This window comes from Panthera pardus, unplaced genomic scaffold (assembly GCF_024362965.1).
Source record: "Panthera pardus isolate Hobbes unplaced genomic scaffold, ASM2436296v1 HiC_scaffold_10, whole genome shotgun sequence".
Classification (NCBI taxonomy): domain Eukaryota; kingdom Metazoa; phylum Chordata; class Mammalia; order Carnivora; family Felidae; genus Panthera; species Panthera pardus.
In genome coordinates, this window is record NW_026526655.1 from 58,844,853 (window position 1) to 59,104,652 (window position 259,800).

The following is a 259,800-nucleotide window of genomic DNA, read 5'->3' on the forward strand; positions in this document are numbered from 1 at the left end:
CCAACGAATGAGCGTGTGCGGCAACGCCGGGCGCGCTCCGGGAGGGAAGCAGAGACCCGGGTCCCAGGAGCTCCACGTGCTGAGAAGGCGGAAGACGCGCGCTCCCGGGGCCAGCGGAGCGGGAGGGGGGGATGAGTTGGGGAGACAGACGGGCTCCAGCTCCGGCTCCTCCTCCCGCCAGCTCGGGCGCCGCGCGACTCCTCCCACCCTGCTCCCGCCTCCCGGCTCGTCGGGCCAATGGACGGGGTGGGCAGGAGCGAGGGGCGGGGCGGGGCCCGCGATCTGCGCGCAGGTGCCGCCCGGCGCCCGGCCCGCCCGTTCCGCCGCCGCCGCCGCCGCCGCTACAGCCGCTACCGCCGTCGTGCGTGCTGCTCCGCGGAGGGGCCGGGCCTGCGCTTTCTCCTCCTTCCTCTCCTCCTCTCGCTGCCGGCAGTACCCGTCTACCCTGCCGCTGGGACCCCGTGTCATCGCCCGCCCCGAGCACGGTGAGTCCGTCAGCGAGCCCGCGGGTGCCCCCTCCGCCGAGTCTTCGGCGCCCCAGCTCGTGGCCCTGAGGCCGGTGTGAGGCCAGGGCCGGGGGGCCGGGTGGCCGGGATGGGCGAGGGCAGCGGGAAACGTGTGGTGTGTGGATGAATGAGGCGCTCTTGGACTAGGCCGCGCGTCCCGAGAGCGGCCCACGCCTCCGCCCGGCACACTGGGAAAGCCTTCTTGAGAGGCCGGGATGGCCAGTGGCCCAGTCCACGGGGGTAGATGTTGGGTGGAGGCCCGCTTTGGCTGGGCTGCTGGCCACCCCTCGGTAGGAGGCCAGAGGACTGGAGAGGCTCTGCTCTTGCAGAGGCCTGGGCTTTGAAGCTGGGAACAGGTGTGAGTTAAGACCCTGAGAAGGGAGGTCCCTGGCCCTAGGGGTCAGAGATCAAGAGCCTGGAATACCACTTGTGAGCAGGGCGTCAGTGTGGCCGCTGGAGGTTCAGCAGGCGCCAGAAGACAGGGACAGTTTTAGTTCCTAGTTTGTAGAACGTGAGGTTGGTAGTCCTCATGAGTTCAGCTTGCAGTAGTAAAGTGGGATTAATTCTGCACGGAGGAATTTGGAGCCAGATTAGCAGGGACCTAGAAAGTTTCAGTTTGTAAATAAAAAGAGTTAGTGGATTCATTTAGAACTAGAAATAACCAGAGCGTAGATTCTGGAGGTTGCTTATGAGGACCCTCGAGTCGTATCTACAGTGCCAAAGGTGGGAGAGACGTGGTCGCCAAGACTCTGATACTGGTGTGTGCTCATCCGTGTGAAAATGGTGCTTGTGGGGAAAATGGGAAAGAATGGGTTCCAGGTACGAGGAATGGTTTGGGGGGAGGTGACTTGGTTGCAGGTTGTACTAGAATGGATTTTCTTTGACTCTCTTTTCTCTATTCCTGCTTCTGAGTGCTTTCATTCTTGTGACCTTATATCTGGTTAAGAAAGAAAGAATTTTGTGAACAATATGGATGGAAGATTGGCAGCTAAATTTTATTTTTGATTTATGGTGTCACATATTTTTAGATTAATCTTTCTGGGACTTCTTAGGAGTGACTGCTTTGACAACTATCAGAATCAGACCTGTTTCTGGAACTTTTAAAATACTTTTTAAAAAATAAAGTGGATTTAGCTCTGTGTCGGTTTTGGATTGGTATATACAGTATGTTTTATTTTAAATCTGTTATTCAGTAATATCTTTTGTGTGATGAAATGTTTTTGGTTAATGGGGATAGTAAAAGATTTTGTTTATATATATGTTTTGACATTTCAGATGCCCCCCAAAAAGGGAGGTGATGGAATTAAACCACCCCCAATCATTGGAAGATTTGGAACCTCCTTGAAAATTGGTATTGTTGGATTGCCAAATGTTGGGTAGGTGAATGTTGTTGGGCTTTACTCTTGTTCATCTTGTAAATATTTTGGGTCTTGTTGTAGAAATGGGAACTTATGTGGTTATTAAAACTTAAATTGCAAAAAGGCTGGGAAGCTGGAATATTAATGTTGCAAAACAAGGTTTTCATTTGGATGTATTTTATTTTTGGCTTTCTATACAGATACTGTGTTCAAACTTGAATTACTTATGTTTGTTTCCCTACACTAGAAGAAGAAGCAATGAGAGTTGAAACATCAAGTTTTAGATCATCTCTGTTTGCTTGAAACACTGTTGGGAGACACTCAGTATTGAATTTAAGTGGAATTGAAGTAGTTTAAATTTGATTTTGATGCTTGCTGGTATGTAAGGTACCTACCTAGGCTGGCTGCCAGAGGCCATTATAGTAGGATGATTTAAGAAGTAGTTCTAAAAGCCCCACTATAAAGTTGATTAATTTTTACTGGAGAAAGAGGTAACAAGTTTGAGTTTAATATTGGAAGTTGCTAGATAAAAGGGTATCTATTGTAAAGTGGCTAAATCTGAAAGTTACAGGAGTAAAACTTTGAGTTTTATAGTGTTTAAAGTTAAAACAAATCATTTATTTGCAAATAAGGCAGCGGTAGGAAATATATGTGGAGTTTATCATATAACCTGTGCACATGCAATTTGAATTTTTTTTAAGGTTTATTTATTTTTTGAGAGACAGAGCATGTGTGGGGGAGGGGCAGAGAGAGAGGGAGTCACAGATTCCAAAGCAGACTCCAGGCTCTGAGCTGTCAGCACAGAACTCCACCACGGGGCTCAAACCCATGAACCAGGATCATGACCTGAGCCAAAGTCAGATGCCCAACCGACTGAGCTACTGAGGTACCCCTGGGTGTTCAGTTTACTTTTTTCATTATTTGTCCTATTTTGTTTAATGTTTATTTTGAGAGAGAGTGTGCGTGCGAGTGGGGGAGGGGGAGAGAGAGAGGGAGAGAGAGAATCCCAAGCAGGCTCTGTGCTGGCAGCCCAGAGCCTGATGGGGGGCTGGATCTCACAAACTGGGAGATCATGACTGGAGCCGATATCAAGAGTTGACTGCTCAGCTGACTGAGCCACCCAGACACCCCTGTCCTTCTATTTTAATACCTTTTACTAATCTTAAAATATAAAATGTCTCAAAACTGATGAGGGTGGACTAATGGTAACAGATCCAGTATGGATTTAAAAAAAAATTTTTTTTTTAATGCTTATTTGTGAGAGACACACACACACACACACACACACACACACACACACACACACAGAGTATGAGGGGGGAGGGGCAGAGAGAGAAGGGCAGACAATTGGAAGCAGGCTCCAGGCTCTAAGCTCTGAGCTGTCAGCACAGAGCCTGATGCAGGGCTTGAACTCATGGACCATGAGGTCATGACTGAAGCGAAGTTGGAAACTTAACTGACTGAACCATCCAGGCGCCCCTCAGATCCAGTATGGGTTTATTAAGGTGAATGAATATATTTTGGCATGTGCTTTAGGCTTTTCGATTGGTGGCAAGTAGGACAACCATAGTTCTTTCATGTGTTCCTTGGAGCCCCTGTGCTAGAGATTTTTTAGTGAATGAAGCATGGTATGGCCAAGTAAGGCAGTTCTTAAATTCTTATAATGTAAAACATGAGCAAGTGTGGCTGTCCTAATTTCAATCTTTCCTGGAGCTGGAGAGGTTTGCATTTTGAAGGGGTTTCCTGCTGTGATATAGGCTGCTTGCAAAGTAAGACTAAATAGAGAGTGGAAATGTAAGCAAAACAAATAATTAAGCAAAGTACTGTAGGGTGTTGTCAATAAACTTGAAAGCAAGATATGATCATTATGTTGTGAGCTTTATTTCACCAGTAATACAGTTTTTAGACATTAACATATCTTATTTTAAAATCATTGCAGTCAATGCAGCTTGGCTTTAAATGGGACTACTTTATTTAAAAAAAAATTTTTTTTTTATCGTTTATTTATTTTTGAGACAGAGACAGGGGGAGGGGCAGAGAGAGAGGGAGACACAGAATCGGAAGCAGGCTCCAGGCTCTGACCCATCAGCCCAGAGCCCGACGCGGGGCTCAAACTCACGGACCGTGAGATCGTGACCTGAGCTGAAGTCGGACACTTAACCGACTGAGCCACCCAGGCGCCCCTAAATGGGACTACTTTAAACTGAGACATGTTAAGAAGTGTTTTCTATGTAAACATTTTAGTATTGGAACATAATGTAATCAATGTATATGAAAATAACCTAAAAATATTTTATTATCCAGTATAAATGTGCTATTTATGCTTTTAAATTACATACCCACATCCCACTGTTATCCTACCTCCCCTGCCCCCCAGGTTTTATTGAGGTCTGCTTTACAAATAGTGAAGTTTTCTCATTTTAATAATGTTCAGTTTGATTTTTGGCATTTGGGTTTGGGAGCACTCCTTTTTGTAGAGTGATTTTACATTATCTAACAATATCAGGGTTTTGGGTTTTTTTTGTTTTTTTTTGTAAGATTACACAAGGTCTGGCTGTCTTAAGCAAGAAAAGAGACTTATTGGAAGGATAGAATTGAAGGACAAGCTGAGCAGACCTCAGGAAGAATGGGAACCAGGGTAACGCTGATAGAGATGGGTCCCTGTGGAGCTCAGCCGTATGAACTGAACTTCTGGTATTTCTTATCTCCTGCTGCCTCTGCAGTGATTCAGATTCCTGTATAAGGAAACTGACTGGACATGTCTACCTCTGGATAGGCCTATAAGAGATAGATTGGGGAGGGGGATAGTTCTTTAAAAGCTGACCTGCTGATCAAAAGTAAGGACATTTGGTACCAAAACATCTAAAGAATGTCTTGATTTTTAGAGATCTGGACAAATAAGATTTTCTTCTTAGTATACATTAGGCTGATTACTTAGAAATGTAAAGGTAATATTTACAGCTGATAATAGCTGATTTTTATTGAACACTTACTGTATGACATTTACTATTCCGAGTGTCTTATATGCATTGTTTAAATTAATCAGCTCTTTAATACCCCTTTGCCTCTGCCTATTAGAACTTCAATTTTGGGATGCCTGGGTGGCTTAGTTGGTTAAGCGTCTGACTTCGGCTCAGGGCATGAGCTCATGGATCCTGGGTTCAAGCCCCATGTTAGGCTCTGCTGACAGCTGGAGCCTGAGGCCAGTTTTGGATTCTGTGTCTCCCTCTCTCTCTGCCCCTCCCCTGCTCGTGCTCTGTCTCTCTCTCAAATAAATAAACATTTTTAAAAAAAAGGACTTAAATTTTTTGAAGGTAAGGGTTATATTGTTCTTGTTTATTGTTATATTTCTAGCACTTAGGCTGGGTATTAGGAATTTATTAGGCATTCAGGAATTATTTGTCAATTGGTAGTTTTTTTCCCCTTGATGTAGTGTGTAGGCCTAATGATAAGGACACATGTTTTAATGGCTGCTTTTAATGAAGTAGAAAGAATACCAAACCATGATATGAAGATTTGGTTTCTAGATTTGTTTTGCCTCTCCCCCCCCCCTTTTTTTTTTAACCTCACTAAGCCTTTGTAAATTAGCTCCTCTTGGGCCAGGGTATTATTGCGGGTGCGTGTGTGTGTGTGTGTGTGTGTGTGTGTATATGTATATATATACACATATATATTATATATTGTATGTATATATTATATATATGTATATACTTTATATATAGTCTATATATATAGTTTACATATATATATGTTCTTTCTCTATATATTATATATATATATATATATATATATATATATTCCTTAGAACAGTTTTAGCTTTACAGTAGAATTGAGGGGAAGGCAGAGAGATTTCACATATACTCCCTGAACTCATACGTGTATAGCCTCTCCTATTATCAACATTCCCCACCAAAGTGGTACATTTGTTGCAATTGATGAACCTGCATTGACACATGATTATCATCCAAAGTCCACATTATACACTCTTGGCATTGTATCTTCCATGGGTTTAGACAAATGCAAAATGATATGTACCCGCTATATATTTTCACTGCCCTAAAAATGCTCTGTGCTTTGCCTATTCACCCACCCTCCCCAAACACTAATCTTTTTACTGTCTCCATAATTTTGCCTTTTCCTGAATGTCATATAGTTGGAATCTTAAAGCCTTTTCAGATTGGCTCTTTTCACTTAGTAATATGCATTGAAGTTCCCCATGTCTTTTCAGGGCTTAAATAGTTCATTTCTTTTTAGTGCTGAATAATATTCCATTTCTGGATGTACCATAGTTTATCCATTCATCAACTGAAGGATATCTTGGCTGCTTCCAAGTTTTGGCAGAAATGAATAAAACTGCTGTAGACATCCATGTACAGGTTTTTGTGTGGACATAAGTTTTCAGCTTCTTTGGGTAAATGCCAAGGAGCACAATTGCTGAATTAAATGTTTACTTTTGTAAGAAACTTGTAAGTTTCTTACTTTGTAAGAAGTGGTTGTAGCATTTTGCATTTTCAGCAGCACTGTGTGAGAGTTTCTATTGCTTTGCATCCTTACCAGTATTTGGTGTTGTCAGTGTTCTGGAGTTTGGCCTTTCTAGTAGTTGTATAGTGGTATCCATTATTAATTTAATTTGAGTTTCCTTGATGACATCTAATGTGAAGCATCGATCTTTCATATGCTTATTTGACATCTCTATGTCTTCTTGGTGAGGTATTTATTAAGGCCTTTGGTCCATTTACAAAAAATCAGGTTGCTTGTTTTCTTTTTTTTTTTTTTAATTTTGTTTAACATTTATTTATTTTTGAGAGACAGAGAGAGACAGAGCATGAGCCGGGGAGGGGCAGAGAAAGAGGAGACACAGAATCTGAAGCAGGGTGCAGGCTCTGAGCAAGCTGTCAGCACGGAGCCTGATGCGGGGCTCGAACCCACAAACTGTAAGATCATGACCTGAGCTGAAGTTGGATACTCAACTGACTGAGCCACACAGGCGCCCCGTTTGTTTTCTTATTGTGGATTTTTAAGAGTCCTTTGTATATTTTGGATAACAGTTCTTTATCCGATGTGTCTTTTGCAAATACCTTCTTCCAGTCTGTGGCTTGTCTTCTCATTTTCTTGACATGCCTTTCACAGAACAGAAGTTTTTAATTTCAATGAGGTCGAGCTTTTCTATTATTACTATTTTATTTTATGGGTCTTATCTTTGATGTATCTGAAAAGTCATTACCATACCCAGAGTCATCTAGGTTTTCTTCTTTAGGAAGTTTTGTTGTTTTGTGTTTTATGTTTAGGTCTGTGATCTATTTTGAATTAATTTTTGTGAAGGGTGTAAGGTCTGTATCCAGATTTTTTGTTTTTGTTTTCGTTTTTTGCATGTGGATGTTCAGTTGTTCCAGCCCCAGGTTTGTTGAAAAGCTTATCTTTGCTCTATTGTATTGCCTTTGTTTGAGAAACTACATTTTGGTATTCCATACTTCTTTACCGTACCATGTGGTAGCTCTTCTGGTTGCTACCACTGCGTGAGATGGGTCTGCTGAATGTTTTCTTTTGATTAACTTGGGTTATGCAGTTTTGGGTACAGAAGTGACATGTACTTCTTAGTACATCATATCATGAAGCATATGATGTTGATTTTTCACTACTGATGTTTATAGTGGGAACAATTTATAGAAGGACTAATGGAAATCCTATTGGCTAGAATTCTGTTGTAAGGAAGAGCTCCCCATTTTTCATGTGTTTGATTATAATTTGTTTTTATCAGGATTGGATTCTTAGTTTATTCTGTTGCTTATAATCTGTTACTATTTTACTTATTTTGTTGTTCAGATTGCCCATATTTGGCCATCAGGAGCCTTCCTGTTCATTCACATTCCTTTTATTCTCTATTTTTTGAGTGTTTTCTACTTTCTTTTACCACAGTATTTTCCAGGCTGTTGGTACTTTCTCTGCGCCAGCATTGGGATACACAAATTTTGGTGTAGACAGATGATTTCATCTCTTTTGTATACTTAGAAGTGGAATTTCTGCATTGTACGGTGACCTGTGTTTAGCTATTTGAGGAACTGCATAACTGTTTTCCAAAGTGACTGTGCCGTTTTACATTCCTACTAGCAGTGCATGTGCAATTTCTCCACATTCACAGCAGTACTTACTGTTTTTTTATTATGGCCAAGGCGTAAAGTGGTTTTGAATTGCATTTCCTTCATGCCTAATAATGTTGAGCCTCTTTTCAGGTGGTTATTACACATTCATTTTTTAAAGATTTTCACTGGGGAGAATTCTAGGGACAGTTTTTCTTTTAGCACTTTGAAGTTATCTTCTCCTTTTTTCTAGCTTTCCAATGAGAAAACTGTTATTCTTAATCTTAGTTTCTCTGTACATAAGGTTTTGCTTCTTCCTTTAGTTGCCTTTAAAATTTTCTCTTTGATACTGGTTTTCAGCAGTTTGATTTTCATGTGCTTTGGTGTGGTTTTACTTATGCCTCCTTTGCCTGGAGTTTGTTGAGATTTTTAGGTTTGTGAGTTTATGATTTTCATTAAGTTTGTAAAATATTTGGCCAATATTTCTTCAAATGCTCCAGCCACTCTCTGCCCCTCCTCTTGGGACTCTTATAAGTGTGTTAATCCTCTAGATAATAATACTCCACTGAAGCTCTGATTATTTTTTTTCTCCAATCTTTTTTTCCCTCTGTGCTTCATTTGATAGTTTCTGTTGCCCTGTCTTCATGTTCATTGACCTTTTTTTAGTGTCTCATCTGTTGCTAATCACTTTCAGCGTGTTTTTCAGTTTTATTTTATTTCAGATGTTGTATTTTTCATACAATAGTTCTGTGTGCAGAGTTTTCATAGCTTTCATTTCACTCTTCATTGTCTTCATATTCCCCTTTGTATCCTTCAAAAAATTCTAAAAAGATTTATAATATTTAGTAGGGTCATTCTCTGCCAATTCTATCATCTCTATCATTACTTGATTTGTTTGTATTTATTGGCTTTTATCCTGATTTTGGTCTGTATTTACTGGCTTCTTTACATACCTTGTAATTTTTATTCCAGACACTGGATTTTATGTGGAGTACTGAATTTATAGTATTTGTTTAAAGCGTGTTGGACTTTGTTCTGGCATTTAGTTATTTGTGTGTCATTTTGATTGTTTTGAGGTTTCCTATTATGTTTTCTTATGAATTCATAATAGTTTTTGTTCTTGTCCTCCTTTGGCCCTCGTACTAGGATGTGACTCTTTTGAGGACTCTACCCAGGTTCCCTTATATTACATGATCTCTCTACTGGGGCTGGTAGGACTGTGAACTATTCCATGCTCTGTGTGAGCCTGAGAATTGTTCACTCTGTTGGTTTTGAGTGCCCCCCCTGCAACCCCCAGCCTTTTGGAGACTGATTTATTCATATATAAAGCATTACATAGCCACAGTCTTGAGGATACCTTCTGTTGATCTCCAGAGCCCCCTCTCTCTGCAGCTCCTTCCTTTCTATTACACTGCCCTATAAATCCTAGCTGGTTTGGCCTCCTCATACTCTCATCTCAGTCTCTTCAACTTGGCATGACTACCAGGTCCTGTTGGTTTTCCCTCCCTGTGCTGTGACTTTGAAATCACTTTTAGGCTGTGAGTGGGGCCAGTTGTAGAGCTTAGTTCATTTGTTGTGCTCTCAGGGAACACAGTCTGTGCTACATACTGTCCTCTCTCGGAAAACTGTTACTTTATATGTTTTGTCTAGTTTTATAGCTCTTTATGGCAGCAGGGTAGTTTCGTAGTAGAAGGGAAAGCAAACTACCCAATACCATTTGAAATGAACTTAAATCTTATTGTATGCTTGTCAGCATTCTAGTGCGCCTGCTCTTTTGTGGAAATACGTGATTTGGGAATTATTTGCTTTCTCTCTCTTTTTCTTTTTTAATTTTTTAAAAATGTTTATTTTTAAGAGAGAGACAGAATGCAAGCAGGGGAGGGGCAGAGAGAGAGACACACACACAAAATCCAAAACAGGCTCCAGGCTCTGAGCTGTCAGCACAGAACCTGGCACGGGGCTTGAACCCACGAACCATGACATCATGACCTGAGCTGAAGTTGGATGCTTAACCAACTGAGCCACCACAGTGCCCCTTGTTTTCTCTTTTTATTTATTAAAAACATTTTTTTTTTAATGTTTACTTATGTTTGAGAGAGAGAGCATGAGCGGGCGAGGGGCAGAGAGAGAGGGAGACACAGAATCTGAAGCAGGCTCCAGTCTCTGAGCTGACACCACAGAGCCCGACATGGGGCTTGAACCCACAGACTGTGAAATCATGACCTGAGCCGAAGTCCGACGCTTAACCAACTGAGCCACCCAGCCCCATTTGTTTTCTCTTTTTAATGTGTTTTGAATAATCTTTTGGATGACAAGTCTGCTCTCCTTTTCACTCTTGACTGTTATTTCGGCAGTAATTACATCCCTTAACAGTACTTGATAGATGGCTTTCTTTTAAATCTTAATTTTCAGTTTTTTTTTTCAGAATTTTGGTCTCTGTTGTTGTGTTGCCATGTAATTTCAGATAGATTTTTTTTTTTTGCTCATTTATTTATTTACTATTAACTGTAGATTTTATTTGGATTTCACCAGGTTTCCCACCAATGTCCTTTTTTTCTAGTACAGATCTTTTAAAGGTCATGGAAATTTTTATTTATTTTTGAAATGAATGGATGTAGGTATTTTGTATGTCTCTCATTTCAAGTTTGATGTTTTTTCATGGTGTGAACTTAAAAAAATACATGGTAAGAAACACAATATAAAAGTTACTCTTTAAACTTTCTTAAGTGTACAGTTCAGTGGGGCTGTTTTCACATTATTAGGTAACAGATCTCTAGATCTCTTTCACCTTGCAGATCTAGAACTCCCTACCTACTGAACAACAACTTCCCATTTCCCCCCCTCCCTAGCCCTTGTCAACCACCATTCTCCTTTCTGTTTACATGATTTTGACTCCTGTAGCTATCTCATAGGTGGAGTCATACAGTATTTGCCCTTTTGTGACTGGCTTATTTCACTCAGCACTGAGCATGAGCACAGTGTCCTCAAAGTTTATCTGTGTTTTAGCATGGGACAGAATTTATCTTTTGAAGGCCAAATAGTATTCTGTTGTATGTACATACCACATTTTCTTTATCCATGCATCTGTTGATAGACATTTGGGTTGCTTCTACCTCTTTTTTTTTTTTTTTTTTTTTTTTTATTTATTTTTGGGACAGAGAGAGACAGAGCATGAATGGGGGAGGGGCAGAGAGAGAGGGAGACACAGAATCAGAAACAGGCTCCAGGCTCCGAGCCATCAGCCCAGAGCCTGACGCGGGGCTCGAACTCACGGACCGCGAGATCGTGACCTGGCTGAAGTCGGACGCTTAACCGACTGCGCCACCCAGGCGCCCCGGGTTGCTTCTACCTCTTGGCTATTGTGAATAATACTGCAATGAATATGGAAGTAGAAATATCTCTTCAAGATCCTGCTTTGAATTTTGTATGAATACCCTGAAGTCGAGTTATTGGATCATGTGATAATTCTACTTTTAGTGTTTTGAGGAACATTCTTACTGTTTTTCATAGTGGCTGCAAAACTTTATATTCTATCAATAGTGTACTAGAGTTCCTATTTCTCTACATCTGGCCTAGCACTTGTTATTTTCTGTTTTTTGATGATAACCGTCCTAATGAGTGTGAGATAATATCTTATTGTGGTTTTGATTTACATTTTTCTGATGATTAGGGATGTTAAGCATCTTTTAATATGCTTATTGGCCATTTGTTTATCTTCTTTAGAGAAATGTTTATTCAAGTCCTTTGTCCATGTATGTAACTTTTTAAGGTTACTTTTGTTGTTGTTGACTTATAGGAGTTCTTTATTCTAATATTCTGGATATTAACCCCTTATCAGACATATGATTTGCCATTATTTGTTCCCATTATATAGGTTGTCCTCACTCCCTTGATTATTTCCTTTGATGTGCAGAAGTTGTAAAATTTGATGGAATCTCATTTTTCTATTTTAATTTTTGTTTCCTGTGCTTTTGGTATCATATCTAAGATGTCATTGCCAAGTCCAATGTGATGAGGTCTTTCCCTTATGTTTTCTTCTAGGAGTATTATAGCTTTAGGTCCTACATTTAGGTCCTTAATTCATTTTGAGTTAATTTTTGTATATGGTATAAGGTAAGGCTCCAACTTCATTCTTTTGCGTGTGGCTGTCCAGTTTTCTCAACATCATTTGTTGAAGAGACAGTTTCTACCCCATTTTGTGGTCTTGGCAGCCTTGTTGATGATCATTCGACCATATATGTAAGGGTTTATTTCTGGGCTCTCTACATACTACTCCACTGGTCTCTGTGTCTATCTTTACGTTAGTTCCACATTGTTTTTACTATTGTAGCTTTACTGTAACTTTGTAATATATTTTGATAACAGAAATCATGCTATGGACTTTTGGGAATAATACCATGGAGGTGAAGTATCTTTCTCATGGCATCATATTGAGGGGTATATGATATCGACACAACTTATTACTGGTGATATTAACCTTGATCACTGGGTAAGGTGGTATCTGCCAGATTTCTTCACTGTAGAAGTATCCTTTTTTCCTTTCTATACTCCATGAAGTAGAAGCAAGTCACTAAGTCCAACCCACACTCAAGAAGAAGGGAATGAAGCTCCACCTCCAGAAGGAAGGAGTATCAAAAAATTTATGGACATTTGTTAAAACCACCCACAGTATTATTAATATGATAGGGGAAGGATATTTTGAGGCTATTCAAATATCCTGTTTCTCTTTACAGTTTCCCTGACTAAATTTTATTATTCTTCAGTGGATTTTGCCTGCCCCAGTTATTTTAGTATGGTGTTCCAATGGTGATTTTCTACTTCCTCTATTCCTTTTATGTTATTATTTGAAATCCGTAAGGAAGATTTATCTTTTTCCCCATATTTAGTTATTTATTTGATTGTTTACGTAGTTCTGTTTGGACTCACTGAAATTCGTTTTATTCTTTGAGTTGTAATCCAGTGTCCTCAGTATTTATTTTGTTACTCAAATTTTTCTGGCTTTGACCATTGGGAATTTTTTCAGGTTGCCTCCTGTGTCCTTTTGACATACCCGCATCTTTTTTTGTTTTTGTTTTCTTTTTTAACCATTTCCTCTCTGACACTGTAAGATGTTTCAGGCTATTATTATATTTTTCCTGTCCCAGCCTTGTCTCCAGGAAGCCCTGGTTCTGTAATTGGAGAATGGTATTTAGAAACTAAGATCTGGCTCTGTGTATGATTTTCGCTGCTGAGGTGTTACTGCTTGTAGACCCTGTCACCTCATAGAGTTAGAAAATACATGTGGTTATACTAACTCATGTATACAGGTATTGGTATCCATTTCTGTCAGCTGTGTTTATTTCTGTTACCTATCAGATAGATACTTTTTGACAGTTTAGTGAAAGAACATTCTACTTTCTTCCATGTTTTGGACGTGTGTTTTATAAATGGTTAATTCAGAATGCTGTGGGAATTTGCATTGGCATCCTGACTTCCTAATACATATTGTAATTTTGCATAAGATTTTAGATAAAACAACTTTTCAGTCAGATTTACTTTATTACAGTAATATATGTAATTTCACAAATATTTAAGTCCTAAATGGAGGGGGCACTCATTAAGTCTAGACTCTTTTTTTTCTTTTTAATGCTGTCATTGCTGAAATAATATTTATGTAAGCCCGTTCTTTTATAAGAGAGAGTCTTAACAATTTTGAATCTTTCTTCTATTTTGAAGCTTTAATAATAACCTTAAGGGATCTAAATGTGTGTGTGTGTGTGTGTGTGTGTGTGTGTGTGTGTGTAAAATCCTCATTTCACAAAAGACTTATGGGCTTTAACATGCTAGATGAGGGCAAAGCTTTTAAATTCTTTGCTTTTACAAGGCTTTCTTTTAATAGATTTGAATGGATCAAAATGTCTTAACTTGTCACTGAAGCCTCTAGTAATAATCCTTAGAAAAATTTCCTTTTTCTAGTTCCTTATTTTTACTTTTTTGTATTTATAAAACTCTTAGAAGGTACAAATGACCTTTTATGAAATTTAAAATCGATGGCTGAGTTGAGACATTTTGTGTAAATGGGGATTTGTCTTCCAAGTTTAGTTTGACTGTATATAAGAATTTTTTCAGCCTAAGAGATAATGGGACTTTCTTTTGCTATGTTTTTCTGTATGTTTTAAGGGATAATTTTTTTGTCTAAGTATAAAACATTTTTGTTAAGGTGGGCAGTCAAAAATACTATCTTTTTGTTTTTTAAGTTTATTTATTTTGAGAGAGTGAGTATGCACGAGTAGGGGAAGGGGAGAGAGAGAGAGAATCACATGTGGGGATTGAACTCATTAACTGTGAGATCGGGACCTGAGTCAAAGCTGGACACTTAACTGATTGAGCCATCCAGGTGTCCTCAAAATACTATCTTAATGATAGCCATAAATTTGAAAATAACTCCATAAATCCTCTGGCCTTTTTATATTGTAATTACGATGACTGTGGTAATACTATAATTTTTAAACTATAATATAAAAAAATACAATTGTGCCCCCCACAAAAGGCACAAGTGTTCTGTAAGTGTTTGTATTAATTAATATATTTACATTTTACTTTAAGTGTTTCTACTGTAACATTATTTTATAATATTTTCATTGTAGGAATAAAATGTTCTAGTTAAATTTTAGATAAATAGGACTGATGGGTGATTCTGGCAACCAGTTTATTTTTTTGTGGGGAGAGGAATAAGCTAAAGGGAGTGGATCAGTTTATGTCACCATTTAGTTCAGCACATTTTATAGTTTTCCCTGTTGGGAGAAATATACTGAGATATTTCTGAAATATCTCAGAAAACTGGTCATGTTCTTCGGGTCCTCCAGGTCTCCTTTGAAGGAAAGTACCAGCTTGACAATAACGACATAATCTGTAACTATTTCCTCAATTCTTCCAGTTAAAAAAAAAATTATGTATAATGGTAATTTTCATTTTAAATCCTTATCTGAATGCTATAGTCCTGGAAATTTCTGGAGCAAGAAAATTTACTGTAGTGAATTCTCTGCTATCCATATTATTGATGGAATTGGAAAATAGTACAGACTAGATCAATTTTACTCTATGATTTTTGACTCTATGATTATCATATTTTAGAAATGTAGTTGATGTTAATAGGAGTTGACATTCTCTGAGCATGCATTACCTGATAAGAATCTGATAATTAGAGCATTAGCAACAGTTTATTTATTATGAATGGGTTTTTTCTTGATTTGTTGTACCTTGAAAAAATTCACATTTTGGTTTTTCATAATTCACAATTCATAACTCTAGACTTGACAGTAATCTTTATGACTAACAATTAGGAGCTCCAGCTTCCCATTTCCTATTAGACAATTAGCATCTGTTTCCCAATTCAGAATGCTTGGGAAGTGACCTAGCTAGATGCACACCTCTCTTTATGCTAGAGAAGATTATATTAGATACAGGCAAAGTGATACTGGTACTACCAAATACTTTAGGAATAAAATAGTTTTTATAATATGTGAAACTAGCTATCACTTATAACAAAGATTCTTTGGGAAAATGCTTTTCAAGTTTCAGATAGACTGAGATAGGAACATCATCTATAAATCATGAGTTTTACTGTTGTAGATTTCATTCTTTTCTGTTAGTAAAAAAATTCATTTATAAGCAAATTTCATTCATTTTTCTTATTCTCCACCTTCTTTTTCCTGATTGGTTTTATAATTATCATGGATCTTATTGAGCACTGAAATGAGAATGAGATAAATTTTTCTCAGTGTTAGCCCAAGAATTGATTGAAATTGTTTTTGTTTCTTTTAGGAAATCCACCTTCTTCAATGTATTAACCAATAGTCAGGCTTCAGCAGAAAACTTCCCATTCTGCACTATTGATCCTAATGAGAGCAGAGTACCTGTGCCAGATGAAAGGTTTGACTTTCTTTGCCAGTACCACAAACCAGCAAGGTAAGAAAATCTTTATGCTATTATTTATTTGGTGGCCCTATATAGATGCAGTAAATGTGTGTAAATGATGTATTTAAAATCATATACGGGGCGCCTGGCTGGCTTGGTTGCTGGAACATGCATCTCCTCATCTCCGGGTTGTGAGTTCGAGCCACAAGTGTGGTGTATAGTTTACTTTAAAATAAATAAGTAAGTAAGTAAATAAATAAAATCATTTAGAAGTTTTTTTTCTCCAGAATTTATGGTTGTATTATGGGTGATTATAAAAATAATGTAGGGCATAGAGAAAGGTGAGGAAGGATACATCTGGCAGTTAACATTGCAGTTACTTTTTTTCTGAGGAGTATGAAGTAGAGGGAGTAAGCAGCCTGTATAATATTCCATTCATGTGGGGCGCCTGGGTGGCTCAGTCGGTTAAGCGTCCGACTTCGGCTCAGGTCATGATCTCACGGTCCATGAGTTTGAGCCCCGCATCGGGCTCTGTGCTGACAGCTCAGAGCCTGGAGCCTGCTTCAGATTCTGTGTCTCCCTCTCTCTCTGACCCTCTCCCATTCATGCTCTGTCTCTCTCTGTCTCAAAAATAAACAAACACTAAAAAAAAAAATTAAAAAAAATTCCATTCATGTAAAATTATATGTGTGCATGTATATTCATAGGAAAATATATGAAGCTGTTTGATGGTTATCTTTGGGTAGTGGAATTTTTAGGCGCTTTTTACTTTTTCATATTCTGTATCATTTGAGGTTTTTGTAACAATTTAGTTTCTCACTATTTTAGATGTGGTGATAAATCCTAAGTTTCTGTCTCTATTCCTGAATTTGCCTTCTTGATACTGGCACCTGCATGACTAAATAAGCGCCTCAGACTTGACATGTCCAAAATGGACCTCTTGATTTTCATCCTGCCTGTGCCAAGTTTGTTCTTTAAGACTTTCATATTTCAGTAAATAGCACTATTATTTTCCCAGTTGCTTAAGTCAAAGTCCAAGATTTATCTTTGATACCTCTTTCATCATCTCTAGATCTAGTCTATAAGCAATTCTTATGAGTACTAATCACAAAATATATACCCCATTTATTTAGTTTTTCTACTTTCATCCATTTGTTTGAGTATCCATTTTTTTTTATGAATTAAGAATTATAATGATTGCCATATGATTTTATAATTCTATCCATTTGTTTATCATTTATTGGCATTCTTCTGTAAGGAAGAGCTTTCTTGTCTGCATTTACTCACTCATGTATTCATTCATGTGTTACTCAGTTGGTTACAATGTCACAGTCATTGGGCATAGTTCAAATTACATTCCTGAAATTGGCTCCTCAAAGTGACTTCTGTTTTCTTTTTAAATGTGTGTGTGTGTGTGTGTGTGTGTGTGTGTGTGTGTGTTTTAGGTTTGTTTATTTATTTTGAGAGAGAGAGAACTCTTGTGCCTGTGTGAGGGGGTGGGGGGGGTGGGAGAGCGAGAGAGAGCCCAATATGGGGCTTGAACTCATGAACTGTGAAGTATGACCTGAGCCGAAACCAAGAGTTGGATGTTTAACCAACTGAACCACCCAAGAGCCCCTGTTTTCTCTTTAAAACCTTTTTATTTTTAAAAGATTGCAAATTATACAAAAGAGGCAAAATTACTCATAGAATGCTTATGTGCCCTTCTCCCAAGTTTCTTTGAACCTTTGAGAGTGAGTTGCAGACATGATGCCACATTGCACTTCCATTCTTCCATTTGTATTTACTAAATACAGACCATTCTCTTACATTCCCACAGTAAATCACCAATCAGGGCATTAACATTGATACAGTATTACCATCTGATTCATAGATTCCGTTTAGATTTCTCCAGTTGTCCCATTGATGTGCCTATTTGTTCAATTCCTTTGTATCTAGCCAGTCTTTTGACCCCTCTGGCTTGTTGACTGATTTGGAGCTGCTGATTTGGTCCCTGGCTACTGCTAGATTGCTCTCCTGCCAAGATGCCTTGTACAGGCCCCGGTTGCTATTGTGCTGCCTTTTCTCCCCATTCTGACTCTTTAGATGTTGGCCCTTGTCACTGCTAGACTGTGTGGTCATGTGACATTGCTGAAATTCTTCAGAGACCTGAAGAGAAAAACAATAGCAATAAAGCTCTTAGACTTCAAATTTGTTGAAATTTTAGGCAGTGAGGGAATTAACTTCTCAAAATTTCCTTTTTCTTTTGTCAGTGAACATTGATTAAATGCCTTAATGGAAATAAAAAGATTGAATGGGGGTGTGTGCCTGGGTGGCTTAGTCGGTTAGGCTGCTGACTTGGGCTCAGGTTTTCTCATGGTTTGTGAGTTCGAGCCCCGTGTCGGGCTCTGTGCTGATGGTTCAGAGCCTGGAGCCTGCTTCAGATTCTGTGTCTCCCTCTCTGTCTGCCCCTCCCCCGATCGCACTCTGTCTTTCTCTATCAAAAACAAGTAAACATTAAAAAAATTAAAAAATAAAGTTATATGTGGATATTTGCACGGGGTTGGCACCCCTCGCCCCTGTTTTGCTCAAGGGTCAACTTAATCTCCATATTTACATGACTGACTGACTGGTTTTCATAACTTGGTTTCTAACTTGTTTTAATTGTACCTTATTTTGAGCAAAGCAAAAGTTATTTCGTATATACCTCTATTTGTGTTGCTGTTGTTAACAACCAGGTTATTACTGTGCTGATAACTGGTTCACATCATTACATACATTTTTTATTTATATAACCTATGTGATGATTTTTTTTAAGTTATTTATTTTGAGGAGGGGGGAGGGGCAGAGAGAGAGGGAGAAGAGAATCTTAAGCAGTCTCCCTGTTGCCAGCACAGAGCCTGACACAGGGCTTGATCCCATGAATGAAATCATGACCGTAGCCGAGATTAAGAGCTGGTTGCTTCACTGACTGGGGCGCCCCAGCCTACATGATGATTAAATGCAAATCCAGATATCCTGTGTTTGAATCCTATTTTTGTTACCACTAGCTGAGTGATCCCCTATATGTAAATAGGTTTCTTAACTCCTCTCAGGCCCAATTTCCTCATCTTTAAAGTAGGTTTAATAAGTAGCACTTACCTAGTGGAGTTGTTTTGAACTTTGAGTGATTCATGTAAAGCAGTTAGTCCAGTGCCAGTCACAAGTTATGTTGGCTCATTCTGTGGCGATTACCTTCCCTTGTTTCAGTGTACTCTTTAACTGTTCTCCACTGCTTTTGTGTCTTTACGCATGGGCCAACAGAACAGTATAGTAAAATTAATGGTATGAGGGTTTTTTTTAATGTTTACTTAATTTTGAGAGAGAAAGAGAGCATGTGCACATATGAATGTGCACGAGTGAGGGAAGGGCGGGCAGAGAGAGAGAGAGGGCGAGAGAACCTGAAGCAGGCTCTGTCCGCACTGATAGCAGAGCTCGAACTCACAAACTGTGAGATCATTACCTTAGCTGAAGTCGGATGCTTAACTGACTGAACCACCCAGGAACCCTGAGTTTTTTGTTTTTTGTTTTAAAAGTTTATTTATTTTGAGATAGAGAGCGAGTGAGCAGATGAGGGACAGAGAGAGACAGAGGGGAAGAGAGAGAGCCCCAAACAGGTTCGATTCCACACTGACAGAGTGGAGCTGGACGTGGGGCTTGATCTCACGAAAACAATTTCTTAGTATTGTTTTATAATAAAACCATCTTTTGTTTTTTAGCAAAATTCCTGCCTTTCTAAATGTGGTGGATATTGCTGGACTTGTGAAAGGAGCTCACAATGGGCAAGGCCTGGGAAATGCCTTTTTATCTCATATCAGTGCCTGTGATGGAATCTTTCATCTAACACGTAAGTACAGTTGTTTATTTAATTCATTCATTTCATTAATAATCAGTTGTATTTCCATTATTGCTCAAATGAAATTAGGAATGACTTACTAATAGAAGATTTGCCTAGCTTCACAAGATGAATCATGGATTGGTCTGCTAATTGTGACTTTAGTGTTATTTACTGTCATTTCCATATAAGAAGGCGTATTCCAAAGCAAGTATATGCTGTATTGATACTTCAGTTGAATTTCATCCCTTATTCTGGATTAGATCCACTGGGAAGTGTTTCTATGTGGAAGTAATTTTGTTGATTATAAAGCATTTTGACATTTTCTTAACTTGTGGAACTTTTCTGCATTCTTGGTTTTCTATGTGTTGAGAGGGCAGGATTGATACAGGAGAGGATTCCATTATTTCAGAGGTTATTTATTAGAGATCACAGGGTTAAGGAGAAACTATAGACCAGCTATTCCTTAATGGGGGGGGGGGGATATACAGCAAAGGGAACAACCTGTTAGAACTAGGTGTTAATGTTCTTTTGACTACAAAAGTGAGCCAAGAATATAGTAATTCTCTGATAGAAGGTTTAGGTTGGGCTTCGGTTAAGGTTCACGTCAAGACTGCACTGCAGGATATTATAATGGTGCACTGCACCATTATAATATGGTGTTGTAATGAACAAATCCGTGCAAATGAAGGAAACTCAGGTTAGAGGTACAGGCCAGTTGTGGTCTGATTTAGTGCTTTTGTTTGTTTCTGGTCCAAGACTAGATAACTATAGCAATTATAAATGAGCATTTAGAAAATTTGATAGCCATTTGACTGAGAAATTTGTCATTTGAATCTAATAAGTTGTATTAGCATTTATGCTAATTAGTATTATAAAGTACTAATACTAATTTATAAAATAATAAAATAGTAATACTAAATACTAAAATAAATTGTATTAGTATTTACACTAATTAGTATTAATTGTCTAGTATTTTTGTAGGTTTTTTAAAAAATTCATTTGCCTAGTAGTTCATTTTTATTGTATTTTACAAAAGTCCACCTCAGATAGTTTGAGAAGCACTGATTTAATTGGGTGGAGGTATATAGACACCTTCTGGAAGGGTTTGAGGTGCAGGTGAAGACTAGGGTTATGGTTGGGGTTGCTTGGGTGGGAGGGTGGAATTCAATAATGTAGAGTAGTGTTGCTTAAAGCCTTACATTGACAAGAGCCTTTGTTTTCCCGACACTTTGACTTTTTACTGGTTCTGGTGACTGATGTGAGAGTTTCTTTTTTTTTTTTTTTTTTTTTTTTTAATTTTTTTTCCAACGTTTTTTATTTATTTTTGGGACAGAGAGAGACAGAGCATGATCGGGGGAGGGGTAGAGAGAGAGGGAGACACAGAATCGGAAACAGGCTCCAGGCTCCGAGCCATCAGCCCAGAGCCTGACACGGGGCTTGAACTCACGGACCGCGAGATCGTGACCTGGCTGAAGTCGGACGCTCAACCGACTGCGCCACCCAGGCGCCCCGATGTGAGAGTTTCAAAGAGATTTGGAATCAAGTGTGACTCCTAGGTTTTTGGACTGGGCCAGTTGAATGAATCTTGATGCCATTCACTGAAATGTTAAATGTAGAAGGACCAAGAAGTCTTGGGAGAGAGTTGATGAGGTCAGTTTGGGACAGTTTCTTTGCATTTTTGAGCCTAGGACATACAGATAGAAGATATCTTTAAGAAAGTAGGATTGATAGGGCAGGTGTGACAGGAAGATGGGGGTAAGAGAACTGAAGTTTTGGGTGTGAGAGGGATTGGACTGATGGATGGAATAGAGCTTGACATGAGGTAGCAGGGAACATAGGAGAGGACTGAAAAATGGAAGGGTCATGGATCTGATTACCTGAGGAGGTTCAAGAACAGATATGTTGGGTATAATGGGGTGTGTGCTTAGAAAGGGATATTTGGGGACACATGGGTGGCTCAGTCGGTTAAGTATTTGACTTCAGCTCAGCTCATGATCTTGCGGTTTGTGAGTTCGAGCCTCGTGTTGGGTTCTGCTGACAGCCTGGAGCCTACTTTGGATTCTATGCCTCTCTTTCTCTCTCTGCCCTTCCCCCACCCATGCTCTGCATCTCTCTCTTAAAAATAAATAAACATTAAAAAAAAAGGAAAGGGATATTTGACTTAAAATTTTCTGAAGTGGAGCAGTTCAGGGTGATGGTAAGATCCTGATAATGGCCTAAAACCATCAGTAAATGTAATCAAGTCTTTGGTTTGTTATCTGTTGTATAACATTCATCTGTTTTTCTAACCCTTAGGGAAAATGAATTTGGTTAGGAGCATATATACTTTATTGCATTTCATTCAGGCTAAAACTATTATAAAGAAAAAAAAAGTCTGTTTAAACTAGATACCCTGGTTTCTTATAGTAATTTGATTTCAGAGGTATTAACTTGTAAAAATATGCATCTTAAAATTGATGATATACGGTATATATTATTGTATAGTGCATAGAACCTAGGATGATAGTTGTATAACCAGAATTTTCAAAACATCTTCATGGAATTACAATCAATAAAAAAGACTTGTAGAGATTAAATAGATACAATGATTACCTTGAAGCTGTGAAAATTGGGAATTCTTTAATTCTAAATTATAATATATTTTTGTCTTTAACAATCAGATTATGGAATGAGTGTGAAAAAAGATTTTATCTTTCATATTACTCATTATTTAAAGATTATTTTCTTCAAATATCTTAAAGTCACCAGAAATGCAGTTGACTTGTTTATTTATTAAATAGTAAATGCTTTGTGTTCTGGGTGCTGGAAATAGATAGTGGGTGGCAGAATCTAACATTCTCTGATTTTATGAAGCTTCTAGTCTGGTAGTGGAAATAAACACTGAATCATTATATTAATAAGTGTGTAATCACATTGTTGGATTTGTACTTTTTTTTTTTTTTTATACCTCACTGGGGAATTACTTACTTATTTGCTTATTACCATGTTTGAAACTTGTTTGAATTCTTAAGTTCATCATTTCTTATTTTGGTGAAAAAAATCAGTTTTCTGTGTTTATATTTTTTAGTTTTTCTGTTTTTGTTTTAGATAGTTGAATTAAAGCTACCAAGGAAGGGGATGGGACATCTGGCTGGCTCCGTTGGCACAGCATGCGACTTTTGATCTCAGGGTCATGAGTTTGAGTCCCACATTGGGTGTGGAGATGGTTTTAAAAAAAACTACTAAGGGGCGCCTGGGTGGCTCAGTCGGTTGAGCGTCCGACTTCGGCTCAGGTCATGATCTCACAGTCTGTGAGTTCGACCCCCACATCGGGCTCTGTGCTGACGGCTCAGAGCCTGGAGCCTGTTTCGGATTCTGTGTCTCCCTCTCTCTCTGCCCCTTCCCCGCTCATGCTCTGTCTCTCTCTGTCTCAAAAATAAATAAAAAACATTAAGAAAAAAAAAAAAAAAAAAAAACTACTAAGGAAAGGGACAGCATCGTGATGATATCTATTAGTGTCTAGGGCACTTTTAAGCTTTCCATTAGAACATGTGAAAGTTAGGAGAGAGAAAAAATTATGAGTGGGAAATTTTGGTTTATTTATTAATTTATTAATGCTATGCTTCTCTCCATTAATTTAATTTTAAAAAATTAAACTTCTCTCACCTTGTTTACTTCCCTTGGTTATTAGGCATTTGTAAATACCTACATTGCCTCAAAAATGTATTCTTGTTTTAAATATAAATACTTTGACAGGTTTTCTTTGGCTTTAAATCATTAGCTCACTCTATCTTATTAATTTGACATATTAAAATTTTTTTATGTTGTTTATTTTATTTTGAGAGAGAGAGAGAGAGAGAGAGAGAGAGAGCAAGCACAAGCTGGGGAGGGACAGAGAGAAGGAGAGAGAGAATTCCAAGCAGGTTCTGCACTATTAGTGCAGAGCCTGATGTGAGGCTGGAACTCACGAACGCTGAGATCATCATTTAGCTGAGATCAAGAGTCAGATGCTTAACCACCTGAGCCACCCACGTGCCCCTCATTTGACACATTATTTATGGAACACCTCTTTCAAGTGTGCTAGATGCTGAAGGATGTGATAGTGGGTAAGAACAGGTAAGACTCTTACCCTCAGAGAACTTACAATACATGGAGGAGACAGACATTGAACAAATGGTCATATAAACACTAGATGCTATTCTCTGTGCACAAAGAGGAGAGACAGTAGTGTGCATGTGAGTGTGTAGTGTTGCCTTGAGGAAGTGATGGTTATGCTGACAGGTAAAGACTGAGTGGGAACAAATATATTAGGGGAAGGAGGAGGAGAAGGAGAGACTGATTATTTAGAGTAAATGGCTCTAAAGAAAGAACTGTCAGTGTAGGTAAGATGAATGGTGAGGAATAGGAGGGATGGAAGAGAGCCAGGGAGGTAATTGGGGATCACCATGTCCACCATATTAAGGTTTAATGGCTTGAATATGAAGAGTTTTTTTTTTAATGTTTATTTTTGAGACAGAGAGAGAGACAGAATGTGAGTGGGTGAGGGGCACAGAGAGAGGGAGACACAGAATCTGAAGCAGGCTCCAGACCCTGAGCTGTCAGCACTGAGCCCAATGCAGGTTCCAACCCAGGATCTTTGAGATCATGACCTGAGTCGAAGTCAGACACTTAACGGACTGAGCCACCCAGGCTCCCCTGAATAGTTTTAAATAGAGAGTTGGGGTAGGAATGCAGATTAAATTGTTCCAGGGGCTTACTTTGCAGTTATTCAGTTGAGTTATATTTTTAATGTTTTTTTTTTTTTTTTTTTTTTTTTTAATTTTTTTTTCAACGTTTATTTTATTTTTGGGACAGAGAGAGACAGAGCATGAACGGGGGAGGGACAGAGAGAGAGGGAGACACAGAATCGGAAACAGGCTCCAGGCTCCGAGCCATCAGCCCAGAGCCCGACGTGGGGCTTGAACTCACGGACCGTGAGATCGTGACCTGGCTGAAGTCGGACGCTTAACCGACTGCGCCACCCAGGCGCCCCTATTTTTAATGTTTTAAGAAATCAAAATGGAGTTACACCAAGAATTTGAAATTTCATTCTGTCATAAAAAGATTATTTTCAAGATGCTCATAATGATTTCCATAGATGTCTGGGCATGAAAAACATAGAATACTTCTTTTGTAAAAGGATCTATACACATTACTAAATTTGCTTACCTCTTAAATAGTGTTTTCTCCTTGTGAGGTTTGTTGCCTAATGTGTAGGTATTTCAGATCCCTTCTCCATTAATCATTAGAGTTGTCTTTAAAATTTTATTTTCAGGGGGTTTCTTGTTTGTAAAGTATTCTAATAAGGTAATGAGAGATACTAGAAATAATGAAAGATTATCTTGTTCATATGTACGCAGATATGGAGATAGACTTACCTTTTAAAGTGTGTTTTTAAAGTGACTGAATACTAACTCATAGCTATGGATTCAGCTACATAAATAAGAATTTAATGTTTCAGCAACAAGGGTTGCTGAAGTGAAAGTCTTTTTTTTTTTTTTTTCTGTTTATTTATTTTTGAAAGCATGAGAAAGGGAGGGTCAGAGAGAGATGGAGACAGAGTTTCCATCTGAGCTGTCAGCACAGAGCCTGGTGCGGGGCTTGAACTCATGAGCCATGAGATCTTGACCTGAGCCAAAGTTGGACACTTAATCGACTGAGCCACCCAGGCACCCAGTGAGAGTGAGTCTTAATGGGACACATAAAAATAAAAAAATTGCCAGACTTTGTATAATGGGAACTATTAAAGCTAATCTTTTTATTCTGGTGAATGTTATAAACAAAGTTTTGTGGGAAGTATTTTTAATAGTACCAATGAGTCTTTTCTTATTAAAATTAATTTGAAAACAGAATCAGTTTTATTGCAGGGTGACTTTTTTTTCTTGCTCTATTTTAAATGCTTAGAAAACTTTTGCAAAAGAACATTAATTGAAGAATGATCTAATAATGTGTTCATTATGTGAAACTTCTTAGGTAGGTTATTGAAGATACTCCTTTAGTGTGTTAAGCCAGTTTGTAGCAAACGTAGACTAATTTTGTATGGGAGGTAGATATAATAATTTTTTTTTCTGCACATAGTAACATGGATTTATCTCAAAATAATTATGCTAAGTAGAAGCCAGTCCAAAAAGAGAGCATAAACTATATGATTCCATTTACATAAGATTTTAGAAAATACAAACTAATGTATCAGAAGGCAAATCAGTGGTTGCCTGGGGTCAAGGGGATGGGGTGGGGTAAGGGGGAGGGATTACTAAGGGGCATGAAGAAACTTTTGGGGTGATGGATATGTTCATAATCTTGTGATGGTATCACAGGTATATACATACTGTATACCAAATTTTACACTTTATGCACAGTTCACTAAATGTTAATTTTTTACTTCATAAAAGTAAGAAAAAGAAAAAAAAAAGGAAAAGGATGTGGAAATTAAAAAAACACACACACACAATCTTTTATGTCACTTTTCCTTCTAGGGGAGTTTTGATTAGACTCTTTTACCTGATTGTATCAGTAGTATAAGCATTGAAGATGTCATATTTCTAGATAATAATTAGCAGATTGGTACACTATTTGTATTGATTTACAAATCAGAAGTCAACCTGACATTTTATGAGTCTGGGGATTTGTGGAGAAGAAACTTGGATTTTGGTGCAATTAAAGTGAAATTATCTGTCTCTTTCATACATCAATCTGATAAGTACAGATTCTTTTCAACTAGACAATTCCTTAAAAATTCCAAAATATTACTTATTGGCAACTTTGTTAGTAAGTTTGTTGGGCAACACTTGTTTTTTTAAGTTTATTTATTTTGAGAGAGAGAGAGAACCAGCAGGGCAGGGTCAGAGAGACAGGGAGAGAGAGAATCCCAAGCATGCTCTGCACTGACAGTGCAGAGCCTGACGTGGGGCTCAAACTCACAAACCGGAAGATCATAACCTCAGCTGAAATCAAGAGTTGGACGCTTAACCGACTGAGCCACCCAGGTGCCCCTGGGCAAAACCTTTTAAAAAAATTTCATTTGTAAAGTTCAGGATTTGTGTGTATTTTAGTTTTTAAATTACCATATCGTAAAATTGACTTGTTTTGGCATACAGGTCTTTGAATTTCAGCATATGTATAGATTTGTGTAACCACTGGCACACAGGGTGCAGAACACTTCACCTCAAAAATCCTCTTAGGCTATCCCTTTATAGTCACACTCTTGTCACCATGAAACATGATAGCTGTTGATCTGTTCTTCATCACTTGAGTTTTGTCTTTTTGAGAATGTTATATCAGTGAAAGAATAGGAATGTGCAGTGTTTTCATTTTGGAAAGATGTTTAAGGATGAAAACTAATGGTGTTATTAGCATATCCTCTGGGCCCATCCATCAGACACGTTTCTGGAACCTAGGAGGGGCTGAAGTTATTCCAGAGGGCATTGGTTTTCAGTATTTTTTGTTCTTTACTTTTTCAGTTTTCTTTGATCTCATTCTTCTGTTCTTTTATGGATCTTTTAAGTGTTTTTAAACAACACAGTGTTTCTTTCACTCTTGGTGTTTTGGGAAATACTACTCTTTTTTCTTTCAAAGCTTGCTTTTTAAAACTTCATAATAAAATTGTTAAAATTTTAAAATTTAAGTCTTGAACTAACAGGTAGAACTGCCTATCTCTAAAACATAAAAGTGCCTGGAAATACAGAATGTTATGAAAATGGTAAGAATACTGTATTTGTCAGACTTTTCTACCAAAGAGCTCTCACAGCAAAGGATGAAGAACTTGAGGGCCTTTGGTACACAGTGCAGCCCCAGACACTTGACTTCAGGGAAAAGTTTTGGCATCTCATGGTTTACTTTCCTCTGTACTTCCAGCAGTATGCAGTCCCCAACTTGAGAAGCAGGATTGTAGGTTGATATAAACACCCTAGACCTATCAAAAGACCTATCTGACCAAACAACTAGGTCCAGCTTATAATAATAATGACTATCTTTATAGCATTTTGTTTCTTTAGTGCTTTTTAAATTGTGAAGTCTTGATCATCAAGCAACCCAGTGAGATGTGTATTCGTTATTGTCATCCTCATTTTCAAATGAGAAAACCAAAGCTTAGATAGGTAAAATGATTTGCCCAAGTCACATAACTGAAAGGTGTCAGTCCCTGTGATTAAACCAACTTTGTATGGCATCAGTCCTTCCTCTCCCACTCTGTCATGACCCATATCATTAACTGTAACTCTGTGTTGTCAAATGTCTGGAAGAAATAGATGTTTGAGTGAAAACTTTGACAGTGTATGGAAAAGGTACCTCATTTTCTGAGGACTAAAGGTAGCTGTGTGTGTGTGTGTGTGTGTGTGTGTGTGTGTGTGTGTGTGTGTGTGTAAATTCTTAATTCCGGTATGTTTTCATACAGTGTTATATTAGTTTCAGATGTACAATACAGTGATTCAGCAATTCCATACATCACCCAGTGCTCATCACAAGTGTCATCCTTAATCTCCTTTACTTATTTCACCCATCCCCCGCACCTTTCCTCTGGTAGCCATCAGTTCTTTATCGTTAAGAGTCTGTTTCTTGCTTTTTCTCTTTTGCTTTCCTTTGTTCATTTGTTTCTTAAATTCCACATCTGAGTGAAATCATATGGTATTTCTTTTTCTCTCACTGACTTATTTCACTTAGTATTATGCTCTTTAGCTCCGTGTTGTTGCAAAAGGCAAGATTTTGTTCTTTTTTATGGCTGAATAATAATCCATTGTAAAGGTAGCTTTTACTCTTGAAGCCTGTGCCAGAGCTCCATGGAGTAGCATTGGGGGACTCGGGTTACATTGTAATATGTGCATGCTTTTGTAAGTACCTATCCAGGTAGAATATTTTGTTTCCAGTCATTTGTATTGCTGAACAAAATACATAGGGTCTGACGATTCTATTAAGTAGAAAGTCAGTAAAGGGTTTTGATGGATTCACTGCCAGTAGATTTCTTGTCTCTCTCTAGCACCTAGAATGTACCTTTCTCAATTTGCTTTACCTGTATTCAGTAAACAAGATAGGGGGTCTTTAAAAACTTCTATTAAGAGTTAAAAATAGTGGAATATAAAATCTTCTGTCAGCTCTATTGATAGGGGAAAATACATGTACTTTTGTTTGTTAAATGGAATATAAATTCTGCTTGGGTTAAGTTTATGATATAGTACTTTCATAATGTAAAAGAAAGCTCTTAACTTGAAAAGTGTTATTAATACATGCTGACTAAAGCAAAACCTTTTTAGATAGAGTTTTAAATAAGATTAAAGTTAACTTGAAGAGTTAATTTTCCCTGAAAACATGAGATGGAGGGGGGAGGGTTAAATGTGAGATAAGAATAAGGTTTTTATAAATTTAATACATAAATTACCAGCTTGAGGAAACCAAAACATAATACATTTGGATGACACATTAAGTGATTTTTTTAATAAGTGACTTTTTAACAAGTGAGATGAATCATTTAGAGGATTGTGTTTATTTATTTTTATTTTTAGGGTTTTTTTTTTCAGTTTATTTATTTATTTTGAGAGAGAACAAGTGGAGTAGGGGCAGAGAAAGAGGGGGAGGGAGAGAATCCCAAGCAGGCTCTGCACTAGAGGTGCAGAGTCTGATGCAGGGCTCAAACTCCACAAACCATGAGATCATGACCTGAGCTGAAACCAAGAGTCAGACACTTAACTGACTGAGCCATCCGCCCCTAGAGGACTTTAAAGTAAACTTTAAGAGAGAATAGCTATTGCAAAAATTTGTTGACTAATTTAGGCAAATGTTAACGAGTCTACTTTATGAAAGCCCTATTGTCTTTTCAGTTACTTCTTCCCTGCCAAGGTAGTTGAATATACACATCTAAGACATAATATTCATTTTCAATGTTTTGTTGCAGGTAGGAAGAAACATGTACACCAGGTCTAGTTTTAGCAGCCCTGTGAATGAGAGTGTTGGGTTGTATGTGGGGGAAGGGGAGCACGGTTTGGTAGGCTGTTCCTGTGCTCCTGTCAGTCCTCTTTTGATACAGGTTTACATGGAAGTGGAGTTGGGAAGAGCTTGAAGTTCATAATTTCAGGTAGCAAAGTTGTGCTTCCAAAATACCCAACACTCATTTTATGCCTGAAAATAAGGTGCTGTTTATTGTGCTGGAATTTCTAGAATGTTAGACATATGTTGAGTTAAGCGTAACTCAAAAAAATGTTCATACATGTTTCTAAGGTTTCATGCCTCTTTTATGGCCTATCTCTTCAAGCTATTAAACAAAACAAATAGTTGACTTCGAAGGATCTCTTTCTTTTTTTTTATTCTCTATGCTTGTGTTGCTTGAATGAACATTCAATACTGACACAAAGAATGCCACAAAAATTGTATTTCAGTTGGAATTAATCTGTTTTGGCTTCCCTGCAAAAATACTTGCAGTCTTTTTAGTGTAATTCAGTTATTTTTATAAGTAGCTATTTATGACATCACAGAAGATAAACTTTAGATGAGAAATAAATTTCAGAGGCTAATTATCTTTCAACACAGAGACCTTACCTCATATGTTTTTATGTATTTTATATTTAATGTACTTCCATGAAAGGATAAAGGGTTATAATTGAAATTAGGGGGAAAAAAGAGCATTATCTCTGAGATTTTGTTGTGGATCACAATTTGAGAAATGCTAACTAAAACTACAGTCTAGCCATGTTTATTTTAACAAAGGTGCAGTATCATAAACCCTGTATAAACACTAACTCGTTTACTCTTGTTAACAGCTCTGTAAGAAAGGTCCTGTTATTATCCTCATTTTGTAAATGAGGAATCCAAAGAGTAGAGGAGTTACAATACTTGCCCAAGATTACATTGTTAGTAATGCTAGCAGTAGGTAGAATCAGATTTTAAACTTACTTCTGGTTACAAAGTCCTTGCTCTGTGTTGGTTTAGTCTGTTAATCTATGCTGATAATTATCAATGCAAATAAAGAAGTCTTTTTTTTAAATCACAAAAATTTTTATTAGTCTGTGAGCTCTTGAAACTTTTTGTCTATGCATCACTTCTCGGCCTTTTGGCTAAGATCAAGTGTAGACACTTTTTGTCTATGGACCCACTTTGAAAAACATTTGTCTAAATTCCAGAGAAGTTGCCTTGATGTTTATCAGTTCTAGGTCAAGCAGTTTTAAATAATACCCAAATTACGTAATAAAAAGACCATGGAAAATTATTTGCTTTGTAAATTCCTAAAGGGAAAGGATGACTTTATTTAGAGAAAAATATAATGTGGCTTAGGCTTTTAGTAACAAAGATGACAAAACATAGGTCAGAAAGAGAATGCATTCGAATTTACTCTCACACGTTCTTTTTTCTGGTATTTTCATTTTTTTATTTATGAAGTGAATCAGTAACCGAGGTCCTGGCAGTGTCTGTAGCAGCCTTCATTAGTCTTTTAGATGGTAACTTCTTTTTGGAGGTTGTATGGAACTAACATGTAACATTTGACGGTGTGACTTAATGTGACTTAATGTGCTCTGTTCATAGCAATCCTGTAGGGGAGGTAGTATGTCTGTTTTAAAGATGAGAAAACCGAGGAGGCTTTAAGAGACTAGGAAATTAGGCCATAATTAACAAAACTGATGAACCACCAGAGCTATGATTTGAATTCAGGTCTGCCTGAAATGATGCAGCTGGCAGTGCTTAAAAATCTATAAGCAGTTGGATGGTTATTTATCTGAAATATAAATTGTTTTCTTTGGTCTCAATGTCAAACTATTTGAATGTTGGTGATGTTCTAAATAATCATTCCCCTACTTAATTGTCCCCCACACCCCGAAAGTATCTTGAAGGTTTGAAATTATGCAGAAATTTTTTCTTGTGCTAGCTGTATCTATCTCCTTAGTTACCTGTCCACCTACCTACCTTCCTTCTTTCCTCTCTCCCTCTCTCCATTCCTTCTTTCATTCTTTGTTTCTTTCTTTGTTATTGAGGTATAGTTGACAAACTGTATTATTCTTTTAGCTAACTGCTTTTGGGATTTTTGAGCCACACAGAACATATTCTAATGGTTTGTATGATTTTTTATTTTTTAATTTTTTTTAATGTTTATTTATTTTTGAGAGAGAGAGAGTCGGAGTGTGAGCAGGGGAGGGGCAGAGAGAGAGAGGGAAACACAGAAGCCGAAGCAGGCTCCGGGCTCTGAGCTGTCAGCACAGAGCCCAATACGAGGTTCGAACCCACCAACTGGGAAATCATGACCTGAGCCGAAGTCAGATGCTTACCCTGTTGAGCCACCCAGGCACCCCCTGGTTTGTATGATGTTTTAAAAGTGAAAAAATTGGGGCGCCTGGGTGGCTCAGTCGGTTGAGCGTCCGACTTCAGCTCAGGTCACGATCTCGCGGTCTGTGAGTTCGAGCCCCGCGTTGGGCTCTGGGCTGATGGCTCAGAGCCTGGAGCCTGCTTCCGATTCTGTGTCTCCCTCTCTCTCTGCCCCTCCCCCGTTCATGCTCTGTCTCTCTCTGTCTCAAAAATAAATAAACGTTAAAAAAAAAAATTAAAAAAAAATAAAAGTGAAAAAATTTCTCCATATTTTTGGCATAATTGTCACACATTTTGGGTAAACAACTTTGAATAGCTATGGTTATGCCCATTGCTAATCATGTGATACTAACTGTAGATCAGGAATTCTTTATGAATTCTCTGTGAATATATTCTTTTTAACTTTTTTTTTTTTTTTTTTTTTTTTTTTTTTTACTGACCTTACCATTGAGAAAGAAATAACAGTTTCTGGTGTCTGAAAAAAACACTAGAAATTAACGTTCTAAAAGTTCTTTAATGGATTAACAACTTTTGAAAATAAAATAGATATCCTTTATACTTCGTATATACACTTTTATGGGAGATTTTGTTGTGAACATCTATTGTAAAAAGCTAAACACTGTTTATTTTTTTAATTTTTTTGAAACTCATTACCATATTTCCTTAATAGGCTGGTTATGTATATAAGCTGAAGGAGATTTTTAATTTTTTTATTTAAAAAAATTAATTAAAAGAAAGCTCTATGCTGAACATGGCGCTTGAACTCAGGATCCTAAGGTCAAGAGTTGCATGCTCTACCAACTGAGCTAGCCAGGTGCCCCTGAAGGAGCTCTTTAAAATTTGGAACAAAACCTAAGTCTTCATTTACTTTGGATCAGAAATGCAACTGTTTGTTGTTTAGGATGTGCTTTTCGAAACGGTACCTTAAAAATTAGTTACTGGTTAAATAATAGTAAAGATAAAAATGAAAGGGAAAAAAATCAGAATCATGTTAGCATAAGGCAAATATTGTATTATTTTGCATTTTAGTCCAGTGCTTAAAGTGGAAAGAGTGTGGGTTTTGGAATCACAAAACTGAATGTGATTTATGACTCTATATGATTGTGAAAAAGTAATACTAAGTCTTCAAACTTCATTTTTCTCATGTAAAATGTGGGTTGTAATACTAGAGTTAAATTATTTGAAGTTTAAGAGATCATTCTATGTCATTGCGTATAGTCTTATTTTTAAAAAATTTTTATGTTTAGTTTTGAGAGAAATAGAACGTGAGTGGAGGAGGGGCAGAGAGAGAGAGGGAGACACAGAATCTGAAGCAGGTTCTAGGCTCTGAGCTGTCAGCACAGAGCCCAGCACAGGGCTCGAACCCACCAACCACGAGATCATGACCTGAGCTGCAGTCAGACACCCAACCTACTGAGCCACCCAGGTGCCCTGCACATAGACTTATTTTTCATGTTGTTACATTGGTGTAACCTTTTTGATGAATATAGGTTTTTAATTTCAACATTTAAAAGAAAAAAATTTTTTAAGGTTTATTCATTCTTGAGAGACAGAGAGACAGAGAGAGCATGAGTGTGGGAGATGCAGAGTGAGAGAGGGAGACGCAGAATCTGAAGCAGGCTCCAGGCTCCAGGCTCCCTGCTGTCAGCACAGAGCCCAATGCGGGGCTTGAACTCACGAACTGTGAGATCATGACCTGAGCCAAAGTAGGACACTTAACTGCCTGAGCCACCCAGGCGCCCCTCAACATACGTTTTTAATTAAAAATTTTTTTATTAAGGTAACATATATAAAATAAAATTTACCATTATAACCGTCTTTAAATGTTCAGGTCAGTGGCATATAGAACATTGACATATTGTGCAACCATTATCACCATCGATTTCCACAACTTTTTCCATCATCCCAAACTGAAACTCCGTACCCATTAAACGATAACTTCTAGTTCCTTCCTCCCTCAGTCCCTGACAGCTGCCTTTCTACTTTTCTCTGAATTTGACTACTCTAGGTACCTCATATAAAGTAGAATCATATAATATTTGTCTTTTTGTGACTGGCTTATTTCATGCTTCATTGTTTTCTAACTGCTGTGTCATTATCCATAGTATGGAAGTACCAGAGTTTACTGAAGTAGTTCCTATTTGTGGGCATTTATTTATTTCCCCAGCTTCATTGAGATATAACTGACATACAACATTGTGTAAGTTTAAGGTGTAGAGTATGATTTGATACACTTCAATACTGTGAAATGATTACCATAGTAAGGTTAGTTAACACATCCATCACCTCACCTAATTAACTTTTTGGCGTGGTGAGAACATTTAAGATCTACTTTTAGCAACTTCCATAGTATAGTGTTGTTAACTGTAGTTACCGTGCTGTACATTAAATCTGTAGACCTTACTCATAATTGAAAGTTTGTACCCTTGACCAGCCCCTCCCCATTTCCCCCACCTCAGTCCCTTGCAGACACTAGTCTACTCTGTTTCTATGAGTTCAGCATTTTTAGATTCCACATGTAAGCAAGATTATACAGTATTTTTCTTTCTTTGCATGACTTATGTTTCACTTAGCATAACGTATGGGCATTTGTTAGTTCTGATTTTTTTTAATTGCAGAGAATGTTGCTAATGGACGTTACTGTGCAGGCTTCTTTTTGGTACATGTCTGGGTACTTCTCTAAGAGAGATTCCTGGAAGTGGAATTACTAGGCCAAAGGGCATATACGTTTAGAATTCTATCAGATATACCCCAATTCTCCCCCTCCATCCCATGGGATACTGATGTTTTAAAATTTTTATTTTTTGAATAATTTTAGATAGGTCTCAGATTGGAATAAACTATTTAAATGGTTCAAAAAAAAAATTGATACAACATTGGGTTTACATGGAGAAATCTTATTCCTACCCACATTTGGATTCCTCTGTTTTGCCTTCATGTATAATGGTATTTATTGGTTTCTTGTGTTATTTACTAGAGCAAGGATTGGGAAATTTTTTCTTTAGTGGCCCAAATAGATATTTTACTCTGTTGCATGTTTCTCTCTCTCTCTCTCTCTCTCTCTCTCTCTCTCTCTCTCTCTCTCTGTTTCTCTGTCTCTCTCTCTCTCTGTTTGGAGCACTTTAAAAATGTAAAAATTATTCTTAGCTCTGGGGTCAAACAAAAATAGGACATAAGCTTTAACTTGCTGACCTTTGTTCTAGAGTTGTTTATGCAGTATGGGTACGTGAAATATATTAATTATATATTTATGTCATTTGTGTTGAAAATGTTTTTGTCAATCTTTTCCTTTGATTTCTTTATACTTTTATGCTTAGAAAGTTCTTAATCTTTCTCATGACCAGGTAAATATTCACAACTGTTTTCTTCTAGTTTCTTTTTCTTTTTTTTGAGATATGCATGCATTTGTACACATGTATACACTTGTGTAAGAATCATGTAGATCAAGGTTTAGAACATTTCTCTCACCCTTCTCAGATAGTTCCCCACTCAGTGTAATCATTTTTTTGACTTCAATCATCATTGATTATGCTTGCATATTCTTGAACTTCATATAATCATATATTCTGTATTCTTTTGTGCTTTCCTTCTTTCAGCATGATGCCTGTGAGATTCAGCCCTATTGTATATTGGCATTGATCATTTGTAATTTGTTAAGTCAGAAATTTGGATTTTACTCACTTTAGGGCTGATGTGCAGGATTGTATCACTTAGTAAACAGAGTTGATGCTTTAACAACTGCATATCAACACACTGTGAATGGATTTGAGAGGGAAGAAGTTTGGGGCAAAAAGAACAACCAGAAGGTTTTTGTAGTATTTCATGGAGGAAATAATGGGCGCTAAATTTCAGAAAACAGTTGAATAGAAAAGCAAATTTGAGAGACTTTATGAAGAAGGATAGAACTAAATGATAGGCTTTTCTTATATCTCCTATAAACAGAATTCTCCTCAAATAAGACTGTTTGCCAAAGATTCAATACAGAATAGGGAAAACAGCAACCATCTTATGATAAACAAATTCTTTTTAAATTCACACATGCAGCAACTTCTGATTACAGGTGTTTTATTTAGAAAAATGATTAATTTTTTCACTATAGTTTAGTGAGTCAATGTGATTTGTTTTTACCAATTTTTAGAAGCAATATAACTTCCTATTGTTAGGTGTTTAAAGCTTTGAACATGACTTGCCTATTGATTTCACTCAATCCTTAGCTTTTTTAAGCTGGCATTAGAAGTTTTGAAGTGATATTTCAACCGGAAGCTGAGGTGTTTGTGCGTTATCTGAAGGACAGCACCTTTGCCAGTATCACTGCACCTACTCTTAAGCTATTTATAGATAAAACTTGTTAAAGTTTCTCAACAGGTACTTAGAGATAAGACCTTGTAGGCTAGAAACAAGAGTGCTGCTTTCTGAGCTAGGGACAGTTTTGTTCCCAGTTTAGAAACATAAAGGAGGTTCTGATTTGCAGGAATGTTAATTATAAAGTATGTAGTCATCTATAGTTATAGAAAACAAAACTTCAAATACATTTGATTATTTTCAGCTAAATTGGTGTGTGTATGCATGTATGTGTCTGTGTGATATTGGTGGTGACGGTGGAAGTGTGGGATACAGTGTCCTGTTCTTTCCTGAGTTCTAGTCTCCAGTTGCTTGTTCAAGTTTTCTGCCTGTGGATTTATTTTGCACTCTTTGTGAACTTCAGTTCTGTTTATTATTTTGTTTTGACTTCTAAAAGGAATTTTAGCTGTCTTACAATAAAAGACAAATACATTAAAACGACAGGAAAATGATGAAAGCCATTAATGAAGAGTGAGAATTAAAGGGAATGGGGTGGATGGATGGTGAGGAGCCTAGGTCCATGGTAACACATAACCCATGCCAAATAAGATATTGAAATTGAGAATAAATCTTACTGCTGAGCATTGTGACAGCTGAGGCAAAGAGAGAAAAAAATATAGCTTGTCTAATTTCATATGTATCTGGTGTATATCAGAAGAGATACCCTTTCCTAGCTCTAAATTGACATTTATTGCATCTTTGTAAAAGACCTGAGGCATAGCCGATGTGCAGTGTTTTTTCTTAGTTTGGATAAAAGGCAGTAATTTGGAAGCCATCTTCTACCCTCTTTATAACACTTGATAAAAACAAAGGCCATAGAGTTAAATTATTTTTTTCCTGGAAGTATTTACCTTTTCTGGAGTATTTACTTATACTGTTATACAGTAGTACAGATTTGTAACTGCAATTCATACAAGGGGTAAAATGTAGGACATCTAGATGACTGTGGTATTAGCGTGTTTTTAAGCTGTCTCTTCAGAGTTTGAACAGGCTTGGACAGTTGTGACATAGCAAGCAAGTGGAAATGTTAGTAGCATGTGTCTGAATTGTTGGCATTTTATTTTGATTTCCAGAAGAAGGGAAATGATTATTAAGCACCTGGTATATGTTAGGTACTATGGTAGGTTATTTCTAATTAATCTATTTAATCTTAACAGTTCTGCAGGATTGGTATTATCCCAGTTGTACAGATGAGCATATTGATAGTGAAAAGTTAAGTCATTTTTCTAAGGTACATAGCTAGTAAACTGGACATACAGCACGTCTTTATTCTTTAAAGTTCTTTTTCTTTCCAGTCTTTCACCATATCATACAGCTTTCATACATTTTTAGATCTGAATGTTTAGAATCTGTATATTAGACATGTTTAAGATCTATGTATTTGTGTGTGAGAGAAAATTCAAGTGGTTAGTGTACATTGTTTTTCAGAATACCTGTTTGGCACAATAAATATGTAGTGCCTGAAGAGACAGGTACCATATAGTGACTTTTAAAACAATTATGTTTTCGTTTTTGTTCTTTTGTTGCTATCAAATATTTATTGAACTCCTACTTTGTGCCAGGCTGTGTGCTAAGTGCTTTATGTGAGTAATTTCATTTAATTCTCAGAACAAGTCAGAAATGGATACAGAGATGTTAGGAAATTTGTCCAGTGTTACACAGCTGGTTGAATAGATAGTTGGGAGTTGTAATCAGTAAGGCAAGTCTGACTCTAAAATCTGGATTGTACCATTGCTGACCAGTAGAAATATAATGTTAGCCATAAATGTGGCTACATATGTAATTCAACATTGTCTAATAGCCACATTAAAAAATAAACCGAAAAGGTGAAGTTAATTTTAATAATATATTTAAATAATAAATAATATATTTAAATAATGAATTTAAATATATTTAAGTAATATATTTAAAGACCAGATTTCCAGTCTTTGAAATCTGGTGTGTAATTTATACTTAGAGCACATCTCAATTTGGACTAGTCACATTTCAAGTATTTAATAGCCACATGTGGCTAGTGTCTACAATAGTGGACAGCTCAAACTCTATACTCCTAGGAAATTAGAAGAAGATACATTAGATTATTGATAGATTTTTGAAGAATAGAATTGGGTTGGGGGAGAGATGGGTGACTTTCCTTTTTTACTTTAGACCCATGGCTTTTTTTTTAAGTGGACATTATTCTGATTTTTAAAACGTGAGGAATTTTCAATTTAAATACCTATGTAAGGCATTCACAAATGATTCAAATAAAATACTCTAGAGTTCTGTGTTAAAACAACAAGAAGATGGCTTTGGCCTAGAATGTTGTGATTCAGGAGTTGTCAGGGATCTATTTCTATCTCTGTAAAATGTTTGATTTTCAAGCTGTTCTAACTAGGATGGTTTTGCCAGGATGACTTAGTTAAGGAGTGTACTCTCAGATAACTATTAAAGAAATTATTTCCTTGATTATTCTCATAGTATTTTGTTTGCATGGTTGCTCCTGGATAAAGTGTTACTTGCATTTCTAAGAAACTTTAATGGAGCAGATATAGAATGTAGCATAGTAAACGTGTCTGTGTGTATGTGTGTGTGTGTGTGTCTTTCCCTATGTGGTGTTGAGGGGAGGAAGGAAGGCTGTGGGGAAAGGCAAGTACAACTTGCCTGTACAACTTTTTGTACCTAAATTACATATATGTATAAGACTGTCCTTATACAACTCTCTGTTCTAATAAACTAATTTCTTTGTATGCAATGATCTCTTCTCCAGTCTGTATATTTTTGGTGAGGGGGATATTGTCCAAGTTCCTCTTTCCACCTTGGGAATCTGAGGGAACCTTATCTTTACCCTTTGCCAGGTAGAGCCAGGAATTGACCACTTCACCTAAACTGGGTTTGAAAGAGGAAAAGATTGCAGGAACTCATTGAGAATTCAGTATTGCATTTCATCTGGCTTTCCTCCCCTCCCCCCCCCCCCCCCCCTCCAAGAACAAGAATGATGATAGGGAAAGAAATACAGCCTTCTAAATAAATTCTTAGCAATGCTATTATATTTATATTAGTTTTTAATATGCACAGAATACAGTCACCTAAACAGAATTCCAATTTCTTTTTGTTAATGTTTATTTATTTATTTTGAGAGAGACAGAAAGAGCAGGAGAGGGGCAGAGAGAAGGAAAGAGGATTCCCAGCAGGCCCTGTGCTGCTAGTGCAGAGCCCAGTGTGGGGCTTGAACCCAGGAACAGCAAGATCATGACCTAAGCCGAAATCAACAGTCAGCCGCTTGGCTTAACTGACCGAGCCACCCAGGTGCCCCTGGCATTCCTTTGTTAGTTTGTCAAAGCAAAGGGAAACCCTTACTAGTCATGCCAGCCTACTGTTGGGATAGCCACCTACTTGATATCAGAAAGTGTTCCCTTATGTTAGATTGAGTTATATGTAATTTAGGTACAGAAAGTTGTACTTGAGAAAAAATGAGCTTCATTCCACAGTGCCTATAAAATTGTAATTTAATAAGGTATTTATACCCCTGCTCCTCATACCTTATGAGTAGACAGTTTTGTTTTTCTTAGATTGCACTCTACCGTGTGATTGTAAGTGGCCAAACAGATGCTGTAAAAAAATATATTTGTTATATTTAAAAAATTCAAAACGATGTATTCTTATTATAAACAAAATAGAAAATAATTCAGTGTTCACAATAAAATTTCATGTTTTCCCCTTCCCCCCATTTTCCAGAAGTCATTGCCTTTTTTCTTAAAATCCAAAGAAAGGGATATATGCTTTTTTTTTGTCTTCCTGATTGTATGAAGGAGTATTTTATATTTAAATTTACTTTTCAAAGTTTATTTTCCTTAAAAAGAAAAAAATAGTCTTATTTATTTAGTAAGTAGAGTATGTCAATTTTTGTAATAACTGCTAATTGTATTGTTGGTTTTTGATGTCATTTCTTTTTATTTTGAAAGATCTCTGCAGTTCTTAGAAAATATTCTGTCCCTTCCCCTCAGTAGGATTTTAAGTCCTTGACTGGTTTCACTTCTGTCTTAGCTTTCACCCCTCTTAAACTGGACAGACAAGTTCTTACAGAGATGGAACTAAGACTAATCTATGTAGATGATTTCTGTGCAGATGGTTAGAATTTTTGGCCAGGGAAAATAGAAGCCCTTATCCTTTCTCCTTTGTTATTAATGACAGATGTGTCTTCATTCTGTTTTTTATTACTGTCCCTCTGTATCTGTTTGAATTTCTTATGTCTAAATTGCTTAGCTAGAGCTTTTACCAATAAGATTCCAAAGAGGTCCTTCAGTTTTGTTGCCTCATTTGCTAAAAAGAGATGAAGGTAGCACTGATGGAAGACATAGGTTTTAAGTTGCCTTTTCTAGTTTATATGGAATTATACCCTGAAGGCACTACAACTTTATTGAACTCCTAAATGAGAAGGTAAAAATGCCTTCATTTAATTGTCTCCCCCTTTAGGTTAAGTTAGGTGTTTATATGTTTTGTAAATCACCTTTAATTACCATGAACATAAATTACTGTTTTCAAGAGCCCACCTTCCCTCCCCCCCATAAGCATATCATTTAAAAGTTTAAAATGAGTCACACATTTTTGCCTGGACACAAATTGCCAATATAAAACTGTCTTTGATTGTATCCTAAAATAATAGAGTTTTTTTTCTTTGGGTCCTGTAATTTTCTTTTTCAGCAGTATTTATTAAATTAATCTAGGATTGGATTTCAGTAAACAAACTGACCAAAAAACATATGTTTTCTTTGTTTCTTTGGTACAAATTCAATGGGTTAAGTAATTATGCAGTGGTTCTCATCTACATATACAATGCATTCTAATAACCAACTTCTGTTTACTGTGGAAAATATTGTAGCAGTTGGAAACTTCCTGCTACTTTGCATTGTAATATTATATGAAGCTACTATTTAATCTACTAGCTATTTACAGTTTAATTGCTTGAACATATCGTCATATTCATGGTGGTCTTAATATCTGCTTTAGGTGCTTGAGGCATTCTCGTTGTTCTCTTCAGTGTATTTTCTGACCTGCTTTAGAGGTCTTGTTTCCCGTTCTTTCTGCTCAAAATAGCCAACTACGTGGATTCTTTTAAAAACTCTTCTCTCACTAACGAGTTGAAATTACTCAGGATGTGAGGGCAACTTCTAAGGTCCTGGAGAGTCTCTTGATCTTTAAGCATCAAATTTTGAACCACATTTTTCTTAGTTGTCAGAACACTTGTCATTATGTTAAGTTAAAAATGTAAGTATTGAGACTGATTTGGTTTTGAAAACCAGTGCATTCATTGTTATACTTAACTTGCATGAATGAAATCAGATGAGCACTTGTGTTTTATTCCAGTGAGTCTTCAATTTCCCTATAACTTGTCCTTTGCAGAGTTTACATTGACACCTTTAAACCACCATTGTATGCCAGATACAGTATTTCTACATCAGTGACTTATAATTTTGAGCTTATTGGTTGGTAGTGCTACTTACCAGCCTGGGCAGTTGAAGGAAAGGCAAGGCTTCCTCCAAGGGCTATAGGCTGTGTAGCAACACTGGTATTTTATAACCAGAGATTTCCTCTTCTCTCCTTTGGTAAGATTATGGTGTCCCTCAGAAACCCCAGAGTGGCCATGAGTCTGGAATTTATTTGTCCAGGTCTGTGATGTTTCCTTCCTGATCTATTTTTTCCTCTTCACGAAACTTTGCCTCTGATGTCTTTACTTCCTCTGTGGGAGGGAAGAGGGAGTATTGCTTGGCTGACCTGGACTTCACTGACTCGACTGTTGCCATAGGACCTAAAGAAGACCCCATTGTACCACCAGACCTTGAGATATTTTGCACTTCACTAAGTAAGGAGTTGGGTCGGGGAAGATGGTTTTATTCCTCTCCCCTTGTACCTGAGCTGATGGATAACTGTATCCATGTTCTGTACAGACCAGTTGTAAAGGTCTCCATGCCAGGTTGTCAGATGGATAGAACCAAAAGTATGGATTATATATCAGTTTATAGTTTTTTGGGAGTAGTGTTTCCTCTACCTCCCAACTAAATTTATTACTCACATTTTAATAAAGCATTAGTGTGAAAGTGCAGAGGATTGCATGTATTCCGTCCATTTTCCTAAATTTTTTTTTTTTTTTTCCATCTTGGTATATATGAGCTGAGTTCTGATTTGTGTATTATGGGTAACATGTTTGGGAAAGAAGTCTTAATTAAAATTATTTTCAATATGATTTTTAAAAACTTTGAAACAGAGTTATATTAGGGGTTATGGTCAGACCAAGGATTGATGTCTTACTTTTAAAGAACTGAGGAAAATATAAGCAACATTAAAGAAATGTACTATAGGTAATAATTTTAAATATAGAACCACAATCTTATCACCATTGGATCATTTTAGATATGATCTGCTGTTTATAAACTCATGATTGCAGTAGTAGGAAGGAATCAAAAAATAGGGAAGGGAATTTATTGAGTTAGGGGCCAGGTACTTTATAGCAATATACAGTACCAGTATAAATCAAATATCATTTGATTCTCTGGGTAGATCATATTACTCCATTTTGGAAATGACGAAACTGTGTCTCAGGGGCTTTAAATAACTTGTTAGAAATCACAGTTACTGAGTGACAGAATCAGGATTTTTACAAAACCCATACTTTAAATGCTACCTTATATTTATTTCCTAAAGGTATTTTATTAATATATCATAAAACATTCTTCTTGTTTTAGAATAGCCTTAATATTAATAATAATTTTTAATGAGAGGATAATGTGTTAGTGATCTACAATTTATCATTTCTTAAATATTGGAATATGTCTTCAGTTGTTTTGCTATGATAACTCTGAAGTGAGTGACTTTACTCATGTGCCTTTTTGCCTCTATTGTATTATTTTCTTAAGAAATATTTATTAGAAATTAATGAGTCAAAGGATACACTTCTTTTACACTTCACTTCTTGCTAGACATTTTTGAAAGGGTTTCTTGCATTTGCTTTTGTAGAAATTACCTTATCTAACCAATTGTAAATGTAAACACTACAATATATACTGGGAACAACTTAAAGTGTACAGATATCGATGAAATCAGGTTACATAGTAACTATTTACTCTGTGGAAAGCAAAGGCGAAGAGGTGGGTGATTTTCATAAGGTAACAGCTGGAGAAGCCCCAAAGAATGTGACTCTCCTAGGTAGACAGTTGCTGGAAAAAAAATGGAGTAGCCTGAATGCCGTGGGTGATGGTTTGTATCTGGTTTGCTATACTCTGTAGGGTTTTATAGTTAATCTCTTGAGTTACAGTTGATGTGAATTAAGACGACTATAATTTGAATTTGAATCCTTTGTTACGCTCCCTTTTTGTTCTTTTTGTCAGCCCTTCTTGGTTACCATTGTAATTCATAGATGAGAATTTAAAAGTTTGCTTTATTTGATTTAAGAGGCATTAGGATACTGGCCTATTTTACTTGCAAATGGAAAGTTTATATTGAGTATTTACATAGAAGGATTATTATGTTATAAACATCACTATGTCTTTTCACTAATTGAGTTGGATAATATTTTATTAGGAAATCTAAAAAAAGGAAGCAAGGTTAATGTTATTTTAGATAGTATACTTACACCTAGTATCTGTGTACACATTCATGTGTTATATTTCCATTTCATTTTTGATAACTGCCCCATACCAGCTAAAGGCAGAATGGTAGCTAACCTTTACTGGAGTGAGTGACAGTTGGTGAAAGGAACCATTTGGACCAACATTTTCCCATTTTCCCATTTTCCCATTATCTCCTTTCTTTATCTTTACATGACATGAATAATAGCAGAGTACTATTACCAGAAGCTTTATCTATTGAAGATTTATATGTTGTAGGCAGTATCTAAAGGCTTTATCATTACATCTGTGACCACATTTACTCTTTGACCATATTTACATGAAGTGTAGGCACTACTATTCTCATTTTACATACTAGAGAAACAATTTGAGTGGTTAAGTAGCTCAAGTTAGTAAATGGGAGCACTGGGAGTTGAATCTGGGCTCTTTTTTTATCGAAAGCCCTTCCTTTTAACTACTATCTCTCATATATTATGTGCGTTTTTAGTTAATTGACTATAACATTCATGGTCCATGTTTTAAGTCTTTAGTCCCTTTTACCTTAGAACCTCATTATGTCCAAGAAAATCTTCACATTCTTTTTTTTGAACCTAAAGTTGTCATGGTAATTACTTTGATGTTCACAAGCACTTCTAGGGATAGAGTTCTGAGGGAAAGAGAGATCATGTTCAGTCAGAGAAGTTGTAATTTTGTTTGGTTTTTAAAGATATTTTGTGTAGATTTCTTTGATGGCAGTTTATGTGTGGCAAGGGAAATACAGCTTCCTTTAGAAAATAGATGCTTACTGTTAATTAGCATCAACTTATCAGTATTTTATCTGGAATTAAAAAAAAAATTGTATTTAAACGTTACAGGGGCTTATTTTTACCAAATAAGGATTACGTTGATTTAGACTTTTTCCTCCCTCTTGGGTGTGTGGGTGGGATTATATTGACTTTTTCCTAGGATAAAGTTGGCACAGTAGTGAGTGGTTTATTAACATCCTTTAGAGGTCGATAATGATACTTTCTGGATCATTATAAATTCATAGATTTAAACGCTTACTATGTTTAAGTTCATTGCAGTTATTATCCTTACTGATGATCAAGTTGTACCATCTTTGGCCGAGGGAGCCTCTCTTCAAGTTGGCTCCTGAACTCTCTTGATACCACACTAGTGGTCTTTGAAAGCTTTATGCTGTCTGGCATGATATTGAAGGATATTTCTGGCTTATCCTTTCCATCCTGCTCCAAGCCAAGTATCTAAAGCACTCTGGTTCCTGTTTCTAACTGCCATAATCTTTTTCACTCAACTATCTCTCTTTACAGCCCCTAGAGAAATTCATTTTTATAAAAAAGAATGCAACTTCTCAGCCCCTTCACTCATATGGAAAAATAGAATAATATCTTAAGAGGAGTTAGGATTAATAACCTCTAAGGCAACAGTTCTCAACCTTTTTGATCTCCAGACTCTTTTATATTCTGAAAATTATTAAGGCCTCCCCAAATCTGGGGCTTATCAGGTTAATATCAATCAGTATTAACCATATTAGAAATTAAACCTAAGATTAAAAAAATTATTTTTCTTAATGCATTTTGAAATAACAATGGTAAACCCATTATATGTTAACATAATATATCTTTCAAAATTAATTTTATTTTCTAAAGCAAAAATATTTAATAAGAAAAGTGGGATTGTTTTATATTTTGCAAAATCTCTTTAATATCTATCTGGTAGAAGATAGATGAATCATCGTATTTGCTTATGCATTTAATCTTTTGCATTATGTTGTTTTTGTTGAGACATGTGAAGAAAATCTGGCCTCACAGATATGTGGTTGGAAAAAGGAAGGGTATTTTTAATAACCTTTTCAGATAACTGTGAATATTATTTTTCAGCACTACATTAAAAGTTGACAAATTTAAGTTTCTTAAAAGTTAATGAGAATGTAGAATCTGCAACTATAGCAATGGACTTGTTTGTACTTGGTTACTTTGAAATCTATTGGTGTATGTTGTGCTTTGAGTGGCTCTTCTGCCCATGCGTATGCACTTAGTAATTTGGGAAATACTGATTCTCAGTGGGTGATGCAGATCTTCCAAATCTTGACATGTTTTCATTATACAGTATCAAGAAATCACATTGATTAATATCACCACAGATTTCAAGAAAATATTGGGAAGCTGTCATGTACATGGGGGCAGATTCAAGTTTTCCAGAATTCTGATTTTCACTTAAAAGCCTGAGTTTTATAATTTACAATAAAATGGCTGGCAGATACCAAAGGTTAAATAGCCATGGTTTGCACGTTGGTTGTTCTTCAAGTAGAAATGGTATTCCACAAAAAAAGTGGCTAGCAATTCAAATGCTTTTTCTTGACAACTGTTGTACTTTGGTATGCAGCAGAAGTGTTTTATTTGTGCTTTTGTCTCGTTGCCCAGCATATTAAAAAGATGTGTGCACAAAAATTAAGATTATTTTTACTATCTCATTAAGGACACTCTTAAGTGAAACTTGGTTGGTGTGTGTCTGTATGTGTGTGTGTGAGCTCCTGCACACACACAGTACAGTGGCTACCAGTGCAGTTTGGCATCATCACGTTGATTCATGCTAAGATCCTGGCAGTTTTTGCTACTGATTTTGTACCATGTCTACAAACGTCAACACAGCAAGAAAGGCAAATAACATTGTAGCGTTATTATGAAATAATGTTTTGATCTTGCAAACCCCCCAAGGGTCCATGAACCACACTTTGAGAACCACTGTTCTAAGTTCTTTGAAAATGCCCAGAAGTCTTTGTTAGTTTTTATGAATCTGCCTACTTTCTCATCTTCTGTTAATACAACCTAGATTTCTTCAAGTTCTATTCCAGCGGATGAAAATAATTTATTACTCAATTTTGCCACTTTTGTTTTGCAAGCATTGCATAAAAAATCTTACTGCAAATGTGCAATGCTTTCAGCTGCAAGGTCATTTGAGATGACTTCAAATAATGGATATTGCATGTTTCAGGCACCTTACTTACAAATGAACATTTGGCTACAGCATATAAATAAATTGAGTGTTGCATATGTAATTCAAAATTGTTGTAATGTGAGTTTTAGAGGTAATTCAGTATTCCTTGGTTGTGTTAATGTGACTGTGAGGGAAGTTGTAGAAGATCACACTTACCTATTTATTTTTTCCTCATCTTAATTCTACTGGCTTAATTCTACTCTGTTCTATTTTCAGTTATTGTTCTTTGAACTAGAACAGTTAAAATAATTTAAGACAAATAAGGGTCCTTTGTGCTTAGGATTATTTGGGAGTGGGGGAGTAGGAAGAATCCTTTAATCATAACCCATTCCTTATCAAAACAATCTTTTTTCTGTGATTAGTTCTTGGAGTGGAGGTTGTGGTACTAAGTACCTGTGTCTCAAATTTTTAAGTTTTATTTCATTTGGACTTTGTATTATTCTCTTTTAAAAAACAACATAGCTTCTAGTGCTTTATTACAAGTTTAGATCCTTACATTAGGGCGGTGGCTGTGGTGGGGAGTGCTAGCCATTTTGGACACTGTCATCTGTTTCATTTTTTAACATCGATGAGAAAATACCTCTAACACCGTTGGCTAAATAAGGCCTAATGAGCTTAGGTGTGTGTTTGCTTTTATGGAGAGATTTTCTCCTGCACTAATAGTGCTCAGATATCAATAAATAAGGATAGGTTTTTAAAAATACTTAAAAATATTTTAACCTAAATTGCTAAACCATGGAATACATTGATAATATGTCAACGCATTGGCAATATATTAATACATTGCCTCATTTAGACAGTTTTAGCCCAGGGATCAATCCTAGTTTGTCTGGCTCATCTTTACCTTTTTAATGCTGAGAATATTATATTTCCCTGTACAAGAAATCTTTCAGCTGTTCAAAGATAAAAGCAGATATTCTGGCAAGATATTATGAAATTGTTGATTATGAAAAATTTAAGAGCTTCATTCAGTATTTTCTTTTTATAAACCACCTGTTGTTGCCTGATGTGCATAGTGTATACATTTGAACAAAGTGCTCATCACTTGTCAGCCATCAGTGGCAGCACAGAGATTATTTGTGGTACTCGCTTCGCAAGAAGTTCTTTTGTATTTGTGACATCAGCTTTGTTTTATACAATTAAAGTATTACACGCTAGAATAATCTAAATTGCAACCACTAAATGGTGATGTAGTTCTTGCCTTGAACTGAATTTGTTTACAGATTGTATGCAGCTATTGACTACTATTAAACATGACAGTTTCATAAAAACTCCCCCCTTTGGTAGCAAAGAAAGGTAGTTATGTTATTAAAGTTTTCTCAATTTAGAAATTTGCCTTCTTAAATGTTCCATTAAGAGATAAAATGTAGAAAACCACATGTGTGTGAAAAATCTTTCAATTATACAACTTGATTTTCAAATGAAGTTTAATATTCCTAATATGATACATTTGTGATCACTTTAATAATATTGTTCTAATTTTTAAATTTCTAGTTAAAAGCATTTTGCAGTCATTTTTATTCATTTCCTTCTGTTAAAAAGGAACAAAGTATAACTGTTTGATTAGGACTTAAGATTGATACTAGGATAAATATTTAGACTGTTAGATAACTTCTTTTATACTTAAGGTAATATTAACTCTAACACAGCAATCTGGGTGCTTAGAGAACTTTACCAGTGGATTCTAAGTAATTTTCTCCCTTTTGGTATCTTGTTAAATAATCCTGGTTATAATTTATTTAAATCAGTTAATGGCACTAATATATTGACATTATTTAGTTGACAGGTATTTTCTTTAGATAATTTTTGCGGTGAACAGAATTCAAAACTAACAGAATAAAATAACTTAATACAAATTTATCTTGTACTTTATAAAAAGCTTTAGGAATGTCACTCACTATTCACTTTTTATTTTCGTAATAAGTGAGAGGTAAAGTACATATAAGTGTATTTTCCAAAGTAGCCCGTGGTATATCTCTGCAATATAGTTGGCTTGCTACACTGACAATAGTTTGTATGCAGAAACTCTGTATGAGTTCAATGATTCAAAAGCAGAAAGCTACTTACAAATAAGGCTTTTTTGTTCTTTTCAGAAATAGTCTGAATTTAAATGGGAACTTTATATTTGCAGGAGCAAAATTTGGAGTTTCATTTGCACTGCTTAGTTGCTGTGATATGACTGATATAATATAGTGGACATTAGTGTATAAGTAAATGATTAGATGAGTCATAAGATGGAACATCTGCCTCAGAAGGCCTTTCAGACAGCATAAGTTATGTTGTTGAAGTCTCTAATCAGTGCATCTGTCCCTGAGACTTCAGTTGGTGCAAGGATAGTTTTCTATTTTGGACTAGTTACTATATGAAGACAGCATATTAAAAATTTTTTTTCATGCATGCAACTAGAAAATTTGGGCTTATGATATCTGAATAAAAAAAATTACAACATTTTTTTTTGAGCATAGTAATAAGGGATAGCAAAAATTTATAAACTTTTACATGCCTTAAAATGGTTATTTATGGTAGGATTTTACATTAGAAACCCATAGATGCTTACCAAAGGAAATTTTCTTGTAAATACTAATGTTACAACTAGAGAGAAATCCAGATGGAGGCTGAAACACAGCAGGATTCAGATAGGATATTTAACTAAAACAGAAGCCTATATTTTGGGTCCCTTCTGAACTGGAACATTCCTATAGTTTTAAAATTGCTACCGGAGAGAGTAGGGGATGGGGTGGGAAGGAGTAACAATAGCAGTAACCTCAAACCCAACCCAACTCCTAACTAAATACAGGTATGCCTTGGAAATAAAAGGAATATCACAATAAAGTGAGTCAGATGAATTTTTTTGGTTTCCCAGTGCATATAAAAGTTATATTTACCCTGTACTTGTAGTCTTTTAAGTACGTAAAAGCCATATATCTATAAAAACATTGTATATACTTTAATTAAAAATACTTTCTCACTAAAAAATGTAAACCATCACCTCAACTTTCAGCAAGTTGTAATCTTTTTGCTAGTGGAGGGTCTTGCCTCTGTGTTGATGGTTGCTGACTGATCAGGGTGGTGGTTAGTGAAGGTTGGGGTGGCTGTGGTCATTTCAGAATAAAATAACATTTAAGTTTGCCCCTCGATTGACTCTTCCTTTCACAAATGATTTCTCTGTCAGCTGTTTGATAGCATTTTATCCATAGTAGAACTTCTTTAAAGTCAGAATCAATCCTCTCAAATGCTGCCATTACTTTATTAACTAAGTTTATGCGGTATTCTGAATCTTTTGTTGGCATTTCTACAGTCTTCACAGCATCTTTACCAGGGATAGATTACATCTCAGTAAACCACCTTCTTTGCTCATCCATAAGAAGCAACTCCTCATCTGTTCAGGTTTTATTATGAGGTTGTAGCAAATCAGTCACATCTTCAGGTACCACTTCTAATTGTGGGGCTATTTCTACCACATCTGCTGTTCTTTCCTCCACCAAAGTCATCCTCAAGTCATCCATGAGGGTTGGAATCAGCTTCTTCCAAACTTCTGTTAATGTTGGTATTTTGACCTCTCCCCATGAATCGCGAATGTTCTTGATAGCATCTGGAATGGTGAATCCTTTCTATAAGGTTTTCAATTTACTTTGTCCAGATCCATTAGAGGAATCCTTGTCTATAACAGTGATTTCTTAATGTATTTCTTAAATAATAAGACTTGAAAGTCAGATTCCTTCCTTGATCCGTGGGTTGCAGCATGGATGTAATGTTAACAGGCGTGAAGACAATATCAGTCTTGCTGTACATCTCCGAAAGAGCTCTTGGGGACCAGGTACATTGTCAATGAAAGGAATCCTTTTTTCTGAGCAGTAGGTCTCAACAGTGGGCTTAAAATATTCAGTAAATCATGTTGTAAACAGATGTGCTGTCATCTAGGCTTTATGCTTCACATATAAAGCACAGGCAGAGTTGATTGAGCATAACTCTTAAGGGCCCAAGGGTTTTCAGAATGGTTGGTGAACATTGGATTCAGTTAAAAGTCACTAGCACTAATAAGAGAGTTAGATTGTCCTTTGAATTTTTAAGCCAGGCACTGACTTCTCCTCTAGTTATGAAAGTCCTAGATGATATCTTCTTCTAATATAAAGCTGTTTTATCTACATTGAAAACTTGTTGTTTAGTGTAGCCATCTTCATTCACGTTCTTAGCTAGGTTTTCTAGATGACTTGCCTTAGCACTTACTGCTTCATATTTAGGTTATGGGACAGCTTCTTTCCTTAAACTTTATGAACCAATCTTTGCTAGCTTCCAACTTTTTTTCTGCAGCTTCCTCACCTCTCTCAGCCTTTGTAAATTGAAGAGAGGCTTTGCTCAAGATTAGACTTTGACTTAAGAGAATGTTATAGCTGGTTTGACCTCCTATCGTGACAGTTGAAACTTTCCCTATATCAGCAATAAGGCTGTTTCGCTTTCTTATTTCTTCACATTCTTATCATTAGAAGTGCTACTCCAGTAGCACTTCTAATCTCCTTCAAGAACGTCTCCTTTGCATTCACAGCTTGGCTAACTGCTTGGCACAGGAGGCCCAACTTTCGGCCTTTCTTGGCTTTTGACACTTCTTCCCTAAGCTTAATCATTTCTAGCTTTGGATTTAATGTGACAGACATGCAACTCTTCTTTTCCCTTAAACACTTAGAGACCATTGTAGGGTCATTACTTGGCTTCGTTTCAATATTGCTGTGTCTCAGAGAATAGGGAGGCCCAGGGGGAAGGAGAGAGACCAGGGAATGGTCAGTCAGTGAAGTAGTCAGAACACAGAACATTTGTTGAGAATTTGCCATCCTATATAGGTACAGTTTGTGGTGCCCCAAATTAGTTGCAATAGTAACATGAAACGTCACTGGTCACAGTGTTAATTATAATAACAATTATAATAATAATGAAAAAGTTTTAAATATTGCAAGAATTACCAAATTGTGACACAAAGACACAAAATGAGCAAGTGCTATTGGAAAAATGGCAGCAGTAGACTTGTTCAACATGGGTTTGTTTTTCAGTTTGTAAAAAAACACAGTATCTGTGAAGTACAGTCAAACAGAGTACACTCAAAAGTCCCCTAGAGGCCTAGGAGAAGAAGAAGCTTGTCTCTTTTCTAGCATAAAAACTATTTACCATGGGGTGCTTGGGTGACTCAGTCAGTTAAGTGTCTGACTCTTGATTTCAGCTCAGGTCATGATCCCGTGGTTTGTGAGTTTGAGCCCTGAGTCAAGATCTGTGCCGACAGAGTGGAGCCTGCTTGGGATTCTGTCCCTCTCCCTTTCTCTCTGCCTCTCCCCTTCTCTGCCCCTACCCGACTTGTGTGTATGCGCACACATGCAGGCTGTCTCTCAAAATAAATAAACTTACATAAAAAAAATTATTTACCTTAATTTCTGCTATTTTACACTAGATGTTCACCTTTCAATAGAGAAATCACAAGGCATACCTAAAGGCAAGAAAAAACATACTCAAGATAAAAAGCAGTTATTGGAACTAAGCTCAGATATGACACAGATGTTACAACTATCTGAAGTGGAATTTAAAATTACTGTGATTAACATGTTAAGGACTAAAAAGTGAACAATATGCATGATCATGTGGGTCATTTCAGCAGAGATGGGAAAATAGTCAAGTGGAATACTGTTAATGAAAAACACAGTGGTAGGAGCACCTGGCTGGCTCAATGAGTGGGAGCACATGACTCTTGATCTCAGGATTGTGAGTTCAAGCCCCGTGTTGTGCATGGAGCCTATTTAAAAACAAACAAACAGAAAACAGTAACAGATAAAGAATGTCTTGAACAGTCTCATTAGTAGATTCCACACAACCAAGGAAAGAAGCAGTGAACTTTAAGATAGGTCAGTAGAAGTGACCAAAACTGAAACACAAAGAGAAGAAAACTTACGAAAGAAAAAAAGAATATTCAAGAACAGCAAGAAAACATCATAAGGCCTAATGTAGGCATGCCTGAAATACCAGGAAATAAACAGAGAGAATGAGGTAAAAGATATATTTTAGGAAATAATGACTGGGAATTTTCAAAAAATAGTGAGACACAAAACCACAGATTTGAGAAGCTCAGAGAATAACAGCCTTGGGTACATAACACACACACACACACACACACACACACACACACACACCGTATTCAGGCTGTTGAAAACAAAAGTCAAAAGAGAAAATTTGAAAGGCACCCAGAGAAAAAAGAAACCAAGAACAAAGATAGGAATTTTGGTCTATTGCTGACTTTTCTTAAGAAACTATGGAAGCCAAAAGACATTGGAGCAACATTTTTAAAGTGCTGAATTGAAGAAAACCTGTCAGCCTAGAAATACATACCCAATGAAAATATCTTTCAAAAATAAAGGAGAAATAGTTTTCCTTAGGCAAACAAAAACTAGGCATTCATTGCCAGCAGACCAACCCTATAAGAAATGTGAAAGCAGATTCTTCACGCAGAAAGAAGATGGTCTGCACAGCTTAGATCTACACAGAGACCATTGGAAATGGAAAAAATTTTTATTTTTTTCTGTAAGAACAGCAAGCTTTTTATGTAAATAGGGCTAGATACTAAATATTTTAGGCTTTGAGAACCATACTGCCTGTTTCTTCTACCCAATTCTGTGGTTGTAAGTGTGAAATATGTAAATGAATGAGCATGGCTGTGGTCCAATAAAACTTTATTTCTGAAAACAGGCGACGGGCTAGATTTGGCCCATGAGCCGCACCTTGCTCTAGAAGATAAGTGCCTAAAGCAAAAATAGTAGCAATGTATTATGTGTTTATGATGTATATAAGAGTAAAAGATAAGAACAATTGCATAAAACATGGAGGAGAGTAGTTAGAAATATATTACTGTAATGTCCTTACACTGCACATAAAATGGTATGGTACTATTGAAGGTGGCCTCAGATTAATTTAAAATGTATATTGTAAACCTTTGGACAGCCACTAAAAATTTTGCACAAGGGGCATAAATTATAAATCTGTAGAGGCAGTAAAATGGAATTATGAAAAAAATCCTCAGCACAAGGTAAGTTAGAGGAAGAAAGAAGCAAAGAATAGATGGAACAAATAGAAAACAGCCAGCAAATGGTCATATCAGTAATCACACTAAATGTAGATGATCTAAATCAGGGATTGGCAAAGTATTTCCACCTAGTTTCACTTGTTTGTATATGTATGCAGTGATCAAGAGAGCTCCTGGACATATAGGGCATCTAAAATTTAGATACTCCTATATATGTATGATGAGGGATTCCACTATTTCACAGTGGTACCCACCAGTTAAAGGTAATTGACTTTCAAGGAATAATTTTCATTTTAAGGGATCAAATTAACTTGGGTGTGAGTAGAGATAAAAGGCACATTGTATTTAAGACTTCAAAAATACCAACCTGAAATAAAGGAAAAAAGTATTATGTAAACATACATTGACACTTTTCTGGCTTATCCATTTCCTAAATGATATTGGATCAGGAGTTATTTTTAACGTAGGAAGTTTTCAAAATTCATTTGTGAAATAGAATCTGTTACCAGTACACTTTTTCCTTGGGAATTCTGCAGAGTGTTACTCTTTGGTAGATAAAAATCTGTGTTTAATATTGTGTCGGTAACTTTCATGTAAATGATTTCAATGAGTAGTACTTATTGCCTTTGAAGATAGAATTTCACATACTCAAAATAGAAGTGACCCAATATTTGGAAAGAGATGTGTGGTTTTCACTTCCAGTTTTGTTACTCACTAACTAGTTTTGGGTAAGCAGTAACACTTAAAGCTTCTTGAATGAAGTGGAGATTATCATCATTCCTGGTGTATAGACTCATAGTGAGATTTAAATTAAATATAATGTATGTCAAGCACTAAACATAAATACTGAGAAATATTATACAAATTTAAATGGAAAAGTCATTGCTTTGAATAATTATATATGTGGTTCAAAGGGAAAAATTATAAGGGTGTCTGGGCCACACAGTGGGTGGAATATGCGATTCTTGATCTCAGGGTTATGAGTTTGAGTCCCACGTTGGGAATAGAGATTACTTAAAAAATAAATATCTTTTGGGGTGCTTGGGTGGCTCAGTCGGTTAAGTGTCTGACTTTGGCTCAGGTCATGATCTCATGGTTCATGAGTTCTAGCCCCATGTCTGTCGGGCTTTGGGCTGACAGCTCAGAGCCTGGAGCCTGCTTCCGATTCTGTGTCTCCCTTTATCTCAGCTCCTCCCCCACTCATGCTCTGTCTCTCTTTCTCAAAAATAAATAAACATTAAAAATAAATACAAATAAATAGAAATCTTTATTTAAAAAAGGGAAAAATTATATATGAAGGGATTACAGAGAAGTCTTGCTCTGTGTCTTTATCTACCAAGTCCTCCTCACAACTCTAGTATTTATTTTTGCTAGTTTCTTTTATCCTTCTATAGTTTCTTACAAATACTAGCAAATACAGTTAAATATATTTTCTTCCCCTTTCCTAAACAGAAAGCCTACCATATACACTGTGATGAACCTTGGTTTTTGACATTTAAAATATCCTGGAGAGCTTGCCATATCCATGCACAGAGATTATTTTCATTTTTCTTCACAAATGCATTGTATTTCATTGTATGGTTGGATTGTTTATTCAGAAGGTTCAGTATTGCTGGATACTTGGATTGCTCCCTGGTTTTTGATCTGATTATATTACAGTGTCACAATTAATAATGTAGTGAATATGTCATTTCATACACATTTAAATTTATAAGAGATAGATTCCTAGAAATGGGCTTGTTGAGCTAAAGGGAAAACATATTTATTGGTATTTATGACGATAACTGTCAGATTTCCTTCTTAGGGGTTATAATTTTTGTACTGCCCCCAGCAATTTATGAGACTATTTACTTCTCCGTAACCTTGCCCACAAAATATGTGTTCATCTTACAGAATTTTTGCAGGCCATTAGAAGAATTGGTATGTTAGTATAGTTTTACTTTGCTTTTCTCATTATTAGTGACAGTGAGTATCTTTTCATATGTCTAGTAGCTATTTGTATTTTTCTATGGATTGCCTGTTTATTTTGCTGGCCCATTTTCCTACTGGGTTGTACTTTTCTTTTATTTCTCTCAACAACTAAGAATTCTTTATGTACTGGGAATATTAGCTCTATATTATATGAGTTGCTGATATTTTCCCCCAGTTTCTCATTTGTATTTGACTTTGTTGATGGTATGTTTTGCTATAAATTTTTTTTTTTTGGTAGTTGAACTAAATTATTACTAAAAAGGCCTTCCGTGGCTCAAGGTTATAAAACAATTTGCCTGTATTTTCTTTCAGTACATTTATGGCTTCATTTTTTATATATGTATATACATATATGCATATATATATGTATTTTTTTTAACTTTTGTTATTGAGAGACAGAGAGAGAGCATGAGCATGGGAGGGACAGAGAGAGGAGGAGGAGACACAGAATCCAAAGCAGGCTCCAGGCTCCAGGCTCCAGGCTCCAGGCTCTGAGCTGTTAGCACAGAGCCCGACATGGGGCTTGAACTCTTGAACTGCGAGATCATGACCTGAGCTGAAGTCGGACGCTCAACCAACTGAGCCACCCAGGTGCCCCTATGGTTTCATTCTTTTTATTTATTTCATTCTTTTTATTTTCTTTCCATTCTTTTTATTTTTATTTATTTTATTTTATTAAAAAAATTTTTTTAATCTTTATTTCTGACGGAGAGAGAGACAGAATACGAGTGGGGGAGAACAGAGAGAGAGGTAGACACAGAATCTGAAGCAGGTTCCAGGCTCTGAGCTGTCAGCCCGACGTGGGGCTTGAACCCACAAACCGGGAGATCATGACCTGAACCCAAGTTGGACGCCCAACAACTGAGCCACCCAGCTGCCCCACATTCTTTATTTTTAAATCTCTAATTCGTTTAGAGTTTATCTTTGTATACACTGTGCGGAAGGGTCCTGTTTTATTTTTACTTATTCGAGAATGGCTCTTTGGTTGTCATAGTATTTACTAGGAAGTCCATCTTTTATTTATTTTATATGCCACCTTCATCATATGCTTGATTCCTCTAAGTGTTTGGGTCTACTCTGAATCTTCTTAGTCTCTTTCATCAGTGTCCTTTTATTTATTTGCTAACGTGACACTTTTTAATAAAATCATCAAGACTTAGTATATATTGTAATATCTGGTAGGGCTGTTCCCTTTAAGAGTGTTCCTGGCCATTCTTGCTTGTTTATTCTTTCTCTATAAACTTATTAATCAGCTTTCCTCATACCAGAAAAGGAAATCTGGTTGGAATTATTATGATGGCATTAAATTTATAAGTCAGTTAACAAGAATTTACATTCTTTTCCATTTAAAAACATAGTATTCTTTTTCTTTTACATAGTATTCTTTTAAAAGTTTAAGTCTACTTTTGAAGTGTTTAGAAAGGTTTTAAGTGTCCCCTTTGGTTGGTTTTGCACATTTCTTATAAAACATTTATTTCAGGTGTTTTATCTTTTCTCTGTTATTGCTGGTATTATAAATTTTTAAAAAATGTTTATTTTTGAGAAAGAGAGAGGGAGGGAGGGAGGGAGCAGGGGAGGGACAGAGAGAGAGGGAGACACAGAATTGGAAGCAGTCTCCAGTCACCAAGCTGCAGCACAGAGCCTGATGCGGGGCTTGAACTCACGAACCATGAGATCATGACCTGAGCCGAAGTCAGATGCTTAGCCAACTGAGCCACCCAGGCACCCTGTCGCTGGTACTATAAATGTAGTCTTCCCTTCTGTTATATGATGTTTCTGAGTGATGTTTGTGTATTAAGAATATTTTAAAAATCAGTCTGTTTAATGATTCTTTAAGTACTGTAGAGATTACTCAAAAAATGTGAAAAATTTTCCATATTCTTGAATGACTAATGCGTAAGTTGAATATAAAAGGCTTATATATCTGAAATACCCAGAATACTTTACCTTCACATCTTTACTATGCATTTCAAACTATAACTGAGACCTAATGATCCACCCAGCATCAGCATAATGAATCTATAAACTCAATGTAAGGGAGGCCTTACTAGATAACATAGGTTTTGGAGAAGGCCTTAAAAGGATGGATAAAATATAGATTCGGTGAAATTAGATATAGTACCTTAATTCAATGGAATACAATGCAGTTTATATTAAAGTTGACAGTGTCCATGACATTTGAAGTGAAAAGCAAGGTTATATACAAAGCAGTATATATAGAAGTATTCTGGTTTTGTTGTCCCCCTCCCCCCCGCAAAAGTCTCAAATTTTGTATTCAGATGTTAATAATGGTTATTTGTAGATTTCTAGATAATTTCCTCTTTTTGCCTACCTCTTTAGGTGGCAACTACTTGTCATCCACCAAAATCCATGTTCTTCTTCCAGGCACATGGCTATTCATTTTTACTACAGTTTTTACTCCATTTCCAAACATTGGGAATGGAAACGTGTCTTCATTTTCAGCAGTGGATTCTGAAAGGAAGTGATAGGTGACACTTGTGGTCCTAGATTTTTTAACATTGGTTGTAGCTCCTCTAGTAGTTCTTTTATGCTGTTTTAATTAAAAGTGCTTAGACCATGCAGGTGATTATGATGCCTTAGAGGATAGTAGAGTCATGTCTCAGAAGGAACCTGGATTCGTGAATGACTAGAAGGAGCAGGATCGCTTCACTGGCTGGACCATTCATTTCAAGCTTGAAATTAAAAAGAAATAAACTTTTTGTTTGTTAATGCACTTTTTTTGGATTTGTTTATTTAGTTTTATTGTAGCTAATGCACCTGTGTGTTCTAAATATGTGAAAACACATTACTTTTATAATTAAAAAAATCTATTTTTCAAAGAATGTAGGATCATATTATATGTATTATATTGAAAATTGGTTTTTTTCCTCATTTAACATATCCTGAATTTCTAGCCATGCCATTAGTGCCCATTTGTATTTAAATAAATGTTTTACTTGAAATAATTTTAGATTTACAGAAAAGTTTCAAAGATAGCACTGAGAGTTCTCCTATATCCCTCTCACCCAGTTTCGGTTTCCCCTTATCGTCTTACCATGGTACATTTGTTAAAACTAAGAAACTGGCATTGGTGTATTTCTGTTAACTAAACTCCAGACTATTTGGATTTCACCAGTTTATCCACTGATGTCCTTTTTTTTGTTCTGGGATCCAATTCAGGATTCCACATTATATCTACTTGTCATGTTTCCTTAGTCTTCTCTGGTCTCTGATAACTTCTCAGACTTTCCTTCTTTTCCATGACCTTAATGATTTTGACTCTTGAAATCTTTTGTAGTATGTTCCTCAAACTGGGTTTGTCTTATGTTTTTCTCATGATTAGATTGGGGTTGTCAGTTTTGAAAAGGTACCACAGAGGTGAAGTGCCCTTCATAATCGTGTCCAGGAGTACATGGTATCTACATTTACATCAGTGATGATATAAACTTTTATCACATGGTGAAGGTGGTGCTTGTTATGTTTCTCCACTGTAAAGTTATGGTGTTTTCTTTTTCAGTTTTCCTTTTCTTTGGAAACAAGTCAAATATAGCCTATACTCATAGGGCAAGGGGAAAATACCCATTTTTGAAGGCTAAATTTAATTTGGTAGATACCAACTTGGTGGTTGTCCACCAAACTTTGGATGCTTGAATTTCTCTGCTTTGATGCTACAGATAGCTGACCAGTCAACATGGAACCAGGTAGAAATTTTCTTCTTTAGCTAGACGGAGTATAGCTTACTAGTTGGGAATAAGAGAGGGAAAAATGGGATCAAAGAATATACCTGTGTCCCTCTCCAAATGCCGCATTTTTTCTCTTGGTCATCTTGATCTGGAAATCGAAGTTCAGTACAGTCTCTGGAGATCTGAACATTTCTGGCAATATTGATGGGACCAAGATTTACTGAGTACAATTTGTTGAGTTTCATTTGAGGTTAGGACTGTTCTAGGCCTTTTACATGAATTATATTTAATCTTTTAATTTTTTTAAATGTTTTTATTTTTGAGAGAGAGAGAAAGAGAGTGTGAGTGGGGAAGGGGCAGAGAGAGGGAGACGGAGGCACAGAATCTGAAGCAAGCTCCAGGCTCTGAGCTATCAGCACCGAGCCCAACGTGGGGCTCAAACTCACAAGCTGTGAGATCATGACCTGAGCCAAGTTTGGACACTTAACCAACTGAGCCACCCAGGTGGCTGAATTATATTTAATCTTTTATCACAGTCCTAAGAGGAAGTACCACTGTTATGTATATTTTACACTATTGTCTTCATTTTATTCTTTTCATTTTTCCTTATTTTACAAATGAGGAATCTAAGACTTAGATTTTGACTTGCCTAATGTCATTCAACTTGTAAATGGTAGTATCCAGATGAAGGCCGTCCCTGCCTTCCCCATCCTGGTCTTTTTTGTTTTTTGGGTATTTTTGTTTGTTTTTTGTTTGCATTTTGGTCCTTTTATATATCACAAGTATCACCAGTTCTTTTGTCTTTACATCTGTGAGAACAAACTAATTATCATTAAGTAGAGGGATATGATAGCTGTTTGGTATACTCAATAGATATGAAGAGATAAAGATCATTAATGGTATATGATGTAATTAGATTTTCAGGTTAGGATCTCGCTTCCCAAACCTAGGCCATGTGCTGCCTCTTTTCCTCTCCCATTTTCTCTGCCCTAGTGTATACTTCTGGGATATATGAAAAAACTCTTTAGAGACTAGCTTCTGCTGGTCACACTTCTGGCTCACTGATGCATAGCAGGTGGTTGGATTATCAAGTCTGGCTACCATTGGCTAGTTTATTGTGATGCCAGTGACCTACTTTCTGCCAACCTGGAATCTTGTATGCCATTGCATTATAACTTGTTCCTCCCTTACAACTGAATGCAATGAAATAGACATTATTTTTATGGAAGTAAGTTACGTGCAGATATTAGCAAAAATTGACCTTTTAATCTTTTTGTTGAGATCGCATCCCATTTTATTAAAGAGATGTCCGAGTTTTCTTTAGTGGTCCTTTACCACTAGAGATTTATTATAGACAATAAACAAAATGTTTAAAAAGTAAAATATTTGTATATTTGATGGTATAAATACTAAGAAAAATAAAATAGGGAAAGCGGATAGTAGTGTTGGGGTGAGGTTTGCAATTTTATTTACTTATTTTTTAAGTTTATTTATTTATTTTGAGAGAGAGAGGTGAGAGAGAGTGAGTGTGCGGGAAGCGCAGGGAGTTAGGGAGAGAATCCCAAGCATGCTCTGTGCTCCTCAGCACAGAGCCCAACATGGGCTAGATCCCATGATGAACCAAGGGGTTTGCAGTTTTAAACACTACAAGGGGAGGCTTCCCTGAAAAGTTGACATTTGAGTAACAAACTGAAGGAAGTAAGGGATCATGTGAATAATTGGGTACAGATGCAACCGCAAATTAAAGGACTTTGAGAGTGGGGCCTGGTGTTTTTGAGTGGTCATCCCATCTCCACCTGTATCATAGTCAAGTGTTTTCTCTTATTATAACAGGTGAGTTGTTTAACCCCTGCACTTGCACATAAAGTCTGCTTCCTCCTCTCTCCTATCGGACTATGATCCTGCTGCCATGCCCTCTCTTTTCTGTATCATGTTTCCTCTCTATGGATTTGTTCTCACTCATGACAGTACAAACATGGTATAATGACTCCCTCCAGCTACTGCTTAATTTCTCTCTTCTCCTTCACAACAAAACTGAAAGATCTTGTTTATATTGTCTCCATTTTTCCACATTCAGTTTTCTTTTTACCTACTCCAGTGAGCTTTTGCTCCCAAAAGAGCATTTAAAGAATGCCTTTGTTGGGGTGCCTGGGTGGCTCAGACATTTAAGTGCCCGGTTCTTGATTTTGGCTCAGGTCACAATCTCACGGTTGTGAGATCCAGCCCTGCATGGGGCTCGCATTGAGTGTGGATCCTGCTTAGGATTTTCTCTCCCTCTTTCTCTGCTCCTCCCCCACTCTCTCTCTCAAAATAAATCAATATTTAAAAAATATTAAAAAAAAACGTTCTTGTGCAGGTCACCAATGACCTTCATATTGCCAAATGCTTTTTTTTCCCACCATTTTTCTCTCTGATTGAACGTTAGCCAGTAACCAATTTTCTTGTTTAATATTCCTTTGTCCCTCTAGCATGTAAGTTCCATGACAGCAGACACATGGGTGCTCCTCAATATTTGTTGAATGAGTGGGTGAATGATGCTACAGACCTCCTTGTACATACCTTCTATCCACCAGATTTTTTTTCCTTCAGGTAAATTCCTAAAAGTAGAAATTACTGAGTCAAAGGGTGTATACATCTTAAAGGGTGTTACTTGTTTGTAAGCTGTCTGCTTAACCAAAACATACTGTTAGCATTTATGTTTAAGGCTTTGGCATTTATTATGAACACCTCTTAGATACTTTTATTGTTTTAGGTTTGTATCTTTTCCCAGATTGACAGGATCAAATTATGTATGCCAAAATCCAGTGTAACTTGCAATTGCATACTTTAATATTTTGTCAGGTCTGGATAGTCTAATAGAAAAGGGTCTTCCTGAAGTTTTCTGTGTGCAGAGTAGTAGGGACTTAGAATATTATTGAAGTAGTATGACTGTCTTTATGAAAGAGATTTCAGCCATTATACTGCATCCTGCTGTCTTACCTGAGGAATAACACACTTGCTAAAGGAGTTTTCCTTTAGATTGCTGCCCCAGTCAGAGGTCAAGTACTGTGGTAACTATACTTTTGCTATATTGATCGAAGAAGCACACACATGCACACACACACACATAAACACGCATACACAAATTTATACTTTGATTTATGTGGCCAAATTTCTAATGCTGGACTTAAAGCTAAGTAGTGTGGTTTTACTTATATGCTCCCAGTATTTTGTAGTGAAAATGTAGGCATAGCTATTGATAAAAATAAAAATGGATGCATGTTTTATAGTTATTCTTAGTATTATATTTGAATGTAAAATTGCTTTCCATTTTTCCACATAACTTAAATATTATATTTAACCTAACAACCTAACATATTTTATTATGAAGTCTTCAACTTTTTTCCTTCTTTGAGAGAAATGCTTCTATTGTTAATTAGCTAGTTTTTAAGAGTTTTTCAGTTATGATATGTTGCTTGAATATACGTTATAAAATAAACTTAGTGTTACCCTAGGCTACAAAACTCAGTAGTTGCATGGTAGCTTATTGTTAGGAGCAGTTTCTTGTAAATGGGTGAGAAGGGAAGATAAAAGTAAAAAATAAAGATATATCAAGATATTTTCTCTTTCATTAAGGTTTCTCAGTAAATTAATCTTTTTAAATTTCTGGTTCTCATTATATGACTGGCAGGTGAAAAGTAAGTTTATTACCAGTCTAGAATGTTTTAAGAACATGGAGTTTTTATGTTATAGCTATCATTACTATCTAATAATTGATAGCAGGCATTTATTGTGTGTCTACAATATCAGATGTAAAACCCTAAAGGATTAGATTAGTAAAATGCATAATATATCTGTTCTTAAAAAGTTCACAGCCAAATGGAGAATTAAGACAAATGATGAAATTCATGGTAACTCAGAATTAGTTGGTGAATCTGCTTTGTATTCTAAGGGGCATATAGTTTTAGGAAGTTTATTATAATGTTGTTACCCCCAATAGAAATGTCTATGTAATCTTTATATATTCTCAGGCCATCCTGTGTGAGCTTCTGTTTTACAGATAATTGAGCAAAAATATTTAAAGACTCCATAATTATTGATAGTGAAGAGTTTTTAAGTATTTCTAAGTTGAGATAGAGTGCCCATAACAGAGCCTTGTAGGCCAACAAAGATATATATTTGAATATCCAGCATACATACATGAAATTTGGAATATTTAGTAAACTGAACTCAGATATTATATGATACAATGCTCACGCATAACTATTTTGAGAAGTTTTTGTTTATTTAAACTTTGATGTATGGTACTAATAGCCAGCAATTTTCCACATTGTTGTCAAACTGTAGCCATTAAATTGTGCTTTGAGAATTTTAGGTATTAGAATTGCATTAGTGTTTTTGTGATTCCCTTGGTTGTTCACCCCGTGCCTCCTCCCCCAATATAAGTAAAATAAACTACTTATAATTAAAAGTAGAAAATGCACGAATGCCTGTGTATATAATTTTCTGCTCATTATCTTTTTAATGTAAGCTTTGTCCTTGGATTAAATTTAAGTTCTATAGCTTAGATCATAAACTAAACCCATCCAACATAAGGCAAGTAAGGCATATCGTTACAGCATCTTCTTATTCACTTCCTAGTGGAAGTGGAGATTTTGAAAATAAGAGGGGATTCTCCTTAGAAGGAAAGTTAATGATTTTATCATTGAAATAATTGTTAAATTGTTTATTTTTCCTTTAGAAACTTGCATTAGTTTTCCGAAGTCCGGAGTTTATCTAGTTTGCACAAGTTTTGGAGAGCTAATTATACAACATGAAATAATTTTGCTATCTTCTTTTTTGTGATTAGATATTTAAGTCAAGCATAAGGCAGACAACAAACTATAAATATGTATTTGATTTGAGAGATATTTATTTCATAGGCTCATATAAAGACAAATTAGCTGCCACATTTTATACAGAAAGTATAAAATATAGTTTGTATGAAGTGTGTGTATGTTTGTGTCTTTGTCTTTAGGAAGTAGAATAAGTCTATTAAACTTTTTCATACTTACGAGATAATTAAATTTAATCTTACTTTTTCTAAAGCACTGAGGCTTCAGAATTTGTCTTTGTGGATTTATAAGTTAAAATTGGCTTAGTTCAACAGTCATTAACTATGTGAAGACTCTAGGTGGTCACTTAGAAAACCATATATATTTCCTTGTTCTATTTTACGTTTCAGACTATGCAAAAATAGTTAATAGTTATGTTCTGATATTAAAAAAATTATCATCTGCTTTGAATTGATTTAGTGATTCCTGTTTTGCCAATGTGTAGTGTATTCTTAAGTTGGTGTAGTTCTTCAGAGGGAACTGTGTTTTGATTTGATTTGATTTGATTAGTAATTAGAAAATAGCATTTAAAATTTTTACATGGAGCTTCTAATATGCCACTAAACATTTGTAATACTGAAATAAATACCCATATGTGGTTTACATGTGGAATAGATTCTGAAAATTATTTAGTGAAATTATGACATACACTTGAATTTTTAAGTAAAAAGCGTCTGGATAAGAACTTGTTAATTGTGTTTATTAGCAATTGGAAATGTATAGTTTTTTAAATGTGATTGAATGCAATATTTTAAAGAAGGAGGGTTAGTATATTTTGAAACCATTAGAAAATTACTGGAATAGGGAAAAGTCAGTGACTTTCTGTCAGTTAAGTTTTTCTTTAAGATCTGCCTTTGCCTCTTACTTGATTAATTTCCTGAGGAATTGTTATTTTCTTATTATTAATGTTAAAGTTTGCCTGAAAAAAACTTAAGCAGTCCAGATATACTTGCTGACTAACTTTATCTAAAGTCCATTGCCATTTGCTTGTAGTTTTTGGCTTTTGCAAGGGAGAGAAATAGTCCTCTTAAATTGGATTTATGCTGACTTTTAAGAAATGTATTTGTTCCAAGCAGTCTAAGAAGCACAGAGATCCATGTCAATATTCAGAATTCATATTTTCCTTGAACAGAAGGTTGTGATAAAATGGTACATGGTGTGTTTTCATTGCCTGTTGAAAGACTTTCATGCAGTTAAAATAAGCATTTTGATGGTGGTTGAATTAAGAGTTTTTGTCAGTCTCTTCTCATCATGGATGATTAGACTAAAACGTCTGCTTGTCTTGACTTGAGATCACCACAGCTTCAGATAACATGCTTTGTGATTGAAGGTCGAAATATTTTGAATTCTAATAGGCTGCCAGATGAATTGCTTGAAATAGACTGTAAAATTTCAAGGCTTCCTTTTCCATCTGCTGTGAAAAGAACCATTGGGAATGGTTGAGCTTGATGATCATAGAATTACTGGATGGTGATTCTAAAACCCTCAAAGGGAAGTTGCTATGGAGATCTAGTTCCAAACTGTGAAATGATTCACCTTTGAAAGGCTGCAGGGTCTGAGAAGCTGAACACATCATTGTTCAGGTGGTCATTGGTTAGGAAATTGCTGGTGCCTGTGTAATCAGCACTCCTGTGGTAGTTAACGATCTAAAAAGGTTTGTTCTGAATGATGTGGGACAACAGCAATGTGCATAAGATGGCTTCTCTCAATCATGGTTTGCTCAGCCTGGTGCTTGTAAAAATACAGTGAACTAAATAGCATAGAAATGAACTGTTTCATTGAGGAAATCTTTTGAAAACAAAATTTTACATTGATGAGTTTGAAATCTAAAACAAAATGGTTCCTTTTGAAAATAAAGTTTTTGCAGAAACATGCTTTGTTTTCTTTGTTTTAACTCCCCCCCCCCCCCCATTTTGTGATAAGAAACTCTTTATCTCTCTAGGTCTAAGGACTTAACCATGGTGAAATGGTCAGCTTTTAATATCCCAAGTACTCTGTCAAGAGCCTCTTTGCATAGTCACAGGATCACATAAGAAGGAGTTTAGAAAAGCACCCAAATCATTGAGAATGAGTCTAGGAAAGTCCTTAAATCATTAGGAGTAGACTGTAATTAACTCCTATGGGAAATTGTTCCCCTCAAATTTGTTTGTCATTATCCATTATTTGTGACATGTATTTCAAATTGATATTTTTTACAATTTTTCTTCTACTATTTTTATGAAACTTTTTTTTATCACCTTTCATTTTTATTTCTAGAAATCTGAGACCAGAATAATTTTGAAAATCATTTGATGGCAAATCATTGTAAACTATTCTTCTCCCATATTAAGATTTCAATATACATGAAATTTAATCTTAGTTAATTTCGTAAGACCCTATAGTATTGAGCCTCAAAGTGTCAAAACTTATCAGAGATAATTTTATCTATCAAGTTTCTCTAGGTATGGAGTTTTCCCCTAACGTTACTAAGGTATAAGTTACATATAATAAAATCACCCATTCTTAGTGTACAGTTTGATGAATTTTGTTTATTGTGTATTCTGTCACAATCAATAAATGTTTTAGTTATCCAAAATTTTTAGTTATCCAAAAATTTGTAACCACTAATCTGCTTTCTATTATAGTTTTGTCATTTTAGAATTTCATATAGTATCATATAGTATGTAGTCTTTTGTGTTTGACTTTGCTTTTACCTAACATAATATTTTTGAGACTTTTGATATTATGTTCTTTAATATTTTGTTCCTTCTTACTGCTCTGTAGCCTTTAGCAGCATGGATATATCACCATTTGCTTATCCACTCAGTAGTTTTTTCTTCTATAGACATTTGAATTTTAGTTTCCAATTTTACTATTATGAATATCTGCATACACATTTTTGTGTTTCTATTTCTTTTAATACCTAGAAGTGAGATTGAAGAAGTGTACGGTAAATGTGTGTTTAGCTTTATAAGATATACTGCCGTATACTGTCTTCCAAAGTGACTGTACTATTTTCATTTCTCATCAGCAGTATGTAAGTACCAGGTTCTACATATCCTCTTCAGCACTTGATATTGTCAGTTGCTTAAACTAGATGTTTTAGAAGGTTTCTTATTGTGGCTTTAACTTCTATATTCCAGATGATTAGTGATGAGCATCTTTTCATGTGCTTATTTGCCATTTGTTTATCTTCACTGGTGAAGTATCTGTTCAGATTTTATATATTATATTTAATTGGATTGCTTGTCTTATTTTGAGCTGAGAGTTCTTTATATATTCCAGATATAGGTGCTTTTTCAAATATGTGTTACGTGGTTCTAGTTCAGCATGGAAGTGTAGGAAGACCCTGAACTTTCTCTTATAGACACACCGAGTCTGTAGCTACATATGGAACAATTTCCTCTTAAACTCAAAGCCTCGATGACTGACAGCTACACATTGGGCAAGCAAAAAGAAAACCACATTGAAGTGGGTAGCAGAGGCTGGGACACTCTTGCCACAAACTATACTCCTGGTGAAGCCACTCACAACTAGGAAGGAGCTCAGAGACAACTTGGAGTTTGTCCCAGGGAGCAAAGGGTTTGACCCTTATATTGGGAGGCCCCTACTTTTATAACCACGCACCTGAGAGACCCTCCCCCTCCACCCTCCCCTCTGCCCCCTGCCGAAAACATCTAACTTTGGAAAGCAGTGGGGCTTATTTCTTAAGACCCACAAGATTGTAGCACTCTGGGAGGCAGCCTTTTTTTTTTTCCATGTGTTCATTTATGTGTCTTTGATAGAGACAGAGAGCCTGAGCATGGGAGGGGCAGAGAGAGAGAGAGAGAGAGAGAGTGAGGAAGAATCCCAAGCAGGCTCTGCGCTGAGAGCATGAAGCCTGACTTGGGGTTCGAACCCACAAACCATGAGATCATTACAGCCAAAATCAAGAGTTGGATGCTCAACCAACTGAGCTACCTAGGCACCCTAGGGAGACAGCATTTAAAGGGCCTATGGGCTCAGACTTACCTGCCTTAGGGCCCAGCTCAGAGGCAGTTTATTTTGTCCAGACATAAAGTGAAGGACGCTCACCAGCTTATGTTATATCAGTCTGAGGGGCAGCCATCTAATTTAATACACACATCTAGGAGCCTGCTGGAACATTCAGGGACGGAGACTGGCAGGCATCATCTTCATGCTCTCTGTTTGCGTATGTCAGAGTTCCACTCTCTCTCAGAAGGGAGCTTTTACAAACATTGTGTGCCTTGATCTTTGCAGCTGCTGCCCCGGGGCTGCATCTTGACTGCTGGTGCTGGAGGCCATGGGAGTTTGTGTTTCTGGTCCCACGGGACTGTCATAATAGGTGTCACCAAGAAAGGAGCTCATACACACCCTGTTTGATACCCCAGTTTTTGTGGTTGCTGCCAAGGCACACCTCTATATCGCATGAGTCTGGCAACCAGGAGCGCTTATGTTTATGGCTACCCAGGACTGTAACCAATGGAGAAAGGCTTCTTGAACAGGTACTACCCCCAACCCCCGGCAAGAGGCAACAGAGGCCGGAGCTTAGTCTTTTTGTAAAGGAGGCCTATTTGTCTTGGCCCCAGCCTGGGGGACAAGCTTCTAATTAAATATGCATCTAGGGGCTGACTGTAATCCTTTCCAGGGACCTTGGAGAGTGGGTGCTATCTCCACAGTCTCCTTTTGCCATGTTCCACATCACCAGTGTCTCCTGTAAGGGAGCTCTTTACACATGGCTGGTGCTCTTGTTTTTATGTCTGATGCCCTGGTGTTTGCAGCTGCTACCCAGGAGATGCCCCTCAATTGCCCGACTCTGTTGGCCAAGGGGCTTGCATTCCAGGGTCCTACAAGACTGTGGTAATTAGAAAAACAAGTTGTTGGCAGGCTCCCATGCCCAGGGCACTGTGTAGATAGCAAACTGAGACAAACCACAGTCTTCCTGTGAAGGAGGCATCTTTGCTTGTCTTGGAGCTTTCGCTTGAGGCGCTTCTTCAGGTTTGGCTCATATCTAGTGGGCTGCAGAGCTGTTTTCAAGGAACTTAGGCTGTGGATGCCATCTTGATGCTCTCCCTCTGCCTTGCTCTAGCTCACTAGTGGCCCCCCCAGAAGAAGCATATATACTCATCTAAAGCCCTGAGTTTTAGGATTGCTGCCTAAGGGTACTGCTAGATCACCTGGCCAGTGGGGCTTATGCTTACGGTTTAATGAGACTGTATATATTTGCATACTATTAAAGGTTATTTGTTGCCTGAGAATCTAGCTTCCAAAAAGTCTTCGTCTAGGTGCTGAGATCCTCCCCTTAGAGACACTGACAGGCCTTGGCACATCATTCTACTGGAAGCTACTAAAAATATAATAGCCTTCTTGGACAAGTACAGAGATTTGAGAGACAACAAAGAGCTGGGGCTCCTACACAAGGTCCCTTTTTCAGTACTGGGAGAAATGGTAGTTTCATGTACTGTACTATATAGAAACCAACAGAAAGTAAAGCAGAATCAAGAAACAGAGGAATATGTTCCAAATGAAAAAATAAAACCACAGAAAAAACCTTAATGAAATGGAAATAAGTAGTGTACCAGATAGAGTTCAAAAAAAGTGAAGATAGCTTTAGGGTCTCATGGTGGACAACATCAAGTGGACTAACATCTGCATTATTGGGGTTCCAGAAGAAGAAGATAGAGAAAGGGGCAGAGATTTTATTTAAAGAAATAATGGTTGAACACTTTCCTACATGGTGGAAGAAAAGACATCCAGATGCAGGAAGTCTAGAGAGTTCCAAGTAAGATCAACTCAAAGAGACCCACACCAAGACACATTATAATTAAAATGTCAAAATTTATTTTATTTTTTATTTTTATTTTTTAATATAAAAAAAAGTTTTTCACTTTTTAAAGTTTCTTTATTTTGAGAGAAAGAGAAAGAGAGAATGAGCAGGAGAGGGGCAGAGAGAGAGGGAGAGAGAATCACAAGCAGGCTCTGCACTCCCAGCACTGAGCCTGATGCAGGGCTTGAACTCAAGAACTGTGAGATCATAACCTGAGCTGAAATCGGGAGTCAGATGCTTAACTGACTGAGCCACCCAGGCGCCCCTAAAATGTCAAAATTTAAAGACAAGGAGAGAATATTAAAAGCAGCAAGAGAACAACAATTCATTATATACAAGGGAACCCGCATAAAACTATCAGCAGGTTTTTCAGCAGAAACTTTGCAGCCCATAGAGAATGGCATGATATATTCAAAGTGCTGAAAGAAAAAAAACTTCCAGCCAAGAATACTTTACCTGGCAAAGTTATCATTCAGAGTTGAAAGAGAGATAAAGCATTTTCTAGACAATCAAACCTAAAGGAGTTCATCAGCACTAAACTAGCCTTAAAAGAAATGTTAGAGATTTTTTTTAATCATTTTTTTTAATGTTTATTTTTGAGAGACACAGAGAGACAGAGCACGAGTGGGGAAGGGGCAGAGAGAGATGGAAACACAATCCAAAGCAGGCTGCAGGCTCTAGGCTCTGAGCTGTCATCACAGAGCCTGATGCGGGACCTGAACTCATGAACTGTGAGATCCTGACCTGAACCGAGGTCAGGTGCTTAACCAACCGAGCCACCCAGGCGTCCCAGAAGGAAACTTCTTTAAGCTGAAAAGAAAGGGTGCTAATTAATAACAAGAAGATACATGAAAGAATTAATCTCACTGGAAAGGTAAATATATAGTAAAAAGGTAGTGGATTAATCACATACAGTTAACATGAAGGTTAAAAGACAAAAATAGTAAAAGTAATGACGGTTACAATAATTAAGAAATACACAAGATAGAAAAGATGTAAAATGTGACATCAAAAGCATAAGACATGGGAAGGGAATAAAAATATGGAGCTTTAGAATGGGACCAAACTTAAGTGTTTTTATCAACTAAAGATCGACTATTACAGATATGAGTTGTTATAGGCCTCATGGTAACCACAAGGCAAAAACAAAACAAAAAAACAACCTATACTAAAAAACCCAAAAGATAAACAAAAGGGAACATAAACATACCCCTGAAGAAAGTCATCAAGCTACAAAGAGAGCAATGCAAGAAGAAAGGAACAGAGAGGAACTACGAAAACAACCAGAAAACAATTTACAAAATGACAATAAGCACATACCTATCAAAAATTACTTTAAATATGAATGAATTAAATTTCCAATCAAAAAAATAGAGTGGTTGTATGAATAAAAATACAAGACCTATTATGTGCTGCCTACAAGAGACTGAAAGTGAAAGTATGTGAAAAGGTATTCCTTTCAACTGGAAATGAACAGAAAGCTGGAGTAGCTATACTTATATCAGACATAGACTTTAAAGTACAGACTGTAGTAAGAGACATAGTTGGGTGTTACATAATGATAAAGTTATCAATCCAACAAGAGAATATAACACTTGTAAGTATTTATGCACCCAACATAGGAACACCCAAATGTATAAAGCATATATTAACAGACCTAAAGGAGGAATAGATAGCAGTACAACAATAGTAGGAGATTTTAATACCCCACTTACGTCAATGGATAGATTATCCAGATAAAATCAGTAAGGAAACATTGGCTTTATTTATTTATTTATTTAAAAAAAAATTTTTTTTTTAACATTTATTTATTTTTGAGACAGAGACAGAGCATGAACAGGGAAGGGGCAGAGAGAGAGGGAGACACAGAATCTGAAACAGGCTCCAGGCTCTGAGCTGTCAGCACAGAGCCCGACGTGGGGCTCGAACTCATGGACCGTGAGATCATGACCTGAGCCGAAGTCGGACGCTTAACCGACTGAGCCACGCAGGCACCCCAGGAAACATTGGCTTTAAATGACATGTTAGACCAGATGGACTTAACAGATAAATACAGAATATCCATAAGGAACAGTGTACATATTTTTCTCAAGTGTACATGGAACATTTTCTGGGATAGATCATGTTAGGGCACAAGACAAGTATTAACTAATTCAAGAGGACTGATTTCATATCAAGCATCTTTATCAATATCACAATGGTATGAATTAGAAATTACATAAAGAAAACTGGGAAATTCACAGACATGTTAAGATCAAACAGCATGCTACTGAACAACCAATGAACCAGTGGTTCAATGCTTTTTTGTGCCTTGTTTAAGAAATATTTGCCCTGGGGCACCTAGGTGCTTCAGTTGGTTATGCGTCTGACTCTTGATCTCAGCTCAGGTCATGATCTCATGGTTTGCGGTATTGAGCCCGCTGTTGGGCTCTTCACTGACAGTGTAGAGCATTCTTGGGACTCTCAGTCTCTCTCTCTCTCTCTCTCTCTGTCTCTCAAAATAAATAAACTTGGAAAGAAAGAAATAATTACCCAAGTTAGTGTCACAGAGATTTTATTTTCTTCAAGTATAATAATGTTAGCATTTACATTTAAATCTGTCATTCATATCTAGTTGATTTTATGTATGGCATGAGGTAAGGGATTGAATGAAGTTAAAAAATTTTTTATATGAATATCTAATTGTTCCAGACTTATTTGTTGGAAAGAGTGTCTTTCCTCATTGAATTCACCCAGCACCTTGTCAAAAATCAATTGACTACATTTGAAAGTCAAATAAGTGTAGGTCTATTTCTGGGCTTTTGTTTTATTCCATTGGTCTATTCTATGAGTACCAAACTATCTTGATTACTGTAGCTTTAGTATGTCTTGAAATCCTATAGTATGGGTCTTCCAAATTTGTTTTCCCTCTTCAAAATTGTTTTGACTTTTCTAGGTTTTCTATATAAATTTAAAAATTTGTCACCTTCCACAAGTTAAAAAAAAAAAAAAGGCCAGCTGGGATTTTATTGAGTTTTGACTTTGTATTCAAACTACCAGTGGAGATTATCAGTCCATGAACATGGTAGATCTCTCAGTTTATGTCGGTGTTATCTCAACAATATATTGTAGGTCACAGTATATAGGTCTTGTACATATTTAAAAACTATATATCCCAAAGTAGTTAATATTTTTCTGCACTTATAAATGATATTATAGGTTATTTGTATATACTTTTTGTCAGGTTGAAGAAGTTCTTTTCTGTTCTTGTTGTCCAGGGGCTTTTATCCTGAGTAGGTACTGAATTTTGTCAAATGGCATTCTTCCATCTATTGAAATCATATTTTTTCTTCTGTACTGTATTAGTATGGTAAATTATAGGGACTGATTTTTAGATAAGCTTTTCATATTACCAAGATAAATTCACATTGTTATAATGAATAATCATTTTACATTACGTTGGATTTCATTTGCTATAATTTTCTGAAGGATTTTTGCATCTGTGTTAATGAGGGATTATCAGTTCTGTGGTTTTCTTGTGATCTTTTTATTATTTGGATGTGGGGATAATATTAACATTGTAAATTGAGTTGGAAAGTATTTCCTCAGTTTTCTGAAAGAATTTGTGGAGGATTAGTGTTATTTATCCTCTAAATGTTTGATGGAATTTACCAGTAAAGCTATCTGAGGCTGGAGTTTTCTTTGTGGAAAGGTTTTTATTTACAATTCGGTTTCTTTAATTGATATAGGGCTATTAATATTTTCGATTTCTTTTTGGTTTAATTTTGGTGATTTATATCTTTTTAGCATTTTGGTTATTTCATCTAAGCTGCCAAATTTATGCCATAGAGTTGTTAATAATAGTGTCTTATTAAATGCTTAGTGACTTAGGGTCTGTAACAATGCCCTCTCTTGCATTCCTGATACTGGAATGAAATGTAATTTTTATTTTTTGTCTTTACTTGTACAGTCTGTCAAGAGGCTTCTCATCTTAGTAATCTTTTCAGAGGACCATTGGTTTCATTTCATTTTCTTTATTTGTTCATTTCCTATTTTACCAGTTGCCATATCTTTATTGTTTCATTTATACCTAATTGTTTTTTATTTGCTTCCCCTCTTCCCCTAGTTTCTAAGGTGAGGACTCAGATTACTGATTTTAGAGGTTCTTTTCTAATGTAATCACTTAAAATTATAAATTTCCCTCTAAGTTCTGCGTTAGCTGTGTTCCACATACTTTGATATGTTATGTTTTCATTATCATTTAAAAATATTTTATTTCTCTTGTGATTTCTTCTTTGATCCATTAATTCTTAAGAAATATGTGTATTCCTAAATGCTTTGGTTTACCCAGTATTCTTTTTTTCTTTTTAATTTTTTTTAATGTTTATTTTTGAGAGAGAGCAAGAGAGACAGAGCATGAACAGGGAAGAGGCAGACAGAGAGGGAGATACAAATCTGAAGCAGATTCCAGGCTCTGAGCTATTAGCACAGAGCCTGATGCAGGGCCCAAATTCATGAACTATGAGATCATGACCTGTGCCACAGTCAGATGTTTAACCAGCTGAGCCACCCAGGCACCCCTACCCAGTTTTTGTAATTATTATTGATTTCTTTTTTTGTTTTTTTTAAATTTATATCCAAATTAGTTAGCATCTAGTGCAACAGTGATTTTAGGAGTAGATTCCTTAGTGCCTCTTACCCATTTAGCCCATCCCCCCTCCCACACCCCCTCCAGTACCCCTCAGTTTGTACTCCATATTTATGAGTCTCTTCTGTTTTGTCCCCTTCCCTGTTTTTATATTATTTTTGTTTCCCTTCCCTTATGTTCATCTGTTTTGTCTCTTAAACCCCTCATATGAGTGAAGTCATATGATTGTCTTTCTCTGACTAATTTCACTTAGCATAATACCCTCCAGTTCCATCCACGTAGTTGCAAATGGCAAGATTTCATTCTTTTTGATTGCTGAGTAATACTCCATTGTATATATATATATCACATCTTCTTTATCCATTCATCCATCGATGGACATTTGGGCTCTTTCCATACTTTGGCTATTGTTGATAGTGTTGCTATAAACATGCAGGTGCATGTGTCCCTTTGAAACAGCACACCTGTATCCCTTGGATAAATGCCTAGTAGTGCAATTGCTGGGTCGTAGGGTAGTTCTATTTTTAGTTTTTTGAGGAACCTCCATACTGTTTTCCAGAGTGGCTGCACCAGCTTGCATTCCTAATTTGTTATTGATTTCTAATTGAAATCCCTTGTAGTTGGGAATCATATTGTTTGTTATTTCAGTTTTTATAAATGTATTGAGACTTGGTTTTTGACCCCTTATGTAGTCTAGGCCAAATGAACTATGTACTCTTAGAAAGAATGTGTTTTTATTAGATGTAATTTTCTATATATGTATATCATCTGAGTAAAGCTGATTAATAGCATCCTTCATATTTTCTTTGTCTTTACTGATTTTTTTTTTTTTTTTGGTTTAGTTCTATCAATAAAAGAATGGTATTAAAATCTCCAATTCTTGGTATGGAATTGTCTATTTAGTCTTGAGTTCTGTCAGTTTTGATTTCCTAAATTTTGAAGCTTTTTTACAAGGCATATACCCATATGTGAATATTATGCCTTCCTGATGAATTTGCTTTTTCTTTTTATAAAATATACCTATATCTCTGGTAATACTTTTCTTTTTTATTTAAATTTTAGTTAACGTACAGTGCAATATTGGTTTCTGGGGCTCTGATAATGCTTTTTATTTTGAAATTAACTTTATTTGTTATTAATACAGCCACAATCTTAATGCTTATTCTCCATCTGTTTACTTTCAACATATCAATATATTTAAAGTGCATTTGTTCTACATTGCATAGAGTTGTGTTCTATTTCATTATCAATTTTGACAGTGCCTGTTAAAGTGTATTATTTCTTTTTAAAAAAATTTTTTTTTTCAACGTTTTTTATTTATTTTTGGGACAGAGAGAGACAGAGCATGAACGGGGGAGGGGCAGAGAGAGAGGGAGACACAGAATCCGAAACAGGCTCCAGGCTCCGAGCCATCAGCCCAGAGCCTGACGCGGGGCTCGAACTCACGGACCGCGAGATCGTGACCTGGCTGAAGTCGGACGCTTAACCGACTGCGCCACCCAGGCGCCCCTAAAGTGTATTATTTCATGTAGTTATTGATAGGTTTAGTTTTGTCTTTTTATATTTGTGTTCTACTATTTGTTGCTTTTCTGTTTTGTTCTACTGGGATTTTTTCCCTCTGCATTTTTTTTTTTTTTTTTTTTTTTTTTTTGTTATTTGAGTATTTCTTGGAGTTTTATTTTTATATTCATCTTGAGGGTTTTTTGTTTTGTTTTGTTTTTTTGTTTTTAAGTAAGCTCTGTGCCCAATGTGGGGCTTGAACTCACAACCATGAGATTAAGAGTTGTATGCTCTACCAACTGAGCCAGCCAGGTGCCCTATTCATCTTGGTTTTTAATTAGACTTCTTCACCTTTTTACTGGTTGCTTTAGTGATTACAATATACATTCTTTACTTTTCACAGGTAATGTATAGGTATCTTAAATTTTCTTACATTTTACATAGTTTGTATTGTATAACTTCATATAAAATATAAAAACCTTGCAAGTATATAAGCCCTTATTCCCTCTCAGTCCTTTATGCTATAGTTTGTTTTATGTTATATTTTACGTATATAAACCTAACAAAAAAAATTGAGGTAAAATGCACATAATATAAAATTAAACATATTAAAGCATACGTTTTGGCTCCTGGATAGCTTAGTTGGTGGAAACTGATTCTTGATCTTGGGGTTGTGAGTTTGAGCCCCATGTTGGGGGGAGAGATTACTTAAAAATAAAATATTTTTACAAAAGAGTGTACAGGGGCACCTGGGTGGCTCAGTCGGTTGAGCGTCCGACTTCGACTCAAGTCATGATCTCACAGTTTGTGGATTCGAGACCCGGGTTGGGCTGTGTGCTGACAGCTCAGGACCTGGACTGCTTCCAATTCTGTGTCTCCCTCTCTGCTCTTCCCCGACTCGTGCTCTGTCTCTCAAAAATAAACATTAAAAAAAAAAAATGTACATTTTGATGGCATTTAGTACATCCCATAAACAACATTTGATTTAAACATATATTTATATTATAAAATAATCAAGAGAATAAAAGAACAAATAAAAGTTTTTTGTATTTATTAAGATAGTCACCATTTCTGATGCCCTTTAATCCTTTCTGAAAATTTTAAGTTCTGTTCCCTTAAATTTGAAAATTTTCTTTAGCGTTAATTATAGTACAGGGCTGTTGGCAATGAATTGTCTTAGCTTTCTTTTATATGAAAATGTCTTTATTTTAGCTACATTCCTTAAGAATATTTTTGCTGAATATAAGATTCTTGGTTGACTGGTTGTTTTGTTTTCCTTTCTGCACTTAAGAAATGTTGCATTCACTTCTGTCTTTCTTAGTTTGTGAGGAGAAGTCAACCATTAATTGAAATACTTTTCCTTTGCTGCTTTCAAGACTTGCTTTTTACTTTTGATATTTGTGTTCTACTTCTGCTGTTCTGTCTGCCGTTGAGTGTGTCTTTGAATGGATTTTTATTTTTTAGTTTCTTCTCCTTAGTGTCCATTGAGTTTCTTCAAGCTATAAATTTTGTCTTTCAACAAATTGGGTAAACATTTCTTCATTAAATACACTATTTTTACATATTTTCTACCCTGTTTTCCCACTCTTCCTAGGACTCCAATTACGTACATGTTGGATCATTTCATATTATATAATAGGTTGCTGATGCTCTGTTCACTTTTTTGTTCAGTCTAATTTATACAACCCCCCAAAATTAGACTAGCTAGTTTGTATTGATTTATCTAAAAGTTAACTTCCTCTTTCCTCAGTCATCTTAATTTTGGCTATGTTCACACAGGTTTTTTGTTCTTTGGTTTTTTTTAAGGTATTATGTTCATCAGTACTACATTTTTTCTTTTCTTTACAAAACCATTTGTATTTCTCTGCTGACAATGTGTATCTTTTTGTCCATTGTGTGCCTGTATATTTTTATTTATTTTTATTAAAAAAAAATTTTTTTTTATGTTTATTTATTTTTGAGACAGAGAGAGACACAGCATGAGCAGGGAAGGGGCAGAGAGAGAGGGAGACACAGAATGTGAAGCAGGCTCCAGGCTCTGTGCTGTCAGCACAGAGCCCGGCACGGGGCTCGAACTCACAAACTGTGAGATCATGACCTGAGCCGAAGTTGGATGCTTAACCGACTGAGCCACCCAGGTGCCCCTGTATATTTTTATTTATTGAAGATTTTTTAATAGGCACTTACAAGTTTTCCTCAGCTACTTCCAACATCTGGCTCATCTCAAGTTTAGTCTCACTTGTTTTCCCTTAACTATGTGTTTGATTTTCCTTAGGTAATTTTAAATTGTATCCTGGACATTATGAATGTTAAGTTGTGATTCTGGATTTCATTGTTTTCTCCAACTTGTGTTCTTTTCTATTAGTAGTCAGTTGGGGTTGAACTGCAAAGACTACTTCTGAGTTGGCAGCTTCAGGTTCACTTCACATATTTTGTCTTTAGCTAGTCTGCTTTGAGAGTGCCCTGTCTATGCATGGTTCTGGCATCAAAGAGGTGTCTGTACTGATTTTGGGGGCTTTCCTCTGTTTGTGTGTGTTTTTTTTTTTCTTTTTCCTATTCCTTTGTACTCTTCCGTTGCCATAGTTTCCCTGGCTTTAGTTTTTAGCTCCCCTGTCCATATAGTTTATCTGCTTCTTGGGTTGTACTGCCTACACCTGGCCCCAGGCTGCAAGTCTTACAAAGAGGAACTCACTTCATAAAACTCCTCTCCTTTAAGCATGTATTCCCAACCAGTCTGTCTGTATTTGTTCTCTGATGCCTTTAGATAGCTGCTTTTTAGTATCTTATTTTTGTTCCATGGTGGAGAGTGGTAGTTGTCCAGGGAATCTTAACTATGCCATTATTGAAAATGGAAGCCCTTGGGCACCTGGGTGGCTCAGTTGGTTGAATGCCCAACTCTTGATACCGGCTCAGGTCATGATCTCAGTTATGGGATCTAATCCCGTGTCCAGCTGTGTGCTGACATTGTGGAGCCTACTTGGATTCTCTCTCTCTGCCCCTCTCCTGCTCTCTCTCTTTTTCAAAATAAATAAATAGTTTTTGTGGTTTTTTTGAAGAAAGAAAATGGAAGCCCTTGGGTGAACTTACATGCTATCTATAATAACTCAGTGGCACACCAAAATTGGAATACATTTCTTATATTTGTATATCAGTACTTCCTGTAATGATAGCATATGCGCTGAAGCAGTGGATTTTGAATCTTACGAAGTAGGCGTTTGAAATTTATAGTTAAAATATAGTTAAACTATATTTAGTAATGTTGTTATTACCAAAGTATATTCATAATCTTGGTTATTATACAGTATTCTTATTATTAACATACTGTCATCATATCTTGGTTATTATGTAATAAAATTTTGTTGAATTATAAGGATTATATTTCTAAACATTCTGAATTTACTTTTGCTGGAGTGCTGTCTCTCGTATAGCCTTTGGGGGTGAACTTAAGATGCAAAGATTTAGTCCAGTGTGTTACTGACCAAACTGTAACTAGTTTATATTTACCGACTTATAATGGAAATATTTTTGTTGGGGATAGACTAAATATTTTGATTTCTAGGTTCTTCCCCCCATTCCTTTTTTTAATTTACTCAAGATTCTTTAAGACATGATAGTTACTACCTTTTAATGTGAGTTAATCTTTAACTTGCATAACAATTATGATAGTATTATTAAAAAAAGACTTATTAAGTGAATTCTTAACTAAATATTCACAATAGGGGAAGGGAAGAGAACTTTAAATATTTTTCCCTTAAATAAAGTCCAAGTTAATAATATCTTTTAACAGAGTAATTAGGGGCCATAAATTAGAATTAGTAGGTGGATAAATCAGCAGTACAAGAAGTATGTTTTATTACATCCTTGTGCCCCGTTATTTTAAAGGTAATACTGATGATTATCACTAACAGAAATGTTGTAGTAGACTCTATTATTACAGAACAGAATTTTGCAGATATTTAAAATTATACAGGTAGAGATACTTAGCAAAATGATAAAGGACCACTGTTGGACTCTCCAGTCGTTGCAATAAAAACAGTTCTCTTGGGGACCAGAACCCCATTCAAATAAAGTGGGTTTTTGTTTTTGTTTTTGAGATTTCCTAATTCATGTTCAGATCATATTTCCCATGTTTATGAACTGGACTGCTACTCGCACAATTGGGTTCCTGTCAGAGCTTCCTAGTCTTCTGTTGTGTCTGTATGCTTATAGCTGATTAAGTAATAGCTGTCTTCAGTCTACCTAAGAAGCTGCTTCTCAGAGTTTTGTTAATTCTTCTCCATAGGAGGCAAATTTAAGTTCTACTTGTAAGTAACATTGGTTTACTTTTATTGTTTGAATTGAAATTTCCCAAGTTGGGTCAAAAGTAAAATGTTCATGGTACGTAAGAAATCTTACCAGGTATTATCTTCTGATAAGTATTATGAGGTGACATTTGACTATGAGAGATAAATTATTTGGTAGACAATGAAACAAGAAAGACATTCTTTATGTCTTATTATAAAGCGCATTTCTTTTTCTCCGTTACCGAGATTATTTGCTAAACTAATCCAATTTCTTGATAGGTCATACTCTTGAATACAGTCAATAAGGGCTTAAACATTTAAATGTTTTATGTTTAAGGAAGAAATAAAACTTGAACTGGGTAGACTTTGTTTAGATAAAAGGAAACAAGAATTATCTTGGCATGGAGCGCCTGGGAGGCTCAATCAGTTAAGCATCCAACTCTTGACATCAGCTCAGGTTGTGAGATCTAACCCCATACAGGGAGGACTCCGTGCTGAGTGTGGAGCCTGCTTGGGATTCTCTCTCCCTCTCTCTCTCTGCCCCTCCCCTGCTTGTGTCCTCTCTCAAAATAAACATTAATAATGTTTTTTTCCTTGGCATGGATTCTCCAGAAAAGGGGATAGCACCAGCAATTGTTCTGTACCTTCTTTGTGTCAGAGATATTGTGTTGCACAATTATTTTTCAGTAGATAATACCTCTGAAGATGAAAAAACTAGGAGTCAGAAAGATTGTTGTTAGCTACACGACCTGACACAAGTTAATGGCAAAACTCGTAATTTGTGAGCCAGGACTGTTGGCCTGAACTTACCCTTTCCATGATACTTTATAACAATTGGATGCATTAATTTTTAAATATGGAATAATAGATACTCATTATTACAGTGTTTTACTTATGGTAGGAAGCATAATGTCTGAGTTGTGATGTTTCTAGTTACAATAAAAATTTGTTTCAAAATGGCTTTAAGATAATCTGTCAGCTTCCACTATTGAGCCGATAAGATAAATGGTTTTAGGCAGTACTTTATCCATTGATTCAAACTATCCCTAAGAACTTCATTTCTTTCTATCTCTGCCTTCTGCCTTGACTAACTTTATCCTAAGGCTGATTACTCTCATGATTTTTAACATGGCGTCCTTGTGGTTTCTAGTTCACATCAATCAAGGCAGACAAAGTGGCTTTGGCCCAGCCTTCCAATAAAAAGTTTTGAGATTTACTCCTTAACTCACATGGCCAATCCTTGACCAGTCACTGTGGGTAGATGAATCATCCTTACCTGAAGCCATTTAAACTCCTAAGAAGTAATAGGGTGGGGCTAGGAGAGGGTTAGCCATCTCCCAACTATGTTGGGAGTTGACAATAAGTCTGTACATTCCAGATTCCAAGCTTGAACATTGTTATTTTCATTTCTTTTAATTTGTAGAAAGGAGAAAATGCCCATTCAATTTTAAGTTTAAAACTTTTTAGGTACTAATTTAGTTTGATTTTTGACTGGCAAACATCATCTTTCTTTTCAGGTATTACCTCATGATACTGGTTTAAAACATCCCATTATTATGAGCAGTACAATTCTGATGAAATTTCATTACTAGAGTTGTAATAAAAACGTTTCCTCTTCATTAAATATGTGGTGAAGTTTATTGTTCATGAAAATGAAACTAATATATTACTTTGTAAAATCACCAAACAGAAAGCAGAATGGTACATCGTGCTCTGTATTGGTTAGTGCAAATTTTAAGCTTGTTTATATGAAAAAAAAAAAAAAAGACATAGTATTAATTCAAAACTCTATTAAATGCCATGTTTTAAGTTATATTTCTTTTTACTTATTTTTACACCATCTTTGTTTATTTGGTTAAATAAAGGAATTGTGTTCAAATGCAGAGTTTTCTCTTTTTCCTTTTTAGGTGCAGTCTTTTGTATATAGATTTAAATTTTGGGTCAGCTTTCTAAGTAGGCACCCATACTTTTGCTTAGAGATAATAATGATTTACTTTATATTGCTATAATCTATCATCAACTTTTGTTGGTCCTTTCTAGAAGTGCTTCTTTTCTTTTTCTACTTCATTTTGTTTTCACTACCACTTTTTAGTTCAGATTCTTATGTGTTATAACGGACTTTAGTATGTAAATTCTTGCTGGGCCTCCCTTTTTCAGTGTGACCCTGGGACCACATGCATTACATAATTTTGTTTAAAATGCAGAATTTTAAACTCTATTGTGTACTCTAGTGATCTAGAATCAAGGAGAGACTGGGAATCATCTATACCCTAGATATTTGAAAATCACTGTTCTAGTCTCTCCTTTTTCTAGTTTCTTCTTTTAAGAGTAATGGTTTCTAATCATTCTTATGACCCATAGCAACTATGTCCAAGAATTTGAGTGTCATTCTATGGAGGGCAAAAAAAATGCTTAATTTTCACAAAGCAGAAGATAATTGTGTGCATTTTGTTAAAATTGCCAACTCAAGTTTTACTAACATTGCAATATTATTTAGAAGTATGTATTATTGCTAGGGTTGTAAAATATACACCAATAAAAATTTACCAGTAGTTGAATGTTAAATTTTGTACTATGCTATCTCTGAAACACAAAGATAATGAATACACAAGGATACAATTACTAAGTAGGAAGCAGTATCTTTGTAGCCTGATATGAGGCAAGAAAAGGGGACTATTGAGGGGGTAGGGCTATTACTAATATTCCGGAGGGCCATGTCTTTGGCATATCACCTTTAGTTGTGTTATAGTCTTTGAGAAGTAAGATATATCACTGTTTGTGAGTCATTGCATTGGATTGTTACTGCCTCTTGTAAAACATTCATGCCTTACTGGGAATTACATTTTCTGCTTAATACTCAAGGCTCTTCATTGTCAAGCATTAATGTTTTTCATTGCTTTCTTATCTGTTCTTAAATTTCCTCAGATGCATTTGTTCTTTGTGCTTTGAATGTAACTTATGCATTTTGCCGTGTCTTTGATGTACCTCTGGCTGAATTTTATTCTCTAAGGTCCATATCCTCTGTGATCCTCCTCCCTAAAACCCCTTTTCTTTCTTATCTTTGAGATTAGGAGCTTTCTTCATGGTAGTAGGTACCATTTCATGCAGCCATGACTTAGTTACATACGCTTGTCCTATTTCTCCAACTGAACTATAAGCTCCTTGAAGGTTTAGGACATGTCATGTAATTTTCTTTCTTCCCAGATACCTAAATATGCTTTCTGCATAGCAGTCAATAAAAAGGTGTCAGTTTCATTGCTAGAAATGTTTTCCAGCTTTAGAGTAAGCTCGTCTAAATTGTGATCTAGTAATTTGTTTTATACTATTTTGTTTGCTTGCCTAAGAAAACATGCAAGGTGCAAATGTTTTATTGTCTTAATCCAAACTGTGGATTAACCAGTAAGATTTTAGATACATGAAAATAAAATTTTTGTATTTTAATGTTTTATATTTATTTCTAGGCCTCTGTATATTTTTTCTGTATGCTAGTCACATACGCAGATTTATGTATGGCATATATATATAAATATGCCTATAGATATGATAAATTTATGTTTACATTTTTAATTTACTTTTATTAGTATAACTTCAGTGTTATATTATCTACAGCATTAATACTTTTATTCAGGGTTAAAACTTTGCTAGCAGAATAATATATGATAATGTGTATAGATTGTGTTTGACATAGTTGGATGAATTTGTATAGGTAAAAATTTATATGACGGAAAGGAAATCTCATTTAAGAAATGAACTGCACTATTTAAAATAGAAACCTGAGATCTTTTTCACATTGCAGCTGAGTTAAACAAATAATCTTTCCAACATTACTAAGAAGTGCATGTAGTTAAAAATACATTTATACATATTATTTTTAAAAACCTAGTTAACTTTAAAATATGTAAGTTTTCTTGTCGTTTAGGGTTCTGTGAAGCTGATCATCAAGAGGGTTGCAAATCATTGGTGGTTTCTATTTTCAGATTTCCACATCCCGGAGTAATTTGCTTTAATTTCACCCAATTTAACCTATACTTCACACCATCACCATTCAGCTTTAATAGCTATGTTCTATGCATAAGAAAAGCAGATAAATGTCCACAATTAGGCTGCAAATGATTACAACTAGTTAGGGCTTTATGAAGACAAAACTTAAAGGACTATGGCGCCAAACAAAGCCACAAAAGACGGCTGAAAATGCTGTCTCGAGAAGTCAAGTCTACCATGGCATTTGATTTATCACTTTTGTAGTTGATTTTACTTATTTTTAATATATTGGCAGGTGTGCCGACTCTGAAATATTCATCTTTAAAGAATACTAGTTTTCTATCAATGTATTTTAGTTTTTAATTTATTTGCTTCCTTGAATTTCAGCATAGGTAAGCTAGATTGAATCCTGTTTAAAAAATTACTAAAATAACATTTTTTAGAAATTAAACATAGTTGGTTTGAAGTGTCCTAGCATTTGTATACGTTGTAAGTGCATTTGTGAAAGTAAGACTTTCTGGAATGTTTGTGTGTATGTTAAGTGGTCCTGTCAGACATTTTAATGGAAGTATAATTTCACAGTTCTGTATAGAATTTCATTTCTATATGGGTCTTAGCATGCAAAACATATGCCTATAGAGTATTACTTATGTAATTATGTGCACATATATAAAAGATTTAGAAATTGTTTTAATCTTATCTATGTGTGTATATGTTTTCCTTTCTGTATGTAAGTTCTTGTTGATGGTTAGTGCACAGCATTATTTAATGTGTAAGAAATTTGGTTACGTGTTAAGTTTGTTGTTGTTTTTTTAAAAACCCTAACTATCCCTTTTACTATAAAAGCATCTCTTCCTCCTGCAAAATACAGCCTATCCTTTTTGTTATTGTATCTCTGTACTTAACAAGGTAATCTGAATTTAAAGAATGGATCTCATCATCTCTCTCCAAAACTTTGTCAAGATTTTGACATATTAATTTTTTTCTTTTTAGTGAAAAAGTCCAAGGTTTTAGTTCAGTGTTTAGATTTTAGTCTTTAGTCATTTTGTTAAATATTTTCTCAGAAATTCTATATTGAGTAATAATGTTGATGGATAATAGTTTCATTTTATAGTTTGCACCCAAAATTATTCTTGAATTGAAATAATCCCCATTTTAGAAATACAGTGTTCACTGTTTTATTTATTATATAAGGGATAATGTGGATTTATATAAAACATGTACCTCTTTATTTTCTTAAATAAGAAGATAATTAAATAATGTCTCTTAGTTTATTGCTGCTTAGAAGCCCAAATAAATGTAAATTAAAACCCCAAGCAATTGTGGGTTTTTACAGCATGTGTATGTATGCACATAGTTGCTAACGTTAAAAATAACGCTCAGGAATTAATAACATGTTGCCTTTATAAAACCAATGTATGTGGGAAAGTATACTAAAACTTATTTTTAAAATATCTTTATTTTAAGGAAAGTGGTCAATTATCTATCCTACAAAGTAGACCAATATAGCCATGGCAAGACAATACAGCTACACAGCTTCCCAGTTGTATTAAACTAGTTTCATATGCTATATCATAAAACTTTCAGTCCAATCAGCAACTAAATTTAAATACTGCAAATTGTAGCAGCAAAACAATAATTCTGCTGATTAGCCCCTTTCCATTTCTTGTAAGTGAACTGTTTATGCTGTTGAGTACCTTTTGAAAAAAGAAAAAGCCAAAACAGCCTTGATTAGTCAAGGAGTAATTGGATGACTTGATTTTAGCAAGAGAATGAATTGGTTGATGATAGCCTGTAACTAAGTGTAGTGGTTCTGTTCAGATGAATACATAACATACAGTCATCAGATCTTGACAGGTATAACATATAAGCAGTGCTAAAATCTGGTGGTGGTGGAGATGGAGGGGAGTAAGTTTGCCATGAAGTCTTTTACTGGAAAATTTGAGGTAATTTTTAAAGGAATTTAAAGGAACTTTTATATATTTTTTACATTCGGGAGGGGGTAGGGAGATTTGTCTTCCTTTGTTTTACTGTAGTCCCCATGTTTTATGTTCTAAAGACAAAAGAACCAAAGGATCATTTAACTTTCTTCGGGGGGGGGGGGGGATTGGTGCTATTATATCATTTCACTCTTGTTGAAGATCATGGTTCATTAGTAGAGCCATGTGGGAAAGGCTTGAAGTATTCATCGTGTTCATATTTAACTGTTTGAAGTCTTAGTTAGAACTTTTAGTATACTGCATTCTAATTTATTTTCTGATTATTTTTATGACTTTATTTGCATTTATATTAATGAAGTAAGGCATAAAGCAAAAAAAAAAAATTTAGTCTATTCCTGTGTGTAGCAGGCCCCCCTTATCTGTGAAGGATACTTTCCAAAACCCCTCATGGATGCCTGAAACCATGGATAGTACTAATCCCGGTCTATTGTTTCTTCTCTACATATACATACTTATGATAAAGCTTAATTTATAAATTAGGTACAGTAAGAGAATAATAATAAAAATTGAAAAATTGTAACAATAACCGTAATAAAAGTTATATGAGTGTGGTGTCTCTTTCTTTCTCTCTCAAAATATCTTACTGTACTGTACTTACCCATCTTGTGATGTGAGATGATAAAATGCCTGCATGATGAGATGAAATGAGGTGAATGATGTAGGCATTGTATGTAGTATTAGGCTACTATTGACCTCCTGATGATGTATCAAAAGGAAGAGCATCTGCTTACAGACCACAGTCGACTGCAGGTAACTGAAACCATGGATAAGTGGGACTACTGTAACTAGGCTTCTCACGTAAGCCCAGATTGTCATCTCTCCCTGAGCCCCACCCCCCGAAGAATGTATTAGAGTAACCACCCCTTAATGCTCGACCTAATGTGCTACATGGGTCCCAAAGTTTCATTTGCATAAATATGAGGTGATTTTAGTGCTAAATGAATGAAATGACTAGGGTGAACCTGCAAAGCTAGCTGCAGGAGGGTGAAGGGTGTGACAAGGTGCTGGCCCAGCCAGGTCCATTCTGGTACTGTCTTTGGTTTGGCACCACCTGGTGGTGATTGTTTGCTCAGGGCTTAAATAGTGACTGTGATGACTGGATCTTTAGGATTTTAGGATGGCACTAGAATTCTAGGATGCTCTCAGATAGTTGGTACTCACTTTGCTGAGTCAATTAGAGTGGATTGTTTTGGAAGACTACTGGGGATGCAATGACCTACCTTATACAGTCTGCTCCCTAAGGTGAGATTGCTTGCCTGTCTTTGATGTAGTCTCTAGGCCTTACCTGTTCTTCCATGTTTCTGCTCTTGTTTTAGAACTGTGGATTATTGTATTTAAGGATGTAATTATTTTGTGAGGTATGTTATTTGGTTTTAAGACCTCTACCTTCATAATACTTTTCATCTGGACCCACAGATGTGTTCCCTGTTGTTTAATGTGGATTCAGTCAAACCATCACTTCCCTGTTCTAATACCAGAGTCCTCCTTTTTCTATTCCTTCTCCTGCACCTTCATATTGTACAAAATCTGGGTAAAAGTCATGGTCCATTGATATTATAGATAAAGCTATAAAGTAGTTATTTTTAAAATTAATAGCCAGCCATTTACTTGACTAATACCTGTCACATATTTACATTTTTCTAGCATTTAAACACCAGTTTCAAACTCTTGTGGAGACAATATTATCTCTTATCACAGCATCAATACACTTAAATATGGGATTAAAAAATAATTTATACTTCCGTCAAAACCTGTACATGAATCTTAATCTAAATTTTAAATGGCATCTACATGACTCCAGTGTTCCAGTTTGAAACCTTGAGACTATCTTTTTCCATCAGCTTATACTGAATACTGACCCCCTCCTTGCTTCCCTTCAGCCTGGATTTACTTGTATTAATTATGTGCTGATCTGTCTCCCCTCTTAGATTATAAACATCTTTGAAGGCAGAAACTAATCTTATTCAACTTTTTCTCATCTCTGAAATTTGCCTTCTGGCTCCTGGCACCATTCTCTTTCTGATTAACATTCAGTAAACGTTTTAAAAATATGCCTTAAAATTGTATTTTTAGCTAAATATTACATACCTCTAATTTTATGACTGGCTACATTTCATTTCTTCTCAATTTGATATCATTCTTCCTACCCAATAACAACAACAACAAAAAAAATCCTTGTAAAGATTTTAAGTGTTTTTTTTTTGTTTTTTTTAGATTTGACCCCTTTCACATTATTTCTAGCACTAGTACCCAACAGTCAACTGCTTTGCTTGTGACCCTCGATGTCTCTCCAAACTATTAGATCTTTTTTTTTTTTAAGTTTATTTATTTAGTTTGAGAGAGAGGTGGTGGGGGCAGGGGGGCAGGGAGAGAACATGAAGAGAGGGAGAGAGAAAGAGAATACTAAGCAGACTCTGCACTGATAGTGCCTGGATGCGGGGTTTGAACTCACAAACCACTAGATCATGACCTGAGCTGAAACCTGAGCTTAACTAACTGAGCCACCCAGGTGCCCCAGGTTTGTTTGTTTGCTTTGTTTTTTTTTTAAGTTTGTTTGTTTTGAGAGAGAAAACAAGAGAGAGAGAATCCCAAGCAGCCCGATACAGGGCTCAGTCCTACCAACCGTGAGATCATGACCCAAACCAAAATCAAGAGTTGGACCCTTAAGACTGAGCCACTTAGGTGCCCTCAAACTATTAGATCTTGTACAAAACTGATAGAATCATTTAAAGAGAGCATGAGTGAATAAGCAAGCAAGAACAAGATCATAACAGTGCTTCTCTGAAAATCTCTGTTGGCATGTTCTAATATAAGAGATTAAATTTCAACTCCTCAATCACTGTTAGAAGGTTTCCATCAATTGACACCTGCATATTTGCACCTATGGTAGTATCTTTTTGGTTGCTGTATAGGACAACCTTTGTATTTTAATGTACGCCAGTGGTTCTCAACTGTGGGTTAGCAGTGTCTGAAGACATTACTTTTTTTTTTTAAGATTTTATTTTTCAGTAATCTCTACAGCCGACATGGGGCTTGAACCCACAACCCCGAGACCAAGAGTCGTACGCTCCACTAACTGAGCCAGCCATGCTCCCCTGTGTGAAGACATTTCTGATATTCACAGTCGGAGTGCATGCTTGCGTGCATGTGTGCACATGTGTATGTTACTGACATCGAGTTCGTAGAGGCCAGGGGTGCTGTTAAACATCCTATAATATACAAGTCAGCCCCCTGCAACAAAGAATTACATGGACCCAAATGTTAGTAGTAGCAAGATTGAAAAACCATGATATATACCTTGTCTTTATCGTTTCGTTTATCAGTATAGCTAACATATTCTGAGTGTTTTCTATGTACCGGGCACCATCCTAAGATCTTTACATATGTTATCATTTTTAATTGTCAGAACAACCTTATGAAGTAGGTATTATTTTATATATTTACAGATAAGAAAACGAAGGCACAGAGAAATTAAATAATCCTACAACGGATGAATCAAATAGTCTGAAACCCAGGTTTGAATCCAGATAGTCTGATCCCAGAATCTGTGCCCTTAATCACTTCTGCCATACTTATATTTCCATTCTGCCTGGAATGTCCTCTTGACTCTGCTTCTGTTTGCTGCTATCGGTCTCTGAAAGTCCTCATCTATATTCACGCCTTCCCTCCTTAATCCTGATTTGTGCTGATTAATCCCTGTCTCTCCTTTCCTTTTGTGTTTATTGATCTTAGTTATAGTTTATAGGTATGTTTTTTCTTAATTTGATTTATAAATTTTAAAAATTCTATCATAATACTAATCCAGTACAGTACACCCAAGAAGTCCTCAGAAAATAAATGAATAATCATCACTAATAGTCATGCAGTTCAAAGGTGAAGAGATGAAACACAAAATTTTCTCACATCTGTTATTGCAGTTTGCCGTGTTTTGTGCTTTACTTACTCTTAATTTATGTGATTGACATGCTTAGCACTGGTTCCTTTGAAATACTTGCTAAATATCTTATTGTGTGCTGTGAAACTGATCCTTTGCTGTTGTGCTACATGTCTAGCTTCATCTAGAATCCATAGTTCCCCTCCAACAGTTTTTCATTTGGAGTGCTAATGAGTGCTTGAAACATTCATTCATTCATTAATTCCTTTATTCTTCGCTTCACCTAATGCCTAATTATGTATCAGCTCTGATCAAGGCACTGGAGAGAACTAGAAAGGCATATAAGACAGAATCCTCCAGCTTAGGTAACTAAGAGATAGAATCACATACTAATCACAGTTAATCGCATACTAATCACATACATTCTAATACTAGATATACATGCTACAGATCATGTGAATAAAATAGATTATTGTTAATAGTTCAGAAAGCAGGTATGGTTGGAGAAGGTATCGTGGAAGTATCGTTTCAGTGACATCTGATTAAGGCCATGAAAAATACGTAACTTCTCTTGAAAGGCAGAAGTGGGGAGGAAGACTATTCCATGCAGAAGGATGAGTAATAGCATTAAAACTGTAAAATGAAATTATTGAGAATGGATCAGTTTGATTAAAAGGTGAGATATCAGTGAGCACTGACATTAGAAAAATTAAAGCTCTGCTTTGCTCTTTAGCTTATATTGTGAATGGCAGAGTCCACATGACTCTTTTATTCATTGCTTACAGTACTGGTAGTAAAGATAAGATTCTGGTTTTTGTTAATTTCTCTCTGCATTTTCCCCCTGCTTACAACAGAATTCTATAAAAGGTATAAAAATGGATCTTCCCAGGAGCCTTATTTGGGGTAATATATTAAGCCACTAATTTTACCATACTTTATTCCAAACAAGTCCCTACAATTCCTCCTATGACTCTGGAATTGTAGAAATATAGACCCGGACTCCTCTAGGATTGCCTTGTAAGATGAGGGGAAATTTAACTATGCATTTTAGGGATAGATTTGATTTGTAATGGAAATGATATATGTCTTTGAGACCCAGGGAAGGGAATGGGCAAAAATACAGTGACAGTCGAATGTGAAGAACTTTCTGGACTTCCTGAGTCAGTACAAGTTTGACTGGAACTGAGGATTTGTGGAGAATGAGTGTGGGGCAAAGCCATTTTATAGAGGAATTTTTCTACTGGCAGAAGGGTTAATGCCGTTTTAGAAGTTAGGAAGTTAGTGAGATGGTTATTGGAAAGGTTAAATACAACAAAAGCAGCTAGCTCAATATTGGAGGTAGAGCAGAATCTCGATAGATACTAATTTAAAATATCATTGATTAAAATTGCCTTTTATACATTTCAGGTATCTTATATAGAATAAGAAGTGAAAATATTATTGAGAGATGAATATTAGTTCTCATTAAGGTACTTTCTGCCTACTTCTTTGGAAAGAGTTGATATATAAAAAAAGAGTTGATAGGTTTCAGCAACTAAAAATGTCAAGCCCTTGAGCAGTTGAATATGATTAAGTACAGGTGTTGACTCTGGGTTATAATTCATAACTTTTAAGTGACTTTAAGAAATCTTTAATGGTGTGGATGTCTTATTATCTACAATATAAGTACAATAGCAGTAACTGTTAGGCAGAGTTTTTTGGTGCTCTGTACGTTTAAAGAACTATATTGTATGATTTTGTAGTGTGTTGCTTCTGATCAGTTAAGTGGTATCAGTAATAACCAAAGGCTTTTTTCCTTCCTACTACACTAACATAAGCTTCATATTTACCAGTTTTCATGTTTATATACCTATATCTTTTTTTTTTCCTCTTTGTTCATCTTGTTCTTCCTACTTAATGTTTTGTTTTTGAGTTACTCCTTAAAAGCATATTATTTTTAATTTATACGAACTCTTACTATTAGGAGAAAATAATAAAAATTTGTAAGGTTTCTCAGAACCTGACTGACCTACTTTGTTATTCTCTCCTAAATATCTATTTGTCTCAAGATTGGGGATGATTTTTTATTTCTAGCATTGCTTGATTGCTTTCATATAAATTAACTAGTTTGTTAAAAGTTCTGCATAAGTCATGTATAATTTCTTTAATTTTAGATTGGTCTCTCAAAGTCAGCCACATGTGCATGTTATTTTACTAAGCGTTTTGAAAACCTTGGTTAATTTTTTATTATGTCAGAGATAGGGTCGGTTTTTTTCCTGTTGACCAGGATTTTGTTTTGAGCCTTTTCATATAATGAAAGAGTAGAGGAGAGGGAAGAGAAGCAAAGCAAAAGCAAATTTTTTTGGCTACCCATAGTTCTATTTTCTATTCCAGCATTAAACAGTTAGCCTGTAGCATAGACTGAATTATTTGGGGGCCTTTGCTATGTCTCAGATAATAAGTTTTCTCCTGGAAAATGAAGGTTAAAGACTTTAAAGGCTACTTTTGATTGATTTGTTATTGTAAATAAGTACAACCCACCAAGTCTTGTTATGCGGTTCCATTTATGCTGTGCATCAAGTAATTAACAGTTTATCTTACATTACTAGACAATTATTTTCGTTTTTGTATGTTTACACAATATTTTATTTTTCCAGAGGACTGTAAATATATCCATTTGAGGTAATTAAAATCTGATTGATAGAACCCTTTTTCATTTGCTTCAGACTCTGAAAGCTTAAGAGGCTTAAATCTATAGCCTTTTTAGCAGAATTTTGTTAGCAGAATGGTTTTTTTGGTTCTTTTCTGTGTCCTAGATTCTTTAAGAAGGTAAATTGATTTTTGAAGTAAATACAATAAATCAAGATGCCCTTTCCCCACTTCGTAACTTAAGGAAGGTAGCTAAAACTGCACATCTTATTTAATACAGAGGTAGAGAAATATTATAAGCTTGAGGTTCAGCTATGAATTAGATTCTGTTTTTGCTCAAATTGCTTTCATTGTCAAGATGAGAAGGGGCTTTATGTAGATTAAGACTAGAGGTTTTTTTTTTTTAATTGTTTAAATGTTTATTTATTTTGAGAGAGAGAGAGAGACAGAGTGTGAGTGGGAGAAGGGAGAGAGAGAGAGAGAGAGAGAGAGAGAATCCAAAGCAGGTTCCACCAGGTTCTGAGCTGTCAGCACAGAGCCCAATGCGGGGCTTGAACTCACAAACCACCAGATCATGACGTGAGCCGAAGTTGGATGCTTAACTGACCGAACCACCCAGGCACCCCAGGGCTAGAGTTTTAAAGTGCACCTGTCGGGGCACTTGGGGGGCTCAGTCTGTTGAACATTCAACTCTTGATCTCAGCTCAGGTCTTGATCTCAGGATCATGAGTTCAAGCCCCACGTTGGGCTCTGCACTGGGTCTGAAGCCTACTTAAAAAAAATTAAGTGCACCTGTAAACCTGGGCTTAAACTACACTACTAAATCAGAGCATCTGGAGTGTTCAATAAACAGCTTTAACTCCTGCTTTAAAAAAATTTTTTTAATGTTTATTTATTTCTGAGACAGAGAGAGACAGAGCATGAATGGGGGAGGGGCAGAGAGAGAGGGAGACACAGAATCCGAAACAGGCTCCAGGCTCTGAGCTGTCAGCACAGAGCCCGATGCGGGGCTCGAACTCACAAACCATGAGATCATGACCTGAGCCAAAGTTGGTCGTTCAACCGACGGAGCCACCCAGGCGCCCCTTTAACTCCTGCTTTCAACCACTTCTCTCCACCATAAAATAAAGAATTTGTCACCGGGGCACCTGGGTGTTTCACTCGGTTGAGTGTCCAACTTCCACTCACTCAAGTCATGATCTTATGGTTCATAAGTTCCAGCCTCACGTTGGGCCCACTTCAGAACCTGCCCCCCCCCTGCCTCTCCCCTGCTTGCACTCTCTCTCTTATGCTAAGTAAAATAAGTCTGTCAGAGAAAGACAGATATCATATGATTTCACTCATATGTAGAATTTGAGAAACTTAATAGATGACCATAGGGGGAGAAAAGGAAAAATAACATACAGAGAGAGAAGCAAACCATAAGAGACTCTTAAATACAGAGAACAGAGGGTTGATGGCAGTGGAGGGTTGGGGGGGCACGGGGAAAATGGGTGATGGGCATTGAGGAGGGCACTTGTTGGGATGAGCACTGGTTGTATGTAAGCGATCAATCACGGGAATCTACTCCTGAAGTCAAGACTACACTTTATGTTAGCTAACTTGACAATAAAATATATAGATATAGATATAGATATAGATATAGATGCACACACATATGTATGTATTATATACCTTTAAAAGTAATTGAGTACATAAACATTAACAATTTTTGAGGAATTTTTGTCATGTCATTTATGGAAAGTAAATAGGAACTGGCATTTTTCAGTGTTTATGAATAAAACTATAGATGTTGAGTTGCTAATACAAGTTTAGCACTCTCCCTTCTCTTTAATGACCTATAGAATTCTAAGGAAGTTGGGAATCATAGTTCTGACACAAGGTATGACTTTGTTTGAAAAGTGGATTAGAAATTCGAAAAGGAAAAGATTTTTTTGAGCAGGATATCCTTATCTTGATTTCTAGCATTGTATTTAATAATATTTCTTCTACTGGTTTGGTAAAGTGCCCCCTAACCTTTTAGTAATTGTGGTGAGACTCTCGGTTAGAATACAGATGGTCAAAACATACATACATACATTGTTTGTTTGTTTGTCTGTTTATGAGAGACAGAGAGCACGAGAGGAGGAGGGGCAAAGAGAGAGACGCACACACAGAATCTGAAGCAGGCTCCAGGCTCTGAGCTGTCAGCACAAAGCCTGACGTTGGACTCGAACTCACGAACCAGGAGATCATGACATGAGCCAAAGTCAGATGATTAACTGACTGAGCCACCCAGGCACCCCTCAAAACATTTATTCTTACCACATAGGAGAAACTGGAAAGAATGTGAAATTATGTGGCATGCAGGATTTGGTGCTATGATTTAAGGTTCAGTATATACATGTAATATTTTTTTTTCTAGAGTATGTACTTTATTTTTTTATTTTTATTTATATTTGTAAGAGTCTGTACTTTCATTATATAATACCTTTTGGTTTCATACTGGATTTGGGCTTTGAATCTTATAGGTATTGATGTCACCTTGAGTGCAAATAAAGATCTTTTGGCTTGAAACCTTACAATTCTCTCTCTCTCTCTCTCTCTCTCTCTCTCTCTCTCTCTCTCATTGCTTTTATCTGGTTGACATTGTTTTCTTTAGTTAAGTCTCACTATTCATCCTGATTGCCTAGTACACTAGTATCCTAGTGTACTTTGGCAGTGTATTTAGAGTACAGCAATTCTCTTTTAGCTGGTTCCCTACTTCTGGTTAGTCTTTCTAAATGCTGCTTTCCATTTGTTACTAACACAAAAACCAGTGTTGGCTCCCTCTGATTATCAGTTGAGATCCAGACTTATATTCCTATCTGGACTTTCCTATCCTTCATACCAACCTGATGTGATAAACTTTTATCTTCTACTACTCCTCAGTATAATTTCTTACTGTACTCAGCTCTCAGGTAAGCCTTGTTTATTTCAGCCTGTTTTTTCTCTGATGCTTTTCCCTGTTACTTGTCATGCCTTTCTTCCTCTTCTTTACCAATATATTTTTTCCCCTATATTTAAAGGCCTTGATGATTAATTCTTAATTGAACCTATACTTAAAGTCCTTGTTAGTGAATATTATTCTTTTTATTAGATAAGATTTGTTTTTCCAACCACATTGTCCACTCATTGAGACTAAGCTCCTATTTTTTTTTTTTTGTTTTTAATTCTCAAAAGACTTAGCCTATTGTTAGATATATAAGCAAGCTTTCTTTAAATGGGGAATTTCTATTTAGCAAAGCATATTGTGGTCTTATATATGTGTTGAGCGGGTGACAGTTTATATACTGGTTTATATACCAAGGAATTCCTTATCTCTGTATTGTGTAGTGGTAGAAGATAGAAAAAAACATAAGTCAAATAGGTTCATCTTGACCATATACCCTCTTATTCCCAAGAAAACACCAGACATGCAATTTGGAATATAAGGTTTCTGTGACAGGTGGTTTACATAAAGTACTGCTGTGAAGCCTATATACTTAGATACATCATGTATTTTAAAACCTATTTCGACATCTAACTAGAATGCTTCTGAAAACTGAATATAGCCTAGATTTAAGTAGAAATATAGCAAAGCAGTTCACTGAAGTCTTGAATTTCTGAAGTATATTTTTATTTCTGAAATCCTTCCTAGTTAGATTTAGCATCCTAAACACTAGATTTATCTTTCTTATTCAAATCTTATCTTATGGAATAAGATATTAGACTTTGAATGAATGAGTAAATTGATCAAACTTTAATCCATTTATAATAATCGAAAATGGTGAACTCACTTCTGCCACATCACACCAGAAAATAAATATTCAGAATGTCCAGTGCCATATGAGTAGTCAAATACGTCTCACCAAGTAAAATATTTCTCTTTTGACTGGTTCTTAGTAAAGAAGGCACATAAATATTAAAAGTTACAACTTTAGTATAAGCATTGACATTTTGCATTTATTCACTTAGTGAATAGATTTTATGATAGAAATGATTTCTGTAATAACTAAAAAGAATTTTTGGCTCATCTTATTTGCTGTGACCTCAGAATATACTGGAGCCACTCAGGGAAGTTCTGGGCTGGAAATTCTGTAAATGAGTGTATAATAGAGGGATAAGAGAAGACAGCTAAGAAAGACATCAACATTTAGGTGGTAGTTTGAGCAAGTAAAGGAATAGCCTAAGAAGAAATGGCCAGAGAAACTAGAAGAAAATCAGGAGAATGTGGTTATAATGAATCTGCGAAAGGGATTATATCAGTGCTCTGAAGCTAGACGCTACTGACAGGCAACTCAAGATTTCTGAAGAATGGCTACTTGACTTAGCATCATGAAGACAAATCATTGGTGTCCTTTTTGAGATCAGCTTCTGAGAGCATGGTGGAAGCATACCAAACTGCAGTGGGTTAAGTTCTAAGGAGGGAGGAAAGAAGTAGGGCAGGTACAGACGGCTCTTTCCAAAAAATTTGACCTTGAACTAGAGGAAAGAAAGCAATAGTAGAATGGGGATTAATGTCCAAGGATGGCTGACATGATTGATTTACTGTAGAATCTTAAGGCTGCTTAAATGTTAATGGGAGAATATTAGTGAATAGAGATGCTACAAATACTGGAGAGAGAGAGGCATACTAGATTGAGGTCTCAGGAAATACAAGGATACAAGGAACAATCTGTGGAGCAAATTTCCTTGGGAGAGGGTAAGATTCATAGCAGAGACGGTAGAGAGATTGGCCATAAACAGAAGGTAATGTTTTCTGTTTCACTGCTGGAAAGAAGGAAAGATTGGGTACAACCAAAAAGGGGCCTTGGTTTTCCAAACATCACATGCATTTTCCCTAATGAAGTGAGCAAGATGAAGTCTTTGCTGCTGAGTAGCAAAAGAGAAGAAAAAAGTATTGGAAATGTGAGAGAAGTCAGGAAGATATGAGAAAGGTGCTTTGTTATGAAAGGAAATGATGCAGGATTGATGGGTAAAAAGTCTTTGTGATGGAATCCATAAGCCTAGCTTATGGGTCATTTTCTCCTGTAACAAATCATTTGATAAGAAGGCTTTACTATAGTTTATTATTTTCATTCATCTCTTTTATATGTTTAAAAATGTATAGTGTAAAATAATTTTTATGGTAATAGCGGCTTTCTCCTTGTGGCTAGTCAGTGCAAAGCCAAAATTTCAAGTAAAATTTGTGCAAATTTCTCTTGAAGTTAAACCGATTTATTGTGCTTAAAAAATGACTTGCGCAAACAGTACATGTTCATTATAAAAACTTTAAAGCAAGACCAAACTGATGAAGAAGATTTGAAAATTGCTCAATAGCTCACTGCCCAGGCATCATTTTATTAGCATTTGGTCAGTGTTATTGAGAGAAACAATTTCATAAAAATATGATCACTAATGTATATGCTATTTTAAATAGAATGCTACATTTTATTTTGGGTTTGAAGGAAAGAAAAAACTGAAGTAATATAGAAGAAATGACTGAACTTCAGGTAATTTTTTCACAAAAGATATGTTTTCTTAAATGATTCTGCTAGATAGAGTTAAGAAATAGGATCATGAGAACACTGAGAGATTGGAGAAATTATTTTTTAATTACATGTTTCATCTTTATATGTCCATCTGTTGATCCCTTATTGTGAAAGATGAGGAAATTAGCACACTTAACGTTTTTACCTCCCTTTCCTTATCTCTGAATTTTTGTTATTTATAACTTTTCATAGTTTATAATACATATGTTCTGTTTTGTTTGCATTATTTCTGTAGTTGTTCAGTCTTACTTATATGTTAGAATGTATTAATGCAGTCTGTTTGCCATTAATCTCTATTCCTGTCAAAATCTATCCTTGAAAAACAGGCTGGCTGGATTTAAAATTCTTGAGTCACTGTTTCTTTCCTTAGAACTTAGAAGACTTCTCTCCACTGTCTTTTGGCATAGAGCTGCGGCCTTGGAAAATTCTGAATGAAGCCTTATATGTGACTTGATTTTACAGATTTTGTTCTTGGTGATGTGTATTGTATGGTGTCAATGATTCCGTATCAGTTGGTTTACCAACTTGCAGCTGGTCAGTGTTTGTTTCAGTGTTTGTTTATGCCAGCTTACTTGGAATGTGAAACTTTGAACGTGGCCGTGATTTTTAAGTGGGCCACCTTCTTAACTGATAGGATGCCTTTCAAAGATTGTGAGAAAAATAATGGTGTTTGCCTTTTGTAACTAGTCCATTTAGAGTATATTAGAGAGGAGTATATTAAAACCTGAATGAACTTAGAAATGCTAGGATTTAGTTCTTTTGTGCTCTAGAGTTATAATAAATAAGGGGACAGATCCTTGAGTTATAGTATTCCCATCACTGATATCTAGAAGAAATAGTGAAGAAGATACAGCCATTAAAGTATTTCTTAAAGAATCACTTTTTGCCAAAGATCAGTGGTCAGCTTTCTGTACTTACCTTTCTTTACCTCTAAGCAACATTTGCTATAGTTGAGTACTCTGCCCTTTTTGAAACATTTTCTTCCCCTCAGTCCCATAAGAGCATTTCCTTACATTTTCTCTCACGTTGTCACCCCTTCTTAGTCTCTTTTGCCAAATCTTCCTTCCCATCAAACATTTGAGTGTTGGAGTGCTCTTTTCACATGACATCATCCAGATCCATAACTTTAAACATATCTGATAACTCCCAACTTTATATCTTAGTCATGACCTTCATCCTACATCTAGTCCATCTCTCAAATATATTCCCAGTCCAAACATTTCTCCTCCATTTTATTTCAAGTTAACCACTCATCTGGTCATCTCTCATCTGTACCATTACCACCAACTCCTGATGAGTCTTTCTGCCATTCTTCTTGTCCTCTCCCTTAAAGTGTGTTCTTTTTAAAGTAGCCAAAGTGGCCTCTTACCGTAAATCATATGTTATTACCCTGTCTCCTCTTTATTTACTTAAAACTCTCCAATTAATGGCTTCCCATTACAGTTAGAATAAAATGCATGCTCACATCACTTATGAATGAATGTGAACTGCTTTACTTCTCCAACTCACCCTCTGTTTACCATCCTCTCCTGTGGTTCACCCACACTGACCTTTTATTTCTATTTCTGAAGCACTTCAAGCTTGTTCCCATTTTAAGGATTTTATACTTCCTTCTTAGATCCTTTGCGCTCAGATCTTCATATTACTGCCTCCTTCTGGCCATTCTGGCCTCGGGACTAGTGTCATCTCCTTAGAGAGGCCTCCCTTACTATCCTAGCTAAAGTATGGCACAGCAGCGTGATCATTCCCCTCCCTGCACACACATGCTGTATCACATTAGCTTATTTTATACAGAACAGTACCAAAAAAGTCTTTTTTTTTTTTAGTTTATTTATTTTGAGTGTGGGGCGGGGGGGGGGGGGGTGGGGGGTGGGTTGGGGGCAGAGAAAGATAATCCCAAGCAGACTCTGCACCATCAGAGCAGAGCCCCATGTGGGGCTCAAACTCACAAACTGTGAGATTATGACCTGAACTGAGATCCAGAGTCGGACGCCTAACCCGACTGCGCCACCAAGCACCACCCCCCCCCCCCGCAAAGTTTTAAAAAATCAGATAAAATCCCATCACCAAAGAAATTTCTTGATTTGACAAAATTTTTTTTGATCTCACATTTTTTTACTAAATTAAACAGGAAACTTTGTCACTAATGTAAGTAGAAAATTAGTATCACCTGTAGATATTGAGATAATAAAAACAAATACAATGAAAACTGCATACTTACTAATTTTTTTAGCCTTTAGAAGCTCTGAGACTGAGGCCTGCTCTGTTGATAAAGAGATACATTTATAAATGTTAGATGTTAAATACCAACAGCATCAAACTGATATTTTCTCTTTGATATAGTCAGAAGGACTGAAGAGAATTGAAATGGAAATAACTTTCTCATTTAACAGTTCGGTATGATATAGTATAGTCTTCAAGATGACTAAAGTCATCTTCTTTACCAGTACAGTGTTTCCCCCAAAGGGGAATTATAATAATTGTAATAATCATAATAATCAGTGTTTTAAAGTGAAGCTGAAATAAATAACTTTGGTATGGACTAGGGTAAAATGTTGTGAACTAGTAAGAATTAGTGGGGGAAAATCTCACAAAACTTATTTTAACCTGTCCCAAGGTGAACTGAATGATATGAAACGGTATTACTCAAAACTAATGTTTGAGTATGTTACTATGCAATTTCTTCTAAATTACTGATTCCTTTTTTTTTAATTACTAATTCCTACATCATTTAAAAAATAGTATATGCCCCAGTTGCTGAAAGAGCTTATGTGTGGGGCTGTCTGCCAAGCACTTTACATATATTATCTGATTTAATTATACCCATTCTCTGAGAGGTAGAAACATCTTCATTTTAAAGATGTGAAAATGAGATCCTTAGAGGTTCAGTGATTTGTTTAAGAATTTATGACCAATAAGCTTGTCTGACTTCAGAACCCTTACTTTTAACCACTAAATTTTGTACTAAATCAGATAAAATGCGAAGGAATGCTATAAGTGTACAGTGAAGTCTATTCAACTTGGAGCATATGGCCACCAAATTTTCTGTAAGCTTATATTTTATAGCTGTTTTAGGCTTCATGTCATCACAAGGCTATTCAGTCTTAAAGGATAACTTTAATATTTCCTTCACTTAATTTTTATCTTAATTTTGGCAATATTTAGTATCAAAAATAAATTTAAGTTCTTGTACTATATTACCACTCACATACAAGTGAATATAATAATACTAACCTTCAGGCATAGGAACAGCAGTGCAATCCACAGTGTATAGGGCCTGTGATTTGAGTTTTTTTCCTGTAGTAGGGGAATGGATTAGTGATGATCCAGTCATAACTCCTTTTCTAGCCTAATCCTTGGCAGACTCCAGGCAAAGTGCAACCTAGAGGATAATTTGAAGGTTATAAGATAGACAAGTGCTATTTCCCTTTATTCTGGTTTTCTATTTGGATTAATTCAGATGATCAGAGAGCTTTATTTTCTTTGCTTTTAGAAGAATTACGACTCCTAAGTTTCTCTCTGTTATCTGCTCAGTTAAAATTGAGGAATGTAATCAAGAAATTGCCATTTGAAACCTGCTGATGCATTTGCTATTGTTGAGGACATCGCTATAGTTACTTACTGGCTCGTACATAAAGATGACTATATAGGATATTTTTCACTTGGAGTGTCATAAAATGTAGTTCTTTTTATAACTGAACTGACCATGCTGCCTTTGTTGCTTTGCCAAGAAGCTTTTGTTTTTATTTTCCTTTTTTATTGTGCCATTTGTGTAAGATGCCTCAAATCCTGATAAGTAATACCGTGCTTCCAGGGAGACGTTTTTCTTGCTTTTCGAATATTCATACAATTTACCTAAATCACTGTCTGTCTAGTGTGTTTACGAGTAAGATATAATATGCATTCTCCTTTCTTGCTAATTTTGTTCATATAATTTATATGGCACTATTTAATATATCATCAGTTTTATGCCAAGAATTTTTTATGCCAAGTATTTTAAATACTTAGATTTTAATTGTAACAATATACTTACATTTTTTTATTTATATTACTGAGTAGCTCCACATTAAGATACAAATGGCTCAATTATTTTTAATTCTAGAAAATTATATTTAAAAATTCTTTGTAACCTGTAATGAGAATATCTTGGTCTTTGGTATGGAAGAATGAGCTATGGCCACTGTTTTTCTTTCATTAAACTCAGTCAAACTTTCTCTCATGATCCCTGTGATATCTTTATCTAAAATAATCGATGTTTTATGTTTGAAAACATCTCAATTTGGGTATATAATCTAGTTGGTAATTTAAATTAAATTAATTTGTTTATAAATGTGTTTTTTGTTTTGTGGGTATATCACTGCTTTCTGTTTATAATATTTCTCAGTATTTGTTCATTTTTGTGATACTGTTCTTTATCTGGTAATTTGAGTAAATCCAGTTGAATTATGTTGCCACATTATGTCTTCAAAAGGGCATAAAGTCAGTACACATGCTTCAGTAATATCTGGTTGTTTTACCCTTATGTTTCCAGTTGGCAATTTGAAATTATGGCTTCAACTGCACTTTAAATATGTGATAATAGCATGTGTTTCTAATAAGGGCCAGCACCATTTTGTTCAGATAGTGTGAATGGTTGTCACTCATATATGACAAATGCACCTTCATCTGCTTCTTTGATAGCCCCCTAAAAACCATACCCTCAAATCAGGCCGATGAAATTAGCTGCTGTGTAAATTGTGTGTCTGAGTGGTTCATTATCTAATCACCGTCAGAACCACAGTGATAAAGTAGATTGAAGCAGGGAAGAGGTCTGCCAGATGATTTCACCCCCCCCCCACCCCAAATCCGGTTTCCCTTGGAAACCCTAATAGTGCAGTTTAGAACTTCAGGCTCTCATGCCTGGAATTCAGTGTCTTTTAATGTACCAAACCGGAAAATAGCAGTAGTTCTGGAGCATAATTTTCTTTCTGTAAAGATTAATTTTATTTATTTCAATCAGTTTTTGAAATATTGAGGCTCTTGAATTACTGTTTTTGTTGCTAGTGCCCTAAATATTACTAAATAGTACCAAAAAACCACTATGTCCTACTTGAAAGAATTCAGAATAATTTGAATAAATTGTTAACTTTCCAGGAATCTTTGATAATGGCCTTCTGTATTGTTTATTGGATTGCTTCTCTTTAATTCATTTTAGGTGCTTTTGAAGATGATGATATCACGCATGTTGAAGGAAGTGTAGATCCTATTCGAGATATAGAAATAATACACGAAGAGCTTCAGCTTAAAGATGAGGAAATGATTGGGCCCATTATAGATAAACTAGAAAAAGTGGCTGTGAGAGGAGGAGATAAAAAATTAAAACCTGAATATGTAAGTAAAAATTTACAGCTTATTTGATACTTGAGTTCATTTTTTAAATTATTTTTTTTTACAATAATGCATCTAATAAAATATCTAATATTGTTATGGAACTTTAGAATCCAAGGATAATTTCCATTAAAAAATCATGGAGAAACTTCATTTTCTTTTGGCAACAAAGCGTCATGATGACAGTCTGTTTAAGGTGTTCTTAGCAAGGCATGTTTAGCAGGAATATTGAGTATTTACATGGTTACAATGTGTATCCTCAAGTTGTAGTGTTAGAAAAGTGTGGTTTTATGATGAAAACCTTATGGATTTAGAGAAATGAATGAATATGAGTTTTGTGGATTTGAAGAAGTGATTTATATAAGGAATTGGTCTTCCATAGGGGTTGACTGAATGAATGTAGTATTAGATAATTTTAATCTTTTATGGAATGAAAACACATGTCATTGTCTTTAATATTCAAATGTATTTTTTATCACGTTGTAGTGAGAAATTATTAGTAATATAATTAGTGTTTCAAAATCAGTTTGGAAGCTTTTAGTTTATGGTCAAATTGTCTTTTACATTAGAAAAGTGATGGCCTTAATCATATATTTTCTTGGGGCACCTGGCTGGCTTGGTCAGTGGAGAGGATGACTGTTGATCTCAGGGTTGTAGGTTCAAGCCCCACATTGGGTATAGAAATTACTTTAAAATAAATAAAATCTTTTTAAAAATTACATATTTTCTCACTAGTATCTTCCCTAAACCGTACTTGCTTTTTATGCTTTTTGTCATAGGAAGGATTTTCTGTCTTTTTAATTTTTCATGTATTTTTAATACATGTGTTTATTTTTAATTTTCTCATGTCTGGAAACTGATTATCCTTTCCCTTTTTTAATTTATTTGCAGTAAGTTTGGAAAACTCAGTTGATTAGAGAGTTCTACACTCTTAAGGAGGAAATCAATTACAGAATTAGCCTCGACGCTTGAGCAGACTATTAGTAAATTATGGTCAATAGTGCTTGGACTTGGAACAAGGAGACCTGTGTTGGACCACTGATTTCCTTGGTAGTCTGGAACAAGCCCAATTCATTTTACTTCTCTTAACATCATGGCTATTTCAGTCATTTCTTAGTCAAATAGAACAGAGAAAGGAGGGAGATTTGTCTGAGGGAATTGTATAAGATTTAGGACAGAGAAGGGGATTGAAAGTACGGGTATGAAAAATACTCCTTTTTAAAAAGGGAAAAACATTGTGAGAAAGATGGTCAAAATTGAAAACCATTCATTTGCCCCAAACAACATGGTTACTGATAAAAATAAATCCTTAAGCAGTCATTCCTTAGTTTATTGAAAGTTACTGACATCCCTATGTCTTTCAGAAACATCAACTATCTTAAAAATAAATTTATCAATGTTGCTTTTTAGATGGGAGAAAGGGGCATCAGGTTCTTCTTAAGTCCTTGAGCTACCATTTCCTGGCCTTTCCTCTCAAAAGAAAACTAGAATGTTGAGTGTTATTTTTAATTCCCTGTAACAGTATTTTATTCTTATTTCTAAGGATATTCCTAAAATTTCTGTATCAGATTTGAAAGCATCACTTGGACTTGTGTTTACAGAAGAATCTGAACACCTTCTCCCCATTCAGCTCTTCTGGATAGATGGAATGCGTTATGTAATTTTCTTGTTTCCCAAAACTGTGATCATTCCATCGGTTTCTTTCCTCATATTAGACTCAGCTGCTTCAGAATGAATTACAGTTCAGTATTTCTTAACCTTTTTTTTTCATTATCACTGTCCCAAAGGAAAAAAGTTAATTAAAATTTAATTTAAATTAATTTAATTTCTTACTAATGAGAAATTAGATACTAATGAGTAAGGATTTGTTGGATAGGGTTGAACTTTGGAGGGCCACAAGCCATTTAAATAACTAAGGTTTTTTTCCCCCATAAGAATTAATTTTTGCCCCTCTAGGAGTAATATCACCCTCACTGAGAATGTATGCCATAGATTTTTGTTGCAAACCCAGTACTGGTAAATACGGTAAAACACATGGCTTTTAGAAATTTTTTTTCGTTTTTAGCAGAAACAGGATTTGGGTTGGATCTGTAACTTAATTTGGCGAGAATTAAGATCTCTTACAGCACTGAATCATTTAGTGCAGGGAGATCTTCTTTTTCTTTTTATTGAGCCAGGCATTTTTGGACACTTTTTATATATGTCATCTTATTTAAACCCCACAACATGTGAGACATAAATTATCTCCATGTTAAAACTGAGGAAGCCTAAATTTCAAGAGATTTTATGAATTGCTCAAGATTTCATGCTTAGTAAATTGTAGAACAAGTTTTTCAGCAAGATCAGTCTGACTTCAGGGCCAATTTGTCTTTTTTTTTTTTTTTTTTTTTTTTTTTAAAGTAAGCTCTAGGCCCAACACGGGGCTTGAACTTATATCAAGTCACATGCTCTACAGACTGAGTCAGCCAGGCACCCCTGTCTTTTTTTTTTTTTTAACATTTTTTAAAATTGTGAAATGTATTCCAAAAAGATGCATATGTATTTAAAAAATAGTTGTAAAATAAAGGCTAGTAAAACCTACTTTCATGTCAAGAAATAGATCATTATTAGCATCCAAAAATATCTGCATCACTTACCAGTCTTAACCCTCTTCATCTTCCCACAGCTAACCACAATTCTGAAATTTATAATAATATCCTTGCTTTTTTATACCAGTGTATGTGCCACCTAAAACAATATGAATTAGTTTTTCCTGATTTAAAACTTGATGTAGTGTCATTTTATATGTATTTATATGAGCATTTTTCACTCAACATTATTTTGTGCACCCATTCATGTAGCATTTATCTTTAATTCATTTGTTTTCCTTACTGTAAAATATTTTACTGAAAAAATGTATCATAATTTAAAAATCCATTTTACTGTCACTGGGCATTTGAACCCCCCTCTCCCCCCCCCCCCCGCCAAGTTTTTGATAATTATGAACAATGCAGCTCTTTTACATCCCGGTGCATATAATGGTAGTGTAAGGCATTCATTCATCTAGAAGTAGGAGTGTATATGTATCTTCAGCTTTACTAGATAGCACTGCTTCCTAGTGTATGAGAGTTTATCCTCTTGCCAACACTTGGTATTGTCAGATTTTGTTTCATTTTGCAAACTGTGGTATGATGGCATTTGGTTAGGGCTCTGATTTGTAGTTCTCTATTTAAGATTGGAGACCTTTCTTTTTTTTTTTTTTAATATTTGTTGACTCTTAGATTTCCTCTTTGTTCCTCTTAGATTTCCACTTTTTAAGTGCTAGTTCTAATTTTGCCCATTTTCTTTTGGATCACTGTCTTGTTCTCATTACTTTGTTAAAGTTACTTATATATTCTGGATGCTGATCATTTGTTTTAAATGGATTGGAAATATCTTCTCCGACTCTGAGATAATGGTATCTTTTGAGGAACAGGATTCAGTGTTAAGTACAGTGCCTTTTGTGTCTTTTTTAAATCTTTCCTACTCTAAGGTTATCAAGATGATCTTGTACCTTCTAAAAGCCTTATTATTTTACCATCTGCAGTTAGGTCTTTAGCCTACCTGGAATTTTTTGTGTGTGTGAATAGTAGAAGGCAGGCATCAATTTGACTTTTCTCCCCACATATGGAAAACCTGTTACTCCAGCACCATTTTTTTTTTAAAGACTGTGTTTCCCTACTCCAATGAAGTGTCTCCTCTGTCATAAATCAAAGAGCTGTGGCATCTTAACCCTTTCCTGAGGATTGGCAGATGACCCCCAGGTAAAAGTGGCCAAAAGCGACAGTGGGATCCCAACCCTCTTGAGTGGTGAAGGTGAGAAGGCTAAGATAAAATGAGGGGTTGATACACAGAATCTGGTCTTCTGTGTGTTCCCCAAATCATTTCTGTACTTTCCTTGTCCCCTGCTGTCCCAGTCTTCAGTCTAGATCAAGGACAATTAAAGTGTGGTCCTCAGACTAGCAATATCACCATCACCTGGGAGCTTGTTAGAAATGGAAACTAAAGCTACAGATTTTCTAAATCTGAATCTCTGGGAATATGTTTTAACAAGCTCTCCTAGTGGTTGTAGAAATTGTCTGTTAGGGGCATGTGGGTGACACAGTCAGTTAAGCATCCGGCTTCAGCTCGGGTCATGATCTCGCTGTTCGTGAGTTTGAGCCCCACGTCGGACTCTGCACTGGTGGTGCGGAGACTGCTTGGGATTCTCTCTCTCCCTCTCTCTCTCTGCCCCTGCCCCACTTGCTCTCTCCTTCAAAATAAATAAATAAACTTAAAAGAAAGCATCTTGGGGTGCCTGGGTGGCTCAGTCGGTTAAGCATCCGACTCTTGGTTTTGGCTCAGGTCATGATCTCATGGTTTCATGACTTCAAGCCCCACATCAGGCTCTGCGCTAGAAGTGCAGAGCCTGCTTAGCATTCTCTCTCTCCCTGTATCTCTGCCCCTCCCCTACTCATGCTGTCTTTCTCAAAAATAAATAAATAAACTTAAAAAAAAATTCTCTCTCCCTCTTCCTTTCTCATGCTCTCTAAAAAGAAAGAAAGAAAGAAAGAAAGAAAGAAAGAAAGAAAGAAAGAAAGAAAAAATGTCTTGTTTTTTTATTGAAAGGATGAGGGAGCTGGGGTGATTATCAACTGATTTCCATTAGTCATTGGCTATGAGTTGCTCCTAGGAGTGTTAAGTCCCTGGCACCTGATGTCTGTGTGGTCTGAGCACAGTGCCTAGGCAACGTTACAGATGCTTACAGTATAAGAAGCCATCAGCATTTACTTGACCTGTGAGAGCAAACGGGTTATGGACAGGAAACAACAGTCTCTGCTATACATCCCTTCACCCAATGTGCATTTAGATTTTTTGTCCTAATCATTCTGTTTAATTTGGAATGTGTTTTAGGATCACAAATTTAATTTGGTGGTATTTTATATTTTTCCTTGCTTCTGATTTATCTCTAGTTTTCACAAGAGAGTACCTATGTGATTATGTTAACTGGTTCTTAAAGGAGAGTTCTTAAAAATTTTTTTCCTTATATTCTCTAACAAATGGTCTAAAGGTATAAAATGTTATTGGTGGGACTTTAACTGGACATAGACCCTAGGCTATAAGAGAGATAACTACTTGAAAGTTATAAGAAAATTAGATCATTTTGTTTACTAGGTATATGATTATTCCTTAATATTCATTCTGTGGTGTCTGTTTTCTAGGTAATCTTCCAAAAATGCAACATTTCAAGCCTCTCTTCTTATGAAATTTCTATTTTCTTGATTGGGTATCATTAGTATTTTTATGTAAATAAACTTAGATACACTCTAGCATAAAACATGAGCCAACTTTTTAATGCTAAAACAGAATCTCTCCTAAGTGTAAAGTTGATATATTCTGACATAAAAACACCTTGTATAGTGTATCTTGCTGTCTGTGGTAAAACTGAGGCACTAATGAAGGCAAGTATGTGATAAACATTTCCTATTGGTATTAAATTGCCAAGTGTATTAGTTTCCTAGGGCTGCCATAACAAATACTATAAACTGGATTCAAATGATAGAAATGTATTCTTTCACAGTCTGGAGACTAGCAGTCTAACATCAAGGTGTTGGCAGGGCCATGCATCCTCTGAGCCCTCTAGAAGAGAATCCTTTCTTGGCTTTTCAGTTTGTGGTAGCCCCAGCCATTCCCTGGTTTGTGGCTATATAGCTCCAGTCTCTGCTTCCATCTTCACATAAGCCATCTTCCCTCTGCGTTTCCATCCAGATTTTCCTTTTTTTTTTTTTTTAATGTTTATTTATTTTTGAGAGAGTGCAAGCAGGGGAGGGGCAAGGAGAGGGGGACAGAGGATCCAAAGCAGGCCCTGCACTGACAGTAGCAAGCTGGATGTGGGACTCAGATTCACGGACCTGAGTTTAAGTCACATGCTCAACTGACTCAGCCACCCAGGTGCCCCCAAATTTCCCTCTTCTTATAAGAAAACCAGCCATAATTGGGCTGAGGACCCACCCTGTTCCAATATGGCCTCATCCTAATTCTCAAATAACATCACACGGAGTACCATGGGTTAGGATTTCAGCGTACCTTTTTGGGACTGTTTATGATTTAACATTAACACCAGGGCATCAAGATCAAGGCTGATTTTTAAATCTATTCTAAGTGTGTGTACATTTCATTTGGAAAGACAAATTTTGGAAAATGTAAGTAGAAGCTTTTAAGGAAGGATTTATTTTGTATTGATGAATTATTTGGAAATTATCACATTAAAAAATATTCATAGAACCAGCAATTAATTAGACAACCAAAGAAAACAACCAGAAATTGTAATTGAGTCTTTTTTTTTCTGTCAGTATCTCTGAGTTAAATAATTAATGTCTCCCAAAACATATAGCTATGAGCAGATTTCTTCTCATTATTCTTAGGGCACTTTTTAAAGTTGATTTTTACATAACTTAAAATTATTAACATTGTTTGCATATGTAATAGGTATATTTTTGACTAAAACAAAAAAATTCAAAAGGGTATAATCCTCCCATTTCTGTCTTCTCATTTACACTTTTCTCCTCTTGAAAGTTTATGTACCCTTCCAGAACTATTCTTATATGACTTAGATTGTTTTCTAAAAGAATAAAATGCTGCAAGTACAGGGTGAGGCGGAACTGCATTCATTTATCTTTCTCCCTATATTCTCTCTGTTTTCATAGTCTCTACCTCAGTTAATGACATCAGATTGTTTGAAGTGAAAACCAATATCTTTGACTCCTCTTTCTTCTCTACCATTACATCCCATTCTGTTGATTTTATCTCCCGAATATTCCCTATATCTTTTCCTTCCTTCCTTCTTATTTTCATGACTTATTTAGTTTTGGGCATCATTATACTTCATTTACTTTTGCAGCTTACCTGACTTCTTTGCCCTCTTGTCCCTTGTTTTCCGCAAACATAAAGTGCAGATCTGTTATTCCCTTGATTAAAATACCTCACCATCTTCCTATAAAGGTACTGCCAACATAAAGTCCATGTCTCACAGATTTCTTTGCGATTCAGCCTTTCCTGACTTAAATTTTCTCAACTTGCCTGATAGTGAACTAAACATTTTGGTTTCACATGAGCTCGTTTACTAGAACTCTCCTCCTTTTGCTGCCTCTCCATCCCTGTTTCTTAGTCATCCTTTCAGACATGGCCTAAAGAGAAGTGTCCTACTTTTTATAAAAATGTTTTGGGGGCGCCTGGGTGGCGCAGTCGGTTAAGCGTCCGACTTCAGCCAGGTCACGATCTCGTGGTCCGTGAGTTCGAGCCCCGCGTCAGGCTCAGGGCTGGTGGCTCGGAGCCTGGAGCCTGTTTCCGATTCTGTGTCTCCCTCTCTCTCTGCCCCTCCCCAGTTCATGCTCTGTCTCTCTCTGTCCCAAAAATAAAATTAAAAAAAAAAAAAAAAAAAAGTTGAAAAAATGTTTTGATTGTGATGCACTGTACATAACATAAAATTTACCATTTTAACCATTTTAAGCATACAATTTAGTGGCATTAAGTTCATTCACAGTGTTATATGCCTGTTACCACTGTCTGTTTTCAGAATTCTTTCACCAGCCAAAACCGAAACTCTGTGTCCTTTAAATAATAACTTACCATCTTTTCCTCCCCCTCCCAGCCCCTGGAAACCTCTCCTCTACTTTATTTCTCTATGAATTTGCCTGTTCTAGGTTCCTCATATAAGTAGATTTACAATTTTTGTCCTTTTGTGCTTGGCTTATTTCATTCAGCATAGTGTCTTCAAGGTTCATCCATGTTATAGGATGGATCAGAATTTCATTGCTTTTTAAGGTTGAATAGTATTATATGTATGTACCACATTCTGTGGACATTTGGATTGTTTCTACATTTTGGCTATTGTGAATAATACTGCTATGAACATTATTGTACAAGTATATTGTGGCTGTAACTGAAGAAATCTCCATTGAAAATAGTCCAGAAGGAGATATTAAGTGATAATAGTGGATTAGAGAGAGTTATGAATGCTTCCCCCTAAAATATTTTTCTATTTTAATTTTATTGTTTTTATAAAATAAATGTATGGAAATGAACCCAGAGTTTAAAAAAAAAAGTATTTATTAAATATAGCAGCCCATTTACAAATGCACAAACCAGGAATGTGATTAGAAATTATTGTAGTTCAGGGATGCCTGGGTGGCTCAGTCAGTTAAGCTTCTGACTTCGGCTCAGGTCATGATCTCATGGTTCATGGGTTTGAGCCCCGCATCGGGCTCTCTGCTATCAGCGTGGAGCCTGCTTTGCATCCTCTGTCTCCCTTTCTCTCTGCCCCTTCCCCGCACACATGCACGCACGCTCTCTCTCAAAAATAAAACATTAAAAAAAAATTATTGTAGTACATTATTTGAGTCTACATAATACACATACCCCAAAACTAGGAAAGAGATTATAAAATTCTCAAAATCAGAATGACAAGTTGCTTAAATTAATGTGGCAATACCATCCTGAGAGTCAAACTATGGGAGATAGGACTACTTGATGGGTTTAGGAGAAGTGATTATCATAGTAAGTATTCTAAGCATAAAGGAGGTATTTTTTGACAATGATGCTTTCATCAATGGGAAGGATTGAGGCAAAGTGTCTCCTTTTTCTTGAACTGAGATGGGAAGAATGAGAATATAAATGTAATTGACCAGGATTAATTTAATGATTATCTTAACAGTGTAAGATATTTTACTTTCTCAGTTTATAGTCCTTATTTTAAGCAAATCATTGTTTTTCTTTTAAGGTTTTAGGAAAAATTTTTTGACTTATTTGGTAGTATGTGAACATACAGGTAAAATATACTAAAGATGAAAATCTTCTGAGTGATTAAAAAAATTTTTTTTCATGTTTTTATTCATTTTTGAGAGAGAGAGAGGAGCGGGGGGTGGGGGGGGACAAGGGATCTAAAGTGGGCTCTGCACTGACAACAGCGAGCCCGAAGCAGGGCTTGAACTCACAGACCATGAGATCATGACTGGTGTAGAATGCCCATGAGCTGAAGTAGGATGTTCAACTGAGTCACGCAGGTGTATGTTTATTTTTATTTATTTTTGAGAGAGAGAGAGAGAGGGAGTGGGAGCAGGGTAGGGGCAGAGAGAGAATCCCAGGCAGGCTCCATGCTGTCAGCACAGAGCCCTGACACAGGGCTCAGATTCATGAACCCTGGGATCATGACCTGAACAGAAATGAAGAATTGGCCGCTTAACCAACTGAGACACCTGGATGCCCCAGAGGCAGAGAGAATCTTACACAGGTTCCACTCAGTGTGGAGTCCAGTGCGGGGCTCAATCCCACAAACTGAGATTATGACTTGAGACAAAATTGAGAGTTGGATGCTTAACCAACTGAGCCACCCAGGAACCCCTGAGTGATTTAGTCTTGGAAGTTTTATTGTATTTTTTAATATTTAGTCATAAGGACGAGGCATTCAACTTAGGCTATTTCAAGAAATGGATTTTTATTTTTAAAATACAAGACAATAAAGGAAATGGAAATCCAAAAATGTTGAGATCAGGAAGTGTGGTATATAGCCAGACCTGTTGGAGTAGAATTGTAAATCAGCCCAGGGCATCACCCAGGAATCTGAAAGTATGTGCACCTTCTCTGTGTGGTGCTCTGCCATTCACGTAACTCAGATGGCCTTCATTTCTGCTTCACTAGAATTCTACTTTTTCTCTGCTGCCACTACAGTTCATCTGCTGTTTTGTATATTGCTTTTATTCCTCATTTCTGCTTCTTCGTAATTTCTACTTCTTTAAAAAAAATTTTTTTTTAATGTTTATTTATTTTTGAGAGACAGAGAGAGAGAGAGAGACTGAGAGACAGAGTGTGAGCAGGGGAGGGGCAGAGAGAGAGAGGGAGACACAGAATCGGAAGCAGGCTCCAGGCTCTAAGCTGTCAGCACAGAGCCCCATGCGGAGGTTGAACTCACGAACCATGAGATCATGACCTGAGCGGAAGTCAGATGCCTAACTGACTGAGCCACCCAGGCACCCCAATTTCTGCTTACTTCTAATTAGCCTGTTTATCACATCATGTAATTTACTCTGTTTTATGTTGGCTCAGTGTGTCCTTTCAGCTTAAGTCTCCAGTTCTCTTATCTCAGTATTTCCTGAGAGCAAGCATCTAATTGCCTCAGTTTATTCCCATTTTGGCAGTCGTTTTTGCATGAGACCCCTTCATAGGTCAAAGACCCACCAGTTCAGGCCAGGAGACTGTTTTTGAGTAACAACCGTTTCCTCAGCAGAACCTGTGGCCTGAGAGTAAACCCATGTTGATTAGTGTGTTTGGGATACTATGTAAAATGGTAGGAGACTTGGCACATTATAGGTCCTCAGTGCTCACTGTTATGCATTTGAGGATAGCAGTTAGGAAGTGCAAAGCTGTTTTAAGACTTCCAGGGTAACGCAAAAGAATATGTTGTAGTTGGGCAAGGAGGATTAGACTCATTGAGGCCAGACTACTTTAGAATCATCAATTTTATGTATACCTAATACATTTAGGGAATGAATTCCTAAATGAACTGATGTTATGGTAACTATGCTATAGACATACTTTCCTGTCCACTTTCTCCTTGCCTGCAGCCAACAAAACATAGATGGAGAAAATTTTAAGTAGGACGTGTTAGTATCCCCATTAACTCATTATTAGCAGCCTCAAATGAGCCCTACCTATATCTAGCCTTCTTATTTGCTTTCCTGCTCTCTGCTTCAACTGCTTCCCTTTTCTCCTCAAACGTCTTATTTATGCCCACTTTGTGTTTCACCCATCCCTACCCTCAGTAGATGACCCTGCCTCCTACTTCAGAGATCAAAATAAAAACTACCAGACAGAAATTCACTCAGGTTCCCACAAGCCAAATCTAAAAAGCCTGCTTATTCACTCCTCTTATCAGTGGGTGGTTATTCCAGTTCTTTGAATCTTATCATGTCCCAACTTTTCAGAAACCTTACACTATTAGTCATCCTTTCTTTATTCCCCTCTTCATTGCCTTTAAATTATTTTATATTATTTTTTTTTTTAAGTAGGCTTCACACCCAGCATGGAACCTGAACATGGGGCTTGAACTCAAGGACCGTGAGATCAAGACCTAAGCTGAGATCAAGAGTCAGCCACTTAATGGATTGAGCCACCCAGGCACCCCTAAATTACTTTATTGAGATAAATTCACATATCATGAAGTTTACCCTTACTATTCAGGTGGCATTTAGTGTATTCACAAAGTTGTGTTTTGATCACCAGTAATCCCTTCTTTCTTGAATATACAACTTATCCCTCTCAAGCTAGATTGTTTTCTATATAAAGATGCCCTTTTTAATCTCAAGGGGGGAAAAAAATTTCTTCCTTAGTACCAAACTCCTCATCCTTCATTTACCATATTTTCACTACTCTCCTTTTTTTTTTTTTTTTTAAAGTTTATTTATTTATTTTGTGAGGTACAGAGATAGCATGAGTAGGGGAGGGCCAGAGAGAGAGAATCCCAAGCAGGCTCCGCTGTTAGCGCAGAGCCCGGTACGGGTCTTGAACTCATGAAACCGTAAGATCATGACCTGAGCTGAAACCAAGAGTTGGTTGCTTTACCGACTGAGCCGCCCAGGTGCCCCTCATGACTCTCCTTCTTAAAAACTTCTTGAAAGAGTTTGTTTTTTCTACCTCATGATAACTCAGTCTGATCTATCTGGATTATCTGCTCATCAGACTCAAACAGCTTTCACCAGGGTCATTGGTGACTTTTGTAGTTTTAAATCCAGTGGACGTTTTCAGTCATTGTGATTTGTCAGTAGCAGTGGACACTATTGGGTACACTTAAACTACTCCATTGGATTCCATGACCGCATTCTCCTGCTTTCCCTCCTTCTCTAGCAACTTGTTTCTTTTGCAGGCTCATCCTCTTATATCTTTGCTACTAAATACTGACATTACTTAAAATTGAATCTAAGGCTCTCCTCTCTCAATTTTCTTCTTATGTGATATCATCCATATCCTTTGCTACAATTACTATTTAAGTACAGATGACTTCCAGATTTCTGTCTATAGCCCTTATCTTCCTCTGAGCTCCAGACTAGTGTATTTAATTCCTGACTTAACATCTTATGGATAGCTCAAAGATATCTCAGAGTTAGCACACCTGAAATTGAACTCAAGGGTACCCTCCCTCAAATCTGATTCTCCAGTGTTTTTGATTTCAGTGAAATGTACTACTGTTAGATTATGCAAACCAGAAACCTGTTCATCTTTGACACAGTCTCTTTACATCCTTTCACATATCTAGTCCATCACTGAATTCTGGCAATATGTAATATGTAGATATAATGATATGCCTATGTTTTCTTGTATATGTACACATATACATATATACAGGCAGTGAAAGGATAAAACAAATGTGGCAAGATAATACATTAATGAATTTGGATGTATAGATATTTCTCTATTATTCTTGTAGCTTTAAGTTTAAAATTATTTCAAAATGAAAAGAAAATGTCTTATGATTTTAATATATAGATACAGTTAAAATACATGACAATAATAACACAATCAGTGGGAAGAGGCAATAATAGAGTAAAAGAGTAGAGTAATACTCCAATTAAAAGACAATTTGGTGGTTCCTCAAAGAGTTAAACTTAGTTAAACATAGAATTACCATATGACCGAGTAGTTAAGAAATATATGTACGTGCATATTCATAGCCGTGCTATGCACAATAGCCAGAATGTGGAAAACAGCCCAAATGTCCATCGGATATGAGTGTTTAGGGGATGAGTGTTTAAACAAATTGTGGTATATACATACAGTGGAGTATTATTAAGCCTTCAAAAGTAAATGAGTATTGGGGCACCTGGCTGGCTCAGTTGGTGTGGCATGCAACTCTTTATCTCAAGGCTGTGAGTTTGAGCCCCATATTGAGTGTAGAGATTACCTAAAAATAAAAAAAATTTAAAAAAAAAGAAGTAAATGAATACCAGAGAGAGACAAGCCATGAAACAGACTCTTTTTTTAAAAATATATATTATTTTCTTAATGTTTATTTATTTTTGAGCGAGAGCACAAGCAGGGGAGGGGCAAAGAGAGAGGGAGACACAGAATCCAAAGTAGGCTCCAGGCCTCAAACTCACAAACTGCAAGATCATGACCTGAGCTGAAATCAGACACGTAACAGACTGAGCCACCCAAGTGCCCCAAGAAACAAACTCTTAACAATAGAGAACAAACATGGTTACCAGAGGGGAGGTGGGTGGGGAGAGTTGGGTGAAATAGGTGATGGGGATTAAGGAGTACATTTGTCACGATGAGCACTGGGTGGTGTATGGAATTGTTGGATCACTGTTTTGTGCGCCTGAAACTAATACACCACTACGTTTTAACTATATTGGAATTTTAGGAAAAAAGGGAAAAAAACCCAAAAAGTAAATGATGACTGATGCTAGCTGTGGATCAACCTTGGAAACCTTACGCTAAATGAAAGAACCTAGACATAATGGTCACATATTGTATGATTCCATTTGTGCAAAATCTCCAGAATGAGTAAATTCATAGAGTCAGAGCTGCAGATTGGTGGTTACCAGGGGCTAAGAGACTGGGGAGACTGTGGAGAAGAAACTGCTCAGTGAATATGGGATTTTATTTTAGTGTGATAGAAATGTTTTGGAAGTAGATAGAGGTGATAGTTCTGTAACATTGTGAATATACCAAGTTTTTAGTACAAAATTACTTTAATTAATTTTTTATTTATGTGAGTTTATGTGAATTTCACCTCAACAAAATTTTTTAAAAATTAAATAGGACAAAGAAATGTCAGATTGGATTTTAAAAGTCTACCTCTACGCTGCTTACAAGATATGCATCTTAGGGGCTCCTGGGTGGCTCAGTCGGTTGAGCGTCCGACTTCAGCTCAGGTCACGATCTTGCGGTCCGTGGGTTCGAGACCCGCGTCGGGCTCTGGGCTGATGGCTCAGAGCCTGGAGCCTGCTTCCGATTCTGTGTCTCCCTCTCTCTCTGCCCCTCCCCCGTTCATGCTCTGTCTCTCTCTGTCTCAAAAATAAATAAACATTAAAAAAAAAAAATTAAAAAAAAAAAAAAAGATATGCATCTTAGCTAGAAATGCAAAGGTCCCAAAATAGTCAAGATGGTCTCAAAGAAAAACAGAGAGGATATGGTACACATGAATCTTATATCAAGACTATTCTGAATCTGCAGTGATTAAGAAAGTCAAGGACAGACAAATTGACCACGGAACAGTGGCTGTACAGCCACAAATACAATTTGATTTGTGGTGAAGATGGTACTGCAGAGCAACAAAAAGGAATGCTTTTCTCAAGAAATGGCATTGGGTCAGTTGTGTATCCTCGTGGGAGAGGAAATAAATCCTCAGCCACCTCACCCTATGCAAAAAAAAAAAAAAAGTTTACATAGCGTAAAAAGTGAAACTCATATGGAATAAAGCATCTATTATACAGCATAAAATATTTTCATGACCTTGTAATACACAAATATTTTTAAACAAGACACAAAAATCAGTAATCATAAAGGAAAGGATTTTAAAATTGGACATTAAAATTAAAACTTCTGTTGGTGTGCTGTGTGGCTCAGTCGGTTAAGCATATGACTCTTGATTTTGACTCAGGTCATGATCTTGGAGTTGTGATATCGAGCCCTGTGTCAGGCTCTGTGCTGATTGTGGAAGCTGCTTAAGATTCTCTCTCCCTGCCTTTGACCCTCTCCCCAACACACGCACATTCTTTCTCAATAAATAAATAAATAAATAAATAAATAAATAAATAAATAAAATTAAGACTTCTGTTAAACAAGAGAAAGGAGAGATAAGCTACAGAGTGGAAGAAGATACTTGCAGCATCTAACAAAGAATTTGTCTATAGAATATGCAGAGAACTACAGATAAATAAGGAAAAGACACCCCAATAGAAAAATGGACAAAAGATTTGAACATGTATTTCATGAAGGAAGAAATCCTCCATTAATGATTAGGGAAATGCAAGTTCAGACTACCCCATACATTAAGAACACTGACAGTACCAAGTATTGGAAAGAAAAACTGACTGGCAACATATACTAAATTTGGGTGAATGTATGAACTATGACAGAACTCCTCCAGGCTTAGGTATATACTCAAGAGAAATGCATGCACAGATTTACCAAACTCCATGTACAAGAATGCTTATGGCAGCTTTATTCATAATAGCTTTAAAGTATAAACAATACATGTCCATCAACCGTGGAATGTATAAAGATACTGTGGAATATTCCTACAGGGGATTATTATGTGACAAAGAAAAAACATACTACTGCTACATCTGACAACATGGATGAATCTCACTATGTTGAACAAAAGAAGCTGGATGCAAAATAATACATATTATATGATTCCATTTCTGTAAATTTCAATAACGGGCTACTTTGTTATACAGAGAAGCCAGGATTGTGATTGTCCCCGGAGAGGAGTGGAACATTGTGACTGCATTACTAATAATATTCTATATATTGATCAAAGTATGTGTTCATTCTGTGATACTTCATCAAGCTATACGCTTACATAGTTTATACTGTGTATATTTGATACTCAGGGTACACCTTCTCAAGTTTGACATTCAAACCAATGATTACCTTCTGCCTTGTATCAGTTGAATTTTCATTTTGGGTCTTTATTTTCCTACCTCTATTTCCTACTTTCTGCATTGGTTTGGTTTCTACAAATTTTTCTTAGTTTGTCAACTCTCTTGACATTTCATCCATTTTTTTCTGACATTACCCTGTTCTGTCTTTATGGCCTCATGCTTCTGTTTCATAGAAACAGAATCTTTTTTGCATATATCTATATCTTTTTTAATTCTGCCAAGTATGCCAGATAATTCACTAAGAGGGTGTGTGTGTGTGTGTGCATGTGCATGATCATTTCCTTTTTCCTTTATAACATTCTTCATTCAGTAGCCTTTTTATTAAAATCAAATTTGTGGACTTCTTCCACTCCTGCCCCCATCCTTCCCTGAACATGATGAAATCCATTCAGACTTATTTACAGGAATCGTACAGGATTGTTGCCTTCTTCTTTTTGGTAATGTTCAAATCCTCTTGAAATCTATACCTCATGAATGAATTGGGTGTTTGCCACTGACTTTATGGCCAAGAAGCCAAGAGCTTTGCTATGTTAAGTTCTCACTGTTTACTTCAGTGAATCACACAACGGAAAACCCACAACTGCCAACATACATTCTACCCAGATTATTGCTAGAATTAACCTATTATTTTGATTTTTGGATGATATCCTTCTTACACTACACCCACACCCATGCAGAACATTGCTGCCAGTTAGTTGTCCTACAGTTTGGTCCTTTGTTGATTCCTTTCTGGAATTTTAGTCCCTGAAGTATGTAGAAAGATGGTAGTCAAGGTTCAGTACTCCGGTCTCCATAAACAGCAGTATTCATCTAATAGAGCAACAAATGTTTAATATTCTGATTCAGGCAGATCCTAAATGTCATGTTAGAATGTACAATGGAGGTCTGTCTGTTTCATTAGAGAAAACATAGATTGGTCTTTTCTCAATTTGGAATATTTAAAAGGAGGTACTCTGTGTTGGAGCAAGAACAAGGTATATTGGTGGACTCGTAGCCAGACTATTTTGAGCAGAAGTCCTGGTCCCCTTTCTTTTGGTGAGTGCATTGTTGGCTGTGTTTTAAGTTAAAGCCACCTAACCAGCACAGATCAGCTCATCTGGGTGTCAGCATCAGGTACTGGGGTAGTGGATTTGGCTAGAGACAAGCATCTGACTTGGAAGCTATAATTATTACAGAATAAGAGTGAGTCACCTTGATAAACTGCCAGGTCTTATCTATTTAGTCATCAAATTTTAGGGTTACAGATGGTGAGCAGAGAATAGGAGAAGTCCTCCCTTCCCCCTCACACTGTAAATATATATTTTTTCCTATAAAGATGATGTGTTTTTGGTTAGAAAGAAATAAAACAGCATTGTAGTTTTAAAAAAGAAGGCACAAAGGGAAAGTCTCTCTGGAATCGAATCTTGTAGAAATTTCTGTTGCTAACAATTTGGTATGGCATCTGCCTAGTTTCATTATTTGGGTATATTTATATTCTATATAGTTTCAAAACCACAAGCGGAATCACATGATGCATTCTGCCATAAACGATAACACCAAATACCTTTTGAGTATTTACTATGTGCCTGGAGCTGTGGTAGTAACTTTGCGTGTATTTTCTCATTTAATCCTCATGATCACCATATGTTGAATTGGAGTTACATCAATTTTACCAAAACAAAAATTAGAGATGTTAACTGTCCCAAAGTTTCACAGGTAGAAAGTGGCAGAGCCAGAACTCAAGCCCAGATCTTTTTGATGACAAAATCCATACTCCTTATTTTTTTACTTTTTTAATGTTTATTTATTATTTTAAAATGGAGATAGAATACGAGTGGAGGAGGGGCAGAGAGAGAGGGAAACACAGAATCTGAAGCAGGCTCCAGGCTCTGAGCTGTCAGCACAGAGCCTGATGTGGGGCTCGAACCCATGGGCCGTGAGATCATGACCTGAGCTGAAGTCGGATGCTTAACCGACTAAGCGCCCCCACAAAATCCATATTCTTAACTTTACTTCATTGTTGTGAGTCTGCTTTTATCACTTAGGAATTCATTTTGGACATTTTCCCATGCAAATGTACGTGCAGATAGGTCTTGTCTTCATGGATAAAAACTATTCTGTTATATTAATGTCCCATAATTTATTAGCAAACCTCCAGTTAATGGGTTTTTATGTTGTTCCTATTCTGTACCTCTCTTTTTGTGCTAGTATCACACTATTCTAATTACTGTAGCTTTATGGTTTACTACATAGTAAGGTAAGTCACATATTTTTCTCTCTAAATATTTTTTACGCTCAAACAGTTCATTCTTTTAGAATAATGATATATTCAATCTGTAACATTCTCCAGCATCCCTGTTATAATTTTAACTAGAATTATGTTAAACATTATAGTAGCTAGGAATTTTATCAGCATGTTGTTGATCAGTGTAGATGAATTTTGAGTGAGAGTCTGGCTGAAACAAGTTTTAAGTTAGTGTCTCTGGTCCTCAGGTCTGGAAGTCCATGGACCTAAAACATTTCCTTAATTGGCTATTTTGGGGGCATTTGAGTATTGCCAGAGTCAGTCATAACCATGGTTTTGGATCTGTGGATCATGAATCCCTTGTAAAAGCATTTGAAAGATTATGTGCTGTCATCCCTCAAAGGCACATAAATATAGGACTTTACATACAATTTCAGGGTGTTAGGGAAACGCTGAAATCTACTTATGGGTCACAGATTAATAATTCTTGCTGTGGAAACTGAAGAATACCAAAACAGAGAAATGTTGTATGTAGTCTTGGAAAGTCAATTATGTTATTGTGTGCAAAGAAAAATATTGTTGTGATACATGGATTGATAATCAGGTATTATACCCAAATAGTAGGAATACTAAATTTCCTTGATGACCTTGGACCGAGATGAAGACTTAGAATAACAACCTTGGGAATAACTAAGCTAAATAAGGAGCAATTAGAAAGACAATAAGGAAGATAAATAGGCAGTGTGATTGGACAGCACGTGAATTTTCGAGTCACTTAGACCTGAATTTGAATCTTAGTTCTGCCACTTACTATCTGTGGGAATATAGACAAGTCACACGTTCTCCCTGACCCTACATACATTACAACTGCTGTTAACAAAAATTATAAAATACATCAAAAAAATAGAGCATTTCTTAAGTCAAATATGAGACTAGTAGAAAGAAGAGTCAAAGCAGATGAGTGAGGAATTCAAGGTGAATTTGGATTTTCTTTGCAGTTAAAAGATCATTGTTTAGTAAAAACTAGTTCTTGTAGAATGTTAAGACTAGAAGCCTGAATTGAAATTTCACTAAGAAAGACACTATTGTTGGTAAAACTTAAGAAATTTGAAGAAAAGGACTAATGATGACTGGTATTTAATCTTTCAACAATCATAATAACAATGGCAACAGATCACATTTACTGAAATTTTAACTCTGTGCTAAGGACTGAAACACCTTATATGCATTATCTCACTTGATCTTCACAACAACCCCCAGGAGTAGATAGTGTCATCATCTATGATTTATTAATAAAATAATAGATCACAGAGCTGGTAAATGGTAGGTCTAGGGCTTATTTTCACATTTAAGCATTAAGCTCTTACCTCTCCAATTAGTGTATTCACATCACTACAATATAACCAAAAAGTTCAAATATCCAGGAATTTTTGCATAGCCTTCATTATGTATATAGGTTTTTGAAAGTGAGGACTTTGTTAAAGTTATCAAAACAAAAGTTATCCTCCCACATCTGAATTTCTACATAATGATGTTACTAAAGAAATTTTGAAATCCTAACGTAACTTCTGATGCCTCAAGCATTAAGGTGTTTTTATGTTTTGATTGTATTCCAAATTGTTAAAAGTAGGTTAAATGTGTATTATTTTCTCAGTTAGCCATAGTCAATTAACTAGAACCTTTTATTATTCTAATCATAATTATTAATATATGTGTTTATATAAAGCATAAAAATTTAGTTCATTAAGTATTATATACAAATAAGTCCAAATGTTTTCTTTAATCTGATTAGAGTTTTTTCAGATAAGGAACATAAAACACCTTTTAGTTTTTTGCTAAAATTAAAATTAATTTTTATGTAAGAAAAACAGCACATTACAACTATACCGTGTAATGGTCATTTATGTAAAATAATCTTATCTGAGTGACCTTTTTTATTTGTCTTAAGTAAACCGGCACCTTTTAATAATCTAAGGTATCTTTTCTTGGCTGTTAAATCTTCTATGGGGATAATATAGAGAGTACTAGTACAAAATAAAATATTTTAAATTTTAAAATTCAACTTGTCAAACATTTGGTTATAATCTATAATATATTTTTTGAAAGATTTGAAAGTGGGGGTGCCTGGGTGGCTCAGTTGGTTAAGCATCCGACTCTTGATTTTGGCTCAGGTCATGATTTCATGGTCATGAGATCGAGCCCCATGTCAAAAAAAAAAAAAAAAAAGTTTTGAATGTGGCTTTGATGAATATACTGTTTGAGAACTTTAATTATGAGTTAATTCTCTTTGACTAAAATTTGAGTGTTTCTAATTTGTAGTTTAATGTGTTGATGTGAGGGGGAAGATTCATGCCAGAAGATTTTTTGATAACATTTCTATGTCTGCAGTGATTATGTAGTTAATTTAAGATGAAAAAGAAATACTCAAATTCCTTCACTAGTGATGAGCATTTATTGAGGCCCTTTGGTTTTATAAAAGTGTTTACAGTTACAAAAGTATGTTATACTTTTTATATGATTAAAATTTAATTTCCTTCCTTATTTTTGGTCTGGCTTTCTTTTGTCTATTCTCTTTTCTTTCTTTAATTGAAAAAACTAATGGAACCAAATATAAGATGGTACCACTGTTTCCTCCTTTTGTATAATCTTGTTGCATGTCTCTACATAAGCTGTTCTGGCCACTCATCATAGTAACCAGCTGGGCCATTTCACCTGCTGGAGCCATTAAAGAGGACTCTCTCCCCCTAGATTAATCCCCTCCGACATTAGTTTTTTGCACTGACAACTGGAGCAGGCATTCAGAATTTGCAGGTGGCCAGTGTGACGCACATAATTGCCTACAATTTTAGGCAATGAATAAAAATGGTCTACATTACTTGTCAAAGGTTGTATATGCAGTGCCAAGTGAGATCTATGGGAAGCCTTTTAGGGTTTAAAGAACAGTTAATAGCAAGGCTGCACAGGGCTTTTTTAATCATAATGCATTTGTAATATAGCACTTTGATCTTCTCCTTGTAGGAAATGGTGTTACATTAGCCACTTTTAAACATTTATGAGTGAAATTCAGTTATAGAAGAGTAAAAGTGATTATTCTTAAGCAGAACATGTTAGATTTCATTAAAAGTTTTCAGCTTGCCCCTTCCTTGTTAAAATCTGTGGGAAGTCCTTTTCCTGGAGAGTTTCAAATCAGGATCTAAGGACATAGGGCTTTTTCCTTATTTTTCCTGTTGGTAACAGCAAGATTTGGAAGGAAGGTATACTAAATACTGAGGTAATTTATACAAGTGGATATTTATAGAAAAAGAACTGATTTATGGTAAATACATCGATGAGAACCCAAGAACTCTATTACTAATAATTGTGTGTTACAATAAAATTTTGAGAAATGCATATTTAAAACATATCCATAAATTATCTTTAACAACAACAACAAAAAACCAGATGACTCTCAAATGCACTTCTTCTGGAAGAGCTAAGTTTGACCTTTCAGACCCAAGAGCCTTTTATTAACACCTGCCTGTAAGAAGAACCTTGCCACACGCAGCTTTTAGATTCAGAACCACAAAACTGATGAGGAAAGACTTGAAGGGTTCAGTTTGTGTCACTTGCTGTTTGCCGTTTCCATTTCACAGATGATTAATCTTTCTGTGAAGAAAGGCTAGAGAAACAAAGCACATTGGGCTCTTCCTGCAGTTACTCCTTCTGAATGCACACTAGCTTGCTAACTAAAAGGCCTTTAGATTTCCAGCAGAGAGAGATGTTCTGAAAGTGAATGCAGCTGGTTGGAGGTCACCAGTGCAGGGCTCTTGCCATTGTGTAATGGAGGCTTTGGCAGGTTGGGTGGGGGGGCGGTGTTGGAGCGGGGACCGGAGAAGTGGGCAGGAAGAAGGTGTTGGCAAAAAATTAATTCAGAATTAGAAGGGTTTTGGTCAGTTGATTTAATATTTTGGAGGGTAGATCATCAATAATAGGCTCGATTTCGTCTATTTTGTTTGTTTTCCTTTTTAAGGAAAAAATTATAATTCAGTCTCTTCCTAGTATTCCTCCCTCCCTCCATTTCCTAATAGCATGTTTATCTTGCAAGTGGCATCACTAGGTGATGTTGAAATGTTATTAACTCTTATAATCTTTGGTGTATGTGAATTGTCTTGAAATTTCTAAGACTGTTACTAATCGTGCTAGTATTCCACATTTTATATATTCAAATGTTAATGCCACAACAATGTTTCATTGGTATTTGGATTTTTAATGAGGTATTGAAAACAAATGATCTGTGTGATTTAGTTCCCCTGTCATATAAAATTGACTTTTTATTTTGAGGATTTGAAAACTTTTAATTTTACTATTTAGTAACTAAATGTTTAGTATCCGCCCTGTAATTACTTTCTTCTCAATCTTGTATAGGATATAATGTGCAAAGTCAAATCCTGGGTTATAGATCAAAAGAAACCTGTTCGCTTCTATCATGATTGGAATGACAAAGAGGTAAGTTGTAAACATCTTGCCACCTCTTACTGCCTTGGCTTTGATTTCTTAGAGAATGAATTAGAGTTGTCATTATTTTATATTTTATTGTTATTAATATCTAGTTAAACTTTATTTCTGTCAATGATTGCTTATTCCCAGGCTTGTTATTATTTTCTTTTTCCCTACTTCTGATATTGCATAACAGCCAGTGTTTTACAAATAAGAATTATGAAAATGAAAATGGCTACTTGTTTAGAAAGAGTTTACTTTCAAGTTTTTCAGTGACTTACTCAATATTTGCTCAACGTTTTAAAAGGATTCTTTCTCTGTCTCCCACTTTAGATTGAAGTGTTGAATAAACACTTATTTCTGACTTCAAAACCAATGGTCTACTTGGTTAATCTTTCTGAAAAAGACTACATTAGAAAGAAAAACAAATGGTAAGTTTTTCCTCCTAGATATATTCAGACATCATATCTCTATCCGTACACACACACACACACACACACACACACACACACACACAAACTTACTGCTGTTAGATTTTAATATTTTTCTCCTTATTATTAAAAAGCTTAAAATGGATGAGAAAGCTTTGTTTGGTATTTACATTCTGAGATGAATCTCCTAATTGATCTACACTGAGAGAACTTAAGAAAAAACAACAATTAAATTAGGCAATATTGAATCATGCGTATTTACTTATTAAGTTTAAATTTAATAGACATTATTGTTTGTTTCCTTTGCCAAATGAGAATTTACATAGAACAATAATATTTTTTAAACTAGGAATTTCTAACTGTTGATATTACATGTGGCTTTAAAATATCCACTTGAGATTGTAGCTGGGCGTAAATTTTAAAATCCTGATTAAATGCTTTAAGAAAATTTTTTAAATGGAAACAACTGTGTGCAGCGGGCGGGGGTCGGGGGAAAGAGAGGAAGATCAGGTATCTGTTCCAAATACTTAAAGTGTAGAAAGGTAAAAACTATGCATTCATGTGTTGATTGCCATTTTGGACGTGTAACCCAAATGTGCAGGGTTTCCTTCATTCACAAATAACTTGAAAACATCCTATATTCATGTAACATGGGGCATGTACACATTCGGCACTGTGCTCACTTTGACTCGCCTCACTGGACCCTCAGTGCTTTGTACTATTAAGTCATACAAACAAATCAAAACTATCCAGAGCAGAATATCTGCGTTCTCCTAAAATATATTGTCGGTTTTTCCCTGTACTTCATTAAGTACTTAGATGCACATGGTTTCAATTTTCCATTAAAAATTCTCATTTCCATATGATATCAAAGAGTGAGAAGCTTTAAACTGAAAAATAAACATTCATAGACTGGAAGCCAAAACAATAATTAATGTCAGATGGTTAACTCCAATAAATGATTAGAATAAATTCTGTGAAATTACTGCAACTAAAAATGCCCTGTTGATATTACTTTAAGACATTTTGTGCTCCAGAAAGGAAACTGAATTTGTCTTCTTTATTGGTAGTGTTCTAGAAAGCATAAACTTCACATGAAAATTTAGTTCTACCTGGTCACTGCCCTCCAGTAGATAATTAACTTTAAAATAATCAGTTCTGTCTTGTTCCAAATTCTTATAAATTTGATGATTAATGTGTTAAAAATTGTTACCTTTGGGAAGGAATTTTAAAATTTATTACTTGACCTCAGTTAATAAATCTTATTGTAGTGTGAATGGCAAGGTTTCTTGAGGCTTCATGAAACAATACAGACATCAAAGTTTACATGAAAAGGGATGAGTCAGTTTCCTTGCCCAAAGGGGCTTCTCACACCTGTATTTGGATGATTACAGGTAGAACTCCCTGGCTCTAATTGTATAGTAAATACCATTTCCCAGACCCTAATGGTAGACAGACTGCTTGGGAGACGCCAGTCTGTGATTTAGCTGTCGCCAGACACCCCATGTTTTTTGTGAGACCAGTTGTGATGATGATATGGTTATAGTCAATTGAAAGCAAACTCTTGTCTAAATAGCAAATTTTAATTTATAAAAATGTAGAGGTATGGGTGATCCTATTTATAAAACCAAATTTTAGATTTTATATATAACTAATGATCTGGTTTGGGGTTGTGTGTATGTTTGGTGGGGAGCGGGGGATCAGATCTTGTGGAAGTTAGTGTAATTGTAGCTGAAAGATCAAAGACTGGGTAACTGAGTGATGTTCCAGAAGAGAATTTACCACATAGCCATTTTCTGTACAGTTTCTGCCGCCTGCTGTTCCTATTTTCCCTCAAGCTAGCCATTGACTACCCCCTGTGCATCCCTGCTCGTAAAAAATGATTGAGGAAGTATTTGTCATGTATTTATGAGTGGGAAACATTGTGTGATAGGGAATGGCATCTACTGGAGCCAGAAAGATTGCCATTTTCCTTTCATTCAGCCACTCTGCTACAGCTTTAAATCCTCTGTTTATGCAACATAGCCTTTGTATTAAAGTACAGAATAAATTTTTATTATGGAGGATATGAACTCTGGGTTTTCATCATTTCTAACACTGCAAGCAGATGTAAATAGTTAAGATACATTTTAACCACTAAATCCTTTTAATTTGTGTTAGCATCCCGTTTTGGGGGAGTGTTTATATCTAAGCTCCATTTGCATCAGTTGCTCCTTTAGCAAAAGAAAAAGTTTTGTTTCTTATGGTTATTGTGTAATGTTACTGTGGCAAATGAAGACTGGTGCAGGAATAAATATTTTTATGGGTCTTTAGATCTAGAAAACTATTTTAAATGATCAGGAAAGAGGAGGAGGAAGGATTTGTGATTTGGGCCATAAGAGGAAGACTGAAACTATATTTTAGTGGGTCACCATTTCAGACGTAATGAAGGTTTTAGTTCACTTTAAATTTAAATGGTAACATTGTTTCTCAATCCTAGAAAAGAAGAAAGCACTTTGAAAGATAAGTCTATTGTGTTTTTGAGTAGGTATATTGACCTTTTGAAAGATGTAAAAATTGGAATGGCTCCAGGCCTCTACTCACTGGTTTAAACAATGTTGAATTAGTCATTTTGTTGATTTATGATTAAGACCTAGCTCCTTGAAGAGAAGCTGACTTGGCAGCCGGGTTAGTTACAGTTGTGTTATGATCAGATAACAGTAATCAAGATGTTGTAAGGGGAATCCACAGAAACCTTTTTTATTATTACAAATTGCTGTTCTTTGAATGTAAAACTATGTAGAAGTTGTTGTTTTGGTGGGTGCCAGTGATTTTTGAACACTTGAGGATTTCATTTTTTAAACACAATCACTTGTAACTTACAACTAAGATTGTACTTTATGCAGTATTTTCATTTGAGATTGCCTACTGAGTTATGGTGTCAGGCAGGTACAGGACATCAGAACTGTCAAACCATTCCTTAATTAGGGGTTTACATTTCAATCTTTGCACCTTTGCTGCTCTGTAAGTAGTATATGCCATCCAGTTGTGAAATCAGTAGAGCAAACTAAATTTAGGTATCTTGTATACCTACATAGCTTCCAATTGTGTTTTATTTTTGTGTTCTATTATCTCTGTCTTTCTTAAAACTATTGGTAAAGGATCATTCCATTTTATTGCTTACTATACTACGTGTTCATATTCAACTGGAAAATATAGCAAAAATTTAAGAAATTCAAATTTCTGGTGTACATATGTGTGCATATAAACACATATATTTACATATGCCTTGGTGGGCTTGTGGTCACTAAACATTACCCTTTGACTAATACCGTATGAATCAATTAATCTGGGTGTTGAAATTGATTTGAGATAGGTAGACAAAATATATGCTGTCTTTTAGGCGATTGTGTCAAAAAGGGCAGTGTGTCAGTTTCACTAAATGAATTTTAAATAGAAAAAGGTTTTATTAATTCTTACTATTCTGTGACTCAGCCCCCTCATCCCAACTTTCTGTTTTTGTTTGTTTTCCACATAATTTGTATACAACAACTAAAAATAGTTTGGCGATACTATACATTGTGTACCTGATTAGGGGGAGAATAAATCCAACATTTTCTTATTTTCTTGAACTTTGTGTGAGAATTACAGGTACTGTATCAGCAACTATGCATGCAAAAGGAAGTATGTTCATTTTTTACATATAATTTTGTATGTCTGTATACCTATCTATGTATACATGGATACATATGTACGTAGATCTATAAATATAAAACTATTTCTGTAAAATTATTCTAAGAAGTCATCAGTTTCTAAGAAGATTATTTATTGAAGCTAGAAATTTATGCTACTGTGGAAAAATCACATTGTTACACATTTGATTTACTTGAAATAGATAAAATGGGAATAAGTATTCTGAAATAAATTAGTCATTTGAGTTTAAGAGCTTCTCAGGTAGATTTGAAATTAGGTTTAATTCACATAAAGTTTTCAGGAACATACCCTATTGTATAAAGCAAGACTCACATGTATGAGTTTTTTAATTGTTCTCATCATCCACTAGTCTGGCAAAGGAAAATTTTTAAATGTTCTCATCATCCATTAGTCTGGCAAAGGAAAAGCTCTGACATATCCATGCAACATTTTGGGGGGATTATAATTTCTATATTTTATCACTTGTGGTTCATATAGTTTTGGGGGGTTGTTACGTCTCCTTCATCTTGAAGTACCTAACACTGTGAAGCCTATGAGGATACTTTACTTATTCTGGGTAACTACTCGAAATCACAACGTAATGCTAGTAGGTTTATTTTAACATGTGAGGGGGTTTGGGGCTGAATTAAATTTTATGAGTGATAATTTGTAATGGTTTTCATAAATCAAATACTTTTTTTAATGATGATTCCTTTATGAGGACTAGTGCTTAATTTGCTCCTTTGACAGAGATGAAAGAGTGATAGGGCAGGTCAAGGGTATTCTGGATGTCTAAACTAAGCAAAAATTTTTTTAATACGGGATTGATCAAATTGGTGAATTTCTCTACAAAATATTCTTAATTTTACTTGTTATAAATGAATCTAAAAAATTGTCTTAAAGAACCCTTCTTCATTTTAGTCTTTTGTTTTTGCTACTAGATGATTCTCAACTATCTGCTTTTTTAATTTGTATTGTGATAAAGCTTTGAAACAGTATCATATGTTCTACAAATTGGGATTTCAAATAATTTCTGGTGAATGGATTTTGTGGAATTATTTCATAACTTCTTGATGCAGAATTTTGAGAGTTAAGAATATACTAAAAGCAAAACAAATTTTTAATTACAAGAGGTAGAACTCTAGAAGAAGTGGGAGGAAAAGGATCTTTGCCCATTCAATAATCTTTTTACTGGGGATGATCTTTAGCATTTGTACATACAGGTACATGTGATAATACTTGTGAATTTCTTTCTGGTTTTCATTAAAACGATTTTGGTTGCTCTTTCAGCAATTTCATATTCTTATCAAGTGATCTAAAGCGCTTTATCGTAACAAAACCAAATAACACCTCAAAGATGATTATAGAAGAAAGTACATCTTTTTATAGGAGTATAATGCTGTTGACCCACCATACTGTGCATTTTAAGAATTTGTCCTGGCTCATTTGCATTTTTTGCCCAACACTGTTTATAGACAATAATTTCTATTTGCAAAATGATTCAATGAATCTGAGAAAGTCATACTTTTGGGAGGGTCAATTTTTATTTTCATTAGCACCATCTGTTGACTTACTGATTTATGAGTGATATAACTTGTCAAATATGTCAGGGCATTTATCTTTTTTTAAAGTAGTTAAAGAATTTCACTGCATATAGTAGGAAAACATTTCACAAAATTGTTTCTAGCTACGAGAGACTAAAGCTCTTTTAAGAAAAAGTGTTCTCTTACCCGAGAGGAGGTCTGTAGAGGGATGGGTGAATTAGGTGACAGGGACTAAAGAGTGTACTTCTCACAATGAGCACTATGTAATGTATGGAATTGTTGAATCACTCTATTGTACAACTGAAACATAACACTGTACGTGAACTAGAAATAATTAATTTTTTTAAAAAAGGAACAAATAAAATGTTTTCCATACAAAGTAAAAACAAACAATTATTCTCTAGGATTCTCTCATATGAAATTAAAATATATATTCCCCTTACATACACACACATTCATAATCTCAGAAATGAAAGGCAAAGTTTGACTTATACAGTGTTTTTCAAATTACAAATGATTCATGTACACAAAACAACTCCCCTGCCTCTCTACCCCCACTTACTTTGGTGAATAATTCAAGGACTATTAAAAAAAATTTGTGCCCTGGTGCTTAAGGACCTCTAAATCAAATTTTGTTTCCAAAGCTGTGAGTTGTGATGAGCTACACTCATAAAATGGGAATTTTGACTAGTAGTAGTTGGTAAAGGTGGAGAAGTTTAAAGCCCAGAAATTTTAGGACTGTTGGGGGTAGGAGATAAAGAACAGGGCCTTGGGAAGGGTTTGGAATGGAACCTAAATGCTGTATATAGGATCTGCATCAGTTTTTCCTGGGAGAAGTCAATAGAGAAGGAAAGGAGAGGGTGCCCTTTTGGGCAGTTTCAGTGTTTTGTCTAATATCCTGCTTGTGTAGAATAGGAAAAGAGTATAATGTTCTCGGCCCTTCATTCCTGTACTCTCTCTTGTATTCCCCAGTCATAAGATCTACCTTTGGAGTTAGTGTTGTAGTTCAGCTACTACATTATGAGTTAAATAGACTAGACCAAAGTCCTGAGTACCATTAATAACATTGTGTCTGTAAAGAAGATAAATTCTAAGAAACTTGGAGCATATAGTCTATTTGTAAAGTAGGTAGTGTGTATTATGAGGTATTTTGGTATATTAAGAATACTGCAGGGGCGCCTGGGTGGCTCAGTCAGTTGAGCATCTGACTCTTGGTTTTGGCTGAGGTCATGATCTCACAGTTCACTGAATCAAACCCCAAGTCGAGCTCCGTGCTAAGAGTGCGGAGTCTGCTTGGGATTCTCTGTTTCTCTGCCCGTGTGCGATTGCTCACACGCGCTCTTTCTCTCAAAATAAACTAAAAAAAAAGGAAGAATACTGCTACTTTAGAATTTGAAATATTAGTGTTGTGGTCCTTATTTGCTGCTAACTTGCTCTTTTGACCACAAGCAAATTACTTAGTCTTTCATGTATTGAAGATAATTCATCAGAATGTTCACATAAAATATGTCTGTATAAACAATATTTCCCAAATTTAATTACCATAACTCAAATAGAATACAATCATAGAAAAAGGACTTGTGTAGTCTTCTAAATGTATCTTCTGAATATATTCCCTTGGCTTTTCTTTTCATGATATGGATAAAGGAATAAAATGTATCATATGTATGTTTATAGCTGTTAATTCCTTGCTTTGATAGAGTTGTCCTCCAAAACAAAATGAACGGTGGAGAACCATCTCTGTTGTGCAATAGCGATAAAACTCCCATGATATCACCACCATCTTCCATGACTCCACTCCCATCTCCTCAGATTGGGCCCTGTGACTTTACCATTGGCAGAGTAGAGGATTTTATTTCTTGGCTTCCATTAGATGAAATCATTGTTGAATTGTTACAATAGCATTTTTTTAAGGGCTTATTCTTTTTTTTAAGTTTATTAACTTATTTTTGAGAGAGACAGAGATGGGGGGGGGTCAGCAGAGAGAAAGAGAGGAGAGAGAGAATCCCAAGCAGGTTCTGTGCTGCCAGTGCAGAGCCCATTGGGGACTCAAACCCACAAAACCACGAGATAATGACATGAGCTGAAACCAAGAGTCAGACGCTTAACCAACTGAGCCACCCATGCCCCAGTGTTTATTATTTAAAAAGCCTTTCAGAACAATTCCATTGTGATCTCCTGTATCTCATTTTCTCTATTTTTGAATATATGTATGTGTGCGTGTTGGAGGTGAGGCAGTGAAAGTTAAAGAATTAAGATCATCTCTAAGATTCCCTTCCAGTGATAGAATTTTGTGATTTTGAGGCATTAGATTTAACAGATTCACAAAGAAAAGATGCCTATTCAAGTATCTAGAACCTTCTCAGCCCTCATGTATAGGTTTGTCATGGTAGGATTTTTCTAACTGTGGAACTATATACAGCATTTCTGAGGTTGCAAATACCCAATTTATGAGCAGCTTTCTGGCTGGGTTGGAGTTAAGACCTGGTCTTCTACTCTGTCCCTCTTTCATATCTCTTCCCCTTGAAAATAAGTCTTTTCTGGGTCTCACCATGTTCCCATCTTTCCTCATCGTGGGCAGCTATTACTTTGGCTAGAATTAAGGACAAAGTAGAAATAAGACCCCTTTGTAGAATTGGCGTATCTATATTTGAGGCTACTTGCATTACTCAGACTGTTGCGTCTCCTTATTCTAATGTGACCTAGAAAACATTTCTCCATCAAAACATTAGATTATGAAGTACTCTCAGAAGCCTACTTAATTCATAACATAGTAGAAATAGTGCAGTGTCGATGAGACATGTTTTGGTATCTGTGACCATTTGTACCTCCAGTTTTTAAATTCTCCTTAAAAATATGTTCCAAAATAAGGAACTTAGGAACTTTGAGTACACCCCTGTCTATAAAGTTCGGGGCTGTACATTGGTATCCATTCAGTCTTTTATTTATTTATTTTTTTTTAATTTTTTTTTTAACATTTATTTATTTTTGAGACAGAGAGAGACAGAGCATGAGCGGGGGAGGGACAGAGAGAGAGGGAGACACAGAATTGGAAGCAGGCTCCAGGCTCTGAGCCATCAGCCCAGAGCCTGACGCGGGGCTCAAACTCACGGACTGCGAGATCGTGACCTGAGCTGAAGTCAGATGCTCAACTGACTGAGCCACTCAGGCACCCCTCCATTCAGTCTTTTAAATGCTTTCATAAGAGAAATTAATTGGTGCACCTACATGGCTCAGTTGGTTAAGCATCTGACTCTTGATTTCAGCCCAGGTCATGATCTCAGGGTTCATGGGATCGAGTCCTGTGCCGGGCTCTGCACTGATAGCACGGAACCTGCTTGGGATTCTCTCCCCCTCTCTCTGCCCCTCCCTCGCTCATGTGTATTCTATGTCTCTCTCAAAATAAATACATTTTAAAAAGGGAGAAATTAATTTCATAAAAACTGATCATTAATATAAATTTCAAATTTATGTTTCTTATGAAGACTGTGAACTCATTGAGGAGGTGGTTACTATGTTTTCTTTTTCCTTTTATAAGCAGATAATCATTGAGCCCTTCTGTGTGTCATGTACCATTCTAGATGGTAAGCAGAAAAAGACTTTGCCCCCCTAAGTCTTATAGTCTAATGGGGTGATAAACAACCAGTGAACAGATATTTAATGTCAGGAGGTGATTAAAACAATGAATAAAAATAAAGCAGGGTAAGAGGGTGCCACTTTAGTTAGGGTAGTCAAGGAAGGCCTTTTTGAAGTAAGGGAGTGTGCCCTGAGAGAATCTGAGGAAAACTCAGTCCGGGGAGAGGGAATAGCAAAAGCAAAGGCATGCATGACAGAGCACTGAAAAAGTAAAATTTGAAAACAACTGCTTGAAAAGAACTTTGTAAATTCTTATTCAAATACATTGCAATTAGATTTTTTTAAACATATCCTAAATGTGTTGTAAGAGTGAATTCAGGGCTTTAAGAGTGACCATCATTTATTTTCTAGTTTGTGATAGTTAATTTCTCAAAATCCAGAAAGATTTTAGGGTTTTAAACAGCATTTAAAGTCATGTTTGTGAATATATAGATTTACTTTGAATTTCATCTTTCCTTTTTCATGCTTATCTAGTAACTTGCTAATCCACACTACTGTTCACAAAACACTTCTTTTGAAAGTCCCTCAATGTATGACCTCAAAGAAGCAGATTGAACTTTACTAAAAATAATAGTAACTTGGGGTGCCTGGCTGGCTCAGTTGGTAGAGCATGCAGCTCTTTTTTTTTATTTTTTATTTTTTTTTATTTTTGGGACAGAGAGAGACAGAGCATGAACGGGAGAGGGGCAGAGAGAGAGCGAGACACAGAATCGGAAACAGGCTCCAGGCTCTGAGCCATCAGCCCAGAGCCTGACGCGGGGCTCGAACTCACAGACCGCGAGATCATGACCTGGCTGACGTCGGACGCTTAACAGACTGCACCACCCAGGCGCCCCATAGAGCATGCAGCTCTTGATCTCAGGGTCATAAATTCAAGCCCCATGTTTGGGGGTAGAGATTACTCAAAAATAAAATCTTTTTTTTTTTTTTTAATTTTTTAAATTTATTTTTATTTATCTTTGAGATTGAGAGAGAGAGAGAGAGAGAGAGAGAGAGAGAGAGAGAGAAAGCACGCAAGCCAGGAAGGGGCAGAGAAAGGGAGACACAGAATCCAAAGCAGGCTCCAGATTCTCGGATGTAGGACTCGAACTCGCAGACCGTGATATCATGACCTGAGCTGAAGTCTCTAACCGACTGAGCCACCCAGGCGCCCCTCAAAAATAAAATCTTAAAAAAAAAATAAATAGCAACTTAACATTGGTCAAAACTTTACAGTGTTTTAATTTACATTAGTTCATTGGATCTACAGACAAATCCCAACCTGGCCCACACAACACTGTGCTATTTTGGCCTTGAATTGAATTTTCACTAAAATGAAACATTTCATCATAGGATTAAGAGATCCGCACTTTAGGTTAGGAATGGGTTAAGTTAGGAGCGCCTGCGTGACTCAGTCAGCTGGGTGTCTGACTCATGACCCAGGTCATGATCTCGTGATTTGTGAGTTCAAGCCTCACGTCAGGCTCTGTGCTGACAGAGCCTGCTTTGGATTCTGTGTCTCCCCTCTCTCTCTGCCCCTCCCCACTCATGCCCTGCATCTCTCTCCTTCAGATATAAATAAACATTAAAAACAAAACAAAACAAAACAAAAAAGGAATGGGTTAAGTTAGCTGAGAGGTAAATGAGATTAGTGTTTCCATTAATAAAGATATTAAGGTACCTTTTCAGTACTTGTAGTATTTGTCATTAAGATCAAGGAGTAGTTGTCAGTATTCCTGGATGAATATCAGCATTTTCCTTAGAAATTCTTTTAAAAAGAACTGTATAATCTGTGGAAAACATCTTTGGGTTTAGTCCATTTGATATTTAAAAGAAAAATATCTGTCTATTGGTAATCATTTTTTTGCTTTTTTCTTGTTTTAAATGATGTTTCAAAAGATTTTTCCCAAAGAGCATATCTGGATGTCTGAAATGTGAAGGTCACCAGTAGTTTTCATACATAATTTATATTTAAAATTGTTGCCTTTTAACTTGTGCCATTTTTCTTTTGTCTGGAGTTGATGTGTAAATGAAAAGGGAAGTGAAAGAATATCATGAATTAGAATAAAGACAAATTCCTATGCCTAAAATGTTGTATTAATTGTAGTCGTCATCAGGCCAGTACTTACTGAATCCCTAACTATATGCCAGTTACATTTAAGACTTCCCAAAACCTTATGAAATAGGTACCATTGTTATTTTAAGGAAGGCAAAACAAGTATAGAGAGATTGAGGAACTTGGCTTTGCATAGCCAGTCAGTGATGCCAAGATTCAAACCTAAGCAGTTTATCTCCAGAGCTCATGATCTTTACTATACTATGCCATGGTATCTCAGCTTTGGGCCATTGGTGGTGGGAAAGGTAGACCAGGCCTGAGCAATAGGTCATAAATGCTACATTTCCTATCACTGTAAATTTCATTTAGATAAGGTTTTGTTGGTCTTAAACAGTTAACACACTGAAATTTGAGACTAAAGATTCACTCACTATAACCTGATTAGAGAATGCCGACTGAAGGTAATGTAAAAATTGTTACCTAAACTGTATGTTTATTTTCTTGAACTTATCATTGAAAACCATATTCCAAACATGTAGCAATTTAATAGCCATTTATAGGGACAGTAAAGTGGTTAATATATTTTTACATAGAAAATAACATATTATCAATCATTTTTTAAGACAAGTACTTTTTTCTACCACTTGGTTGTTTTGTTTGTGTGTTTTTAGCCATATAGTGATGTATTTCCTTGCATTTTCAAGGAGTAAGGAATTTTGAGACCTTGGAGTAGGGAATTGTACATGTGTGTATCTCTTACTAGATGAAGTACAAATAGATAATTTGTATAATACTCTATTTAAATTCTGTATTTGTATATAGCAGTGTAATGGAAAGAACATTATATGTGTACGTATGTATACATACAACCAAGTCTTGGACAAAATAGTAACTACCATTTGTTGAGCATGTGTTATATGCTAGACTTTGGGGCACTAACATAATAGGTTCTCTTATTTGAATTAGTCCTCATAACAACCTTGGAATGCAAACATTTACCTATTTACTTTGAGAAGTATAAAGTGAGAAACCTTGTTAAACTTTTTAAAGACATCTTTTATCTCGAGCTCATGAGAAAACGTATGGAACATTTTATTGCATTTATAGCATACTTTTCATGGAACAAAAAATATAGGTTTGTGTTTTTTTTGTTTTTGTTTTTTTGGTTAGTTGTATTCTAGTGAAAATTGCACAGAAACCCATACCAGCTAGAAGATTGGAAATAAAGGAAATAAAAATAAATAAGTAAATTATATGGTCAATTAATCTATAACAAAGGAGGCAGGAATATACAATGGGTAAAAGATAGTCTTTTCAATAAATGGTTCTGGGAAAATAGCTACATGCAAAGGAATGAAACTAGACCACTTTCTTACACCATAAAACTCCTAGAAGAAAACAGACAGTAATTTCTTTAACATGGGCTGTAGAAACATTTTTCTAGCTGTCTCCTCAGGCAAAGGAAACAAGAGGAAAAATAAGCTATTGGGTCTACACCAAAATAAAAGGCTTTTTGCACAGCTAAGGAAACCATCAACAAAACAAAGGGACAACCTATGAATGGGAGGATATATTTGCAAATGATATATCTGATAAGGGGTTAATATTCAAAATATATAAAGAATTTATACAGCTCAATACAAAAAAAATCCAATTAAAAAATGGGCAGAGGACCTGAATAGACATTTTTCTAAAGAAGACATACACATGGCCAATAGATACATGGAAAGACGCTCAACATCATTAGTCAGGGAAATGCAAATCAAAACGACAATGAGATATCACCTCATGCGTATCAAATTGGCTAAAATCAAGAAGACAAGAAACAAATATTGACAAGGATGTAGAGAAAAAGGAACCTCATGCATTGTTGGTGGGAATGTAAATTGGTAGAGCCACTGTAGGGCTGGGTATTTTACCTGGGTATTTACCCAGGGAAAATGAAAACACTAACTTGAAAAGACATATACACCCCTATGTTTATTTGCAATAGCCACGACCTGGAAGCAACCCAAGTATTCATCCCTAGAGGAATGGATGAAGATGTGCATATATACACACATCTTGGAATGTTCCACATAATGGAATATTACATGGCCATAAAAAGAATGAAATCTTGCTATTTGCAACAACATGATAGATCTAGAGGGTATAGTGCTAAGTGAAATAAGTCAGAGAAAGACAAATGTCATTTCGCTCATGTGGAATTTTAAGAAACAAATGAACAAACAAAGCAAAAAAGCGACAAAAAAGACTCTTAAATACAGAGACACTGGTGGTTGCCTGGGGGGATATGGGTGGTGAGATGGGTGAAATAGGTAAAGGAGAATAAGAGTACACTTACCTTGATGAGCACTGAGAAATGTATAGAATTGTTGAAACATTATAACACCCAAAACTAATATAACACTGTATGTTAATTATACCTGAAATTTTTTTTAAAAAAGCAATTTTCCATTTTCTTTTATTTCTCCTACATATACATATTTTTGGTTTTTTAATATTGTAGTGTTCTAGCTTCTGAAATTTATAAGGGTATGGTCACGTACATTTTCCCTTCCTTTCACTGTATTTTTATTTACTCTCTCTTTCTCCCCACCAAAACAAAACAAAAAACAATGCTTCAGTATCCAGTTAAAAATTTGTTTAGGCATGTAACCAAACCTCATGTTTGGTGAGATTTTACTATTTTATGAATGCTCAAGACATTTATTTCTTTTCTTTCTTTTTTTAAAATTTATTTATTTTGAGAGAGAAAGCAAGCAAGGGAGGGACAGAGCAAGGGGGAGAGAGAGAATCCCAGCAGCCTCTGCACTATCACTGTGGAGCCTGATGCAGGGCTCAAACCCACAAACTGTGAGATCCTGACCTGAGCCAAAACCAGGAGTTGGAAGCTTAACTGACTGAGCCACTCAGGTGCCTCCTTTTTTTCCTTCCTTCTTTCCTTCCTTCCTTCCTTCCTTCCTTCCTTCCTTCCTTCCTTCCTTCCTTCCTTCCTTCCCTCCCTCCCTCCCTCCCTCCCTCCCTCCCTCCTTCCTTCCTCCCTCCCTTCCTCCCTCCCTCCCTCCCTCCTTCCTTCCTCCCTCCCTCCCTCCCTCCCTCCCTCCCTCCCTTCCCTCTCCCTCCCCCTCCCCCTCACTCACTCTCTCTTTCTTTCTTCGAGGGAGGGAGGGACAGAGAGAGAGGGAGAGGATCCCAAGCAGGCTTGACATGGGGCTCATTCTCACAACTGTGAGATCGTGACCTGAGCCAAAATCAAGAGTTGGACACTTAACTGAGCCACCCAGGTGCCCCAATTCTCAAAACTTTTAAATGAAACAGCAACACTTAGAAAATCCTGCTGTGGTTTTTTTTTGTTGTTGTTGTTAATCAAGACTTATCCCCATACCTTTCCAACTTTATCCAAATGGATTTTTCCCTAGTACTATCAGTAGGTACATTGTAACGCTTATTAAATAACTAACAAAATTGATGGTTTACAACATAGTTCATAGATGTAGATTTAAAAAAATCCACAAAAATGTTTTCTTTCTTTTTTTTTTTTTTTTGGAAGTGAAAGCAGAGTTTCTTGAAGATATATATATATATAGAGAGAGAGATACAGAGTGTCCAGGAGATTGAGAAAGGAAAAGAGAATGAGTCTCATCTTTGCATGGGGTGTGGGGTTTTTATTGGCAATTGTGGTCTGGTGCACGTGTCTTCTTAGGGATCCAGGAACTGGTCAGAACAAGAAGAGGGTCCAGGTGCCCTTCATAAGTCATTGATTCCTTGAAGTCATGTGTCTTGGCATCAAGGTGTTAGAAGTCAGTGGCCTGCCCAGTCACTCCTTAGACGTTATCTGTTGTGCTGGAGGACTCCAAAGATAACACTATTTCTTTGTCTCTCATAAGGAAGACATATGCGATTTGCATTACAAGGCATATGTAGAGTGGGGTGGGGAGATTTGGCCTGAAGTGAAGTTCTAGTATGTAGAAACATTCCACCGAAACTAATCTATACAATATCCAAGTAAGAATCAAAAAACCCCCACGAAAGTGGCTTAGTGTGGATTAGTTAAAATGGATTAGTTTGTGTGGAATGTTTCTAACATCAGTAGAATTTTATTTCAGGCCAAATCTGAGATAGAGACAGAAAAGAAAAAGAGACCGAGAGAGAGAATATGGACAATATTGACCATTTGTTTCCTTTCCTGTGTTCAGAGGTAAACATCTTGGTTGTCTAGGTTTCTGGAAATTAATCCTTTTAAAATCTTTCAAATGAAACTAGAATACATGGTTGAAGTCCTATCTGGTTAGTTTTCTGATTAAGTATAATTAAGTAATTATGTTTCTGTAATTATGCATTTCATGATTATGATGTATGATGGGACATTATTTTGTATCTGTTATTAAGTGAAGTTTGTATGGGTGGCCAAGTGTGTTTTTTAATGTGACTTGGTATTAGACATTTTGGATGTTTAGTTTAAAGACCATCAGATTAGATTGAGTTTCATAATCTTGGAAAACTGAAACAAAAGAAAAAGCAGTGCCTATTAAGCATCCTTAATGCCATAAGCAGAGGTAGGTATGTGAGTGTGGCTTAGCCAATAATAATGACTTTCTTACTATGTATCACTTACAGAATGTTTTTCTGTGGAACATTTAATACTTATACATTTGTTGTTTTATAGTTATGTGAATGCCCTATTGACATCAAGGGCTACTGATTGTTGTATTAGTAGTTCCTGACAAATAGAAATTATTTGATATGCTAAGCCATTTCTGACAGAAGATATAAAGTTTTGACAAACATGTATAGCACAGCAAGTGTCCAATTCTAAAGAGCAAAATAAATGCAAACCACCATTATGGTGAACACAAACAGCCTGAAAGCAAGTTATCAGTAAGCAAATAATTGTTGAACTGTTATGAATGGAATAGGATGTTGAAATAGGGCATGATTGGCTGATGTTACATATGTCCTTGATTACCTTCCTTGTGCTTTTATCCTAATAAGTGACATTCTTTGTATTCCCTTGGATGGCTAGACAGTCTGACACTGAAGAAGAATAAATATTGCATGTGGTACACATTAAGCTGTCATCCAAGACAGCATTTATAAAAAGTAACTGGAGAAATTCATAAGAAATTCTGCACTGCTACAGTTTCCTGGCTCCAGTCATAATTGTCAAAGTTCTTGACACATTCAGGTCTTCAGAAATGATTTAGGTTTACAATGGCTTGGTGTATGAATAATTATTTCAGATTTGCGTTCTCATATTGCCTTAAGATATTAATGTTACTTACCCAAATGTTATATTTTACAGTAATTTTTATTTTTAAAAATGTCTCTACATTGGTAATAGTGACATACCTCCCATCTTATGGTCTTTCATAAATGGATTTTAGACAATTCATGTATTTGAAAGGAAGAACAGGAGTTTTTAAATGCTTAATTTTTCTTTAACCTATTGGAAAATATTGCTTGCTTGTGTTTAGTGCTACCAAACAATTTTCACAATAAGTATTTTTTATTTTTCTTCACCAGCATTGGAAAGCCTTCAAATGGTCCAAATGAATACCATTTTAAGACTGTTTCCAGAAAAAACAAAGCACTATTTGATGTTTCATTTTAAAATATTGGGTGATTTTGTTGACATACTTCTATAATTTTAACATTTCTTCCAGGCAGTTCAGTGTTTTATTTGTTCTAGTCACTGTTACCTCTTAACATTTCCTTCCGGAGGAATGTGGGTAGAAGACACAACATTGTACTAAGATAAGCATACCTAAATAAGAGGTAAATTATGAATGCAAATTTAGCAAGCATTTTTAATGTCTCTGTTTCTTTTCCTAAACTAAAATACTTCTGTCGTCCTAACTATGTGGTGTGCTACACAGTAACTGAAGGATACCAAAAAACAAAAAAAAAAAACAAAAAAAAACCAACCCCACACTTTTTCTTTTTCATATTTCTGTAACCTGACACAATTATTCTAAGCCATTTAAAGTTAAGTAATTAGTATTCTCATTCTATAATCTAATCAAGAATATAACGATATTCTATCAGCTGATTACTAGGAAATTGTGATTAAGTATCAGAACGATTTATGATCCAACACAAATAACGAAAATAAAATACAGTGTTGATTTCTAAATTAGGAGCCGTGTTTCAGGGAGGACAGGAGGTCAGTCAGTTTCTGTGACAAATGTAGTTTGTGTTAGTTTTAAAGTTATATAATATTAATTTGGGGAAATGTTTTAGGATATTCTCTTTAGTTTGAAATCTAAACCATCCATTTGGATTGAAGAAACTTTTCTCCAGGTATAACACTGCTCAAATGTTACCTATAGCTTTTAACTCTCTAGGCCACTACAGAGCACAAAATATTTGCCCAACTGGTAAATTGAACTGTAAGTCCCACTGTGGGAAATTGCTTTGCTGTGCTCCAAACAGCAGTTATCTTAGTAATTGTACCTGAATTCTTTGTGGCTAATAGAGCGTAGACGTCCATTTTACAAGCAGAAAATTATTTCTCTTAAATAATTTTAATTATAAATCCCCCAAATAAAACGTGAATCAATAGAGTATAGTGAGACATTAAATCACATCATTTTTAATTGTTAGTGCAGAAAAGTGAAATTCTTTTTTCCTTCTAGTGTAAAACTGTACATATCCGACATTTCACATTCTAAACTAGAGCTCCCAACAAGGAGCTTATCAGAGCAAATTGTCTAGTCCATCCCCTTCCTCACTCAAAACCTAATGACCCTTTATCATCATGGTTTAGATTGCTGGACACAGATGTGAGAAAATACAAGTAATCTACAGGTAACTACAGTAGCTGCACTGATGTTCTCAGAGAACGGACTGCTGGGAAGATAAAGAGCTTCCCACAGAGTCTGTGACTTTCCGGCAGCAAAGCACATCATGAGCTCATACATGAAGTTTTATTTGCTGAAGATTCACAATAAGATGCATTAGAACATTCAGCAGGGACTCTTTTTAGATGAGCACGGAAATTCTGGAGGATTATTAGTTGATGCCCCAGTGCATAGCATCACACTAAATTTTTTTTTTAAGTTCAGCAATATTAGTTCTTTGTGTAGCTATCAAAGATTATGTCTACAATGTAGCATTAATATTGAACATCTTGATATTTATGTAATCTACTACAGACCCTAATCTCTTTCTCTTCACAAAAGGCTGAGCTTCTTGCTGGAAAGTAGTTTGGTTATGATTTTCACTATGAAAACAGAACAGCAGTTTTTCAAACTTTATTACTAAGTTGTATTTCAAAGGACTTGTTTATTGGCCAGGTGCTTTGCTTTTGTTAGCTACTCAGATTTTGATCAGTGAAGTAAACTCATTTATCTATTCACGTGCAGTTGAGTAATTTAGAGAATTACAAAGAATGATTGGGGGGTTTTGGATAAAAGTACTGCACCTGTAGCTTAAGTTTTATAATTGTTAGTTTGACTATTATTTGCAGTGATCATAGTTTCATACAGCTTTAGAAAACTACAATGCAAAAAAAATGGGTACTTAATCTTTTTTATGTATGAAATGTTTTGTTTGTAGTCATTGAATTTGGTTTAAGTTTACTAGATTGGGGTGAATCAGTATGAATTAGACTGCCTGAACTTCAGGTGTGTGTTTCTCCTAAAAAATAATTTGCTTGTCATATTTTTCTAAAAGCTAATTAATTTTGTTTTTGTAAAAACTACGACTACTGGATTAGGAATAGTTATATTACGTTATATGTCAAAATGAATTACAGTCCTCAAATCATTTTTAGAAATTGCCATTTTAGTAGCTGAAAGATAAAGACGATTTTCAACAACCAGTATTAGTTAAGCAGTTCACAGCCAACAAAAAAAGTAGTGAGGTATTTGATTCATTCTTACATAATTGTATGGGTTATGTACCTAGCTTAACTGCTATTCTTTATGGAGAATATTGAAATGCTCAGAAAATTAGAGAAGACACTGGTGAAGCATTTTTGGCTAAGTTCCTGCTCATTTTTGCTTCAAGAATATTGTAATATTGAACTTTTAAGAATAAGTTTTTGGAAGTAGAGCACCAAACTTACGCCAACTCTACCTATGATCTTAAGTAATTAATTCTAAGTTTCTGGTATAGAATGACCAGTGAACAAAGTAAATATCCTATCAGAAAACAGAAAAGATGAATTGTCTCTAAGCACTTCTGGTCATTAGAATTCTTGTTATTCTTCTAATAGCAATTAGTGCCACTCTTTTTGGAGATTTATCTCAGTGAAGATTTTTAGTTTACACTGATATATTTGAAATATTAGTAGTAGCATGGCATAGATTAATCTAAAAAAATAGAACATTGAAGAATTGTTTGAGGCAGTATTCTGCATTAATTCTGTTTTTAGTTTGCTATAAGATCTAAAGAAAAAACTGTATTTGTTTCCATTTAGCAGCAAATAGGAAACACAGAACTCAAAATTCTACAAAGCACATTTTCTTACCCTCTTTGTGTTTAAAAAGAAAGAAACCAGAGGAGCATGTGCAATGTAAGATTGTTTTGCATTTTTGTTTTTACATCACCAGATTAAGTATAATGAAACCCATCTGCAAATTGTAGGAACTACTCCTTGGTTTTTGTCAAGGACTGTAGTATGGTTTTTTTCCTTCTTTTTCTTCTACAGTTTTTTTTTTTTTAACTTCAGCAAGATATACAGAAAATTAAAAACCTTGTCTGTTATAAAGTTTTGTTTGAGCTTTTTAAACTGAGTGATTAGCAGAAATAATGACCCTGTCAGCCTTAATCACATTAAAATGTGGTTAACATCATTTAATTTTTTCCACTTAATATGCAAAAATTTCCAGTAGATTTGCAGTGAAGGCCATTGAAATTCCATTAGAACAAGAATAAAAATTTCAGGCATCATTTATTCAGAGAAGGAATAAAGGTCTCGATTGAGAACTGCTGAATCTTTCTATTAGAGACACTATGAATCATTACATTGAATGTACCGTACATTTCGATAGACCTGTGTCTGGCTTTTTAAATGGTTGCAAATCATGTTTTCTCTATTTTTCATAAGGAGAAGTAAACTGGAATTGTATAATTTTATAAATATCTGAAAGATTACTGAATGTTTTATTTTGTACTTTATAAGTCTGCTTAAATTTTAAATAGAAACTTATTTGTGCCTGAAAAACAAGATAATGAAAGAATTAGTTATTTTAACATGGAACAAACTGCATAGCTGATCCACAGAAGGGACAGGTTTTGTCTTAAATAGTTATTTTAATATATGCTAAATAAGAAATTTAGAATTAAGAACCAAATGACACTAACTCTGTCCCCAAAGTTCATAGCTTATCATTTGTCAAGCTTCAGCTGATAGGTTATGCTGCATTAGCTATGTATGCAATAGAATGGAAGAACATTTTATGGCTTCTGGTATTGTTTATCCTTTTATGCTCATTTTTGATATTTATTTGTTGTGATGTATTCATAGACTAAAAAGTAGGGAAAGCTGAATTTTATTTTAAGCAATTCAGAAATGCCTACTATATATACTTTCTTTAGCATTTTTGCATTTGCCAGTATCCTATAAAACTTCCATTGTATGGAATGTTTCTTCCTCATTAAAAACAAAACAAAAAAATAAAAAAACAACAACAACTGTTACTGTATATACCTGATAAGCGGAAATGGTTTTCTGGAGCCATTCCTATCTCTCGGGTAATTAAGTAATTATACAGTGGGGTGTGTGTGTGTGTGTGTGTGTGTGTGTGTGTGTGTGTGTGTGTGTGTTTAATTTGTATTTTGTTCCCAAACCATTTGAACCCATTATATAATTACACTGTGTGTACTTTGTAGTAAAAATACCATTGGAAAATTCATCAGGGAAAGTGTTCCTTGCATGTGCCGCTCACAGTGTATGAACTTCTCCATCCTCACGTGTTTTTCTGTGTCTGCAGAAATCTAAGAACACTTAATTGTCTGCTCCCCTTATTAACCACACCCCTTCTCCTGACCATGGTTGGCCCCAGTGGCCTTCTCAGAAACACCTTCCCTGACTACCCTGTCTAGAGATATCTCCTAGACTCCCTTTTGTTCACAGCATCACGTGTATTCACTTCAGAGCGCTTATCACAAGCTATACAATCTTGTTTATTTGTCTGTCTTGTGAAAATTTAAATTCCAGGAGAATAAGGACTTTGCCCGTATTTTCTGCATTTTGTATTTTCAGTGCTTGAACCTGGACTCAGTAAATACTGTTGACTGAATAGCTGGCCAGATGAAATGGGTTGAATGTATCCCTTATGTTTCAACACTGACTTTTAGTCCTCATTACTAGAAATATGTAGATCATTTGAAGTCTGTCTATGCTAGTTAGATACCTCTAAGGTTTAGAGTACAGGTAAATAGACTATGCCAGGGGTCAGCACATGTTCTCTGTTATGGGTTACATGGTAAGTATTTCCAACTTTAAGGACCACACAATCTTTGTTGCAGCTACTCAGCTTTGCTGTTAGACTGCGAAGGCAGTCTTGGACAGTATGTAAATAAATGGGCATGGCAGTGTCGATATTCCTTATGGACACTGAAATTTGAATTTCATATAATTTTACTGTCACAAAATTTTCTTCTCTTTTTTTGTTGTTGTTAAGAAATCATTTTAAAATGTAAAAACTGGCCACCTGGCTGACCCAGTAGAACGTGTGCCTCTTGATCCTGATTGGGGTTGTGAGTTCGAGCCCCGTGTTGGGTATAGAAATTACTTAAAAACAAAGTAATTTTTTTAAAAATGTAAAAACTATTCTTAGCTTGCAGGTGATACAAGACATACCATAATTTGCTGATCCTGGTCTATGTACTTAGCCAAAGACAATCTTTCAGTTGTGCATGTGATTATGTATCCCCATTCACCTTCATTTCTCCTCTCTCTCCTGCATCATCAGTTCCCCTCCCCCTCCCCTGGTGGATGTTTCCTGTCAGCATATAAGCTTGCTGTTATGTCTCAGTCTTTAGAATAACTTATTTTGACCCCATATTCCTTTCACACTACAGCCTATTCTCCTCTTCCTTGAGTTATGTAAATATTAAATGAAATTACATATGTCAGATGCCTGTCAGTTTTTCCTTTCCTTTTAAAAGAAATGTGGTTTTATAGTAGTATTTTTTGTATTACTTCGTTTGCAGATTTCTCTTCTTTAAGGGAAAACTAGTGTGGAAAATATATCCTGAATAATATTTTTCTTCAATGCGATATGACCCTCATGGTATTGGGGGGAGAAGATCAATAATAGATGAAAATATGCTCTATTCTGTGTACCTGTTTCTATCTTTCTGTCTGTGTCCCTACCAGAATAAACTGTCTTTAGAAACTTCATGACTTTCTCTTCTGCTTGGCTTTTGGGTGGCAGGTATATTAGCTTTTCACTTCTAATCTCTTTACTGATTTTTCTCTGTGCCTGCCATGGCTCTTCCTTAGGGATTAGTGATTGAATGACTCTTAACCTTTTTCACTTCTCTCTGTACTCTACCTTTAACTCTAACCTATATGCTGGTGGTTCTCAAACTTTAGTGTGTGGCAGAGTCATCTGCAGCGTTTATTAAAACATAGATTGTTCGCCTCACTACCAGATTTCTGATCCAGTAAGTCTGGGATGGGGTCTGAGAACTGTCACGTCCAAAAAGTTTGTAGGTGATCCTGATGCCGTGGTACACGGAGGTTAGGCTGAGGAGTGCCGCTCTGCTAATAATTTGCAAATTGGCCTCCTTAGTTTCTTCTCTTAGTCCTTTTCAAGTTTCATTATTCCTAACTGTCAACAAAAAATCCCCACTTGGCTATTCCATTATCATTATTAAGCTTAAGATGTATAAAACTAAACTCCTTATTTTTTCCTATAAAGCATCCACAGTGGAATCTACTTCTAAACTTTCCTCTTTGTTAGTGGTACTGGCACCCTTTGAATCTTTTCAGCTTAAGTTCTTCATTCTTTAAATCATTTTAACATATCTTCTTTCATATACCATATTCAGTTAATCACTGAGTTCCATTTTTTTCCCTTCTAAATCTGGCCCTTATTCACCCTTTTCTCTTCATTTTCACTGCTTATCAACTAAACCTAAAACCTCACCACTTCATGTCTGAGTTATGTAACAGCCTCCTAGCTTATTAGCCTTGACACTGTAGCTTCTTTTCATGTGCAGGGCATTCTCATTTGCTTTAAAATTTTTTTTTTTTAATGTTTATTTATTTTTGAGAGAAAGAGAGACAGAGCGTGAGCTGAGGAGGGGCAGAGAGAAAGGGAGACACAGAATCCGAAGCAGGCTCCAGGCTCTGAGCTGTCAGAACGCACAGAGCCTGACACAGGGCTCGAACTCATGATCTGTGAGATCATGGGTTGGTAGTAATAAACAAGACAAGTATTTTTTATGTATACTGAGCTGAAGTCGGACGCTCAACCGACTGAGCCACCCTAGAAGCCCCTCATTTGCCTTAAACAAATCACTGTGCCATTTTCTCAGTCCACCATCTTTCCTTGAAACATAGGAGAGTATCTTCACAACTTGGGATAGGCAAAAATCTCTTGGATGAGTTACAGAAAACACTTATAATAAAACACTTATGACTTCATCATAATGAATAACTTTCCTTCATCAAAAAACATTACTAAGAAAGTGAATAAACTAGCCACAGACTGAAGAAATATATTTATTACACATATATCTGACCAAGGAATTATGTCCAGAATATATTGTTAAAGTCTCTACAAATGAACAATGTTATGACCAATTACCCAATTTTAAAAATGGGCAAAAGTCTCAAACGTACACTTTATGGAAGAAGATACATGAATAAACATGAAAATAGGTACTGGGGCACCTGGATGGTTCAGTCAGTTAAGTGTCTAACTTCAGCTCAGGTCATGTTCTTTTCAGTTAGTGTGTTCGAGCCTCGTGTCAGTTTCTGTGTTGACAGCTTGGAGCCTGGAGCCTGCTTCAGGTTCTGTGCCTCTCTCTGTCTCTCGCTCTAAAAAATAAACAAACTTAAAAAAAAATATTTTTAAAAAGAAAACTTACTAGACCTATCCACTCAATGAATCAAACTCCAATGAACATCGACCCTGTGGTCTAGTAATTCCAACTTCTGGAGTAAAAATGTATGCTCATATGTTATAAATGTTTCTGTTACACAAAATAGTAGCAGCCTTATTCATAATAGTCTAAAATTAGAAGCAACTTACATGTCTATCAGTAGGGAAATGAATAATTGTGCCTATTTATACCCATAAAATACACAGAGCAACATGGTGAATCAGGAGTGGGATTGGGTAGAAAGGGCCATAATGGAAAAAGTAAAGTTTTAAAAAACCACCATTGGTTCCTTGTTTCCTATCAGATGTATATCAGTATACATAAAAAATACCTAGATGAACTTGGTAAGGCTGACTTGGTAAGCTCTGTGACAACAAGGACCATGTTTGTCTTGTTTATTACTACCAACCCACTGCTTTGTTCTCTCCCTCCCTCTCTCTCAAAATAAATAAAGAAAAAGAAAAAGAAAGTATGCTTCCTACTGTTTTACCTCAAATCTATTTCTTGTACGATATTTGCAGCCCTAAATAATATTTTGCCCCTTCTTAGACACTGTAGGAATATCACTCAGCTATGATTTTAATGAGTAGCAAACTTGCCATTTTTTATACAGCAGACAGGACAATATAAAGAGGAAAAGAAATCTCTTTAAAGATATTTTGATGTGGTTAGTCCTTAGACCTGCCTTATCAGATAAATCTGATTAATAGCCAGAACACAGATGCAACACAGTTTTATGTAAGAAATTAGAACCGAGTTGAGGTGTTTAAAAAAGACAGCAGTTGTCATTTTTATCTTTATAAGCTAATATATGTTGAGCACCTACCATGTGTCAGATACCATACTAAGCATTTTACATGTATTTTCTCATTTAATCTTCATACCAGCCTTGCTGTTATTATCTCCATTTATAGGTGGGGAAACTGAGACTTCAGAAAGTTTCTATAACATGGCTAGGATTCCTCCTGTCTGGCCCCAGACAGTGCTCTATAACTATATTCTGTACTGCCTCCCTTAGCAAGGGATTGCCTGTGGGAGTTCTTTAATTATAGGATTCCTTTCATTGAAATAAATTAACTTTTTTTATTTACAAAAATTCATTTGGCACACAATGTCTTGTCAGTAAAATAATGGACTATGGCTTATTATTACTTGTTAGGACAAAGTACAAGCTATGAAACCAACTACAAGTTTTGGTAGATGTGATTCTTTTCCCATGTTGCCCAATTACTCCTTTTCTTGTATAAAAATATTCTTCTCTTAAGCCATTTGGCATACCACTGATAAAAGTCACTTCATTTCTCATCTAACATGGTTCTATTTAGCTTCTCTGAAAATATATGTTAATAAGAATAATTGCAGGTACCTATTTGCAGCGATTGAAGTTTACATAAGAGCTCTTCTGTTTCTTCGTGCTTCTTGTTTCTCCTCTGTCCCCAAATCCCTTTTCTCCACAGATACATAAACAGTGACTTTCCCTTTTTTACAGTGACTATTTGCCTTGGGTTTGGGTCCTTCTGTGTCGGTTCTTTTATAAAATTTACATGAACCCCACATGGTAAACTGAGGATTTCGATAAACAGGATCATGAGGGAATGGTCCCTTTTGTTAGATTATAGAAGCACCCTACAGAGGCTGAATTCAGAACAACTTCAGGAAGAAGGATCCATTTAGGAAAGGAGGTCTGTGCAAATGGACTCTGACATACACACCCATATTTGTCTTTCCCTTGGTGGTTTCTTACATTCTTATTGGCCCCACAAAATTCCAGCTCTATCATGAGTAAAAACCCCTTTCCTTTTCTGCCTTTCCTGTTATGACTAAACCTGAAAACAATGTTACAATTGAAAAGACAATTAAGTGTATTGGTTTCTGTTTTTCTGAGATTTCTGATTTAAATGAGGCCAAAATCTTCTTTTGTTGGGATTGTGGCACCCCCTCCTCATTATGCCTGTAGCACATTACTTCCCCTATCATAACACTTATTATGCTCCTTTACCCCCAGTACCCCCTTTTTCAAAGTGTAACTTTGAAAGATCTAGCGTAATGCTTACTAGTACACATAGTTGCTTAATATATATTTTTTCAATCATTGTGCTTAAATTCTTTCCCTTCCAGTTATGTCCCTATCTATAAAAGGTTGGTGAGACAAGAGTTCTTCCTAGAAATACAGACCTGATTTTTTTTTTTTAGACCTGATTTTTAAAAAGAACTCTCATTCTTTATTCGCAGGTAATCTAATAGTATTTTTAACTCTACAGTAATGATTAAGAATGACCCCATTCACTGATAGGAGAGAGCTAAGGTTGGGAACTAACATTTGAAGGCCTCTTATGTTCTAGGCACTTTAATACTAACATCAACCTGTGAGGATAAGTATTGTTATTTGTGTTATAGGTGATTAAACAGAGGTTCAGGAAACCTAAACGGCTTTTTTAGGATCTTGTGGCTAGTGTGCAATTAAGCTGAAATTTGAGTTGATCTTTGCCTTACTCCAAAATTTCTGTTTTTTCTATTGATCCCTATTCTCTCTAAAAGGTCAGACATCATAGGATCATAATGTACAGAATATTAGCATTTTTGTTATCTTTAAAATCTAAGTTTAGCTTTGGGGTTTTTATTTTTTAGATAATCAGTGTACACGAAATTCTCCCTTTTAAAATACACAATTCAGTGGGTTTTAATGTATTTACAGTGTTGTGCCACCATCACCACTAATTCCAGAACATTTTACCCCCAGAAGAAACCCTGTGCTTATTAATAGTCATTCCCCATTGCCTTCTCTACCTAACCCCCTGGTAACCACTGATCTGTTTTATGTCTATCTGGGTTTGCCCATTGAGGATATTTCAAATAAGTTGAATTATAGAACATGTGGCCCTTTGTGTTTGATGGCTTTTACCTCGTACGTTTTAAGGTTCATCCGTGTTGTAGCATGTATCAGTACTTCATTTCTTTTTATGTCTAACTTACATTTCATTGTATGGATATACAACTTACTATTGTCCATCCTTTTTTTTTAACTTCTTAAAAAATTTTTACTTATTAAGTAATCTCTACACTCCACGTGAGGTTCAAATTTATGATCCCAAGATCAAGAATCGCATGCTCTTCCAACTGAGCCAGTCGGGCACCCCGATTGTCTATCTTTTTAGTTATAAACATCCTAATGGTTATAGAATGGCATCTCATTATGGTGTTGATTTGCATTTCTCAATAATTAGCGATACTGAGCATCTTTTCATATGCTTGTTGGACATTTCTGGGAGACATGGTTGCCCATTTGAAGTTGGGTTTCTGTACTTTTATTACTGAGTTAGTTGTAAGTTATAATTATTGTTAAGTTTTAAATATACACATTCTGGCTGCTAGACCCTTATCAGATAAATGATTTCCAATGTTTTTACCCATTTTATGGATTCTTATTTCACTTTCTTGATAGTGTCTTTTGGTGAACAAAACTTTTAATTCTGATAAAGTCTAATTTATTTTTTTGTTTGGTTACCTATGTTTTACATGTCCTATCTGAAACACTATTGCCTAATCCAAGGTCATGAAGATTTCCACCAGTTTTCTTCTAAGAGTTTTATAGTTTTAACCCTTACATTTAGGGCTTTGGTTCATTTTTCTTTTTGTTTGTAGATGTCCACTTGTCCGAGCACCATTTGTTGACTATTCTTTCCTCGTTGAATTGTTTTGGTACCCTCGTCAAAAATCAGTTGACTGTAACGCAAAGATGACAACAACAAAAAACAAATAACGCAATTAAAAATGGGCAAAAGATTTGAATAAACATTTCTCCAAAGAAGATATACAAAGAACCAACAAGCATATGAAAAGATGCCAATATCACTAATCATTAAAGAAATGCAAATCAAAGCACAATGAGGTACCAGTCATCTCACACCCTTTAAGATATGAGCACTATAAAAGAAAACAAAATGTGTTGGCAAGGATGTGCAGAAATGGTAACCTTAGTGCAGTATTGGTGGAAATGAAAACCAGTATGGAGATTCCTTTAACAATTAAAAATAAAATTAGCATGTAATCCAGCAATCCCACTTCTTGGCATATATCCCAAAGAATTGAAAGCAGAATCTTGAGAGATATTTGCATACCCATGTTCATTGCCTCATTGTTCATAATAGTCAAGAGATAGAAGCAACCCAGATGCTTATCAGTGAATTAATGGATAAGCAAAATATGGTATATACCTGCAATGGAATATTATTAAGCCTTTAAAAAGAAGGAAATCCACTGAATTGTTTTGATGCCCTTGTCAGAAACCAATTGACTGTAACAAAATCAACATCAAATAACACAGTTTAAAAATGGGCAAAGGCTTGAATAAACATTTCGACATATGCTATTATGTGGATGAATCCTGAGCACATCATGCTAAGTGAAATAAGCCAAATCACACAAGAGAAAAACTATATGATTTTACTTGTAAGAGGTGTCTAAAGTAGTCAAATCATACAAACAGAGAGTAGAATGATAGTCACCAGAGACTGGGGTTCGGGGAGAAATGGAAAGGTGGTGTTCACTGGGTATAAAATTTCAGTTTTGCAAAATGAAAAAGTTGTGAAGATCATTACACAGTAGTGTGAATATAGTTAACACTACTGAACTATACATTTAAAAATGATTAAGATGATAAATTTTATGTTTTTCTTTTACCACAGTGAAAATTGTTTTATTATTTTATTTTATTTTATTTTATTTTATTTTATTTTTTATTTTTTAAAATTTACATCCAAATTAGCATATAGTGCAACAATGATTTCAGGAGTAGATTCCTTAGTGCCCCTTACCCATTTAGCCCATCCCCCCTCCCACAACCCCTCCATACCACAATTAAAATGGTCTTAATCAATTGATTATGGGTGTATGGGCTTTTTGCTGAACTCACACATCTATTCCATTGATCTGTATGTCTAGCTTTATGCCAGTGCCACATAATCTTAATTACTCGACACATAGTTTTTATAGTAAGTTTTAAAGGTTTTTTTTTTTTTTTTTTAGCGTTTGTTTATTTTTGAGAGACAGAGACAGAGCACGAGCAGGGGAGGGATGGGGGGGAGGCGGGCTGGGGGAGACACAGAATCTGAAGCAGGCTCCAGGCTCTGAGCTGTCAGCACAGAGCCCGATGCAGGGTTTGAACCCACAAACCGTGTGATCATGACCTGAGCCAAAGTTAGACACTTAACTGACTGAGCCACCCAAGTGTCCCTAGTAAGTTTTGAAATAGGGAATGGCGAATCCTTCCAGTTTGGGGTTTTGTTTGTTTTTTTCAATATTATTTTGGCTAGTCTGTCTCGGCCTTTCATTTTTCATATGAATCTTAGGATGGGCTTGTCAATTTCTGCACATAAGGCATCTGTAATTTTAATAGAGTGCGTTGAGTCTGTGGATCAGCTTGGAGAATATTGCTGTCTTAACAGTATTCAGTCTTTGACTGCATGAGTACGGATGTCTTTCCACTTCAGTCCTTAATTTCTGTTAATGGTACTTTGTAATTTTCTTGTACAAGGACACTTCTTTTGTTAAATATGTACTTCTGAATGTTCATTTACCTAATCTGTAGATTAACTTTCAATTTAATTCATTCCTATTTGTTGATCTGCCCAGCACCTAACAAGCATCTGTTTGTGCCAGGCACGGTTATAAGTGGTGCTGGGGATACTGCAGGGAACAAAGTATTTAAAAATTCCTTGCCCTAATAACTGGGTAAGCAGGTTCACCAGTGCTGGGTAGGAGAACATAATAAGTGCTATGGAAAAAAAAAAATGAGGTGAGGGAATAGAGAATGACAGAAGAGGAGAAGAGAGAGGTGTTTTGTTTTGTTTTTCTTTTAAAGATGGTGAAAAGTAGTATTTAAGCAGAAAGACTTTAGCACTTACACTTGTTCAGCTTCTGGCATATGCCATAAAATGGTAGTTTGCCATCTAAAAAGGATCTACTCATTGAACTTTAGAGTTGTTAAAAACAACAGAACTTTCTTCTGATGAAATCGGATGCAGAAATTCAACATACAAGAATGATGCAGCTGTGGTTGAAATGCGAGAGTGGAGGATCTACAGCCTCCATGTTCCTTCATCTCTTTCCACCCTTTTGTCTCCTAGCATCTTGGGAGCTCCTTTAGAGAACCCAGAACATACTGAAAACTACTCATCAGCTTGCAGATTAGTAAATTAAAGCTAAGAGGCCTTAAGTAACTGCCCGTAGTCACTCAACTAGTTATTAGCCTAAAGCTCTTTCCATTTTATCATCCATTCAGAAGATGATTGAACATCTACTGTGTCTCAGTGCTATGTTGGGAGAGTTCTGTGGATATATCTGGGAACAAAAGACAGTTCCTGACCTCAAGAAGTTTTTATTATAGTGGGAGAAGAGAAGAAAATAGGCAATCTATAATACAGGGTGGAACGTGGTAATAGCGTCTGTCTATGTGGAAGCTCAGAGAAGACTCTGCAGGAGCAGTTTTCTTAAATAATAAATTGGAGTTTGACCAGTTACTCATATACTTAAATGAAGATAATCCCAAAACGTGGTCATTATCAGTATCAGGATGCTTTTAACTATAAATAACAAACACCATTCTAATACATAATAATAAGACCCAAGGTAATATGTCTCTAGGGTTGCTTAATTCAGTGTTCCTGTTTAATTCAAGGTTGTGATATTATTATCAAGAAGAAGGGTTTTTCTCCTCTTTCCCCACTTCGGTTGGTCACAAAGTGGCCCCTAGAATTCCAGGGTAAGATCCAGAAATAGTGTGCAGTAAAGACGCCCATCTTTTCTTGCTTAAGAGCCAAAGAAACCTTTCAGAGTCTTTTTCTGAAGCCTCTAGGAGGCTTCCCCTCATGCCCCATGACCAGAACGGGGTTCCTATGCCCATTCTCAAACCAGTTGCCAGCTAGAGAATGGGATTACTATGGTTTTCTCCAACTAATTAGGATTCATCCTGCTGTTTCCTCCTGTCTATTCATTGAAAGAATTTTTTTGTAAACAAAGCCTTTTTGCTGAATATAGATAATTGCATATATTATCTTTTTTTTAAGTATGTTAAGAGTTAAAGAAATGTCAGAGTCATGGTGAACCCAAAGTGTTAGGATAAATATATCCCAATTTTTCTAATTTGCTTTTAAGGTTGTCTCCTTGTCATAGCACCTATCGTTTCAGTTTCTTCATAACCTTCCAGTTACTGCTAGAGTCAGAAATCTTGTTAATCCTTGAACCAGAGAGCCTGGAACCTGGTTTTTATTTATTTGCTGCAAAAGGAATGCCCATTTCTGTAGACTTTATTTCCTTTTATGCACACATGGACACACACACAGACACACACATGCTTAGATGTATACAAAGGCCATCTTACTATGGTGACTGCAGAAAGAGTGGAGTTTTTCAGACAGTGGTTCTGTGAGGTCCTTATAGGGAACAATTTGTGGTATAATATCCCTTTTACTTGATAAGAATTTAAATTTCACAAAGTCTGCTCTGTAGGAATCACTTCTTATAATTTGAATCTAGACTCCAAAGTTAACTTACTACAGATGTTTTTCCAGGTATTGAGGCTTATTAGAATAAGAGACGTGTAATCATGTCTTACACAGTAAGAAACTGTGACCATATAGTAATTCTGTCTAAAGTAATTATTTTTACTGTGAATTTGGAACTTCATTGACATTGCAGGGGATTCACAGCAGACCTTTTCCTTACACTTCCTGAAATTCTAGTGACTTTTTTCTCTTGTGGTTTTGAACCTGAAAGATGTAAGCAGGAATTTTTTTTATTATTCTCACTCCTCTCATATCAGTGGGATAGGTGGTCAGCATCTGCTTAGTTGTCTGTTGGTCTGAGGAGTTATCTCAGACATTTTCCCCCTTTCAGTTAATGTGCTGTTATTTTCAAAGTACTTTAGTTCCGTGCTTCTGAAAGTTTAATATATCTATGAAATACCTGGGGATCTTGTTAAAATGCAGATTCTGAAATTCTGCACTTCCAATAGATACCCAAGTGATGTGACCATGTTCTGAGGAACAAAGTTATAATTGTTCTTCTGTACAGCTCCATGAAGTCAGACAAGAACACTGAAATTTGAAGTCTGTTGCATACATCAAAGATGGGGATCTCTTTTGGAACAGGGATTAGGTTTTTAGACACGAATCAATTAGACTAAAGTTTACCTTTTTTTGGTATTTCCTTTCTCCCTCCTTCCCCTCCGCCCCCATTGGCTTCCCTATTCTAGTAACGCCATTCTAATAACTTCATTGAAAGAATTCTAAAGAATTGGGAATTTTGGATTTTCTGGAGTTAACTTTTTGGCCTTGAACAAATACTGCTTACAGCATATATTTCAGTTTGTATATTGTTTGTGGTATTAATTTTAGTATTAATAATTCTAGTGTCATTTATTGCCATTTGTGAAAGAACTGGATTAATCAGTGTTTCTGTCATCTTTAAGAGGATAACCTTACCTTCCGTGAGCCATTATTTCTTTTTTTTTCTTTTCTTCTACAACACTGTAAATTGACATTAATTTGCAGTGATTATGTTTGGAAAATGGAAAAAAGGAATGTGATATTTTAAAGTCATTTCTTTGGTACTCTGAGCAGTTTTAATAGAAGAGAGAGTAAACCTGTAAGGCAGGGAGACTAAAATGACCTCAGTGTTTATCAGTGCCCCCTGGATTTATGGTACATCCATACCATGAACAACATGAGAGAACTAGCTTAGTAAAGGTCAAGTCCTTAATAACATTGACTGAATGATATTAAGTCACTGAATGAACCAGCCCTAGATCCTCCTTTGTGTAAGTTGCATCATTTTCTGAATATTGACATATGGTTCTTGGCTAGCAGTCGGTCAGAAATAAGATATTACTGCTGATTTTTAAAAAAAGAAAGAAAAAAGTAAGACCTAGATTCACAGAAAATTATGTAGGTTGTATATAAGGACCTAATCCTATCATATGTAACAGTTTTAAGGATTTTAAATATACTTTGATGTTGCAAACTAGAGTGAACAGATTGGAGAGAGTTCTCATGTTCAGCAAAAATACCATAAATGACAATATAACTTGGCTTTAGTGCTGGGTTGAGTGATCTTTAGTAGCTAGGATGCAGTCAAATGGCTAGATGGACATGAAGTATGGAAAAAAAGTTAAAGTTCTTATGAAAGTATGTTAGAGAAAACTATTTCAGGAGTTTAAGTTGCAAGAATTTAGTTATGTAGAATATCAAATAGCACCATCGAGATTGTCCTATTTCCCATTATAAAGGTAAGTATTGTTTTGTGAAACCTGTGTCAGTTTGGATATGTGTATGAAAATAATATGTCTGTGCACCATATGTTTGAATCAAGTATAAAATCTATTTCTTCCTGATTGCATATATTATCTTTTTTTTAAGTATGTTAAGAGTTAAAGAAATGTCAGAGTCATGCAAAAAAGATGGTGGACTGAGCCAGTACAGGAGGCTCCCCTCTTGTTCCTCATGTATGGAAACACCAGAGAAAATAACCAGACAAGGATGGTCTTGATGATGATGTGGTATTTTTAGAACACACAGAAGGACTTGAAAGACAGTAAGGGGTTTTCTGGGTGCCAAAAACAATGAGGAAACTCAGTGAGAGTAGAGAGTAAAATCAATAAGGTATGGCTCTTGAGGAAAACCCAGCTAATATATGGCCTAGAAGCCTTGGTGGCCATAGGAATAAGAGTCCAGGCATGGGCCCTGGACTGCAGGTACCAGAATGAGGCTCATTCATAAAAGCTTAGAAAAAGCTATCCTTTCCATAATCAGGTGCTAGAAAAATGCCTTCCATTCCCACCCCTTCCAGACAAAGGAAGAAACTGTACTATCAGGAATTAGAGACTAGGACAGAACTATATGAGGTAGGAGGCCTTAATTTGCATTACCAATAACCTAATGCAGAAATAACTAAGCCTTAAAATGATCCAGAGCCCGTGACCCTCCATAGCTCTTTCTTGGAAGAATAAGCGCAAAACTACTCCATAGATAGATCTCTAAACATGGGGAAGCAGACTCCCTTGGAACTTGACTGCTGCTGCCAAATGACCACACACAAATGACCCAAATGGCACAGCACATACAAAGGAACCAACTGTTGTGAGAGGCTGCTTGCAGGTGACAAATGATGGGGGGCAGAGTTTCACCCAAGAAACCAGAAGTAATTAGAGCAGTCCGAAAAGAACTTTTAATCTGCTTAAAATAGGGAAAGGGACTAAGAACTCATTAAATAAGAGTAAAATATTCTTAAAAAGAGCAGGTAGATTTGAAAGAGAAACAAATAGAATTTTTAGAAATAAAATTAGTATCTGGGAAAAGAAACACAAGCAATGTAAATAAACCCTAGGAAAATCAAATTATGGAATCTGGAATTTCAAGACTTGCTGAGAAGGTCAGATTATAAGAGCAAAGATACATTTGAGACATGATCTTTTGGAAATCGAATACTAATTTAGTATTAAAGATCTTGTTCTGCCAAACAGTCTAACCTCACAACCTGCCAGTGTATCTCCAAAGCATCATCCTTTTAGTCTTAAAACTCCTCGTCTTTGCTTTGTCCCCTTGCTATGGAATCATTACCAGAGAGAAAAATACAACTAATGGCAATTCCTTTTTCCATTTGTCACTCATAAGACTTTGGGGAAATCAGCGTGGCTCTGGCTCCTTATCAAGAGAAGGGTGGATCCCCTTGCAATAATCTGGTTGTATAAATTTGCAAAATGAACATTATCAAAGTCTTTACAGCTTAACTCTTTGGGAGTGTAGTGTCTTTACTGTTTTGTCTCTCCTTATATAATTTGATATTCTGTGACAGTTTCATCATCATTTTCATTATTTTGGTCTCTAACAATTGGATAGTGTTCTTTAGACATTTGTTAACGTTGTATATGGAGATTATTATTCAGTCACTTTGACAGAATGTACTTGAAACTGTTTTTCTGGTGGTGGTACTGAGCTCAACTTTGATTTTTCATATCCCTCTTGTGCTAGTAGCACACATTTTTTAGATGACTAACTATAGTTTGGGGTATGGTTTGTAGCAATAGAATAGACATTTTTCTGCAAAAGGTAACTGGTCCCAATGGGGTTCAAACTTGTGATCTTGGCCTCATTATCACACTTTTGTAACCATAAGACCTAATAGATATATTATATGTATTTCAGTCTATAATCTTAAAATTGAGGACTATGTTTTCATTACCGAAGGCTTACTTCAAATATGTAATTAAAAATCACTTTGGGACATTTCTCACTTTTGTTTGATAGTAAAAGTAACAAAAGTAAAGCAGACAGCCAAAGAACCTAACTCACTTTTCATCTTCCCTGTGTTTTCTATGACAGTGAAAGTCACAAAAGTGAAGCTTGCAGGCAAAGAGCCTAACTCACTTTACGGAGAGTGCTCCGGTACCTTTTTCTTTTAGTGAGGCTATAGCAGGTCTGATGTCAGTCACTTTAGAGACCTTTAGACCTCAGTGCTCATTTATTGCTAAAATGTACCAGCTCTGCTTCTGCATTATGAAGATCATCTGTCAACACTTTGAGATATTCTCCTTTGTTATTAAGCTTGTGATGCTCTACACTGTCAGGTTTTTTGCCAATTATAGTTAAGGTACAATGGTGTATTCACCAGATCAAAGTCTCACATTGGCGGTAGAGGAATGATTTGTAAGTCTTTATTCATCTGAATTGTACAATAGAACACCTGAGGAATGCAAATAATCCCTCTGAGGATTCTGCAGGAAAGGCTGTTAAAATGACAGGGTAGAACTATTGTTATTCTGAATTGATGTTTTAGCCTAAGTAATTATTTCTTATCTTGTTGTTTCATAACAGTTCTGGTTTTATTAGTTATGTTGACCATATTTATGAAACAAAATGTGTATTATATTTTTATATTATCCTCTTACCTGGGCTTGTTTTATTTCATTTTCAATGAATACACACACACACACACACACACACACACACACACACACACACACTTGATTCTGACTTGTATAATAAACGTATGTTATTAAACCATATCGTTTGTTTGAATAGTATAAGTCTGTGAAGTAACTTAGAATCTTATAATGTTCTTATAGGCAGAAGTATATCAATTTAAATTTTCCCTTTTTGGGGGCACCTGTCTGGCTCAGTCTGTGGAGTATGAGTGTGCAATTCTTGGTCTCGGGCTTGTGAGTTCGAGCCCCCCATTGGGTGTAGAGATTACTTAAAAGTAAAATCTTTAAAAATAATAATAAAAATAAAAACAGATTTTCCCTTTTTTCTTTAACCTGTCCTTCATAATTTTGGATAATAAAATATCTGGTTTGGATTTCTTATTTTAAAGGACACATACTTTATTCCAAAATAATCTTAGGGATTGTTCCATTCTTTTAGGATGTGACCAAAGGAAAAAAAAAATTAAGATCAGAAACCACTGATAACATATTAAATAAGTAAATTATAGGTTAGCCTTATATAACAAACATGTACAAACTGCTGTATGTAAACATGTACAAACTGTTGTGTGAATACTTCACTCCTTTATCCCATCCTAAATCCTACTCAGTAGGCTATAGTCTTAATTTTATAATAACTCTGATCCCCTGTCATTTTCTTTGATAGGTGAGTTTTGATGAATTTGTGGTCCAGTTCTTGTGTTTCTAAGGTGGCATTTACATTGATTATTTAAAGGATACCTGGCACAATTTTTTTTTTGCCATAATAGCTATTAAAACCTTGGTCTAAATTTGGGAGACTAGTAGGGTTATGTAAGACTTGTATGCATTAACATTTTTAACATAAGTTTCTATGACATCTATATTCACTTCTATACTAAACCCTGTTCCAGAGTCATAGGCATATAATCTATGATAATCTGAGAATGAAAATAATAGTAACTACTGTTATTATTAACAGTTATAATAATAGTAATACCATTTATTGGAGGCCAGGCATTACTTTTCTAGGTTCATTACAATATAATGTGTACTATAATTATCTCCATTTTTATAGATGAGGAAACTGAGGCTTAGAAAGTTTCAGTAATCTTGGGGCACCTGGGTGGCTGACAGCTCAGAGCCTGGAGCCTGCTTCAGATTCTCCCTCTCTCTCTCTCTCTCTCTCTCTCTCTGCCCCATCCCTGCTCGCTCTCTCTCTCTCTCTCTGTGTGTCTCTGTCTCTCTCTCAAAAATAAACATTATTAAAAAGAAAGAAAGAAAGTTTCAGTAACCTGCCCAGGAATTAAAAGCTAGAATCAGAACCTAGTTAATATATTCACTATACTTCTTCATTTTCTAACTACTGCTTTGCCAGAATACTCCATGATTTGGAAGAAAAAGAAATCATTCAATAACATCCTTTCAGCAAACACTTGGTATCTATTCCCTAACTGATTTGGCTTTCTAAACCCTTTGTGATTAAAGGAATGTATTTCCTCTGCAGTTCCCTTATTTGTGGTCCTACAAAAGTGAGATTCGTTAAGAATGGTGTGTATATATAATCAACTAGGTTTGTAAATCTGTGTTTCTGGATATGTTTGTCTTGATTAGCAGAAATCTCCCTCACAACCAGGTGTAACTGTAAGCTTTTGTTAGTCCCAGAGGGAACTGAACTAGGCATATAAATATCTGGGTGGAACCAATTATTTATTTGACAAAAACTTCACAATTAGCTGGCACTTTTTAGGTTATGGTTCCTATATAAACAGAACTTGACGTTTTTGCTTCTTAACATTTTACTTTGTAAAGTAAGGAAAATAATATAAATCATAAAATTGAGGTTTTCAAGGGCACAGGTGTTAATGCTGAAAAAATTTAGTGTAAGTTTAAAAAGTTTTATAATATTTGTATAATAGTTTGTATTGAAAATGTGCTAAAGTAAAACTAGATTACAGTAAAATCTCATGGCATATACCTGAAGCAATTGCTGCCTGTTAATGCCTTGACCTTGGAAAGCTATACACAAAAAGATGGCATCATAAAACCGTGCAATTCTTATGAATATGTATGTGCTACTTGATAATAATGAATGTGGTACAGTCATGCATGCACTACAAGATAATGTTGTGCCCTTTTTTGTCTACAGGTTGATAAAAATTAAAGAGTGGGTGGACAAGTATGACCCAGGTGCCTTGGTCATTCCTTTTAGTGGGGCCTTGGAACTCAAGTTGCAAGAATTGAGTGCTGAGGAGAGACAGAAGTATCTGGAAGCGAACATGACACAAAGGTTAATTAGCATTCATTTTCCCTACACTTTATTATCAACTATTTCCTTGCAGTAATTTAATTGCTTGCGCTGATAGAATAATAAATGACAGAGTAATTACCATTATAAAGAGGGAATCTTCTCCTTTCTTTACCATGAGACAGAGTGAAAAGATTTATTTTAAATTAAGTTTTTAACTGTCATCTGTCATCTCTGTACAGTGTTTTAATTATAACATAGGTATTAGTTATGTATATTTTTGAGAAGGAATGATCGCCAAAACTCTTTCGTCATGTTCAGTGGGGGAGGGGAAAGGGTGAATCAGTTGCCTTAATTTTTTCTGAGTAACACTAATATATTGTTTAAACGTTGGATTTCAGTCAAATAATTTTGCTTTCATGACCCATGTCCTGGAAATAATTAATATTGGAGGAAAATAGTTTTAGGATGGGTAGATCAAATTTTTCTTTTTTTTTATAGTAAACAGTTCGAAATGATACATTCAGACTAATATAATTAAAACCTATTTTAGAAGGGGTTTCTAGAAACAGTTACATGCTTTCAGTCCTCTTCAAGTGTATTATGAAAGATGAATGGTCATTTACTAATATCTTTAACATTTCTGCTTGAAATGAATAATTTTAGCTCTATACTGATCTCTGGCACAATCAACTTATATGTTGAGTGAATTTGTTTCATTTTATTTCAGCGCTTTGCCAAAGATCATTAAGGCTGGGTTTGCAGCACTCCAACTAGAATACTTTTTCACTGCAGGCCCAGATGAAGTACGTGCATGGACCATCAGGGTAAGATTCATACTTATTCATCAGCTATATCCAGTTCCACACTATTGAATTCAGATTGATATCACTGACTTTGAAGTTTGTCATGGTGGCGGTTAGCTAGTCATTACAGATGAGGTTTTTGTCCAGGATAACTTTAATTATTTGTGAGCTGCTGAACAGTGAAAGTGGAGCGGCATTGATTGAGGCAGGTAACAATTGATTCTGCCTATTACATAGTCTGAATTTCTTCATCCTGTAGAATCTGTCTACCCTCCTCCTGTGGTCAGAGATAAGACGCACCAGTATTGTGCTTGCTTAATCTGTGTGACTGGGTTTGTCTGCAGTGAAATTGATGTTGCTTTTCATTTTGTATTCGCTAAGTTTGTTTGGGTTGCGGGTGGTTCTTTCCTCCTTTGCTTTGCTCGGATTACATTTTCAGCAATAAAAGCAATATGACATCATTATGCTCTTCATAGATACACAGTTGGGCTCAAAGAGCTAAACTCAATGTGTAATAATTCATGCTTTTTTATTTGAATTCATAGAAGTGGTATTTATTTTTGCAATGTTATATATTCAGTCTTTCTTCTTTAAAAATGTGATATGTATTTTAAATATTGATGTATACTGATTACGACCAGAAAGAATGACTAATTTATTCCCAGAGGACAATAGAAACTGTGAACTGTAATGGCTTGCTTTTAAATGTAAATATATTGTAATATGGTAGTTACTACTTAAAAATATTTTGAAATATATGTAGTCCCAAATAGCATTACAGGATATAAAAATAATGTCAGAACTTTTAGAAATACTCCTTGTCTTATGGATTCTTCCATTATGCTTTTTTTAGTATATGCTCCATGATAAATTTTAATGCTATTTTGATTTCTGTTTTCACTGACTATCATAATTTATCATTAGATTTATTTTGATTTAATATGGGTAGAATCACGGAGGCAGTTCAATGTAACGTTAAATGTGTTGTGTGAATGAGATTCACTTTTTATTCCTTCTCCTCTTTGTAAAGAAATGTTTGATTGACTTCTAACCAAGGTCCTTTTATATAGACTAAGAAAATAATGTCAAAGCAAATCCAAGTTGGTAAACAAATTGCCACGGTTTATTTTCACTATATATTTTAAAGCCTTTAAACTTCCAAACTTAAGTATATGCAGCAGGAAAGATAACATGTTCTGGGCTTGAAAATGTGAAAGCTGGTTTATCTTAAGACTGATTGTAAGTATCCATGATTTAATGTGCTAAGATATTTAGTCAGGTAAGCATCAGTGAGTAGCCATATTAACCCAATACATCTTTTATTGTAAAAACTGTGCTTTATAGTGTCAGACTCCTTATCACTTTAACATGCTTTATTAAGCAGCCTTTAGGTCACCATTATTTCTCAAATTTCTTTCCATGGTTGTGTGTGTCTGGAATGTATGTCCTTGTAATTTAACATATGGAGTAATTATAAGACATTTTTCTTCCCATATCAACTTGAATTTTCCTTCCTTATGGTTAGAGGCAGCCTGTATTATGTTAAATGTTTGGAAATTTTATTACTGAAATTTTATGAGAATTTCAAAATTATTTGCTGAACATAGATTTTTATGATTTGTTGGAAATGTCTTTAAAATGTCCCTTTGTATATTGATTTTTATATGTTCTTTAGATGAGCTGAAATTTTAAGGCTTTTTATCTTTTTTAAACCTTTGATAATTCAGCTTGAAAGTTACTTTAAAATCCTTATTTTTTTTTCCACTGTGAAGAATAGAAAATCGAAATGAAACCTACACCCAAACTAGACCACTGCATCTAAATCAATAAAACTGGATGACTGTCAGGAAAAACAAAGCCATGCTTCTTTAATATCTACTGATCTGTCTGTGCTAAAATCTGCTGCACAGACAGTGCCCAGTGTTCGCATTGGACTAATTGTATATCTGACATCTTAACTGTGATATTAAACTAAGTTTAAGTTGAACCCAACTGCAGATCAGAGAAAAGAAACTCTACGCTTACAATCAATCATCTTAAATGCAATTAGTTTTCTCTGGTCTTTCTTCTCAAAGAAAGGGACGAAGGCTCCTCAGGCTGCAGGAAAGATTCACACAGATTTTGAAAAAGGATTCATTATGGCTGAAGTAATGAAATACGAAGATTTTAAAGAAGAAGGTTCTGAAAATGCAGTCAAGGTAAGGAATTATCTTCTGGTTTCATATTTTATAATCTTTACTAATATAAAAATACTCATTAAAATGAATGATAGCTGTCTTTTAAAATGTGTGTCAGGGTTTAGTATTCCTGTCAGCTGATTGAAGAGCTGTTGCTGTTTACATGCTTTTAGATAATTTTTAAAATGTGTGAATTATCAGTATGTATTTGTGGCATTTTTCTAAAACTGAAAATAAAAATAATTTTAAGTAATTATAAATAATTTCAAAGAATTTGTTCACTAATGGCCAAAGGAAAATTATACTTTTTACATTTGAATATCTAAAGTAAAAGTAGTATATATATGCTCATGATCAATTCAAGGAAAGGGACAGAAATGTAGTTAATCAAAATCTGTTCTTGCTAAAACTTCATAGTTGTACTTTTTTTTTTTTTTTTTTAAGATCTTTGGGAATTTGATTTGCTTTCTCAACACTAGAGGGCAGGTCCAAAATCATGCTTTATTTTAGCTAATAAGTATAATTTGATTTGCAACCACTAACAACGAAGCAGTGCTTATACATGAATAATAAATGATTTTTTTTTAACGTAAATTCTGCAAGCTTAGTTTGGCTTTATTAGGTTTTACTTAGCAAAATCTAATACTGTGTCATCTGTAATTGATAAATAGGTCAAGTGATTAAACTGACATTGTAGGAAGGCTTCTTTATCTTTCATTTAATTCGGTATTTGAAGAATACCATAGAAAATATTAAGAAGTTTAAAAGGTCTCTCTTGTGTTTACTGTTTGGTAATTTGAAAGGAATGCAAAAAAAGTTTGTTTCAAGTTTAGTTTATTCTCATTGGTAATCATTGGAAAGATCATACTGGACAGCAGGACTTTAATAGAACTGTTGGAACCCCAGGAAGAAGAGGGAAAAATCTTGGTATAATTGGTTCAGTGTAGAGTGAGAGCCCCATTTTGATTTTTAAGTGGAGTGAAAGAAGTTACATTTTATAACTAAACAAAGTCACTAACTTTTTAATGGTGTCATTTGTATTGATAGGTACACAAATACTGAGATTGAACTTTGTCAGGAATGCTAATCAGACTTGAAAAATCTCAGATTATTTTTCAACATGCTACATCATGTTGGCATGTGTATTTTTTCATGAAGTAAAGATGATTAAGGATGTCTTTCTAGTACTAGAATTCAAGAACCGATGCTTCTTTTTTATATTCTATAAACATGTTTTACCAATCCTTAATCAGTGTCTATGTTGTAATAAACTTGAAAGATACATAAGTTGGGAATGCTTCCTTGCACTATACAGAGAAACTTTATCATATATAATACAATAATATTTCTTGCTTGTAGAAATGCTTAACACTTACTGGAAGCTTTTATATTATAAATTAGAAAAGAATGACCTCTGGCTTTTCAGCTTAGAATACCATTAAGTATTTTATGTGGTTTTTCATCACCAAAACTAATATTTCAGAATTTGAACTCCAAGTAAAGCATTTATGAATTGCATTATGCTCTCTTTTCAACAAATATTTACTTGTATATTATCAAGTAGGTTTTACGTTTGAGAGCAAGATTGTGTACATGTGTATGTGTGTATGTGTGTATGTATATATATATATGTATTTCTAACACCAGTGCAGCATAACTAATTTAATGCCAGTGCTGTGAACTATATACTGAATAGCTCTGTGTGGGCTTTGTAGTCTACAGGGATATCACATTATTAGCAATCATATCTGCTTAGGCAAAGCTGGCTTCTACAGATGGCTGCTTTCAAGTGCAAATGAACTGGTTAGACGTGTCTTGTTTAATACATACTCAAGATTCACAAATGGGTATTGATTTTTTTTTTCAACCAGTGTTTCTGATAGCAGTGGAAATGGATTAAATGGTCTCTAGAGAATTTAAAGGAACACTGTCACCTTTAATTAGTAGTAAAGTTGAGTGGTAACAAAGTATATAAACTTACATTAATATGTCATGTCAATACGTATTTGATTTAAATTGTCTATACTGTTTTATAACAGGGGGCTTTAGATTCTCAAAATAAGTAGCATATGGCCTTCAATATATCACATGTCTTTACAGAAATCATGTGAATGTGGGTATGTGTGTGTTTATGTGTATATCTATCTGTATCTTTTTAGAATGTTAGGGTATCTTGGTTTTTTAAAAAAATGGTTCCATTTTAATAGCACATTGTTAGTAGGTGATTTTTAATAAGTAGTCTAGACATTTGAAAATATGCTTACTAGGGTTCTGTGATCTGGTTTGTTGATTTTAACCTCAGATATATGATCTTTGTTAGTGTTGTGTCTGATTAGTATAATTGTACTTGACTTTGAACATTCTTATCAACATCCTCAAAGAGAAGTACTAATCTTGTTGGGCAAAGGTTTCATGTTCTCAGTAAATTCTAGCAGAGAGAAAATACTTTGGAGAATTTTTCCCAAAAGATCCTTGAGTTCTCATTGTTGAGTGGTCGATGGTGGGGTCCTGTGGGACTGTGTCAGTTGTGTGCAGTGTTAAGTGTAGATGCTGAAGAGCCTGTTGTGCTTAGGGTGGAGTGTGTGTGCTGCGCCTGGGGTGAACCTGGGTCCCTGGAACTGCTGCTTGTTTGTATTAGAATTACTGGCGGATTGCACTTGGGGATCTGCATGCCAGCAGGTGGAATCAGTTGCTTTGCTGACTAATTTACAAGTGGGAGAAATATCTGTCTTTGCAGTTCCAACCTGTTAGAGTCTGCTTGTAACTAGGGCCGTTAGTCAGTAAACTTCTTCGTGATGAATTTTAGTACACACTACTCTGGTCGTTGTCAAGACTAAATAAAAAAAATTCAAGGAAATAATTTAAAATCTGTACATTAAAATTGGTAATAGTCTCTCTTGTAGCAGACTCTTTGGCATCACCAGTATCACCAAATATTTTCCTTAAGCAAATAAAGTAGCTTCGAACTAGTTGTCTAGTCTTCCTGCCTGGTTTGATCTGTTTTGTTACAGTGACTTGCCGGATGTTTGCAGACACATCAGAAATGTACCATAAACAGCATGTAATGAAACTTAATGATATTGGTATAATTACATTTATGTACCAACAATTTAGTAGAGAATACATTATGATTATGTACATATGGAAAATCTAGTTCTGCCCAAATCAGGAAGACTTTGCTTCTCCTAGTCTAGTTTTGAACTTACATGTTTTCCTGTATTTCTTGTTGTGTTTAATATGACCCAAGAGGTAGAATACTTTTTGCATCTGCTGCTACCATTTACCTCATGTATTTAGTTTTAAAATAACCCATTTCCTCTCTATCTCCTCTTTACAGGCTGCTGGAAAGTACAGACAACAAGGCAGAAATTACATTGTCGAAGATGGAGATATTATCTTCTTCAAATTTAATACACCTCAGCAACCGAAGAAGAAATAAATTTTAGTTATTGTTCAGATAAATGTACAACTTCCAAAAAGGGATATGATTTTTTTAAATTAAAATTTCTGAAAACTGAGGGACAGATACAGTTGGGGGATGGGAATCTTCTAAAAACAGAATTATTTTTGTTTTAAAATTAAAATACTGTGTACCTCCAATGAAATGCAAGTTCACTAAATGTGAACAGCTTTGCTTTTCACGTGATTAAGACCCTAGTCCAAATTGTAGAGGCTTTTCAGGAACCATATTACTCTCATGATACTTCATTAATCTCCATCATGGATGCCAAGCCTGACACATTTGACAGTGAGGACAATGTGGCTTGCTCCTTTTTGAATCTACAGATAATGCATGTTTTACAGTACTCCAGATGTCTACACTCAATAAAACATTTGACAAAACCAGCCTTGGTGTGTTTGGGGATGTCTGTATTGACTGACTGTGGTGTGCTGAATGCGATACGGCACCTGGTGGTTGCTGATTACAGAATTTTAAGGCGTGTGTATGACACAGTAACTGGCAGTGTGGGGCAGCTGCAATTGTATCTTAAAAGTGAGTCTTTCACGGGAATCAGAAGAATAGTATACCAGGGATTTGTCTCAAGAAAGTTAATTAATTTGTAGATGGACATTTTTTTGAAAGATGATAGCAATGACGTTACAAAGGATAGACCATAGATAGACCGTGACCAAAAAGAAAATAATGCTGGAAACAAATTCTGCTTCAAAAATTAAGGGCTTTTTGGTGGTGGTTCTGATTATATTGAGGAGAGTATTCGTTTTTAATGTTTCCTTTGAAATTATGGAATTACTGTGAAAACTAACCATTTGTGTCTGGTGGGTTACATTCTTGTTTCATTTCTGTAGTGAGTGTAAAAGTTCACTGCTAAAAAGATTAGACCTTGAAAACTGTAACTGTTCTTATATTTTCTATTAGAATATTTTAGGCTACTTGAAATTTTAGTATGTGTAAGTTAAGAACTTTCGAAAATTGTAGCAGAAAATTCTGAAAGAAAATAGTTTCAAACTTAGTTATTTGGAGACGTTTTGCCACTTAGCCTTCTCTTACGATGATAGTCTCAGAGTGTCCTCATCCCTGAGCCTCACTTTCTTTCCCATGTTCACAGTCCTGCCAGACCTCCCTTTTCCCCCTCCATGGCCTTTTGTGATTTTCTATGATCCTAGCACCATTTCAGTGGAATGCAGGTTCACACTCAGGCCAGCCTTTGCCTCTACTATATTACTTTGTCACATTAAAGATAAGGAAGTATTAAAAACACACACACAAACTTAACACTGAAAGTTACTTAGTGTAGCACAAAAGGCAAGAAAAGAAGTGATTTTAAAGGAGATTTGGCTGGGCACCTGGGTGGCTCAGTCTCGGGTAAGCGTCCAACTCTTGACTTCGACTCAGGTCATGATCTCATGGTTCATGAGATTGCCCCATGTCAGGCTCCCCGCTTGTGTTCTCTTAAAATAAATAAGTATTTTTTTAAGCATCTGGAGATTTAGCTATACAGAGGAAAGGATATTTAAAGAGTATTTGGGCAAGTAATGAATATAATTGAGAAGCTCTTTAGTGAATATGCTCTTTTCAGGAATCAAATGCTGGTCTTCTGCCAACATAAAAATTAGTAAACAGGAGAAAAATAAGAATAAGTGGAACTAGATAAAACATAAATGAAACTCAGGTACTCAGGGTGCAGTTGACCAAGTTTGTTGTGTAAATTCTTGTTATTTTTCTGTATTGGAGGAATGTATAGATTAGTGGATTGGTAAGGATTTCAGCAATATAAGAGGAAATCAAATCTCTTGCTTTCGAATCTTCTCCAAAGTGAATTGCACAGGCTATTTTTTTTTAAGAGAACGCTTTAAAAAAAAATTATTTATGAAAGAGAGGGTGGGGGAGGGGCAGAGAGAGAGGGAGACAGAGAATCCCAAGCAGGCTCCGTGCTGCCGGCACAGAGCCCATCATGGGGCTCGAACCCGTGAACTGTGAGACCATGACCTGAGCTGAAATCAAGAGTCAGAGGGTTAACTGACTGAGCCACCCACGTGCCCCAAATTGCATAGACTTCTTAAAGAAGTTTGAAATCTCATTAAAAAGGCTTTAAGAGTGTGTAATTGTACTTTCTCTATAACTTCTAATGTGATAATTGTGCATTGCAGAACAGAACCATTAATAAAAGAAAGAAGTTTTGAGGTAACTGTTCACTACGGGCTGAAATTAAATGCTAAAAATGTTGAATTTGGTTAGAAGTTCTGCAGCATTCTCTATACACATGAAAAATTGTATTTTCTACAAAAGTTGAGAATTCTAAGAACTTTTACATACAGGTAACTGGGTATATGCCTATATCTTCATGTTTTCCCTCGTTTGATATTGGTAATAATGTATTTTTAGGATTATAAGTGGATGTTTTCTTCACCTATCTGTAGATCCATCTGAGTCAAATTTGTGTTAGATGAGGTTAGATTTGTGCTGAGAGCTTGAAAAAAGTGTGATAACACTTAGTTTACTTTTATCATATTACCTTCATAACTTGCTTTTAGGCATGGCTCAAATTAGAGCCAGAACCCCGCCCAAAAAAGCACAAATACTTATCATTATTTACGTAGTTATGAGTGAAGCTTCTGTTCACTTATAAATTGCCAGCTCCATTTGGAGAGCAAGTCTTCTTACTCGTGATTAAGTTAACTTTCTTGCATTAAAATCCATATTGATATTTATCTCCAGCTGTCTCTTTGTATTATATTCTCAAAGATTCTTTGTAACAGTTCTGTCCCCTCTCCTTCAAAGAGTCAGAGACCAGGGCACCTGAGTGGCTCCATCAGTGGACAGCATGCAACTCCTGATCTCGGGGTTGTGAGTATGAGCCCATGTTGGGTGTAGAGATTATTTTAAAATAAAATCTTAAAAAAACCCCAAAGAGTCAGAGACAGAAAACCCCTTCTTTTCCTGTCTCATATTTTTCTGATTAGTCTACTTACATACACTAAATGCTCTTCTTTTATTTTGCCAGAGACTTCAGAAATGATTATTCCTAATGGCAAGCTGCTTAGTCACGAAAATTGGTCTCGTTTTAAGCTTGTAAAAATATACTATAGTGATAGAATAAAAGAGCCAGGTTTGACCTTAAAAAAAAAAAAAAGAAAAGGTGCCTGGATGGCTCAGTCGGTTGAGTCCGACTTCGGCTCAGGTCATGATCTTGTGGTTCGTGGGTTCAAGGCCTGCATTGGGCTCTCAGCTGACAGCTCAGAGCCTGGACCCTGCCTGAGATTCTGTGTCTCCCTCTCTCCCGCCCCTCCCCCGCGCCCCCCCCCCCCTCTCTCTCTTTCTCTCAAAAATTAAAAAAGAGGTTTGACTTTTGAGGGACTTTGTCTCCTAATTAATTTGGGGCCCCTATAAAAACTGACAGCTTTTGAATTGCCTTCCTGGTCTAGGAATATCCTGAGCCACTTGCAAATTAGTATCTTAATGAAAAGCCCCATGTTGCAACTAGGAAATATTTTTTAAAAACAGGGGACTCATTGGACCAGCAGCACTTCGCAGAGTTCTTAAGCCAGTATCTGATACGGGCCTTGGCTTTACAGGTTTCAGGACTTGCTTTTCTCAGCTCAGCCTATGCTGTGTGTAACATTTTCCAAACTTCTGAGACTAATTTATAAACTAGAATGACAAGTTCTTCAATTTACAGTAAAATGTTCCTGATATGTAAGAAAATGATGATAAAGGTGTATACTCAGGAGTCAGGAGGCCGGGGTTTGAATCCTGGCCACACTGCTTCCTGGTTGTGTGTCCCTGTTTAGGCAAGTTACTTTACTCTGAGCCAGTTTTCTCAGCTGTCAAAGGCAGGTAATAGGACCTCTCTCATGGTTGTGAGGAGTGAATGAATTTGTACATGTACAATGCTGAAACTGCTTAGTACTGAGCAAGTGCTTAGTAAATGATAGCAATTCTTTTAACTTACATTGGGAGTACTTTCTCGTAGCATCTGTACCCACTCAAGACTAAATCATAGAACAGAAAGTTGCTTGGCAAATGTAAAATTAGAAGAGAGAAATGTAAATGTTGTTTAGGAAATCACTTCTGGGTCCTCTAATGGATATCTTCGATTGAGGATACTTCTGTCTACTTGACCAGTGAAGTCATTTTATTAGCCCTGCCTCTGTGTGGTCACAGTGAAAACACGGTCACAGATAGTTACAGTATTTCTCCTAAGGACACATAAGAATGGGAGGTAATAGGGAGATGTGCCTGTTTCGCATCACAGACGTACAAGCTGTAGGATGTGCAACAGAGTTCTTAGTGAAACATGAGATCTCGATCACTGGAGTTGAGATTCTCAGATCCAACTCTTCGTTTGACTCTGTAGTTGTGCTTCTCAAACCACAGCTCATTTTGATGCTGTTCCAGGGAAGCATTTCTAGATCTGCTTTCTCATCATGTATGATAGAGTTGCTTTCGTGCTTGGCAAGCTGCTAAGGAGGAAAGAAACCGTCCTCAAGTTCCTGTGTCTGGCCTGCATTTGAAGGCACAGAACCCATCCAGCAAGATCAGTGCATTCTGTTGCCATAGGAATGTGGGAAAGACTGATAAATAGTGATGCGTCTGATTCTTTGACTTTCCTTCTGGTCTTTGTGCAAATTGCTATTTTTTTTTTTTTTTCTGGTGAAATAAACCATCTTGGTTGTCTTAAGAGTACAAGGAATAGATCTCATTTCAGTTAGTTACATCGCAAGTCCGTTTTCCTAGTCCTCTGGATATAGTTTTATAAAACACTCTACTCTTCATAACTATGAACTGTTTGAAGGAGGCGCTTGCCGATTATTTTATCAACTCTGATTTTACTCTGAGAAGTGACGTAATACAAGGGTATGCTAGCTGGCTACCAGAATGCATTCCTTTTTCGTAATTTTAATAGAGTATATCTAGGCACCTGGCTGTCTTGCTACAAACTTTTTCAGCTTCTTTGCAGCCAGGTGTAGATGGCATGACTAAAATCTTGTCAGTGGAATGTGAGTGAAGGCTGATTCCAGATCTAGGCCTTCAAGTTGTTGGATGTGTGTTTCCCTCAGGAGCGATTTTCCTTCCCAACAGGTCCCAGAGAGCCCATCATTAAAAATCCATACGAGGACAGCACCCCAGAGGACGGTAGAGCCACGATATGGCAGGAAGGACTCTGAGGAGCAGAGCACCCGGCTGCCTGACTGCTAACCGTGAGGCTGGTAAATGAAAAAGAAATAAACTTCAGTGTTCTTTGAGCTACTGTATTTCTCTTGTAGCAGCTTAGGTTTTTACCCCAACAAACATATACATTTCCCATACTTGTCTCCATTACACCTTCTTGGGAATTCACACCTTCTGTACCATGTTACAAGCACAGCTTTATAGGGTGGAGAGAGCTTGTGATCAGATCTATGTTCAGATAACACATCCACTACTTGGATGTCGCCCTGTGCAAGCTGGTCCTTCTTCATATACATAATGAAGATCATACTGAAACAGATTAAATGCCCTGGCACAAAAGGACTAAAGAGAGTTCCAGATGTATAAGAGGTACACAATAGATGTAAATTTCTATATAATTCCCTTTAACATCACCTAACAGGCCCAGTCCTTATGTATTATACACAAGAAAACTATGCAGCATGTTTTTCTGTGGTTCTTTAAATACCTGTTCTGCAGAAGAAATATTAATATTTTACTTTTGCTAAAGAACGTTTTGAAAGAGGAAATTGTTGGATTGAGTGATAAATGTTGACTTTTTTTTTTTTTTTTTGGCTAATAACATGCCCGGACTTCATGTAAATCTTGGAATTTTTAGGCTGAAAATGTCATTTTAGAATATCTTGCTTAACTCACCTTTTCTGTAAGTCAGAAGTTACTGAGGAGCAGAAAGGTTAAGTAATGCTAACAAAATGACAAGTCACAAACTGTTGCAAAGAGTAGGTTGTAAATTAGTTATTTGGAAATTGGAATTTTCTCACAGAAAATTGTTATTACATTTACAGAGTAGCCACAAAATTCTATTCAATACAGTGTAACTAAAATACCATAGGGGACTTTGGACAGTCAAGAAAAAAAAAGCAGTAAAAAGAAAGGCTAAGGAAATCCAAATATATCAAGTCAGCAATTGAGGCCATTGATAATCTGACCATAACCTACTTTTCTCTCATTATTTTATGTATCTCCATTATTATTCTTACATCTCCAGGTTTTTTTTTTCTCATTATCCCTTTTCTGGTAAAGACACAAAGAAATTAAATTGCATAACCAAAATTGCACAGCTCATTACTACCCATTCAAAAAAAAAAAAAATGAGAGCCTGGCTGGCTCAGTCGGTAGAGCACGCAACTCTTGATCTCAGGGTTTTGAGTTTGAGCCCCATGCTGGGTGTGGAGATTGCTTAAAAATAATTTTTTTTTATTTTTTATTTTTTTTTTTTTTTAGTGTTTATTCATTTTTGAGAGACAGAGAGAGACAGAGCATGAGCTGGGGAGGAACACAGAGAGAGGGAGACACAGAATCCCAAGCAGGCTTCAGGCATAGAGCCCAACGCAAGGCTGGAACTCAGGGACCGGACTACAAGATCATGACCTGAGCTGAAGTCGGAGGCTTAACCAAATGAGCCACCCAGGTGCCCCAAAAATAAAAAAAAAAAAAATCTTTAAAAAATGTTCATAACTTTACAAATAGTATAGTATACATAGGATTATCTTCATTGAATGACCCATATTGGCCTTAATGAATAGAAACAATTTTGGGACAATAGAATGAAAATCCTGTCAGTCTGGATCGTATAAACCTGCAAATTTTGGCAATCCATGATTTTCTCCTTAACTCAGCCTAGGACATCCATGAGCAGTTTCTAAAAATAGATAAATGATTAGAGATGAGTACAGATGAGAAAACACCCAACAGACACTTGTGATTCCCCTATTTCTTCACCCTACTGTCCCTTCTCCAAATTATTATTAGCATAAGAATCGTAAGTAATCATCCTAAAGAAATGAGGAATGTGGGAATTTGTAAGAAAGCAGCTTAAAAAGTATCCTAGTCAATGAAAATGTGCTGTCAGTCTGCTAAGGTATGAGAAATGTTCTATATTTTTATCTTGGGAGCAGTTACTCAGATGTATACATATGTAAAATTTCATGTATTTTCAATCTGTATGATCAAGATTTATGTACTGTACTGTATATGTTACCTCAATTTAGAAAAGTGTATCCCTCAATTATAAATGTAATTATATAATTACAGCCCTTGTGCACAAAGCATTACTAGCATTATTGAATCATCACAAAGTGCTTATATAAAGTTTTTTTTTAATGTTTATTTTTGAGAGTGCGCATGAATAGGGTAGGGACACAGAGAGAGAGGGAGACAGAGAATCACAAGCAGGCTCTGTGCTGCCAGAGCAGAGCCTGAGGCGGGGCTTGATCTCATGAACTGTGAGATCATGACCTGAGCTGAAATCAAGAATCAGATGCTCAACCGACTGAGCTACCAGGTGCCCCACCCCTACTTTGAACTTTTAAAGATGTTGGTTAGAAAGATCAATATATAAACCACATACAAAGAATTTGTTAATGCTTAAGATGGCCACATTTCGCAATTGAACAGGATGAATTATTTCAGAAAATATGATAAAAACTGACTCCCATACATAAGAAGGTAAATTGTTTTCTATGATCCAAAGAATTGAAATCCATATCAGCTGTAATAAGATTCAACTGTAATAGCAAAAACAATTGGAAACAATTTAAATATCCATCAATATAGGGAAATGGTGAAGCAAGTTATAATACACTCATGCAAAAGAATACCTTCAGCCATTAAAAAGAATAAAGTGCATCTATATGAGCTGGCATAGGAAAATTTCTTACTCATACTGCTTTATGGAAAAGTCAGTTGTGGGGCAGTATGTACAGTATGATTACAGAAGTAATCTCAGTTACCTGGTGTGTATCCTTCCAAATAGTTACTGTATGTACATATATGCGCATACATAATTGTTTTTACATAAATGGGATTAAAATAGTTATGCAGTTTTTCATTTAAATAACTGAAAGATGTGAAGGCAATGTAAAGATGCATCTAGAATGACATCATCTCTGAGAACTTCCGTGTATTCATTTGAGCCAAAACTCAAGGAGTGAAGAGGGTGTGAGCATTGCAGACAGTAGGAACAGCCAATGCAGAGGCTACAAGGGAAGAAAGAGCCCCGTGTTTTAGAAGAACAGATAGGCTGGGGTGGCTAATGTGTAATGAGTAAGAGGTTCTCAGTTACACAGGGCCTTGTATGTATGACATAGTGTTGAGCTTTCATTGTAACTTAAACGGATAGCCATTAGAGTTTTTCAACCACAACAACAACAAAGCCATACAGTCTGATGTGTGTTTTTATTTTATTTTCCTAAGTTTATTATTTATGTTAGTAATCTCTACACCCAATGTGGGGCTCAGATTCACAACCCCAAGATGAAGAGCCGCATGCTTTTCCAACTGAGCCAGCCAGGCGCCCTTGATGCATGTCTTCAGAGATCACTTGGAATCTTGATCTATCAGCCATCTCACCAGTCCTCCCAGTCATGAGAGCATCCTGTGACAAAGAAGCAAATGTGCTGGCTGACATGCCCAGGAGAGATGGAGCAGGAAAGGGGACATCAGGCCAGAGAACCACACCAGGCCTGCATTATATACCTTCCAGGGCAGCACTGCCTAGCAGAAATAGAATGTGAGGCATGGATATAATTTAAATTTTTCTAGCAGCCACATTTTAAAGAAACAATGTTAATAACATATTTCATTTAACCCAGTATTCCAAATTTTTATCACCTTAGCGTGTAATCAACCAAAAAATTATTAAGACTGTTTAGGGTTGTGTTGTTTTTTTTTTTTTTAATTTTATACTAAATCTTCAAAATCTGGAGTGTATTTTATACTTAAAACACATGTCAGTTCAAACTAGCCACATTTCCAGAGCTCAGTAGCCATGTGGTTGAGTGGCTACTGCAGTGGCTATTACAAGTCTAGGGCTTTACCTTTCTTCTTCAGGAATTTAGCCTGAACTCATATCCCCATCTGATTTCAACACATCTCATAAAAAATCCCACTTTGCTCAGGCTGGCTGTGTTTTCATTTAAGGGTAAATATAAAATGCATATAATAAATCCTAATTTCCTCTCCTTTTTTTGAAGATAAAAAGGTGTGGGGCTCGCTGACTATGGAGGAGGGCAAGAGGGAGACCAGTTATGGTAGAACCAATGAGATTGGCTCTTCATCTGAACTAGGCAGAAATGGAGAGCTGCAACTTGACTTGATCTGCTTGCTGGAGGAAGACACAATGATGGACTGAATGAGAGAAGGGAAGGGAGGAATCAAGAGTGACTTCTAGGTTTTTAGCCAGAGCAAATGGATGGTGCCATTTATTGAAATGGAAAAGACTCGAGGGAGGAGCAGTTATGGAAAGTGTGTGGAGGTAGGAATTGAGAATGTATTTTGAGTGTAGGCGACACAACCGGACTTCAAGACTTACTATAAAGCTATAGTAAAGAGGACTGTGTGGTACTGGTGAAAGAATAGACCGATCAATGAAACAGAATAGAAAGCCCAGAAATAGACCCACCTACATATAGTCCACTGATCTTTGACAAAGGAACAAAGACAATACAATGGAGCAAAGGTAATCTCTTTAACAGATGGTGCTGGAACAAGTGGACATCCACATGCAAAAAAAAAAAAATATAGACATAGACCTTACACCTTTCACAAAAAAGTAACTTGAAATGGATCACAAACCTGAATGTAAAATACAAAACTAAAAACTAAACCTCCTAGGAAATAACATATGAGGAAATCTAGATGATCTTGGATATGGTGATAACTTCTTTAATTCCAAAGACACAATCTATGAAAGAAAGGATTGATGAGCTGTACTGCATTAAAATTAAAAACGTCTGCAAAACACTGTAAAGAGAATGAGAAGACAAGCAACAGACTGGGAGAAAATATTTGCAAAAGACCTATCTGATAAAGAATTTAACCAAAATAGGGATGCCTGGCTGGCTCAATTGGCTACAGCATGCAATTTGTAATCTCAGGGTTGTGAGTTCAAGTCCCATGTTGGGTGTGGAGCCTACTTAAAAAAATTTTTTTAACCAAAATATACAAAGTATTCTTAAGACTCAATAAGAAAACAAACCAATTTAAAAATGTTTTAAATGTAGGCTCAAGATGCCCTTTAAACACACGTGGTAGATATCCTGTTGGCCACTAGCTACATGTGTCTGAAGTTCGGAAGAAAGTTTCAGGGAGCAGATAACATAAATTTAGAATCATTACTCTGTGGGTGGTATTCAAAACCTGAGAACTGAAGTAGATCACTTAGGCTAGAGAGAGAGTATAGGAAGAGAAGAGGAAAGGATCCATGAATGAGCCTGGAACAAAGGTCAAGGAAAGGAGTGGAGATCAGCCAAACAGACTGAAAGAAGCAGCTAACGATGTCAGAACAAACCAAGGAGAGTATGGTCAGAGGAGCCAGGGGAAGGCAGAGTTTCAAAAAGAAAGCAAATGCTGCTGAGTGGTTGAAAAAAGATGTGTGTAAAGGTGTGCTGGTTGTTGAGTTCTGTTTCACTTGAAAGTAAGTTTGGATGACTCTTGTGAAAAGTTTTGCCATAATTGGGACAAGAGAAATGGGATCGAAGGTAGAGGGAGATGTTCAGGCAAAAGAGGTGGTTGGGGGTTGGTGGATTGGTTGGTGGGTTGGTGGGTTCGTTGGTTGGTTCGTTGGATTTTTTTAGCAGTGGGAAGGAGGAGGGTTTGAGGCTGGAGGCAAAGAGGGAAAGGAAGGGACAGAAGTGTGGTCCTTGAGAGGTGGTGGGGTGACGGGGTTCGATCTGGCACATGGGTGGAGGACCCGGTCTTTGGTAGATGCAGAAATGCTTCTTCCACTGGGATAGAAGAAAAGACAGGGAAGACATGGGGCCTCTGTACCTTATTTCTCAGTGAAAAGCCACAGCAGAGGGGCTGTGGAGGGGGCAGTTTGAAGGGAAAGAGAGCTTTCACACAGCTCTCTTCAACTTGCCCTTTGCTTTTGTGGGGGTTTTTTCCTTTTTTTTTTAAACCAGGTTTCGCAGGCTAGCACAGAATCCTAGAAGCGCCACTGATTAAACCTTTACTTAGGCTGTGGGGACATGGTTTGTGGGGAGGTCGAGGAGCACTTGGGGTGCAGGCCAGCAGCCATCAGGTACTTCAGAAGCGTCCTAGTATGTTGTCAGTGTGGACACTGCACAGCCTGCCCGCTGAGTGTCAGTCCCTGGGGAACCTGCGCCTTCTGGCCCCTTGGCTCCTGCTTCTTGCCTTGTTCCAGCGCTTCAGGTAATCTCTCATGAGGCTTGGCATTTTGTCTATTTTTGTGGTAAGATTCCTTGGTTCTTGCCCTCGTGATGCAGGGCTCAGAGCCCGATGTGGGGCTCCATTCCACAAACTGGGAAATCATGACCTGAACCAAAATCAGGAGTCAGACGCTTAATTAACTGAGCCACCCAGGCACCCCATATCATTTCTTTTTTACTTGAAAATAGATTTAATGAAGGGCCATATTAGGTTTGGTCAAGTTTTTTAAGTAAGGAGCTTATCCCATAGCTTAACGGAAATGATGCCACATATGATACCTGGTTTTACTGAGGTCCTTACCCAACTTAAACCATATAATAAATGAAAGATACATTTCCTTTAAAAAAACTTTTTTTTCTTAATGTTTTTTATTTTTTGAGAGATCACAAGCAGGGGAGGGGCAGAGAGAGAGGGGAACAGAGGATCTGAAGCAGGCTCTGTGCTGATAGCAATGAGCCCGATGTCGGACCTGAACTCGTGAACCGAGGTCATGACCTGAGCCGAAGTTGGACGCTCAATGGACTAAGCCAGCCAGGTGCCCCTAAATTTCGTTTTTTTTATGCATCCTTTGAATAGGAATTACCAGCTGAGCTATAGGGGACTGATGCCCCACCTTTCACCTGCTAAAGCCTCCAAATATCACAAACACTGCTGATTGCTTTTTGCTTGCTAACAAAATCTCAATTTTGCTCCATAGTAAGTGTGCCCATCTCTAGGAGATGAATCATTATTAGCCCAAATTCATCCTGTAATCTCTCTTCTACTGTGCAGGTGACCCAGCTCTGGCCTCCGAAATGTAAAGAAGCCTGAGGACAGGGCTTGACACAGCTGGAAGAAGAGTGGATTTTTCCTCCCCTAAAAGAGGGAGAACGGAAGAGATTACCCCGCTCTTTTCCCTCCTGTTATGAGGACTTGAGATGAATTCCAGGGCTCTCTGGATAGCATTCCTTTTAGATTTGAAAATAATAGATTTAGTAAAGAACTGTATTCGGAGTAGTGGAAAAGGAAGGTCAAAAAGATGGGCATGGGCGCCTCGGTGGCTCAGTCAGTTAACATCCTACTTCGGCTCAGGACATGATCTCACTGTTCGTGGGTTGGAGCCCTGCATTGGGCTCTGGGCTGAGAATGCAAAGCCTGCTTAAGATTCTTTCTCTCTCTTCCTGTCTCTCTGTGCCCCACCCCCCCACACTCATACTTTCTCTCTCTCTCTCTCTCAAAATAAATAAACCTAAAAAAAAATAAAAGTGGACCAAGAAACATCACTAACTGGTGTTGATCCAAACCTGGATCAGCCTGCCTCCAGACGTCGTGTTTTGTGCTAGAATGAAATGCTCTCATTGTTTAAGACACTTTGGTTTGAGTATTCTGTTACTTGCAGCTAAAAGCCTCCAGATACACATGACTTCACAAAATTTGCCATGCTCAAGAGCATTTATCACTAACACTCTCTACCCTGACTCAACAAAAGCAATTCCCCACCTTACACTTGGCTGGTAAACCATGGTTCCTTTATAGCTTGTTAACTTTAGCTAAAGCTCCAAGGGTATTATAAAACCAAAGTGTTTTTAATTTTTCTGGTTTTCCAGCATAATTTGGCTAAGTGTAATAGTATAACTAAAATGATTTTTCATTAACTAATCTCTAGAAAAATGTCAGTATTCCCAAAGAGCCATTTTAGAGTTGTCTTCAAAATGTTTTTCAACCTTTCTGGTTCAGAATTTGAGTTCTTAATTGGGGCCCGCCTTTGGGAATTATTAGAAACTGACTATAAACAGGCTCTACTATTGCCTGAGGCAATCACATTATTTTTTTACAATTGCTATAAAAGCTCACCTACATTATTAAAACTCCAAATATTCTTCATTCTTTATGGCTTGGCATTTCATAATCTTATTTGTCCAGAACTTCAGTGCTTTATCCATTTTTATTGCTCAAGGCTTAAATTTGTTCTTTATTTAATATTATTGAGGTTTTTCTCCTTTCTAACCCACTCCCATCTTTACACCTTATGTCCCTAAAAATGCATGAATATGACCAAACCTCATTTCAGGGACCACTGGGTCAAACACTGTCATGTATAGAATTAACTATCAAATGTACACCTTCAGTTTACCAGAATTTCTGTTTTTCATATCTTTGTCTGAGAGTTCATACACAGGTGTTTTGGTTAAAGCCAGCTCCAAGAAATCCCTGACATTTTATAACAAGCAAAAACACTCATAAGCTAAATTTGCTCAGAGCCTAAATTAAGTCATGCAACCAGCCTAAATGGAATAAGTACAATTTTCTCTTCATTCTGAGTTTCAGTTTTTAAGTTGACCAAGGACATTTTAGTTCTTAGCAATAGATAGATATAAGTGTATTTGCTAACTAAATGAATTGGGGTTAGCGGAGTAGAAAGAGTAACAAAACAACACTGACCAAGTAGGACATCAGTATTCCAGTAAATTCACTCAGTGCAGAATTTGAAAGCTGATACATATTTCTGCAAGTGGTTTATGGAACTTCTCAAATTCCACGTATGGCCCTGATCACATCAAGCAAGATGAATAGTTTATCGGCTGTATCACTGTAGGAAAAACTAGTCGTATAAACTTATTCGTTAAATTGAACAAGCATGTGGGGCGCCTAGGTGACTCACTCATTTGAGCATCTGACTCTTGGTTTTGGCTCAGGTTTTGAGCATCTGACTCTTTGGTTTTGGCTCTCTCGGTCGTGGGATCAATCCCCATGTCAGGCTCTGTGCTGGGTGTGGAGCCTGCTTGAGATTCTCTTTCTTTCTCCTGCTGCCCTACTCCCCCCAACTCCCCCCTCTCATTTTCTCTAAAATAAAATAAAATAAAATAAAATAAAATAAAATAAAATAAAATAAAATAAAATAAATAAAATAAAATAAAATAAAATAAAATAAAATAAAATAAAATAAAATAAAAAAAATTCAACGAGCATATATGAGCCCAGGCCTGTGCCAATCAGTAAGGATTATTACCCTCTTAAAACCTAGGCCTTTTGGAGGAAGGTCTCAGAGTTGCCTCGGTGGTACCCACAGGCTTTTAATTTTGGAGATGACACAACGAGGCTAATGCCATTGAAGGAAGATTGTTATTACTTACATTTCCCGAGAGAAGGGAGCACATTGTGCCACAAAGGCCATGTGGGGTAGCACCAGTTTTGGTCAGGAGGCAGAAGCAGTGAGGGGAAAGCATGGGCCAGAACCTTTATTGTTTCCCACAGGAAGGCAAGGCAAGGCAGAGAAAACAGGTTAATATTGGCTAGTTTGAGTCAGCAGGCTCTGGGCTATAGAGGTGGTCTCTTGTTATATGCGACCTGGCCCTGGGTTATTAGGGCAGAGGAATATTGGCTTGGTATGTGAGTGCAATAAAAGAGGTGGTGGGGAGTACGGACTCATGACCGATTGGAGGATTTGTAATATTATCAGGTGCCCACAAAAGCTGGCTCACGGAGGTAGATGTAAACAGCTCTGGCCATTAGTGTGACCCTGTAACCAATGGATGCCAAGTAGACAAATATAGAATCTAAGAAAACACAGAACAAGAATCCACGTGACCAGGGAGTCTCAGCGCAAACCAGTCCTCTTACATAAAAACACAGCTTGGAAATTATACTGTGTACCAATAAGCATTTCAACCGTATAGCTATTCCAGGTTTTTATTACAAAAATGTGTAATAAAGAATTTGGCCTTGCCCAAAAACAGGTCTGGCCTTCACCCTCAGCTTCTTGAATTAATCTGTGTCATCCCGGATACGACTGTCTTTGTTTAGGGATAGGATGGCCACCCTGGATCTTAGAGTAAGGACCGGCCCCTCCAGAAAGATCAGTTATAATTTAGTGTGTGGCTTTGGATCCTGTAGTATCAATCTGTAAACTTCAACCATGGGGGCAATCAATCAGTGATGCCTACATAATGAAACCCCGTTAAGATCTCTGGATACTGATGCTCGTGTGAGCTTCCACGGTTGGCAGTTCTCCGTGTGCATTGTCACACATCAGTGCCAGGAGGGTAATGCATCTTTAAGCCACAGGAGAGGACAATGAAAGTCTCATGTCTGGAACCCTCCCAGATTCTGTCCTATGTGTCTCTTCCTTTGGCTGGCTTTCATCTGCCTCCTTTCCCGTGTAAGAAACCAAAACCATGAATAGAATAGCCGCAATGGGTTCTGTGAGCCCTTACAGTGGATTATCGAAACTGAGTGCTCCATAGCAGTTGGTGTCAGAAGTGAAGGCAGTCTTGAAAACTGTGACCTCAACCTGTGCAGTTTGTCTAACTCCAGGCAAAATCTCTACACATGTGTACTAGGCAAGTAAGTAAGTAAATAAGTAAACACATACATACATACACAAAGTTGAAAAATAAAGAAGATATTAAATAAAAAATGGACACTTCTCCTGAGGATCCCACAGTTAACTCTTTCTGGGTTATCTTTCTAGATATTTCCTGCATAAATGTAAGCGTATATACACACTTTATTATTTCTTTATCATAAATGAGATTGTGCTCGACAACCTGTTCTAAAATTGCTTGTTATCCCTTCTATTGCATAAGTGGCCTTTGTGTCAGCACAGGTGGACCTCCCCCTGCGATCTGGATGGCAGGATGGTGTTCGTATAGCATGGTTGTACCATGATAGGAAGAGAATGGAGTCTCAGGGTTCTTACGAGATCACGTGACTGCACATAGTAGCACTCTTAGAACAGTGCTGATCCCAAAACAAGCAAGCACTCCCTGCCTTTGTTATCACTTGTGATTTAGCCACTCTCGATTGTGTACATTGCTATTTCCATTTTTTTTAATGATTTCCAACAAGGCTGCAATGGATATCCTCCAATTGTACTTATACCCAGGGATGGAATTACTGTGTCAAAGGGTATGTGCATTTAACATCTTGCTAGATGTTGTCCAATTGCCTCTGAAATTGTGCCAATTTGCATTCCCATCCCTATCCTGTGATTTGACTTACTCCCCTTTCCTCTCATTTACTGAGTATTATCAAACTTTTTCATCTTTGCCAAACTGATAGGGTTTTAGAAATTGCATCTCCTTGTAGCTTGCCTTTCTTTAATTATTGTGAGGCTGAGTACCTTTTTTACATATTTGTTCATTTACTTTATAGTACTTTTTCTTCCAGCTCCTTAATTCACGTGCTTTAATTTTCTATTTGATTTAAGCAAACTCCCTATGTCATTTGAAGCTAGTATCTTGAAGGAGAATTAGGCAAAAGAAAAAGATACCAGGATGCTTTTCCAGCCAGTGTTTCCATATCATCATGACTTCCACGATGGCTCTCAACGTCCTTTTAAGAAAGAAAACAAGAACAAAAAGCAAAGCAAAATGAAAAACAATAGACTGGAAAGAGGTACTAATTTTCTCTGGTTGATTGAAGGGCTTTTGTTTGTTTGTTTATTCCTTTTAACTAAATAGAAATCATTCCCTTTATTTCAGCTTATATCCAGTTTTCCAGGATGGAAACCAACCCACCAAGAACTGGATCTTTTTATTCTGCAATTTAAACCAACTAATAAATAAATGTTCTGTTATGTCTCACACAATGTAAGTGGTAGGAGACAACAAACTGGTAACAACTTTTGTGTGTCTTGGTAAGTTTTTTTTTGTACTTTTTATAAGGTGCAAAATTCACAATTTTATGAGTTACTTTACTAAAAACAGGTTGACTCTTATTGTCCTAAAGTCTTGATTTTCAGGGGCACCTGAGTAGCTCAGTCAGTTAAGCGTCTGACTTCGGCTCAGGTCATGATCTCACAGTTCGTGAGTTCGAGTGCTACGTTGGGCTCTGTGCTGACAGCTCAGAACCTGGAGCCTGCTTTGGATTCTGTGTCTCCTTCTCTCTCTGCCCCTCCCCCACTTGCGCTCTCTCTCTCTCTCTCTCTCTCTCTCAAAACTGAATAAATGTTAAAAAAAAAAATTAAGAAAAAAAGAGATAGTCTTGATTTTCAAGTGACATTCACATTTTGCAAAGAATGCTTGTGTAAACTTTTCAGAAACTGATTTCTCCAAAAAGGAGAGATGCCTCCCCCACCGACCTGGCCACCAAAATGTGGCCCTGCCTTTCTTCAAATCTCCTTTTCTTCCAAAACCGACCTCTTGAAAGCTTCCCTGATGGGCTCCTTGTTTTTCAACTGCATAACCTCTTCCCTCCCCTCTCCTATTTCTCATACCAGGTAATAGTCAGTATCTGATTATACATATACTGGCTGACTCCACAAATTTGTGTATGTCCACATGCATCTTTTCTCCCCTGGTAAAAGTTGTAGAGCTCCTCTTGATTAGGTGTTCTACTAGTTATAAATATCTGCATCACACAATACATCCAAGCTCAGCAGCATACAGCAACAATAAGCACTCATTATCTCGCACAGCTTCTGTGGGTCAGAGACCCAGGAGCTGCTCAGCTGGGCTGCAGGCATCCAGATAAAGGCTTACTGGACCCAGAGGATCTGCTTCCAGGATAGAGCACTCCCACGGCTGGCAAACTGTGGCCAGATAGTGTCTAACCACGTGGACTCGTTTGCAGGGCTGCTAGAAAGTCTTCATGCTGCTCGCTCTGGCTCCCCCAGAGCCAGCAACCCAAGGGGCAAGGCAAAAACCGCAGTGTCTTTTGTGATCTAGCCTCTGAAGAAGTCCCACACTCATTTCCCAGGTTTCCTATTTGTTACTGTAGGGGTGGAAAATGTTTCCCTTCTTCCCTTCTAGGTTCTTGGGCTGGTCTGATAATTGATATAAGATGGATTAACAGAAGAAAAACAAATTTCAAACAAACGGGAGTCCCATAATTATATGAGACCCAAAGGTCAGCCAGGTGTTTGGAGCTTATAGAACATCCAGAGCCAAGGGAAGGGGTCGGAGTCTGGAGATACCAAGCAGAAGACGGCCATTCACAGGAAGGCACAGGAGAAGTTTGGAAAACAAAGCTGTCCTTTTATGTAGATAAGTTTCTAGGATAAGAAGGTGTCTCTCGTAATAGCTGTCTCCCTGAAACAGGCCCCTTTTCCAGTATAAATTTAGGCAGTTGAAGCGGGGGGCGGGGGGTGGGGGGAGGTAAAGAGGTTTTCCTGAATCTGCCGAGTTTTGGTTGCCTTTAGCTCAAAGTAATCCTTTTGCCAAAGACACATATTTTAGGATGGCAAAATTTGCTCCCCTTCATTACATAGATCAATCCTCCCCAAGGGCATGAATACGAGGGCGCAGGAATCATTTGTGGCCATCCTGGAGGCTGGCTACCATTGGCATCCAGCCTTTTATTCATTCTTTATGTTATGCCTGCTACATCACAGATCTTGGCAGAGATATAATCACTTGAACTCAATGCTGTAGGAATACCATAATGAACAGGAAACTGGTTCCTTTAATTAAAACTGATGACACATGTGTAAAAGGACAAGTCTTAGATCAGCCCACCTGGGAAACATCTCCAAGGCAGAGATGTGCCTGTAGGAGGTTGACTGTGGACAGCCCTCTGGACGAAGATCTGTGGAGAGTGGAGGCCGACTGGGGTCAGGGAGCAACAAGGACCTCAGCAAAATATCCGAGGCAGCTCTACCGCTGGAATGGCCCCTCAGAGTATTTACACCACAGAAATTGGCAAATGCTATGAGTCAGGGCTTTTAATCCCTGATTTGATCCCTCAGCTGGTCATTGATCATTTACCAGCACACAAGTGACCTATTGCATCCCATTCTCTGAGATCCAGAATGTATTATTTTTAGCATTTTAAGATCTCTAAGAAGTCCAACAATAAGGAAATGTGTTTAATTTTGTGAATAAGCATCCCCCAAAGATATGATGTGGATATAAATCTTAGTCCACAGACTCAAGTGTATCAGAAGGTATGTAATTTCCGGAAATTGCCTCACCAGCCTCCCACCCCCGGGGTTGTGCCCCAGCTCCAGGAGCCAGGAGGGTGCTGACTCACTGATCCATCCAGGCACCATTCAGATGCCCCAAATCCCAGCCCGGGTCCAAGGTCTGGGCTGGCCCTCCTGTGATACTCAGGGTATGGGAAGCCTTGTCCTTGGGAGGGACACACTCTCTCGCAGCTCCTCTGTCCACAGCACTTCCTGTTGCCTCTCAGTCCTGTTCCACCCATTGTGCCCGGTTCTGGAAAGCTTCTGAGTGCAAACTCTGGTCTAGGTGACTTTGCTGACCTTTGCTACCTCCCTGGGCTCTGCCCAGCCACCTCCCTGAACTCTGCTGAACACACACGGACACGAGCCCCCTCCTTTCCCTCCCCTTCTCTTCCAGATTCCCCCTTCCCGTGATGCCTCCTCCTTCTTTCCCCTCCTACTCCTCACCCCTCCTCACCGTCCTCTTTTCCTTCCCCCTCCTCTCTCTCCTGCTCTCCTCCCTCCGGCTCAAGAACTTTCCATGCTGGGGTAAATCCCACTCTATTCATCCAGACTTTGCTGGAGAATCAGCTGAATTCTCCTAAGGATTTAGGTTTTGAATAACAAAAGCCAGAAAGCCCGGTTGTTTTGTTTTCTATTCTAACAGAAGCCTCCCCTAGGGCAGCGAGAACCGGACCCCCTTTCAGCTTAGATGGGGAAGGAGAGTATGTAATTGGAAGAGACGGAGTAAAGGAGCTCGTATCTAAAACTACCTTTCCCTCCGTCACACCTGTTGTCACTTCGGAAGAGTTTTGTGGGGCACAGTTCAGGGAAACTCTGCAGGTGCCATCCCACGTGGCCTACAGAGAACACGCCGGGGGCCGAGGAGGTGCCGCAGCAAGGCTCAGGGCCCCCAGTGCGCGACTGACAGCGGGGGAGCGCTTTCCTCCGCGCACCGGCAGCCCTTCTGGAGTGGGCGCAGAAGGGGAGGGCGGAACGGACGGAATCCCGGTTGACCCCAAGTTACCGGAGTCCTAGGGGCTGCTGAGGGCGAGCGGGGTGGGGATGGGGGGCGGGGGGGGGGAGGTTGCTGTTCTTGACGGCTTCTTGAAAACCTTGGAAGAGTGTATCTTCACGGTTGCCCTTGTGTTTCCACAGGCACTGATTTCTGGCACGTTTGAAAAGGATCCTGACTCCCACTGTGATAGTATAGGGTTCTGAAAGCATCTTAAAATCCTTTGGAAAATTAATATATTGATCGAGAAATGACAAAATGTGAAAACTCCACCAGACTAAAAGAAATTCAAACCCGGTTAAATGGGCATGATTTAATAGCAGGCTATTTTTAAATTGTTTATTTCACACAGTGTTTATATTGGTGGCAACTATGATAACAAATCCCAGGGCCTTGATAAGATCAACAAATTACCAAGTGCTAATTGTTTCTGGCAGGTGTAAGTGAGGAGATAAATAGCATATAAATTAAACTGCTGTGTGTGAGGGTGCCATTCCGGGACTCACGACTTTTCTGCACTCTGCAGCTAAGTAATTCCTCTTATCCCATAATTAGACACTTGTACCTTTAAAAACTGCACTCATTAATGCATATATTATCCTTCCACTGCCAGAGTTAGAAGAAAACAGATAAGGGGCAGTAGTCTAATAAATTGAATATCAATGACATTGCATCCCTTTGTCACCTTTGAAATGCAGGCCATCTGTCTTGGGTCACGTTTGGTCATCTACATAGTTGTTCCATGTGCTCAAGGGTGGCTGTCATCACAGCTGGGCCTGCGTGGCCTGGCCCCTTTCAAGATCTTGCCTCAGATCTGCTTTTTTTTTTTTTTTTTAAGTTTATTTATTTATTTTGAGAGAGACAGAGACAGCACGAGTGGGGGCGGGGCAGAGAGCCAGGGAGAGAGGGAGAATCCCAAGCAGGCTCCGTGCTGTCAGCACAGAGCCCCAAGTGGGGCTCAAACCCATGAACCATGAGATCATGACCTGAGCTGAAACCAAGAGTCGGACACTCAACCGACCGAGGCACGCAGGCGCCCCTCTCAGATTCACTTCTCAGTGTTGTTATGCCACCACATTTATTCAATGACAGCCGAAGTGTCTTAACTTTATCATAAATGCCAGTTGTCCCCTTCCCGGCTTCCCATCTCAAGTGAGAATCATAAGGGTCGAATGTTACTACCACATTATTTTACTAGAAATGCAGACATACAGCGCAATGCAATGTGACAGGTTGTTTTCTTTCCTTTTTTCTTCAGCCTCTGTACATCTGCTTAAGAGTGTTATCTGGATAATGTTATTTTTCATTCTGCTTTAGTCATGGTATGTCAAATGCGTTTGAAATTCTAAGGACAAAAATGCATCCATTCGTTGTTAATTTCATCCATGTATCTGTCCATCTGCTCATCCATTTATCCATCCATACGTTTACTTCATCATTTTTTCTTTGCATTTCTTTACAAAACTCTTTTGGTTCAGATCCTGTGCAGGGTGCTAAATAAAAGACACATTTTTTTCTGCTGAGCTCAGAGGGAGAGGCCAGAGTTGTAAATACTGATTACAGCATAAAGCTGTGGGGAGGCCCCACCCAGCGTGGGCTTGGGCAGGAAGATTCCAGTGAGGAGATGAGAAAGCCAAGAGGAGCAGCAAAGAGCAACAGCTTGTAGGCCCTTGGGTTGGGCTATCCTCAGAAGCACGTAAGTGCCCTGTGTCTGGGGTACCCACTGTCCAGAAGTAGCCTGTGAAATGAGGCACAGCACCTGGCCAAGCTTATCCCATTTTTCCCTCCCGGCAGCCCTGTGATGTAAGTACATTTCTAGCTGCTCTATGGTGGGGATCAAGAGGGATGGAGGAAGAAATCCGTGCCACCCCTGCCTACCGTGACCTTGGGAAAGGAACTTAACTTCTCTGGGTCTCAGTTCTTCATATGTTAAATAGAAATCAGAACAGTTTCTCTCTCTCAGGCTTGTGAGGATGAAATGAATTTGTAGGTAGCAAATAGCAGCTATCATGACTGATCCCACTGATTAATGTTGGTGAGTGTAATTAAGTGACCAAACCACCCAACCGAAAGGGGCCGAGTCAGACTGGAGTCAAACTAAGACTGCTTCCTTCCCCGGGGTACTATGTCCCCTGGGACCACACAGGATGGCACCGAATCAAGACCGGGTGCAACCAGGAAAGGCTTCCTGCACAAGGTGGCATCTGGGCTGAGTTTGGTAGAAGGGCAGGGAGTTTGCCAGGGAAAGAGGTGGGGAAAGGGGATGGAACAGACTGTGTGAGGCCTGGAGGCCTGAGTAAGTCTGGCATGTTGAGGGCACTGAGATAAGGCTGGGGGGTGGTGGGGAGAGTGGGGCCAGAGCACAGATGAAGACCACCCGGGGTGTTTGGACCAGATCTTGAAGGCCTTGCAGATTCTTTGTTTTCTGTTTAGCGCCCATATGCTTCTATGAGGAGGTAGGAAAAAGTGAAAGAGGAGCTTAAAAGTACAGGTCACCTGTACTCACAATTTACTTACTGTTTCTCTTGAAATGACTTGCTCTTTTTACATAAATTTGTTTTCAAAAGAAACTTTATATCGTAACCGTAAATGGTAAGCCCACGATAAGCCCCTGGTGCCAGATGTGTTCCAGAATTCACATTTTTTTTTTTCTGATTTCAAAAGGTGATAGAGTGCATATATGCAACATCACTTAACATCCCCAGAGGGCCAAAGAATGAATGAATATTTCTGCAGAGAAATGTATGAATATTTACACCAAGCAGCATAAAGACTATTTATAGATTGCCTCAAATCAGCTTTGGCTCCAAACTTACAAAAAAACCTTTCATTTTTTTTCAGAGCTTTTTGGAATTCAGAACGTGGGTGAGTAGTATCACTTGCTGGAAATAAAAGGTAACAGAAAAGATATTCATTGCAAACGAAGCAATGTGATTAGCGTCCAGCTCACCCTCCCTGCTGTGGCTGCAGAAGGGCTCTTGTTGAAAGGGAGAGTCACAGGGAGGTGTTGACGGCCTCCCCTGGCAACGTTAACAGTGGGAGAACTGGGAGCAGGGAGTCCAGGAGCTCCGTGTGATATTCTTGCAACTTCTCTGGAAATCTAAAACGATTCTAAGTTAAAAGTTTATAAAATGAGCCAACAAACAAGGTGACTAACACCAAACCGGACTTTTTTCCTTGACACTGAGAAATGAGAGTAAAAAGCAAACTCACTGTTCTCATGTAGGCACCCCATCTTCTAATGCCTCCCCGTCATCCTGCCTGAAGTCATCCCAGGGCAGCCCTGGGCCTTGGGAGATCTTGGCTGGGTCTGGGCTGGGTCAGGCCAAGGGCCTTGGGCTTTTTCTGTAGACGATGAGGTTTGATTAGAGGTGTGTAAGTGGGCTTGGGGGTGCCTTCATCCTGGTGCAGAGATGAGCAGTTTGGCAGGAGTAGAAGAAGTCGGGCAGGGGGAAGGAAATGTTGGTGGTCATGAAGGGACAGATGTAGGACGGATATGGGAGGGTGGGAGGGCTCAAAGTCCCCACTGGAGGTGCTGGGGCAGGGCCGGGGTATGTAGGAGGTGTGTTAGAGGTCTGGCTGGGGCAGGATGCTGACTTTGAGGGGGCCTAAGTCACCTTAGGGAAAATGTCCTTCATGGGGCCAGAAGCCAGAGCTCAGAGCCAGAGACACAGATCATAAAGGGGCCCTGGAGCTGGAAGATCTCTCCAGGAGAGAGAAAAGAACCCTCTGTTGCCCCAGCCCCTCAGGTCCCCACCCCCACCGGCTCGGTGATTTAAACTGTGGAGGAGAGGGAGGAGACCAGGCTTCCTACAAATTGGGAAACAGGCAGGGAGCCCCTCATTCTGGGTGGAAAAGGAAGCTTCGTTCCTGGTTGTTAACCGTGAGGCCAAGGGGCGTTGAAATCTAATTCACAAAGGACGGAGACCCTCCCCTACAGGGCCTGATTCCCGATTCCCAGGGCTGCCTAAAGGGGAGCTGTTGTATCAAAGGCAAAGGAACCAGTACCAAAAAAGAAAAAAGAAAAAGAAAGATGCACATGGAGACGTCCCAGAGAAAGCAAAGAAACAGCGTGGGCTTCTCCAGAGTCTGCAGGCCTGTTTGCACGCAGATGACAATCATCCTGCCCATGTGCCTGATTTTGCCCCCCAAACTCTCTCCTGTCTACCAGCCTCTTGCCTGATTCAACACTGGAGACCAAGCCAATGCTATTCTGGCGCTTAACCCAGCTGCTGGAAGCAGGAGAGAAACTGGGTACCTGGGGCAGGTTGCCGACCCTGGATACTGGCCTGCAGAGGCCATTCTGGCCCTGGACTGCAGGTGGGGCCCTGGCCGCCTGGTGCGGTCCCCTGCCCCCCGAGGCTGGGAGGAGTGGCAGCCGGCTGCGGGCCTGCCCGGGAAGCCGGTCAGCCTGACATCCCCAGCAGATGTCAGTCTGGGAACAGGAAGCAGCTTGTTTGGGGCTTCTAAAAATAAATAAATAAATAATAACTATAACCACAAGAATCGTCTTTTATTCCAAAGTAAAAAAATGCTTTAATGACTAGAGCATTTAGCACATCGGGGGTTTTCATTGTTTTCAATTATGTGCAATTCTGAAAGGAGAGCACAAATTCTGAGCCTGAATGGAGAATTGTGGGGCTGCGGATTTGTGCTGTTTTAAACATTTGCTTTACTACTTTAAGAAGAGAACTGTAAAATGGAAATAATGATATATTATTACAAGTAAATTACACTGTGGAGTAGCATTAATATTGCAGTTGAAACCTAGAATTTGAAATAAAGATGGAAATATTCATTTGTACATAGTTTTTGTTCTTAGAAAAATGATTTGGAATTAGGCGAGAAGCTTCCTTCTGCGTCTGCGTACCCAGCCAGGCTCAGTGCTCCCACCCAGCCGCCTCGACCACCCCTTCAGCCCAGCAGCGGGGCCCTGGGGGGCCCACTGGGGCAGGGACCCCGGAGTTCTCAGTGCCTGGTGTGCTGGCACAGGGTGGGGGGCCTCCGTGCCTCCCCAGCAAGGGGAAAAAAATTAATGCATTCCAGAAATACGTGATTTGGAAAGCAGAGATGGGGTGGTGGGTGGACCTCATAGTTTTATGTGCGTGGGGACAGAAACTGGATGAGGAGATGGTGATAGCAGGTGATAGATGAGCCTTACTTACTCTTTGGTAGTCACTCTCTCCCTTCACAGAAGCAGGCAAGCCCTATTGCCAGACCTCGTCCCCCATCCGTGCCTCCCTCCTCCCCTTCAGGGAGGAGGGCAACAGGGGAAAGCTTAGGGTCTGTTACTTCCTTCTATTTGTTTATTAATTCAAGTGTTTTTTTATTAAATTTTTTTTTCTTTTTATTGGAGAACTCTCCTCCCTCCAGTGTTTTAAAACCAACCTCAGATAGCTGAGCCCTGGTATGTTTTCTGAACCAAACATCGCGGCCTACTGCGCCCCATTACTTCTGAGACCAGGGCCCACACTGCTCCCGTGGCCTCCCCAACCAGTGTCCGACCTGGCCCTGTCCACTCAGCCAGACTCTCTTCCAGTCTTCTCTGCCTTTGCCCCTGGGGCCTCTCAGTACGGCTCCCTCTCCTCCCTCATCCCCCATTCAGGCCACCAAGCCCACCTCCGGGGGGCTTCTGCGGCAGCCCCTCCCCCTCGGGACGCCAGTGTTTCTGTCACAGCCTTAGCACTTTTAGAATTTACCAGTGTATTCCCACCCCCACACCCCCCCCCCCCCCGTTTGATCACGAGTTCCCTGGAGTAACTGAATTCACATGTATACCCCTTGCCCTTGCAGGGAGTAACAATGCATGGTTGTTGAATGAATGAATGAATGATTTGGCAGTTTGGGAGGTGGGATTGGGAAGTATTATTTATTGAGCACATCACAACAAAAGATGGGAGGCACCCGGCTGGCTCAGTCAGAAGAGCATACGGCTCTTGATCTCGGGGTCCTGATCTCTCTTTTTACAAATGAGGTCAGAGGCATTTAGTAACTTGCCTCAAGACACACAGCCAGGAAGAGACAGAGCAAGGATTACAATTCAGGTCTGACTCCCCCCCATCATCTTTGGACCCTGCGCGATGGAGTGAGGGCTGACTCACAGAATCCCCAGCATGTACACTGAGCACCACAGAGACCTTTATGGCCCTCATGGGTTCCTTGGAATCTCCAGGATGGCCTGGCAAATACCAAGGGTCCTGATAACCAACCCGTACCTCCCACCTTTGTAAACTTTTATGTGCAAGACTTCAAACCTAGAGGAAAGTTGAAAGAGTAGGAGAAGGAACATGAGTGTATCTTTCATATGGCAAATACCCATGTGCCCTTATACAGGTATTTCTGTTAGGGGGTTGGGATTTTTCGGTTTTTGGCTTTTTTGCTAAACTGCTTACCTTGCAGATATTATGGCACTTGACTTCTAAATATGTCAGCATGTTTCTGTTAGGTTTTCCTCCATAACCACAGCACCATGATCACACCTACAAATTTCACATATACTTGATCATTAAAGTAGTCTTTATCCAAATCCCCTAATTAGTTCAGAAACAGCATTTTATAGCTGTTTTTGATTTCATCAGGATCTGATGAAGGATCACAGATTTCATTGAGTTATCTTTTCTCCTTAGTCTCCTGTAACCTCAATTTGACGTTTTCTTCTTTTTCATGATCCTGATATTTTTGAATTTAGACTAATTTTCTTAAAATTAAAAAAAAAATTGGGGCGCCTGGGTGGCTCAGTCAGTTAAGCATCTGACTCAGGTCACGATCTCATGGTTTGTGAGTTCGAGCCCCACATCGGACTCTGTGCTGACAGCTCAGAGCCTGGAACTTGCTTCAGATTCTGTGTCTCCCTCTCTCTCTCCCCCTCCCCTGCTCATGCTCTGTCTCTCTCTGTCTCCCAATAATAAACGTTAAAGAAAAAAAAAAGATAAAATTGTTTTTTCATGTAAGCTCTACATGCAATATGGGGCTTGAACTCTTGACCCTAAGATCAGGAGTGGTATGCCTTGCCAATTGAACCAGCCAGGTGCCCCCGGAATAATTTTCTTATAGAGTGTCCCACGTTCTGGATTTCTCTGTTCCCTTACTTTTCTTCCCAGGAATGCTACATAGGTGACCTTGTGTATTTACCACTCCGTTGTTTCAGGAGGCATGTAATGTCAGTCTGTCCCATTATAGGTGATGTCATTATGTTTGATTACTTGGTAGGCAGCCTGCAGGATGGCCCCAATTGTCCCCAGCTCCGGGAATTCATATCCTGTTTGTCTCCCTCCCCTTGAGTGCAGGCTAGACTTAGTGACTCACTTCTAAAGACTGGAACATGGCGGGAGATATAGAATGTCACTCCCGAAATTAGGTTATAAAAAGATGGTGGTTTTCATTTCGGGAGCTCTCTGTTTGCCTCACTTGTCCTGAGGGAAGCCGGCTGCTGTGCTGTGAGGCAGCTGCGTGGAGAGGCCCACAGGGGTGATCTTGGATGTGAATCTGCTGAGGCTGCCAACAGACACCTGAGTGAAATAATCGACTATAATAACTTCTTTCTGATAGACTAATTATCCCAAATTTGGTCAGTAGAAGTCCCTTTAAGCTGAGCTCCTTCCCATACATTCGCATCAGTCTTTGTGCACTTTCTTACTTTCTGGCTCACTCTGTACTTTCCCTGCCCCAGACCTGGAATCAGCTGTCTCTCCAAGGTTTCTTTTAGTGGAGAATGGCATTCAGAAACAAGTTTTGGCCACTAGAATAGTGCAACTGGAATATCATTGCTTATAGACCCCTTTAGTGGACAAAGCTAAAAACTGTATTTAAAGAGTTTTTAATTAAAACAATTTTTTTAATGTTTGCTTAGTTTTGAGAGAGACAGAGACAGAACACGAGTGGGGGAGGGGCAGAGAGAGAGGGAGACACAGAATCAGAAGCAGGCTCCAGGCTCTGAGCTGTCAGCACAGAGCCCGACTCAGGGCGCTAACTCACAAACCATGAGATCATGACCTGAACAGAAGTCAGAGACTTAACCGACTGAGCCATCCAGGCACCCCTAAAAAAAGTTTTTAAAGAAATTTATTTCAATTCAAATCCAGCTCCATAGAGTTCTTCCTTCCATTCCCATTCCATGTCTGTATCTCTCTTCCTCCACAGTGAGAACCCTGATTCCCAACCGCATCAATGTATTTCATCATTTGCTCTATCCTACAATGTACTCAAAATAGTTTCAGAATTACTACTCCAATACCATTTCAAAGAAGCCTTCTAAGAAAAAAATTCAAGACTTCTTTGCAGTTCTGTCTGTTCTTAGAATGATCCCACTAAAGGTATACATGGACAGTATTTACAAACCATTGAAATGAAATCTGTGTGTGTGTGTGTGTGTGTGTGTGTGTGTGTGCGTGTGTGTGGTTCCATTATCAATTTGATATACAGTCAGATTTCTTTGTTTCTATTTGCATTTAGTTTTTAGGGTTTGCTTTCTTCAAATCTTCGAAAACTATTTTTTAAAGATTTTTTTTTTAAGTAATCTCTACACTCAACATGGGGCTCGAACCCCCACCCCAAGATCAAGAGTCCCATGCTCCACCAGCTAAGCCGGCCAGGTGCCCCTGAATGTACAGGGTTAACTTACAGGGCTAAAGTTACAAAAGTTTCATAAGGTTTAAAAGTCAAAACTATATATAAAAATGTACATTCAGAAGTCTTATCCCCATCCTTAAGTTCCTTCCACTCCATTCCCACCCATCCACGATAAGCAATGTTTTTATTAGTTTCTGGTTTATTCTTCCTGTGTTTTTTTTCTTATGCAAAATGTAACATGATAGGGGTGCCTGGCTGGCTCAGTTGGTAGAGCATGCCAGTCTTGATCTCAGGATCATGAGTTTGAGCCCCACAATTGGTGTAGGGATTACTTAAAAAAAAAAAAAAAGGAAGATGCTGTATCACAGTATTGAACACCTTTATCTTTTCTCTTAATATATCTTAGAAATCACCACATATTAATTCATAGAAATATTCCTCAACCCTTTTTTGGCTTTATATTACTCCATTGTGTGAAGTCCTCATAGTTTATTCAATTAGTATCCTGATGGGTCAGCATTTATGTTGTTTCTAATATTTTGTTATTATAAATAATGTCTCACAGTGAAGAACCTTATAAAAATACTGTTTTATGTTTGTGGCACTGCACTTTCAGGGTGAATCCCTGGAATTAGAATTGCTGGATCAAAGGGTAAATGCATAGGTAGTCTTGCTAGGCCTTCCAAATTCTCTCCCTAGGGGTTGTACCGTTCTGCTCTCCCACCAATGATTATGAGGATCCCCCTACTTTTAAGTAGGCTCCATGCCTGATGCAGGGCTTGAACTCACAAGAGATCAAGAGTCACATGCCCTACTGCCTGAGTCAGCCAGGCACGCTGAGAATGCCCTTTTCCTTACAGCCTTGCCAACAGAGTATATTACCAAACTTCTGAATTTTTGATAATTTGATAAACACTAATATGTCAATGTAGCTCTAATATGCTTTATATCATTATGAGTGAAGCTGAATATCTTTTTTTAATGTTTATTTATTTACTTTTGAGAGAGAGAGAGTGAGAGAGGGGCAGAGAGAGAAGGATACAGAACATGCAAAGCAGGCTCTGTCAGCACAGAGCCCAACGTAGGGCTCGAACTCACAAACCATGAGATCATGATTTGAGCTGAAGTTGGACGTTTAACTAACTGAGCTACTCAGGTGCCCCAGAAGCTGAATATATTTTCATATTTTTATTAATTTTTTTTAAGTATACATCTTTTTTTTTTAATTTTTTTATTTTTTAAGTCATCTTTACACCAAATGTGGAGCTCAAACTCATGACCCCAAGATCAAGAGTCACATGCTCACTGGGCTGATGGCTCAGAGCCTGGAGCCTGCTTCCGATTCTGTGTCTCCCTCTCTCTGCCCCTCCCCTGTTCATGCTCTGTCTCTCTCTGTCTCAAAAATAAATAAACGTTAAAAAAAAAAAAAGGAGTCACATGCTCTTCTGACTGAGCCAGTCAGGTGCCTCCCAACTTTTCATATTTTTAAGACTCATCTACATCCTCCCCACCTTCCCTCTAGTAACCATCAGTTCGTTCTCTATAGTTATGAGTCTGTTTTTTGGTTTGTCTCTTTTTTTCTTTGTTTCTTAGGTTCCACAGATAAGTGAAATCATGTGGTATTTGTCTTTCTCTGACTTATTTCACTTAGAATTATGCCCTCTAGATCCATCCATGTTGTTGCAAATGGCAAGATTTCATCCTTTTTTATGGCTGACTAATATTCCATTGTGAATATATGTACCACATTTTCTTCATTCATCTATTGATGGACACTGGGCTGCTTTCGTAATTTGACTATTGCAAATAATGCTGTAATAGTAACAATGTAAACATAGGGCTGCATGTATCCCTTCAAATTAGTGTTTTTTTAATATTCTTTGTTTAAATACCTAGAATTAGTGGATCATATGGTAATTCTATTTTTAATTTATTGAGAAACCTCCATACTGTTTTCCTTAGAAACTGCACCTGTTTGCATTCCCACCAACAGTGGTTCCTTTTTCTCCACATCCTTACCAAGACTTGCTGTTTCTTGTGTGTGTGTGTGTTTTAAATTTTTTTAAGTTTATTCATTTTTCAGAGACAGTGAGACAAAGCGTGAGTGGAGGGAGAGGGAGACACAGAATCCGAGACAGTCTTCAGGCTCCGAGCTGTCAGCACAGAGCCCGACGCGGGGCTTGAACTCAAAACCGTGAGATCACGACCTGAGCCGAAGTTGGCCGCTCAACCGACTGAGCCACCCAGGTGCCCCTGTTTCTTGTGTTTTTGATGTTAGCCATTCTGACAGGTATGAGGTGGCATCTCATGGTGGTTTTGATTTTCATTTCCCTGATGAAGAGTGATGTTGAGCACCTTTTCCTGTGTCTGTTGGCTATTTCTCTTTGGAGAAATGTCTGTTCATGTCTTCTATTTTTTTATTGGATTATTTGTTTTCTTGGTGTTGAGTTGTGTAAGTTCTTTACATATTTTTGATATAACTCTTTTTCAGATATGTCATTTGGAAATATCTTCTTCCATTCAGCAGGTTCTTTTTTTTTTTTAAGAGAGATTTTATTTCTAAGTAATCTCTATACCCAATGGGACAGGGTGGCTCAAACCTACAACCCCCAAATCGAGAGTTGTATGCTCCACTAACTGAGCCAGCTAGGTATTGTCCCTGTCTTTTTGTTTTCTTGATTGTTTTCTTTGCTGTGCAGAAGTTTTTATTTTGATGTAGTCCCAATAGTTTATTTTTGCTTTTGTTTCCCTTACCTCAGGAGACATATCTAGAAAAATATTGCTGTGGCTGATGTCAGAGAAGTTCTTCTGCTCCCGAGGATTTTTATGGTTTCATGTTTCATATTTCATATTTAACTCCATAATCCATTTTGAGGTTTTGTGTGTGTGTGTGTGTGTGTCTGTGTGTGTGTGTGTAGGGTGTGAGAAAATGGTTAGTTTCATTCTTTTGCATGTGGCTGTCCAGTTGTCCCAGAACCATTTGTTTAAGAGACTGTCTTTTTCCCATTGCATATTTTTGCCTCCTTTGTCGAAGACTAATTGACCATATAATTGTGGGTTTATTTCTGGGCTCTCTGCTCTGTTCCACTGATCTATGTGTCTATTTTTTTAAGTTTATTTGAGAGAGAGAAAGAGAGAGCACATGCGCACGGGGGACAGATTGGGAGACAGGGTGAGAGAGGATCCCAAGCAGGCACTGTGCTATCAGTGTGGAGCCCGATGCGGGGCTCAATCCCACTAATTGTGAGATCATGACCTGAGCTGAAACCAAGAGCCGGACACTTAACTGAACCATCCAGGTGCCTCTATGTGTCTATTTTTGTACCAGTACCATACTGTTTTGATTACTACAGCTTTGTAGTATATCTTGATATCTGGGCTTGATTCTTCAAGATTGCTTTGTCTATTCAATGGTCTTTTGTGGTGCCATACAAATTTTAGGATTATTTGTTCTAGTTCTGTGAAAAATTAGTATTAGGTCGGGATTGAATTAAGTCTGTAAATTGCTTTGGGTAGTATGGACATTTTAACAATATTTGTTCTTCCAATCCATGAGTGTGGAATATCTTTCCATATGTTTGTGTCCTCTTCAGTTTCTTTCATCAGTGTTTTATAGTTTTCAGAATATAGGCCTTTCACCTCCTTGGTTAAGTTAATTCCTAAGTGTTTTATTGTTTTTGGTGCAATTATAAATGGGATTGTTTTCTGAATTTCTCTTTCTGCAATTTCACTGTAAGTGTACGGAAATGCAACAGATTTCTGTATATTGATTTTGTATCTTGCAACATTACTGAATTTATTTATCAGTTCTTGTAGTCTTTTGGTGGAGTCTATAGGGTTGTCTATTTACAGTATCATGTCATCTGCAAATAGTGAAAGTTTTACTTCTTCCGTAACCATTTTGGGTGCATTTTATTTCTTTTTCTTATCTGATTGCTGTGGCTAGGACTTCTAGTACTACGTTGAATAAAAGTGGTAAGAGTGGATATCCTTGTCTTGTTCTTGATCTTAGGGGAAAAGCTCTATTTTTTAGCATTGAGTATGATGTTAGCTGCAGGTTTTTCATATATGGCCTTTATTTTGGCCTCTTTTTCTTAATATTTTAATGCTCCTTATATTCCTAATATTATGGATTAGCCTGTATCTGTGATAAATGTGGCAAAGTTTTTCTTTCACCATGCTATTTTTTTTTTTTTTTTTTTTTTTTTTTTTTTTTTTTTTGCCATAGAGCAGGAGTTTGTTTCTTTGGTTTTTTTTTTTTTTTTTCCCAAATTTTAGTTTAAATTCTAGTTAGTTAACATATAGTGTAATATTGGTTTCAGGAGTACAATTTGGTGATTCATCACTTACGTATAATACCCAGTGCTCATCATAACAAGTGCCCTCCTTAATACCCATCACCCATTTAGCCCATCCCCCACCGACCTCCCTGCATCAACCCTCAGCTTGTTCTCTATTGTTAAGAGCCTCTTATGGTTTGCTTCCCTTTCTCTTTTTTCCCCTTCCTCTATGTTCATCTACTTCATTTCCTAAATTCCACTTAGGAGTGAAATCATATGGTATTTGTTTTACTCTGACTTATTTCACTTAGCATAATACACTCTATCTCCATCTGTGTCATTGCAATGGCAAGATTTCATTCTTTCTGATGGCTGAGTAATATTCCATTGTATATATACACCATATCTTCTTTATCCATTCATAAGTCAATGGACACTTGGGCTCTTACCATAGTTTGGCTATTGTCGATAATACTGCTATAAACATCAGGGTGCATGTACCCCTTCAAATTTGTATTTTTGTATCCTTTGACTAAATAAATACTAGTGCAATTGCTGGATCCTAGGGTAGTTCTATTTTTAACTTTTTGAGGATCCTCCATACTGTTTTCCATGGTGGCTGTACCGGTTTGCATTCCCACCAACAGTGTAAGAGGATTCCCCTTTCTCTGCATCCTCGCTAACATCTGTTATTGCCTGAGTTGTTAATTTTAGCCATTCTGACAAGTGTGAGGTGGTATCTCATTGTGGTTTTGACTTGTAGGGTTTGGGGTTCTTTTTATTAAAATAATTTTTTTAAAGATTGATTTTCAAGTAATCACACCCAACATGAGGCTCATCTCACAACCCCAAGATCAAGAGTCACACACCCTACCAATTGAGCCAGCCAGGTGCCCCAAGTAGGGTTTTAAAAACTGCTGCTGAATTTACTAATATTTTCTTTTACTGCATCTGGATATTTTATTTTTCATTAGAAAGCATTATTTGGGAGGTGGGCTGCATTTGGACTGGGTTTCCATTTATCCTGATATCCTAATTCTCTCTGTTCTGTGAGGCACAGTAGTGAGACTTCTTTTCCCTTCTGCCAAGGAGGTGATGAAGGCCGGAGCTGAACCAGTCTGATGGGTTTTCACCTGTTTCTCTTTCAGGAGGTCCACATTGCCTCCTTTTGACCCAAGGAATCCTGGTTGGAGAGAGTTACAGACACTTAGACACTGTTCTAAACACCAGGTGTTTAACCTGGTGGATAGTAAGAGGCATGGGTCCAATTTTCTGATCAGCAAGGTGGCCCCATGGAGTGGGGGTGGGATGGTGAGGGGAAAATAATCGGTGATCCTTATAGTCCGGGCCACTAGGTGGCACTCCTTGAGATTCATTTCTGTGGGACTGTAGGAGGAAATGCTATAAGTCTTCAGAAGAAAAAGGAAATGACTCGCTAAGTTTAACTGGCCAAAAGGAAGCCCCAGCGGGAAGTTCCCCTCCATCCACACAATTTTGACTTCTATAATCAGACTCGGTGCCTCTTTGCCTGTGTTAGAAAATATCACTTCTTTCATATCACTATGGAAGAATCATATCCATATGATTCCTCACCAGGAGGGCAATGTGGGCCGAGTTGTATGTGTAAAGATTGTCTTTGCTCTGAGTGTCTCCAGGCCCTGGGGTAAGGGCATGGGGAAAGAAGTCAAAGAGAAGTCAAGATGGTCACTGCATGACCTGTTCTTGGAGAGCCTGGACCTTGGAGTGACAAGACCTTGGTTCTTGTCCCAAAGCTACAGCCAACTGGCCCTATTATTACACACATGCTGCTTAGCCTTCTATCACTGTGTCCTCATCTGCAAAATGGGACAACAAATGCCTTTCCTACCTATGTGTCAAGGATGTCAATGGGACAAAAGGATATTAAGTGGAAATGTGTGGGGAAAGTAAAAAGCACTGTGCAAATGTATTTTTATTATCATTATGGTTACATTTTGTCATATATAGATATATCTCTATGGAAGATACAATGGTCATAAGACTTGTATTCATAGGCTAATCTGCTGTTTATAAGGTAATTTTTTCACATACTTGTATTTTTTCACAGCTTGTATCAGGTGACTAAAGGGGTTCATAGTTCAAAAGTGGTTAAGAATTATGGACCTGAAAAAAGGAGCCAGGCTGGCCCCAGGACTTCCTCCCCATTTGGTTTCTACAAAGACTGAACTGGTTCTAGTGCCTCCACAACTCCCAGATGGGATTGATAGCTACTGGTCTCACTTCTTACTGCAGCTGGTCTGGAGGGAGACAGAAAAGAGAGAAGGGTCTAGAAGGGGTGTGGAGTGTCTAGAAACCAAAGATGAAACTCTAAGGCAGTGGCCTTGCAGCAAATAGAAAACAAGTTTGTGTTGTAAAACTCTTCGTCATGCCACAGTGGTCTTCTTTCTGTTCCTCAAATGTGCCATGTGTTCCTACTTAGGGCCTTTTGCAGAGGCAATTTTGATTATCTAGAATGTTCTTGACCTGGCTCTTCTCCCTGACTGGCTCCTTCATATCAACTCCAATGACACTTCCTCAGAAAAGTCCTCTCTGATCACACAACCCCCCCCCCCCCCCAAGCACAAATTATCTTTCAAGACCACTTATCACCGCAGGAAATCATCCTTTTTTTCCCCCTGCTTATTTGTTTGTTGTCTACACAGCCCACCCACCATCTGGCAGAGTGAAAGCACCTTTGGGGCAGGAATTCCATGTCATTCCCAGAGTCTACAACTATCTGACACAAGGCAAGAGCTCAACATGTGCTCATTGGGTGGATGCGTGTCTTCAAAAAGGAGCTGTGTTCTTGTTAGAAAATGCTGCATCTGCATCTGGGACTTTTCTTTTTCCCTTGGTGCCAATGTCAAAGTCCTCAGGTCCTGCCCGTGTGTTCTACTTCTGAGAAATGTCTCACACCCCTGTCCCCTCCTGCTCGCCACCACCCACCCCTCACAGCTGCTGCTCCCTTGCCTGGGCACTATCAGCCCTGTCCCTCCCCCCCGCTGCCAAGACTTTCCTGAAACACAGGTGTCTGTCCCCTCCTCCCTTGCTCTCATTCACCCCCACTCGTGGGACAACCAACCCCCTTCTGTGTCTTCCTTGCCTTCCTTGCCTTCCTTGGGGCTGAATCAAAGTGTGCTCCCCGTAGTAACCCCAAGCTTTGCTTTTCTGGCCAACATCTTGCCTGTCTCATTAGTGGAACCCAAGCATGGCACTGTCAGCAGCTCCTCGGGAATCCCTGGAGAAGACAGAAGTGTCTGTCCCCTAAGTGCATGGAGCTTCTGAACCCGGCAGGTTGGGTGTGCCAGAGAGAGCTTACTGAGGATGTCTCAGGAGAGGGCCAAAAAGGGCCCCCCAAGGGCAGACCTGGGCCCTTACACGGCTCTTGGGGAGCCTGTGGGCAAAGATGTGGGGCTGGCCTGCCACAAATTGGTCAAGCCATTGGAAGGGCTGGAATGGAGCTGCACTCAGGCAGCTGTCGCTGTCCCCGCTTGTTTTGTAGCACAGATAGTGGTACACGGGTAGCAGGGGGTTGTCTCATAACTTAAGCGGAGAGAATGCAAACCCACTGAGACAGGACGTCTTGGCTTTGGTGGGGGAACAAATGCTGACTGCAGTTGACGGTGTGGCCCTTCTCTTTCCATCAACAGCTGTTGCCAGGTGGGGCCGGCCGGGGGCCAGCAAGCTGCTGCTTGCACCTCAGAAGATCCCACGTTAGAACCGAAGGGGAAACCTTTCCGTAGGCTGTGCAGGTAATGATGTTTATTGACCTTTCTTACGAAAGACATTATATATCTTGTGAGTTATTACCATTAAAGATATTTATTTTTTATACCAAATGTCTAAATTCATCTACTCTGTAGAGATCATTTCATCTCCTACTGTATGCTATCTCAGCAGAAACAATGCTTTCCCCAAATGTGTCAGTTCTATTTTTAAAAAGGTCCAGTGACCTATTTCTGTAACTCCCACACACACTGAAAGAACAGCGGAGTCTATTTAGGCTCAGCTCTGTCACTGAAAAGTTACCCCTGCCAGGTGTTCCCTACAGAGGTGCCACCTTGCCTCACAGGAAAGAAGCATGATGAAGTAAGAGTATGGTCAGAGTGAGCTCCTGGGAGCATAAACACACACACACACACACACACACACGCACACGCACACGCACACTTCCTCAGTTTTGAACAGCGTCCAGATGACTACAGTCCAACTTTAGCCAAACTTGACATTAGGAGATTGCTTAATAATCAACTATTTCCTGGACAAAGAACTTGAAAAGATAATTTACAAAAGAGGAACTCAATTCATCAACTAATACGTGGAAAAAGGGTTAGCTCCTCTAGTAACCACAAAAATGAAAATTGTTAACAGTGCCACTGTCCAAAACTAACCTAGGGTATGAGAAGTCAGGGTAGTGATTACCCTCGCATGGGGGACGAGGGGTCAAAGGGGGCATGACAGGTGTTTCTGGGGTTCTGGTAACGTTTAGTTTCTTGATCTGGGTGCTGGTTACTTAGAAGTCTTCACTTTGTAAAAATTCACTTATGATTTGTGTACTTCTCTGAATGTATGATAAGCCTCACCAAAAATTTTACATAAGAAGACAAGTTCACTTTCTACCTCTTAGGTTATATTATAATAATATATTATATTATATTTTACTTTATATATTATATATACATATATTAGTGATAATAGCCAGTGCAGTGGAAAGCCATCTCAAAGCTGGAATTTTCACATATTGCTAGTGACAGTGCACATTAATACAGCCCTCTTTGGGGAGCGATCTGGCAATATGAATTTAAAAATCTTAGAAGCATTTGTATTTGCTAGCTGCATAATTCCACTTCTGAGACTCTATCTTTAGAAATAATCCTAAATGTCAAAAAAGAGTTATGTGGGTGTGCCTGGGTGGCTCAATAGGTTAAGCGACCAACTCTTGGTTTCGGCTCAGGTCATGATCTCAGGGTTCGTGAGATCAAGCCCCGCGTTGGGCTCTGTGCTGACAGCATAGAGCCTGCTTGGGATTCTCTCTTTCTCTCTCCTTCTCTCTCTGCCCTTCCCCTGCTTGTGTGTGCATGCACTCCCTCTCTCTCGAAATAAATAAATAAACATTAAACAAAGGGTTATGTGCACACATGCATTGCAATGTCATTTATAATAACAAAAAATTTATAAGAGTAAGATGTTGAAAGCAATATAAATGTTCAACTATAGGGCGATAGGTCAGTAAACGCTGATAAATCCATGTGATGACATTTTATGCACTTATTATATAGCACACTAAAGTGAGCAATGACAGAAGGAAACACAATGTAGTAAGAAAAGCAGGATGTGAAATTATAGGCACAACTATAACTATGTTTAAAAAAAAAAGAACGCCTCTATGCAGAAAAAATCACGAGAAGATAAAAAAGTGATCAATGTTCATGTCTGGGTAACAGGACTATGGGCAGTATATTTACTTTCCTGTGTTTTCCAAATTTTATTCAATGAGTCTGTATTACTTTGGTCAAGGAAGTCATGTTTGAAGAGTAAGCCATGTGCCTTTCACTCAGTCTCAGGGGGTGCTGCCCTTTGCTTCTCCCAAATCCCCTACACTCCTGCCAGTCTGGGTTTTGGTGCCTAATGTCACCATTGCAGGCTGTGGGGGGATGGAAGCATTGAAAACGGTCACCTCTGTGCGGGGAGCATATTGAAGCCCACTACACTCTCCGTTCTGGCTGATGTAGGTTTGGTTCTGATGACCCAGGAAGAACCCCTAAGCTTATCACTAGGGCTACAAGTGTGCCAAGGTCCTACCAAAACACTTGAAATCTGAGGGTGTTGGGCGGGGGGGGACTGTTGGTTCAAAAATACGGGAAGTGCAAAATTAAAATTTACAATTTTTTATTGCAATGGCTACAAAATGTAAATTAGATCCTTTAATTGTTAACATTTGATTTCATAAAAATTTCATTAAATTGGAGAGCAATTTATAGGTTTAATTTTTATTATATTCAAGATTTTCTGACTCTTTATGGCCTTTGAGAGAAATAATGGTTGATATATATTAAATTCTTTTCTGGTAGCCATATAATTAAAAAAAAACCTACAAAATTATGAGAGATCTCTCAAAAAGGGCAATATAATTGTGCCTCCTGTGGTATTATGCCTGACTCCAAGTAAGGTGGGGTCTTCACAAGTGACAGTCCCCTGGGCCAAGCAATCTTTATTTCTCCCCTCAGGTAATAGCGACTCTTAAGAGGCCTCCCATCCCACTTTTGCCCTGCTCCAAAATGAAAATGTATTTAGGTCTGTTCCTGGGAAACATCTTACACTGGCTCCCCAAGCTCTCCTAAGGAAGTCGGAGCTGACCCCCAGGCCAGGTAGGCTTCTCTCCTGCCCTCTTACCTAACTACTGTGCTTCCTTTAGTCAAACCACTTTCCTCTTGAGATTTTCCTTATCTGCCTCCATTTATTGCCCTGAGAGTTTTCGGAAAGCAGGGGCCACTTTGTAAAGAACTTTCTTAACAGCCGGAATACTCCTGGAGGTGAGGAGGCAAAGCAGGAAGGGGGAGGGGTGGGAAGACAGACCCAGATGGAGATGGAGGGATGGGGGTAGAGCCTAGGGCTGGTGGGGCAGATTTGAACCTCTGGGTAGGCAGAGGCACCCAGTACGAGGATACACCAGTCTGGAGTGCAGGAGAGGAGCTGGGATAGAGAAATCGAGTGGTGGCCACCAATATAAATGGGGTGGGGTGGGGTGAGGTGGGGTAGAAGTCAGTGCTGTGGCTGTGGCTGTGCCTGTGGCTGTGGCTGTGAGGAGCCCGCTTCGGAAGTATGGGCAGAGAGCTCTGTGAGAAACCTTACCACTTGTGGGCTGGGCAGAAGACAGCGTGGATGAGAGACAGACAGCAGGGGCTATGAAGTTCTCGGGGTTCCTGCAGAAAGAGGAAGAAAGCTCTAACAGGAGACAGGAGGCAGGAGGCACAACCACCCCTCCCTCACCCCCAGCTCCCCGAGGCCAGAGGTGCAAAGGTGAGCAGTCATCTGCGGGTCAGCTCTAGGCCAGGCCCTATACCCAATGCTTTGCAAGAATTATCTCAAGTGAGCTGTAGAACCCTGTTAAGATAGACCCCATTTTACAGACGAACACAGGTTGGTTGAGGAACTCGCGCAAAGACTCATGGGAAGGAAGTGCAAGCGTGTAGACCCGGCTCCAGATTCCATCCCAGAGCTAGGTTGTCTCCAAGTATGACTGCAGCTGGAAGAGCGTCCCCCAGGGGCCGGTTATTAGAAAGCCTCCAGGGAAGTGTCTGTGATGAGGGTCAAAGCCAAGCAGCAGGAGAATCGCTGAGTCAGGGAAAGGGGAAGAAAGACAGGGAGGGACTTTTTCATGAAGCAAAGGGGTATCTGCAATTTCTGAAGTGTATTTATTATTTTTTCCATATCAAGAAGCAATCGCCAGTTAATGCTTTTGTAATTTTAATGTCTAAAAAATTACCTTAGCTGCTTCCAGGTGGCATGTGGGCCTGAGGCTGAGAGCTGCCCCTGCCACCACCAACACGGACACTTTGAACTAGTAAGTCTTGTTCTTGTGCTGGACGGTCCCAATCTGAAGCTGAAGAGGTCGCCCTGGGTGCAGGACCACCATGGTGTAAGCCCTGTGGGTGGCCTCTGACATCCTCGTCGTGGGAGGAACAATTGATGGTGTTGTTGCAGAACCTCCTAGCGTTGGCTCTGTCTCTGATGAACATGGGTGTCAGAGGCCAGCAGCTTTCTTGGCTTACGGAGTAAATGGCCAATATAGTGTGGAAGGATTTGCATCCAGCTTCCTGTTTACAATGGATAGTGGGGAAGTTTCTGTTTCATAATGCTGGACCAATCCAATGCACCCAACATCCCACAGCTCAGGAGATTTCTTCTACTCATTGGGCTCTTCTGTGTCCTGTTGGTTTGTTTGGTGGCTGGAACAGTCACGGGTTGGAAAGCCTTTTGGGAAGAAATCAGAGGCTATGGATTTGCTCTTGTTCAGGAAGTTTTAAAGGTTGTACTGATCCTCTAATATGAAACGTGGAAAAGGATGGAAAGCACCAGAAAAAGAAGCATCTCTGAAAAGGAAGAAAGCATACCATCGCTTGGACTAGATGTCTTGATATTGAAGAGCCAGGCTTGTTAATGTTTCTTCCTGCTGACCTATACTGACAAACCAATAACAGTTGAGAAAAAAGTTTCTCGTTCCTTAAAGAAAACATATTCCATTTCTAAAACTGTAATACTGAATAAAGTGATTTTTCTTTTACAATGCCCTGTTTTCTCCTTTTTGGAGAAAACACTTCTAAGTTTCAGGATTTCATGTAAAATCAGGAAGCAAGATCCCATAAGCTGAGAAGTCTGGACCGCTGATGGTGTTTCCCTATGCTGCTTTGCCTTTAAACAGAGTGGGAACAGTACATTATTGCAGATATGTCTGTAAGATGGTTTCCTGAACAGTAAGATGTAGGGAAGGAGTAAAAGTAAATAATTTTTCTAATTAAAAAAAATTACTTTTGAACATAGCAATAAAAACCTAAGCATTTCTCCATTCCTTGCCTAACTTCTTCCTTAATGTCACCTGAACTGGTTGTACCAAACATTGGAGGCCTTTCTTTCTTTTTTAAAAAACGTTTATTTATCTTTGAGAGAGAGAGCCGAGCTCAGGAGCACAAGCGGGGGAGGGGAGGAGAGAGAGGGGGACAGAGGATCCAATGCAGGCTCTGTGCTGACAGCAGAGAGCCCCATGCAGGGCTTGAACTCACAGGAGATCATGACCTGAGCCGAAGTCAGTCACTCAACCAGCTGAGCCACCCAGGTGCCCCTGGAGGCCTTTCCATTTGTTATTCGACATTATGGATTTTCCTCTAGTTTCTTGGTCCACACATCCCTCTATGAGACCCACCCTGGTCATCCTGTAATACTGTAGCCAGCCCCTGGCCTCAAACAGTGGGAGCTCCTGATCTCCTTTACCCTGCTCTGTTTTCTTCTTCTTCTTCTTCTTCTTCTTCTTCTTCTTCTTCTTCTTCTTCTTCTTCTTCTTCTTCTTCTTCTCTCCATAGTAACTGTTACCATTAAGTAATATTTTTGAGTTGTCTTTTAAGTTTACCACACGATCCTCCTGATGACTACGGTGCATGCTCCTTGAAGGCAGGTGTCTTCGTCTTGTTCTGTGACCTAATCCAGGTGTCTAGAGCAGTTCTGGGCACTTAGTAGAAGCTCCATTCAGATTTTTGGAATAAAAAGAGGCATTGTCTCAAGTGGGCTGTGACTCCCTCATAAAAAGGAAAGGGCCGTAGCCAATGTTTGGAAGATGGGCGCCATCTTGCCATAGGTGAGAGAAACAGAAAAGGCATTCCACACAGGGGAGTGACAAGCAAATGCTGCAAGATAAAAGCTAAGTCATTTGAGAGGCAGTAAGTAGGCCAATTTGGCAGTGCCAGGATGTGTGGCATTGAATGCTGGAACAAAGGGTATGGATTTCCTTTATTCTTGTGGCATAAAGGCAATGGGAGGGAAGGGAAGGGTATTTATGGAAGGGTTCTGACTTGACGAGAGTCTTTTTTTTTCTAAGTTTATTTGTTTAAATAGTACTTATACCCAATGTGTGGCTCGAACTCACAGCTGCAAGATCGAGAGTTGCATGCTCCCCTGAGCCAGCCAGGAGCTCCACAAGTGATATTTTAGAAAACTTGATCTGGAGGCGGGGTGGGGTGCCTTTTGGATGGGAATGGTTCCTTCTGGGATGTCTCCCTCAATCCCACCCCCTGCCTTCATGAGCACTCTGGGGATTTACTGTACCCCCGTTTTCACTGTGCTCTCACTACTCCAGTTTAAGCCAGAATCTGAGTCTTTAGGTGTGGAGCACATCTTCGATTTGAAGGGAGGAGGATTTGGCTCTGACTGCTCTCCTTTCTCTAGGTGAAGTCAGGGGACGCAACGGCCATGGCCTCTGGCTAGAAATGGCGTGTGGCACTTGGAATGCTTCCTCCCGCTTCTCCCTCCTCAAATTTGTGTCACTGCCCCCCAAAGGGATGAATGAATGCTTGAGATTTCCCTAAGCAACAGTGAAATTCCAAAGAAGTAAAAGGCAGGGAGAACTTTGCCCCATATCAAGAACATGGACAAATTTAGAGCTGGAGGCTTATGTTACAATTGCAAGTCAAACTCCAAGTGGGGTAACCAGCCCATTAGCGCAGGCACGTGAAAACTGACTTTTCTGCCATCCCTACACACACGCGCACACACACACACACACACACACACACACACACATGTGTGCACACTCTCACATACACACATTCATTGGGCCCTGGAAAGATCAAGGCCAACTGCAAAGTACCCATTCCCCAAGACTCCTAATTTATATTGGGAACTAGCTATAAAGCTCCCCCTGGTCCCCCAATCTTCCCTTGCAATGATAAAGAGCATGTCACATCACACTAAATGTGACACTTAATCAAAACCCATCTTCTTTAACAAACCCTTAACCTCCAGCACATGAGAGTCACCAAGGCCAAGGGACGAGACAGGGAGCCGACTCAGGTGGCACATGCTTTGATTAAGATGATACAGATTTCCTTTTATTTCACTTTCATCAGAGTTGTAAAATTCGAATCTATCCCCTTTTTGATTTGACAACAGCACATTTCAGTAGAGGTTGACACCAAAAAAAGATCAGGACTTGTTCTCTCTTCAACCGGGAGTAGACGATAATTTCTCTGAATCCTCTTCAGTAATGATCGTCAGAGCTTCTGATCTTCCCATAAGCAAGTTTTGCAGAGAACATGGTTAAACCGAAGCACAAACCTGGCTGGCATCTGGTTCCTTTCTTAAGTGGTATCTAAATAGCCTTAATCTCTAGGCCCTGGAAAAGACCTCCCCTTCTCTGCCTCCTTTCTTGGGTCTTTTTTTTCTCAGACTTAAATCCTCAAGTGAATTCTTTTGCCAGATTTCTGGGGCAGGAAATCTACTTCCCTGCCACACAGTACTTGAGAAACTTCTGGGGGCTTCAGCAATTGTCCATTTCTGTAGCATGAGCTATGGTTTTTCTCATGACCAGTGAGGGATTTTGTTTTTAAACTGTTTAATCACTAGCTAGCTCCCAACAATACAAAGGTACTTCTACCTGGTCAATATGCATTTATTGAATCTCAGTTATGGATGATGTAGATGTTGCAAGAGAAAAAAGGCTTCCTTCTGCTTCCAAGATACTGTCAATCTTGAAGTTAAATGTGATACTGGTATATACAGTACAATGTGACAAGTGGCTGCAAGAATTCCAAAGCACGGGCAGTTCATGAATCCAGAAAGCATGAAGCATCTACCGTGTGCAGGACGGTACTGGGATAGCACTAGGCACTGGGATACCACTGTGTACAAAATGGACAACATTCCTGTCTGCAAGACACTTACGTTCTAGTTGGAGCTGGGCAACATTTTCAACTTTTGTACATTCGGCTTTTGAACCACCCACACTTTCGAACTGTATACACTGACCTTCTCCATTCGCCCTTTGCAGACAGAGTTTGGACTTCCACGGACCCGCTGACGAGTGAAATGTCATAGCTACCACCTGACGCCACAACCATTGGGGCTCCAGTTCAGTCTGTGCAGTGTCAGTGCCCTTATTAGTCACTAAAAATGAAGAGACATTTAAAAAATGAAAGCGTATGTTATTGGTAAGACTTGTAATTCTCATTAACTTATGATTGAGACAAAGATGGAAACCATTAGGAAGGAAAAAAGCAAAATTAGAGAACCTATTTAAAATGTAGAAATATCAAATATTGAGTCTAACAAAGTATAAATAGGATTTTTAAAATTTATTTTGTCTTTCTGTGAGAGCAGTCTTACTTATGAAATATGTTGGCAATAACTTGGGCAGGTCTTTAGCAAGAGCACTTGCTCTATATGTGAGACCTTTCTTTCCACTCCAAAGGACTGGGTGCTCTGGTCAGTACTAAGAAAGGACAAGTATGACCACCAACAAAAACTAAAAGACAACCTCCTGAATGGGGGAAGATATTTGCAAATGACATATCCGATAAAAGGTTAGTATCCAAAATATATAAAGAACTTACACAACTCAACGCCCCAAAGAAACCAAATAACCCAGTTAAAAATGGGCAGAGGACATGAACAGACATTTCCCCAAAGACATACAGATGGCCAACAGACACATGAAAAGATGCTCAACATCACCTGTCGTCAGGGAAATGCAAATCAAAACCACAATGAGATATCACTTCACACCTGTCAGGATGGCTAAAATCAACACCACAAGGAACAACAGGTGTTGGTGAGGATACGGAGTAAAAGGAACCTTTGTGCACTGTTGAGAATGCAAACTGGTGCAGCCATTCTGGAAGACAGTATGGAGGTTCCTCAACAAATTAAAAATAGAATTACCATGTGATCCAGTAATCAAACTATTGTATTTACTCCCCACCCCATATAAAAACACTAATTTGAAGGGATACATGCACCTGATGTTTATTGCATCATTATTTGCAATAGCCAAATTATGGAAGCATCCCAAGTGTCCATCGACAGATAAACGGATAAAAAAGATGCAGTATATATATATATATATATATATATATATATACACATTGGAACACTATTCAGCCACAAAAAAATGAAATCTTGCCATTTGCAATAACATGGATGGATCTAGAGACCAAATTAAGCTAGTTAGAGAAAGACAAATACCAGATGATTTTACTCATATGTGGAATTAAAGAAAGAAAACACATGAACAAATTAACAAAGAGGGGAAAAAAGAGACAAACCAAAAAACAGACTGTCAACTCTGGAGAACAAATTGATGGTTACCAGAATGAAATAGGTGATGGGGATTAAGAGCACACTTATTGAGCACTAATATAGGGAATCACTGAATCACTCTATTATACTCCTGAAACAAATAAACACTGTATATTAACTATGCTGGAATAAAAATGAAAAGAAAAGAAAAGAAAAAAAAGGAATGAAAGAACAGGCATGGCCCAGCACCAGTAAAGGGCACTTACTTTTTATCAAGGACATAAGGAAAAACAGAATGCCCAGCATATTTCAAAGCAGAAGGGGGAAAATTGGTTTTCTTGTTTTTCCAGAAAGAGGAGATAAGTAATATGGCAAAGAATCTTCTCCTTCCCAAGACCAGGTTAAGGCTAAAGAGTATGGACTAACCTAGAATGAGAACACAGAAGTTGATGCCTAGGGCCAGAGCAGGGAAAGAGTAAGTGTCAGGCCCGCATTGACTTTTCTAACTGGAGGCCTTTTCCATTGCCCTTCAAAGACCGTCATTATCCCGCCCATGCCCCGCAAGGGGACTGGCATAGGATTACCCTGATGCATGTCTGTGAATGAGTCAGTGCAGGATGGGACAGTGTAGAATGCGGGGGGTAGTGGGGGTGAAGGCAGCAGGAATGATCTCGAGCTGTAATAGCAAGAACTTTACCTAGTACTTAGTGGCCTGTGTCCTACTCCACCACCCACACACAGGCCCCTGAACTGCTCATGAAGCAATGCAGCACACACAGGAGGAAACCACAGCCCCCAAAGCCAGTGACAGCAGAAGCAAAGAAGGCTGCATTTGCTCTGGGAGAGGAGCTCCTTCCCGCTTCTTGCCAGGCGGAGGGGCTGAGGGTGTTGCTGCACCCCCAAAGCTCCTACGGATCATCTTGGACTGGGCCCTGTCACTTCCCTATTGTATGCAAGAGCTAACCCCTCCTGACCATGAGGAGGATGAAGAACCTCATTACAGGATTCAGTCACCACTGAGTGGGTAAACATGTGTGTTTGTTGTCCTCTGTGAGCTTTTGTGATAAAATAGTCTATACTTAAAAATTTTTATTATAATTGTTTTTCAACATATATAGAAGTAGAGAGGGTAGTATATAGAATCCCATACACCCATCACCTAGATCTAACCATTAACATCTTACCATATCCTATAGTCTGAATGTTAATGTCCCCATGAAAATTTGTATGTTGAAACCTAACCCTGAATGTGATATTGGGAGGTGGGGCCTTTGGGAGGTGATTAAACCGCGAGGGTGGGGCCCTCATAAATGAATTAGTGCCCTTATGAAAGAGACCCTAGAGAGCTCACTCACCCCTTCCTCCACGTTAGGTTACAATGAGAAGGCACCATCTATGGACCAGGACGTGGGCTCTCATTAGACAGAATTTGCTGGCACCTCCATCTTGGATTTCCAGCCTCCAGAACTGTGAAAAATAATTTTTGTTGTTTATACCCAGTTTATAGAATTCTGTTACAGGAGCCCAAATGGACTAAGACGCCATCTTTGTTTCATCATGTTTTTTTCTGTTCAGTAGGCTCCATGCCCAACCTGGGGCTTGAAATCACAAACCTGAGCTCAAGACCTGAGATTAAGAGTCAGACACTCAACCAACTGAGCCACCTAGCTGTACCCATCATGATATTTTTTTCTTAAGTATTTTCAGATAAATCCCAGATGTCATATTTCACTTCCAAATACTTAGGGGTATACTTTTTAAAAGATGAGGGCATTGTCTTATATAACCACAACACCATTATCACACATATAAAAATTTGTTTACATATTTATTTTTTATGTTTTTTTCCACACTTACTTATCAAAATTAACAATAAGTTCTTAAATGTTTTCTGATACCCAGTCCAAATTCAAATTTTCTTGAAATATCCCAAGATGTCTCCTTACGGTTGGTACATTTGAATCAGGATCCAAACAAGGTGCACGCATTGCATATGGTTGTTAGAGCTCTAGTTGCTTTAATCTAGAGTCTCACTTTGAAGTATTAACCAGGGGGTTGCTCTCACCCACCCACCCCCCTGGGCTTCAGTGAATCTCGCCGAGTGGACTCCGAGGGCCCTCCCAGCAGTGCAGGCGATCAGACCAGAGTGACCAGGGTCTGGAGGAAGCAGCCTTGGCCTGCAACTAGAAACACGGAGTTTCGACATTTCAGATATGAGGCATGAGATTTGGAAAACTGTACAATGAAGTTTCTGTTCCTTGACTCCAGACAAGATACAGCCTCTTCCTGGAGGACAGAGAGAGAAGATGGACCCCAGGAAAGAAGCAGACCCAAGAAAGAGTGCACTCCACCCACCATGGGCCTAGGCAAAGGGTCTCCGTTTGCAGCTTGTGCTGAGGAGCTGGGCAGTCAGCCTCCTCAGGGTCCTCTGGTGAGCCCTGCTCCTGATCGGCTCCTTTTGTTTGTTCAGTGGGCGGGGTGCTCATCTCTTCCAGGAGGACTTTGCAGCCAAGGGTCCACAGCACAGGGAAGCTCCCTCACAGGAAGTGGGGGGGGGGGGGGCCCTGGCTACCCAGAGGGTTGGTGGTGCTTGGAAGGAAGCCCCTCCTACCCCCCACTCTCTCCCCATCTGGCCGGCACCGTGTTGAGGTCATCCCCGCCGCTGGGCCGGGTGACACATACCCTCTTCTGCATCTCTGTAGGGCTGCCTGGTCAACAGCATACTCTCGTGCTCCCTCTGAGAGTTGAGCCATATGCTAGGTTGATTTCTTCCAAATTTGAAACTTTGATCAAAGAATAGCGTTTCTTATACGGGAGGAGAGTGCCTGAAGCCTCAGCTTTGCCCCCCGGCACTGTATTCCAGCTTAAACTGTGCCCTGAACCTCCTGGACCAGAACTAACCATGTTGGTGAACCCCTAGAGAAGCGGCCCCCGAGACCCTGGAGACAGAGTGGAGAGGGTGTGAGCCAACACCCAGATGACAGCTGTGCTCTTGGCCTTCCGGAGTACTGGCTGCCTTCTGTTTGTGCCTGCGTGAAAACTTGTTCCTTGGGAGCATATGGGGGGGTGGGGTGGGGGGTCTTTCATTTTCTCTGATGACCTAGTCGGTGCTCTTTGGGCTCTCATCCTGTATTGGCTTTGGTGGCAGTGGCTCTGGGAAGGCTGTGCCCTGCGGGAGGCTTCCTGCAGGACCCCAGAGGTCCTGACTGTACCAGGATGGTGAGGTCTTGGAGAAGGTGCTGCTTTGCTGGCCTCCACGTGTAGCTCCGAGATCTTGGCAGCTGGCAATCTGGTCTGCATCTGATCGATTTTATCTGCAAACTATTCAGAAAATTTCTCCCCCAAAGAACATGCTGACCCCCTGAAGGAGGGAATGCAGTGTGGGTCGCTTGTTTGAAGACGTTCTCAGTTTTGATGAGGCTTGTGCAGAGACCCAAGATAAGCCTCAGAACACGAGCCAAGCGGGTGGGGGAAAGGCTCCTCTGGTGACACTCCACATCTTCCCCTGCCTTCCATTTTACGTGTTTACCAATTGTGAAAGCAAATCCAGCTGTTGGGAGGAATTGCTTCCAGATGACATTATGGGAAAGGAAAACACACTTTATAAAAAAGCTGCAGAATAAAAAGCAGAACATGTATGCTTTGTGGGCCAGGATTTCATATGGACTATTTCCTGATATTGTGCAATAAGCCAGCTCCTAGGGTAATAATAAGAACAGTGCAAATGTTCCCTGCACCCGAGTCAGGAGACCAGAGCTGGGACTGGACTTGGCAGAACTTGGGGAAAATCACTTGACCTCCCTAGGCCACCATATTTTTCTCCCTCGCAGGAACCGCTCCCCACCTCACTGGAGATCCCTGTGAAAGCCTCAGAAAACATCTTCTGCATGTCGAGTGATGTGCGAGAACCAGAAGCAAGGACATTTTGCTTTTGGAAATGGGATGCGTTTCTCAGCCCCCCAGCACAGAAATTTGCTGTGTTGGCTTTCTCAAAGATTTTAGAAGCTCTCTAATGAGCTGGAATTAAAGTGTCCCTTTACTAATTTGGTTTTACAGGTCACTGGATAAAACCTACTTAGAGTGGTTTGGAAGAGGATTAGGACATTTGCGTCTCTTCCAAGTTGACTTTCCAGGCAGGGTCAGTCAGCAGCTGGAGACTCCCTTGGCTAGGGGCCAGAGCTCTTTTGTAAGCTGCAAGTTTGTAAGGGCCTGGTGAGCACACTGTAACTCTATTATCCAAGAAATGGACAGTTTGCAGGGAAATGAAAATGTAAATGTATAAAAACAAGGCACACATTCCTGAGTCGGGCTGCCTACAAGAAGGCCAGCACTGCAGTTCGCCAGGGCGAAGCAAACATTTGAGACCACGGAGCCACCCTCCAGACTCCTCCTGGGGCAGTGCGGACATCAGTAGCTCCAGAATTGCCTTATGCTCGGGAAATTTCCATAGACTAGGACTGTGGCTATGGAAATTAAAATTAAATACGATTTAAAATGGTTTCTCAGTCCTACCAGCCACATTTCGAGTGCTCAATAGCCACATGCGATGAGTGATTACCGTGTGAGACAGTACGGATAAAATGAACATCCACTCATTTATCCAACAGATATTTATTTACAGAGTGTCATGGCAGCGAAGGGAGTACTTAACATTTCTGCCCTCATAGAGTTTATGTTCTAAAGGGGAAGATAAACAATGGACAATAAATATAGTAACTTTTTCCATCAGTTGTGATCCCAGCAGGAAACAGATGACTTAGTCAATTGAGTAATCGAGACAAGTTTCATGAGAGGATTTACCAAGATGTGGGCGGACTTCAGGGTTTGAGACTTTGAGAGTTTCTCTTTGAGAAAGAGAAAACGGAGTTGCACCCGAGAACTACCCACTGTGGGGGAATCAGTGCCCACGTGTGAGCCTAACAGGGCAAGAGAAGGGGCAGTCACCAGAACCCAGTGAGAACTCTGGGTGGGGGCTGTGGCCTCTGCTAGAGGGACCTGGCCAGGCCAGGCCAGGCACCCCAGGTGGGGTGGGAGCCTCAGGACTGGACCCCATTCTCCTTTATTCTCAGAGCTCCTGCCTGTGCCCCCCACTGGCTGGCCCCCAGGTGAGCCGCAGGCAGGGTGTCCCCTGGGGCACAGAGCAGAGTGGAAAAGAGTGGAGAGGAATCTGGACAGACAAACAGCATTAGCACAATCATGCAGTATATTAAAAGGCAATAGGCACAGGAGGAAGAGAGGCAGCTAAGAGGCACCGGAACTGATGGGGCAGGGTAGCCAAGTAAAACAAACGGCCTGAAGTGCAGACTCCCCTTCCTTTGCTCTCCCACCACCCCTCTCTTTCCTGTCACAGCTAATCATGTCCCCTCCTCGGAGTCCTGCTATCATCTCTGTGCTGCTTCCCTGCCACTTGTCACATCCCTTCCCTCTGGGCACCCTCACAAGGTTCCTGGAGCCAAAGCAGGGCAGCTCTGGCTAACTTTCAGTGAGTCTCTGTGCTCTGTTTACTTCGAAAGCACAGGTGGGGCAACTTTTTAATTTTTATTTTTTCCTCACTCATATCTTTTTTCTGTTCTTGGAATTCAGTCCAGAATATCACGTTGTATTTACTTGTCATGTCTCCTTAGTGTTCTCCAGTCTGTGACAGTTTCTCAGGCTTCCCTTGTCTTTCATGACCTTGACACTTTTGAAGAGCATTGGTCAGGTACTTTGTAAAATGTGCCTCAATTTGGGTTTGTCTGCTGCTTTCTCATGACTGGACTGGGGTGTGAATTGTTGGGAAGAAGACCACACAGGGGAAGTGCCTTTCTCAAGACATTGAATCAGGGGGTTCGTGATATGAGTACAACGCTACAGCTGATGTTAACCTTGACCACTTGGTTAAGGTGGTACCTGTCAGGTTTTGCAACAGTAAGGTTACTACTTTTCTTAAAGATTTTTTTTTTTAATGTTTATTTTTGAGAAAGAGAGAGACAGAGCGTGCAGCATGTGCAGGGGAAGGGCAGAGAGAGAGGGAGACAGAGGATCCTAAGCGGGCTCTGCACTGATAGCACAGAGACCGATGCAGGACTTGAACCCATGAACCGTGAGATCATGCCCTGAGCTGGAGCTGGACGCTTAACTGACTGAGCCACCAGGTGCTCCAACTTACTTTCTTTGTTACCAGTAAGTCACTAAATCCAGCCCACACTCCGGGGAAAAGGAATGAAACTCCTATTCTAGAGGAAGGAGTATCAACGAATTTGTGGATATATGTGAAAAACACCACAGTAATTATTATTTTTGGGTAGCTAATCTGGGGCGATACAAAGATCGCGTTTCTCCTTAAAGCCTCACCCACCAACTTTCACATTCCTCAGAGGATCTTGCCTGCCACCATTATTACCACAGGGCTCTAAGGCGATTTTGTACTTTCCTCATTCCTTCTACATTTACAATTTGGAATCCTTCTTTAAGGACAGTTTTTCTCTTCTACTCATTTATTTATTCGGTCATTTATTTTTTATCAGTATGGACTCATGGGTGTTTGTTTTTTCTTTGACTTATAATCTAATACTATTGGTATGTATTCAGTGCTCAAAATGTTCCAGGTTTGGTCACTGGGAACTTCTTCTGGTTTGCCCCTGTGTCCTCCTGACACGCCTTCATCCTTTTTGTGTTTTGCTTTGTTGTGAGCACGACTTTACTTTCTGTCAGTGTAAAATGCCCCAAGCTCACCCCGTGTTTTCAGCCCCAGCCGTAGAATCTGCCATTTCTCCAGAGGGCCTCCCAGGGCATTTTTAATTTCTTTGCTGATACGCTGATGACTTTATTAAGGGCATAATGTGCTGCCAGATTCAGAATCCTATCCTTACAGGCAACTGTCACAGTGGGAAAGAATCTGACAGATCCATTGTTCCTGACCTGGCACCTAATAGTTATGTGACCTTGGGCACATAACTATGTAAGCCTCGGTATTCTCTTCTGTAAAATGGGGAATAATAATTGTACTTCCTTATGGGGTGAGAGCATTAAATGTGAGAATGCACGTGAGACAGTTCACATGCCTGTCCTAACTATCCAATAAATGTTTTTTGGTGATAATGAAGATGCTGCTATTCCCGATACAGGTGACTGGTTTTAAGGGAAGACTGCCTGGCTTTGTAACTCTAATAAAACTCTCTGCCTCAGTTTCTCATCAGTAAAATGGGGATAATAACAATAGCGATGTCATAGAGCTTTTGTTGGATTAAATGAGTCCCAACACACAAAGTCAATACACACTCAGAACAGAGCCTAGTAAGCCCGTGTTAACTATTAGCTGTTGTTTTTTTTTTAATTTTTTAAATGTTTATTCACTTTTGAGAGAGACAGAGCATGAGCGGGGGAGGGGCAGAGAGAGAGGGAGACACAGAATCCGAAGCAGGCTCCAGGCTCCTGGCTTGTCAGCACAGAGCCTGACGTGGGGTTCAAACCCACAAACTGTGAGATCATGACCTGAGCCGAAGTTGGACGCTTAACTGTCTGAGCCACCCAGGCGCCCCCTGTTTTTTTAATTATTACTATTGTAGACTAAATGTCTAGTTCCTTTGGTGTTATCCTCCCGATGGTTGGTAGGTAGGCCAAGAATTAGGGCATAAAAATTAAACGATATAGTTAAAAAAAAAAAAACCCAACTATGAAATGTAAAGATAAAAGATGGTTAACATCATGTGGTTATCATCCTTAAAAGGAGAACAGCCAAATTCAAATTCATAACTAGTTTGATCACCGTCATGTGCTGCTGACATTTCCTCCTCTGAGGTGTTGACAAATGGCTGAGAAAGAATTACTCAATTCACATTTGCCTCACACTGATGCATGAGGCCCAAATGGCCCACGGCTTTGGGGAAACTCTTTGTAAATCCATCAAATTTGGCCATTAAAAAATGATAACTATGATCAGCCGATGCTGAGGGACCCATTTTGTGGAAAAAAGAAATGAAACCAACACAGTTAGTGACACAATAATTAGGACGCAGGGGAGACTGCTGACAATTTGGAGATGTTTTCTTGGAGAAAATATCAAATGACTTTCAGTTTGCAGGACATTAATAGATAATTAAATTGACAATTTATTGTCGCAGAGTGACAGTTGTTCCCTTCTCCTCTGTGCACATGAGTCAAGCATCTAAAGGCAATTCTTGCCCTATCTTAATTGCGGGATAGAGTACCATGAAAAGTCCTTCCCTCCCGCTGAAAACCCCAATACATTTCCTTGTTAAGAACGTTAGGATTTTCTCACTATTGGCCTCAAAGTGTGGCCAAAACTACACCAGGATGGGTTATTATTAATTCAATTTTTTTTTTTGTTTTAATAAACTTATGTTTGAAAACCATGAGTGCCCAAGTTAGCCTCATCCTCACCAACGGTAACATGGGGCCGTGGACTCTGATGATGATGAGAAATGTCAGTTGACCTCAGCCAACAGCTAGGTGGGGTCTCTCCTCCCTACAAAGAAAAACCCACTTGTGACCTGGCTGGGAACAGAAGCGGAATGGACAAGGGCCTGTAGGAGAAAACCAGGCTCTCCTCGTTGAGGCCATTTTCTCCAAAATAAGACAATGACACTGGCAGCAACCTTAAGGGATACACGTGTGTTCATTGTTGACAGACATTAGCATTCCTGAGGTCCAAGGATGAGAGACAAGGTGGCTTAGAGAAGTGACGGTGAAGATGTTCAGTGGGTCCACAAGGTAGAGGCAGGCAGTGGGACCTGTAAAGCCATCTCAAGCACACTGTGGTGGGGGCTCACTGGATCAGGAGGGGTCCTCTAGAGCCTGTTCTGGTGATGTGGCAGTCTGCACTACTCTCTGCTTTGGTCGCTGCCCAATGCAAGGAAAATGGGTCTGAGTAAAGGCTTAAGGCTGACAAAGATGCTGAGTTGCAAACATCTGGATTCCATCAACATGAGCACAATACTAACAGTCTTTATTGGAGCAGAGCATGCAAGGAGTAAAGCAGGGACAAGTGAGGCTAGAGAGGGGTCGGTTGTGGAGGGCCCTGTGGGCAAGGTGAGGTATTTCCAACTTTATCCTAATAAAGTCCAGATAAAAGATGAACTAAACTAAGGTCGTTTGTTGAGAGGGTGGAGAAGAGATAACAAGCTGCTAAGTTCAAACTTGATGGCTGACCTGATGTAGGGGCTGTAGGAAGAAGAGGAGCTTATGATAACCCCTGGGTATCTAGCATAGGTAACAGATATCATAGCCAACGACAGGAATAGAGGAGGAAGAGTGGGATTCGGGGTAAAGGTGATGTATTCTGTTATTTTTTTTTTAAGATTTTATTTTTAAGTAATCTCTGCACCCAACGTGGGGCTCGAACTCACAACCCCAAGATCAAGAGTCACATGTGCTACCGACTGAGCCAGCCAGGTGCCCCATATTCTGTTATCACATGATGAGTTGGAGGCATCTGTGGGATCCTTTTTGGAGATATCTGGTCTTTGGACACACTGACCTAGAGTTCAGGACAGAGGGATGGGCCTGAGCAACAGATTTGAGAGTCCCAGTGTCCATATGATAATATAAGCTGTGGGCACAAATAACCTCTTCAGGGAGAAGAGAAGGAAAGGAAAGGTTAACTTAATAACACAAGGAAGGAGAGAGCGGATCCCGTGAAGGAGAGTGAGAAATAGCAGTCAGAAAACTAGTGGAGACCAATGTAATCAATTGTTAATTTGTTTCTCCTTGAGGTAATCTCAGCCAAACTAGCCAGACAGTATTTGTGTCCCTCTGTGGTAACCCTTCAGCAACTTGGTTCAGAACTCCATCCCTTAAAAAGCAAACAAAAAAACTACAGTTGGGTGAGATGTTTGGCAAAAACAAATGCAAACTGTATTGGGTAGCAGTTTTGAAACAATTGGTAATCATATAAATATAATTACGTTTATAGGGGTGCCTGGGTGGCCTAGTTGGTTAAGCATCCGACTCTTGGTTTGGGCTCAGGTCATGATCTGACGGTGCATGAGTTGGAACCCCACATCGGACTCTGTGCTGACAGGCACATTGCCTGCTCTCTCTCCTCTCTGCCCCTCCCCCACTCGCTCTGTCTCTCTCAGAATAAATAAAAAACATTAAAAAAATAAATATAGTATGTGTGTACCAGAATTCCTCCCCAAACTCAAGTATTTTGAGAACCTAGAGGGAGTGGGATTATAAAACAGCATTTCAAATTCAGCAAATATGCATGTTCCCCTCATCATTTCTATTCTATTTGCTTTACTTTGGAAAATTTAGTGTTTTGCTACCAAGGTAAAGCCAAGATTCTGTTGTTTTTTTGATGGGTAAACCAAGGTACTGGATCCTGATGACTTATTCACATAGGTTATTAAAATCAAAACAGTAATAAGATCATCACATATTATGCCCATTATCAATATTTTTCTGTTATGAAGACTGAATATCACTTACCTGGCACTCATACTTCCTTTATTGATAGTAGTTATAAAACAATGTCTCTCAAGCCTCTTGTGTTCTTATCACACTATGGAATAATTTTTGGTGACATGGCAGCCCAGAAGTTACGAACTGGCAGCCCGCGGGGTGAGTTTTGATGGTCCTGCAAGTGTGTTTTAAAAGCCTGACCTAGCTGACAACATTCAGAAGTCAGGGGATTTCACATAACAGTTCAGATGTCTGGCTTCTCTTGAAGGACTGGGTAAACAATCAGCGTCTGCTTCACGGTGGCTCTGTCTGCAGACCACGCCTGTCTTCTCCCATTCTGCACTCCCAGACTCTCACCTTTCTATTCCCCATCTCTTCCCTGTAGGCATCTGCGTGTGAGACCAGATCCCTCCGCTCTAGGCCAACCGACAGCTGCTCAAGGTGAATGGCCAGCACCGGTCGTCGCTTCATTGTTTGTGTGCGTCTCCTCCTGCCATTGGAACTCCTTAAGGGCTGAAGTTTTTACTTGCTTCCTGTGCTTGTGTGCCGACTGTGCTGTGCTAGGACTGGCACACAGGCCCTCAATAAAAGTTGGGTTAATGAATCTATGAGGTTTTAATTCTTTGCAAGCAGTTGGCTACAGATGAAGAAGGGGAAATTGCAATGATTTGCCTGAGGTCCCAAAGCTTAGAAATCCCGGGTATGAGATTAGTCCAATCGGCCTGTGATGAAGATGTGAATAAAGAACAGGCTTGGTGTTCGGGTGCATTTCTTGACAGATCCATCAGGCCTCACGTGCAGATTCCTGGAATCTCTTTTGAGTCACAATGTGCATTCAAAGGCTCTGAGGGATTGTGTAGTAAAACACACAACTTGTTTTATTTGGTTCAGCTCAATGATTTCCTAGTCTTCATCTACTTTTTCACTATTTTTACACTCCGTCTTTGATTCATAACATCCCCTCTTCTCAGAGGTACTAAATGGCAAGCAATTTTTTTTTTTTTTTTAATGAAGGTAAAATACAAGTATCCTGGTTAAGACGATTTTGCAAGAATTTTGTGACAGTCCCACAGCTCCCTGGGATCTTCTTCAAAGTATGGCTAAAACCATGTTGGGAAATGTGGCTTTCACTGTGGTGTTCTTAGAAGTCAAGGTTAAGCTATCTTGTTTCTTTTTCTCCTTGGACTGGGCCCTAAATCTCTGAAGATACAATACCTTAAATTTGTATGGCAATTTATAGTTTACATTGTCACATGCATCAATCTGCTTTTCCTTACAATAACATTGAGGGTAGGGCTTATTATTATTCCATTTTATAGGCAAATGGTCTCAAAGAGCTTCCCTGACTTGTTCAAGGCCTAAAACTAGCTAGAGGTAATGCCAGGATAAGCCAATCTTTTTATTCTCCGTCTGACCATCTTTTTGTAGTTCCATCCGACTCTCTTCCTCGAGCACATCCTTTTGCTTTTTGGTCAAGTCAGAACGTTGGTTCTAAATTCCTAAGATTTGGGGTTGTGATCCCCTCACCTAAACCTAAAATACTGGCTCCGCTGTTCTCAGTGAAGTCTTGAGGGCCACCAAGGAAAGGCGCTAAAGATGCTAAAGAAGGTTCTAGCACCTCGAAGGCCTGGAGGGCGCACGCAGGGAAGTCAAGGGGGCTCCCCTTGAAGAGGCCCAGGACGCAGGAGACGCAGGTCTGGCCCCGGACTTTTGCTCTTTCACCCCAAATCTTGCCCACTCTCCACCGCGCCTCAGGGCCGCAAGCCCCTTCTGCGTCCGAACATTTCCTCTCAGGAGCTGCAACCTTGCCTTACTTCCCCCGGCGCTAAGGAAGGAACCACCGTGTGAAAAGCTTAATTTGCTGAAAGAGCCTCGTGGAAACCCCCTTGCGCGCTTTAACCCGCTGCGCGGGTGTCGCAGGCTCAGCGCCGGGTGTTTGCTGAGTCTGGGTCCAGAAGTGCTGGGACGCAGGCGGGCTGGCGGCCGGGGCCTCAACTTCCACAGCTTCCAGCAACCGGGGGAGGGAAGGGGTCCGTTCCTCGGCGGGGGGGGGGGGGGGGGGGGGGGGGAGGAGGGGGGGGCCCTCCCGGCCGAGCGCGGGGGAGGAGCAAGGGGCAGCGCTCGGGTGGGAGAGGGGAAGGAGAACCGAGTAGGGAGAGGGTGGCAGGGGACGGGGTGGGCGCGGAGAGGGGGGAGGGCGGAGCGGGAGGGGCGGCGGGGGAGGCAGGGGCTCTGGGGGCGGCGCGCCCGCGGGCGGGGCGCGGCAGCGGGTGGCTGTGACCGGCCCGCGCCGGCCGTGCCGGGGCCAAGGCGCCTGAAGCCGGGCGCTGGGAAGGAGTACGGGGTTGGGGGGTGAGGGGGGGGGGAGGGGGTGGCTGGCGAGCCGGTCCTGACGTCGGAGGGGGCGTAGAGTTCTCTTTCCCGCGCTGGTCGCCGCCGCCTGGACGCCCGCCGGGCTGGGCCCGAGCGTCCGGGTGGGGAGGGGGGGGGGCGTTGGCCGCCAGGGGCTCAGCGGAAGTCGGGGCAGAGACCTGGAAGGAGGGGCGGCTGGTGGAGGGCCCGTCGGGGCCCATTCAGATTTGCTCTTGCGGCTCAGTTAAGCGTGGATTTAAGAGTGGAGCGCAGGCACTCTGTGCTCTCGGGGGAAGGCGGCGGCCAAGAGTGCATCGCGCTGCGGGTGCTCAGATCTGAAGGGCGGGAGCTCGGTGGTCGGGGTTCCAGTGCGACTCCTGCGGGAGTCCTCAACCAAGCCGGGGCTCCCGGTGCTGAACCAGAGGTCTTCGTTTCTGTGGGCCCCACGTTGGAAAGTTGAAGTCGTGAGGGGCTCTCTCTTCCAGGCAGAAGGTGTGTGTGAATGCGAGCGTGTGCCGAGGTACGTGAGCAGCAGTGAGTGTCCGTGGAGAATGAGGATCTTTATTCCAAGAACCCCAGCTCGCCAGACCTTTAGGGAGGGGTGGGGTGAAGGGTTAGGGCTACCTGAAGGTGAGGCAGCTTGTCCGACTTCAGGATGGCAGGAAATCCCCAGGGAAGTCCCGTCTTCCAATATGACCGGAGGGCTGAGCATCTTAATGGCAGACCACGGCCTCTAGCCTCCATTCCGGTCCTGCCCGAGGAAGAGATCACCTAATGACAAATACTCCGTTTGTTTACCTCTTCTCCTCTGCTCCCTACCATAGACTGCAAGCTCATACTTTGCTTTCTGCTAACACTTGATTGGATGTTTCCCCCTCTTCTTGGACTCTCCAGTCTCTCTTAAGCCTTTGGGGACATCGCATAGAAGGCAGTGTTAAGAGCCCAACTTTGGAGACAGACTGAGATATTAGCTCTATGATCTGAGGCAAATTACGTGCCTCCTCGCACTGCAGTGTCCACTGCTGTAAAAGGGAGAGAATAGTAGTACTCACCTCCCAAAGTTCACCGGAGGATTAAATGAAATGATTCATGTAGAATGTATCTAGTCTTATTTGTCGAAGCCAGGAGCACCCACTTACTCTTAAGCTACCTTTGGTATCCCCCCTTCTGTACCTCTTTACTTTGCCACCTAATTAAACAGGGGGTCGCTTGACATGTTTTCTTTGTGTACAGAAGGTTTGTTTCTTCAATCTGCTTTTTAATTTCTTTAAACATAGTCACTTTTATTTCTGTCTGTACTCAGTGTCATCAGTTTGATACATTGCACAGAGCTTGTGTTCAATAAACATTTTTTGATTGATGAATAGAATCTCACTGATATTATATTCTAGAGAGAGGTCTTTCTAGAAAGTTTGAAGTTATGGGAAAGGAAAACTCTTCATGGGGCAGGGTAAATAGAAGAAAACTTGATAGGTGAACTTATCTTGTTAGATTAGGGCCGTAAAAATGTATCATGTATAGTAATCTCAGCTATATAAAGAAGACTGCAAAAAAGACAATTGGAAGCAAATGCATCAAATGTTAGAGTTGATACCATGGTGAAGTAGGATTATGAGAGAGAGAGAGTATGTGTATGTGTGTGTGTGTGTGTGTGTGTGTGTTTTCTCTTGCTTTATACTTTTTAGACCTTTGCAACTTTTTTACAGTATGTATTACACCATTACTCAGGAAAATTACTTTAATTATGTAATTTAAGTAATAAAAGTGATATTTTGGACATTTACAGGTGGAGGGACATACCTGAGAGTAAAACAATGGTTTTCCTCCATTTTTTTTTCCCAGACCAGATCAGTCTTTACTGATTTGTGCGAGAAAATCAACTTACCAGTTTGAGAGGTGGAAACATTTTCTTTTTCAGTGACCAGAATACTTGTCTTGACTATTTAGGAGGACTTCCTTTGAAGTGTCAAGATCCCAAACAGGGAGCCAAAATTATAGAAAGGTTCATATTAAATCCAGAGTCAAGGCAAAGTGAATAGAATGGTTGTAACAGCCTACTGAACTTTGACCTTGCCAGTGATTTTCTTTTTGAGCTTAAAAATGTAACAGTGCCATCCTGCTTGTATTACTGTAACCCTTTTTCCTTTAAAGTTTATTTATTTTTGAGAAAGAGAGCACGCGCGCGCGCGCGCACACACACACACACACACACACACACACACACACACAAGCACATGGGGGAGGGGCACAGGGACAGAGGGAGAGAGAATCTCAAGCAGGTTCCGTGAGGAGCCCAACTTGGGTCAGATCTCCTTACACTGGGATCATGACCTGAACCCGAATCAAGAGTCAGATGCTTAACCAACTGAGCCACCCAGGTGCCCTTATAACCTTTTTTTTTTTTAATGCCAGATTTACAATTTACTTCAAACTAAGTTGCCTTCCATTTTTATTGAAAATTAGGGCCACACCTTGACTTCTATGTGCACAGTCATTCATTTAACAAAATTTGCTAAGTACCTACCAAGTGCCAGGCGCCAGGCTGATGCTGAGAATACCAGGCAACACCTGGTTCTTATCTTCCAGGAGCTTGGCATCTAGATAATGGACATGCACATTTATAAACGATGATGTATAGGGAATTATTACGGAGGCTCTGGTAGGTCCCTGAATAGACAAACTTACAGCAGCAAGTGGCACATGAAGGAGTAACCAGTTCTCATGGGGCAAGAGGACAACGAGAAGGAGGAGGCAGGAAAGCATCATAGAAAACTAGTTATCTGGGCTGATTATGAGTCTTTAGCTTATAAGTGGTTAGTCCTTCCTGATGTGAGACAATGATTTTTTTCTGTACTTTGCTCTGATCATGTTGTTTTATACTCTAGCCATCTGATTACATTCTCCGATACATTAATGGTATGCTTTGTCATTCCTTCCTTTGTTGATAGGTGCAGTGAGTTTATAACATTCAAATTCTATTCCATCATATTCTACGGACTGGCCAAAATTTAAAAATATGTAAGTCCTTTTTTCATGTATGATTTAGACTTCTAAGACAACTTAAACCTTAAACTTTTTATTTGTACTTAAAACATATACTTGTACCTTCATTTCCCAGTTTTTAGGTGTGGGGCTCACTGTGTGGGTTTCCTGATTGGAATTGCTCCTTGTTTTTCTTGCATAAGCCCCACTCTTGATACCTTGGGTTTAGGATTGCCAACCTTTGTTTTTCTATAGCGGGAGAGAGAGTTTAAAGACACTTGTAAACAATATTAGTGTGGAGTTGTTTTAGGCTTTATAATTTCTTTCCTCATTTTTTAGTTTTCCAGCTTGCAACTAATTTGACATCAGTTTTTGTTATTTATTTTTTAGTGACCTGCCTTTATAGTCTTTTCAAAGTGTTCAACTTCATTTTCACATTATTTTTCATGTCTGGCTTTAAAATTTACTTGTTTTGGGTTTTCTTTTTTTTGCACTCATGTTTCACTTTTGATGCCATAAATATAAACACATTTTAGAATAAATAACTGATTTTAAGCATACAATATAACTGTTCTGTACTGTTTCATTTTAAAAATGCCAGTCATGACTCAGTGAATTTATGTCAACCCAGTAAATTGATATGAAGACTTACACTTTGAAAAATACTGTGATAAAGAGTAGCCTGCTAACATTCAGTGCACCTGGCATCATTGGGGGTTAAAGAGAGTTAGAGAGCAAAGGTAATCCAGTAAGTTGGTTAAGTAATGTTCCATTAAGAGAGCTTCTCCTGTATTCAGATTTTGTTGTATTAAATTTCTGGGTCAGCCACTAGGGTTTGCAAATTTCATTGCATTCAAGTTTTGGCTCCTCTGTTTTGAGTTTTAAAGCTGGAGTAGATCTAAAACTCTCAAACTTAGAGTTGGTGCTAATGGCCCACAGGGTTCATGTAATATATTTAGCCAACCATAACTGAACTATTTGATGATATCCTTTTCCATGGATAGAACAAGGAGATTAATTGATAAAATGGCTAAGCTAATATAAGAAAGCATTTTTTCAAGTTTATGATAATGTCTGAGGCCTCTAAGAACCTCCACTTACGCCTTAGCCTTGCGTTCTCTCCAGGGAGAGAAAGATATTTGATGGAATCAGAAAAGGATATGCAAGCAAGAATATTTGTTTAAGTTGAAATCAAGACCTTTCTTCTCCTCCATGAAGGCTCCAAGTTACAAAAGATACTGGGGGCTATCCTGCCACAGAGCATAGGAAAGACAGGTGGATATTTTCCTGGGTTGATAGCTCTAGCTACCTTGTTGTGCAAACTAGCTTTCAGAAGTTAACTCCTTTTCAAAATGCCTGTTGTTCAAGAAAGATGGGGCCAGTGATAGAATGGACTAACTGTGGTAAAATATCTGGGAATCTCCCCCTGTGCCTTAGGTACCTCAATTCCGTTTTTAATGAGGGCATGCTGTATAACATACTTCATATCTGCGGATGTCAGGCCCGGAACCTTAGAAGTAGGTTGGGTGTGGAGATTGCCAAGAAACAGGACTGGTGGAGGATGTTCACTAGGCACATCTCCTGACATTATTAGCTGTTTTTTGAACCTTCCAAAATGGATAGAGTTAGAGAGATTGCAGTTATAGAGAGGATACATTAATGTCAGAGAGAGAAGTCAACCAGTTCTGCAAACTGGGCCTAATGACTGCTCGTCACTATTGTGTAGTTCCCCAAATTCACATTGTCAATATAACCAGAGTGACCAGGCTCTCAGGGACCGAGTCATGCTAGCCAGACTCACTGAAGACTCTTGAAAGAACGGAACATCAGTTCACAATGGAGATACTCATCTCTAGTGACCAAGAGAGGATCCTCTTGGATATATGTTCTCCACGATCCTCTGCTAAATCCTGGGTACCTGGGGAACCACCCTAGTAACCAGAAAGTTGTTTAGGGATCTTAAAATCACAAAGAGAAAGGGATGGTGTTATGGATTGAATTGTGTCCCCAACAAATTCATATGTTGAAGTCCTAACTCCCAGTACCTTGGAATGTGACTTTATTAGGAAATAGAGTCATTGCAGAAATAATTAGTTAAGATTAAGAGTAGAATGGCACCTAATCCAATATGATTAGCATCCTTATAAAAAGGATGGGATCAAATTAGGTATTATCTACTTAAATTTTTTTAGTGCTTATTTTTTGAGAGAGAGAGAAAGAGTGTGCATGGAGGAGGGGCAGAGAGAGACAGAGAGAGAGAGAGAGAGAGAGAGAGACAGAATACCAAGCAGGCTCCAGGCTCTAAGCTGCCAGCACAGAGCCCAACATGGGGCTCGAACCCACACACCATGAGATCATGACCCGAACCAAAGTCAGACGCCCAGCTCACTGAGCCAGCCAGGTGCCCCAGCATTATCAACTTAAAATAGACTGTTATAGATATAAGTTGTCACAGATAAACCTAATGTAATCACACAGTAAAAACTGTAGTAAATACACAAAAGATAAACAGAAAGGAATGTAAGCATACCACTAGAGAAAGTCATCACACCGCAAAGGAAGAGAGCAGCAGAGGAAGAAAGAAACAGAGAGTAACTGTAAAAACAGCCAGAAAACAATTAATAAACTGGCAACCAACACATACCTATCAATAATTATTTTAAATATAGATGGACTAAATTCTCCAATCAAAAGACAGAGTGGCTGAATGGATAAAAAAAACCAAGACCCCTCTGTGTTCTATCTGCAGGAGACTCACTTTCGATGTAAGGACACACCCTTACATCTGAAAGTGAAGGGACGGAAGAAGATATTCCGTGCAAATGGAAACCAAAGGAAAGCTGGAATAGCTAGACTTCTGTCAGACAAGATAGACTTTCGGACAGAAGACTGTAAGAGACAAGGCAAGTTGTCACATGATAAAGGGGTCAACCCGACAAGAAGATACAACATTTGTGAATACATACCCAATAGAGAAACATTCAAATATATAAAGCAAATATTAATAGATCTAAAGGAAAAATAGCAATACAAGACTAGTAGAGGACATTAATACCCAACTTACATCAATGGATAGATAATCCAGACAGAAAATCAATAAGGAAACATTGGCCTTAAATGATGTGTTAGACCAGAGAGACTTAATAGATATATACAAATATTCCATCCAAAAGCAGCAGAATATACATTCTTCTCAAGTACACATGGAACATTTTCCAAGATAGACCATATGCCACAAAACAAGTATTAATACATTAAAGAAGATTAAATCATATCGAACAACTATTCTGACCACAGTGGTATGAAACTAGAAATTAATTACATGAAGAAAACTGGAAAATTCACAAACGTGGAAATTAAACAACATGCTATTGTATAACGAGTGGTTCAACAAAGAAAGAAAAGAGAAATAAAATAATACTTTGAAACAAATGAAAATGGAAATGTAACATGCTAAAATTTATAGGATGTGGCAAAAGCAGTTTTTTTTCCTTTCTTTCAAAGTTTTTATTGAAATTCCAGTTAGTTAATGTACAGTGTAACATTAGTTTCAGGTATGAATTTAGTGATTCATCACTTACATATGATACCCAGTGCTCACCACAAGTGTCCTCCTTAATACCCATAACCTATCTAACCCTTCCCCCCTGCCCACTCCCCTTCAGTTACCATCAGTTTGTTCTCTATTGTTAAGAGCAAAAGCAGTTCTAAGAAGGAAGTTTATAGTGATAAATTCCTACCTCAAGAAACAAGAAAAACCTCAAATAAACAACCTAACTCTACACCTCAAGAAACTAGAAAAAGAACGAATGGAGCCCAAAGTTAGTAGAAGGGTAAACAAAGACTAGAGCAGAAATAAATGAAATGCAAACTAAAAAGATAATAGAAAAGATTAATGAAATTAAGAGCTGTTCTTTGAAAGGATAAACAAAATTGACAAGTGTTTAGCTAGACTCCCCAAGAAAAAAAGAGGACTCAAAATCAGAAATGAAAGAGATGTTACAGCTGATACCATAGAAATACAAATTATTAATAGAGACTGCTATAAATAATTTACACTAACAAATTGGACAAACTAGAAAAAATGGATAAATTCCTAGAATACACAACCTACCAAGACTGAATCACGATGAAATAGAAAATCTGAATAGACTAATTTCTAATAAGGAGATTGAATCAGTAATCAAAAACTTCCCAACAAACAAAGTCCAGGACCAGATGACTTTACTAGTGAATTCTACCACACATTCAAAGAAGAATTAATACAAATCCTTCTCAAACTTTTCTCAAAAATAGAAGAGCAGGGAACTCTTTTTAAAATTAAAAAAAATATTTGTTTTTGAGAGAGAGAGAGAGAGGGAGAGTGCGAGTGGGGAAGGGGCAGAGACAGGGAGACACAGAATCTGAAGCAGGCTCCAGGCTCTGAGATATCAGCACAGAGCCTGATGTGGGCCTCGAACCACAAACTGTGAGATCATGACCTGAGCCAAAGTTGAACACTTAACCGACTGAGCCACCCAGGTGGCTTTTTTTTTTTTTTTTTTTTAGGGACCCTTTTAAATGAATTTTACAAGGTCAGCATTATCCTGTTACCAAAAGCAGGCAAAGATGCCACAAGAAAATTACTGGCCAATATCCCTGATGAGTATAGATGCAAAAATCTTCAATAAAAAACAAACCAAATTCAACAATACATTAAAAGGATCATATACCATGATTGAGTGGGCTCTTTCTAGGAATGCAAAGATGGTGTGATGTCTACAAGTCAATCAATGAGATACACCACATTAACAAAATGAAGGATAAAAATATGATTAGGTCAGTAGATAGAATAAGCATTTGACAAAATTTATCATCCATTTATGACAAAAACTCTCACCAAGTGGGTGTAGAGGGAACATACCTCAACATAATAAAGGCCATATATGACGAGTCCACAGCTAAGATCATACCCAATGGTGAAAAGCTGAAAGCTTTTCCTCTAAGATCAGGAATAAGACATGGATGTCCACCCTTGCACTTTTATTCAACATGTTATTGAAAGTCCTAGCCAGAGCAATTAGGTAAGAAAAAGAAACAAAAGTCATCTACACCAGAAAGAAAGAAGTAAAACTCATTATTTGCAGGTGACATAATAATGTATACAGGAAGATCCTATAGAATACATCAAAAAGCTGTTAGAATAAACAAACTCAATAAAATTGCAGGATACAAAACTTATACTAAAAAAATATGTTTCATTTTTTGGGGCACTTGGGTGGCTCAGTCAGTTAAGCATCTGACTTCAGCTTAGGTCACGATCTCACAGTCTGTGGGTTGAGCCCTGCGTGGGGCTCTGTGCTGACAGCTCAGAGCCTGGAGGCTGCTTCAGAGTCTGGGTCTCACCCTCTCTCTTTCCCTCCCCCTCACACTCTGTCTTTCAAAAATGAATAAACATAAAATTTTTTTAAAATTATGTTTCATTTTTATATACTAAAAGTGAGCTATCAGAAAGAGAAATTAAGAAAATAATCTCACTTACATCAAAAAGAATAAAATACCTAGGAAAAAATTTAACCAAGGATGTGAAAGACTTATATATTAAAAACTCTAGGACATTAATGAAAGAAATTGAAGAAGACACAAATAAATGGAAAAATAGTCCATGCTCATGGATTGGAAGAATTAATATTGTTAAAATGTCTATACAATCCAAAGCAATCTACAGTTTCTCTTTTTTTTAAATTTTTTTTAATGTTTTATTTATTTTTGAGACAGAGAGAGACAGAGCATGAACGGGGGAGGGTCAGAGAGAGAGGGAGACACAGAATCTGAAGCAGGCTCCAGGCTCTGAGCTGTCAGCACAGAGCCCGACGCGGGGCTCGAACTCACCAACCGTGAGATCATGACCTGAGCTGAAGTCAGACGCTTAACTGACTGAGCCACCCAGGTGCCCCGCAATCTACAGTTTCAATGAAAGCTCTATCAAATGGCATTTTTCACAGAAATAGAACAATCCTAAAAAAAAAAAAAATAGAAATCCTAAACTTTGTATGGAACCATGAAAAACCTGGAATAGTCAATCTTTTGAAAGAAGAACAAAGCTGGAGGTGTCACACTCCCTTATTTCAAACTATTACAAAGCTTTAGTAATTAAAACAATACGGTATTGGCACTAAAAACAAACATAGATCAATAGAACAGAATAGAGAGCCCAGAAATAAACCCACACATATATGGTCCATTATTTTTTTAAGTTTATGTATGTATGTATGTATGTATGTATTTTTTTTGGGGGGGGGGGAGGGGCAGAGAGAGACAGGAGCACAATTCAGGGCTCAAACCCATGAACCGTGAGATCATGACCTGAGCCAGAACGAAGAGTTGAATGCTTAACCAACTGAACCACTCAGGTGCCTCTATACGGTCAATAATAACAAAGGAGCCAAGAATATATGATGGGAAAAGTACAATCTTTTCAGTAAATAGTGTTAGGAAACCTGGGACAGCCACATGCAAAAGAATGAAACTAAACCACTATCTTATAACATGCACAAAAATTAAAATGGATTAAAGGAGTGCCTGGGTGGCTCAGTCAGTTAAATGTCAGACTTTGGCTCAGGTCATGATCTCACGGCTTATGGGTTTGAGCCCCGTGTCGGGCTCTGTGCTGACAGCTCAGAGCCTGGAACCTGCTTTGGATCCTCTGTTCCCTTCTCTCTCTCTGTCCCTCCCCTGCTCATGCTTTCTCTCTCTTTCTCTTTCTCAAAAATAAATAAACATTAAAAAAAAAAAACTGCTAGAAGGAAACATAGGTGGTAAGATCCTTGACATAAGTCTTGGTGATATGTTTTGAATCTGACACCAAAAGCAAAAGCAGAAAAGCAAAAATAAATAAGTGGGATGACATCAAACTAAAAAGCACAGCAAAGGAAACAATCAACAAAATCAAAATGCAACCTACTGAATGGGGCAAAATATTTGCAAATCATATATCTAATAAGAACCTAATATCCAAAATATATAAAGAACTCAAGCAACTCAATAGCAAAAAAACAAACAATCCAATTAAAAAATGGACAGGGAATCTAAATAGACATTTTTCCAAAGAAGATATACAGATGGCCAATAGGTTCGTGGAAAGGCGCTCAACATTACTAATTATTGGGTAAATGCAAATGAAAATCATAATGAGATATCACCATCACACCTGTCAGAATGACTATTCTCCAAAAGAGAAGAAATAACAAACGTTGGTAAGGATGTGGAGAAAAGGGAACCCTTGTGCACTGTTGATGGGAATGTAAATTGGTGCAGCTGCTATGGAAACACTATGGAGGATCCTCAAAAAATTCAAAATAAAACTACCATGTGATCCAGCAATTCCATTTCTGGATATTTATTTGAAGAAAATGAAAGCATTAATTCAAAAATATATGCACCCCCATGTTCATTGCTGCATTATTTACAACAGCCAAGACATGGAAGCAGTCTAAGTGTCCATTAATAAGGATAAAGCAATTGGGGGACACACACACACACAAATACACAAATGGAATGTTACTCAGCCATAAAAAAGATTGAAATTTTGCTATTTGTGACAACACGAAAGGACTTTGAGAGCATTGTGTTAAATGAAAGAAGCCAGAGAAAGACAAGTATCATATGATCTCTCTTATATGTGAAATCTAGAAAAAAACATATAATTAAACTCATAGATACAAAGAACAGATTGGTGGTTGCCAGAGGCAGGGAGTGGTAGGGCTAAGAGAAATGGGTGAACTTTTTGTTTGTTTGTTTAAATAAGTTGGATAAAAACAATGATAATTTTATTGTTGAACAAAAAATAGCACTTCACTAAAAACTGTCCTTCAGATTCAGAGACTGATTAAATATGATTATTAAAATGTCAAAAGCAAAATCTAGTCCTATAAACTGGCATGAAATTTAACAAAATGTTAATCTAATTCTATTTAAGTGACAAAAATACCATTGTTTTTTGAATATTGATTATTTGTATGGAAAAATCAAGAAACAAAGATTTATGCAAACAAAAGGAAATAATTATCTAAAGAGAACTCCAACTCCCAAAGTTCATTAACAGTTTCGACTTCGAAGTATTCTTCTGTGGGTGCCTGGATGGCTCAGTCGGTTAAGGATCTGCCCTTGATTTTGACTCAGGTCATGATCTCATGGTTCATGAGATCAAGCCCTATTTCGGTCTCTGCAGTGACAGTGCAGAGCCTACTTGGAATTCTCTCTCCCCCTCTCTCTCAAAATAAACAACCAAAAAAATATTCTTGGGGCACCTGGGTGGCTCAGTCGGTTAAGCATGCCACTTCAACTCAGGTCATGATCTCATGGTTTGTGAGTTTGAGCCCCCGCCTCGGGCTGTCAGCACAGAGACCCTTTTGGATTCTCTATCTCTCTCTCTGCCTCTCTCCTGCTCATTCTCTTTCTCTCTCTCTCTCTCAAAAATAAATAAACATTAAAAAATACTGTTTATTATATCTCAGTTGTCTTTGTCATACTTGTTATGTCTCACAGTACACCTGTGCTGCTCCTGCCAAGTATGGATACACACTCCCCAAACTATTCTCAGTTTTAACGAACAGAAGAATCACCTGGAGCTGCTGATTTAAAAAGATGAAGATGAAGATGAGGGTGAAGACGAAGACAAAGAAGAAGATGGAGAAGAAGGAGAAACGAGAAAGAAAGAAATAACAAAAGAAGATGGAGATTTTTATAATCCCTGTCCCTTGAAATTTTGATTTGTAAGTTTGTGGTTGGACCCAAGAACCATCATTTTACATAAGCACCATAGGTGTTGTTAACCCCACCGATTGTCTGTTGATTCCTATCATTTTCTTTCTTAGAACATAATCAAAATTCCAATCAGAATTCTCTGGAGACATCCAGCGTAGTCCAACTTTGGTAGGTCCTGCTCCTAACTTTATGGTCTTAGGCATTTTCCCATAAGAGTTCAGAAGTAGGGGCGCTCGGGTGGCTCAGTCGGTTGAGCATCTGACTTCGGCTCAGGTCATGATCTCATGGTTCATGAGTTCGAGCCCTGCATCAGGCCCTGTACTGACAGCTTGGAGCCTGGAGCCTGCTTCGAATTCTGTGTCTCCCTCTCTCTCTCTGCCCCTCCCCCCCTCACGTTCTGTCTCTCTCTTTCTCTCTCTCTCAAAAAATAAACATTGGAAAAAAAAAAAAAACAGAGTTCAGAAGTAGGTGAGGTGTCAGAGCCGGGCTGATGCATTCATTCATTCAGCAAGCCTTTTTGAGCACCTGCATCAGGGAAACGAATAGACATAAATCTCTTACGTTCTTGCTGGGAGGAGTCAATAAATCAATGAGTACACTAGGTGAGCAGTACTAGAGAAAAAAGTAAGCAGGGTAGGGAGATTGTGAGTGCAGAGGGTCTTGCAGACATTGTGGTTCTCAATGGGCTGACCTGGTTAGGTCTCACCGACAAAGTGACTTGGAAGTGAGCCGTGTGGCTCTCCAGAAGATGAGTGTCCTGGGCAAAGAGGACAGCCAGTATAATGTCCCTGATCAGAAGCTGAGCACACCTGGTGTGAGAAAGGGAGGGGGTGTGGCAGGGGCTGAGGTCCCAAAAGGGTGCCGGGGGCCAGATCAGGCACTTAACAGGGCATTGCAAACTCGATGGCTCATTCGCAAGTGCGATGGGGAGCCATTGGAAGATTCTGAGCAGTGACATGATCTGAATTACATTTTTAAAGTATCACACAGGCTGCTTTAGGGGGAATAGGAGCAGAAGCAGGGAGACCAGTTAGGAGGTGACTCCAGTAATCCAGGTGAAATATGGCAATAGGGTGGTGACAGGTGGTTGGATGCCATATATATTTTGAAGGTAGAATCCATCGTTTTCTGATTGATTCGATGTGAATGTTGGAGAAGAGAGATCTCAAGGACTCTAATCAGGGTGAAATCTTGGAATTGTTGCTTGGAATGCTGAATAAAAGCATCCCCAAAGGAGGAAGCGCATGGTCTACGTGTTGCTGGCAGCCATCCATCCTGTGTTCATGAGGAGAGCCAGCCTGAGGTTGGAGCCAATGCTGTGTTTGGCAGGGCAGAGTGGCAGGAAGAAATTGTCCTGAGGGCAGTGCTGAGCCACTGAGTCTACACCCGAAGTCGGATCGACCTCTGCACTGCCAGTTACGAGAACAAATGAGTCCCCTTGGTGACTTTGTTATTTGCATCCAAAACATGAATACTGCTACTCTGACCCAGACTCAGAGACGTCTTTCAGATGCATGATTTGCCTAAAGAAACTTTTCATAGTCCTACTTGAGTTAGCCTGCAGACCTTAGGTATGACTTTCTCCAAATGTTCTTTCTCATGCCTCTTTCATCTCACTGGTCTTTGGCACATCGTAATCTCCTTAAGATAAGAGTACTGAGTCAGGAGCAGGGCCAGACAGACCTGGCACCGTGGAAAGTCTGGAATTATTAGCCCAATATCCCTATTAATAGTAGTGGAGGTAGCTTCACCTGCATTTTACAAAGTTGAGAGCAGAGATCAAAAGGTCTTCTATTTCAGATCTAAGATTAGTTTTTCTGATGGCCAATCACAATCTGTGTGTCACATACAAGAGAGTAGAGCTTTTCAGGAGGAGGTCATTTAACTGGTTGCTTCACTGACTGGCAGTATATTGGTACAGATACCACAGATCTGATCTTTAGCTCTGCAGATGCAATAACTATTGGGTCCCTTCATTCAGGGTGATTAAGCTGGGAGGGATCAATTCATCATAGCCAAACTTACAAGAGACTGATAGATAAACCAGCCTGTCATGTTATTGATAGTTACGAAATGTTTCTCAGACTTGAAAACGTGTGGACCCTTGAATATATCCCCATTTGAGAACTATTGCTTTCACACTTACATTATGAGACTTTAGATGGTCACTTGACCAAAATAGTCATCAGTGCAAATCCAGTCTGGGCATTGATATTACAGAGCATTACTCTGTAAAAAGATGGTGATCCAGATGATGCTTGTGTTAAAATGTTTATGCGATCTTTCAAATGAAAACACAACTTTTAAAAGTTATTCTAAAGAATTCGTGGACCTCTGAGAATTTGATTAAAGTCTCCAATATGGAAAACAATGCAATAGGAGAAAGGCTTTGTTTGAAAATTGGAGCTGGTTATATACACAGGATGCTCTAAAGCAAGTCTACTCAGGAAACTGGATTGTAGATGTAAAGGCAGATTCTGGGGTGTAGAATAAGAACAGAAGGAGCTGGCTGTTCGCAGGGAGCACAGCCTTTAGACCAGGGGAGCTGGTTTTCCTCTCTGTACTTGCTGTACAAATACTTCTGTTTAAGACTACCAGTCAGGGAGAACAGAGTTCCATCGTTCTTGCATCATGGTAGAGAAGCACTGACAACTTCTTATTTACTAACTTCCTTTTTCCTAGACCTCATCTTGAATCCGTGAACCCTCCCTGCCAGTGCATCATTTCTAGGTAAATAGGAAGCGTGTTCTCTTCCTGACAAGGAAGGAGCTGGGGCCAGATTGGTGGAACTCCAAAGCCCATGCTCTTTCCAATTAGCAAGTTGCTGGTTTCCATCATCGAACTAAAATAATGAGGGACCCGTATATTCGATAGGAGATGGTAAAAGCAACTTTGAAAAAAAATCTCTTCCAATTTAGTCTAGAGCAAACTCTGAGAGTCGATCATTCTTCTTAAATGACTTCACACAGTGTTCTCTGCCTACTCCTATTTTAGATCTACTTTTAACAAACCCTTCCCTCTCCCACCTCCAGCCCCAACTGAGGAACGAGGGAGCACTCACGGCCCATTGTCACATACTCCCACTTCTGGCTTTGGAACCAGGCTGGAGTAGAGCCAGACTCAGTGCTGGGCTGCCTCCAAGCGGGCTGGAGAATGCATCCTGTTCCCAGGCAGTGATTCCAAGGGCAGCGTTCAATCGCCAGTTCTTCCCTGGCCCATCAGAGCCTGGCAAGGGCATGTAATCCCTTGGTCCATTTAGCCAATGCCTGCCTGTTCTCTAGTAGAGTCAGAAATTGGGGGAGGGGTGCCTGACCAGTTTAGAAATGAGAGGGCTCCCAGGGAGCATGCCCTGAAGCCCAGGAAGCAGTGCTCTGGAGTATTCATTCAGTCGTTGCTAACCCCTTCCTTTCCTATGGCCACACTCCTTGGTGCTGATGCCTGTAAACGTGCCACCAGTGACGGCCAGCCAGCTAGACTACATCTGTAGTCTACCATTTCTTACTTTTGTGTGCACTTCTTCCCAAAGCCTGGAATACTGTCCCTTTTAGCTCCTCCTCCCCAAATCCTCCCCACCCTTTAAGAGCCATGGCTGAAATGAGCCTCCCAGAAGGCCTTCTGTGATGCATAACCACAAACGATGCCTCCTTTTGTCAACAGCCATACCCATCTTCCTGGACCTATCTTAAAACAATTTTCTGGTTTCTGTTGTAACTATTGACAGACATTTCTTGTCTCTTCCATCGAGAAACAAGGTAGGACGTGAGGGTGTGTCTGACTGCTTTTCTTTTTCCCACAAGGAAAAACATATTGTAGGTGCTTAATATTTGTTGAATGAATAATAAATTGGAAGCATTGTACACGTGGTGCACAGATTACGGAAGACTGGATCCTTTACACCTTTCTCTTTAGAAACTGCCCCTAGGGGTCCCTCTGATCTCCCCACACACCTGCAGCTAACAGGGCCTATTGAGGGGGGAGGGGAGCCTCCAGGTCCTTGATTCAGCATTAAGCCAATATCCTTTCTGAATGGTCAAGTGCTTAGACCATAGCAGTGGTTAAATATTTTGTACATCAGCCCTGCTTTTAAGACAGGTGGCACTCAACCAAATGACGTAGAAGAAACACGGGTTCAAATGCATGTTTTGGCAGTCAGACATTCTGGTTGAGTGCAGGGCACAGGTGAGGTGAGTTGAGGCAGATACTAGAAGGTGGGGAAGTTGGGTGTTGCCAGAAGCTGGAAGGCAGGGAATGATATCACCTTTCATTAATTATCTGTGTAACCTTGGGCAAAAGAGCACCTGAGTGCTAGTTCTGGTGACTGGATCTTGAGCAAGTCACTTCATCTTGTCACAGTTAATTCATCTACACAATAGCAGGATGGTTGGGGTGATAGTGAGATACAGGGGTGCTTGGTGCTTGTAGAAAGTCACGAGTGCAGCCTCAGGGATGGATATAGGTCAAAGAGACAGTGGTTATTTACATGTTGAGCCTTCCTGTGGAAGAAAGCATCTATTTTGTTCCTGTGCTTTAATAGGATATATTTTGTGGTTCTAGACCAACCCATGAAATGGAGCATCTGGCAAAAGATGGGAAAGATAAACCGGTGTATTCAATATCAACCTGCTAATTTGCCCAAGAGGCTCCTGTGTTTTTTTTCAAAGCAGGACGCGTCCCTTGTCAAGTCAAATCACAATTAAACCATGCTTCTTTTTTCTTGGTAAAAGCAATTTTTCTTGTCCTTGAAGTTCTTTGTCATTTCTCCTCTGAAGGGGCTCACATCGCGTAGCCCTATGTGACATTGCCATGTGAGTGTGGAGTAGGTTATGTAAATGTCTGGCATGGTTTAGTTTATTATCACTGCTTTTAGTACTTGGTAAACAAAAGAAGAGTCATTTGTTGGTTATGTTTTTTCTGTGCAAACAGAATTGCTTAATAGAAGAGAAGGAAATAGAGCAACTGTTGCTAAATGACACAAAAGCAGAAGTTGATTGAGTTCCTTTCACATGAGTATTCAAGTATTTCAGCCATGATACTCTGGCAGCTTAGAATTGAGGAAGGCCTGAACTGGGTTGAGCAGAGTCAGAAGTTGAAGATATATGAGCTACCAGAGAAATGCAGGCAGGACGTAGAAATGTGGAGGTGATATTGGGGGTGAAATCTCGGAGCAGAACCACTTAGTATGAAAACCACTCAGAAACCGAGTTATAATCATGTAAAAGAAACACACGCTGCATACTTTCTAATTTCTCAGAACACGTTGTGTTTCAGGGACTTTGTTGAAACTGGCTCTGTGCAAGACCAAACCCCTGCCTGGCTGAGCAGTAAGATAACTTTCTAGATCTGGGAGCCATTTGGAATCCAAAAGGCTTGAAAACACACGTATTACGATAGCTTAGAATCTGGAACGGAGATTATGGTTTTAACAATACGCACTTAAACGTGAATTGTTATCATTGGTTAGACAGATATCAAATTTATCCAACACAGAATTCCTGGCCTCTTTTCTTCCCCCATAAAAGCCATAAATATGGCTTTTTTCCAAGCGAGAAATAAAGGCTGCAGGGTGAGTGGTAAAGCAGCTGATTGTTTCTCTGGTAAAGGGAATTTTCATAACTCATTCACCTGCCACTGCATTAATGCAAAGATTTGCTGTTGGCTATTAATTATCCCCTTTAAACATTTGGTATCTGTTTCTAATCTTGATAAAAGACCAGTTCTTATTGTGGTTTTCAGAGAAAGTATGGTACCTGACAGAAAGGCACTGACAGGGCCAGAGTTTTAACGGGGGAACTTTGTTACCCAGAAGGGGTTTTGGAGTGCTATTTTAGCACATTCTACCTCAGAAAATTAAGTTTTATCCGGTCGCATTTGTTAAAATGCAAGTATATTGAATATGTGTCTGGTTAGTTTCGCAACAAGAAGGCTAGTCCCCAATTCCGCTTATACCAGATGTTGATGCCTCATTTTTACCTTACGTTTGATGCTTTAAGAAAGGTTTTAAGTATAATAAGTAAGGAACAACACAGACGATTATCTTCTTCAGGTCTCTGATCAATGTTGCCATCTCAATGAAGCCTACCTTGACCACCTTATTTAAAATTGTGACACTGGCCCCAATCCTCACACTTTTCCTTTGCTCCATAGCACTCCACACTTTCCAACTTACTAGTTACGTTTATTGTTTGTTACCTGTCTTCTTTGACTAGATGGTAACCTTCATGAGGGCAGGACTGCCTGTGTTGTTCACTGATATATTTCTAGTGCCATAAACAGAGCCTGGTACATAGTGGGTACATAGTAAGTATGTTGAATGATTAAATGAACATCTATGTGCCTGCAGTTTCAAATCCTCTTCTGTTCACAGGATACTACCAACATCGAAGAACCCTAAGGCTCATTTCTTAAGGCAAACCCCCCTGTGAATGTATGTGATTAAAGCACAGTCAGAGAACTGATGTTGGGCACAAATGTTTGGAGCCCCAGTAGCTCTTTGAGCATTGCTAGAAGCAGGTGAGTGCCGGCTCTGTATGGGACATAAGGAGAAAGCTCTCTCAGTTGCTAGGAAGTCAAGGCCACATGTATTTGCGAGGCACTCATTTCTGTGTACTCTGTGCTGAACCCACTGCGAGGTTCCCCCTAAAGGAGAAGGTCCTGCCTTTGTTCTCAACATGTTTGCCAAATAGTAATGGTTACCTGTGGTTCATGACTCTTAATAGCAAGAGGATCCACCTAAATTTGACAAAAGAACTGCTCTAATTATTTGAGGGCTTAAAAAAAAGATCTCAGGCCAATGAAGATCATTAAACATACTTGGAACCACTTGCTCAGACAGGTAGTAGCTAATTCCTTTGACCTGATGACCGCAGATTTTTAAAAGTAATTATTTGTGTAGTGAGGCTGAGCTGCTTATTTTCATCGTATCTCCATATCCTAGCTTGCTTGTCATGAAAACAACATGCACGCCTCCTTACTGTCCTCTGCTTGCCCTAAATAATGCAGTCATGATGGCATGCCCAACTCTCTTGTCTGTTTAAGACACAAACCTGAAAAAAAAAGACAAGCCTGCGCTCCACTCGTACCTAGGTCACCAATCAGAGCCCCCAGTCCTCCCTAGTGTGTTTCTCACTGGGGCTCCACCTCCGGCCGCTCCCACACACCAGACCCAGACTCACCTTCTCAATCAAGGCTTCCACCTTATCACGCCCCTTCTTAGGAATTACCTTAACCGCGCACAGAACTAAATGCAGACTCATGACTCTAGAATTTTAAGCCTTCCTCAAATAGCTCCACCTGGCTTGACTGACCTCCGCTCCTACTCCTTGCTGCAGTGAGACCTGCTCCAGTCTGGTCTCCTTGCGCTTCTTTCCCCTTCCACTTTCTCATTATCCCTTTCCCCACATCTGCTCTCCATTCTTAGACTGATCTCCCTACCTTTGCTCGTACTGTTTCTCATTTTCTCATCTATTCATTCATTAAATACACATTGAGTTTCTACCATGTAGTAGGCAGTGTGGTGAGCCCTGGGGATACAAACTCAGCAATTTGGATTACACCCTCTCCTCTTCTCCCTCAACCCAAGCCACATGCTGCACTCAAGAGCCGATTCAAGCCTCAGCATCCCAAAGGCTTCCTGACTGACTCCTCTGGACAATGAAGCCAGCCGAGTGTAAGAGCAGAGGCTCGGCAATCAGATAAATCTGGGTTGGAATTTTTGCTCTGCAGCAAACACCTATGACATATTAGGCAAGTTACATAACCTTTCTAAGCCTTGTTAGTACCTCGTCTGTCAAATGGGGATCATAGTGGGTTCGTTGTGAGAGTGAAGAGGGGGAACAGTCGGTGGCAGTGTTGCTGTTATTATCTTTTTCTTCTCTCGAGCTTGAGCAGGTAAGTGGTGCCTGGTTACTTAAGAATGAGTGAATATTGCTTGCAGAGCTTTTGTGTGTCTTATGGAACTCCTTCCTCGCTCAGCAGCCTGTAACAAGTGTGTGTGAATGTATGGACAGTAAGAGGACAATGCTTGGTTGCCTCGTTGTCTCTTCTGCTGGCTCCCCAGTTCCTCGGGGACATTGGCTTCTGGCTGTCCTTTCTATAGAACCTCCCCCATCATGACGGACTCTTTTTTTGTGCACTGAAAGCCATCAAGATAGAGATGGAGGTATCTCATTTGATCTGAGGCTAATGGGAGAAGGAAACTTTTACAAACTGGAGGGTGCCTGAGTTTTCCAGCTAGCGTTAAGCGGCCATAACAAAGTATAACCCATGGCTTCAATTTGGTCTGTCAAAGGCGGAATTAAAAGTAAATTTGGAGTTTCACAACATAGTTCTCTCTATTACGGGTGCCGCTGTGCATTGTAATCGTCTGTGTGAGGCTCATTGGGATGGGCAGAGATTCAATCACTGCTAATGGCTTAAGGAAATGGGGTGGTGAGAATTAGGGTCATCCATCCCAATTGGGGCAAGAAAGAGAAGCAGGAAATGTGTTTTTCAATCTTGACATCTTGCCAGCTGGAGCTAGAAGGAAATGTTTTTCTGAACTCATTGAACAGCCTACTCACAAATCATAGAGATAGCTGCATTCAATGAGAATAGATATAATTTTTATGTGGTCTAGCTAAAGACTTGCACCACCCACTCGGAGTTGTACAGAGCACTCCTTAGGGACCCTTGAAACTATACCACATCAAGAGGTAGAAGCCCACTTTAGCAAGTGCCGGAACTGGTTTTATGCAATGAGGCTATTTACAGATCTCCCAGTAACAGTAACTTATTATAAGAAAAATACCATATGCATATTTAACTATCAATAGATAGCTAAGACTTCATCTACTTAGTATAATACTTAGGCGTGGTATCTGGTTTTGCATATCTACTGATGTTAAATAGCCTTAAAGAGAATGAATATTCAGGAGCACTGGGGGGCTCAATGGGTTGAACAGCTGACTGTTGACTTTAGCTCAGGTCATGACCCCGGGGTTGTGGGATTGAGCCCCACACCAAGCCCGACATAGAGCCCCCAGCCCATGCTGAGTGTTGAGCCTGCTTGGGATTCTCCCCCTCTCTCCCTCCTCCCCTCTTCCCCCCACTTCCTCTCTCTAAAATTAAAAAAAAAATTAAAAATTAAAAAAAGAAAGGAATGAATATTCTGAACAGCTTACAAACCAACTTTATAGTTTTTGAAAAAAAATTTTTTACATGATCTCACTGGTTCTTATGACAACCCTTGGGGCAAGGGCAGGGTAGATAATTGTCATCATTTTACAGGCGAAGAAAGAGGTTAAACGCTCAAGGTCACAAAGCCTCTAAGTAGAAGAGCTGGGATAAGAATCCTAGTGGCCATTATTATTTTTATTATCATCATGATGATTATTATATTGACTCCCTGACATATCTAACTGATTTTTCTGCTCTTCTGTCCTGTATTCAGAGACTTCTGGGATGCATGTGCCCCTGAGCTGCTTCTGTCTACCCTGGGCTGGGGAGTATGGGGTCCCTGACTGGGTCCTTGATTTTCACGGGGCAAGTAGGAGCTGGAAGCCTGACTTGGCCCTCCTGGTCTGCTTTCTAGTTTTGCCTGGGGCCTGGCCTGAGTGGGATGGTTAGAACTGGAGCCCTTTCGTGTTTTTCTGGTTTCTAAAAATGAAACAAGGCAAGAAACCCCTGCAGCAGGGCGCATCAGTTCCAAGGCAGGGCGTTCCCTGCCAGTCAGTCCCCTCCTGTAGGAGGGTCTGCCTTTAGGCATTCCTTGTCCCCAGTCTTGGAATGTGATCACTCTGACAAGTTTTAAAGGTATATCATATTCAGTATCCAGATCTAACTATTGGATTCGAATGCAAATAAATACAGTAGGTTACATGGTTTCGTTTCATTAACAAAACAAAACAAAGCAAAGCAAAAAAACTTTCTTAAAGTGGGAGCTGCACATGTTTGCGAATTTATGCTAAAGCTTTAGGAAGGGATGGGCCCTAGCCCCAGACGGGCTAGGATGTCAGGCGGGATGACGTGGCTCTGGGAAGGAGCAACGGTGACCGGCACAGGCTGACATTTGCTGGTTTGGTGGTGGGGTATGGTTTGGCAGGAGCCAGGACTCTGGCAGTTCATTATCTGAAAGAGAGGTCATTCATTCACTCTCTTTCAGTCTTTTTGCTTGAATTTGCTTTGAGGGTGGGGGTGGGGTGGGGAAAGAAACACACCCCAAATTCCAAGTAATGGAGCTTCATTATATTGGAAGCGCCAAGGTGGTGTGAATGGGGGAAGGTTTTAATTTGGCCAAGAAAATGTAAAACCCTTGCTCCCTGGTAGCTGGACCTCATCCATATTGCACATCTGCATTAATCCTGCTGCCCGTGCTTTTCACGGTTGTTTCTGAGGGCAAGACCCCGAGTTCTGGATGCTCACAATCAGAACCATGCTAGGGGAAACCCAGAAACATTTAGGAACTCTACCCAGCGCATGCAAAATAGTCACACCCTCCCGTTCAATCCACTTGACACACTGCCTGGATCCAGTGGATTCCAAAGGTTGCAGGAGAAGGCATGACTTTGAAGGTCTCTTTAACAGGCTGTAAGAATATGCTTTCCCACATAAACTCTGAGACATCTGGGGAGAGAGAGAGAGATTGGAAGAAAGACCTTCTCTGTATAGACTAAGCCAAGAGTGCAACAGCAGCTGTAAATGTGCCAGAGGAAGGCGGGCGGAGAGCCAAGAAGCTCTGAGCAAAAGCTAAGTACAGGGTAGGCCCCTTGCCCAGCAGAGTCATTGGCCTAGAAGAGCTGGATGGTGCCCACCAGTTGCCTTAGCAACTGGGACGAGGGAGGGTTAGAACCCCCTGGAGTTCGTTAGAACTCTGGGCTTCGAGGGAGGGACTCCTTATCCTTTCCTAACTGCTTGGTGAGCAGCTGGAGGGTCTGAAGAGACCATGGTGGTCTGGGGCTTTAGGAACCACTTTCTCCCTGGTCAGTGGAGTCCCCGGCCTTTGTATGACCAGGAATAGACTGTGTCAAGGCAGCAGCTATGTGTCCATCTCTCTGGCTATAATCTGCATGTAAAATCACACTTGTTATTGTATCCTAACACTTACAGGATAGATGTGACTTAATTTTTAAGTTGTCCTTTTGCTGGCTGGGATGTGTTCTTATCCTGAGTCTGTGCATCACAGTTTGTGAGTCTCCGGTGTCCCCCACAACTTAGTTTTTCCCCTCTCCCAGGCAGGCAAGAAAGCATCATGATGCTTCAAGTGCCTCATCTGCCAAATTCTAAGAGGATCGGGCCCCAGGGAGAGGAGGGGCCTCATGTACACCAGCTGTGTGCCCCTACATGTAGGGGGCCGGGAGGACCACCAGGACCAGCCTCCTCCATGCCTTGGTGCCACCTTTCTCTTCAACCCTCTTCTTTTCTAAAACTAAACTGCATTCCCTAGACCACCATACTCCATTTCCTGGCTCCCAGAAATGTTTGGTGTGAGAGCAGGCAGAGGAATCTCCTGGGGTGTATTTGGAAGGAAGGGAGTAAGCTCGGGGTTGGATAACTTCCACAAGCGGAATCTAAATCGGTGGTTCTTAATCCTGCTGCACAATAGAATCATCTGGGAGCTGTTAAAAAATTGCAACGCCCAGGCCCAGGCCAGAGATTCAGTTCAACAGGCCTGGACAAAGGTTTTTGTTTTGTTTTGTTATGTTTGGTTTTGGGTTTTTTTTGTTGTTGTTTTGTTTTTGACAAAGGTATTTTTGGGAACCATTCCCAGGCGCTTCTGAGACGCGAGTAGGGCTGAGAACCACTGATGTAAAGGTCCTTGTGTGCTACATAACAAGTCCAAACCTTATTTGTCTGCCGGAAACCCCCAGCTTGGGCCAGTCAGGCAGCTTGCTTGGTGGTAGAGACCTCTTTCTTCTCTTAATCTACTAGATACGCCCGCTGCATAGTTCTAAACTTGAGGGAGGTGGCCCTGGGTAAGAAGAACCCAGTTCTGTGGCACCATTAGAATAAGGAAGCTTTTGGAAAGTCAGCAGAGGAGAAATACAACCTCAGAGCCCTGGGGATGGGGGTGGGGTGGGGAGAGGGAGTGGTGGGTTGTTTTTTCTCTTTGCATCTAAAATAGAACCCACAGGAGGGTGGGCGGCAGACAAGAGGAGGGAAGAAACAGAAGTGAAACAGCAGACTGAGTTGTGACCGAAAATAAGAGAATCCAGGAGACAGCACCCCCCCAGCCCCGCCCCTCACACCTGTTCTTTGAGAATCTCAGAAGGTGGGGCTTTTGACTCAAACAATAAAAATTTTAAGTGGCCTTCCTTGGAAATCTGTCCCAAATCTCTGAATAGCTATGGCTCTGGCAGCTGCTTTGGGACAGTTATTTCAGTGTCCCAGAGGAAAGATATTTTGGGGTTTAGTCCTTGCCAGAAATAAGAAGCCAAGGGAAAAGGAGAAACATTACAGAATTTCCAAAAATATTTTGATAGCAATGCAAAACTTTGTGGAGGCTTAAGGAAAAATTAGAGTACACTCTTATTTTAAAAATGCCTAGTGGACTGGCTTTGTATTTGGCTAGAAGATTATTTCTGTTAGCCCATATTGTCATCTGCAGAAGGGCCTCTGGAAGTTCAATTACAGATGTGGGAGTGTACGTGTATACGTGTGTGTGTGCATGTGTGCACTTATTTATATATTTACAGTTGGTGTTATTATTTGTACCTATAGGATAGATAAGGTCTATTTAAGTTTTTAAATAATTTGGAACTTTTCCTATTTAGGAAAATGAAGAAAATGACATCAGGTCTGAGTCTGGTGGGAAAGTGAAGCACAGAAGTCTTTAGTTAGTTGTTGAAAGTTGGACCATACATCTCAAGAAACCAAATATGACCTTACCTAACTATGGGCATCAGGAAAGTGCTGGTCCCTTACCATAACTCAGGGGCCTTTTGTGGTCCTGCTGGGAACTAATGCACTCTGAATGGAGCTTGTGGTTTTCCTCTTCCAATCCTTCTTCCCTCTCCTGCTCCTCTTGCATGAAAGAAGGAAAAGTCTTAAAGCATCTAACAGTCTTAGTGGTTAAAGGACTTTGTTCCTCCCCTGTGGCCCAGCAACAAGACTATTTTATGGGTTCTTATTTTTAATTTGCTTAAGCTATTAGTTGTTGTTCTGTAATATTTTATTTGTTATAATGTGCTCATTTTCTCTAGAAGCCCCCGAGGGCTGTGTTGCACAGGGTGCAATTTACAAAATAAAGTAAAATAATGTTAATTACGCCCTGGAGGTTGGCACATGTGGACTTAAGAATTATTGCATTAGAAGGGTATCCCTCAGGTCTGTGCATACTCATAAATATCTGGCCATCAGTCAACTTGCCTGAGCATCCAAATCTGTACCGTCAGTTTGTGATCAAAGGGACTGAAAGTGCCAAAGCTTTGGGTCTCCGTGATTTGGGACCAAGTAAACATTTCCATGGTGGAAAATGGAAGTAGAGGATCTGAAAGAGCAAGATTTTCTTAGCAGCCCAACTTGCGAGCCCTTTGGAAGGATGGGCAGGTACTACTGATTCTCATTTTGCTCTAGCACTCAGCAATTGAGAAAACAGTATCTGCTCCCTAAACTGTATATTAAAACACTTGCCCCAATGGGCTTTTTCCCTCCAACGAAATTGTATTTTTTATTTAAAAAAGAAAGAAAACTGGGGCGCCTGGTGGCTCAGTCAGTTAAGCGTCCGACTTCGGCTCAGGTCATGATCTCATGGTTCATGAGTTTGAGCCCCGCATCAGGCTCTGAGCTGTCAGCACAGAGCCTGGAACCTGCTTCAGATTCTGTGTCTCCCTCTCTCTCCACCGCTGCCCCGTTAGCTCACGCTCTCTCTCTCTCTCATAAAATAAACATTAAAAAATTTTTTTAAAGAAAGAAAACAAATAAATAAAAAAGAAAATGTATTTTTATTCATAGGATTATACCTATAGGAATTGGTTTTATTTCTTTGAATTTTAAAATAAGCACGTAAGCCCTTCTCCCAAAGCAGAGTTTTAAGTTCATATTGCTGCTAAATTTAAGATGGAGTTCAATTAGGAAAGTTTTCAGGTTGAATGTTAATTGATAATGATCCTTACAATTTTACACTTCTTTACAGTTTCTAAAAAGCCTTCACAGGCTTGCTCACTTAAGTTTCACAATATAGAGAGGAAGGTGAGGCAGGTTTTATTGTCTCTGCTTTATGGATGGGGAAGCCAAGGCACAGAAAAGTGAAGGATCTTGCCTCAAGTCATAAAACTGTACATGAAGAATGTAAGTCTTCTGATACCAGATCCATGCTTTGCTTAACTGCTAATGAATTAGTTGGTAAGGACTTAGAAGCTAAAGAATTATGTACATATGTCTTGGATCCTATGGCTTCTTACTAACTTTTACATTTTGTTAGGGTTCTTGAAGAGAACATGTGAAATGGTAAGCAAGCTCAAGCATCCCAGGCTTTGGGCTCTCTCTGCCCCATATTCACCAGCCATATTGGCCGAGGCAGCTGTTGTTCCTAATTCCGATATCGAATGAGATCTAGAGGAATTCTCTTTTCTGTTAGCATAGTCCAGCCCAGCTGTGACAACACTGGACACTTTCAAAATTGGCTCATCCTAGTAAACTGAGCAAACAATGATAAAAACCTATAAATGGATTAGCTTATGGAACACAGATTTTTTAAAAAATTCTAATTGAACTACATACAGTCTGACTTAGACATGCAAGGACTCTGCTCCCCCAAAGACTTAGCTGAAAACAAACTTATTTGGGGGTCCAGAGATGCAAATAATAGAGACAGGCAAGATAATGACCTCCAAGAGTGAAGATCGAGAGAAGATGCAAAATTACCACCAGGACTGACAGATAATCCAAGGATTTCCGTTCTGTTTAACGATGGTTCCCACACATAGGCACCCAATGCATGCTGCTGAAAGATGAATACTCTAAACTTGTGACAAACTATATACACAATGGAAGATTATCTCATTTATTTAGCTGTATTCAACCTGAAATTACCCCTGTGTCCTGGGGCTGGTATCTGAGTAGTCATGGTTAATTTGGAACCACTAGCTAAGCTCCTATCCACCTAGCCACTAATTGGCCTGGCCTTTCCTCCTCCCACTTGCACTTTCCCTAGGTTGACTCTTGCCTGTGGAATATTTATGTGTCATATTTATGACGCTGCCCACCCTCAGCTAGTAAACATCCCCAGAATAATCATACTGTAACAATTCAGTCATTAAGCTAAAATGGTCAGCAGATCACGCAATCTTCTAGAGCCTTCGGTTGTAGGGAATGAAGGGTGTGTTAATGTGTGGGTGGATATGGAAGTTAAGTAAATATAAAACTGAGAAGTAAAGGAGAGAAAGAGAGCGCCACCGTGTTTCTGTCCGTGCCTCTCTCTGATGACCCGTTTAAAAATACCCTGCAGCTGGTGCGCCTGGGTGGCTCCGTGAGTCGGTTGGTCGGTCGGTCGGTCAGTAGGCGTCTGACTTCAGCCAGGGTCATGATCTCCCACAGCTTGTGAGTTCGAGCCCCACATCGGGCTTTGTGCTGACAGCTCAGAGCCTGGAGCCTCCTTCGGATTCTGTGTCTCCCTTTCTCTCTGCTCCTCCCCCACTCACACTCTGTCTCTCTCTCAAAAATAAATAAACATCAAAAGAAAAAAATTTTAAAAATACCCTGCCAGCGTTCTACTCTAAAAACAGACTAAAATGATTCATTAACATCATTTTACATGTAATAATGGCGGTCAGGGTTTTTTGAACACAAGAAAAGCCTGGCACAAACAGGGAACAAACCAAACAGGGTAACGGGCTAGAAAAAAGCTGGCAGCCCTTCCAGAACCTGTGCGGAGCCAACACCAAAGCTCTGAACTGTAGTCCAGCCACACCCCCTCGGAGGCTGGGCCTCTTCGTTGAACTGTCGTTCACGCAGCTTCAGGCTGCTCTCTCTTTGGTTTACCTCCTCTTTAGAAGTCAGTTCTGTAATCTGACGATTTCACTCTTTAGCTTTGTTCCTACTAGCAGTTGTGGTTTGTTTTTTGTTTTTTGTTTTCTTTTCTACCCACCTCTGTTCTACCTTGGCCGATGTTTTCTCACGAAAGATTTCCTCGCGAGCCTGAGCCTGCCGTCTGGGACGCTGAACACATTGGTTAGCCCCGTGTGTTCCTCCCAAGAGGCTCGTAGGTTTACGTAGTGTGCCTTACATGTGATCCTTACCCTTCAGGCAGTTTACAACCAAATAAAACAGGTAAGGCAGGTAATTAATGCACGATGCATAAAGAAGTAAATCAATTGACTGACAATATAAATGATAAGGAATGCATTTGAAATGCATAATTTACAAGGAAATAGGGCTAGTCTTTCAGTAAAAGGGAATAAAAAGGTCTGGTAGATGGGACAGATTTGTAATTTGTTCATTCCCTCGTCTGTTGAGAACTAAGTCAATATGCTTATTGACATCATAAGAAGGAGAATATGGGGAAGGCATGATTCCTACTCTCAAAGGTTACAGTTTGTAGAAGGGACGTGATGTGTGCACACAGGTCGAAAATCTAAGGTAAAAGTGTTGTTATACGAGGTAAACAAACAAGGCCTGGGCCAAGGGAGCAGTGATTTTTGGCTTCGGGAGTGGGAGGGAGGTGGAGACACTTGAGGTGGGCTTGAAGCAGAGGTGGGATTTCATGTTTTCATGTAACCAGAGTTTCACCAGGTCATGGATGCCTCAAGGTGAAAATAAGTCACATTAACTGAAAGTACAACAAAACAAAACAAAACAAAACACAGTCTTTCTGGCTTTGCCTGTATCCGTCATTATGACATTCTTACAATCTTATAACATCTGCTTGCCCAATGTTTTCTTGGCAGTTTCTAGTTCTTGACCTTTTGAGGGTCATCTCCTTTTCTCAAAATCTGAGACACTTAGAGAAACTTTTCCAGAAAAGCGTACTCCCAGTAAGTACTTTTCAGAAGTGTATGGGACCCTGGTAGCCTATTCTTGGATTCCCAGGAAGCCAGGATCTCCAGTTTAAGATTTCTTGGTGCAGCGAGTCCCTGAAGTGTGGAAGCCATTGGTGTTCAGAGCTACAGAGCAGGGCCACACTGCCAGAGCCCAGGGAACTCTCATGTGCAGAGAAGCCACCCTGTGTTCTCTGGAGTACTCAGTGCCCCTGGTGCTGGCTAATACAGAATATATTTCTACATAAATCTTGGGGCCAATTTTGGTGCCAAAGCAGTGCTTCCTGCTAGTGTGCATCCATTTGTGTACATAGATACACACACACGCGCACACACACACACACACACACGACCAGGATGAGGGACACATTTGTGCAGGGTGTACATATTTTTACAAGTTTCCCTGGTGATTCTGATACCTGTGATGTATCCCCCACACCCACTGCCTTAGGATGTTGTTTTCCATGAGTTTCCTCCAACCCTCATGCTGAGAGACTCCTGGCAGGTCCATCAGACATGCCTGGACGAATCTGAATCCTGGCTCTGAGCCCAGCTTGGGCTCAGGCTGGGACATCCCTCCACTTCCCTTCCGTGCTGAATTAATATTGAAGCTGAATGGCAAAATAAGGTCACCAACAAGGAAACTCTAGAAAGCAAGCAGTTTACAAGTGCTAAAGAAAATATTTCTATAACACAGCTTCATTGAGCAGGAGCTGGGCTGGAGCCTTTTAGAATCAGCGATGCGACCTAGGGTTGCTGGCTGAATGTTGAGTTGTTCTGATGCACAGCTTCGGGATGAAAGCAGCTTCTGGGACCAGTGAGTAGGTTAGCGTCAAAACCATATTCCATTTCCTATTTTTTATACCATTTAATATCAGTGTGGTATCGCCATCAGGACGGATTATCTGATGGGCAGAGTAAGCATGCGCTTGAGTTCCTGCTCCCACCTTGATCAAGGCCATGGGGGCTCTCGTCTCCA

At 38.2% G+C, this 259,800-nt stretch overlaps 1 protein-coding gene and 2 long non-coding RNA genes across 5 annotated transcripts; 2 read left to right on the plus strand and 1 right to left on the minus strand.

The window, feature by feature from the left end:
* Positions 1–299: 299 nt before the first annotated feature.
* OLA1 (Obg like ATPase 1) lies at positions 300–171,868 on the plus strand. Its single transcript, XM_019459948.2, has 11 exons — positions 300–485; positions 1,782–1,882; positions 15,745–15,888; positions 19,575–19,702; positions 103,915–104,090; positions 126,378–126,458; positions 126,783–126,880; positions 164,941–165,081; positions 165,770–165,866; positions 167,921–168,043; positions 171,360–171,868. The coding sequence occupies exons 2-11, from the start codon at positions 1,782–1,784 to the stop codon at positions 171,459–171,461; spliced, it is 1,191 nt and encodes a 396-aa protein (XP_019315493.1). The 5' UTR covers positions 300–485; the 3' UTR covers positions 171,462–171,868.
* A 20,741-nt stretch (positions 171,869–192,609) lies between these two features.
* LOC109273209 (uncharacterized) lies at positions 192,610–228,397 on the plus strand. Of its 2 annotated transcripts, none has more exons than XR_002082920.2 (3): positions 192,610–193,543; positions 208,257–208,358; positions 228,179–228,397. It is a non-coding gene; the product is annotated as an uncharacterized LOC109273209 (long non-coding RNA). The 2 variants fall into 2 exon arrangements; XR_002082923.2 differs by lacking the exon at positions 228,179–228,397 and adding an exon at positions 210,834–211,158.
* LOC109273201 (uncharacterized) lies at positions 219,199–228,185 on the minus strand. 2 transcript variants are annotated; one of them, XR_002082910.2, is made up of 2 exons: positions 227,821–228,185; positions 219,199–220,955 (listed from the first exon to the last, which is right to left on the minus strand). It is a non-coding gene; the product is annotated as an uncharacterized LOC109273201 (long non-coding RNA). The 2 variants fall into 2 exon arrangements; XR_002082905.2 differs by having other exon boundaries at positions 219,199–221,001.
* Positions 228,398–259,800: the final 31,403 nt, after the last annotated feature.

Coding starts and splice junctions, on each gene's coding strand:
- OLA1 (XM_019459948.2), top strand. CDS start 1,782: ATGCCCCCCAAAAAGGGAGGTGATGGAATTAAACCACCCCCAATCATT. Junction 126,881..164,940: donor ATTAGAAAGAAAAACAAATG/GTAAGTTTTTCC, acceptor TTTTGTCTACAG/GTTGATAAAAATTAAAGAGT. Junction 168,044..171,359: donor GTTCTGAAAATGCAGTCAAG/GTAAGGAATTAT, acceptor TCCTCTTTACAG/GCTGCTGGAAAGTACAGACA.